The sequence below is a fragment of the Sus scrofa genome, chromosome 10 (assembly GCF_054392235.1).
Source record: "Sus scrofa isolate SSC_HxYL_T2T_F1_AM1 chromosome 10, Sscrofa_HxYL_maternal_Yorkshire_Landrace_v2.0, whole genome shotgun sequence".
NCBI lineage: Eukaryota > Metazoa > Chordata > Mammalia > Artiodactyla > Suidae > Sus > Sus scrofa.
The window spans coordinates 73,135,254-73,423,611 of record NC_139392.1 but is presented as its reverse complement, the minus strand read 5'-3'; the positions used below and the strand labels follow the sequence as shown (position 1 = coordinate 73,423,611).

Sequence of the window (288,358 nt, the reverse complement as noted above, 5' to 3'; positions counted from 1 at the left end):
CAACTTGATCTTGATGTCTTTTTTTTCCCCAAATACACTGCTGAATTGTTGGCTATATTTTGAGGTGGTTTTTGGTTTGCTTGTTTGTTTGCGGGGTTTTTTGGTTTTTGGTTTTGGCATCATGATTATGAGAGTGAGGTTCGTTTCTAACTTCCTTCTCTCAGATTGGGAAGTTTTCTTCTGATTTTTAGTATCACCATCACCCTAGCACATAAAACAAGCTGGGAAAGCATCCTCTTGTTTTTTGTATTCTGGAATAAATTACAGAGAACGGAAAATAATTACAAATGAGAGGCCACCCAGCAGTCAATGACATTTGAGCTGATTTTCTTTCTTTCTTTTTTTTTTTTTTTTCTTGCTGCCTCCCTCACTTCTAATCTCTGGGATTAAAGCCCACTTTCCAAGCTCAACAGAAATTTAGCTGTTTCTTCCATTGACTCTCCAAACTGCAGCCAGAGTGAGCTGTCCTAGGACATCCTGCACGTCCTGCTGCGGGGGGTGGGGGGTCAGTGACTTCCCAGCAGGCTTACGATCAACTGCTAGTGGGGCCCTCAGTTAAAGGCGCCTACGAGATTTTCCCTAGAACACGTTAAGGGTTCTGATACGTTACCAAACTGCCACCTAGCTGCACCGGCTCCCCTCCCCCGCGAGGAGGGACGGAGAACCGGCGCCAGGCCGAGGGCGGAGGCTCTGTCAGGCGCAAAGGGCCGGGTGGGGTGCAGCGGCCCCTCCTGTCCTCTGCCTGAGGCTCTGAGGTGCCGTGACTTTGGAGGGAGGGCTCGCCAAGCCCGCAGAGGTGCGGCTCTCCTCTGAAATGGAACTCCGTTGACAGATGGCCATGACCCTTTGGGCCCCTGCGCCAGGTCCCCTTGGCCAGGGTGTGCTACCTTCAGAGCAGCGCACGTTTCCTGTTCAGCTCACACTGGCAGCTGTCTGCTTCCAGCACCTGGTCGAGCTCTTTCCTGCACCCGTCTCCAGGGGGCTCCACGAAGTTCAGGATCTTCAAATGCCTCTCCGCGTTTTTTTTCACTGCCTCTGTTCCCACTCCAGGAGGTGTGTCTTCCATCAGCCTCTGTTTTCAGGTTCCTTCTGGCAAACTTGAAGCACAGATACCTTGTATGAACTTGAACTTGAACCTGGTGAAGTGGCTCCTGCCCCATCCTGACTTGTCAGAGGGAAAGCTGGGGTGGCTTCTCCTTCAGAAGTTGCCGAAGCGGATGGTGTTTCCTTTGGACACACCCTGGGGGAAATTGGTTCCTGCTGCGGCTCTGCCACTATTTCTGATGTGTAGGTGGAAGAAGTGGCCAAAGGGACACGACTGGGAATCTGTGCTGGGCAGGGCACAGGTGCCAGGTTTCCTCTGTGGAGCACAGCCACGAGGCCAGGTTGAGCTATACACATGGGGTGGGCAGTGCAGAAGCTGTGGAGCCCTTGGCCTTGGCACTTCAGGCTGTCTTTGCCCTTCTGCATGGAGACCTGGCTGAGGCTGGCCTGCTCCCAAAGCAGGGGATTCCTGCATTGATTTGTGCTCGTGGAAATGTCTGTTCCCGGAGGTGAGGTGGTCTCTTCCTTTCCAGGAGGTGGAGGACTGACAGGTGCTTTGGCTTTGCTGCTGCTCTTCCTCCCAGACACCTAGTCCTCCTTATATGGTTTATGTTCTGCTGTTGCTCCTCATAATGTTCTTAGAATGGGAATCAGTGGTGGGGGCAGCCAGCTGGCTGACACCCCACTTCTGTCGGCAGCAACTCCATGCAGGTCCTTGGTGGGCTGCTGTTGGTTAGATCTGCTGAAGCCTAGGGTTTCAGGGCATGATGTGGCCCTCTAGCTTGGCTCTCTTGCACCCCCGAAGCAAAGAGATGGCCCTCCCTTGGTTGTGCTTCCGGCCACCAACGAACCTTGGATCTCTTCCCTTTTGGCATACACGGACACCATCAGCTCAGTCGGCCAGGGATCCTGGTGGTCAGAGAGCGGCTCCCCTAAGGCTTTAGTTATCCTCATGACCTGTTTTCATCCATGGATCTTTCTCAATGGGCTCTAAAGTCCCTCTCCTGCTGGGATTGAGAATGAGAAATTTCTTGAGCAGTTTTTCACATTTCCTGGACATGTGAAAGGGCATAGGGTGTATTTCACTGAGTACCCACTCCCGCAGCTCCTTGAAGGCGGGGGTCTATCAAAAGGCTGGGTCTGCTGACTAGTATACATAGGATGACCTTCAGATTCCACGCATCTACGGAGGGTCCGTCTTATCTGGACCTGAGTTCCAGGGCAGAATAAAGGGGGGCTGCCAAAGGCAGTATGCAGCTTGTTGCCAAAGGTGAATTCATTGCTGAAGCCAAAGTCTTCAAACCTGATTTTCATATCAGCATCCAAAAGCAAGTGTTCTGCCTTTAACTCTGTGAACAATGCACTTCTGGTGACAGGACTCCATTGATGGAATCAGCCAGGACCTCTTTTTGTTGTGGACTTCCATGAGCCGCTAGGTACACACACACGTCCTTCCATGAGTACTTCCTGACAAAGCAGTGGAGCACTACGAATAGGTGTTTGGGGATGACTCAGGTCCTTCGTGATTCTTACTTCAAGGGACCATCTCTGGAGTTTGGAGGAGCTTCGCTAAGTCTTGTCAATGACCTTCATGGCTACCTCTTTCCCAAGGCAGGATATACTGAGCCACCTTCGGCTTGGTCAAGTTGTCCTTGATAATGGTATTGCCTACTGGCAGTTGCCCATGCGGGCGTCCACCTCAGCAGAGATGGCCGAGATGCCTACGGCGTGTTGGACTTAACTGCTGACCTGGGAGTCAAGGTGTCCCAAGGTCAACTTAAAATTGGGAAACACTGGGTCAGGAACTTGACCCAAATCAGCTCAAAAGAAAATCACTCCCAGACTCCCCCTGAAGAACTGATGTTATAATGGAATCAAAACACAATGCCAGACTTAACAGATAAACAAAAACAAAGAGTAACTAAATAAAAGGGGGGGGGGGGAATGCAAAACCCAAATCTAAAAAAAGAGAGTATGAGGGAAAAGAGTAAAGAAAAGATGAAATTGAGAAAGAAAAAGGAAGAGAAAAGGAAAATGAAGGGAAAAAGAACAAAAATGGGAAAAAGGTAAAAATTAAAGACAAAATTTTTCAGATCACTGAAAAGCAGTTTTGTGAAGTAGAAGAAAAGCTAGGGAGTTAAGCAGAGGCTTGAAGTCTTCTAACGATGGTTTCATGTGAGGCCAAACTAAGAAATGGGCCCATCCAAGCTGGGTCCCAGCCACAGGGGTTTTCTCACATTGGGGACTCTACAAGGCTTTATTCTTTTGTTTTTGCTCTTTTTAAATGGCCACACCTGCAGCATGTGGACGTTCCCAGGTCAGGGACCAAACACAAGCCGGACCTGAGATGTGTGCTGGATCCTTAACCCACTGTGCCAGAGTGGGAACTCCTAGAACACTTTATTCTTTTAAACAAAATATTGAGGATCCACCTCCCCAAGAGTTTTTGGCTTAATGGGTTATATCTATCAATATTTACCTTACTAGAAATTAAAACCTGTAGGATACTTCAGGGCTTTCTCATTTACAGTTTGAAAAGCTGTCATAATGTTTGTCTTTGAAGAGTTCATACTGGCTACACTGGAAAAAAGTTATATATGAAGCAAACTGGATTGTTATCTTTTCTTTGGTGAATTGAGCATTATTTTACTAGTCATTAATCAGAAATATTAGCCTTTCCCATAAGTCATAGTGGTTTTAAATGTCACACTATCTACTATGGTATGGTTATCCATTTCTGATATGTGATTTTGTGTAATTGTTCAACTTTGTTCATGGTCCGATTGGTCTAAACATCTGTCAGTGATGAATATTCACAAGTATGAAAGTGAAAAGACTCACATTTGCGTTGTTTATACAAAATGAGTCTCAGTGCTACCACATGCATTACAAACAGGTGTGTAGGCAGACAATCAAAACAGGATTTCTAATACCTTTGATTAAGCAATGAGGTCAAGTCACTTCTTTTTTTTTTTCTTTGTATGGCTGCACCTACAGCATGTGGAAGTTTCCAGGCTAGAGATCAAATCGGAGCTGCAGCTGCTGGCTACAGGTGCCAGCCACAGCCACAGCCATAGCAACAACAGATTATCTGCAACCTGCACTGCAGCTTGCGGCAACACTGGATCTTAACCCACTGAGGGAGGCCAGGAATGGAACCTGCATCCTCATGGACACTTTGTTGGGTTCTTAACCTGCTGAGCCACAGCAGGAACTCCTCAAGTCACTTCTAAACTGATAAAGTTATAAGGTCAGTGACATCCTAACAGTGAATCAGTGATTACGGTGCAGGGGATTATGTCACAACTTTAGAGGAATAAATAATTTTCTATAACAAACATGTTAATAAATATAATTTCCTAAAACAACAAATAACTAATACAATTTCCTAAAATGAACAACCACGTAGGATAGCCTAGACATGGAAGGTTACATTTCGTGTCATTTGAAAGTTAGGATGTTTGACCACAGAACTTGATGGAACATTGTAAATCAACTATACTTAAATAATAATTTTAAAAATGTACAAAGAAAAGTTAGGATGTTTGAAGACAAATCCATGCAAAAAAACGAAACAAAACAAAACCAGGAGAATTTCACTGAAGAAGTTTCAGAAAAAGAATGTATCTGACTGGAGGCACTTTTACTGTCATCTGGTATAATATTTATATTTTTAGAGTTTCCACAGAAACCTTTTCCATAAATATCTTCCAGCTTTTACCAAACATAACAGGACACAGTGGTGAGCTCAGGGCTTCATCTTCTCAAGGCACCATTGCCAACAACCTTCCATTTGTCTAATGTTCCTCATGAAACTTTTATCATTTCTAGCCTTGGTTTCAATGATGACACGAAGACAAGGCTGAATTAAAGTATACATGACTCATTTTGTTCCCACTCTTCTCATTTGGTTATAATATTGCATGTGTTTTACATTTTAACGTCCAATTGACATTCTACAACTGAGTTCCATTAAACAAAACGTCTCCTTAAGGGGATACCACTGGTTCTCTGCCTAGTATCCCATTTCTGCTTTCATTTTTGTCAATGATCTTACTTTTGTTTAGTTATGGAGCCATCATATGTTCAGGGTCCATCTGCAGGAGAAGGCTCATAATTGGTATAAGCCAGTCTTGTCTGACTCATTCAACTCTGCCCGTGATTCATGTAGGTGTGGGCATGTGACTGCTTCTGTCCAAGGAGTCACAAAAGGAAGTCTATTAGGGCTTCTTAGATTTTTCTTTCTGATGACAGAAATGCAGGAGGGAAACCTAACTGCCACAATGTGGTTGTAGAGGATGTGACAATCAGAGCTGTGACGTGATGGTTGGCGCTGTGACAACCACATTGCGATCTTGAGGGGATAGAAGCTTGAGGGCCAATGCCAACATTTGGAGGATGGTAAAAGGCAGCAACAGAAAGTCCTTGGGGTTTTGATGAGATCTTGTGTAGACAAATGAGCCAATTCCAGGAAAGATCAAGACTTTAAGGACAGCTAGTAATTACTGAATAAACCACTCTGCGTAAACCACTTTCAGTGGGATGCTTTGTTCCTGCAGACTGAAAATGTCATCGTCCCTAAAACTGGATGAAAATACCTCCACCTTTAGTTTTTGCTTAATGCAAATGGAAGTCTTGGTTATAAAGAAGCTTCCTCTGCCACACAGCTCCCTCCTTTCCTTTTAGGCCAGTACGGTCTTTCCTATGCTCTAGCCCAAGGCTTCTTGTCAAGTTAGAGACTGGCCAGGTATGAGACCATTTGTGTGTGTGTGTGTGGCAAAATATACACAACATAGTTACTATTTTAACTATTTTAACACATTCCAGTACCATTCGGTGGCACCAAGTACATTCATAATGCTGTGTGACCATCCCCACTTCTTATCCTAGCAAAGAGAAACTCTGTACCCATTAAACAGTGACTTCCCACCCCTTTCCCCATCAGTCTTGGCAACCTCTGTTTTACTTTCTGTCTGTAGGAATTTGCCCAGTCTAGGCACCTCGTATACGTCAAGCACCCTCCTGCCCAAGGACCACGGCCTCTTCCCTGGGTGTCCACACAGTTCAGTCCTTCTCCTCCAGGTCTTTGCTCAAATGTCGCCTCTCAGCGAAGCCTTTTATCATCCCATCCTAGCACCCCCTTCCTCCCCTGCTTATTTTTTTCATAGCACAGTAATCATCTCACACACTTTATATTTGACTTTTTTGGTTTATCGTTTGTCTCCTCCATTAGAACTTTGATTCATTGCTTTATCCCCAACACTCAGACTTCAATACATACTGCTTTCTGTTGAATAAAAGGAGGAAGGGAAGGAGAAAAGAAAGAGCAAGGGTTTCTTCAGTCTTGCATATCCTAGCACCTAGAACATTGCCGAACACGGAAGAGAAGCTTGATAAATATTGCTAAATTAACAAAATGTTATATTTTTTCACCTAATACATACACACAGACATATGTGTGCATTTATATCTTAAAAAACACTTAAAAAAATCACTTGCTTCTCGACCACTTGTTCTCGCAGTGCCTCAGAAAGAATTCTCTGACCATTTAATTCATATCAATAGCTATACTTTATAAATAATTCTAAAATTATAGGCCCTGTTTATGTGTGTCTGTAACTTATTTGGAATAGTTACTGAAGCCCACTTTATGTCATTTCGACACATTATTTCCAAAATTGGTGCTGGTTCTTTAGGACCTGTGGAAAATCTAAAACCTAACATCGCATCCCATTAGGCTCCTTCCTTTCAAAATAAAAGCTCTAAAACATGAAGTCTATTCAAAAAAAAAAAAAAAATTCCCCGACCAGCTTTGTGACCATCCGATTTAAAATCTTTCAAATTTCTCTCTTCCAACAGCTGTCTAGGTAGACAGCTCTGCCAAGGCCCCTGACAACTTCGCACGGCTATGGCCATGCAGGAAAGGCTCTGCTGCAGTCTGACCTGGGTCTTGGCCGAAGGGCCCGAGACACCTCCCGGAGCAAGGCCTCCAGATCTGGTGGGACAGTCCCCCAAAGAAGCCTTTCCTCCATCATCCTGGGTTCAGCTGAGAGTAGGGCTTTCCATTTGCCCTCCTCTCCCTCCTCCCCACTCGCTCTCCACCTTGGAGATGGGAAGCTGCAGGCTTCTGGGTAAGTCCGTGAAACTGTGGACTGAAGTTTAAAGTTGGTTCCTCAATGGCGACTGGACCTTTAGGGCTAGGGAGGTTGTCCTGTGGGCTTAGGAATGCAGGGAGCCGGCAGTATGCAGACTGTGCTTTTGCTGCCTTGTATGTATAATAAATACTCAGAGTGCTATTAGGTTGTCTTTCTCCTGACTGCCCTTATCTATGACATGCGACACCGCCAGTGTGATGCTGCTTAGGGACTGCTTGACACGCTTTGCATTCATGTCACCTCTACGGACACAGATACCCTTTGGAGTATCATACAGCCCTAGCTAGCAGAGCTTCCAGTAGTTCAGACTCAAAGGCTGCTTATTTTGCAGCTTGTCATTATTCTAGTGACTGATTTTATTAATTTATTTGTTGTCTTTTTAGGGCCACACCTGTGGCATATAGAGGTTCCCAGGCTAGTGGCTGAATCGGAGCTGTAGCCGCTGGCTTACATCACAGCCACTGCACCTGTATGTTCATAGGGGCACTATTTACAATAGCCAAGACACGGAAACAACCTATATGCCCATCAACAGATGGATGGATTAAGATGTAGTACATATACACAATGGAATACTACTCAGCCATAAAAAGAACAAAAGAATGCCATTTGCAGACACATGGATGCAACTGGAGATTCTCATACTAGGTGAAGTAAGTCAGAGAAATACAAATACCAGATCATACCACTTATGTGTGGAATCTAAAATATGGCACAAATGAAACTGTCTACAAAACAGAGACAGACAGACACATAGAACAGACTTGTGGTTGCCAAGCGGGAGGGGGTGGGAGCAGGATGGACCGGGATTTGGGGTTAGTAGATGCAAATTATTACACTTAGAATGGATAAGCAATGAGGTCCTGCTGTATAGCATCAGGAACTATACTCAATCACTTGCGATAGAACATGATGGAAGGTAATGTGAGAAAAAGAAATTGTGTGTGTGTGAGTGTGTGTGAGTGTGTGTGTGTGTGTGTGTGTGTGTGTGTGTGTGTGTATGACTGGATCACTTTGCTGTACAGCAGAATCTGACAGAACACTGTAAATCAACTATGCCTTAATTAAAAAAATTTTTTTAAATAGTAAACTGATCCCAACAAGGAGCTACTGTGTAACACAGGGAACTCTACTCAATATCATCTAATAACCTATATGGGAAAAGAATTGGAAAAAGGACAGATGTATGTATACATATAACTGAATCACTTTGCTATACACCTGAAACTAACACATTATAAAACAACTATACTCCAATAAAATTTCAAAAAACAAAAATCCTGTAATATTTCAGACAAAAAAAAGTAAACTGATCATTCAGTGTTGGACACCAAATTTGTGTGTTAAGTGATAATTTGAAGATGTTCAAGAAACATGGAAACACTATTATATGGAAAGAAAATCAAAACACAAAATTTAATCTATATTGTCATTTTAACAATGTACACAGTTCTCCTGTGATGCAGTGGATTAAGTTTCCAGTGTTTTTACTACAGCAGCTTGGGTTGCTGCTGTGGCGTGTTTTCAATCCCTGGCCCAGGAATTTCCATAGGTCACGGGTATGACCAAAAAAAAAAAAAAAAAAAGTATATATATATGTATATATATGACTCTGAAGGACATGTGTTTTGAGATAAATGGGTCATAGGAGAATTTTTTTCTTTTTACTTTTTTTGTTGCAGTGTTTGGGTGATGCAACTGGGAAAAAAATTACCTTTGCAATATTCATTTTATCAAAGTTCTTGTGGAAATCATATTGCTTAGTCTTAAAAGAGAACCAAAGTGCTAAAATTAAAAAGGTTACAGTCAATTTCTATTAACCTAATTCTTTAATTCAGGCTGTCATTGGATTCATCAATCATGTTTATCAAGCACTTTGTATGTGCCAGGCACTGGTGCTGAGCATATTAGGGAGATTATTTCTTTTAATCCTCACAAGAGGCACTATTTTTATCACTTCATAGGGTTAATTTGCTTGAGGGTCATGTGACTAGTTAGATATGAAGTTGGGATTTTAACCTTGGACAGCGTAGCTCAGAGTCATGATTACATCGGCTGCAAATCTTCCCAGAAAGATGCTGCTAAAGCTATAAATCTGAGATGTTAGGGGGACAAAACCTCATACATAATTCCTTCCCTTTAGCATTTTAATCAGACGTGCATTTCTATTTGTCTTACATCTTAAAAGCTAAATTTGACACTATTTTTAATTTTATTTTTTAGATATTAAAATATTAGATTATTTTTAAAAATGTCATGCCTATTTCATTCTTTAAAAACCTTTTTAAAAACCTTCCACTCTGATTCAATGATTTCTCATCTTTTTATCCAATTTCTGAGAGCTTTAAAAACTTGTATTTGGTGGCATCACTTAGAATGTGATTTACACTCAACATTACTTCATCTTTGAAATGATACTTTTATCATTTCTTGAATCACTGTGGCTTCATTGAAGGTTTGAGAGACACTCTGTAGGACTAAGTCATTACCCTGTAATTTGACAGTAGATGAAGTATCACCTTTTCATTACTTTGAAAAAAAAAATGACCTTGCAATTGATTCTTACATTTAACATTTAAATATCAGTTCTGCCACCATTAAATTTAACTGCATTGACCACATAAGAAGCCAGAAAAATCACTGGGTCACAGGTTAATCTAATTCAATTTAAAGCCAACAAAGGATAACTATAATTAGTAATTTACCAATTCAAGGGCCAGAGTTAGGTTACATTCAAAACTGGTTGATTTGGGAGTAATTAGCCTTAAATTTTAAAACATTATTCTGGTTGCAGAAGCTCTTTCAGGAGCTTATTAATATTTTTAACAGACTGGATGATTCATGAAGTCTAAGCTATTACCTAACACAGCCAAAACTGTTGCACTTACTGTCTGAGTCTGTAAATTGATCTTATTTTACTTGACCTGCCTTAGGGTATAGGCTCACAGCCTTTTTTTTATCAGTGGTAGTATACATGCTAGTTAGTCCCCAACAAAGATTTTGAGTATTACATTAAAAAATAAAAACAAAACAAAACAAAAAAACACAAGATACAAACTTCTTGCCTTCCAAAGCCCAACACCTCCATCTCGTTTCTGATGAATAAGGAGACTGGCAGGGTACAAACAGAGCAGAGCCGAATTAGGACAGTCAGTGACATTTCAAGAAAAGAATTCTGCTGGACCATGAGGACTTGCTGCCCCAAACTGAGACTAATTTAGAACTGCCTGTTTGCAGTGCATCAGCATTATTTGTTACTATTCATTTTATGAAACAAAAGTTGTTACAAATTCGTTGTAAATTCATTCTTTTAAATCTGATTGTAATAAAAATTTAAAAATCACAGGCGTTTCACTCCTGGCGCAGCAGTTAACTGCCGGACTTGTGACGGCACCTCCCCATCCCCTATTTATCTTGATTTCCACGTTGCTAGGGATTCGGCAGGGACTCAGTGACAGAGGCACTGCGTCAGGGTTTTGCGACCCTCAGGTAAGTTAAAAACTAAAGCGAGAAGAGCTCAGATCCCCAGGCGCAGAAAGGAGGACACTGGAAGAGTGTTGCGTTACAAAGTAGAAAACCATCCTCTCGGAGTCTAATGGCGAAGGGACTGGCGCTCACATCCAGCCGCACACCCCGCAAGCGGCCGGTTACCAGGCAACCAGAGCTCTCGCGAGACACACCCTGCACCTGCGCACTGCCTCTGGATGGCCTTTTCCGGATCCTCACCCCAGCTCAAGGCAGTTTCTAGAGATCGAACCTTTCCCTTTTTCTAGCCTTTTTGAGAAATGGCGTTTGGGACTAGCCCGGCGCAGAAGGAAGAAGAGTGAGGTCCCCCGAGTGGTTCCACATCACCCCAGCGCGTCGAAAGGCGGGGCCGGAGAAGGCGCAGGTTCTGCGCGCGCGCAGAGCGGCCCACGTGGAGCTGGCGCAGAGGCCACCGTGAGTGGGGCTCGGGCTGGGGTCTGACGTTCCGAGCGGCCGCCAGGGGAGGGATCCGTCCTGGGGCTTTGCCGGGTGCGCGCCGTCTCCCACGCTCCCCGACTCTGAGGGCGCACGCACCCGGGACCACAGTGTTTTCCGGTGTCCTGGCTTTGGCCGCTCAGTCTGCTCTCCGCCAGGAGCTGAGCAACTGTTGGGTACGAGAAATAACGCCCACCCTGCTCCCTCTGTACTACTCAGTCTGGAAGTGGAGGCGGACAAGAAAATAATTCTAGTCTCGTGTGCTAAACCGTAAAGTCGGTAGGCACTAGAGAGGCAGCAGACATTAGGGAGGGATCAACACTGGGAATTGGCCCTGTCATCCCCTCGGCTGCCGGACCCCGAAACTCGGAGACCCCTCTCTTGAGTTCTTTCTCTGTTTTACTCCCAGTTGATCGCTAAGTCGGGCGGATTGCACCCCTTCTGTTCATCCCCTCTGCGGCGTCTCTAGTGCCGCAGTCATTTCTTTACGGTTTGGTCCTTGGCAAAGGCCTCCTCCTGGTCCAAGTTCACACAGCTCTTTCCCTGAGGCCTTTCTAACTACATCGCTCATCTTGCTTTGAACGTTCCCACTGCCGCTTCCCGCTGCAAGGTTTGCAAGTCTTCCTCACCATCTCACCCGCTCTAGCATCTCTGCTCCGGCGATATTGACATTCTTTCTTTTAACGCAATTTCCTGGGATACCCTTTCTGATAGCCCTTTGGTAGGTATTCTTCAGATGCAGGTTAAAGGGACACTTCCTCCAGGAGGCCTTTCCTGACCTTCTCAACAGAGTCAGATCTCTGCTCTACATCTCGTAGTTTCCGTACCTTGATTTGCATCGCATGTTATTTTATTACTCGCTGATAAATCTTCCTCATAGGTTCTGAGCCCAGTGGATCCAGTGGCTGTTTTGCTTTCATTTGTAATCTTTCTGGCTTGCTGGCATTGTGGGAAATGCGCAGATACTTGCTCTAGTAAGAAATATGGTGTTGTTGGGGCTGAGGGTAGGAGTAGTTTTCCAGGCAGAGGGAATATGTATAAAGCCCTGGAGGGGAGGAACTGGTCATCTCTTGAAACAGTATGTGGCTGCAAGGTGGGGCATGAGGAGAAAGATGATGGGGGGATGAGACCAGAGTGTGGACTGACTTGGCTGTCACCTTAATGAGTTCACACTTGATGCTACAGGCCTGAGGCCTCCATTTTCTTTTCAAATCCTGTTACTTCTTCCACTTTAGTTTTGGATTCTGTTCCATGAGACTCATCTGAACGGAACCCCTTGGTCCTTGTCTCCCTGTCTAGATTCTGAAGCCAGGAGGAGCTGATGCACAGAGCACGTACCTGTAAGTATTTCCTCCGTGTTGTCTGGATGCTGAGGCACGTGAACTGTGGTTTGCAGTCTGGCAGGACCTCTGTCAGATCATTGTATTCGTTCCTGAGTCATTTATTTCCCTCCTTCTGACCACCTTCGGGTTGGCACTGGCCTCTGCCAATCCCGTCATGGGGCGTGACTGCACTGGAGGGGAGTGTGGGGATGATGGGTGGGGAGGGCTGCGCCCTGGGGCAGGGTGGAGGAAGCAGCTTCAGAGGCCCAAACCGCCTTTCTAGCCGTGGGCACCACTGATACCAACACCAAGGTCTGGGCTCTCTCCCCTAGGGAGCTGAATTTTGATTTTCTGTGAGAAGGTGACGTAGAAGGAACACCAAGGCCAGCAGAGGTCAGGGGACCATTTCTCAGGCTGCCCGGTGTGGAAAGGCCCCCGTCCTACACCGGCGGTTCTCAAGCCCCATTCTCTATCAGATTCCCGGGCAGCCTTTTTTCCAAGTACAGGTGCCGTGCCATGTCCTCAGGGATTCCGATTCAGTAGACCTTGAGAGGACCAGCCGTCCACATGTTTTACCAAAAAGTCACAGATTAGGGAGTTCCTGTTGTGGTTCAGCGGATTAAGAACTATGACTATTATCCATGAGGATGAGGGTTTGATCCCTGGCCTCCCTCAGTGGGTTAAGGATCCGGGGTTGCTGTGGCTGTGGCGCAGGCTGGCAGCTGCAGCTCTGATTCACCCCCTAGCCTGGGCACTTTCATATGCTGTAGGTGCGGCCCTAAAAAGACAAAGAAAAAGTCACAGATTATTTCTGAGGTGCAGCCAGGATTGAGAGAGCATTAAAATCTGGATTTGGGAAAACCAGGTGTGACTCGGGCAAGGTACTTACTTAACCTGAGCCCTTCTCCTCCTCCACACGCTAGGCAGTTAAACTGGTGCTTTGTGAGCATCTGATAATTCACAGAGAAATTGTTCACACATTCTGACTAACCCCACGGAAATACCTGCCCTTCAGCAACAGCATCAGTGACTGGGCTTCTGGGTGGAAGTTTACTTGGAGGGGACTTAACTGCTAATCCTGCAGGGGGCGCTCTGCGGAGGGCGGGTGTCCATGGGATGAAAAGATCTACAATGAGGGCGTATCTGGAATGAGAAAATCTGGTTACCTGAGAACAGGGACGAACAGGGACACCACCCAGCTCCAGACTTCTCCAGAGCTGGCTAGTTGAACTTCCTTCAGTTTTGCAACATGGGTCCCTGTGGTTCCCAGCTGAGCCCAGGAAGGAAGTGAGGAAGAAAACAAGGGAAGAGCCATATGCAGTTTCCTCTGGGCAGGATGACCAGGACATGTGCTCCAGAGCAGTGGTGGATAACATTTCACCAGTAAGGACCCCCTCTTACTGTTTTGCCTTAATGGATTAATATCTTTAACTTCCATTACAAATTTCCCTCGTTTTCATCACAGAGTCAGCCAGAGGAATGTAGGAAGGGGGCAACTGTGTACTGATGTTTTAGGAAAGATGCACAAGAAACTCAGGGTCCAGGGAGGGAGGGAGGGAGGCTTACGAAAGGGCACAGAATGAAAGCATCATTGTCACGTGCATACTCTGCTGTTCCAGTTCTTAGAAAATCACACCGGGTTACTTAGGAATGGCAGAGGCTTCCGGGGCCCTCACAGATTGTACCCGGGGCCTTGTTGAAGGCAGAACCCCAGCGCCTAATCCGACTCTGGGTGGAGATGCTCAGTGCCTACTGGCTGAATGGATGGACGGAAGCCTCCCTAGAGAGCAATTTAGAAAATGGTAACAGATCTATCAGACTAATACTACAGGCCCTTTAAGAGGATAAATAATTATGAACAAGTAGAAACATGGAACATTTTTAATAAATGAAATAAACTAAAAGAATTTCACTGTGATCACAGTACCACAGAACATTCATAAATTGCCTGTATACAAATGAGGGCCAAGTCATTGGAAAAAAGAGGGGAAAATAAATAACTTAAAAGAGAGGTTATGTGTATGGTCACACATGTCTATGGGATACATATGTCCTATATAAGTAGGCTTGCTAGAGCCGATCAGAATCAGCCTTTGAAGAATCAGAATGAGCACAACCACGACATTCTTAAGTCACGTATGTCTAGTGATCACGAATTTTCCCTTGTCGTTTTGCTTCTCTCTGAAGGATTTTCCAAATGGCCGCAGCCCCGCAAGCCCCGGGGAGGGGCTCTGTGCGGAAGACGAGACCTCCGCCTGTGAAGACCTCCTTGAACAACCCGTACGCCACCTGCTGGGGCACCCTGGGGCAAGAGGACATGCACTTCATACTGCAGACGCTGGAGGTCAGGTTTAAATCCCTCGGGCTTCGGAAGGTGGAGGACAGGAAGAGGAAGAAAAAGCAGCCCTCTTTAGGGAAAGAGAGTGGAGACACATGTGGCATGGCTGCGGACACCGGCCAGGATCTGGAGGAGAAAAGGTCAGAAGGTGATGCCCAGGCGTCAGGGTGGACCCCTGCGCACGTGCGGAAGCAGCTGGCCATCGGCGTCAACGAAGTCACCAGAGCGCTGGAGAGGAACGAGCTGCTCTTAGTGCTGGCCTGTAAGTCGGCCAAGCCTGCCATGGTCACTGCACACCTGGTGCAGCTGAGCGCCAGCAGAGGCGTCCCTGCCGGCCAGGTGCCCCGGCTCAGCGAGAGGATCGCACCTGTCGTGGGCCTAAAATGCATCTTGGCCCTGGGCTTCAGGAAAAACACCACTGCCTTTGCAGATGAAGTGAGCACCATCATCCCCAGGGTCCCCCCTCTGAATGTTCCATGGCTCGGGGACCTCCAGGACACACCTGAAGACCCCCAGGAGAACTCAGAGACCAAGTCTCTGGAGAGCCGAGACAAGGAGATTTTAGAAACTTCCTTTGAAGACCTCTCTAAACCCAAAAGGAAGCTTGCTGAAGGTCAGCAGGCTGTAGTGTTACAACCCCTGAAAATAAAGAAACTGATTCCAAACCCCAATAAGATAAGGAAACCACCCAAAAGTAAAAAAATGGCTTCAAAGTAATCTTGTATAAACCTGTCACTTCATACAGTGGTAAAACGATACCTCGTCAAGAAGCCTTGAGGAGTTCCCTGGTGGCTCAGTGGGTTAAGGACTTGGTGGTGTCACTGCGGTGGCTCTGGTCACTGCTGTCGTGTGGGTTCAATCCCTGACCCGGGATCTTCCACATGTGCTCGGTGTGGCCAAAAAAAAAAGCATTGAAATGAATAAAGTGAGTTACTTTTCCACATGTTCTTGGAGCACCACTTAGTACCATTCCTTTCAAATGTGTTTCAAATGTGTAAGATTCTCTATAACTATAGAATTTAGATATGCTAAAGCTAAAAACATTTAGAGTAGGGAACATTCAGATATATGAATATCAAAACGTTTATTGAGACTAGTGTCCATGCTTGTATAAATTCACTTTTGAAAAGGCTGGTACAATGCTTGTAGGCGAGAACATCTGTATATCCCACGGCACTTAACGTCTTTCTATCAAACTCGGGAAACGTGCCACGTCAACACGGTTCTGTTGGTGGGAAGATGAAATGGACTGCAGGTGCATCATGAGTTGTAAAGGAAAGATACGAAGTACCAAGCAATACACTCTCCAGAAACACTGCATTATCATTTACTTTCTAAATTTTGCCTTTGTCTGTAGGTAGCCTAAGCATGGGCTTGGGAGAAAGGCTTAATGTTTATAGAAAAGGCCAGATAAGGTATTTTGACTAGTTAGAAATCACCCCTTTACCTGGGTAACTTCCTAGGAACTCTTATCATGTTTAAAAAGTATCATGGTCATTCGGTGAAATAAGGCAGGAAGAGAATAAAAAAATAAACTGAGGAGCTTGGGCTCTCAGAGGTGGGTCTGTCATGACGGGTCATTTGTGTTAAGAAATGAAGCATAATCAAGGCTCTCTGTTCAAGTGTCTGCTATTTACAGCCTGTGCTTAGAAAAGGTGCTTTCTGTAATTCACAGAGAAGGTACTGGATTGCCGAAGTTTATTTTCAGCCTGAATTTTGGTTGCTCTACGGATTACGCCACCTCCGTTTAAATTTCCTGAATGCCATCTTGACCCAAAAAATGGGGTGATGGTGGAGATGGGGGAGGGCACCTCATGGACTAGAGCACGTCCATTACTGGCAAAGGGTGGAGGACGGTGTGGTTTTTTTGAATCTGTAAGACACTATATTGCATTAAAATTTAGTTTTAACGGCTACTTCATAAACAAGCAGTTTTACTGATTTTTCTATTTTAAAATGTTGAATGGTAACGTGCTTAAATTATAAAGAGGCAAATGTGCTAGTCATTTATTACTGGATTTTAAAATGACTAAAAGAGGATGAACTCCGATAACTGGAATTAGGTACGCGAATAAAGGAACAATGCCACCTCATCAGGAGGTGAGTCTGTGACAGAATTTCTGAGGGGCAAAACTGCAATTCTTTGAAAACTTACGTTGTATAAGACTGTGCCCTAAAAACTGGTACAACGTAATCCCCAACTACAGCCTTGACCTCAGATAAGGCTAAAAATCCCTTTTACTTAATTCTGGTGTCTCCGTGAATTGGTTCATTTTTGCTTCTAGAGGCTTTCTCCCTCTGTTAGGAGAAAATGGTAATGCAGCTGGATTGGAATCATCCTATGCAAGTCACCCTGAACAGCGCTGTCCTTAAACTGTGGTTGACTTGGGGGGGGCAAGCATGCCCCCTAGTGGAAGTCCGGGATGCCACGGCCATGGGTTGGCCCTAAGGACAAGGGCGAGCTGGCTTTCTGCTCCTTGGTGGACATCAGTGGCAGTTTCTTTCCCCATTAAAGGGCCAGGTTGTAAATACGCTAGACCTTCTGGCCCGTAGCCTCCGTCAGAACAACTCTACAAACAACTACAAAAGTGTCTTTCGTAGCATGAAGCAGCCACACAGGCAACACGTAAATGAATGTAGCCGTGTTCCCATGAAACCTTATGGGTGCTGAAATCTGAACTCCCTATAATTTCCATGTGTCGCAAAACATTCCTCGTTTGATCCCCCCCACCTCCCGCCACACACACACCATTCAAAAATGTAAAACCCTTCTTAGCTCGTGGGCTGTCCGAAACAGATGATGAGCTGACTCGAGTTCACAGGCCAGAGTTTGCTAGCTCCTGCCTGGTGTGAAGTATGATGGGTTCCCTGGACTCCTTAGTAAGAACACGGAGGAAGGGCATCCTGTTATCTAAGGTATTTAGATTGTTCTGGACTGAGCGGCCTAGGCACTGGTACAGTAAAGGCAGGAAGAAGGACGCACTGTGTGGTAGTTGAGGCCAGTTTATGTCGACTATGGGCGATATTTACAGTTATGTACACTGGGAAACTCCTTTTTCAAACCAGAGATAAAAACACCAGTATAAGTAACAAAATGATGATACTTATTTACAAATAAGAAGTCTTCCAAGAGCCTGACAGCTTTCATGATAAATTAGAGTCAGCATAAAGGAAGGTGTGCAATTCTGCATAAGGAATTAAAAACATTCAGACTCTCAGCGTCCTGAGAGCAGTCAAACCCCACCGCGCGCGACACGTGACTCGAGGGCTTCGACTCCCTTCGCCTCCCGCAGCCTGGCTGTTGCGGAGAAGAAAGAGTGTCTGCGGGGCAGGACAGCCTGGCTCGTCCCGGGCTGGACACGCTTCGGGGATGTCTGCCCCACACCTGACTCTGGAAAGAGTCCACCGACCCGCTGCAGATGCCAATACACACGGACTGAAGTGGCAACTTCGCCTCTCGAGACACACACAGTCCCCAGGGCGTTTTTACCTCGCTCTTCACTCCGTCATCCACGGCTCGTGACCGAGGCACAGATGTGCTGCTTCCGTGGGCGCTCCCGAGGGGACCGCGTTGGGAGACGGAAGGCAACACTTTCCAGACGGCGCGCTCCTCTCGGGACACGGCCCCGCAGACCAGAGGCCTCGTCACAGACAGAGGGGCAGCACTTTACCTCCGCACGGTGCCCAAGGTTTTCTTACATGATGCTGTGACGTCTGTCCAGTCCACAGAAAAGTGGCCCCTTTTCTAGAGAGAGGGAAAAAAAAGAACTTTTCTTCATCGAGAGCCAGCGAAAAGGTTGCAAATTCAAGGAACGTACTCTCTGTACCCTTCGTCCATCCCTCCTACCAATGGGTAAATGGTGAAAAAAAGGGTGAATGTTAACGTTCTAGCTACGGATGTGTTTTCTTGGTCACAAATGGATTTTTTTTCTCATCTTTTCTGTTACTGACTATGATGTCACTTAAGTTGTGCTTCTCATCTTCTTTGGAATGGCAGTTCCAGGCATCATTAACTAGAATATTAACGACTGATGACGAAAGAGTTCTAAGAACAGAAATATCCATCTATTGTAATACAAGTCCAACCTAAAAAGAGGGAAGAAATGGAACAGTAAGAACAAGTGATCAAGGAAAATGAAATTATACTAGAGTACAATAGATCTATATTTTTAAAAAGCCACTGGAGGAGTTGTCATTGTGGCTCAGCACTAACAAACCCCACTAGTAGCCATGAGGATGCGGGTTCGATCCATGGCCTCATTCAGGCGGTTAAGGATCAGGTGTTGCCGTGAGCTGCGGCGTAGATGGCAGACATGGCTTGGATCTGGCATTGTTGTGGTGGTGGCATAGGCTGGCAGCTGCAGCTTCTAGCCTGGGAAACTCCATATGCCGTGGGTGCAGCCCAAAAAAGAAAAATATAATTAAATTAAAAAAAAAACAAACAAACACCTCTCAATCTGAAGAGAAGAAAGTATGGGATTTTCTAGGTAATGTATCAAGTTTACCAAGATTTATCAACCTCACTTACCTTTTCGGACTCTGTTCCTGGGCACCTCCAATTGTACAAGTAATACTGTAAATTGCCGTCGCCTATGCCGAACTTGAGTTTTTCCAAGAATGTCTTATTTTCCATCAAATCTAGTGCATTGAATACATCAAATCCTTTCTGCCAGTGTGAAAAAAAAAGTTTAAAATATCCAAGGATTAGGGTGTTTCATATATGATGCATGTCTGTATAATATTTAATCCCCCTACTAGGAGCCTAAATATGCATTTATAAGGTTTAATGTCTGTAATATGTAGTGTAGGTTGGGAATTCAGTTCAAAACTGTCTTATTAAAGAAAACTAGCAAGCAGTGAATCTGATGGAGTCAGCAAGATTATACAGAAACGTTGAATAAACAGACACAGTTTGTGGGCTAACACGGTCAAAAAATTATCTATTAAGATTTCAGAAATTATTTTGTCCCTGTTTTTGAAGGAAACAGTTGCCTAGATGGCACCATCAACAGAACTGCTGGTTACTGGCCTTTCTAAATTCTGACTTACCTGAACCTACACCCAACGAGTCAAACCTGTAAAGGCTTTAAATTGTGTATTTGTCTTGGGCAGACACTGGGAAATAAATTTAGTAATATTTTAATAGCAGAAACACAATTTAAGAAAATGTTAGCTAATACAAATAAATGTATTATATATATATTCTTCATATATTATACACACACACACGAAGCACCTACATTTCTTATTTTTCAGGGTTTTTACCATAAACAACTTATTACTGGCCTTTTTGGGGAAATAGTTGAAAACAAGCTACAAGGTCAAAGAATCAAAGGAGAGGAGCTCCCACTGTGGTGCATTGGGTTAAGGGTGCCGCACTGTGGCGGTGTGCGTCCTATCCCCAACCTGGGAATGTCCGTACACTCCTGATGTGGACAAAAAACAGATATGAAAAAAAGTTTCCAATGCGGGGTTGTCACTGCTGTGGCTTGGGTCACTGCCATGATGCGGGTTCAATCCCTGGCCCAGGGACCTTTCACACACCGCAGGCCCAGACCAAAAAAAAAAAAAAAAAGTTTCCAATGATCAAATACTAGAAGAGTTCAAGGAAGGAGTTCCCGTCATGGTGCAGTGGTCAACGAATCCGACTAGGAACCATGAGGTTGCGGGTTCAATCCCTGGCCTTGCTTAGTGGGTTAAGGATCCAGTGTTGCCGTGAGCTGTGGTGTACGTCACAGATGCGGCTTGGATCCCACATTGCTGTGGCTGGGGTGTAGGCCAGCGGCTACAGCTCCGATTAGACCCCTAGCCTGGGAACCTCCATATGCCATGGGAGCGGCCCTAGAAAAGACAAAAAAAAGAGAAGAATACAAGGAAGACACTTCTGATGTGTTCTCTCAATTTCTCATGAACACTATTTTCTCTTATAGTAATCACATCAAAACGTCCCTGTCAATGGATTTCAACCTCTTTTTAAAGGAAAATGTTTATTTGTAGCAAGAATTTAATAATTACCTTTACTACTACATTGAGGAAACAGAAAAATGATGCAAATAAAGGCGCATTTTGAATTTAATTCTTTTCATTTTTAAATCCCTCTTATGATCATTGTAGTAATTAAAACTTTTTTTTTTTTTTCCTGGCTGCGGCATGCAGCTGCTTGATGTGGGATCTCGCAGTTCCAAGAACAGCGTCTGAACCTGGGCCGTAGCAGTTGACAGCTGAATCCTAACTACTAGACCACCAGGGAACTCCCTAAAATTAAACTAATTTTAACATTCAGAGACTATTTAGTGGAATCAAAAAACTTATTGTTGCCAGTTATTCACTGCAACACAAACACACATTTTTCCCCAACCAGGGAGACCTGCTTTTATGGCGCTTCACAGATACATATTTTCATCTATTGAAGGTTTGTGGCAACCCTACAATTGAGCAAGTCTATCAGCCCCATTCTCCCAACAGCATTTGCTCACTTGGTGTCTCTGTGTTCCATTGTGGTAATTCTTGTAACATTTCACACTTGTTATTGTATTTGTCATGGTGATCTGTGAGCTCTGATGTTATGATTACAACTCACTGAAGGCCCAGGTGATGATAAGCATTTTTTAGCAATCAAGTGTTTTAAATTAAGGTATATATACTGCTTAGATAGGCTATTGCACATTTAATAGATGGTACAATAGTGAAAAGATAACTTTTATATGCACCGGGAAACCAAAAAGCTCCTGTGGCTCATTGATGCTGTCCTTGCTTTATTGTGGTGGTCTGGAACCATCTGGAACCAAACCTGCAACATCTCCATGGTTTGCCTGTCTCATGGGATCATGGATTTATAGTCCTTAGATTATGAATTTTACGTATTTTTACATAAGGGCTAAAAAGTTTCTCATTTGCGCAAAATGTCTTTCTGGTTAAGTTACAATAGAATTCATGATGAAAATCGGAGTTCCTGATATGGAGCAGCAGGTTAAGGATCCGGCATTGTCTCTGCAGTGGCTGAGGTCATTGCTGAGGTGTGGGTTCAATCCCTGGCCTGGTGCAGTGGGCTAAGGATCCGGTGTTGCCATGAGCTATATAGTGTAAGATCGCAAGCTGCAGCTTGGATTCCATCCCGGGGCTGGGAGCTTCCACATGCCACAGGTGTGGCCGAGAAAGAACAAAAAAGAGAAAGAATTCATGATGAAAATAGCCACTGAAATTAAACAAAAAAAATTCTTAATCAAAATTCCTTTGGTGGAAGGTCAACAGTAAAACATCTTTCAAATGAGTCCCCCCCGAATGGAAGAAAACACAACCAAATGTTTCGTACAGGCTGACATACATATCTGGATACACACATGGGACAAGGGGCAGGTTGCGTACCAGCTTGGCTATGATGAGCGCGTCGTTCATGAGGTCCAGCAGCGGCGTCTCCGTGTGGATGTTGTAGAAGGAGTAGGCAGCCTTGAGGCTCTTGTGAGCGGGGTGGTGCATGACTGTGGAGGGGAGTGTGTAGAAGCTCAGGAAGTCAGTTAGTTTACCACTGGAGTTCTAAAGAACAAAGGTAACGTCAGGTAAACATCTCCTCCGACAAGGTTCATCCAGGCAGTTCAGCGCACGTCTTGATCTCTGACGGGCCCACAGCTTTCCCTTAGAGTGGAAAGCACCGACTCTCCCTCCTCCTTCCGAGTCTGACTTGGAGCCCCTTATGAGACACTGGGCTGAGGCCAAGGAAGAGCATGGAGCTTTGCCTCAGCCGAAGTGCTCGTCTGTGATTTGCATCAGGGTCTTAGGCGGTAGAATGTTCTAGAAGGAATGCTCCTCTCTGGGTGACTGAAAAGTCTCTCTAGACTTTCGGGACAGTGAGAGAAGTAAATTCATTGTTTTTGCAGGAATAAGAGCACTAAGGATTAGAAGGTGACCTTTTCCAACTAAAAGATACTGTATATCATCTACATCTTCTTGGCACAAGGCAGGAATTTTATCAGCCTACAGTGAAGTTGGATAAAGGTCTGGAAGCTGCTTTGTTAGAAGCCTGTAAAAGGTATTTGGTACTGCACCAAAATACATGTGAGTAACCGAGAAAGTCTGAAGCTATCAAAAGTCAAAAGGGATGCACAACATGGTGCCAAGACTTGGAAACAACCTAAATGTCCATCAATGGATGAATGGATTAAGAAGATGTACATATGCACAATGGAAGATTACTCCGCCATAAAAAGAGTGAAATAATGCCATTTGCAGCGACATGGATGGACCTAGAGATGATTGTACTAAGTGAAGTCAGAGAGCCAGAGACAAACATTATACCATATCACCTTTATATGGAATTTTTAAAAAGAATACACATGAACTTAATTGCAGAATAGAAACGAACACTCAGACTTTGAAAACAAACTTATGGTTACCAAAGAGGATGGGCTGGGGGATGAGGGGAGGGATGGACTGGGGATTTGGGACTGGCATATGCAGACTACTGTATTTGAAATGACTGGCTAGTGAGGACCTACTGTAGAGCACAGAGAACTCTACCCAGGATTCTGTGATCATCTATGTGGGAAAAGAATTTGAAAGAGAATGGATGTGTACCCATGTATAACTGAATCACTTCGCTATACAGCAGAAATGATCATAACACTGCAAATCAACTGTACTTCAATAAAACTTAAAAAATAAACAATAAAAAGCCTAATATGTTTTTTAAATTTTGTATAAAAAAATCAAAAGGGATGCACATGATAGTTTTGGTTTCATTATCACTGGTACACCTCTTTCAGTACAAGAAATCAGCCAACATTGGCTAGGTTGTTTCAATGCGCTGTGGCGACCTATGCAAGTTTGCATATAATTCAAACTACGATATATTTGAATTATACAGCTGGATCACATGTGTCACTGCGAGTATTTGTTTTGGCAGAAAATTCCAGAGGGATGGATAATCTGGTTTTTGAGTGCTGCTGATTCATTAAACCTTTTTTTTCAGTCTTTATGAAATTAAAGATATTAAGCTAAAGTGAATCTCTATTGCACTGAATTAATAGCTCAGTATTAGAGATGACTTAAGGACCTAAATTTTCAGCTTTATTAAGAATTTTCAACTTGAAAAATACCACGGCAGAAATCAGAGTGGGGAAAAAGATATCACTGGATGGGCTAAGAGTAGAGTGGACATGACAGAGGATAGAATCACTGAACTTGAAGAGTCCAGTAGAATTTACCCAATCTGAACAGAGAGAAAACACACTGGGGAAAAAAAGGAATTAAGCTTTAGGGATCTGTGGGGCAGTAAGAAAAGATCCACCATTCCTATCACCAGAGTGCCAGGGGAGAGAAGAAAATGTGGGGCTGAAGACCTTGTTCCAAATTGGGCATAACACCTGCAACAGATTCAAGAAGTCAAGTGAACTCGAATGGGATAAACCCAGAGAAAGCCATGTATCATACTAAAATTTCCAGAAATTAAAGACAGACAAATCTTGAAAGCAACCTCAGAGAAACAATGCATTACCTATAGCAGAATACCAGTTCAAATAATAGCAGACTGCTCACCTGGAACCCTGGGGGGAGAAGCAAGTGGCCCGAGAGTGGAAAGAAAAGACCATCACTTCAGGAAAGAAGGGGAAATAAGGACATTCTCAGACAAATCAATCTTAAAAGAATGTGTTGCTAGCAGACATACCTTTAGGATTGGCTGAAGGAGTTCCCACTGTGGCTCAGTGGTAATGAACCCAACTAGTATCCGAGAGAACTCAGGTTCGATTCCTGGCCTCTCTCTGTGGTTAAGGCTCTGGTGTAGGCTATAGACTTGGACCTGGCTTTGCTGTGGCTGTGGTGTAGGCCAGCAGCTGCAGCTCTGATTGAACCCCTAGACTGGGAACCTCCACATGCCACGGGTGTGGCCCTAAAAGGACAAAAAAAAAAAAAAAAAAAAAAAGATTGGCTGAAGGACATTCTTCAAATAGAAAGGAAATTAGAAAAGAAAACATCTTGGAGCATGAGAAAGGATGGAAGGAAGAGGAGAGATTTAAGTACATGGTTTTCTGGGTTTTTTTTGTTTGTCTTTTTAGGGCCACACCGGAGGCATATGGAAGTTCCCGGACTAGGGGTTGAATTGGAGCTGCAATTAAGTCCTACACCACAGCCACAGCAATGCAGGATCCAAGCCACGTCTACAACCTACACCACAGCTCACAGCAATGCCGGATCCTTAACCCACTGAGTAAGGTCAGGGATCGAACCCGCACCCTCATGGTTCCTAGTTGGATTCGTTAACCACTGTGCCATGACAGGAACTCCCTTAGGTACATCTTTTGAACGATGCTTCTTCTCATGAGTTTTATAAACATACCTGATGAATGAAACCAAAAGCATGACACCATCTGACGTTCAAGACAGTGATATTTAAAAGCTGAGAAGGTAGAGATCTACATGAAAGTAAATTCACTTGACGTGGTGAGACAGATACCAGAAGACTGTGAAAAGTCACACCTGTATATTGCAATGCCCAGAGCAACCGTCACAAAAACTAGGAGACTCGAGTCAGATGAACTATAAATAAATCAAGACAGATCCAAAAGATGTTCAAAGAACACGAAGGAAAGGAAAAAGAAACAGAGGGACAGGAACCAGAAGAAACAAACAGGAAGCAAGCTGTCATACCGAAGGCTTCAGCTCTAAGCTACCAACAATCACCAAGTATAAATGGTCAATAATAACACCAATCCTAGAAACCCTAGCACAGTGGATAAGGAAAGATGGCCCAAGAGATGCTGTCTGTAATACATTTACTTCGAATTCAATGAGTTGAGAGTAAAAAGACTGAAAAAGATACACCCTGTACACACGCATTTTCAACAGTAGGAGTGGTTATCCAGGCACACCTCAGAGACACTGCAGATTGGGTTCCAGAGCCCCTCGATAAAGAGGATAGTGCAATAAAATGAGTCACCAATTTTTTTTGTTTTCCCAGTTTATACCAAAGTTATGTTCACACTACACTGTAGTCTATTAAGTGTGTAATACCACTCTGTCTTGACAACAATGTACATAAGTACCTTAATTTAACAATACCTTGTTGCTAAATCAACTACATTTTAATTTAAAAAATTTTAATAAAAAATAAAAAAACTCTATTGATAAAAAATGCTACCGTTGTCTGAACTTTTAGCAAGTAGAAGTAGTTACATCAAAGATCACTGATCACCATAGCAAATACAATCATAACAAAAAAGCTTGAAATATCGCAAGAATTACCCAAAGGTGACACAGAGAAACAGTGAGCAAATGCTGTTGGAAACATGGCACCAATAGAGGTGCTGGAGGCATGGTTGCCACAAACTTTCTTTTTTTTGGTTTTTTGGTTTTTCAGGGCCACCCCCGTGGCATATGGAGGTTCCCAGGCTAGGGGTCTAATCAGAGCTGTAGTTGCCATTCTACACCAGAGCCACAGCAACACCAGATCTGAGCCTGGTCTGCAACCTACACCACAGCTCATGGCAACGCCAGATCCTTAACCCACTGAGCAAGGCCAGGGATCAAACCCGCCTCCTCATGGTTCCTAGTCAGATTTGTTTCTGCTGTGCCACGATGGGAACTCCACAAACTTTCAATCTGTGAAAAATGCAGTATTTGCTTAGTACAATAAGGCGAAGTACAGGAAAATAAGGACTGCTTGTATTAATAAACAATGAAGGAGTTCCCGTCGTGGCGCAGTGGTTAACAAATCCGACTAGGAACCATGAGGTTGCGGGTTCGGTCCCTGCCCTTGCTCAGTGGGTTAACGATCTGGCGTTGCCCTGAGCTGTGGTGTAGGTTGCAGACGTGGCTCGGATCCCAAGTTGCTGTGGCTCTGGCGTAGGCCGGTGGCTACAGCTCCGATTCAACCCCTAGCCTGGGAACCTCCATATGCCGCGGGAGCGGCCCAAGAAATAGCAACAACAACAACAACAAAAGACAAAAAGAGACAAAAAAAAAAAAAACACAATGAAGTAGACTTCAGAGCAAAGAGAGGTATGACATGGTAATAAAAAAATCAATCCTCTAGCAAGACTTGAAGGTCCTACATGTGTAAGTACCAAACAAGCCCCTCAAGACACGTCAAGAAAAACTGACAGAGCTGGAGATAAAACAGACAAATCCAGTTATAGCTGGGGACTTCCACACCCCTCTCATTAAGGGACAGAACTATCGGAATTAAATAAAGCCTATGACTACAGATTCTAAGCCATTAAAAGGGAAGACAGTGAACAACTTTATTCTTTCTGTTGTTGCTGGGACAAGGAATAGAGACTTTATTCCTATAAAGCCAGCAGACCGAGAAGGTGATGGACTAGTGATCCCGCCCCCGCCCCTGCCCCTGCCCCAACACTTTACCTAAGTTAGAATTCAGGCTTTTTTTTTTTTTTTAATATGAAAAGGGGTGGCGGTGGGGTTGATTGTTGCAAATTTCCTGGTGTCAGAAACCTTTGTTCTTGCAGCTGTTCAGAGATCATATTCAGACCAGGCATCTGGACTTACTGAGGTTCAGGTTCTTTGTGTCTCAGCAGAGAAGGAATTCAGTGAGAGACAAAGTAATAGGCAAGAAATAGATTTACTGGGAGTTCCCTCCATGGCTCAGTGGTTAACAAATCTGACTAGGATCCTCGAGGATGCGGGTTTGATCCCTGGCCTTGCTTAGTGGGTTAAGGATCCAGCTTTGCCGTGAACTGTGGTGTAGGTCACAGACTTGGCTCAGATCTGGCAAGGCTATGGCTGTGGCCAGCGGCTGTAGCTCCAATTTGAGCCCTAGCCTGGGAACGTCCATATACCACAGGTGCAGCCCTAAAAAGCAGACAAAAGAGAAAGAAACAGATTTATTAAGCTAGGGTGCTTGTTCAGGGTTAAAAGGTGCGAACTGTTACATTTAGAATGGAAAGACAATGAAGTCTTGCTGTACAGCACAGGGAACTATGTCTAATCACTTGTGATGGAAAATGATAAAAGATAATATGAGAAAGACAGTGTGTATGACTGGGTCACTTTGCTGTACAGCAGAAACTGAAAGAACAATGCAAATCAACTATAATAAAAAATTAAAAAAAAAGACAGGATGGCTCATGAGAGATACAAGCATGTAGGCAAAGGTCTACTAACAACTTCATTCTTATAAATTTGACAATTTAGAACAAATAGACCAATTCCTCAAAAACCACAAACTTCAGCTGACCCCTGAGAAATGTGGGGGTTAGGGGTGCTGACCTTCAGTGCAACTGAAAATCCAAGTATAGCATTACAGTTGGCCCTCCGAGTCCTTCGATTCAACCAACCTCAGATCACGTAGTTCAACAGTACGTACTGAAAATGTACCTGGACTCACGCAATTCAAACCCATGTTGTTCCAAAGTCAACCCTATTAAAACTCAATCAATAATATAGATCATCTGATCAGTCCTATAACCATTAAAGAAAGTGAATTCATTACTTCAACAAAAAAGCATTCTCTCAGGTTAGAGAAACTAGACACTTCTGGCAAACATTTAAGAAATTAAGACCAATTCTATGATTTCTTCTAGAAAAGAGAAGAGGAGGTTACACTTCCTGACTCATCTTATGAGGCCAGCAGTATCCTTACACCAAAAGCAAGCAAACAAACAAATGACAAAAAAAGAAAGTGCACACCAATATTTCTCACAAACTCAACTAATACTCAACAAAATATTAGTACTCCAAATCTAATAATGTATAAAAAGAATTATATACCATAATCAAGTGGATAATTTTTCTAGGTATGCAAGAGTGGTCCAACGTTTGAAAATCAATAAATGAATATACCATATCAACAGACTAAAGAAGAAAATCAGATGATTGTATCAATCTGTGTCCAGAGAAAGCACTAGACAAAACCCAACACTCATTTATGATAAGAACTCTCACCAAGTTGGGGATTTTCTCAAGTTGTTAGGAAGCATCTACAAAAAGCCTACAGCTAACATCAGGGCCTAGACTCATGAGGGGAGATTGAATGCTTTTCCCCTAACATCAAGAATGAGGCAAGAATTCCAACCCTCACCACTCTCATTCAACAAAAGTACTAGCCCCTGCAATAAGGCAAGAGAAAGAAATAAAAGGCCTACAAATGGGAAGGGAAGAAATAAACCTGATCCTATTTGTAGATAGCTTAAGTGTTTACGTAGAAATCCCAAGAAATCTCTAGATAAACTCCTGGAACCAAGAAGTAATTTCAGCAAGGCTGCAGGATACAAGAGCAACACAAAGGAAGCAAATACATTTCTACATATTAATAATGACTGTGGAAACTGAAATTAAAAACACAATACCATTATAATGACTTCAAGGAAATGAAGTATTTAGGTACACACTTTAAAAAAAGAAATATGCAGGAGTTCCCATTGCAGTTCGGTGGGTTATGAACCCAACTAGTATCCCCCAGGATGTGGATTCAATCCCTGGCTTTGCTCAGTGGGTTAAGGATCCGGCATGGCTACAAGCTGTGGTGTAGGTTGCAGATGTGGCTTGGACCTTCTGTTGCTGTGGTATAGGCTGAAAGGTGCAGCTAAGATTCGACCCCTAGCTTGGGAACTTCCGTATGCCTCAAGTATGCCCCTAAAAAGAAAAAAAAAAAAAAAAAAAAAAAAGGATCTCGCACAGGAGCTAGATGCTGAAAATTATAGAATGCTGATAAAATAAATTTTAAAAGACCAAAATAAATGAAGACATACCATGCTCATGGATTATAAGACTTGTTAATTCTTTCTAAATTAATCCATAGATTTAATAACCTATAGACATAGCAAAATTCCAGGAAGATATTTTGTAGATAAAAAGACAAGCTTATTCTAAAATTTATATGCAAAGGCAAAGGAACTAGATGAGCTACAACAATCTTGACAAAGAATAAAGTGGGAGGACTCAACTTTACCCGATATCAAGGCTTACGTAATAGAGAGCTACAGCAATTAAGACAGCATGGTCCTTGTTGGGGAACAGACACAGAGATCAATGGAACAGAACAGAGAGCCCACTAGAGACAACAGTATCAGTACTCAGCCTATAGAAAAAATTTTGCAAATCAAGGCGACAATGGTTGAGTTAAGTGGTTGAATTACACCATCTCAAGCAGAGGCAGTTCAGTTCCAGCCAGTTTTGCAAAAGCAAAGCAACATGAAACTTTGGGACACATCCATCTGAGATGAGGTCATCCAAACTGCCCTTTTCAAAACAGAAAAGCAACAACAGAACAGTATCCTGATGTCTCGATATTAAGTAATAAAAGTGTGCTCTCTTCCAGGATGGAAACATAAGAACATCAGGTTCTAACAAGGTGAGCAGAAATACAATCTGGGATAGAAAGAAGCAGTGAGTCACAAAGGCAGAGGAAGGAGATGGGCCCCTCTCTGATCTTTTGGAAAACAGACTCAAGTGCACAATACTCATGCACTTGTCTGTGCCATCTTATCACCTTATTTTTACCTCCACTACAAAGGTGTCAATGATGTGCTCTTGAGGGAGGAACCAGTGGGCCACTTCCTCTTCATTCATCACTGGGGCCAGATGAAACTGCTTCAGGTAACTGTTGGTTAGTTCTTGGACGGCTTTAACATCTCTTGGTTCCATTGGCCTCAAGCCTGACGTTTTTGTAACCTGTGAGCGTGAAAACAAGACAAATTGGCAAGTTTAAAGAAGAGAGGCTAACAAACTTGGCACCAAAGCAGGATCTCTAGATCAGCACTATCAGTAGCCCCATGGCAGCTTGTTAGAACTGCAGAAGCCTGGGCCCACCCCAGACCCACCAAGTCAGGGTCTGCAAGTTCACAAGATCCCCTGGTGATTCATACACACGTCAAGTCTGAGCAGCACCAGTGTAGATCTAAGTTACACAGCGTGTCTCCTCCCATCTCTGTGTACCAGGTCTTTGATCATATTGTCCATGACCCGAACAAAACCGATGAGAAAACACAACAAGCTGATCTATACACCAATGCCAAGCATGGTAACAGCCCACCAAGATAGGCGACTTGGAGTATTTCGTTTTAAGACTGCCGTACCTGCCATTTTAAAAACACAGTTGAAAATGGCTGAGAAACTTACTTTGTTCAATAGCCTGTGAAAAAGAATTAGTCATTTTGTTTTCATGAGCAACAAAAATGAAAGAAACGCCCATCATCACTATGGGAAGGCAAGAATTTTTTTTTTTCCCCTTCTTAAGGCTGCACCTGTGGCATGGGGAAGTTTCTGGGCCAGGGGTACAATCGGAGCTGCAGCTAAAGCCTGTGCCACTGCCACAGCAATGCCAGATCCGCGCGTGCGACCCATGCTGCAGTGTGCAGCATGGCCAGAGATCAAACCCACATCCTCACGGACACTCTGTCGGGTTCTTAACCAGCTGAGCCACAGTGGAATCTCCTGGGTAGGCAAGCATTTTCATAGCTAAGAAAGAACGGCTGGTTGGCAAGTACTGGCCCTGGTCTCTCATGCCGTCTTTTGATTAAAAGGTGATCCAAATAGGCACCTGAATCCATCACTCCAGAACGTCACAATTTTTATATTAGGCTAACAAATCCTCAAGGTCAGGACAAGTCCCCATTTGGATCTGGCCAAGTACTTACCCTTAAAGGAGCTCCAGATACCAACTACTGCAAGCGTCCAGACACCAGGACACTTGACATGAGAAGTGAGAAACTTCACTGCATGTGTTTCTTTATACAAACGAAAAACCTAATACAAACACATTTTTTTCAGTTAACCTGATTTTTTTCTCTTGAAGAAATACTAGATAAATTTTTTAAGTGACAACCTGTATATATACAGTCCTTTTCAATGAAAACCCCCCTCTAGGAGTTCCCACTGGATTAGGATTCTGACTGCAGTGGCTCAGGTCACTGAGGAGATGTGAGTCTGATCTCCTGACCAGTGCAGTGGGTTAAAGGATCCAGCACTGTCGTAGCTGTGGTGTAGGTCACAGCTGTGGCTTAGATTCAATCCCTGGCCCGGGAACTTCCATATGTCACTGGCGCAGCCAAAAAAAACAAAGAAACAGAAACAAAACAAACTCCCTCTAAAATTAGGTCATCATAGGGAGTTCCCATCATGGCTCAGAGGAAAATGAATCTGAGTAGCAACCATGAGTAGGCAGGTTCAATCCCTGGCCTTGCTCAGTGGGTTAAGGATCTGGCGTTGCTATGAGCTGTGGTACAGGTCGCAGATGTAGTTCTGATCTGACGTGGCTGTGGCTGTGGCTGTGGCCGTGGCCGTGGTATAGGCCAGCAGCTACAGCTCTGACTGAACCCCTAGCCTGGGAACCTCCACGTGCCTCGGGTGCAGCCCCAGAAAGTTAAATAAAATAAACGAATAAAATAAAATGAAATTAGGTCATCAGAATTCCTGCACACCCCCAGATTAGTGGTTAGGAGAGAAGCCCAAGGGGGAAACAGGTTTTCATCTTGAGGGCTGGCTCTGACAGATGTTAGCAGTCATGCTGAGGCTTCTTAAGTTCAGTGACAAAGATGCTGATTGATTACTGATTAGTGTTGCCGAGGAGACGCGAGATGTTTTCTTTGTGTTTACGGACCCAATAGTCCTTAGCTGAGTATTTACTACGTGACACTCAGTGATGATTTATAGCATCCATAAAGACAGAGCTATGCAGCTAAAATACTTTACTATATAGGAGTTCCCATCGTGGCATGGCAGTAATGAACCCATCTAGTATCCGTGAGGATACAGGTTCGATTCCTGGCCTCGCTCAGTGGCTTAAGGATCCAGCATTGCCATAGCTGTGGTGTAGGTCACAGATGCGACTTGGATCCTGAGTTGCTGTGGCTGTGGTGTAGGCCGGCAGCTGCAGCTCCAATTCCACCCCTAGCCTAGGAATTTCCAAATGCCGTGGGTGCGGCCCTAAAAAAAAAAAAAAAAAAAAAAAAAAGGCTGAATATCCTAACTTGAGAAAATTTAAGTTACTGACATTTAACAGAGAACTCATACTTGTAGTATTTCTGTGGAGCTCAAAGCCAAAAGACCCCAAGCCTCCAGGTCCGAGCTTGTATCCACGGTTTAACCTTTGGTTAAAAATGGCCTAACAGGTGTTGAATGAATGAATGAATTCCTAGGCTTTTTACCACAATCCTTTACCCACTGAGGTGAGATAAAGGCTGTAGACAAAAAAATGTCACTGTCAGCTCTGAAGACATGACATTTTTTATGGCCTGGTATTTAAGTAAAGGCCGGGCATGAAACTCTATTTTTTTTTTTTTCTGTTTTTCTAAACCAATTCTAGTTATCTGGAGCATTTCTCCCCCCGCCTTCCTTCTTTTCCTTTCATGGCTGCACCTGTGGCATATGGAATTTCCTAGGCTAGGGGTCGAATTGGAGCTCCAGCTGCTGGATTATGCCACAGCCATGGCAATTCCAGATCCAGGGTGCATCTGCCCTAAGCCGCAGCTTTCGGCCACTGCCACATCCTTAACCCAATGAGCAAAGCCAGGGATTTAAGCCGCATCCTCATGGATACTAGTTGGATTCTTAACCTGCTAAGCCACAACAGTAACTCCTAGAGTGTTTCTGTACTGCAATCCGTGGGGAAAAGGAACCTCTATGATTGCTACATAATGTTAAATGAAATAAACAGGCATTTCTAAAGGCTGGAAGACCAAAACCTTACGGAATACACACTTCAGTCATTTGAAAAGATTTATTTTCTGCTATGAGGATGACCTTGATGAATATTAAATAGGCTTTCTCAGTATTAGACTGTGTTTTCTTTTGTTAACTAGTTCAGTAACAATCAATAATATCAAGCAACGAGCTTACTAATGAAAGCAACAAGAAACATGCTGTTAATAGAGAACCTTCAGAAATGAAAAATGAAGCTTGCTGACTCCTTTCTCGAGCAAAATACACTTCTACAGCACAGTTCTTATTCACTGAATATTCATACTGTGAAAGCACTCAAATCAACATCGTTTTCCAGCAGACATCTTTAAAGCAGCAGTTCTCACATATTTAGGTCTGGGACTTCATTCTGCTCTTAAAAATTATTCAGTACCACAAAAAAATCTTTGCTTATGTGCGTTGTATTTATCCATCTTCATCACATTAGAAATTAAATTTACTTCTTTTTTTTTTTAGGGCTGCCCTCATGGCACATGGAGGTTCCCTGGCTAGGGGTCGAATTGGAGCTACAGTTGCTAGCCTGCACCACAGCCACAGCCATAGCAACGCAGGATCTGAGCTGTGTCTGTGACCTAAACCACAGCTCACGGCAACACCAGATCCTTAACCCACTGAGCGAGGCCAAGTATTGAACCCGCAACCTCATGGTTCCCAGTTGGATTCGTTTCTGCTGAGCCATGATGGGAACTCCAGAAATAAAAATTTAAAAATATAGGAGTTCTCTTATGGCACAGTGGGTTAAGGCGCTTGGTGGTGTCGCTACAGCAGCCCAGGTCACTGCTGTGGCCTGGGTTTAATCTCTGGCCTGTGAACTTCCACATGTCAAGGGTGCAGCCAAATAAATAAATAATAAATAAAACAAAAGACTATTTAAGCTCCCATCTCATAAGGCCTCTAGAAGACTGCAACAGTGCACTTGTAATTTAACCAAAGGGAAAAACTGCAAATTATGTTTTTGTGGTATTATAAAATTTTGACTTCTCAGCACCCCACCCCCCGGTGGGCCATGAGAATTTCCAGGGGTCCCTGGACCACACTTTGAGAACTGCTACCTCAAGTCTCTGAAAGTCAGAAAAATAGGTACTAGAATTTAGTTAAGGAAGACTCAGTGAAATGGTTATGTTTTGGCAAATGTACAGGGAGAAAGTATATATAAACTCGGCAATTAAAAGGCACTTCAAACAGATTTTTAGAAGACCCCTAAAGTATAAGAGAAGACTACATTCAGCTATAAAGAAAGGGAGTTCCCCTGTGGCACAGCAGGTTAAGGATCTGGCATGGTCACTGCAGCAGTTTGGGTCACTGCTGTGGCATGGGTACGATCCCTGGCCTGGGAATTTCCACATGCCATGGACATGGCCAAAAAAAAAAAAAAAAAAAAGGAGTTCTTGTTGTGACTCAGCAGTAATGAGTCCAACTAGTATCCATGAGGACTCAAGTTCAATCCCTGGCCTCAATCCAGTGGGTTAAGGATCTGGCATCGCCATGAGCTGTGGTGCAGGTTGCAGACACGGCTCGGATCCCGTGTTGCTGTGGCTGTGGTGTAGGTCGGCAGCAGCAGCTTCAATATGACCCTTGGCCTGGGAACTTCCCTATGGCACACGTGTGGCCCTTAAAAGCAAAAAATTTTTTTTTAAATTTTAAAACATGTCCCTAGAAACAGGGGAAGGATATTTACTTCTGCCGACTAACAATGGCTTATGTATCTCAGAACCTAAAGGAACTGTCAATGTTTTCTCAGATTTCAATAAAAAGCAAAAAAAAAAAAAAAAAAAAACAAAACCCAAAAATTTAAAAATTCCTTAAACTGTTATAAAATCTTAATTTTCAAAAGAAAACTCTACTTCTGATTCACAGAGACTTCCCCACAATCCAACTGACATGCATTCCTCATCGAACTCCACGTACAATGCAATCTGTGTAAAAATCTGCTTGTAAGTACAGAAGGAAATAAAGCTCTATTAAAAAACAGAAGCGGCGCTGTTCTCAAAGTATGTGGCACGAACTGTTTCGGAGCCAAGATTCCAGAGTAGAGACGTGAGCAATGATTATTTATTTGACTTCAGGAGGGGCAGGACATTGACACTAAAAAAACATCTACAGCTACTAAATCTAGAACATGTGTGTCAGCTCTTTGCAGGCGCAAACTTCCTGCAGCACAATGTAAAGACTCTGGGAGACGGACCTCACTCCCACTTTCCATCTTCTTTAGACTTTTAAAATTACAGTTGATTTAGGAGTTCCCGTCGTGGCGCAGTGGAAACGAATCTGACTAGGAGCCGTGAGGTTGCGGGTTCGCTCCCGGGCCTTGCTCAGTGGGTTAAGGATCTGGTGTTGCCATGAGCTGTGGTGTTAGGTTGAAGACGAGGCTCCGATCTGGTGTTGCTATGGCTCTGGCATAGGTTGGTGGCTTCAGTTCCAATTTGACCCCTAGCCTGGGAACTTCCATATGCTGCGGGTGGGGCTCTATAAAGACAGAAGACAAAAATAAATAAATTAATTAATTACAGTTGATTTACAACATCGTGCCAGTTTCTCTGTATGGCAAAGTGACTCAGTCACACATTCTTTTTTTTCCATCATGGTTTATCCCAGGAGACTGGAGAGAGTCCTACACAGTAGGACCTTGCTGTTTATCCTTTCTAAACGTCATAGTTTGCATCTACCTTTATTTTTAACTTATTTTTTGTCTTTTTAGGGCTGCACCCACAGCCATACGGAGGTTCCCAGGCTAGGGGTCAAATTGGAGCTGCAGCTGCCGGCCTACGCCACAGTCACAGCCAATGCAGATCCTTAACCCACTGCGCGAGGCCAGGGATCAAACCTGCGTCCTCATGGACGCTGGTCAGATTTGTTTCCACTAAACCACGACAGGAACCCTGCTTTTTTCTATTTTAAATTCCTTCACTTGGAGTTCCCATTGTAGCGCAGCGGAAACGAAACCAACTAGTATCCATGAGGATGTGGGTTCGATCCCTGGCCTTGCTCTGTGGGTCAGGGATCTGACGTTGCCGTGAGCTGCAGTGTAGGCTGCAGATGTGGCTCGGATCCCGAGTTGCTGTGGCTGTGGTGCAGGCTGCTAGCTTTAGCTCCAATTTGACCCCCTAGCTTGGAAACATATATGCCGTGGGTGTGGCCCGAAAGAGCCAAAAAAAAAAAAAAAAAAAAAAAAAAAATTTCTTCACCTGGAGTTCCCATCGTGGCTCGGTGGAAACGAATCTGATTAGTAACAATGAGGATCAAGTTTGATCCCTAGCCTCGTTCAGTGGGTTAAGGATATGGCATTGCCATGAACTATGGTGTAGGTCGCAGATGAGGCCCAGATCCTGAGTTGCTGTGGCTGTGGTGTAGGCCTGCGGCTGCAGCTCTGGTTTGATTCCTTTCCTGGGAACCTTCACATGCCGGGGGAGCAGTCCTATGTTGTTCAGAAATTCTCCATACAAAATGAAAAACAAACCAACATTTAAAAGATAGGCAGGAGTTCCTGTGGTGGTGCAGTGGATTTAGGATCTGGTGTTGCCGCAGCTATGATTCAGATTCAGTCCCTAGCCTGGAAACTTCCATCTGCTGCAGGTGCAGAGAGGGAAAAAAAATAAAAAATAAAAAGTAGGGAATTCCCGTGGTGGCTCAGTGGGTTAAGAATCCAACTAGCATTTATGAGGATGCAGGTTTGGTCCCTGGAACTCAAGCTGTGGCTATAGGTCACTGATGCGGCTTGGATCCAGCATTGCTGTGACTGTGGTGTAGGCCAGTGGCTACAGCTCTGATTCGACCCATATCCTTCCATATACTGCAGATGTGGCCCTAAAAGGACAAAAATAAAATAAAATTAAAAAAATAAACGAGATTACAGATGTTAACTGTCTGGCAGAATGCTGGCCTCAATCAATGCTTTTCTAAAGTATAGGTGATCTACAATGTTGTGCCAATTTCTGCTGTTCAGCAAAGCAACTAAGGCATACATTTGTATAGATACATTTTTTACAAAATAATATTTTCGATCATGGTCTGTCACAAGAGATTGGATATAGTTCCCTGTGCTACACAGGAGAACCTCATTACTTAGCCATTCTTTTTTTTGTTGTTGACTTTATAGGGCCACACCTGCATATGAAAGTTCCCAGGCTAGGGGTTGAATTGGAGCTGCAGCCACAGCCACAAGCCACTCAGGATCCCAGATGTGTCTGCAACCTACACCACGGCTCACATCGATGGCAGATGCTTAACCCACTGAGAGGGGCCAGGGATCAAATCTGCATCCTCATGGATCCTAGTCGGATTCCTTTCTGCTGAGCCACAACGGAAACTCCTGCTTATCCATTCTAAATGTAATAGTTTGCATCTACTAACCCCAAACTCCCAGGCCACCTCACTCCCTCCCCTCTCCCCCTTGGCCACCACAAGTCTGTTCTCCATGTCAGTGAGCCTGTTTCTGCTTTGCAGACAGGTTCATTTGTGCCATATTTCAGATTCCATATGGCTTCAATGTTAACTCATATGGTCAGAAGTTGGTGAGGAGAACGTCGAGCAGGCACGGGAAGAAGAAACAGTTGTGGCGAATCAGAAAATGAGACCAAATCATAGAGCAAAAGCTGTTCTCAGTAAGGTTCTTCTCTTTGGGCTTCATGGTACAGAAATGTTCTTGGGAGTTCCCTGGTGGCTCAGTGGGTTAAGGAGCCGATGTTGTCATTGCAGCAGCTTGGGTCACTGCTGTGGCACAGGTTCAGTCCCTGACCTGGGAACTTCTGCAAAAAAGAGAGAAATGTTCTTAAATGATGTAGCTTTGAGCAGTGGTGTCATCCATCTGGGCCCTCGGGAGAGAAGAAGGTGGTCTGGCTGCTGCTCCCTCGTCCGACTTCTGACTCAGGAGGCCCACGCCAACGTGGCAGCTGTTGGCACCTTCTCATCCTCCAGTATCTGGACCTGCATCTCTTCTTGCTTCTTTTTTTCATTAATCGACTCTTCAGTTTGCCTTCCTTCCCTATGACTAAAAAGGGGAAGGGGGGCTTTGGACCTCCCTGCCTCAACTTGGTTTCTAATGACGGCACAGAGAGACGTCTGATGGCACCGGGCCTTGGTTCCTCCCCAACACGGGTGTGTTAGAGGCGACGGCAGAGGCAAAGGGACCTCATGGGAGAAACACGAGAAACACATCCCAAGTCCTCCACTTCCTAATGATATGCTCCTGTCTAAGCATCGCCCTTCAAGCCTCAGTCTTTGCACCTGTTCAATGGGGAGAGAATGCCGACTGCAAAAGGTTGTTCAGAGAATATATGGAATAAAATCTGTGAGAACACTTTATCAACTCTGACACACTGGGGAAAAAAAAAAGGCAGTCACCGTTGTTGTTGCAACACAGCTGGAAGAGGACTGCTCTAGCAAGGAACCGAAGTTATCAAGTCTGGTTTCACCACCAATGCCCAACCAGCAATTTGTCACCAACAGGTCAAAACTTTGTTCGCTATGAGCCAATGGATGCTTGTATGAAAACATGGAGGCCAATGGACAAAGTCAAGTCAAAAATAACTTTCATGAGACACTGCTTTGGGAAAGATCCCCGGTGTTGACCTTACTTGAGGCAAATAATAATAAATCCTACTTCTCCCGAAAAAAAAAAAAAAAAGAAAAAAAAAAGAAAAAAGAAAGAAAAAAAAAGGCAAAAAAAAAAAAAACCAAAAAAGAAAAAAAAACTTTAAGCAGCTCTAATTCTAATCACCCCAGAGAAACCCATGACAGCTACTACAACTCCTTGTTCTTCATTCTACTTTAGGCAGCTCTGTGTAAAGGGGAGCTTGCCTTACAGACAAGCTGGACAAGCTGTGGTTCAAGAAACTGAAATTCGGGGAGACCAAAGCAGCATCTGCCCTGAGTGAAAAAAGAAGGCGAGCTCCGAGTCCTTATTTCACCTCTCAGAGAGCAAAGAATCTGACAGTTGGCAAGGACAGCACTGGGACTCAGTGGTACCTCGTCCCAGATGGGCACTGCACCCCTTTTTTCTGTCACTTGTGCCTCTACGTGACTCTGTTGCTCTTGGTTGCTGGGGGTCTCAGGCATTAGCAGACATTATGTCTAGCAGATCAGCAAGAACAATGGCTGTGATGATGGCGTGACCTCTCGGCGCATTTTCCTGCATTTCTGTTGCAGTGCATGCACCTCCACATGCTCACCTTTTCTGTCACCCCAGATCGAAGGGGCCTGGTGCTTCTTCCCCAGGACACATGGACCCTCCTTTGTTATGTCACCTCTGCTTTTTATTTTCCTGTTTTGATCTCTGTTCCCCCGCCATCCGCGGCCTCATAGTCAGGCAGTGAGTTCTTTAGTTTCAGCTCACCGTCTGCAACCAAAGCTCAGGATAAGGCAGTTGGTGCCTTCCAGCCCGTCTGCCAGGAGGCAGAGCCCCAGGACGATGATCCTGGCTTTCCAACCTCTGGCTGCCTTCGCCTCCACGTCTCTCCTTCTGAGATTCTGCCTAAGTCAGAAACTAGTTGACTCTGGTTTGTCACTGGGGAAAAAAAGACATCAATTCACAAAGCCACTGATCACGGGCATTTGGTAAACACACAACCAAAGATGAAAGGAGCTGGAGTTGGCTACACCTTCCGCAGGTGAAGTCCTCACCTTGTTTGGGAGGAATCTAGCCACCTTCCACACGGATCCCTCCATCAAGTTCAAATACCTACGGCCACCCCAAAGGAAGAAGAGCCTCTGAGGAAATCAAAACTCCCCAAAAAAGATCCTGCCCTGGGGTGGGCAGATTCCAAGACGGCTTCAGGGATGCCTGCCTCGGGTTCACAGCCTCACCGTCCACCTGTGCGGAGTGTGGGTGGGACCCTCACCTGCTTTAGCCAATGACACATGGCAAGAGCGATGCCACTGTGTGAACTGATACCCATCACTTTTTTTTTTGTCTTTTTTTGTTGTTGTCGTCGTTGTTGTTGTTGTTGCTATTTCTTGGGCCGCTCCCGCGGCATATGGAGGTTCCCAGGCTAGGGGTTGAATCGGAGCTGTAGCCACCGGCCTACGCCAGAGCCACAGCAACGCAGGATCCGAGCCGTGTCTGCAACCTACACCACAGCTCACGGCAATGCCGGATCGTTAACCCACTGAGCAAGGGCAGGGATCGAACCCTCAACCTCATGGTTCCTAGTCAGATTCGTTAACCACTGCGCCACGACGGGAACTCCTTGATACCCATGATTTTAACGTCCATCTTGTCAGCAGACTCTCCTGGATCTGCTCCTTGCTGGCTCTGATAAAGCAAGCTGCCATGCTGAAGAGGCCTTACTGAGAACCCCAGCCAGCAAGCACCCTAGGACCCTGGAAAAACTGCCTGAGACGAACTCCAAGCTGCCAATGGCAACATCAGCTTGGAAGTGGATCCATCCTTGGTCAATTTTTGTGTGTGTTTGTGTCTTTTTAGGGCCGCACCTGCAGCATACGGAAGTTCCCAGGCTAGAGGTCTTATTGGAGCTGCAGCTGCCGGCCTACACCACAGCCACAGCAACGCTGCATCTGAGCCGTGTCTGCAACCTACACCACAGTGCACGGCAATGCCAGATCCTTAACCCACTGAGCGAGGCCAAGGATCGAACCTGTGTCCTCATGGATGCTAGTCAGATTCGTTTCTGCAGAGCCAAGATGGGAACTCCTTGGTCAAGTTTTTAGGGGAGGTCCCCCCCTCTGGTTGACACCTTGATGACAGCTTCATGACAAAACCTCAAGCAAAGGTCTCTGCTACTCTGTGCCTTGATTCCTCACCCAGAACCCAAGAGCACGTGTGTTGTTTAGGCTTCTACATCTTGGTGGTTTGTTACGTAGCAACAGATAACTAGTCGCTGGAGCCCCAAATGAAGCCAAGACTGGGAAGCACATTTAAATTTCCCCTTACTAAGAGACAACTTTCCACATTGAGCATTTATTAGTTTCAAAAGATAACAACCTAGGAGTTCCCATTGTGGTTCAGTGGGTTAAGGACCTGATGTTGGTCTCCCTGAGAATGTGGGTTTGATTCCTGTCCTCGCTCAGTGGGTAAAGAAAGGATCCAGCGTTGCCATGAGCTATGGTGTAGGTCACAGGCACAGCTCAGATGCAGTGTTACTGTGGCTGTGGCACAGGCCTGCAGCTGCAGCTCTAATTTGACCCCTAGCCTGGGAACTTCCATATGCCACAGGTGTGGCCTTAAAAAGAAAAAAAAAAAAAAACAAACAAACAACAACCGATAATTAAATGATAGTATTTCCTCTCCCCGGTCTCTCCTTTAAATCTTATTCCTTAGTTCCATGTGTTAATGAGATATTGTCAGAAACCTGAACTTTTCTTACCTCTTACTAAAGAGAATATAAATATTCAAAATTTCACAATGTACATGTCTAGAATCCAATCCGCTCCAACCCCATACTGCAGAACTTAAAAAAAGCCTTAAAAAAAAAAAAACCCCACTTGATATTTCCAAATGAAGTCCCTAGAGTTCCACGTAGTCTTTTTAGCTACATATTCATGTCCTCAGACATGGGAGCCAGCTTTTAGCTTCCTGCAAATAGTTATTGTCTACATTAAAAGCTTGAGGTAACGGCTTCGAAAAACTGCAGATCATTCTTACTTACATCCGGAAGTCTGTACAGCTTCATTGTTCTCTGCAAAGTCATATTTCTACTCAAGTGAGAAAATTTCACTTCTACCAATTTTCTGGGGTTTAGTGATCGATGCCAGTATCTGGAATACAATAAAGGTTTTAAGATCTGATTGATCTCTAACTCTTCAAGTTTTTACGTCTCAGCTTAACTGTTACAGAAGCTCTGTATAAACACTTACGTTGGGCCCAGTGCAGTCCTGGGTGCTGGCCCTCTTCCTATGCAATTCTTTACTTTTTTGTTTTTTTTTTCCTTTTTTGGCCACCCCGAGGCATATGGAGTTCCCAGGCCAGGGATCAGATCTGAGCTACAATTTCAACCTAAGCTGCAGGTGCAGCGGCTCCGGATCCTTGGCCCACTGCCGGGCCTGGGATCGAACCTGCATCCCAGCACTCCTAAGATGCTGTCAATCCTATTGCACCACAGGAGGAACTCCCTACACAATTATTTTATCAGTCATTTTTCTACCTTTAAATTATGTTCATTTGTTGTTTGTAAACTTTCATCTTTTTCAGTAAAGTCTTAAAACTGCAAAAGAAATATTGATAATGCCCAGTTTTTAAGTATTTGACGATCAGTACAGATTCTAAGAAGGCAAACCAAAAAGTTGAAAAAATATGAAAATATTCCCCTTAAATTAGTAGTCTTCCCATGTTTATAATAAACACCGAAGAAAACTTTTTTTGAGAAACAAGCTTGAACTTCTTAAATGATTCCAGCTTAGGTACCAGGATGAATGACCGTCTTAAAAAGTCTTACTTATTCTGTTTATTTAAGAATAATTTAATAGGAGAGAGTCATTTTACAGTTTTGTCTTTTATACTGTTTTTCTGAAGTTCCTTCTTATGAGAGTCAGTAAAAAGAGTAGAGGGAGGAGTTACCACTATGGCACAAGGGGATTGGAGGCACCGCTGCAGCACTAGGATGCAGGTTTGATCCCCGGTCGGGCACAGTGGATTAAAGGATCCAGTGTTGCCGTGGTGAGATCACAAGTGCGGTTCAGATCTGATCCCTGGCCCCGGAACGCCATACGTCTTGGGGCGGCCAAAAAAGATTAAAAAAAAAATAGAGGGTGCTAAGCGCTTTCGGATGCTCTAGAAACAGATGAGTCAAAGGTCAATCTGATAAACAAATTTCTTACTGGATTAACCTTGGAAAGCTTAATAACAGCAGATGAGGTAATACAAACTGGACTTTCGCCTTCTCACTCTTAGCAAACGAATATGTCAGGGCTGTTCAGCTGCCATGTATCCAGCTTTTGGAGTAGTTAGAGCCCTGCTATAACCCTGACTGTGAGAGAAGGAAAGACGACACCACTACGCGGATGGCTCAAGATCCTGATGCCCTGGGTCTCCCAAGGCCGAAAGAGGCGAGGCTTTCAAATGGGAGACACAGAACTGGATGGAGAGCAGCGCCGTGAGCATCCGCGTGGCTGGAGGGATTACTGCACGAAGGCTGGCCAGTGGTTCTCTCTCCATCTCTGCTTCCAACCACCTACATCATCACAGGTCGGCCCCACTCCCTCTGGGTTATGTCAGTGCAGAGTAACACTTGTCCCAACAAGGCAGGGAGGCTCCCAGCGTCAGGTACCAGTGACACACAAGATAAAGATGCGGTGCTATTACCTGCACGTAGCCACTGGCTTAGGAAGAACCACTCCTGCGGTATAAACAGCCTGGAAGATCCCCTCCAGGTTCACTCTTCTGGTTATTTCTCGAATCAATACTGGGGCTACCCGTTTGGATCGCAATTTCTTATGAACACAGAGAAAGTTGATTTCGACCATCTTCTTCACGCTAAGAAATAAAGATGTTAAAAATTAGAGCCAAGGTAAGATGAAAACATTACCAACAAAAATAAGAACACCCACATCTCAAAGAGGAAGAAACGGAAAGGCCTCCTTTAACACAGTAAGAAAAATATTCCAAGTGAAGTTATAAGTCAGAAAGACAAACACCGTATGATAACACTTATATCTGGAATCCAATATACGGCACAAATGGACCTTTCCACAGAAAAGAAACTCATGGACTTGGAGAACAGACTTGTGGTTGCCAAGGGGGAGGGGGAGGGAGTGGGAGGGACTGGGAATTTGGGGGTAATAGATGCAAACTATTGCCTTTGGAGTGGATAAGCAATGAGATCCTGCTGCATAGCACTAGTCTAGTCACTTATGATGGAGCATGACAATGCGAGAAAAAAGAATGTATACATGTATGTGTGACTGGGTCACCTTGCTGTACAGCAGAAAATTGACAGAACACTGTAAACCAGCTATAATGGAGAAAAACAAAAATCATTAAAAAAAAAAAGAAAGAAAAATATCCTAGAGTTCCTGTGGTGGCTCAGCAGGTTAAGGACCTGACACTGTTCCATGAGGATGCAGGTTTGATCCCTGGCCTTGCTCAGTGCCACAAGCTGCAGTGCAGGTCACAGACGAGGCTCAGATCTGTGTCGTAGGCCTGCAGCTGTAGCTCCGATTCGACCCCTGGTCTGGGAACTTCCACGTGCTGCGGGTGTGGCCGTAAAAAGAAAAAAAAAAGAAAACTACTCTACCATTCAGATATTTCACAACTTCAGATTGACACGCTATTCCCTACCCCCACCCCCACCAAAATGATCGTAATTCTAGGCTGTAGAGAAGCAAACCCTCTTGTTCTAAATAAAGTCGAGAATTTTGGTCTTGTACAAGTTTTTGGTTTAGAAACTGGATCAGCTGTGCCTACAAGTTTCTACAGCTTTTTTTTTTTCTGGGTCACCCAGAGGCAGAATCTAGTAAGACGTTGCTCTGGAGTATAACGCATTCCTGGGATCCCAGGGAAGGCGCTTCCATCAGGTCAGAGCTGGTGCTCTTCTGAGCTACAGTCAATATTCCAGAGCTTCAAAGCCCATCTTCTGCTCTGGTTCTGGGGATGCAGACCTTTCATTTGGCACCAAATACTCCTTGAGATCAAATACTTTTTAACAGTAAATAAGCTCACCCAGTATATTAAAAGGTGACAGGATCTGTTGTGCATTAAATCTTTGAGTGTCATAGCTGTATTTTTGACTTTCTGGGCTAGAGACTCAAGCATAAAGGGAACACACAGGAATTCCCACTGTGACACATTGGGCTCAGTGGTGTCCTGGGAGGGCTGGGACATAGGTTTGATCCCTGGGTTAGGGATCCAGGGTTGCTGCAGCTGCAGTGTGGGTCGAGAGTGCGGCTCAGATCTGATCCCTGACCCGGGAGCTCCGCATGTTGCGGGGCAGCTAAAAATCCCCAAAGGAACACACATATCCTAAGAATAGTAAGATTTCTTAAAAAATCCCTCAAGCAATTTTTTTGTCCAGAAACAAATCTGAAATACCTGTTTACAGCTTTACTCACTCTTCTATGTACATATACACATATCTGTGTGCGTGCATAAATAAGATTGAGAGGCAGAGAGAGGAAGTTCCCCTGTGGCACAGCAGGTTAAGGATCCAGAGTTGCCACAGCAGCTGTGGCACAGGCTGCAAGTGTGGCATAGGTTTGATCCCTGGCCTGGGAACTTCCACACTCTGCAAGCACAACCAAAAAAAAAAAAAAAAAGAAAAGAAAAAAGAGAGAAGACAGCTGACCTTTTTTTGTTACAGTTCATAGCCCCCCAATTTTTTTTTTTTTTTTTAAAGACCGCACCTGTGGCAGATGGAAGTTCCCAGGCTAGGGGTCAAATGGGATTTACAGTGGCTGGCCTACGCCACAGCCTCAGCAATGCCAGATCCAAGCACAGTCTGCGACCTACACTGCAGCTCACAGCAACACTGGATTCTTAACCCACTAAGTGGGGCAAAGGATTGAACCCTTGTCCTGAGCCACAATGTCAACTCCTGCAGCCCCACTTTTTTTTTTTTTTTATGGATTAATAAACTTTGTTAGAGCCGTTTTAGGCTCACAGCCAAGCTGAGCAGGGTACAGAGTTCCCATCCACCTCTGCCCTCCCACCCCAAACCCCACCACAACCTCTACTGCTATCAACCGTCTGCATTCAGTCATTTAAAAGAGCTCCTCTTAACCGTGATTCTTGAAAAAGCAACCCATCAACACTGACAAGGACAAGCTTCAACACGTACCTGTCGTAGATCCGAATGTTGGCAGGGATGGCACTGATGAACCCCACTAGTTTCTTGTTTGAAGACACCCTGACCCCACAGTGCCACTGGAGGAGCCAGCCTGGGGGACGCAGGGCCCTGAAGCCAACGCAGGTGAGGAAAACAGATGCTGGTTAGCGTCCAAGAAAACAGGGACAGACAGAGACAGGCCAACCCCCGCCCCCTCCCCAAGCCCCACCAGGCACCTGCGACCGGCCAGACTCACCACAACAGGAATTCCGGCGAATAGTCAAACCGGAACATGTTGTCGTCGTCCTCCACATAATTCTCGTTCAACAGAGTGTACAACTCCCGGAGCTGCAAGACCGAACGAGCGTCCTGCCTATGGTGCCCGCGACCCGCGCGGGAGCAACCCCCGCCAATGCCAGGCGCTGGGTTCAATGCACTCACCACTTCGGCGTTGCCCAAATCTAACGTGTCCCACATGAAACCCTGTGGCAGGGAATACGGCTCCTGACGCACGTTTTCTTTATCAGCTTCAATTGCACCGTGAGACGTTATCACTTCATCTGGAGAAGAGAAAAGAGAAGGAGAAAAAGACAAAAAGAGAGACAATTCAATTACAAAGTATTCTGATGATCCCAAAAGGTCAGTTATGTGAAACAAAATGTTTTGGGCTCTTGGGCTTAATGTCATCTTGAAAAATAACGGGACTCTGAGGAGTTCCTGTTGTGGCGCAGCGGAAGTGAACCTGACTAGGAACCATGAGGTTGCAGGTTCAATCCCTGGCCTCGCTCAGTGGGTTAAGGATCCGGCGTTGCCGTGGGCTGTGGTGTAGGTTGCAAACACGGCTCAGATCCTGCGTTGCTGCACCTGTGATGTAGGCGGGCAGCTGCACCTCTGATTCGACCCCTGGGAACTTCCATATGCCTTGGGTGCAGCCCTAAGAAGCAAAAAAAAAAAAAAAAAAAAAACCAAAAAAACAAGACTATGAAACAGGGTGGTTATGTAACAGTGGACAGTAACTGCTATCTCACCAGTTAAATAAAAGAAGAAATCCTCGGTTGCCAAAAGACCAACTGGACATTACAAAACAACAGTGATTTCTCAGTTTCAAGCCCGAGACTGCAGGCGAATCACACAGTACCACTGCCGCCAATGCAAGTTTGCCAGGACAGGGCAGCCTTGCAGAGGTTTTAACTGTGCCTGTCTACAAATGGTGGCGGGGCGGGGTGGGGTGTGTGTGTGCTGCAATGACCTCTGACCCCTCCCAGCAAAATCTGAAATTAATTTCAGGACTGTTCATGTCTATCTGGGCTGCTGGCAGCATGGCTCAAGTCACTGATGTTTCTAGTGGTTTCCACAATGGTGCCTTTTTCCAGCTCCTCCTCCTCAGCTTCCCAATGTGGCTGGGATAAAACTCAGGCCCTTGACTGTGGCCGCAGGCTGCCTGGTCAGCCCCAGCACATCCACCCACCCCTGCTCCCAAGGCTTCTGCCCCACGGACCTCCCTGTGGTGGCCTCTCCGCTCAGAAGGCCCATCCCCTGTCCTTGACACGTGGCCACTGGTGGTTTTCCATAGAGACGCTTATACATGGCTTTCTCACAGCAGCCTGCCCGGACTAGAGCATCTCCCTACCCGGAGGACGGCCTTCCCACCTGACCACAGTTTACCCCACTTTCCTACTGTCGTTTCCCAGGCTGTGCCTTTAGTGACAGACACGCAACATGTATCTGTGGAATAAATGACCTTCAGGTACATGTCCCCCCATCGGCCTTTTTACAGGAGGGTGTCATGGGTTTCTACTGGCCCCCAAGGGGTTTTTCTCTTCTTACTAATTCCTTTGTAGTTTCTTTTTCACTTTTTTTTTGGGGGGGGGGCTTTTTAGGGCAACACCCACAGCATATGGGACATTCCTGGGCTAGGGGACGAATCAGAGCTGCAATGAGGCCTACACCACAGCCACAGCAATGCAGGATCCGAGCTGCATGTGCTACCTATACCAAAGCTTGTGGCAACGCTGGATCCTTAACCCACTGAATAAGGCCAGGGATTGAACCTGCATCCTTACGGATACTACCTTGGGTTCTTAACCCATTGAGCCACAGTGGGAACTCCCTGACTTGGTACTTTGATCTCCACTCTACCAGCTCCCCTCCAGGTCAGCCCTGGTGTCCAGACTCCCTTGAGGTCCGTTGGGAGTCACTTAGGGCTTAGCTAATGCATCAATAACATCAGGGGACAATTGCTCTCAAGCAGCTCCAAACAGCTGGGTGTGTCTGAACTGGGACGAAGAAGCAGTGTTCCCCCTGACTTTCAAACATTCTCCCCAACCTCAGGCTCCCTTTTCTGCCATTAACCTGGCATTGCCTTCATCGAGGTGCATAGGGAACATTCTAGGAACCCAAGAACCCTGCAAGGATTTGGGGAAGGAGCCCAAATGAGCTCAGCAGTGGGGCTGTCTTCCTGGAAAGGTGCGAGGGATTAGATGCCAGCTGAGAGCAGCCTTCTGCTCCCCTGGGCAGTGGTGCAAAAGCTACCAGCACTACTTAGCCACACCCAATACATTCACATCAAGAAATCTAGGAGTTCCCATTGTGGTGCAGCAGAAACGAATCCGACTAGTATCCACGAGGATGCAGGTTCGATCCCTGGCCTTGCTCAGCGGGTTGGGGATCCAGCGTTGCCTTGAGCTGTGGTGTAGGTCGCAGACACGGCTTGGATCCTGTGTTGCTGTGGCTGTGGTGTAGGCTGGCAACTGCAGCTCCAATTCAACCCCTAGCCTGGGAACTTTCATATGCTATGGGTGTGGCCCTAAAAAGCAAAAAGAAAAGAAAAAAGAAATCGATATCCCTGTAGCTAACGGCCCCTCAATCCAACGTCATTTAAAATCCTGTAAATTCATTCTATAGAGCCATCCTTCTCTTCTAGGTGCATCTCTAGAGCCAGAAAGGAAAACTCTAGTGAAGACAATTTTTTTCTTATTTCTTTTTTTTGTCTTTTTGCTATTTCTTGGGCTGCTCCCGTGGCATATGGAGGTTCCCAGGCTAGGGGTTGAATCTGAGCTGTAGCCACCGGCCTACACCAGAGCCACAGCAACGCGGGATCTGAGCCGAGTCTGCAACCTACACCACAGCTCATGGCAATGCCCTATCGTTAACCCACTGAGCAAGGCCAGGGATGGAACCCTCAACCTCATGGTTCCTAGTCGGATTCGTTAACCACTGCGCCACAACGGGAACTCCAATTTTTTTATTTCTTTCACATACTGAAGTGCATACTTTTGAAGCTACTTGGGGTGGGTGTGGGTGGGAAAGGAACAATCACTTTTTTTTTTTCTCAGCCGCCCCTGAGGCATGTAGAGTTCCCTGGCCACCGATCAAATCCCAGCTGGAGCTGCGACCTCCACAACAGCTGCAGCAATGCTGGATTTCTGACTCACAGTTCTGGGGCCAGGGATCGAACTCGTGTTTCCACAGAGACAAGCTGGATCATTAACCCTCTGTGCCATGGCAGGAACCCCCAGGAATGGTCACTTTAAAAAAGTGTGAGGAGTTTCCTCTTGTGGTTCAAGTGGGTTACGAGCCTGACTGGTATCTATTCGGATATGAGTTCGGTCCCTGGCCTCACTCAGTGAGTTAAGGATCCGGTGTTGCCATGAGCTGTGGTGTAAGTTGCAGATGCAGCTTGGATCTGGTGTTGCTGTGGCTGTGGTATAGGCAGGCAGCTGCGGCTCCAATTGGACCCCTAGCCTGGTAACTTCCATATGCCGAGGGTGTGGACCTAAAAAAATAAAAATAAAAAAATAATACTTAGTAATAAACCTAAGAAAATAAATGTAGAATGTATATGGGGGAGCTATAAAACATTGCTGAAAGACATTAAATACCATTACTTTAGAAATGGAAAGACGTGCCATGTTCACAGGCTGGCAGGCAGTTTTGTTAAGATGGTAAAACTGAAATGAATCTGCAGATTCCCACATAATCTCTATCAGAATTCCAGCTGTCTTTTTTTGTGGAAACTGACAGTGATTCTGAATTAAAAAAAAAAAAAAAAAAAAGGATGGGGCAGGCCAAATAGGAAAGGATGAGGCTGATTACAGAGAATTTTACATGACATAAAATTCTTACAAAGGCCTTCACAAGGGGACCCAGTGTCCTTATTATACTAGAATTTTACCACATTGGTAATAATTAACCTCATGGGCGAGGGTTCAGAATCCTATTGTTCAAAAGAGCAAAACCTTCCATCTCAGTAAGATTTAATAGGGCAAATCTTCTGTGTCTTTTGGGATAAGTGAGTTGAGAGACTGCTAAAAATCTACATAGAAAAAAAACAACTCCATGAAGATCAGAATCAAAAATCTGGAGATGGGGGAGACCTCTCTTTTATAGATATATTTAAGACACTAATGTCTGAAGTGTGAGGAAACTATAGATTTTTTATAGGGAGAGAAATTAGATAAAAATTGTTGTTGCCAAAAGCCAATGTCACCACCCAATATTTATTTTAAGAAGAGAAATACTACTTTTGCTTAAATTTCGAACCTGTGGTCTGAAACAAATGACAGAAGTGAAGTCAAGCGTCTTTTGTGTTTTTTGTCTGTTGTTAACCCAGCTTTGTTTGGGGAGAGGGAGGGGGGAGGCGAAACAGGCTTACTTAGTTTGGGTACCGGCTGTGTGTCCCAAAACTGGTATCTGTGTTTGGCAGCCTCATCAATGTTCCTGGCGGGGCCCTGGCATGCGGATAACAGCTCCATTGCCCTCTGGATATCCTGCAACTTCTGCATGGGAATGGTGGCATTCTACAACGGCAAAGACACACAGACACAAAATATGAGGAAGCTGCTCCCAAACCTGGGGCAGGTGCATGTGGCCCTGCCTCAGAGACGACAGCGTTCACTGGAAAAAGGCACAATCCTCCCCTAAGCCCGGACCTTGGGCTCAAGTACGCTAACATCTTAAAACAGAAGCAAACGTTATGACATTAAAGGCAGCAACAGTTCTATAGGTTTAACGGAGCAGTTCTACGGGCACAGGTGGAGCAGCGGAGAGGGGTGAGTGCAACACAAATGTGACTATCACAGGGCAGCCTGTTGGCCTCTAGCCCTGGTTTCACTGCTGGGGTTAAGGCTCGGCAGGAGCAACGTGTGGACAAAGGAAATAACTTCTAGAATGGAAACCAGGCAGCCAAGGGAAATTTTCAGTCATAAGGAGAAAGAGAGAAATCCGAATTTAGTGCTGAGCTGGGGAAGAAGTTCATCAAGAAAGGATGCTTTTCTCCTGGACCACTTTCTGCCCTCTCCTAATTCTGATGCTCCTCCAGAAGCAAACCTTCCAACAAGGATCTGCAGTTTCGTCTATGAATTCAGGTCCTTTTGCAACCATAGCCTGTTCTCCCCAAGCCAAGGGGTGAGAATAACCTCTCTTTTAAGTAAAACGTATTCTCTCAAGGGCCAGGCAAGTAAAATGTATAAAATTGATAATGTCTTCAAATTCTGAAGTCCCTTCTTCAAAACCAACATTCCTAACATCTCTGTAGACGTCTTAGCTCTTTTTCTTCTTTTTTTTTGGGGGGGAATCTCTTAAATAATACTTCATAAAGAAAATGAAACTATTCTTGAAATGAGGGAGTGGTAGGTAGGGCTGAATATGGAAATTGGTGAGTTTTTCCGATATGTTAAATTATTTTTTTATTTTATTTTTTTGCTTTTTAGGGCTGCACCTTTACCATATGGACGTTCCCAGGCTAGGGGTCAAATCGGAGCTACAGCTGCCAGCCTACGCCACAGCCACAGCCACTCAGAATCTGAGCCGCGTCTGCCACCTACACCACAGCTCATGGCAATGCTGGATCCTTAACCCACTGAGCGAGGTCAGGGATTGAACTCGCATCCTCATGGATATTAGCTGGGTTTATAACTCACTGAGCCAAAACAGGAACTCCCAATATGTCAATTATTGATTAGTTTCAGGATTTTAATGCCAGACAAAGGATGATCTCTTCACTGTAGCTCAGGAATGGTCAGAAGGAATCTCACAGCCCCTCGAGGCTTCTGCCTGCCAGCACCGTGGGGACCAAGGAAAGGTACTATGGACCCTCAGTGGTTTATCAACAGCAGCTCTGTTCAGTTTTGAATCTGAAGTCTGTGGTCTGAAACAAATCCTTTAATCTGGGAGGCTTACTTAGTTTGACCCAGTACAAAACAGGGTTTATTTAATACAGACCGTCCTGTGGTTGCTTTACTCCCCGGGTTCTCCGAAGATTCTTGCCACTAAAATGATTCTAAGAAACAAAGTGCTAGGGTCTAAACAGAGGCAGGTGAAAGACTTAATGTCTCCACTTAGAAGTCTAATAGCATCACCCAGAACTGCCACAAATTATGTAAACTGTTTCACTTATATTTTGATTGAAGTCTAAATCATAAGTTGTATGTCAATTACACACAGTAATTTAACAAAACAGTTTTGTTTTTCTAATTGATTATATTTTTAGATTTGATTTCTCGCTCTTTTTTTCTTTTCATTTTTGTCCACCCTGCGACATATGGAGTTCGCAGACCAGGGATCAGATCCAAGCCACAAGTCTCGACCTAAGCCACAGCTGTGGCAATGCTGGATCCTTAACCCACTGTGCCAGACGAGGGGTCAAACCTGCATCTCAGTGCTCCCAAGACGCTGGCAATCCCACTGCGTCACATCAGGAACTCCTATTTTTAGATTTCTTTTGTTTGGGTCTCTTTTGAGCCTCCCCGACAGAAGTCACTGCTAGCAAAGTGGAATTTCCATCCACTTGAACCCACAACAACACTATCGATCAGGAGACCTAAAACTTCATTAAGAAGTGAGAGCCTATTTCAACTAATAATGCTTGAACGTGCATCTATTTATCTTATGGCCAAGGAGAACCCAGGCTTACAAAAATATACCTACAGTGTCTGCACCGAATTTGCCATGGTAATTCTTTCTTCCTGCTATGAGTTAAATCCTCTAACACAAACATATCAAACTCCAACCATTTTGTGCCAAATATGCATCAACATCTTTGTTCCAAAGAAACCACTGGCAATTTCCACCTCCAACAAGAAGCCCTCAGAGTGGTTTCTGCCTCAGTAGTTTGACCAGCAGTCTGGACATGAAATTACCATTCATGAAATAGTCATAACCCTAATGTTCACTACGAAATGCTTTCTTTTTTAAAAACTGAAGGAGTTCCCGTTGTGGCTCAGTGGGTTAAGAGCCTGACTAGTACCTCTGAGGATGTGGGTTCAATCCCTGGCCTCACTCAACTGCGTTGCTGCAAGCTGTGGCGTAGGTCACAGGCGCAGCTTGGATCTGGTGTTACTGTGGCTGTGGCATAGGCTGGCAGCTGCAGCTACGATTCGACCCCTAGCCAGGGAACTTCCATATGCCACAGGTGTGGCAATAAATAGAAAAAGTAAAAATAAATAAATAAATAAATGGGAAAAAAAATTTTTTTAATTGAAGTCCACTTGATTTAGAATATATTAGCTTCAGGTGCACAACTTGGTGATTCAATATGTTTATAGGAGATACTCTTAAAGATTCAACTAAGTACAACTTACAAATCCATGGTGACAGAGCAGAAGGGAAAACTCAGCTATGATAAACTTTTAAATTTATCCATCCAGCTTCTCTGAGGCAGCACCAAACAGGGTGTTAAGAAAGGTGAAAAATGGGAGTTCCCGTCGTGGCTCAGTGGTTAACGAATCTGACTAGGAACCATGAGGTTGAGGGTTCGATCCCTGGCCTTGCTCAGTGGGCTAACGATCCGGCATTGCCATGACTTGTGGTGTAGGTTGTGGCTCTGGCATAGGCCAGTGGCTACAGCTCCGATTGAACCCATAGCCTGGGAACCTCCATATGCCATGGGAGTGGCCCAAGAAATGGCAAAAAAAGACCCCAAAAAAAAAAAAAAGCAAGGTGAAAATGTGTACTGACCCTGCATTACCTTCCCACTGTTATATCCCATGTGAGAGTCAGACCCACCTTTTTGTCCATACCTGCTTCTTGGGACATACTCAGAACCAGCTGTACTCTTGGCGCATGATTTTTCAATTTAACACCTTGGAAAAAAAGGTCCCAGTCCTTTATCACTTAAGAAGTGTAAAGAACCTAAGTGTCATGTTATCTTGGTTCTTGAACGTAGACTAGAATATACGCTAAGCACAGTTCATTGCAATGTATGGTGTTATGTCGAGCTGGCACCAGTTTAGGGAAAGGAGCCCCAGTTTTAAAAATGTAACGAAAAGCCCACATTAAAGCAATTATGGCTTATTCTTCACTAAAAAAGAGCAGAACTTTTCTACCAAAGCACGCTAGCAGTTCCTCCTGCTGCGCTTTTATAAGTGACTAGAGGGAGGGGGAAGGGCTCAACATCACCAGGGCTACGGAGATGGGTGGCAGCTGATGGTGTTGACAAAAGCGATAAGGAGACGGTCACAACCGTATTTAGTAACACCTCATTTATGTGATGAAGAATACAGTGAGAAATGGAAAAAAAAAAAAAATCTCGCAAACTTACGATGTACCTGGCAGGAGTTACCTTAGAACTGATGTCTGTGAATAGACTATTTATGACCTGAGAACCAAGCTGAAAAGCTAGTTAGGCTGATCTTCCTTGTCACCCCTCAAGGGGGGGTGGGGGTCAGGGAAAAATGGGAGCAAGGAATTTTCCTTCTCCGGGATTCCTGTTAACAGGTGGTAACAAAACAACAACAATAACGAAGTTACTTGCGAGACTCCCTCAAGGTCTTATGATGTAAACTTTGTGCAAGAAAAAAAATTTTAGACCCCACAGAACATGCACAAAGGTAACCATTGCTTTCTAATGGTTAGCGTATAAAATGCACGCAATGAAGATGGTCCAACTGCAACCCCCTTGCAAGCTGGGGAGAAGGCACTGCCTGCATTGCGCAGAGGCGGTGAGCTTAAGGAGGCACAGGGCCTGGCAAAGACACACAGCCCCAGAGCCCCGGGGGCCAGGGCTGAGTTCCTACGCTGTCCCATGTGCTACTGGACTTTCTTAGAGCTACAACAATCCGATCGTCTGTTTTGCTGTACTTCTCACTCTACCCCTTTGCGCTGTGAGGTGCTGGCATGGAGGGCTCTATGCTTCGCTGGGACCACTGCACAAGGGTGATAGGGGTGGCCCCAAGGGGAAGGGGCACCTGGCACTGGTACCTCCAGAGGCTTACAAGACACGGGACCTGGCCAGACAACGTCTGGTTTGGTCTAAAATGGATGTTTCTGTGGAGGGAATGTCAAGAGCTATTTCCCATGTGGCAGTGGGATTCAGGACAGCCACTGCAGGTGGGTCCTCTTCCAAGTCACTGTGAGACTTACTCAGGGCTGTTCCTGCTGCAATCTGTGGCCGGATGGTGCTATGCTACTCAGGTAATTAGACAGACACCCAGAAAAATGAAAGTGTGAATATCTTCTGAACAAAAAGGAATCAAATATTAAGTATAACTTTAAAAAAAAAAAACCCACAAACCTAACAAGGTCACACTAAGATCTTCTAGGACTACAACCTATGTACTGCTTTGCTGAGAAGATGGGAAAATGCAGGCCGAATCCACATCGGTGCAAAAGCCCAGCTAGGACCTCCTGGTTATCTGGGGAGGCTGTCAATTTCTGCAGGCATCAGTGCCACTCCAGACACAGTCACAGCAATGCCCTACCAACCCCTCTGACCTGGCAGGGCACTCAAGCTAAGCTGCACCGACCTGCCTGCACGTGCAAGAGATACCGCATGGAGGTTAAAACAAACTCGGTTCTCACTTTGGAAGGCTGCTGAATTTTAATCTCCTGGGAGTCAGACGCCGAGTCTGACTTGGTGCCTCCAGAATTCGGTTTCTCCTTTTTTCTCTTCTGTTTCTTCTTTTTCTTCTTGGCACCCAAATCCCCTCCGGGACTTCTGTTAGGAAAGTCACAGAGATTGTGAAAACAACAGGTTGTTATGTAATAAGTTTGAATAGCATGAAATTAACCATTTAGGAAAAACACATGTTATACACAGGAGGGAATGACTATTTTATGGTGTACAATGTTATGACTGTTAAGAAAAACAGGCGTTTCCACTGTGGTGCAGTGAGTTAAGAATCCTGCGTTTTCTCTTCAGCGGCTCGGGTTGCTTTGGAGATACAGGTTTGATCCCTGGCCCAGGAACTTCCATATGCTGTGTGTGCAGCCAAAAGGAAAAAAAAAAGAAAAAGAGGGAGTTCCCACTGTGGCTCAGCAGATTATGAACCCAACTAGTATCCATGAAGATGTGGGTTCAATCCCTGGCCTCGCTCAGTGGGTTAAAGATCCAGTGTTGCCATGGCTGAGGTGTAGATCAGCAGCTGCAGCTCCGATTCGACCCCTAGCCTAGCCTGGGAACTTCCATATGCCGCAGGTGCAACCCTAAAAAGCCAAAAAAAAAAAAAAAAAAGTAAAAAAATTCAGATAACCAAATATATTTTTCATGCATATTTGTACTTTTTGTTGTGTGGGTTTTTTTTTTCCCACATGCCCTCAGCATGTGGAAGTTCCTGGGCCAGGAACTGAACACACACCACAGCAGCAAGCAGCAACCCGAGCTCCTGCAGTGACAACTCTGGATCCTTAACCCACTGAACCCACCAGGGCTGGCTCACAGCTCCCCAAGCCCTTGGAATTTCCTAAGAGAACTTAAAGGTTTCTTTATGTCATGTTAAAGAGGTGACTTTTGGTAGCATTTAAGGATGGGGGCTGGTTGCCAGGGCAGCCAACCCTGTGAGAAAGTTGGAAATTTTGGTTCCACCCCCCTGACCTCAGGGAGGGCAGATAGCCTGGAGGTCCAATCAGACACCAATGGCCAATGATCTAATCAAGCAGCCTAAGTAAAGGAAGCCCCCATAAAAACCCAAAAGGGGGGGAGTTCAGAGGGCTTCCAGGTTAGTGAACACATGGAAGTTTGGAGAATGTGGTGCCTGGGCAAAGAGTGCAAGCTCCACGTTCCCGTCCCACACTTTGCTGTCTGCAGCGCTTCCATCTGGCTGTTCCTGAGTTATTTCCTTTTGTAGTTAACAGGTGATCTACTCAGTAAATGTTTGTCTGAATTCCACGAGCTGCTCTAACAAATTAATCGAATCTGCAATGAACATACAGGTGAGTGTATCTTTTTCAAGGGCAGTTTGGTCCAGATATATGCCCAAGAGTGGAGATTTCTGGGTCATATGGTAGTTCACACTATTTCCAATAGCCAACACGCGGAAACAACCTAAATGTCCATCGGGAGATGAATGGATTAATAAGATGTGGAATATATACACAAGGGAATACTACTCGGCCATAAAAAAGAACAAAATAATGCCATTTGCAGCAACATGGATGAAGAGCCTCTCATAGTGAGCGAAGTAAGTCAGAAAGAGAAAGACAAATACCGTATGATATCACTTATATCTGGAATCTAATATACAGCACAAACAAACTTTTCCACAGAAAAGAAACTCATGGACTTGGAGAAGAGACCTGTGGTTGCCAAGGGGGAGGGGAGGGAGTGGGATGGACAAGGAGCTTGGGGTTAGTAGATGCAAACTACTGAATCTGGAGTGGATAAGCAACGAGGTCCTGCTGTATAGCACAGGGAACTATATCTAGATGGAGGATAATGTGAGAAAAAGAATACATGTATGTATATAGGTGTATGTGTGTGTGTGACTGGGTCACTTTGCTGTATAGTAGAAAAATAACAGAACACTGTAAACCAACTATAAATCATTAAAAAATTAATTGAATCTAAGGAGAGGGGTCTTTGGAACCTTCCATCTGTAGCCTAGTCAGAAGCACACGTAACAAACTAAAATTGCAACGCAAGAGGCAATTGAGGGAGCCCTCAACCTGTGGAATCAGATGCTGTCTCTGGATAGACGGTGTCAGAACTGAGTTGAATTGTAGGACACCTGGCTGGTGTCTTGAGCATTGCTAGGTGTTATGGGGGGAGCCCCCACCCTACCCCCCAGCCCCACTGGAATTGGCTCCAGGAACCCAGAAGAAAATATGTCTACACTCAGTCACCCTGCAGGGTGCCTAGATGTCATTTAAGCAGGAAAACTGTAGCTATAAACTTTATCACAGAGATCAAACAGCTTTCATACTTATCACTGTTCCACGCATTTATTTTTTAGTCAGCCTTTTAAGGGAGGCTTACATGTTGTAAAATACATCATTATAAACATCTCTTAGGTACAACCAACCACTAATCTTGACACTACAGAACCAAAAAAAAAAGTGCTTCTCTACAGAGGAGGAAAATTTTCCTGATAAAGACTTTTATTAGTGGTATTAACAATAAAAAATTCTATGTGGAAAAAAAATGTTCACTGGTAAAACATTTCTTTTTGGAACCCCTGTCATCTCAGAGCTGTCATTTTCTGAAAAACCAGAAGACCCACAAGGAGATCTGAAGTGTCCATTTCTAGAGTTCCCTGGTGGCTGAGGGGGCTAAGGATCTGGTGTTGTCACTGCTGTGGTGCAAGTTTGATCCCTGGCCTGGGAACTTCTGCATGTTGCAGGCACAGCCCTCCAAAGTTAAAAAATAAGTAAAATTTCCATTTCTTTGGGCCTATACTACCAGAGTATTCCCAGAAGATAAATTCAACTTTAGAGTCAGAGGTTATAATTACATTATCACTTGATTCAGAAAAAAGTGATGGAAATAATCAGTTCTGTTCTACTGTTCTTACTTATTAGCTCTATCTGTTCCTACCTATTTTCTTTCTTCTTCTTCTTCTTTTTTTTTTTTTCCAGGGAGGCACCTGCGGCATATGGAAGTTCCCCGGCTAGGGGTCAAATAGGAGCCATGGCTGCCAGACTATGCCACCGCCATCCCCACTGCCACACGGGATCACAGCCACATCTGCAACCTACACCACAGCTCACGGCAACACCGGATCCTTAATCCACTGAGCAAGGCCAGGGAGCGAACCCATATCCTCATGGATCCTAGTCAGGCTCCTTATCTGCTGAGTCACAACAGGAACTCCTCTTTCTTGAACTTTTGCCTAATTATCAAGTACATACTCATTACACATGACACAAATGTCATTAATGTATTTTGGCAGAGAAAAATCCCCTCATGTTTCTGGCAGACAGAGGAGCCAGAATAACAGCCAATAGTGTTTCTGGTATGAATTCTTCTAAAATAGTCTTTCTTTATCTTCTTTTCTTTTTCTTTTTTTCAGGGCTGCACCCACGGCATATGGAGGTTCCTAGGCTAAGGGTCAGATTGGAGCTGCAGCTGCCGGCCTACGCCACAGCCAGCGCAACACCAGATCCGAGTCATGTCTGTGACTTACACCACAGTTCATGGCAACACTGGATCCTTAACCCAGTGAGCGAGGCCAGGGATGGAACCTGCGTCCTCTTGGATGCTAGTCAGATTCGTTTCCACTGAGCCACGATGGGAACTCCCGTCTTTCTTCTTTAAGCATGCTTTTGTTTTCACTACAAGTAAGTTTTAAACAAAAATTGCATCTTCAACAGACTATTTTGAAACTTGGCTTTTTTCCTCCTTCCACTCAACAATGTGCCTTGGACTTCTTTTTATGTCAGGATGTTTTGAGCTACCTCATTCCTTTTCAGCAACTAGATAGCATTTGATCGTGAAGTTCGTCATATTTTATGTAACCACTCCTACATTCAAACTGTTACTGCAGGAGTCCCCTGATGGCCTGGTGGGTTAAAGATCTGGCATTGTCACTGCTGTGGCTTGGGTCACTGCTGTGACACAAGTATGATTCCTGGCCCAGGAACTTCCGTGTGCTGTGGGTGCTGCCAAAAAAATGCTGCTGCCAAAAATATCCTGGTACTTCCATCTTTGTGCATTCACGATGCTATGTCCAAAAGTGCTAGTAGGGCCAAAATGCGACATCAGAGGGCATGCACATTTTTAGTTTTAGTTGCTAGGTAAGCCCACTTTAGGAAATACACCAATTTCCACTCCACCAACAGTAAATCAAACAGTTTCTAGTTCTGTATGTAAGAAGCTCACAAGTCACCACTCCATCCCAGCAGACTGAAAAATTCTTCTGAGATCCCTAAGAGAGGCAAGGACACAGGACAAACTGCTGCCCCCTAAGATTGGAGGGAGAGGCGAATACAGGCAGTTGCGGCTTCCGGGAGCAGAGTCTCCATGGGAACCAGGGCTCAGGCAGGCACACCTGGACTGTCATTCACGTGGTGCTAGAGGTGACAGGTGGACAAGTCTGAGAGTCACAACCTCAGCCACAGGGGTCTCTTGCACTTCCCTGAGTTTTAACACCCCCACCCCTGCCCGCGCCCCGGGAGCCCAATCAAGTTCCCACAGTAGACAGCAGAGAAAAATCCCCTGTTTCTGGCAGACAGAGGGGAAGCAGAATCATTTTTTAAAGTGACTTTCATTCCATTTTACTTTTTCTTTTTAGGGCTGCACCCAGAGCACATGTGACCAGGGGTCGAATCGGAGCTGCAGCTGCCAGCCCACACCAGAGCCACAGCAACGCCAGATCTGAGCAATATCTGTGACCTACACCACAGCTCACAGCCACGTTGGATCCTTAACCCACTGAGCAAGGCCAGGGATCAAACCCATGTCCTCATGGAGACTAGTAGGGGTCTTAACCCACAGAGCCACAAAGGGAACTCTTTTTATTTTAATTAGTTTCATTAAAGGTCTACAGTGACAGACTAGAGCTATAAAGATGAACACAGGCATTCCCGTCATGGCTCAGTGGTTAGCGAATCCGACTAGGAACCATGAGGTTGCGGGTTCAATCCCTGGCCTTGCTCACTGGGTTAAGGATCTGGCATTGCCAGTGAGCTGTGGTGTAGCTTGCAGATGCGGCTCGAATCCTGTGTTGCTCTGGCTCTGGCGTAGGCCGGCAAAACAGCTCCGATTCGACCCCTAGCCTGGGAACCTCCATATGCTGTGGGAGCAGCCCTAGAAATGGCAAAAAGCAAAAAAAAAAAAAAAAAGGAACACAGAGCTGGTCTACCCTTGAGGAGCTGACCGTCAAGTGGCGAGAGTGGACATACAGCTTAACAACTTCACAAGTGCTCTAGTACAGGTCAGAACTATATGCACATACAGGTCAGAACTATATGCACACTCCCCTCTTCCCTGCCATCTTTCTCCTGGCTTTTGGGGTGATCTGATTAATGATGCAAATGGGACCATATTAAGCCCTTGTTTGAAATCCTTTACTTGCTACTCCCCTGATTTCGGATGAAACTCCAAACAAGAGGAATCACTGTTTTTGTTTTGTCTTTTTAGGGCCGCACCCACAGCATATGGAGGTTCCCAGGCTAGGGGTCTAAGTGGAGCTACAGCTGCCAGCCTATGCTAGAGCCACAGCAATGCCAGATCCGAGCCACGTCTGCCACCTACACCACAGCACACAGCAGCAGAGGATCCTTAATCCACTGAGCGAGGGCAGGGATCAAACCTGCATCCTCATGGATGCTTGTCAGATTTGTTTCTGTAGAGCCGAGATGGGAACTCCAAGAGGAATCATTTCTGAAACAATCTAGACATCTGGTGCTTCCTAACACCCGTACCACAGCCTCACTGATCTGGGGAAGGGAAAAACTCAACTCCATCCCCTTTCAGCTGTCCTCTCCTGCATTTGCGTGGCCACCATGCAGAGGCACAGGGTCACTAAGAGACCTGATCACCAGCCCTTAAACAGCTTCCCGCCCCACCCCCCGCTCCCGCCCTCACCCCCACGTTACCAAAGCCTCTGCACAGCAGTTCCCTTGACTCAGGACATCATGTCTGGCTGCCCAGAAAAAAGACCACAAGGCACTCCAAAAGGCCAAAGATGCTGTCGGAAAGGACAGAGCATCAGAGCCCGACGTGGCACGGATGGCGGAACTGTCAGAGCGGGAATGTGAAATGTCCACGATTAACGTGCCAAAGGCCCAAGTGGATGAAGCAAGGGGCTTGAGAACGGTCAGGCAGCAGAGGGCAAAGAGACAGAAATCCTAAAAAGGAACCAAGAAGAAGCAAAAACCCTGCGACAGAAACGCAAAGCATCTCTGGGGGGCTTCCTGGTGGGCGACACGGCTGAGGATGGAATCCCTAAGCTTGAGGATGACAGCAAGGGAAACCTTATCTGGAAGCCCCCAAACCTGAGAAGCAAGGAGAACAAAGATGGACAAAACAATATCCAAGGACTGGAGGGACCACTGCGGTGGGGGGGGGGGAGCCCCGCGTGGTGGGAGTGGGGGGGGGTGCGTTGTGAAGAGAGAGAGAAACAGAAGCAAAGCGTGAAGCGATATTGGCAGGATTTCCTCAGGCCAGCATCAGGCAGTAACCCATAGATCCAAGACACTCACTGTAGATTCCACTGTCCCTTCTTTAATCAGGAGTGAGGGGCGGTGTCTTTTCATGTGTTTTTAGACCATTTACATTTCCCCATGAAGAGCTCATTCATGTATGTGTTCTATTAGCCATCTTTGAAAAAAACTGCTTTGTGGGTCCCCTTTATCAAAGCATGGACGGAACCTGTCATTTATTAAGAATTTTGGGGAGGGGGGAGGGAGGGGCTGCTAGATGTAAACTGTTAGACTCAGAATGGATAAGCAATGAGCTCCTACTGTACAGCACAGGGAACCATGCCCAATCTCTTGGGCTAGAACACGATGGAAGATAGAAAAAGCATGCATATGTATATATGACTGGGTCACTATGCTTTACAGCAGAAACTGAAGGAACACTGTAAATCAATTACACTTTAATAAAAACTATGTATATATTTTTTACTCCGGGGGAGTTCCCGCTGTGGCACAATAGGATTGGCAGTGTCTCAGCAGCGCCAGGACGCAGGTTCCATCCCCACCCCAGCACAGTGGGGTTAAGGGATCCAATGATGCCACAGGTGTGGCACAGGTCACAAGTGTGACTTGGATCTGACCCCTAGCCCAGGAATTTCCATATGCCAAGGAGTGGCCAAAAAAGGGGGGAAAAATTTATGCTGGGCACTTTAATCTCATTTAATCCTTATATTTTCATTCCACTGCTTAGTCTATTGTCTACTGTTTAGATTTGAAAATACTTTATCCAATTTTGTTTTTAGCTTTCAGCTTTATTTATGGTATTTTTTCCTTGTATATCCACTTAAAATTGCTGTGGGGTCTAATATTTAATTTTATTTTACCATGTGGCTTTTTGGCTTTTAAGCCTTGTTTACAAAGGTCTTCCCTATTCCAAAATTACATAAATATCCTTTTATAAGGTTTTCTCTTTTGGTTTTATGACATTTGGAAAAAATATTTTGCTTTCTAATTCATTTGAATAAAATGCATTCAATGCGAAGGACTGTGTTCTTACTTTTCAAAAATACATTTTAAATACAAGAAAGCCCCCTTATAACATAGTTTATTATCACAGGGGTCATGCTGTGTCACCCAAAGACTAACAAGCAGATATAACAAGAGAGGCAGGAGTTCCTATTGTAGCTCAGTGGGTTAAGAAACCAACATAGTATCTGCGAGGATACAGGTTCGATCCCTGGCCTCACTCAGTGGGTTAAGGATCTGGCGTTGCTGCAAGCTGTGGCATGGAACACATATGGAGCTCAGATCTGATGTCATGGCTGTAATGTAGGCCTCAGCTGCAGCTGCCTGGGAACTTCCATATGCTGCAGGTGCAGCCATTAAAAGAAAAAGAAAAAAACAAACAACCACAGAACGGAAAGCCAAACCTGGGATGGAGATGTAAGACCCATGGTTAGGACCTCAGAAAGATCTAGGTGGTGCCCCATGGACCATTCCAGACAAAAGGCCCTCTAAGTTTCTGAAGAATGTTCCTCTTCTTTCCTGTCTCTAAAAAGCACTGCTAGGAGTTCCCATCACGGCTCAGTGGTTAACACATCTGCCTAGGAACCATGAGGTTGCGGGTTCCATCCCTGCCCTTGCTCAGTGGGTTAACGATCCGGCGTTGCCATGAGCTATGGTGTAGGTTGCAGATGCGGCTCGGATCCAGCGTTGCTGTGGCTCTAGTGTAGGCCGGCGGCTACAGCTCCGATTGGACCCCCTAGCCTGGGAATCTCCATATGCCGCAGGAGAGGCCCAAGAAATGGCAAAAAGACAAAAAAATAAAATAAAAAATTAAAAATAAATAAATAAATAAAAAGCACTGCTTCTCAATCCTCCAGCATTCAGCCTCACAGAGAGACGAGGTAGAAAAAAAGCTTATCTTGATGAAGAGATTTGTGGGTATGGCTTTTAAGTGGATTATACATTGAAACAGGAAGCTCAGGACATTTTCTTTTTTTCTTTTTTTTGTCTTTTTAGGGCCTCACTCACTGAATATGGAGGTTCCCAGACTAGGGGTGGAATCAGAGCTGCAGCCACTGGTCTATATGCCACAGCCACAGCAATGCCAGATCCTTAACCCACTGAGCAAGGCCAGGGACTGAACCTGTGTCCTTACCAATACTGGTCAGATTTATTTCTGCTAGGCCACAACAGAACTCCCCAGGACATTTTTGAAAACAATTATATCAACTTGAAAGAGAACAGAAACAAAGTGCAAAGAGGCCTTGGAACCCTTAGTGTTTTACAGGCAGGAAGCAGATGGAGAAGATCACTTAGTCAGATGCAAGGTCAGTTTTCTTTTCAAAGGATGATTTAAAGAGCAGAACTGCGAGTTTCCATTGTGGCTCAGTGGGTTAAGAACAAGACACAGTGTCCATGACGTTGTGGGTTTGGTCCCTGGCCTGCTCAGTGGGTTAAGGATCTGGCGTTGTCACAAGCTGCGGCACAGGAGGTGCAGCTTGGATCCTGAGTTGCTGTGGCTGTGGTGTAGGCCTGCAGCTGCAGCTCCGATTCAAGCCCTAGCCTGGGAACTTCCATATGCTGCAGGTGCGGCCATAAAAAAATAAAAAATGGGCAGAACCGAACGGACAGAGGCCAGAACTACGGAGAACCCCATCTCCTAAAGATTAGGCCTGAACTCAAATCAAGGGATGGGTGCCATGTTCCTGGCTGGATTTCAGACCTGCTATGGACCACTGGCTGTGCGGGGCTGCTTCCCTCTTTGGAATGGAAACAGCCACCACAGCTCTCCTGCCTCTGTCCACCCTTCCATGATGGGCACGAGGGGAGCAGTCAACATACCTACTTGGTTCAAGGGTCCTGAGATGGACCTTCAGAGGCCTCATCCACACCTAGACTTGGTTTAGATGATGAGATCCTGGGCTTCACGCCCAAACCTCACATATAAGCCAAAACACGACAGGATGTGGAGAAGGGCCTCGGGAGGGCAAATGCATTCTACCTGGGGTAGAATGGAAATCATTTTTGGCCAGAAGATGCACCAATACGTCCTTAAAGAAAAAAAAAAAAATTATGGCTGCACCCATAGCAAAGGGAAGTTCCTGGGACAGGGATTGAATCCAAGCCTCAGAGGTGAGCTATGCTGCAGCTGTGCCAACACTGGATCCTTTAAACCACTTCGCTGGGCCGGGAAACAAACCCATGCCTCCGGAGCAACCTGCAGCTAGATTCTTAATCCACTGTGCCACACCAGGAACTCCCAATATGTCTCCAAAATTGTAAAGACTTCTCCCAAGGCAAGATGGACTCTAGGGCACCTCCCCTAGGACACAGATGGATGGGCTTGTGACTCGCTCACAACCAATCATTCACAACAAACGTGTCAGCATGTGACTTCTCAGTCTAGCTTCCACTCACTTCTCCTGGAATGTTCCCTTCATCTCCAGCCTTGAGCTCTACCTGCTAGTGAAGCCATGTCGTAGGCATGGTGGGTGAGCTCCGGGGCAAGAGCCAGCACCCCTGGCCAGCTACGTGAGCCACCATGAGCAGCCACTGCAGTGGAGCCACTGGCTGACTGCAGTCCCAGCTGAAACCTGATCATAAGCCCAAGAGACCCCCAGCCAGAATGCCCTCCAGCTGTGCCCTTTCCAAAATCCCAACCCATAGGATATGTGAGCATAATAAAAGGGCTGGCTTGTTAAACGGCAACAGTTATTGGAACATAAAAACACAGCATTAGGAGTTCCCATCGTGGCGCAGTGGTTAACGAATCCGACTAGGAGCCATGAGGTTTCGGGTTTGATCCCTGCCCTTCCTCAGTGGGTTAAGGATCTGGCGTTGCCGTGAGCCATGGTGTAGGTTGCAGATGCGGCTTGGATCCCAAGTTGCTGTGGCTGTGGTGTAGGCTGGCGGCTACAGCTCTGATTCCACCCCTAGCCTGGGAACCTCCATATGCCACGGGAAGCGGCCCTAGAAAAGGCAAAAAAAGACAAAAAAGACAAAAAAAAAATACAGCATTAAATAAAGCAATGTTCTATTCTAAGGAGCATACTTTTTTTTTTTTTTCTTTTTAGGGCTGCACCTGGAGCACATGGAAGTTCCCAGGCTAGGGGCTGAATTGGGGCTGCAGCTGCCGCCCTATGCCACAGCCAAAACCACACCACATCTGAGCTGCAGCTGCAACCTATGCCACAGCTCACAGCAGTGATGGATCCTTAACCCGCTGAGCAAGGCCAGGGATTGAACCTGTATCCTCAAGGATACTAGTCTGGTTCTTAACCTGCTAAGCCACAATGGAAGCTTTAGGAGCATGTATTCCTAAGACTACAGGTAACACAAAAATGGGAGGCCTATGGTAAATTAAATGAGACAGGGCCTGCTCAGTGGCTGGCAGGGAATAAGTCATTTAACGATAGGTACAGATACATTACACATTTAGGCGTGTTGCTTCCTCTGCCAGGACATCCTCCTCTCCTTCATTTCCTAGCAAATTGCTTGCTATTTAAGACTTAGGCCAAGAAGCATCTCTTCCAAGAAACCTTCCTGCCCCATCCTAATCTGAAACAGGTGCCCTGACTCAATGACCCTCCTGCCATCTGAGCATCCTCCCATCAGCACACTCAAAATGCAGTGTTCTTACCTGCTTTTCCCACGGGAGTGTATGCTGCCTAAGAACAGAAGGTCTCTCATTTCTCTAAACAATATGTGAAATAATAGAGAAAACACACATAGGTCTCTGATCCCAAACCCTGGCACAGAGTTCCTAGATCCTTGGAATTTCTGGCTGGTAGCAGTGTCTTTGGTTCCTACGCGGTGCCTCTGGGTGGGCTCCTGGACGGTCACCACAAAGTCCAAGCCAGGATCAGAAGCTTGAAGTTTTCAGCCCCAAACCCAATTCTCCAGAGAGGGAAGAGATGCTGGAAATGGATCCTAATTGATCCTAAGCCTTCATAAAAATCCCCGTAAGTCCAGGGTTCAGAGAGTTCCCGGTTGGGGAACAGGTGGTGCTGGGAGGGTTGCGAACAGAGAGGCATGTAGGCTCTGTGCTTTAGCCCCACAAGCCGGGCCATACACATCCCTTCCACCTGTGTGTTCATCTGTTTCCTTTATTGTATCTTTTTTTTTTTTTGTCTTTTTGTCATTTCTTGGGCCGCTCCGGCGGCATATGGAGGTTCCCAGGCTAGGGGTCGAATCGGAGCTGTAGCCCCTGGCCTACGCCAGAGGCACAGCAACGCGGGATCCGAGCCGCGTCTGCAACCTACACCACGGCTCACGGCAACGCCGGATCCTTAACCCACTAAGCAAGGGCAGGGACCAAACCCGCAACCTCATGGTTCCTAGTCGGATTCGTTAACCACTGCGCTACGATGGGAACTCCTATTGTATCTTTTTATCATCAACTGCTATAGGGTCAATCATGTTTTCCTTAGTTTTGTGAATTCAAATGAATCAAACCCGACAAGGGGGCTGCAGGACCCTCCAATGTGGAGCCCCTCAGCCAGAAACACAGGTGACAGTCTGGACTTGGGACTGGCACCTGAAGTGGCGATGCTGCAGTCTCGTGAGACTGACCCCTCAACCTATGGGACCTGACACCGTCTCCAAGGAGACAGCGTCAGAACAGAGGTGAACGCCCAGCTGGCTTTGCAGAAATACTTGACGGGAAGCCCCTCCACCCCACGTGGTGCCAGAAGTGCCATGACCCCAGAGTGAGTCAGGAGGACATAAGAAGTGCTGGGTTCTTCCTACCTGGGTGTGTGGTAGACACTCTGCATGCTCACTCGTTATTTCTGAACCCCCTCCTGCAAACAGTGAGGAGGAGGGGGCACGAGCTCCCCCAGCCGAGCTTAGAAAGTGGGGCTGAGGAGTTCTCTTTGTGGCTCAGCGGAAACGAATCTGACTCGCATCCATGAGGACACAGGTTCACTTCCTGGCCTTGCTCAGTAGGTTAAGGATCCAGCGTTGCTGTGGCTGTGGTGTAGGCCAGCAGCTGCAGCTCTGATTTGACCCCTAGCCTGGGAACCTCCATGTGCACGGGTGCGGCCCTAAAAAGACCAAAAAAAAAAAAGAAAAGAAAAAAGAAAAAGTGGGGCCTAGGAGGCTGTTGGCTGAGCCAGTGGAAGAGGAGACGGGCAGGTGCCCTACAGGTGAGAGTGCTGAGAGCTGCCACACCTCTCTTTGCTGAATTCCCCTTTCAGCTGAATTCCCTGCCAGCCTGGTCAAGAGGACACCTTGATGCATCAGGAGAGGCCCCCTGAGGAGCAGGCACCCAGTGAGTGAGGAGACAGTGTTGCTGACTCATGCACCAGAACTGTGAACACAGTAACGCCAGACCCAAGCCACATCTGTAATCTACGCCGCAGCTTGTAGCAACGCTGGATCCTTAACCCACTGAGTGAGGCCAGGGAGCAAACCTGCAGCCACACGACACTATGTTGGATTCTTAACCACTGAGGAAAACGGGGAACTCCAAAATCAAACTTTTTTTGAGTTAAACTGAATAATTCATTCTGCGGTAGATGCAAAGTAGGAAAGATATGTTCAACAGTGAGAAGAAGTGTTCATAAATACACCAAGTGTACGAGCTATAGATTCCTATTTCCCTGCTCCTAATCCTGAAGGAAAAAGCAGTGCTTGTTTTTGGAAATACACCAGGACCCCACCAAATGGCACCCTCGTGGTCTAAAAATAGTAACACGTTCCCACCCTCAAAAGAGCAGTTTGTTTTCATCCGCAGCATCAAATCTGCACTATTGTGATGTTTATGTTTAAAATCACCTAGTCGTTAAGGACTTCCATAAATATCTGACTTGCAATTGGGCTTAAACAAACGCATCACAGCCAGATACTGGAGCTAGAAATAGGCCACCGATAGGATGGGGTTTGTACACTCTCTGACTGGGGAGCCTGAACACTGCAGGCTTTCCTCCCTGTGTTCCCACGGTTGGCGCCTTGTAAAGCAGTGAGCTTGCTGTGCTGCGGTGATGTGATTTATGTACACATTCATGTTGGTGTGGAAGGTACAGAAAAAAGCTATTCCTTGTTCTATCCCTAAGATCACAGATGCTTTCATGCCCGACACTAGTTGATTTTTATACAAGTGTTTGTTGAATGAATGAGTGACTAATTCCGGCTCTTGAGGTAGCTCCAATCCCATATTATCAGGAGTCAGAATACCTCTGAAAGCTATAAGTCTTCTGACCTACGGGTCAAGTTGATTGTAGCCTAGTATCATGCGTTTGCTGAGCCATCAGCATTTGCGTTGGGTGCAGGGGAAGGTTCCAGCCTCCAGGAGACTGGAACTTGGGAATCAAAGCTTACAGGTGTAGTACCATTCAACACTCCCTAGGGCAACTGTGAACAAAAAAAGGTGCTGCTGAGGATGTGGAAAAACTGGAACCCTCCTACAGCTGCTGATGGGAATGTAAAACGGTGCAAATGTTTTGCAAAACCGTCCAGCGGCTCCTCAAAAGGCTAAACAAAGACTTACCACGTGACCCCAGCAATTCCACTCTGAGGTATGAAACCAAGAGAAACGAAAATATTAGTATGCACAAAAAACTTGTATACAAATATTCACAGCAGCATTATTCATTAAGAGCCCTGAAGTGGAAACCACCCAAATATCTAGCAACTGATGAACGAATGAAGAAAACGTGGTATACCCATGCAGTGGAATATCATTCAGTAACGAAAAAGAAAGTATTGATACAGGCTACAAACTGGATGAACCGTGAAAATATTATGCTCCATGAAAGAGGTCAGTCGCAAAGGGCCACCACGCAGTTTATGTTTCCATTTATATGAAATGTCCAAAATATAAAAAATTAGAGAGGAACTAGATCAGTAGTTGTCAGGGCCCCGGAGGATAAGAAGGGCCCCCAGGTGATGGCTAAGGGATGCAATTTTGGTTTGAGGTGACAAAAATGTTCTAAAATTGTGGTGACAGTTGTGTAACTCTGTGGGTATACTAAAAGCCCCTGGACTCATCCCCATTTAAGTGGGTGAATTGCAGGGTATGTGGATTATGTCTCAATGAAGCTACTGAAAAAGTGGCAGGTGAAATTCCTGTCCTGGCAGGTGGTAAGATGCCATGAGGGCCTCAGCATAACAGAGGAAAATCCCTGCTCGAGAAGACTCTTCTTGGAAGTCTGACGAAGAAAAGATTCGGACTCTCAGTGCCTGAGGCTAATTTACTGAATCACAGATGTTCAGCCACAGAAATCACGCGGCTCTTTTATAAAGACCTCCTGGATCTTTCAGAACAGAAGTTCCATTTTCCAGTCCCCCTAAGACTTCATAGAAAAAATCCCTAAGGAAAAGCCTCTCCATTTTTGCCGCCCCAGGAAGGACAGACACTTCTGTGTCTAGAGAGAATCTTTGACACATTCAAACCCCAAGTGTAAACCAATAAACTCCTTCTCAGCCACGGAAACATCCAACATTGAATAAGCACATCCAGCAGATCTCTGAAGAAGTATGCAAGAATTCTGCAGATCGGACTTAATGGAACGAGACAAGGAACACGTTTTATAGTCAACTGTAAACGCTTTACAGTTGCTTCAGGAGAAGCAAGGGAGAGAGGCTGCCAGCCGCCCACAAGAACCCACCCCCCTTCCTCCTCCAGCTCACGGCTGGATTGCACTTCCCTGGAGCTGGCAATCACGTGACTGGATTCTAGCTCTTGGGATGGGATGTCTGCCACTTCCTGCTGGCCCAGAGACCCTTCTGGGAGCACTCCTCCAGGCTCTCCCTTCCCTGTGCTGGCTGCATGCAGGTGCAAGTGAGGCAGGAGGAGATGGCAGAGCCATGTGACCAGAGAAAGCCCACCTCTGACTGACAGATGAAGGGAGAACACCTGCCCAGAGCTATCACATCAATAAGAAAAAGCTTCCAGAGTGTTGCACAATTACACTCGAGAGTCTACTTGTTAGAGCAGCTTAGCCTGTCATAATGAATATATTAATTTTAAGAGCTCAATTTATAGTATGTGAATCCCAAAAATAAAAAACAAATTTTTAAAATTTTTATTTATTTGTTCCTTAGGGCCACACCTGCGGCATATGGAAATTCCAGGCTAGGGGTCGAATCAGAGCTGTAGCTGCCAGCTTATACCACAGCTGCAGCAACACAGAATCCGAGGCAAGTCTGCAACCTACACCACAGCTGACACCAATGCCAGATCCTTAACCCATTGAGCAAGAGCAGGGATCAAGCCCAAGTCCTCATGGATACTAGTCGGGTTTGTTTCTGCTGAGCCATGATAGCAGCTCTCTTTTTTAAAAATTTTATGGCCACATCCACAACATATGAAAGTTCCCAAGCGAGGGACTGAATCTGAGCCACAGGTGTGTCCTATATTCACAGCTGCGGCAACAACAGATACTTAACCCCACTGTTCCGGGCCTGGTATCAAACCTGTACTCTTCGGTGGGTTAAGAGTCTGCAGTAGGACTCTTAACCCACTGCACCATGGTGGGAACTCCTATAGGTGATTTTAATCATTATTGTATTTTCATGCATGTTCTAAGATGTCTATAACAATCACAATGCCTCTGCAACTAAAACATTAAAATACAACCGAGGAGTTTCCTGGTGGCTCAGAGGGTTAAGGACCTGGTGTTGTCACTACTGTGGCTCTGGTTACTGGTGTGGCACGGGTTCAATTCCTAGCCCAGGGAACACCCACATGCTGTGGACATGGCCAAAAAATAAATATACAAATAAAATACAACTGACCTCAAGACTCAAAGAAATAGAGACCAGTAACAACCCATGATAAACAAGTATGTGATGTATGATAATGATCACATCATAAATCACTGGTGAAAATGTGAACTTTCAATAAATGTAGTATTAAGAAAAACTGGGAGTTCCCGTGGTGCCGCAGTGGTTAACGAATCCGACTAGGAACCATGAGGTTGCGGGTTCAGTCCCTGCCCTTGATCAGTGGGTTAGCGATCTGGCGTTGCCGTGAGCTGTGGTGTAGGTTGCAGACGCGGCTCGGATCCCAAGTTGCTGTGACTCTGGCGTAGGCCGGCGGCTCCAGCTCCGATTCAAGCCCTAGCCTGGGAACCTCCATATGCCATGGGAGCGGCCCAAGAAATAGCAAAAACACACACACAAAAAAAAAAAAAAAGAAAGAAAGAAAAACGGACTTCCTATACAAGGAGAAATTAGTTTGCTATTACCCAGGAATTACAAAAAAAAATTCCAAATAAATTAAAGACCCAAATGCGGAAAACCTTAAAACTGAAGGCAGTGATTTTTGACATTTCTATTAACATCTAACAGCATCTGGCATATCATAGATAATTAAGTAAATATCTGCTGGATGCAAAAGCAAAAGAATGGCAATAACTGCATAATACCAGTGAAGGAAAGAATTCCTTAAATAAGGACCAAAAAGTGCAGACCATAAGATAAAAAAGGTAACCTGACCACATCGAAGCTAAACATTTTGTGACAAAGGGATTATAAACAAAATTTTAAAAAGGAAGCAAGGTATGGATAAAACACATGATAAAATATGAATAGTCAGAACATATAAAAAGCCCTTTTCCCATTCACATTTCATCTCCAGCGTAGTACAGAGAGGCAACCTAAAAGCCTCGTCAGGACCCCAGGCATTAGATAGAGTCAGACCACCTGGGTTTGAATCCTGGCTCCACTAATCCCTAGCTGTGTGACTTGGAATATACTACTTGACCCCTCTGTGCCTCAGTTTCCATACCTGCAAAAGGTTGAAGCTTTCAACAAACAGTGTTAAAAAAAAAACCTGTGAGCATAGGAGTTCCCACTGTGGCTCAGCAGGTTAAGGACCAAACATTGTGAGGATGCGGATTTGATCCCTGGCCTTGCTCAGTGGGTTAAGGATCCCACATTGCCGCAAGCTGCAGTGCAGGTCACAGATGTGGTTTGGATCCAGCATTGCAGTGGCTATGGCATAGGTCAATAGCTGCAGCTGTGATTTGACCCCCAGCCCAGGAACTTCCATATGCTGCAGGTGCAGTTGTATTAAGAAAACGGAAAAACAAACAAACAAACAAACAACAAAAACAAAAAAAAAAACAACTGTGACGATAACATGAGTTAATACATAGGCATTAGATTACCAAAGCCCTGCTAAATGCTCAGGGCAATAACTGATAAAAATAGATAACATTTAAAAAATACATAGGCATTAGCAGCTGGTACAGAGAAATCACTCAATCAATGCTATTATGATGAATATCCTGCTTCACTTCATCTAACTTTTCGCTGACAAAAAACGTATTATTTATTTATTCGTCTTCCTCTGACTAGAACATAAGATCCATAAAACAGCCTTTTCCACTGTATTCTTAGCACCCAAAACAGTGTCTGAGGTATAAGATAAATATATGCTGGATGAATGAGAAATCAATATAAAAATCAGCAAGAAGACAAAAGACTGAGAGAAGAATGGGCTGAGGATATGTGAATAAAATTCACAAAAGACGAAGCCTATCAGCCAAAAAACTTATGAAATGATGCTCAACTTCACTGGCAGTAAGGAAACTGAAAATGAAACCACCTCAGATTCTTATTTTTTATCCATTGATGTGTCACCCCTTTTTAGGTTCAACAATATTGGAAGAATGTGAAGAAAGGGAACACGCACACAAGGCTGGTGAAACGTAAAATGACACAAGCTCTTTGGGAACAATCTGGCGTCCCCACCACCGTTACCCCTACCATCTCCGTCATTATCACCATCCTCACCCCCCTCTATCATCACTGTCCCCACCACCACCATCATGGTCACTGTCACAGCGGCTAACACTTTCATGCACTATGTCAGCACCTGACGTACATCAACTTGGAAATTGTGACGCTGTCACAACAACATGGTGAGGTGAAATCCTGCGCTTATACTGGTTCCCATTTTAGGGAAGAGGAAACTGCAATACACAGAGGTTAAGGAACTGGCTGAAAACCACAGCTCAGTAACAGCAGAGGCCAGGGCTCAAACCAGCCAGTCAGGCTCCCCGCATCCAGTGAGTCGCTACAGTACATCCTCCGTCGTTTATGCATTTCCACTGGTACGTACGGGCCACCTTGAGGTCTTCTTTTGGGAATGACCTCTTCTTTGGCGAACATTTGTTTTATTAGCCTAGTTGTCTCTTACCAAATGGAAACAGATCTTGAGGGCGGGGGGGGAGAGTGTGTGTGTGTGTGTGTTCTGTTTGGGACACCAAATCACTTTAGAGGGAAAGGCACTACATGGGAGGAAATAGAAGCCTTGGTTGGGGCACAGTTTATGAAAAACATGAAGCTAACCCAAAGGAGCGTCACGGAGCCCTGCGGAAGGAGAAGAACTCCCAGCCATAGAGGCGGGAAGTCGGCTGAGGGGGATGCAAACTCTCCAGGGTTCTGGCCCCAGGCTGCGCTCCTGTGTACAAGCTGAGCACGTGGCCGTCCAACTCAAGAACAGATTTTACCTGCTGTTCAGGTTTTTGACGGAGTTCCACTGGGATCAGCGGCTCATCTGTGTGATTCCAGTAATGACTTTGCCCCCTTCCTCCCCAAACATGGTGACGCACAGTCCAGAGCAAGGGCCCAACCTGCCCTGTCGTCATCTGGCTCCAGGCGCTGGCTGATCAGTAAGCCCCGGGCGCTCCTGGCCCAAGTGGAGGAGAGCCCGGATGATTCTCTTTGCCAGTTTCCAGTCTACAGTTTGCTAACTGGTTCCCCTTTTTATGTTAATTAAAGTACAGTTGATTTACAATGCGCCAATTTCTGCTGGACAGCACAGGGACCCAGTCACACATATACACACATTCCCTTTCTCATATTATCTTCCATCATGGTCTATCCCAAGAGACTGGATATAGTTCTCCGTGCTGTACAGCAGGACCTCATTGCTTAACCATTCTAAATGGAATAATCCCCTTTTTAAATACTGGGTTGTTTCCAAGTTTTTAGTTCTTTCCACTCTTACCATAATCTAAACGTGGGGAAACATGTTCTATGTCATTAGCCTTCTCTCTCCTCGATTATTTCGTTATTATCCAACACATCTGGTGCCTACTTCCCACAGAAACCCAATTCTAATAAGAGTTAATGTTGAGTCATCGGAAATATTAACACTCATTGGCCAGAAACTAGTCTAGCATGAAGTTTGGCTTGTGAAGTAAAAAATGTCTCTGCAGATTATCCAAGATCAGAAGAAAGGAGGAAATATTTCACATGGAGGAAAGAGGAGTTCCCACTGTGATGCAACAGGATTCAGCAGTGTCTCTGCAGTGCCAGGATGCAGGTTCGATCCTCAACTCAGCACAGTGGGTTAAGGATCTGGCATTGCCGCAGCTACGGGTGTAGGTTGCAACTGCAGCAGCTACGGGTGTAGGTTGCAACTGCAGCTCCAATCTGATCCCTGGCCAGGGAACTCCATGTGCTGTGGGGCGGCCACAAAAGAAAAAAAACAAAAGAAAAGAAAATGGAGGAAAGAATGTGCCTATGTATCTTTAAGATCATTACATATACATGAAAAACTAAACATAAATTGTTCATCTATTCCTCAGATTTCTTCAAGGATTACTTTCTTTGTATCTTAGGTAAAAATGCTTGCTAAAGATGAAACAGTGAACTAAGAAGAAAAACCAAGATTTAACAGACTTAAGGGTACTGGTAGAGTGTATCTATAGCCTTCAAGACAGTCCAGATTAGTGAAAAATTACCCTATTTTCTAGTCTTTTTATACTTAGGCTCACAAATGTTTTTCTGATAGGAGAATAAGAGCCCGTATGCATTAGCTTTCACTTCTATAACTTTTCTCATTTCTGGGCTTTTCAGAGTTTGCTAAAAGAAGATGATGAACAAGTCAAAAAAAATTTTTTTTTTCTGGCTGCAATTCATTTCAATATTGGATCAGCACCTGTTACACTTAATAAGATGAAATGTGTCGGCCAAGTTAACAATGTGATGTGCTTTTCAAATTATATTCCTACTTCCGAATTCCCTTGTTAGAGCCAATTTTCATTTTGCCATCCCTATTCTGCATATCCCAGGGCTGCTCATGGACCTACACCATTCTTTCATCTAAAGGAATGTCCTGTATATCACGGTATCCTTGTGGTTCCAGTGGGTGGCAAACTACTAGTCTTTTTGCCCTCAGGAAAAGCTTGTGAAGAAGGAAGGAGCAATGGAGCTCCCGTTGTGGCTCAGTGGTAATGAACCTGACTAGGATCCGTGAGGATGCAGGTTCAGTCCCTGGCCTCGCTCAGTGGGTTAAAGATCTACGTTGCTGTGGCTGTGGCGCAGGCTGGCAGCTGCAGCTCCGATTCAACCCCTAGCCTGGGAACCTCCATGTGCTGTGGGTGTTGCTGTTGGGAAAAAAAAAAAAAAAAAAAAAAAAGATGGGACAGGCCCGAGTTTCTCTCCTTTGCCATTGTCTACTTGGCCCCCTTATCCTTGAGCAATGAAAATAGAAACTCAATCCGAGAAGCACTGGGGGCCAGGCAGGCACCTGAGGCACAAGGTCTGTGGTCCTGATCCCTGAGGGCAGGAACTGGGCTCAGTACAAGAGGCATATTTGTTATATCCCTGTTAACTCATCAGACTTTGAGAGCCAATTTTTTAATTTTTTTTTATTTTTTAGGGCCTCACCTGTGGCCCATACCATGGCCACAGCAACGTGGGATCCGAGCTGCATATGCGACCTACACCACAGCTCACAGCAATACCGAATCCTTAACCCATTCAATGAGGCCAGAAATCAAACCCACGTCCTCATGGATACTCGTCAGGTTCTTAACTTAAAGAGCAGCAATGGGAGCTCCCGAGAACCAAATGCTCCAATTCTCTGAGGAAGAGCTCTTAACCAGAGAGGTGCACTAATCAGTATGGGGGGTGACGGACAGAAGCTTCTGGATTCCTGGTTTAACACTCATGCCAACACACCACACACTACCTCCCTAAACCTTGTTAGCTGAAAAGGCACTTTTTTTTTTTTTTTTTTTTTTTACGGTCAAATCGGAACTGCCGTTGTGACCTATGCCACAGCCACAGCAACTCAGGATACTTAACCCCCTGAGCGAGGCCAGGGATGGAACCTGCAGCCTCTTGGATACTATGTCGGGTTCTAACTCACTGAGCCACAACAGGAACTCCCTGAAAAGGCTTGGTGCAATATTCACCAAGAAACAGTCTGGAGAAGAGCTATACATCCAAGGCCGTCCCATCCAGTGCTGTGTCCTCTGGCCCAAGAGCCTGGCAACCACCTCATGAGCTGTGAACAGGGGGCAGGTTAGATGAGCAACAGGACAGCCAGTCGATGGCATGGCAAGCAGCCCCTGAAAAATGAGGCTGCTCTATGGGTTCTGAAACATAAATACATTTCTCCAAGACATGCTGTTAAGGGAAAAATCAAGGTGCAGGCCTGGAAGGGCCTGCTGCCACGTGTGCACACACCCCGCACCCCCAGTTGTGCACACAATCCCCCTGGGAGGACACGCTGAGAAGTGGCAACAGGACCCGCTCATGGGAGGGAGACTCCGGGCTGGCAGAGCAAGGACACCCCTTTTTTGGGTCTTCTGAATTTTATACCATATGCTCATGCTACCAAATCAAAAAAATAATAATTAAAAAAAATAAAGATGTTGACCAAGCCAAAGGTAATAATACAGATGTCATATCAGTTAGTCTACAGATTGAACCATGTGGGTCAAGACCCAAAATAGCAGCAGCATGGAACACAGGAGCTCACTTCCATCTCATGGGAAAGACTCTGCTTCCCTCAGTGGGAAGGATCCAGAATCCCTCCCCCTCTGCCGTCGGCCAGCCCTGGGGACCCCTAGGATGTGTGCTGGCCCACAGTGACGTCCCCTCACAAGCACAGCCCAGCATGGGAGGGAGGGGAGAAAGACGCCCATGTGCAAAGACAAAAACTTTGTTCCCCTGGAAGATGGGGCTGAGCCCTCGGTACACGGTCCAACACCAGGAGATGAAACAGATGATGAGGGTGGAGTCCTGTGACTCGGGAGCAGGCTGGGGAACGCCCTGGAAAGATGCTCCTGGCGCATCCAATGACAAACAGGCACTTCCAGGACCAGAGGAGGAATATATGTGCATTTGTGTAAATGTATAGGACTAGGAAAATGTATAAATGAACACACCAAGGCACTGTCTTCTTGTTTGGTGATACACTCTAATGTTTCATATTAGAAACGATAAGTGCCCGTGGAGGTCCTGCTGCGGAGCAATGGGATCTGGGGTGTCTCTGCAGCACCAGGTTGCAGATTCTATCCCCGGCCCAGAACAGTGGGTTAAAGGATCCAGGGTTGCTGCAGCTGCAGTGCAGGTGCACCTGAGGCTCGGGCCTCAGCAACGCGGGATCTGAGCCATGTCTGTGACCTACAGCACAGCTCAAGGCAACGCCAGACCCATAACCCACTGGGCAGGGCCAGGGATCAAACCCGTGTCCTCATGGCTACTAGCAGGGTTTGTTACCACTGGGCCTTAGCGGGAACTCCGAAAAGGGTTTTTTAAAAAAACTTGAATTGGAAAAATAAAAAAGGAAGTCTGTTTTCAAGAAGAGCTCTTTCTTTGGTTTCTTTAAAATGTTAATAGGAATTCCCATTGTGGCGCAGTGGTTAACAAATCCGACTAGGAACCATGAGGTTGCGGGTTCGGTCTCTGCCCTTGCTCAGTGGGTTGACGATCCGGTGTTGCCGTGAGCTGTGGTGCAGGTTGCAGACGCGGCTCAGATCACGCGTTGCTGTGGCTCTGGCGTAGGCTGGTGGCTATGGCTCCGATTCGACCCCTAGCCTGGGAATCTCCATATGCTGCGGGAGCGGCCCAAGAAATAGCAAAAAGACCAAAAAAAAAAAAAAAAGTTAATAAATATCCCAAGGGTAGAGAAGAACAAATGTCTCCCCTCCTCCCTCAAAAAACACGAATGAAGAAATTATGGGAAAGAATCACATTAAGAGAGTCACCATCTTTCTCTGGGAAAGCACTACATGAACTTGACCACTGAGTGAACACGGATGTGGAATTAAGGAGCCCAGGTCTCCCGGCTGGGTGTGTCTGAGCAACAGAAAAGCCACGTGCTTGCAAAACAGAAAGTGCGAAGGCAAATCCCAGCTCAGAGTGGTGCCACCACCACCAGGACGATGTGTGCTGGGTTTTCTCCTCGGATGGGTCACTAACTGAGAGGAACTCAAAGCACCCACAAAAGCCCTACCCGGCTCAAGGGCTACACACACCAAGTGGTAGAGCTGGGCTACGGGGTGGGTACTGGGGTACTGACGTGACCTCCTTAGCAGTGCCAGCACCCAGGTATGCCCAATAACCACATTCCTAAGCCCACTTTGCTTCTTCCGGGAATACTGACTCTTCAGAGGCCTGAAGGACAACTGTACTGGGGAAAGATGCTGGTGTGTGAGCCTACAGGAGGCAGCCACAGAAAGAACTGGAACCAGAAAGATGACACGGCCTGGAAAGAAGCATAAAAGAAAAAGGATTTTATTGCACTTATTGATGCTATAAATAAAAGTAGTCTTTTAAGAGACCAAAGGACAAACTCAAAAGGGTTTCTTCTTATAATAAGAACCCAACTAGTATCACATGAGGATGCCAGCCTTCGATCCCTGGCCTTGCTCAGTGGGTTAAGGATCCGGTGCTGCAGAGAGCTGTGGTGTAGGTCACAGACTCAGCTCAGATCCCACGTTGCTGTGGCTGTGGTACAGACCAGCAGCTGCAGCTCCCATGTGACCCCTATCTAGCCTGGGAACCTCCATATGCCAAAAATGCAGCCCTAAAAAGCAAAAAACAACAAACAAAATCAAGGTGCAATGTCTTTTCTTCTTTCATGTTTAAACACTTTATTGCTGACTTTCATGTTTAAACAAGTATTGCTGACTTACAATGTTGTGATAACTTCTGCTGTATGCAATTTCTTTTAAAACAAGGAAACCTACGGGGTTTTTTTTGGCCACTCCTGGTGGCATTGCAGAAATTCCCAGGTCAATGATCTAACTTGCGCCACAGCAGCGGCCCAAGCCACAGCAATGACAATACTGGATTCTTAACCCCCTGAGCCTCTGGAGAACTCTTATTTATTTTTAAATTCATTGACATTTACTATATCAATTATGCTGGTGAGTTTGGGCTCCAAAGGAGCCAAAGCTAGTAATCTACGATCTGTGGGGAGATGAGCTTGAAAATGTTACCAAACGAATTGCTCTTTATTGAGAGTCCATGAGATCATGTGGTTTGTAAAAAGGCAGCTGACAGTCAGAGGTCCAAGACCTAAATGTGAATCTGAGATGTGGGCTGGGCCAAGCTATTTAAACCTGGCTAAGGCTCAGTATCCTCATCTGTTACTGTAACAATTCAATAAGAAAAAAAGAAAAACGGGAGTTCCCGTTGTGGCTCAGTGGTTAACCAATCCGTCTAGGAACCACGAGGTTGTGGGTTCGATTCCTGGCCTTGCTCAGTGGGTTAAGGATCCAGCGTCGCCGTGAGCTGTGGTGTAGGTTGCAGATGCAGCTCGGATCCCATGTTGCTGTGGCTCAGGTATAGGCCAGTGGCAACAGCTCCGACTGGACCCCTAGCCTGGGAACCTCTGTATGCTGCAGGAGCGGCCCTAGAAAAGGCAAAAAGACAAAAAAAAGAAAAACGTGTATACAAAAAAGCAGCGCATAAGAGGAGGAGTTCAAAAGATAAGCTATCATTTTCCCATGTGGGGTCTTACACAACACAGAACTAAGAATTCCACAATCTGAATCCTTCAAAATTAGAATTAGAACAAGGACATTCTTCACATTTTTCTAATGCACACGGGGGAATCTTTTTTTTTTTTTTTCCACACCTGCAGCATGTGGAAGCTCCTGGGCCAGGGACTGAACCCATGCCACAGCAGTGACCTAAGCCACTGCAGTGACAACACCGAATCCTTAACCTGCTGTGTCACAAGAGAACTTAGGAACATTTTTCAAGTTAGAGGTTTACTTGCCAATGAAGATTAAGAACCACTGGAATGCACTCAACAACTCTTTTTCTTTTCTTTTCTTCTTTTTTTTTTTTTTTTTTTTTTTTTAAGAGCTGCACTCGAGGCATATGGCAGTTCCCAGGTTAGGGGTCCAACTAGAACTGTAGTTGCTGGTGTTCACCACAGCCACAGCAACGCCAGATCCGACCCACATCTGCGACCTACACCACAGCTCACAGCAATGCCAGATCCTTAACCCAATGAGCGAGGCCAGGGATCAAACCTGAGTCCTCATGGATACTAGTCATGTTTGTTACCACTGAGCCACAACGGGAACTCCGACGACTCTTTATGAAGCTACTAACATGTGCAATGTTCCAGAAAATACAGGGTCTGTGTGAGCAGACGGGCAGGCACGAGCTCCTGTTCTGTGGACATGTTTGGAGGTATCAGCCTAGTTTACTACCTCCTTCTCTGAAGACCACTTGGCCCACAGACGTCCCGGAAAGTATGGCCCTGTGTGTCCATGCTGTACCAGGTGACAATCCCCTCCAGCCACCTGGCCACCCCTTCCTGGACTAAACCTTCTGGCTAGAATCCAATGAGATCCTTTCTGGAGAACCAGAACGGAAAAAAGACTCAGATGATTGATGGGGGGAGAGCATGCTAGACAGACAGACCTACTGACCTGCTTTCCTGACCTTTGGGTCTTCAATTCTAATAAAGTTCAGCCATACTTTATGTTGAGATAACCTGCTGTTAACGTAACATAAAAGCTTCTTTTATGTGAGCCGGTGTGCAGATGTTACACGCACATGAAACTAGAGACACCAAGGGAGTTCCTGCTGTGGCTCAGCAGGTTATGGACCCGACATTGTCTTCCTGAGGATGCCGGTTCGATTTCTAGCATGGGAACTTTCATATGTTACAGGTGCAACCCTCTCCCTGCCAAAAAAAAGAGCGACCACTCAGAGGGACACTACAGGAAGCCATGGCCTATGGAGGGGCATGCATGCCAATAAATGCCCGTGGTGGGCAATGATGTCTGACACTGAATTTGAAGTTGTCTTCTGCTTTGGGCTATCATCAAGCCTCTGCACAAAAGCTTCAATAAATGCCAAGCACAGCAGTCCCAGATGAGTGGTTCTTGGCAGGGGAGGTGAGGGGAAAGAAAGAGATCTGTCTCCCACCCAAGGTCAAAGGTCTAAGGAGAAGCTAAAGGACCCCAAGCATTAGGAGCTACGATGGGGGTGAGGAGCTGGAGGCCACATGGCCTTGTAGGACCACAAAAACCTTGGTGCCCACGCGACCCCCACGGATGGATGAGCCTGAGCCACTGTTAGATATTTTGTGTGTGTGTGTGTGTGTTTGCCTTTTTAGGGCTGCTCCCGTGGCATATGGAGGTTCTCAGGCTAGGGACTGAATCAGAGCTGAGGCCACTGGCCTATGTCACAGCCGCAGTAACACCAGATCTGAGCCATGTCTGCGACCTACACCACAGCTCACAGCAACTTAACCCACTGAGGCCAGGATTGAACCTGTGTCCTCCCAGATGCTAGTCAGATTCATTACCACTGAGCCACAATGGGAACTCTGAAATCATATGGAATTTTAACACCATGATGCTTCTTTTAATTTTGCCTTTATATCATATTAAAGCTTTTTTCTTAACAATTACATTATACTCACATCCATAGTATCCAAAACTTTTTTTATATATATAATTTTATTTTTTAACACTATGCTTGCCTCTGTTTTTTTTTTTTTTTTTTGCTTTTTAGGGCTGCACCTGCTGGTAAGGAGGTTCCCAGGCTAGGGGTCCAATCAGAGCTACAGCCACAGGCCTATGCCACAGCCACAGCAATGCCAGATCCAAGCCTTGTCTGCGACCTACACCACAGCTCATGGCAATGCCAGATCCTTAACCCATGGAGCAAGGCCAGGGATCGAACCTGCAACTTCATGGTTCCTGGTCGGATCTGTTTCCACTGTGCCATGACGAGAACTCCAAAAACTTCTTAAACTTTCCTGACAGCTTAACTGTTTTCACTGTTTACCATTATTTCTTATAAACTACACCTTCTCTTTTTTAAAATCTTCTCTCTTTTTTTAATAGCCGCACCCGAGACATGTGGAGTTTCTCAGGTCAGGTATCGAACCCACGCCTCCACAGCAATCACAGCCCCAGCACTTGGATTCTTAACCTACTGCGCCACATCAGGAACTCCCTCTTTTCTTCCTTGAGTATTTTCTCATTGAATTTCTTTAATAGAGTGCACAAATGATACATTCTCTAACCTCTTATGGGTCTAAAGAGGCCTTTTTTTTTGCCCTCATGCACAGACTGGAGTCTGGGTGCATGTGTAACTGTGATAATCATTTTCCTTCCAACTCCATAACCATTGTTTGATTATCTTCTGGCATTTAGTGGAACAGCTGTTTCTCTGCCAGTCTGCCTCTCTTTTTCTTAATAGGTAACCTATTTTCTTTTGCTCTGTTTTGACTTTTTAGTGGATTTTTTCTCCCCCTCTTTTTAAAACCCAAGCATTGCCACATCTTTTTACCTTCTAGGATCACTCTTCTCTTTAATATCTAACAGAGCAGGAGTTGCTGTTGTGGCGCAACAGAAACACATCTGACTAGCATCCAAGAGGACGCAGGTTCAATCCCTGGCCTCGCTCAGTGAGTTAAGGATCCGGCGTTGCCGTGAGCTGTGGTGTAGGTCTCAGACATGGCTCGGATCTGGTGTTACTGTGGCTGTGACATGGGCCGGTGGCTATAGCTCTGATTCGACCCCTAGCCTGGGAAGCTCCATACGCCTTGAGTGCAACCCTAAAAAGACCAAAAAAAAAAAAAAAAAAAATCCAGATTATTTTAATGAAACCTAGGACATGAAAAGGAAGGAGAAAGCAAAACAATCTTGTTTGGTAGTAGAACATTTTGGACACTGGTTAAATTCTGACACTGATAGAGAAATAAAGATAAAAGCACGCTTGTTCAAAATGTAACAATTCCCAAAAGTAGAAAAACAGGGTATACAGCTTCAAAAGCACTAGAGGAAAGGAAAAGGAAGAATGAAAACTTGACAGATTCTGCAGAAGAAAAGAATGAGCAAACAGTCTGAGTACCAAAAAGGCTTACAAAATTGAAAGGCAGGATATGATGAGAGCTGTCCAACCCAAGAGCCACCACCCACATGGCGCTATTAAATTTAAATGAATTAAAACTGAAAGAAGTTTAAAATCCCGTCACGCTCGTCACATTTCAAGTGTTGGACCTCTCCATCATTGCAGCAATTTCTAACAGACAACACTCAGAGTCAGTGCAAAATACAAGGTAACATGAGTCTATGTAAAGTATCATCCTATTTATGTTAAATATAGATTTATATATATAAATATATAAACACTGTCAAAGGAAAATACAACATAACAAAGCATCTATACAAAGTATGACCTTATTTATATACATATGTATGTATATATGTATATAAATATAAACATAAATACAAATAAATGTGACTGATTACACTGTCAATAGTGGAATCTCTAGGAAATAAGATGACAAGGCACTTTCACTCTCCATACACTTGCTGTATCCACTTTTTTTTTTTTTTTTGGCCACGGCATGCAGAAGTTCCCAGGCCAGGGATGGAATCAGCATCAGAGCAGCAACAATGCTGGTCTTTGATCGCTGAGCTACCAGGGAACTTCTCTGTTTGCATTTTTTCCCCCTTTTTACAACCACATCTGCAGCACAAGGGAGGTTCCCAGGCTAGGGGTTGAATCAGAGCTACAGCTGCCAGCCTACACCACAGCCACAGCAAAATGGGATCCGAGCTGCATCTATGACCTACACCACAGTTCATGGCAACACTGGAACCTTAACCCCCTGAGTGAGGCCAGGGATCAAACTGTGTCCTCATGGAAACTAGCTGGGTTCATTATCACTGAGCCACACTGGGAACTCTCTCCCTTAGGTTTTCCATGACCAGAAAAATCTCCAGAGTTACAGTAATTTTTTGCGTCTGCCCACTGATTCCACAATTGACTAAGAAGTTCCCTCAGCCCATTTCAACAAAAGATAAAGGCGGAACCTAACATAACGCACAGTAAATAAGTTCCATTATTCTCACCTAAATTGGGGGTGGCAGGAGAAAGATTAAGGTCTTTGTTAAAAGAATTCTCAAGTTCTCATCTTTCCCAAATACCTGAATTATTCTAAGAGAACTAATTTATTTAAAATGTCTGGGAATAACCCTCAAATACCAAAACTACTCCAGATCTACCCTGGGGAGTAATATAGTCATTTATCTGCCAACAAAGGCATACTCATATATGCTTATTTTATTCCCTATGTAAATATTCTTGGTGGCTGCTTCCTATTTCACTACAGTGAATAATGAAGGAAAAGCTCAGAGTGAAAAGGAGATGAAACACATCAATTTATCGAGGAAATGTGCATCTTCAAAGTCAGTGTTGATAAAGCAAGGACAGAGATTTGGTTCTGTTGTCAAGTGAAATGTTAACTGTGCGGTCCCGTTTCCATCACTGAGCGATAACTATGCTCAATGCGCCGTAGATGGACTAAAAGGTGACTGACTAGGACCCAATTGATTTTACAGGTGGAGAAGCAGCATATCAATGGAGCAAGGAGGAAAAGGTAGGTGAAGTTAATTCTTATCTATGCAGAAAATCTTTACTAGGAAAATAACAAGATTACCCCAGAACTTTTAACTTGCTTGAAGGTTTTCAAGTTCTCTCAAACCCTTTACAAAGATGTATTTCCCCTAATGGTAAATCGTGTGCTCAAGTCATAGTTAAAGGATGTCTCCAGGTAATCCTGTTACTCTAGTTCTAATTGCTGCATTTTAAAAAATTTTTATTGAAGTATACTTGATGTACAATGTTGTGTTGATTTCTGCTGCAGAGCACCGTGATTCAGTAATATATATTCTTTCGCATATTCTTTTCCGTTGTGCTGTATCACAGGATAGTGAATAAGCTAGATGGTACGACCTTGTTTATCTGTTCGATACATAATAGTTTGCACCTGCTAAGCCCAAACTCTTGTTCCATTCTCCGCCTCTTGGCAACCACAAGTTTTTTCTATCTGTGAGTGTGTTTCTGTTTCACAGACACGTTCCTCCATCATACATATAGATTTCATATATATAAGTGACTGCATGTTGGTTGAAGATAATAAAACTACACATCCTGGAATATAGCTTGGCTAATTAAAATGGACAATCTCTGCCCTCCCCCATGTTTTTCAGAATTCACGAAATTTGTATAGTGGTAAGCCACTGTCATACTTGGGTGGACCAAAAAGTTAAACCAAGAGGACATTCTTCCATGAATAATTAGATATCAAGACAGGGAGATACAAGTATTTTATAATACACCAGGCACTGCTTTTAATTAAACATACATCATACTTCATTCATGGGCTTTTGGCATTATCCACAAAATGAAATGCCTGTTTAAGTTCATAAAAAAAATTCTACAAAAATAGAAGAAAAACATATATAGCAATATTTACATTGTGGGGGCAAAATAGTTTAATTTAGTGACTTCCTTTTACCTGAGGCTCTAGTTTTAATATGTCTAAAACAACTAGTAAACATGTTATATTCCACAGTGGGGATAAATTCATTCTTTCAGGCCACAAAAGTGTTATTCAGTAAAGAACTGCTTTGCACTGACCCATACCTAGAAGCTTCAAAGTGATACCTCACCTTTAAAAGGTAAAGGGTTTACATAGTCATACCTCCACAGCCTTATTATTTGCCACTTGATTTATTTATTTTTTTGACTTTTAAAAAGTCTTATTAAAGTATATGTGATTTACAATATTTCATCAAGTTCTGTTGTACAATAAAGTGACCCAATCACACACATTTCCCTGAGCTGTACGGTATGATCCCATTGCCCATTCATTCCAGATAAACAGTCTGCATGCCCCAAACCCCCAAATCCCCATCCCTCCCACACCTTCCCCTTCCCCCCCCACAAGGAACCCCAAGTCTGCTCTTTTTGGCCATGAATTTGTGGAAAATGAAGAGGCCAGGTGTAGAAAAGACAAGACTTTCGAATTTTAACATTTACCAACTTGAGCTGCTTAGGAAAAAATCTAGGTTGCTACTGAGCCCTATCATCAGCACGAGCCAAATAAAACACAATCACTCCCCCAAATTTGGCTCCCATTATCTGAATTCAAAAAGGCAGTCCAACTAGCACAGCCACTTAGATTTCTACTCTTGTCCTGACAGGTTAATAGGCCACGATCAACCCATTACGACAATTTCTTCCTCCAAGAAGCTGAAATCATGTTATCTGCTCCTGGTTAAAACAGTCAGTTCACTGGGCATCTCTGAATTGTGAGTAACTGTGCTAATATATAATTGATGTGCTGATGTACAAAACTGACTCTTTCTGAAGAGGGCATGGAGATGCTTTTGGGTGCTAATCTGGGAACTTTGCAGAGTCTCCTGCAAGGCTCCTGGGGGCAGGCCCAGATCAAGGGGTACACAGATGGGTAATTCTCTCTGTACCATGCACATTCCGGACTGTGTAAGCAAAGAAGTACATAACCAAGCCTTCAAAAGAACGAAGAACAAGAAACAGAAATTACAGTGGAAAAGTCAGGCATCCAGGGTCTTGCTAGAAAGACAAAGGACAGGTGATGAAGTTTTCTGCGTAATCCATCACATTTGCATCTGGGCTCATTTCTGGCACTGGTGTCATTGTTTCAAAAACTTATCTATATTTAGCTATCTATCATAGACAAATTTCTATCACCGCATAAACAGAACTGGGGCTCAGATGTCTGCAGAATTTCCTCTCTTCAAAAAAAAAATATTCTAGACTAGAATTACAACATTCTGTACTTGCAGCTGCCACTGAAAAAAAAATCACGCCAATGAAAGATACATTTAGTCAGCTTTTCTTTTGCTTGATCTCTCTCAATATTTCATAACACATGAAAGCTCAAAGTTCCTTTCTTAAATAAATCTTCAACCAGACGTTAAAGAGAATGCAAATACTTTACACTTTAAATCATCAATCATTTAAAAAATCCTCCCCATGAACTGAATAAATAAGCCATCTGTGACTAAGGCCTCCCTATCATGTTTTTAAGCTGACCCACTTCTTTGCCAGTCACCATGGTTTGCAAAATATCACTTCTAAGGGGTGGCACTGTACTAGCGCATAGTTCGATTCCATCAAGGTAGAAGGGCAAGGTAGCCACTAGCCTGGATTTAAAATGACCCCCCTCCCGCTGCCGCCTATAAAACAGAACTTCAATACCCTCCTTCATCAGAAGCAACCTTTTTCCCACCGGAGTGCAAATCAAGTCTGTGCGGGAGAAAAGGGAGCCAGTAAAAGGAGGAAGAAACCTGACCAGGTGTTAAAGCATGGCTCTGGAGATCAAAACACCCATCCGGATCTGACCCGGTCAGCAGGCGCTACCCCCTGAGACAGAGCTGAAATGAGGGTCGGGCCGGCTTTGGAGACGCAGACGCGCTCCGCGATGGCGAACCTGCGCGTCCCCAGCAGCCTGGCCGGGACCCCCGGCGCCCCCGTGCCCATCTCAGCGCGGGGAGGGGCGGCCGGGGCAGCACAACTTTCCGCTGCTCCTGGCCAGCAGCGCCGGAACCAGCAGGGGCAAATCTCAAACCGCTCCGCTCCACCAGCGGCTTTTTTCCCCGCGGCTGGGGGAGGGGTAACAGGGTCCAGGAGGACTTACGGAGGGATGACAAGGAGCGGAGAGAGGAGAACCACTTCCCACCAGCCGGGCCACCACAAAGGGAAGGGCGCCGCGCCCCCCTTAGCACTACTGAGTCACATGCCGGCCGGGATGGGGGCGCGCCAGGGCGGGTCGCACGGCAGGTGACAGCGGCGTGGCGGGTCCCCACGCCTCCCGGCGCACCAGGGGGCTCGCCCCCACTGCGCCTCTCCGCGCGCGAGCCGCGCCCCCCGGACCTCCCGCCGCCCTGGAGCCGCGCGAAAGCCACGCGGGGGCCGGGGAGCCGCTCAGCGCCGCTGCCGCGCCCGGGAGCCTGCGTCCGCACCGAGCCCCAGGCGCGCCTACCCTTTGGCGTGCTCCGTCTCCTCCTCATTGTCCCCGTCGATCCCACACGTGTCCTGGTCGTCCAGCTCCAGGCTCTGCTGGCTGGCCGCTGACTCGCTGTCCTCCGCCATCGCGGCGGCGCGGTCTGGGAGGCGGCGCTCCGGGCCGCGGGCGTGGGGGGCCGGTGCGGCGAAGGCGGCGGCGGCGCTAGCAGCTCCCTCTAGTGCCGCCCGCCGTCTCCTCGGAGCCAGAGCTCTGGACTCAGCGCCGGCCCCGCCCCGCCCCGCCCGGGCCCGCCCACTACGACCTGGGCCCGCCCACCAGGCCCCGGGATGGGTGGAGGTCTGTCCGCGGATGGGGGTGGGGGCGACAGTGAGGGTGGTCGCTACCTGCGCAGGGTGCAGGGGTGGCGCCCTGGAACCTGAAGCCGCGCAGCCCCTAAACCCTGGGCTCACCTCTGAACACCGCAACCCGCGGACCAAATCCTATGCCTTCTTTTTTGGAGCACAGGCAAGGCGATTTTTACAGCTCTTCATATTCAGAAGAGCTTTTAACTCTTTGGGGAATTCTTACTCGGCGGAGGCGTGCCAAAGCCATCGATGGCCAGAACCCTCCCCTCCCCCCCACCCCCAACCACGTACACTTTGCAAAAATTCCAGTTCATATGTCTCTGTCTTTCCAATGCCGCAAAATCAAAGTCAAAACAGTGCTTCCAGCCTTCCCGCCTCTCCAACCAGGCCCGCAGGTCCTAAAAGTCTTGACAAGAGAACACATGTGGAGCTGCTCCAGTTTTTGCTGCACAGCACAGAAGACTGGCTCAGCCCAGAACAACCATCTTGGGGGAAATGGGATTTGTCCGTGATGCTGAGAAATTGGACAGTGTAGGGAGGCCACTCTCTGGCTTCCTCGAGTGAAGGTTTTGGCGTAGACCTCCAAGCAGAAGAAGGTTATGGCCTTCAAGGCTGCAATGGCCCTCTGTCCTCTGAGGGCAGGAGGGAAAGGAGACGCTCATGGCTTGCCAAATAAAAGGCAGGTGGAGTTCAAACTCTTATTTGCTTTTGCAGTGTGTATATTCCAGCCCTTTTCTGTGCTTTCCCTTCCATGGGCAGAGTTCAAGGTCCCACTAGGTTATGGGAAGCCTATGTGGTTTTACAAAAGCGATGGAAAGATTGTTATCAGAGATGCTCGGTCAGGAAAAATAGGCTTAAAAAGCCACCCGAAATTTTTAGGGTGGGTCCTTTTTTTGGCGGAAGGTATTGGAAGCATGTGGGCTTTTTTTTTTTTCTCACCATGAGCAAGACCATGCTTTTCAAATACAATAAGATAGAAGGATCTAAAGACATACTTGCATGGTGATTTCAAAGTTCACCAGGCTTTTAGGACGGACTGAGGTGGAGCCAGCAAAGGTTCTGTAAGAAGGACAACACAGGGCCAAATCATGAAGGAAATACAGCGCTTCTTTCACCAGTGCAACAATTTCTGAGGCAGAAAGTCACATGCGGCCGCTGGCTTCAAACTTTAGGCAAATATAGATCAGTGAATTCCCTGTGGCTGACCCCTGTGAACATGAAGAGTTGGATAACTAACTTGGTTGGGTAACCAGCAGGATCCTGACCAGGAGCAAATCTATCAGATCAGTTGCCATAACCTATTAGAAAGGTTTTCTAAAATATTTTAAAAACATCAAGCAAAGGGAACTCAGCAGACACATATTTATTTGAATTTTCAAGAAGTTTTGACTAAACCTCTCAAAAAAAGAATGAGAAAACACATAACCCTGGAGAAATGAAATGAGGGCATCAAAAACCAGTTAAACACTAGAAAGCAATGTCAAATAGGGAACATCTGTTCTCCAGAATGCAAAGAAGCCTCTTTTTGGTACTGGATGGAGATTATATAATACAAATGTGTGTCATCATTAATCATTGGAAAGAGGACAGAGTTTGCAGACAACCCTGGAGATTCTTAAATCCTATTGTTATGATGCAAAGAGACTCACTCTGTTTCGAAAAATGTTTGCTTCGCCCCCCTGGTTTAATCCCAGAATTCGGGGGACTGAAATCAGGTGGTATCTTCTAGCATCTCAGATCCAAGATTTATTTGGGTGAAGATAGGACTGTACAGTGGTTACCAGTGTGTTAAAAGAGGCTCTTGGGAATTTCCTATTCTGCCTGACTCATCTCTTATTATAGATGTAAGATCATCGTTGTGTAATTAGTCTTGTTTTAGACTACTGTAACTTTTTGCTTTTGAAAAAAAATTGTGTTGAAATACACATAACAACGATTTCTAACTGTACAGCTCAGCAGTGTTAAGTATATTCACACTGTGGTGCAAGCCATCTCCAGAGTTTTCTCCATCTTGCAAAAATGCAACTATAACTGTTAAATAAGTCCCTATTTACCCCTCCCCGCAGCCCCTGGCAACCACCATTCTGCTTTCTATCCCTGTGAAAATGACAATTCTAGATACCTTATATAAATGGGATCATACTGTCTTTTTGCGACTGGCTTATTTCCTTTAGCAAAATGTCCTCAAGGTTCATCTATGTATCACCGCGCATCAGAATTCCCTTCCTTTCTAAGGCTGAATAACATTCTGTTGTATGCATAATACTGTGTTGTATTACTGGAAATCATAAGATCCTAAGCTTGGGGCTGGTGCCATGATTTGAGGATGAGATGTTGGGAAGTGGGGCGGGGGGAGGGGGGATGTAGCTGTAAGATGGATGTGATATAAGAAGGATGTGAACAACTGGCCAGAGGCAGATTGATAGAATTGCTAAAGAATGGCCTCAAATCTCCACCCCGTCCTTGAAGCTCCGCCCATCAAGAGGTGGAAGCAATGTCCCCACGGCTTGATTCAGGGATGACCAACACAATTTGGCAGACGAGACAGTGCAGCAGTTTTGGCACATGGAATACACCCGTTTACTTCCTCTATCCCCTTACTTCAGGCAAAAAAAAAAAAAAAAAAAAAAATCTGATGATACAAGTTGTGTTTTTTGGAGGGTTTTTTTGTTTGTTTGTTTGTGCCACAGCCACAGCAATGAGAGATCTGAGCTGCATTTTCGACCTACACTACAGCTCACGGCAATGCCAGATCCTTAACCCACTGATCAAGGTCAGGGATCAAACCTGCGTCCTCATGGATACTAGTCAGCTTTGCTAACCTCTGAGCCATGATGGGAACTCCCAGGGTGTGTATCTAGAATACATCATCTTTATTAATAAGAGAAATAATGAACTTTGGCCACACACCAAAGGGAATGTTAAAGTGATGCAGCCTTGGGAGTTCTTGTTGTGACTCAGTAGGTTAAGAACTCGACACAGTGTCTGTGAGGTTGCAGGTTCAATCCCTGGCCTTGCCCAGTGGGTTAAGGATCCTGTGTTGCTGCAAGCTGAGGCACAAGTCTCAGATGTGGCTCAGATCTGGCATTGCTATGGCTGTGATGAAGGCTGGCAGCTGCAGCTCCAATTGGATCTCTAGCCCTGGAACGTCCCTATGCCGCAGGTGTGGTCGTTAAAAAAAAAAAAAAAAAGTGACCCGGCCTTGAGAGGACCCACATGTGCTGCTCTGCCCAGTGGGACACTTCCTCACTCTGGGGCACCAGCCTGGGTCAGCCTGTGGGCTGGGTATGGAGTGAGCCCAGACCTTCTGGGCTCCAGTTCTTGGTCGATCCACCAACTGACCACAGACATGTGAGCCAGCCCCACTGAGATCAGCGTAACTGCCCAGCTGTTCCTAGATGTGTGAGAAATAATCCATGTTATTGTTTTAAGCCATTAAGTCATGGAGTGGTTTTTCAAATGCAGCAGTAAGTGATACACTGTAGAAAAACAAAGACCAAAAGAAAATCTTAAAGACTCATTCCTTCTTGTCAACTGTGATAACTAGATATCAGGGTACCTCTGAAAAAGACACCTGCCAAGTCAACAGTTTGCACTTTTCACTCTGCTCACAAGAACAATGCCCATTACTTTTGCACTGTGTAAACTCTTCCTGATAGCGGGGCTGACTTGATCTTGTGAAAAAGAAAAAAAACGACTCCTGTTTTATTTTATAAAAAAAAAAAAAAAACACACCCATTTCACTTTATTTTATTATATGTTTGGCTATTTAGTGCTACACCTGCGGCATATGGAAGTTCCCGGGCTAGGGGTCAAATCCGAGCGGCAGCTGTCAGCCTGGCAATGCCAGATCAGAGCCGCATCCTCGACCTACACCATAGCTCATGGCAATGCCAGATCCTTAACCCACTGAGCAAGGCCAGATATTGAACCCGCGTCCTTGTGGATACTAGTCAGGTTTGTTACTGCTGAGCCACAATGGGAACTCCCCACACCCATTTTATTTTATAAAAACCAAAACAAAGCCTCCCAAACCCTACCTATGTATCATTTTACTTATTTGGAAATAGCATCGCTAAGCAAATACAGTAACCATTCTTTTAAGAAGAAACTATAGTTAGAGTCAGATCCCTGCACCTTCCTACTTTTATAGCCAAGGAAGATTCAGAGTCACAAGACTGACAAAGCCTAAACCAGTGTTACCATTTGTTGAGGGTGACAGCCTGCTTGAATCTGCAAAAATCCTGAATCAGAGACTGTTTTCACCGAAATCTGTAGAAAGTGATTTAAGCCATACTTTCTCATTAGACACATCCACTGACCCAGAGAGATTTCTTAGTGTTATCCTTCTTGCCTGCTCAGGATGGGCACTTTGGTCCTTTGGTCTGTGGTGGGAAGGGAGTGGTGCCAATCCAACCACATTCTCTCATGCTCATTTGCCTCCATCTCCCCTCTTTGGTGTCACCAGAATCTTGCCTAGTGGTATAATGTGTGGCCGTCAAATTGATTTGACCCTTGAGAGAAGCCGATGCATGATTTTGGAGCAGTTTAGTCTTCATAGCTTAACTTATAGAAAGTGAATGAAACAGACTTATAGATACAGAGGACCAACTAGTGGATACCAGCAGGGGTGGGGCAGGGAGCGAGACGGAGTAGGGGATTAAGAGATACAAACCACTATGTAGGAAATAAATACGCTATAAGAATATAGTGTATGGCACAGGGAATATGGTCATTATTTTGTAATAACTTTCTTTTTTTCCCTTTTCTTTTTTTCTCTTTAGGGCCTCACCTGTGGCATATGGAAGTTTCTAGACTAGGGGTCCAATCAGAGCTGCAGCTGCAGCCTACACCACAGCCAGGACAACACTGGATCCAAGCCACATCTGTGATCTATGCTGCAGCTTGTGGCAATGCTGGATCCTTAACCCACTGAGAGAGGCCAGGGATCGAACCTGTATGCTTACAGAAACAACATCAGGTCCTTAACCCGCTGAGCCACAATGGGAACGCTGGTAATAACTTTAAATGGAGTATAATCTATAAAAATATTGGATCATTATATTGTACACCAAAACTAACATAATATTGCAAATCAACCAGACTGGAAGCAAAAGGAGAAAACACTCATTTTATTTTATTTATTTTGCTTTTTAGGTCTGCACCTGTGGCATATGGAAGTTCGTGGGCTAGGGGTCTAATCGGAGCCACAGCGAGGCAGGATCTGAGCCTCGATTGCAACCTATACCACAGCTCACAGCAATGCTGGATCCTTAACCCACTGAGCAAGGCCAGAGATTGAACCCCAAACCTCATGGTTCCTAGTCGGATTCGTCCACTGTGCCACCACAGGAACTCCCAGAAAATACTCATTTTAAAAGATACATGCACCTCAATATTCACAGCTGTATTATTTACAATAGCCAAGATATGGAAACCACCTAAGTGTCCCTCAACAGATGAATGGATCAAGAAGATGTTTCAGGGGAATTCCCGTCGTGGCTCAGCAGAAACAAATCTGACTAGTATCCAAGAGGGCACAGGTTCGATCCCTGGCCTAGCTCAGTGAATCAGGATCTGGCGTTGCTGTAAGCTGTGGTGTAGGTGGCAGACACAGGTTGGATCTGGCATTGCTGTGGCTGTGGCTGTGGTGGCTACAGCTCTGTTTTGACCCCTAGCCTGGGAACTTCCATATGCCACGGGTGCGGCCTAAAAAGCAAAATAACAACCAAAAAAAAAACCCCAGAAAATGTGTTTCATATACAATGGAAGACTACTCAGCCATAAAAATGGACTAAAATTTACCCTTCGCAGCAACACGGATGGACCTGAAGGGCATTACCCTACGTAGAACAGAAGGAAGCGGTGCTGGAGAAAGTACTTCAGAGATTTTCGAGCACTACATAGATATATAGAATCACCACGAGGCTAGGCCTCCTTCTCAGCAGGGCTGTACTTACAATTTCAGTGAAAAAAAAAGAAAAAAAAAATTAAGGATGCATCATTGTCCACTGGTTTTTCTGCCTCCGTAAAGACCAAACACTCAGCTGGCCCTGTTTAGTGAGACAGATAGGACTTTATAGCATTGCTGATGTGAATTTCCCGGAGGAGGTGCGCTCGGAGATGAATTTTGCATAAAAAGGAGAATTTTTAGAACTTGGGTAGAGAGAGCAGAGCCTGTGATGGCAAACTGGAGCAGGAAGAAGAAAACCAAATGTCTTTTGCATAATTGGCAGGGAGAGAACCCGTGAGTGGAGCTGGGAGGTGATATAATTAGAATAATTTGATAAAGAGTCTTGAAATCAAATGTGAATAAAAGGAATCCATGGCAGAAGCATCACTGATGATGTCAAAGATGCAGGTGGGAGAAGTGGATTTCGATACACTGTTTGGACCCTTTTGTAAGGAACAGAGTCTGGAGGCAAAACTGCCAGTTAGTGTGATTTCTGTCAGAAGACCCCAGACTGTCCCAGAGATCACAGCAGAGGGGAAAAAAACAAAAACAAAAACAAATACCAAACACACAAAGTAACAAAACAAAACAAAAAAAATCCCCCAACACTTTAGCAAAGGGCCAGTTGCTGGAAAGAATGGGAGATTATTCAGAGGTTCCACACAGGGGGTGGAGGGGTGTGTGTGACAGTGGATACTCAGCTGATCTAAGGGAAATAAATCTGTTAGCAGCTCAAGTGTAGTCACAGAGCTTTCTTGTAAATACAATGAAGCACAATTGCCTTTGGAATTAGCTCCTACCTGGCCAGTCTTTGACGTATTTACGTTTGCTTTGATGTGGCCGGTCAAATTGATTTTTGAAAAACAAATATCCAACAAAACTCAGGTGGATCCTGTTCCAGGTGAACACTGCTTCATTTGGTTCACAAGCATTTATTGTGTATTTTCCCTGTAAGTGATGGGGAGGATGGAACAAATGGGTATTTGTTGTGTCAGGAACTGAAGCAGAGACTTCAGAAAACATTTTTTTAATGAACATATATAGTTGATTCACAGTGTTGTGCCAATTTCTGCTGTACAGCCAAGTGACCCAGTCATCCATATACACATATTATCTGCTATCACGGTCTATCCCAGGGGATTGGATATAGTTCCCCGGGCTATAGAGTAGGACCTTGTCGAAGCAGAGACTTTTAAATGTATCATTTCATACTAAGCTCCACAGCAGTTCTGTGATGTAGGCATTATTCTCATTTTCCATTTAGGCATCTGAGCCTCAAAGAGGTTATGTAACTTATCCAAAATAGCATCTCAGCAAATCCTTATAGCACTAACAGCACTGCGGAGCAAGTGCCTGATGTCTTGTTGGGGCAGACGCCTGTCTACACAATATGCCACCCTGTTCTGTCATCAGAATCCACTTGCTCCTGTAGATGCTGCAAATGCCAGCTACTCACGTTTGCTGCCTCTCTTGCAGCTAGAGGTGGCACCATGACCCTGTTTTGTCATTGAGACATAAAGGCTCCTCCTGGGAGGTGTGAGGGGAATTTTAGGCTGGGATGCGCTCACTGGGCAGCTGCCTGATGGAGAGGAAAAGTATGAAAAGCTTGGCCCTCCATGGAATTTCGGAGCTTTTGAGCTCTAGGACTCCCACCTGCAGGCTTCTTGTTAGGGGAGAAAAACATTCTCCTGAGTATCTGGGTTCCTTGCGTTCGGAGGTATCTATAATCTGATTTTTTTTTTTCCTTTTAGGGCTGCACCCCCGGCATATGGAGGTTCCCAGGCTAGGAGTCCAAGTGGAGCTGCAGCTGCCAGCCTATACCACAGCCACAGCAACGCCAGATCTGAGCCCTGTCTGCGACCTATAGCACAGCTGATGGCAACGCTGGATCCTTAACCCACTGAGCGAGGCCAGGGATCGAACCCGAAACCTCATGGTTCCTAGTCAGATTCGTATCTGCTGTGCCACGACGGGAACTCTGGTATCTATATCTGGAGAGACAATACCAAATGGAGAATGTAAAACAACCACACCGTCAAGATCGCACCCAGGCTCAGATACGATTTCAGCTGATCAAACCAACGGGAAACAGACTCCAGCAGGAATGAAGGCCCTGGGACCAAGATAATATAAGGAGCTGTTAAACCTCAAAATAAACAGAGCCAAAAGGACTGTTAACATTCACCCCTAATGACCTAAATCCTCCTTCCCTGTTTCCCAAGCCCCCTTCCCCTTTCTCTTTGAGACGATGTGACCTATCGCACGAAATCCTCACTGTGAAAAAGCCCTTGTGCCCAGAGCAGGGAGCCTGAGTTCTTTCTGCTCAGTGCTCCCGGCCACTCTGTTGGTCGATAAACCTGCTTGAGATCTCAGAGATCCAGCCTCTGTTTCTCTCAACTCTGCTGTCCTAACACCTTGTACTCACACATTGACTTCCTTGCTGCTGAGAGCCTTCCCCCAGGCCAGGCAGGCCAGGCTCCCCTCCGTGCAACTGAATTCTTATCACCCACTTCAAGGGAGAGGGCCCTGCCCGGGCCAGCAGGACCATCAAATTACCCTGCAGGACAGCACCCCTGCCCCCCACCCCAAGAAAGGGCTCAAAGACAAAACTGGATTCTCTGTCTTGGGAATTTGAATTGGAGATGTAGGTTGTTCATTTAACAGAAGAGGGAAAAATAAAAACAAAAGAAAAAATAAAGAGACAAGTTCCGGGAGTTCCCATTGTGGCTCAGTGATAACAAACCCGACTATTATCCATGAGGACATGGGTTTGTTCCCTGGCCTCGCTCAGTGGGTTAAGGATCTGGTGTTGCTGTGAGCTGTGGTGTGGGTCACAGATGCGGCTCAGATATGGCGTTGCTGTGGCTCTGGCATAGGCTGGCAGCTGCAGCTCTGATTCAACTCTTAGTCTGGGAACTTCCATATGCAGCAGGTGTGGCCCTAAAACAAAACAAAACAAAACAGAGAGAGAGACAAAGAGTTCCCATTGTGGCTCAGCAGGTTAAGGACCCAACATAGTGTCCCTGATGGTGCGGGTTTGATCCCTGGCCTTGCTCAGTGGGTTAAGGATCCAGCATTGCTGCAAGCTGTGCATAGGTCACAGATATAGCTCAGATCTGGTGTTGCTGTGGCTCTGGTAGCAGCTGCAGCTCTGATTCGACCCCTAGCTTGGGAGCTTCCATATGCCATAGGTGCAACCCTAAGAAAATAAAAAATAAAATAAAATAAATAAATAATAAAATAAAAGACAGAACCAAAAAACAGAAGCTAAGAGAAAGGCTGAGTCATATCAAGGCAGTGCAGTGCGCCCCAGGGAATTTCATCAGAAACTCCCTCCCGATGCCAACAGGACAGACAAACCAGGGGCGGGAAATCACAGTGTGGGCCAGTTATTCTTGTCAATTCCACGTAGGCCCGAGGCCTCAGCTGAATTCTGCTGTTTAATGATCCGCTTTTCAATTTCACTCTTGGTTTCAGGGGAGGATGGGCTGAGAGGGGAGGGGGGCTAAGAGAGCCCAGACTCTGCTGTTTGCTCCTCAAGCATCGAAGAGGAGCAGCTGTGGTTTCAGGGCCTCGGGGAAAGCCTAGGAGTCTAGGAAACCCCCTGAGACCTGCTGGATGCGGAGGCCAGTGCACCCCCAGGACTGGCACCCCGGAACCCATGGCAACCAAGGCTTTCCTCTCCACCATCAGGACCAAGCTGTTTCTTTGCCAAATCCTCCAACTAGAACAGCACATTCTTTTTTTTTTTAATTTTTATTATTACTTATCTATTTATTTATCTATTTTTAGGGTCACACGTGCAGCATATGGAAGTTTCTTGGCTGGGGATCGAATCAGAGCTGTAGCTGCCAGGCTACACCACAACCATTTATTTAACCTACACCACAGCTTGTGGTAACACCAGATCCTTAACCCACCGAATGAGGCCAGGGATTGAACCTGCATCCTCACGGATACTAGTGGAATTTGTTTCCACTACACCACAAAGGGAACTCCATGGGAACCCTCTTTTTTATTTTTTAAACTGAAGTATATTTGATATACAATATTATTATTACAGGTGTACAATATAATGATTCATAATTTTAAAGGTTATACTCCATTTATAGTTATTAGAAAATATTGGCTATATTCCCTATGTTGTGTACACTTATTTTATACATAACAATTTGTACTTCTTAATACCATACCCCTCTCCCTGCTCCCTATTGGTAGCCACTAGTTTGTTCTCTATATCTGTGAGTCTGCTTTCTGCTTCTTTTGTTTGTTTGTTTTATTCACTAGTTTGTTGTAGTTTTTAGATTCCACATATATGGGATATCACATAGTATTTTTCTTTCTCTGACTTAGTTCACTTAGCACATTGCCTTCAAAGTCCATCCATGTTGCTGCAAAGGGCATTATTTCATTCTTTTTTATGGCTGAGTAATATTCCATTATATTACATACAATATCTTCTTTATCCATTCATCTGTTGATGGACATTTAGGTTGCTTCCACATTTTGACAATTGTAAATAATGCTGCAATGAACACTGGGATGCATGTATCTTTTCACATTAGTGTTTTTGTTTTTTTCTAATATATACCCAAGAGTGGAACTGCTGGTCATATGATAGTTCTATTTTTAGTTTTTTGAGACACCTCCACAGTTTTCCATAGTTAGCTACACCAATTTACATTCCCACCAACAGTGTACACGTGTGCCTTTTTCTCCACATCCTTGCCAATATTTGTTATTTGTGTTCTCTTTGATGAAAGCCATGGTGACAGGTATAAGGTGATATCTCATTGTGGTTTTGATATGCATTTCCCTGATAATTGGTGACGTTGGCCATTGGTATGTCTTCTTTGGAAAAATGTCTGTTCAGTTCTTCTGCCCATTTTTCAGTTGGCCTGTTTGGTTTTTTCAATGTTGAATTGTATGAGCTGTTTATATATGTTGGCTATTAAGTCCTTGTCGGATATGTAATTTGCAAATATTTTCTCCCATGTAGTAGGTTGTCTTTTAGTTTTATCTAAAGTTTCTTTTGCTATGCAAAAGCTTTTGAGTTTCATTAGGTCCCATTTGTTTATTTTTGCTCCCTTTGCTTTAGGAGACGGATCCAAAAAATATTGCTATGATTTATTAGACCAGCACCTTCTTAAGTAGCTTCAGACTTCCATATCATTGCCCCAGTCAGCCTGTACGTGTACATCAGCTGATGCCAGTGCCTAGGCCCAGAGCAGATGCTGGTTCCCAGCTAGTTCCACGAGGCCTGGCAGCAACGCCACTTCTGGGTTTCTTTCTCTCTCTTTCCTTCGCCTTACCCATGGCATGTGGAAGTTCCCTGGCCAGGGATCAAACCCCCGCCACAGCAGTGACCTGAGCCACAGCAGTGACAATGCCGCATCCTTAACCCACTGAGCCACGAAGGAACTCCCACCTCTGGGGTTTCTTGCTTCACTGTCATGAGCAGCTGTGGGCAACCCCCCCGGCAATCTGGTGTAAACCAATACCCATCCTACTAACAACCCAGCCTGCCTAACACAACTCGTCTGCGTCTTCTGCTAAATCCTAATTCCTTTATGTCCTAGTCTGCTTGGGGGTGGCTAAGACTAAGTGGCTTAAACAAGTTGAAATTTATCTTCTCACCATTCTGGAGGCTGCAAGTCCAAGATCGAGGTGACAGCTGTGTTGGTTTCTGATGAGGGCTCTTTTCCTGGCTTGTAGATGGTCACCTTCTTGCTATGACCTCTCATGGCCTTTCCTGGGTGGGTGTGCAGAGGGAGAGGGAACAAGGGTGAGTTCTGGGGTCTCTTCTTATAAGGACGCTATCCTCTGTGATCGGGGCTCCCCACCTAATGACCTTTAGCTTTAAGAACTTTCTTAGACCCATCCTCTCCAAATATTGCCACATTGGATGTTAGGGCTTCGGCATCTGGGTTTTGTCAGGGGACACAATCCAGGCCACCATGCCTCGAAAGTGGTAGCCATTCCTGACTCAGCTTTTTTTTCCCTGTCTTTTTAGGGCCGCACCTGCAGCATATGGAGGTTGCCAGGCTAGGGGCTGAATCAGAGGTGCAGCTGCTGGCCTGCGCCACAGCCACAGCAATGAGGGATCTGAGCTGCATCTGAGACCTACACCAAAGCTCACGGCAATGCCGGATCCTCAACCCACTGAGTGAGGCCAGGGATTGAACTCGCATCCTCATGGATGCTAGTCAGGTTTGCTACCTCTGAGCCATGATGGGAACTCCTGACTCAGCTTTTAATCCCCCTTCAGGACACAGACCTGACATACCTTGTGTCCAATAATTGCTGGTTCAGGGAAGTCCTGTATGGAATGACACAGCTTGGATTTTAACTTGGGTCTTCTAGCCACAAATCAAAAGCTGGACATATACAGGGAGTTAAAGGAAGAGTAAGGCATGGTTTTCCCTCTAAGAGCTTAATCTTGTTACAGTAGCAGGTCAAACAGTTGCCATAAATTATAGTGTGACGATTCATGCCATGGTGAAGGGGCCCATTGGGATGCACGGAAGGGGTTCTAGAAGGGCTAGGACATGAGCTGGCCCTAAGAAGCTGATCTGCTTTGGGACTTTGGAGAGTAGGTTGTAAGAGTAGGAAGTGCATCCCAACCAGGAAACCTTGGGATCTGAGATCTGAGATCGGGGTCTGAGATTCAGCATGGCAGGCCCACAACAGAAGGGTGACTTGGGGTGAGAGTTCAAGGAAAATCGGGGAGGGAAGGACCAGAAAGCAGGACAAAGATGTGGAGAGTTCTGGAGGCTTCTGGACGAGAGGATGCCATTTTAAAGTCCAAAGTATACTTCCTGCTTGGAACGATAGTGCTGATATCTTAACCAGCCCTTCACACATCACTAGAAAGTGAAATCCCTTCCTCAGTAAAAGGAATTATTTCATGGCTATGATAATTAATGGCGAATAGCTTAGGAAAGTTTTTTTGTTTTTGGTCATATGGACTACTTACGTAGCTGTTGATGGCAGAAGGTGCCATTTTAAAGTTAGAAGTGCATCCAATATTCATGATGAAATTTTGAGTGAATTCTTTATACAACTAAGTATATCTCTTCACATATTTTTTTCCAACCCATATATTGGATTGTGTAACACCTGCAGTCATGCTTGATGCTTCAACTTGCACTTCATTTTTCTAAAATTATTTGTTATTTGGGACAAGGGAATGCAGAAAAGTATCTTTCTGAGATCAAGCCCAACTTAAGAATACACACACACACACACACACACATATATATATATACATATATATATGTATATACATCTGGAGGAAATGCTAAGAATACTATGTTTTTTGAAATAGAAAAACACAAAAGTTTGCAAGTTCAGCTCCATGCAGTTCCTTAGCAAAACTATTGAAAACCACACCTAGTCTGGGAAAATATTCAGTTGGGATCAAAGTCCTGCCCTGTGCATGTTAAGAATTTCAAGCCTGGGAGTTCCCATCGTGGCGCAGTGGTTAACGAATCCGACTAGGAACCATGAGGTCACGGGTTCGATCCCTGCCCTTGCTCAGTGGGTTAACGATCCGGCGTTGCCATGAGCTGTGGTGTAGGTTGCAGACGTGGCTCGGATCACCTGTTGCTGTGGCTCTGGCGTAGGCCAGGGACTACATCTCTGATTAGACCCCTAGCCTGGGAACCTCCATATGCCGCGGGAGCGGCCCAAAGAAATAGCAAAAAGCCAAAAAAAAAAGAATTTCAAGCCTGGAAGGCACCACTCTCTCAGCCTCCACTATCTACAATGTGTCATTTCATCTCCTGCAAACCCCCGACAAGGGTCCACCCACGGAACCAATGACATTTGAAAATTATTGTGAGAACTTCTGAGTTTCTCAATATTAATGTAAGTAAGCGAGAAGCTTTTAAGAAGTGTGAGTATTTAAGAGGCCTCCTTCCTATTAAAAGAAGTCAGCTTTTTTTTGGTTGTGCTTGCGGCATGTGAAAGTTCCTGGGCCAGGGATTGAACCTGCACCACAGCAGTGACCCAAGCTGCTGCAGCGACACCACCAGATCCTATGCCGCAAGAGAACTCTGAGAAGTCAGCTTTTTAATTTTCCTACTACTTCAAGATGATCCTTGGTTTTTATTTTTTGGGTTTTTTTTTTTTGCTTTTGGTTTTTTGGCTTCGGCATGCAGTGACTTGATGTGGGATCTCAGCTCCCAGACAAGGGATGGAATCCAGGCCACAAAAGTGAAAGCACAGAGTCCTAACCACTAGACCACCAGGGAACTCCCAAGAGGATCCTTACAAATGAGGTCATACAACCCTCCATATTTAGCGGATTGGTCCATTCATTCTTCTATTTATTCTTTCAACATCTACTTGCATCCTATTGCCCCAACTCTGAGCATGGGGCGGGGGTGCATAGAAGGATAAGCTGTTGAGATTCTAAGAGTCAAGCTAAAGCCCTCCTCAGCATAAAAGTCAATTTTGGATCGAATGTTCTCTATTTCCATTATTTCGCTTGACGCCCTTTCTTTCACTCTTCTTCCCCATTCATATCAGCAGATGGCAGGAGTTCCATCCACTGGTTAAGGATCCAGTGTTGTCATAGCTGTGGTGAGGGTGCTGCTGTGGTGAGGGTTCCATCCCTGCCTGGGACTTCTGCATGCTGTGGGCACAGCCAAAAAAAAACCAAAAAAAAAAAAAAATCAGCCTATGGTTTCCCTGGCAGGCTCTGCCCTCACCCTTTGCCCTCTTTCTCTCCCTTTGGCTAACATAAAAAAGAAATGATGACAGGTGTCATTGCGGTTGTTGGAGAATTTTCAGGAACCAGACCCCCTGGCAGGCAAATACAGTACAATAGAAAGTAAGGTCAAGTTGATTGCGGTGAAGCTCAGGCTTTGGTTTGGCTGTTCTGTGGGTTCCTCCCCTGGGGCCCAGACCCTTTGACTGCTGCAGCTTTAAGCAGAGGAAGAACAGCCTGGTGCTAACAGATCCTGCAGCTGCTTTCATCACAGGCAGGGACAGGACGCACATGCTTGGGTGTCAGGGAAGCTGAATTTCTAGCTGCCTTTCAAACTTCTGGCGGGTCATTCTTCCCTCCTGGACAAGTAAGAGTAAGGCTGCTGTTAGCAGATGTGAGCAATTAGATACAGGATGGGTAAACGACAAGGTCTTACAGTGTAGCACAGGGAATGATAGTCAATATCCTCCCAGAAACCAGATTGCAAGAGAATTTTTTGGGGGGAGGGGCTTTTTAGGGCCACACCCATGGCATATGGAGGTCCCCAGGCTAGGGGTCGAATTGGAGCTGGAGCTGCCGGCCTATACCACAGCCACAGCAATGCCAGATTCCAGCTGCATCCGCAGCCTACACCCCATCCTGTGGCAATGCTGGATCCTTAACCCACTGAGCAAAGCCAGGGACCGAACCTGCATGCTCATGGATACTAGTTGAGTTCGAAACCTGCTGAGCCATAACTGGAACTCCTATATAGAATATTTCTAAGAAGAACGTATACATGTATAACCAAATCACTTTGCTATACAGCAGAAATTGACACATTGTAGATCAACTATACCTCAATTTTTTTTTTTTTAAAAGAGCATGACAACTGAGTGGCTGAGAGTCAGCAAAAATGCACCTCCTAGTTTCCTCTCACCTGAGCATCATGTTTCGCCAACAGGCCCCAGCTCTAGCTTGACACCCTGATTCTAGACAGTTAAGTCGAGTTCATTTAACTCCTGGCTCTGAACAGCCTGTGGTTTAGCTTACCCATGTCTGGCTTTGATCATGGATTTCAGAACCAGATACTGTTTCCTTCCTTCTGAGCTTCTAGCACAAATCGATTCCTCCTGTGGTCCCGGAGTCTCAACCTTGCTTTTCTGATAGCTGGGGCCAGGGAAACAGAACTGAGTCCTCGGGGAGCATCTGCATCCTCAAGCTCTCTGTGCCATCTGCTGTTGGATGTGGCCACGCAGATGCAGCTGGGGTGTCCGGCTCCAGTGGCCTCAGGTTCTGCATGCGAGTTGCCCCACAAGTGACTGTACTGAGTCACAAGCTGCATGAGGTCTCAGTCGAGTTGTTGGGATGGGACATTGTTACTGAGTTCAAGCTTGTGCTTCTCCCTGTACAACTCGACAATACATCAAGGCATCAGTTGGTGGGACAGGGACTAGCGCTTTATTCCAAAGCTGGCAAGTCAAGGAGATGGTGGACTATTGTCCCAAAGAACCGTCTTGCCAGGTTTGGATGTAATTTTGTTCTATACAACAAAGAAGGGGAGGGGAAGAGGAAATTAAAAAGGTGATAAGTGGTTACAAATGTTTCCTGCTTCCTGACCAGAATGTGTGTTACTTTCTTCTTTCTTGCAGCTGTTCACAAGTGGGCCTGATCAGGATGTTTCCTGTGAGCTGGACAAAGGGATTGTAGCTTAGAGCACAGGATTGGGAGGCAGGGTTCCCTGAGCCGGTCCATTATGTATTCTTTAAGCTATAGGCCACAGCCCTTTAGCGATTAACTTGTACCAAAAGCCAATAGATGATGAAGGTTAAAGTAAAAGAAACCGATCCAGCATGGAGCAGATGTGTTCTTCTCTATGACAACTGGAAGGCCCAGCATTATTTGGCAGAGAGAAAGTGTAAGGAGGCAGTAGCAGGCCCTGGACCTTGCCTGGTGGCATCAGCCATGAGAGCCATCCTTCTGATTCCAGACTGAGGTCAAGAGTTGCAAACAACTGCTCTTGTTGCTCTGTGGAGCCCCCTGGCCTTATTCTTAGGTGGGTTATGCAAAGAAGGCACTGCCTGAGCCTGTGCTGGCCCCTTCCCACTCCTGGCATCTTGATTTGTATCTTTGGAACCTGTCAGAGGCCGCACACCACCCACCATCAAGATCCCAGGGTCCCAGAAGGCCCATCCTTCAACTCAGCTTTACAAAAGGATGCCCTCCAGGCCCCATCTCCACTCCCACAGGCCATAATCAAGCAGGAGGTCTCTCTCTGTCTCTACGCCCTCCTGGGACCCAGGACTAGGAGTCTTAGGATGTGGACTTGCCTGTTCCCGCCCTGCGTCATGCTGAAGAGGTGTTCGGGCACAGAGCAGGAGAACATTTCAATGTCTCTCGGAAGGTGGTTCCTTCAGAATAAGCCTTCCTACTCCCACAGGTGCCTGGAGGGAATTGTGCTGCTCTCTTTTTTTCTTGGTCAGCCACACCCTTGGCCTATGGAAGTTCCCAGGCCAGGGGTCAAATCCAAGCCGCGGCTGTGAACTATGCCACAGCTGCAGCAACGCCGGATCCTTAACCCATTGCACTAGGCTGGGGATGCAACCTGATGCCACCTTGGACACAAAGCCGGATCCTTAATCCATTGCACTACAGTGGGGAATCTTCTCCATTGCTGCCATTGACTAGAAGGGTCTACACTTGGGGTTCTCCCAGACAACCCCTTCCTCCCCTGGGCTGCCAGCCTGCCCCCAGAAGAGGGTGCTTCATGGACAGAACCACTCCATCCTCAACTTCCCTTCCATTGCAGACTCCCTGGTCTCACTGCTTCCAGTTCTCACGGTCGTTTCATTTCAAGGATCTTATAGAGCTTTATTGCTATATATTGTTGTTGTTGTTTTTCATAGCTAACAGGTCCCTCCACAGCCCTCCCTAACTGTAAGCCCTGCAGGGGAGGGACTGGGATGTGTATGTCCACCCCCAAGTGTCCCTAAGAACCTGAGGTCAATGGGACTCCCCTCCACCGCCAGGAAGATGGTTTTGTCAAGCCCAAGATAAAAGGTCTGACCAGCCCTCTCTCCCAGGTCAGTGGATGCTTCTTGCCTTGCATTTATGCAACTTTAATGATTCTTCCAAGAAGTAAAAAGATCTAGCCAGGTCTCAACCTCGAGTCACTGTAATAAGTAGGAAATCTAAATAGTTTCTGCTAGTATGAAAATATCCTTCTGCTGGTCACCAGGGAAAGGACTTTGGTCTTAGTGCCAGCAACCCTCAGCTCTTACTTTCAAATCCACTCTCTTTTACAAGGTAGAGTGTTCTTCAGCCTGCCAGGGAACAGAACAGATCCTTTGGGCTGTGGGTAATTAGAGATGGGGAAAGGTTTGCTTTCATAAGAATTTTCTAAATTACTTGTTGTACCTATAGCTCCAATCACACCTGGTTTTCTTTTTAAATAACATCAGCAGTGCGAGCTGTCACAGAGCATATTCTGCATATCCCTATGGTGGCATTTCTCCGAGTGGTACTGCAGTTGGGGTGACTTTTACGGGTTCACAAGAATAATCAACAGACATTTAATTTTAGTTCTTCTTTTTTTGGCCACACCTGAAGCATGTGGAAGTTCCCAGGCCAGGGATTGAACTGGCACCACAGCAGTGACCTGAGCCACAGCAGGGACAACGCTGGACCCTTAGCCCGCTGCACCACCAGCAAACTCCTCAATTTCAGTTCTCATATACCAAGTGACTGAATCCCGTGAAGCATTCCATAACACCAAACCAAACCAAACCAAACCAAACCAAAAGCCTGTTTGCAAGGAAGTGAAGAAAAGGAAAACGATAAAAATGGCAAATGAAAGCATTGGCCCAACTTTGACTTCATGACTGTGACCTGCAGTTAGAAGATGCTTCAAGGCTGGCCATCTCAGGAAAGATGTGATGGGAGAAGGATGCGAGCATGTTGGTGGCTTTTTTCAGCCAGGACTTGTCTGCCCCTTGGTGACTTTTTTTGATCTTATGGAAAGTCGAGAAGGGCCAAGCTGGCTCTTAAGATAGCATCTGAATAAGCAAGATGTCACTCACATGGGCTCAGCCCTCTTCAGAACTCTCCTCCCAGCCTGAGTCCTTCAGATCCCACTGGTCCTCCTTCCCCAAAATCAGTACAGCAGACAGGGGTGGCCTCTCCCAGTGTCCCATTTATTCTTCCATAGAAGAGCAATATTGATCTGGACCAGACCTTCTTACATTTCTCAGCACATCTTGTGCCGAGCAGTCCAATCCATGGCATGTCTTAGAGCATTTCGGTCTGAACCCTGAACATCAGTGTGGCCATAACCATTCACAGCAGGAGAAGCTCCAACACACAGGAACCTTGTTTCGCCTTTCGTAGTCCTAACAAGGTGAGGTCATCACAAGCAGATGTTTTATTTTATCTTTATGGCTGCACCTGTGGAATATGGAAGTTCCTAGGCTAGGGGTTGAATTGGAGCTGCAGCGAAGCCTACACCATGGCCACAGCCACACTGGATCCGAGCCGCATCTTTGACCTACACCACAGGCAATGCTGGATCCTTGACCCACTGAGCGAGGCCAGGGATTGAACGTGCATCCTCACGGACACTACATGGGTTCTTGGCCCACTGAGCTGCAGCGGGAGCTCTGACAAACAGATCTTTTAAAATGATGGGTTATGCTTGATGCTCCTGGTTGCATGAATGAGCTTTGAGGGCAGAACCCTGCTGCACTTCTCTTTTTTTTTTTTTTTTTTTTTTGCTTTTTAAGGCCACACCCAAGGCATATGGGGGTTTCCAGGCTAGGGTTTGATTCAGAACTATAGCTGCCAGCCTACACCATAGCCACAGCAACACCAGATCCGAGCCATGTCTGCCACCTACACCACAGCTTACGGCAACGCCAGATCCTTAACCCACTGAGCAAGGCCAGGGATCGAACTCGTGACCTCATGGTTCCTAGTTGGATTTGTTTCCGCTGCGCCACAGCAGGAACTCCTGTCTCTACATCCCAGGCCTTGGTGCCTATTGCTTGTTACTACTTGAGAAATAACTGCTTAATCCCAAATGATATTGCATGAACTCAAACAACATACACTCTTTTAGGAAAATTTATCCTCTATTATTTCAGCCTTTAAGGATCTCGATAAGTGCAAGAGGAATCATTAGAAAAACTGGAAAGATTGAAAAAAAGGACTAAATCTGACTCTTATTCAATAGAAAACTATTGCTGAGCAGAAATCACCCACCTTCTCCAATAAGGAAGGGACCAGGGAAAAGTTCAGGCAAATTCAAGTTAAAAATAGCACCATGTAATTTATGTGTGGGTATTTTTCAGCCATCACTCCCCCAAACATCTTCAGGCTTGAATGCTCTGGATAGATTATGCCAGGGAATCCATATGTAGGACAAATAGCATGTGAAAAAATCCACCAGTTATATCAAGCTCCTGATGCACTGTCTCTGAAGTTCCTCAAATGGTTCTCTTTAGAGGAGAATATCCATTTTTATTCATTTCGTTTCTTTCTTTTTTTGGCCACTCCATGGCATATGGAGTTCCCAGGCAAGGAATCAGATCCAAGAAGCAGGTGCCCCAACACTGGATCCTTTAACCCACTGTGCATGGCTGGGGTTTGAACCTGCGTCCTGGCACTGCAGAGACTCTGCCAGTCCCGTTGTGCCACACCAGGAACTCGGACAACGTCCATTTTTAAAGGGCTTATCTTGAGCTGGGGTCAGTGAAACCAGTCTCAATCGAACCCTTCATTGAATTTGCAGATAAGGAGGTTGGGCCGGGGGGGGGGGTGTCTTTTGGATCCCATTCTGGGATGACGTCAGACCCTGAGAGTAGATCTGGAAGCAGTGAGCTTCTCTCTCTGCATGTTTTTCTCTTTATTCCTCTGAGTAACATCTGTGATGGCAGGTGTGAAGTTAATTTCTAAAACCCCTTAAATGGCTCAATTTGGGCAGCTCCTGCTCTTCCTAATCCTTCCCTTAAGAGCCAGCGTAGAGATGTGCTGCTACCCCAGAAGATGCTGTGTGGAGGCAGGCCCCCCACTTTGTTTCTTCTTCTGGATGTGAGCCCCCCACTCCCACGCTGGGAAGTACCCACCCCTGTTTCAGGGCTTCTGCTGCTGTCCCTCCATAGCCTGCTTCTACCTGCTTCTCCCCTTCTGACTTTTTTTTTCTTTTTAGGGCCACACCCATGGAATATGGACTTTCCCAGGCTAGGGGTCGAATTGGAACTGCAGCTGCTGCCCTACACCACAGCCACAGCAACACTGGATCTGAACCAAATCTGTTACCTACACTGCAGCTTGCAGCAATGCCGGATCCTTAACCCACTGAGCAAGGCCAGGGATTAAACGTGCATCCTCATGGACACACTATGTCAAGTTCTTAACCCACTGAGCCACAATGGGGACTCCTGATATATATATTGCTTTTTTAGAGCCAAACTCATGGCATATGGAGGTTCCCAGGCTAGGGGTCTAATCGGAGCTGTAGCTGCCAGCCTCCACCACAGCCACAGCAACATGGGATCTGAGCCACTTCTGTGAACTACACCACAGCTCAAGGCAATGCAGATTGTTAACCCACTAAGCGAGGCCAGGGATAGAACCCACAATTTCATGGTTCCTAGTTGGATTCGTTTCCGCTGTGCCACAACGGGAACTCCTGATTATTAACATTATTTTTTTAAAAAAGGCTAACAGGAGGACTACAAAACTAAGAACAAATCCTTACTGCCACTGCTTAGGGCAATAGTTTTCAAATGCTGTTAATATTATTATTTTTTAAAGTGAATTCATTTTAGAAAAAAGTAGTTACACGAGGCCACTAACATATAAACAGTAAAAATTGGAAGATCCTGCCCTGGCTTCTGACCGCACAGATCCCCTGTGTACTTTAGGATAACTTTATTTTTTATTTCTTATTTTTTTAGAATAACTTTTTTTTTTTTCCCACTGTACAGCAAGGGGGTCAGGTTATCCTTAGATGTATACATTGCAGTTACAGTTTTTTCCCCCACCCTTTCTTCTGTTGCGACATGAGTATCTAAACATAGTTCTCAATGCTATTCAGCAGGATCTCCTTGCAAATCTATTCTAGGTTGTGTCTGATAAGCCCAAGCTCCCGATCCCTCCCACTCCCTCCCCCTCCCATCAGGCAACCACAAGTCTCATCTCCAAGTCCATGATTTTCTCTTCTGAGGAGATGTTCATTTGTGCTGGATATTAGATTCCAGTTATAAGTGATATCATATGGTATTTGTCTTTGTCTTTCTGGCTCATTTCCCTCAGTATGAGATTCTCTAGTTCCATCCATGTTGCTGCAAATGGCATGATGTCATCCTTTTTTATGGCTGAGTAGTATTCCATTGTGTATATATACCACTTCTTCCGAATCCAATCATCTGTCGATGGACATTTGGGTTGTTTCCATGTCCTGGCTATTGTGAATAGTGCTGCAATGAACATGCGGGTGCACGTGTCTCTTTTAAGTAGAGTTTTGTCCGGATAGATGCCCAAGAGTGGGATTGCAGGGTCATATGGAAGTTCTATGTATAGATTTCTAAGGTATCTCCAAACTGTTCTCCATAGTGGCTGTACCAGTTTACATTCCCACCAGCAGTGCAGGAGGGTTCCCTTTTCTCCACAGCCCCTCCAGCACTTGAATAACTTTATTTTTTTAAAAATTATTTTTATTATTTTTTCCTGTGGCATATGGAAGTTCCCAGGCTATGGGTCGAATTGGAGCTACAGCTGCCGGCCTACATCACAGCCATGGCAACACCGGATCTGAGCCACATCTGTGACCTATCCAGCTTGTGGCAATGCTGGATCCTTAACCCAAGGAGAGAGGACAAGGACTGAACCCGCATCCTTGTGGGTACTCGTCAGGTTCTTAACCTGCTGAGCCACAACTCCTAGAATAATTTTAAAACCAGTTAGGATACTGAAGAAACAGAAGTTAAGGGAGAAAAAAAAAAAAAAGGATCAGTATACAACTGAATCACTGTTGTACAGTAGAAATTATCACAACACTGTAAATCAACTAAACTTCAATAAAACTTTAAGAAATGAAAAAAAAAAGAGGAGTTCTCATCATAGCTCAGTGGTTAACGAAACCAGCTAGTATCCCTGAGGATCTGGGTTCGATCCCTGGCCTTGCCCAGTGGATGAAGGATTCGGCATTCTGGGAGCTGTGGTGTAGGTCATAGACTCAGCTTGGATCTGGTGTTGCTGTGGCTGTGGTGTAGGCCAGCAGCTACAGCTCTGATTCAACCCCTAGCCTGGGAACTTCTATATGCCATGGGTGTGACCCTAAAAAGACAAAAGACAAAAAAAAAAAAAAAGAAATGAAAAAAAGAATATATATGTATAACTGATCACTGCTGTACAGCAGAAATTAATGCAACATTGTAAATCCCCTATACTTCCATAAAACTTAAGAAAAGAAAATAAAAAAGCATCAGTAAAAACACTCCACTTGCTCTGTTAGCTGTTAGATATGTATGATGAAAGGAAATAAGACCAACTTGGGCTACTTCTAAGAAAGCTTTCTTTGGGTTCTTTCATTTTCCTGTTCATATTTATAGAGGCATTATGACCTGGATCAACCAAATAAAGAAAAAAAAAAAAAAAACGAGTAGGAAGTCGTATTGTGAGTCATAGAGAATTATCTCTTTACCAGGACCAGATCCAATGAAAAGAATGATGAACAGGAAATGTCTAACATCACAGCATGAGGTTGGATTTAAAGAAACAAGCTCTACTCAAGTACAACAAGAATAGAGTCAGCTTCATGGGCTTGAAACCAAAGCCAGACAGCACGGCTAGCACACCCCTTCAGTCCCTTAGCTGTACTTTGTCCCTGCCCAGCCCTTAGTTTAATGGTCACACTTCTGTCTAGGTTTCTGCCCTGAGGAAATTCAAAATAATGATTTAGGATGGCGAGGCCAGTTTTCCTGCCACCTGCTTCTATGTTGCAACCGACCATCCTTGTAAACTGGGTCAGTGTCTCTGTGGTTAGCAGAGAGAAATCAGGAGCCCTGCTCCTCTCTCCTACAAGGTTTTTCTCAGTTGATCTGAAGCCAAGAGGTTGGCTGTTTGCCGGTGGGAATGTAAGCTGGTACAGCCACTATGGAAAACAGTATGGAAGTTCCTCAGAAAACTAAAAACAGAATTAACATATGATCCAGCAATCCCATTCCTGGGCATATATCTGGACAAAACAATGAACCAAAGGGATACATACACCCTTATATTCACTGCAACACTATTCGCGATAGCCAAAAGATGGAAGCAATCTAAATGTCCATCAACAGAAGAATGAATAAAGAAGACGTGGTGCATATATACAATGGAATACTACTCAGCCATGAAAATGAACGAAATAATGCCACTTGCAGCAACATGGATGCAACTAGAGGTTCTCACACTAAGTGAAGTGAGTCAGAAAGAGAAGGACAAATACATAGGGTATCACCTGTATGTGGAATCTAAAATATGACACAAATGAACTTGTTTCCAAAAAAGAAACAGACCCACAGACCCACAGACAAGGACAACATACTTGTGGTTGCCAATGGGCGGGGAAGAGGGATGAACTGGGAGTTTGAGGTTGGTAGAGGCAAACTATTACATTTAGGATGGATAGACAACAAGACCTACTGGAAGGCACAGGAAACTATAGCCAATCTGCTGGGAGAATCCATAATGGAAAGGATTATTTTAAACAAGAATGTCTATATGCGTAAACTGAGTCATTTGAGTGTACAACAGAAATTAACACAACATTGTAAATCAACTATAATTTAAAAAACAAAGAATTTGACTTTTCAACTATATGAGAAGCAAGGCCTATCTGTTAATTCTGTCGGGTTGGTGACATTCCTGGTCACTCTTAAGGCACAACAACAGTCTTTAGACCATTAGGTGGCAAAATGAGTTTTATCGATCATCAGTTTCATTCCTGTGAACTGTCGCATCTCCTGCTGGTTTTGGCACTGGACCTTTGCTCTTCTTCCCGGGGGGGCTGCGGTGATGGAGAACACCCGCTCAGAGGAGGGCCGGGGTCAGCACCCCTCTCCTGCCACTTGGACCACTTTGCTCTCAGAGGTGCCTGCCCCTCCCCAGCGTCTGGCCCTGGGCTTGGGAGCAGGTGGCTGGAGTTCACAGCACCGTTTTGGCTAAAGAAATCCTTCAAGATGCTCCCACTCCCACACGACCCTTTTGCAAGTGGGCTGAGAGGGGGGACCAGTTCCCAGACTTTTCCTTTGTAAGTTCTGCAGAGGAAGCTCTGCGACACCAGCAGCAACTTCTGGAGGAGTCCTTTCCCTTTCTGAGTCATCCAGAACATTCTTTGCAAGACTAATTCTCTCTCCTTTTTTTTAATCTTAGCAAATTTATTTTTATTTTTAAAAATTTATTTTATTGAAGTATACTCGATTTTCAATGTGTTAATTTCTTCTCTATAGCCAAATGATTCATATATAAATATACTATGTATGTATTCTTTTTCATATTTTTTATATTATGGCTTATTACAGGATATTGAATATAGTTCCTTGTGCTAATCAGTATGAACTTATCTTTTTTTTTTAAATTGAAGTATGGTTGATTTACAATATTGTGTTAGTTTCAGGTATATAGCAAGGTGATTTAGTTTATATATATATATTTTATGTATAGTTTTTATATATAAAATATATAGTTTATATATACCTATATTCAGATTATTTTCCATTGTAGGTTGTTATAAGATATTGAACATAGTTCACTGAGTTCCCTGGGTTACACAGTAAATCCTTGTTGCTTATCTATTTTATGCATATTAGGGTGTATCTGTTAATCCCATACTCCTAATTTATTTCCCCCCTCTCTCCCCTTTGGTAACCATAAACCAGTTTTCTTTTTTTTTTCTTTCCTTTCTTCTAAGGGCCACCCCCACAGCATATGGAGGTTCTCAGGCAAGTGGTCGAATCACAGCTATAGTCGCTGGCCTAAGCCACAGCCACAGCAACTCGGGATCTGAGCCGCGTCTGTGACCTGCACCACAGCTCATGGCAATGCTGGATCCTTAACCCACTGAGCAAAGCTAGGGAGTAAACCTGTGTCCTCATGGATTCTAGTCAGATTTGCTTCCTCTGAGCCATGACAGGAACTCTGTAAGCTAGTTTTCTATAAGACTAATTCATTCTTAAGAGAGCAAAGGCTGAGGTTACTGTGCACCTGCCCTGCTCCCCGTCCAGGTCTCTGAACTCTGCCATGTGCGGCTGCCACCTTCCTTAGCAAGAAGTGTCCTTCCTCTGCTTCCACAGAGAGGTGGCTCTTCATGATACCATGGCACGGTTTTCTCCAGAGATCAGAATTTGTCTTCCAAAGGGGCTTCCTCTGATCATGACTTTTAAGATCTTGGACAGGCATGTTGACTGTACCCCTTAACCCATCAACATTAAATACAAGAGCTTCTGAGGCTGTAGGGCTTCAATCCTGCATGAAACTGCTCTTTCCTTTGACTTTTTCTGTGTGCATTAACCTAAACTCAACCACCTTTCGGGATGGGAGAGTTTCATATGTAGACATCAGAGTCTTAGATCCTGTCTGCTTGCACAGTTGATCTCTGAAATACATGTATTTGTTTTCACAGCAAAACTTTAAGTTCATCAGGAGAACCAAGGCTGACGGCCTGGCCTTCCAGGGGCAGGAGCCTGCTGCTCTTGGACCACAGTAATTTTACAGGTACAGTGGTGGGAGCATCTTCCACAGAAGCCAGCGCTGTGGCTACAGGACCTGGGGCTGTGGGGACTGGTTAGGAGTTCCATAACCAGAAGCAAGAATACAAACTTTCTATTCACAACCACTGTATTCACTTTTTTCCCTTTATATGGAAGTTCCCAGGCTAGGGGTCAAATCGGAGCTGCAGCTGCAGGCTGATGCTACAGCCACACCATATCTGAGCTGCTTCTGTGACCTACACAGATCCTTAACCCACTGTGGATCCTTAACCCACTGAACAAGGCCAGGGATTGAACCCACATCCTCATGGACACTATGTTGGGTTCTTAACCCACTGAGCTACAACAGGAAATCCTATTTGCAACCATTTTATTTTATTTTATTTTATTTTATTTTATTTTATTTTATTTTATTTTATTTTATTTTATTATTTTTTGTCTTTTCTAGGCCTGCATCTGCAGCATATGGAGGTTCTCAGGCTAGGGGTCGAATCGGAGCTACGGCTGCCAGCCTACACCACAGCCACAGCAATGCCAGATCCGAGCCGTGTCTGTGACCTACACCACAGGTCACAGCAACGCCGGATCATTAACCCACTGAGCAGGGCAAGGGATTGAACCTGCAACTTCATGGTTCCTAGTCGGATTCGTTAACTACTGTGCCACGACAGGAACTCCTCACAACCATTTTAAACAACTTAAAACCTTTTAATATGGGGGCTGATGACACTTGGAAGGAAGGCATCAGAACTGCTGCCCTGTTACTATCTCAGTCATAAGCATGGGTGTGAACTGATAAATGACAGAAGTGCAATGGTACAATTTTATCAGTAGGTTCACACACATTGAAACATTGGGGAGTGACTTTATCAAAGGACAGATAGTGGGGGTCAGTAATCTCATTGAGAATGTGGTGACTTAATCCACCAAGGGTTTCTGGAATCCTGAATTCCTAGGGCAGAATCAGTATTAAGGATCTCAGAGGGAGAAAAATACGGATGCATACGAAAGCATTTTTCTAATTATTGCAAAGGTTATTCTCAAATAAAAAAAAAAATCATTGTTACTACAGTATTCCTGAAAACGGAAAGATTCTGTTTCATAAGCAATGCCATCATCTGACCCATAGCTAATGTCCCCAAGATAAAGGACACTCTTCAGGGGGCAAATCAGAGCTGCAGTTGTCGGCCTACACCACAGCCACAGCAACTTGGGATCTGAGCCACATCTGCGACCTACACCACAACTCATGGCAACGCTGGATCCTTAATCCACTGAGTGAGGCCAGGAATTCAACCCATATCCTCATGGATACTATTAGGGTTCCTTACTGCTGAGCCACAGCGGGAACTCCCAGGATTCCCACTTTTTAATTAACACATCCATCGATCGCCTCACACATTTATCTTGTGTGTGTGTGAGAAGGTTTACATTTTGCTCTCTTATCAAATTCCAATTCCTATATTATACAGTATTATCAACTATAGTCACTGGGTTTTTCATCTTACAAGGGAAAATTTGTACCCTTTTACCAAACCCTACTATTTCCCCAGCTCCCCTCCCCAACCCCCCTCCCCAACCCCCCTCCCCAGCCTTAGCAACTACTTTTCTACCTTATGCTTCTATGAGTTTGATTTTTTTTTTTTTAAGGTTCCACATATAAGTGATTTCATGAAGTATTTTTCTGTGTCTTGCACATTTCACTTAGCACAATGTCCTCCAGGCCCATCATGTCATTGCAAATGACAGGAGTAAATTTTTTTAATTAAAATCAATAAGTGAGGTACAGTTGAAAAATGCAAAATGTTAATGTGCTAGTAAGCTCAGCTTTCTATCTTCTAGGTACATCTACCGAGAATCTTAGGCACAAAGAATAAACACCCAAAGCAATGTCACATGGGAATCGCAGAACTGCGTCCTAGGAACTAAGACTATAAACTGACCACATCCTACCCTGGCTTCCTGTTGCCTCCTCTTTTCTCAAAAACTCTCTTTCTTGCCTTTTTTTTTTTTTTTTTTTTTAATGGCCGCACCTGCAGCAAATGGAAGTTCCCAGGCTAGGGGTTGAATCAGAGCTGCAGCTGACAGTCTACACCACAGCCACAGCAACATCGGATCTGAGCCACATCTGTGACCTACACCACAGCTTATAGTAATGACAGATCTTAGCCCACTGAGTGAGGCCAGAGATTGAACCCGTATCCTCAGGGACACTATGTCAGGTTCTTAAACTGCTGAGTCACAACAGGAACTTCTTCCTTGGCTTGCTTTCCTTCCTTCCTTCCTTCCTTCTTTCCTTCCTTCCTTCTGTCTTTCTGTCTTTTGTCTCGTAGGGCCATACCCGAAGCATATGGAGGTTCCCAGGCTAGGGATCAAATTGGAGCTGTAGCCGCCGGCCTACACCACAGCCACAGCAACGAAGGATCCCAGCTGCATCTGCAACCTACACCATGGCTCACAGCAACACCGGATCCTTAACCCAGTGAGTGAGGCCAGGGATTGAACCCATGTCCTCATGGATCCTAGTCGGGTTCGTTAACCACTGAGCCATGACAGGAACTGCTCCTTGACTTTCTAAACTGAGTGCAAGTCTACTTCCTTCTTGGATCTCCTTATGATCTTAGCCCTTATCTATGTTACCTGTGGATTATTTTTTTCTTTTTAGGGCTGCACCTGTGGCATATGGAAGTTCCTGGGCTGAGTTCGAATGGGAACTGCAGCTGCTGGCCTACACCACAGCCATAGCAACATGGGATCTGAGCCGCATCTGCGACCTACACCACAGCTCATGGCAATACCAGATCCTTAACCCACTGAGTAAGATCAGAGGACGAACCCTCATCCTCATGGATACTAGTCGGGTTAGTAACCTGGTGAACCATAATAGGAACTCCTCCTACCTGTGGCTTTTGGTGAAGCCATTCTGGGCTTTGTATCAGCAGCAAATGCACGTGTTCCTAAACTGATGTAATTGACAGTGACATAGAAGCCTTGATCAAGTGAGTCAGTATATGTTTATTTCCTGTGATTTGAGCTTATACTATCTATGGGTGCATGTTAAGGCAACATGTCATCATAAAGTCAGCCACAATGGATTTGTCCCTATGCAAATTCACAGGTGACCTGCCAAGGTGCATAGAAGGTTTAATGTAGAGCTGAAGAGGAACAAAGACGATTAAGAAAAAACGGGGAGTTCCCATCGTGGTGCAGAGGAAACGAATCCGACTAGGAACCATGACGTTGCAGATTTGATCCCTGGCCTCCCTCAGTGGGTTAAGGATCTGGTGTTGCCATGAGCTGTGGTGTAGATGGCAGACATGGCTCAGATCCTGCGTTGCTGTGGCTGTGGCAGAGGCCGGCAGTTGTAGCTCCAATTCGACCCCCAGCCTGGGAACCTCCATATACTGTGGGTGTGGGCCTAAAAAGACAAAAAAAAGAAAAAAAAAAAAAAGAAAGAAAGAAAAAATGGAACAAAAGAAGATTTTCTAACTTAATCAAAAACAAATCAACACAGGAGAAAAAGGAACCCTCCTAACATTGTTGGCGGCGATGCAAACTGGTGCAGCCACTACGGAGAACAGTATGGAGGCTCCTTAAAAAACTAAAGATAGGAGGAGTTCCCGTCGTGGCGCAGTGGTTAACGAATCCGACTAGGAACCATGAGGTTGCGGGTTCGGTCCCTGCCCTTGCTCAGTGGGTTAACGATCCGGCGTTGCCGTGAGCTGTGGTGTAGGTTGCAGACGCGGCTCGGATCCCGCGTTGCTGTGGCTCTGGCGTAGGCCAGTGGCTACAGCTCCGATTCAACCCCTAGCCTGGGAACCTCCATATGCCGCGGGAGCGGCCCAAGAAATAGCAACAACAACAACAACAACAAAAGACAAAAAGACAAAAAAAAAAACAAAAACAAAAAAAAAACCCACTAAAGATAGAACCATTGTATGATCCAGCAATCCCGCTCCAGGGCATCTATCCAGAGAAAACCATAATTTGAAAAGGTCCATGCACCCCAATGTTCACTGCAGCACTATTTACAATAACTCGAACATAAAAACAACCTAAATGTCCATCGAGAGAGGAACAGAGACAGAAGATGTGGTACATATATGCAACAGAATATTACTCAGCCATGACAAGAAGGAGATAATGGCATTTGCGGCAGCATGGATGGAGCTAGAGGTGATCATACTATGTGAAGTAAACCAGACAAAGACAGACATCATATGCTATTGCATACAGGTGGAACCTAAAAAATTTGACACATATGAATTTATATACAAAACATATATAGACCCATAGGTATAGAAAATAAACTTATGGTTACCAAAGGGGAAAGTGGGGGATGAGGGATAAATTAGAAGTTTGGGATGAACATGTACACACTATTATATATAAAATAAATAACCAACAAGGACCTACTGTATTGCACAGGGAAATATACTCAATATTTTGTAATAACCTGTGGGAGAAAAGAATCTGAGAAAGAATAGAGAGAGATGTATGTATAACTGAATCGCTCTGCTCAACACTTGAAAGTAACACAACATTGTAAATCAACCACAGTCCAATAAAACAAACAAAAACCCCAAATCAACCCAAACGCAGGATTTAAAAGATAAGTACGTCAATTTAAAAACTCACTCTGGGGAGTTAATATCTGCCTTGTCTCTGCAGAGGAGCAGGTTTGCCCCCTGGCCTGGAAACTTCCATAGGCTGCAGGTGTGGCCCAAAAAGAAAAAAGAGAGAACAAAAACTCACTCTGCTAATCAGACAATTTCTGCATCTCCCCCCGCCCCCTTCTTTTTGGTCTTTTTGCCTTTTCTAGGGCTGCTCCCGCGGCATATGGAGATTCTCAGGCTAGGGGTCCAATCGGAGCTGTAGCCGCTGGCCTACGCCAGAGCCACAGCAACACGGGATCCGAGCCACGTCTGCGACCTACACCACAACTCACAGCAATTCGGAATCCTTAACCCAGGAATTGAACCTGCAACCTCATGCTTCCTCGTTGGATTCGTTAACCACTGCGCCACGACAGGAACTCCAATTTCTGCATCTTAACTTGGATGAGTCTTTGTTCTCCATCCCTCCCGAATAGCCAAGGGCAGAGCCTGTGTTTTGTGAACTGAGATAGAAAATGATTTTGATTATTACTCACAAAATTCATGACTCTGGTGTGCCTTCTCTGTATATAACTGAGGAAAATACTACAAAGCAAAAGCAGGGGATGTCAGGAAGGCTCTTTTGCTCTCCCGAGTAGAATGGAGAACATCTAACATCAGCGAGATGAGGCTCTGTTGTTGCGTCATGAACTGATGGTGACTTACGGGGTGACGTGCGTGGTTGCTAACTAAGTGGAAGGAGCTACCTATGACGGCATGATGACAAGGTTCACGTCCTTCCAGAGAAGTCAGGCTCGAAACCTCTAGAAGTATGTATTCCATGTAACTTGTCCTTCCCAAGCACAAGTCTGTCTTTAAATGTCTAAGTTGTTTGTAATGTGTGTGCATAACTACTGCACATAGAAATCCCATTTTCTCTGACTGGTTTATTTTGAGAGCCGAGGTGCCAGGTGTTGGGGTGTCCAATTAAGACAGCACGCCAAAAGGAAAATAAAAGTCAAGTCTTTAATCATGGTGCTAAGATAAGCAAGAGGCTAAACGGGAAAACTGTACCAGCCTCCAGAATGCTCCATGTTTCCCCATGGGATGGGTGTGTGTGCATTGTCTGGTGTGGGCAAAAGCTTTGTAATCGCCTATGGTTGGACCTGAAAAGTCCTGGGTCGATATATATATATATTTTTTCTTTTAGGGCCGCACCTGTGGCATATGGAAGTTCCCAGGCTAGAGGTCAAATCAGAGCTGCAACTGCCAGTCTACACCACAGCCACAGCGAATATCGAATCCCAGCCACATCTGTAAGCAGCAGCTCACAGCAATGCTGGATTGTTGACTCCATGAGTGAGACCAGGGATTGAACCTGCATCCTCATGGATACTAGTCAGGTTTTTAACCTGCTGAACCACAACGGGAACTCCCCTGGTAGATTTTGAACCAGGTGCTGCATCTGGCCAGTAGGATGCTTTATTTCCGGGCTCTGTAAGCTGCTGGTGACAAACCCCATCTAGCTGACAACAAAGGGGAATTTATTAGGAAGATACTGGAACATTTTTAAATAATGAAAGGAAGGGGATGAATAATCAAATTATTGGAAGGACAATGATACAGGTGAGTTTCGGAAGCCAGGATTCTCCTCTCACTCACCTCTTCTCTGTGTGGGTCAAGTTCATTCTCTCTTATTGTGGCCTGGCTGCCTCTGGCAAAATGGGGACCTCATTGGAAAATTAGTGGGGTGGCTCAGATAATCAAAGGCATACGACTATTAAGAACTTTGTTTCTTTCTTATTTTTAATTAAAAACTTTTTTTGTTCTGTCAATTTCTGCTGTACAGCAAAGTGACCAAGTTATACATATATATACATTCCTTTTCTCATATTATCTTCCATCATGTTCCATCGCAAGTGATTGGGTATAGTCCCCATGCTATACAGCAGGACCTCAAAGTTTATTCATTCTAAATGCAATAGTTTGCATCTACCAACCCCAGACTCCCAGTCTATCCCACTCCTTCCTCCCCCTTGGCAAGCACAAGCCTGTTCTCCATGTCCATGAGTTTATTTATTTTCTATAGATAGGTTCATTTATGCCATATATTAGATTTCACATATAAGGGATATCATATGGTATTTGTCTTTCTGACTTACTTCACTTAATATAGAACTTTGAGTTTCATATATGCAGTTCCACCCCAGCTCCACCTTTCCCAGTTCTAGTTAAAAATAAATAAATAAATAAATAAATAAAAGCCAGAGAAGAACTCTGATTGGCTCCTGGATCAATCACTGCGAATGTGGACTCATCACTCTACTCTGATAATGGAGACATCGCCCTTGGGCTCCTCCCTGTCTACTGGGCATCATTTCCAGGGAAGGAATTATTAGCCAGAAAGAGGCATAGAAGATACCTCTTAAAATACAGGGAAGAAATATCATTTTGGTACTATGTCTAAGAATGGAAAGAAAAAAAAGATTATTGAGAAAACCCAACAAAGAACTTTTCATCTGCCAAATGACTTGTTTTACAAGTAGAGGAAATACCAAAAGTCTCTCCATGGTTCAGTAACTTTGTTTTTTATAATGTTTAGGTTAATTCGTTTATCAGCTCTTATATACACTGTTCCTCTTCTCCTTTGTACACACAGCCCACAGGGCAAGTCGGAGGCGACAACATGAACAGGAGATAAGGTTTTTGCTCTTAAAGAAATTACATTTTCTCTGTCCCTCTTGATTTTTCACCTTCAGCACTAAAATTCTAGTTGACTAGCTCATCTCATTCAGTCCATGTGCTTCTGGAAGGACACCAGCTTTCCAATCTGAAGATTTTCTGAAGGGCTACATTTTCTTCCATTCGCTCAGTGAAAAAGGTAAGTTTCAGCAGGGTGTGGTGTTCTTTATAGGAGGACCAACTCGAGTTCTAGTTCATATGAAATGACAGCTGAGGCTTACATAAAGTTTCACTGCAGTTCACCATGACATCTTTGGCTGTGTATTTGTTGATACTGTCTCATTCTAGTACCAGTTGGAGATGAGCTAACTTTAGTATTATAGGATAAGAACCATGTAAAAAACAACTACTTTTCATAGGAGACTCGCCAGGTCCTCTGAGGCCAAGAACCATCTCTGCTCTGCAAAGCTCCTTCTCTGAAGATGCCCCTCTCTGCAGCTTTTTTTAAACCTTTCAATCTAGAAAAAGGCACATCCCTGAGAAATGGTCTACATTCTTAAACGAAAATCTGTCTTTCTGGTCTCTTTGAAGAAAAAAATGTGATTGATTTCTAACATAATTAGAGCTAGTCTCTATTTCCAAGTAGGTTTTTTTTCCATTGTATTCTGAATTAAAGTTGATTTACAATGTTCTACAGCAAAGTGATTTACACACACACATACATTCTTTTGAATGTGAGTTACACATGTACGTACATTCTTTCCCCCCCCCCCCCCCCATTTTTGGCCTCCCTGTGGCACATGGAAGTTCCCAGGCCAGGGATCAAATTTGAGGCTGCAGCCATGACTTAGGCTACAGCTGCGGCAACACCAGATCATTAACCCACTGTGCCACAGTGGGAACTCCTATATTTTCTTTTTAAAAAATATTCTTTTCGGGAGTTCCTGTCATGGCTCAGAGGTAATGAACCCAGCTACGATCCATGAGGACACAGGTTCGATCCCTGACCTCTCAATCAGTGGGTTAAGGATCTGGTGTTGCCCTGAGCTGTGGTGTAGGTCGTAGATGTGGCTCAGATCCCGAGGTGCTGTGGCTGTGGCATAAGCTGGTGACTACAGCTCCAATTCGACCCCCAGTCTGGGAAACTCATATGCCGTGGGTGTGGCCCTAAAAAGACAAAAAAAAAAAAAAAAAAAGAAGAAGAAGAAGAAAAAAGCAGTCTGCAAACAAGCACCCCTTCATGGGGCTGTTACTGTAGACAGACAGGGTGGCAGGTCCCAGGAGAAAGGGAATTGGGCCTGGCTTTCTTGATGTGCGAGAAGCCTTTTTTTTTTTTTTTTTCTGTTTAGGGCTGTGCCTGAGGCATATAGAAGGTCCCAGGTTAGGGGCTGAATTGGAGCTGCAGCTTCAGGCCTAAGCCACAGCTGCAGCAATGCAGGATCTCAGCCGTGTCTGAGACCTACACCACAGCTTACGGCAACATCAGATTCTTAACCCACTGAGCAAGGCCAGGGATTGAACCCATATCCTCATGGATACTAGTTGGGTTTGTGACCAGCTGAGCCACAGGGGGAACTCCACAAGAAACCATTTGTAATCTAAGCCTGGCCACAATGCTTAAGAACAGGTCTCAGCAGTTAATGCTTTTAAGGGAACAAAAGAATGTACCAACAAACAGGTATTACCAGGACAAGTAAATAACCATATTGGAGACAGTATATCAGCTGTAAGGATGCCCAGTTCTGTTTCAAAGGAAAGAAACACATTCTTGAGCTCTTCTGCAGGATCCAAACCCCCTTGGGTGTTCAACCACCAGACTAACTAGAGCCTAAGGACAGATAATGCTGACCTTTGCTGACCTTCGAGACTTCAACTAGAGCCTGGACAGCGCTGTCAACCTCTGCCCCAGTTCTAGGCCAATTTCTACTTTGCCTAAGCCCCTTCATGAATATGCATGCACTGCCTAAGCTCCTTCATCAATATGCAGGTTCCCATAGCTTAAAACTTACCTAATTTTCTTTTCTTTCTTTTTTTTTTTTTTTTTGCCTTTTAGGGCCACACCCAAGGCATATGGGGGTTTCCAGGCTAGGGGTCCAACAGAGCTACGGCTGTCAGCCTACACCACAGCCACAGCAAAGTGGGATCCAAGCTGCCTCTGTGACCTACACCACAGCCCATGGCAACGCCAGATCCTTAAGCTACTGAGCAAGGGCAGGGATCGAACCCACAACCTCATGGTTCCTAGTCGCATTTGTTTCCACTGCGCCATGATGGGAACTCCAAAACTTACCTAATTTTGCTGTTCAGGGAGCCACTGCTTTAGGAAATGGCCCTGGTGTCCTCTTAATTTGTTGTGAGTAATAAAGTCCCTTCTCTTGCTCTTTGGCTTGGCTGTCTTTTGCTCTGACACCTAACAAGAGGCAAATCCAGCTCTGGGGTAACATTATTACACATGTTTTGTGACTGGGTTCCCTTGCACATTTTTTCCCCCTTTTTAGGATCATACCCTCGGGATATGGAGGTTCCCAGGCTAGGGAGCGAATCGGGGAGTTACAGTTGCTGGCCCACATTACAGCCGCAACAACACCAGATCAAGCTGTGTCTGCAACCTATGCCACAGCTCATGGCAATGCTGGATCCTTAACCCACTGAGCGAGGCCAGGGATCCACCCCGTGTCCTCACGGATACCACTGAGCCACAACGGGAACTACTCCCTTGTACAATCTGGATACACCACGTCTGATACATGGGTTGTCTAACACCACCAAGCAATGCTCCAACACCAGCTGGGTGTCCTACAGTGTAACTCAGTTCCCACACCCTCTACCTGAAAAGAGCATCACATCTCAGGGGTCAGGGCTCAGCCCCACAAGACCGCCCTCACTTCAGATGCCAATCTCAGTCCAGATTGTCACCTGTACTTCTGACCAAGTGGCTATGGACCAGAGGGTCCTACCGCCCCTTCCCTGGGACCCACTGATTTGCTAGAGTGGCTCAGGGGTATCTTTTATTTACTAGGTTACTGGCTTGTTGTAAAAGGAGATCACTCAGGGACAGCCAGATGGCAGACACATGGGGCGAGCTATGGGGAGGGGGGCAAGGAGCCTCCATGCTTTCTGAGGACACCACTCCCCCTGTATCTCCATGTGCTCATCAACCCAGAAACTCTCTGAACCCCCGCCTTTGGGGCTTTTATGGAGGCTTGATGATGTAGGCACGATTGATGAAGTCACTGGCCATCGGCCGTCAATTCAACCTCCAGCCCCATTTCCAAGGCCGGGGGTGGGGAAAGTTCCAAGCCTCTAACCACAAGGACGGCTCCCCTGGCCACCAGCCCCCCCCCCTTATCTCCTTATCTGTGGTCCCACAGTCTCTTCATTCACATCAGCTCAAGTGCGATGGAGAGGAGTTTGTTCAGAGTAACGATATCCCTTGATCACTCTCAACACTGAGGACATTCCAAGGGTTTGAGGAGCTCTGTGCCAGCAACAGGGACAATGGCCCAATATCTTTATTTTTATAAATCACAGCATCGCATCTTATCTCACCCACCTCCCAAATCGCCCTGATGATGGAGCCCCTCATTCAATGCATGTGTTTCTGAGTCAGGTTTCTGTCACTGCAGTCACAGGAACACATAGAAGGAATGGGATTGGTTTGGACATGGCACCTGTGGCAGTGTGGGCGTGGAGGGTGAGGCTGGGGTGGGAGGCAGTGAGAGGCTGGGACCGCAGTGCCCCTTAGAAATGGGGTGGCGACTGAGGGACAGATCTGGGAGATATTTAGCATATGATAGGTCTTCATTTTTTTTTAAGTTTTGGGAAAATTTATTATGTGGCAACAGATAATCCAGCATTTCAAACATGACACATGAAAAACCAAACTCCTAATCTTCAATTTGCAAACATAATCATCCCTCTGTCATCTCTATTCAGAGAACGGCAATGCCATGACTCTTGTCACTAAGGCTAGAACGTTGAAGACCTCCTTAAAATCTGGCTTCATTTCACATCCCAAAGCTGATGTAAGAACAAGGTCCACTGTTCTAACTTGAAACTCTACCCCCAGATACAATCACATCTTCTCATATCTGTTACCATCCTGGTCCACTCCCATCAAGCTCATGGTAAGTCTTTATGTATTTATTTATTTTATCCTGACAGCAAGAACAAGGTTTGTGGATCAGAGGCAGACCTATCATTTACTCAAAAAACACCCCCCCCCTTTTTGGTCTATTTAGGGCCACACTCACACCATATGGAAGTTCCCAGGCTGGGGGTTGAATCGGAGTTACAGCTGCCAGCCTATCCCACAGCCACAGGAATGCCAGTTCTGAGCCACATCTGCAACTTATATCATGGCTCACAGCAAACAGCAATGCCGGATCCTTAACCCACTGAGCGAGGCCAGGGATGGAATTTGCGTCCTCATGGATGCTAGTCAGATTCATTTTCGCTGAGCCACGACGGGAACTCCTTGAAAAATATCTTTATCTTGGGAGTTCCCGATGTGGCTCAGTGGCTTAAGAACCTGCCTAGTCTCCATGAGGATGTGGGTTCGATCCCTGGCCTCATTCAGTGGGTAAAAGCATCTGGCATTGCTGTGAACTCTGGTGTAGGTCGGAAGCTGCAGCTCCAATTCGACCCCTAGTTCCCCCAGCTCGGGAACTTCCATACGCCACAGGTGCAACCCTAAAAAGAAATAAAAATCTTTACCTTATGCTTCATTTTACCCCTTGGGGAGATGGGAGGACAGATGTCACATTGTACGTATAAAGGGGGGGTCTGTACTCTTGGAGAGAAACCCTCAAATGATGAATTTTGGAGCTTTTAAAACAATCCTCTCTGGGCAGAGAAGAAAGGGTCCCTCTCTGTTACAAGGTGAAAGCACGGCAAAGGAATAGCTCCAGGGGACAGAAGCTTGTAAATCTCTCTGGGGTAATTTACTCTGTCTTCCAAGGAATAGGTAACATTCACTTATCCCTAAACCTGGGATGCCAGTAAATTTTGCTTCAAAAGCCCTGGCCAGCCAGAAGCATGAAATGGTCACGCTCTTTCCGGAGAGCAGGTGAAACTGAGAGGATGAGGTGCCTGACCCTGGGCAGAGGTTGACAGAGGCTGAGGGGGTGACTTTGAGGTTTCTGGCTGGGGAAACTGTACGGTGAGGCTCTTCGCTGGGGTGGCAGACCTGGGAGGGAAGTAGGAGCACGGGGCTTTTTGGGGGGAGGGGGACAGGGAGGTTCTTGGGAAGATGTATGATGATTTCATCTTGGGACAAGCAGGTTTAGGTGCCTGAGGGTCATGTGGCTGGAGAGGCACAGTCAGCAGTTGGAAACCGAGTCTGAATTTCAACAGCAGATCTGGCCGCAGCTACAGCCATGGGAATCCTTTGCAGGCAGTGCTGGGAAATGGCCTGGGTTTGAGAACCAGGGACATGGGCAGCATGTGAACAGAACAGAAGACAGCGCCCGGGGGTTTTGTCAACATCCCGATTTCTGACAGGCAGGGTGACCCAAGCTGACAAAAGCCCTGGTCACGTCTCTTAGGCACGTGCCTCTCGGCTTGGCTTATTGTTATTGAACGTGGCTGCTCTTCCCATCTGCAAATCTAGGGCAGCTGACTTCCCTAGAAACAAAAGGGGAGTCCATCATTCTCTGAGATACCTGACAGAAGCCACCATCAAACTGGGAAGCAGTTTCAGATTTTTTTTTTTTTTTTTTTTTTTTTTAGGGCTGCAGCCATGGCATATGTAAGTTCCCAGACTAGGGGTTACATTGAAGCTGCAGCTGCCAGCCTAAGCCACCACCACAGCAACGTGGGAACGGAGCCAAGTCTGCCACCTATGCCACAGCTCATGGCGACGCCAAATCCTTAACCCACTGAGAGGAGCCAGCGATCGAACACGCCACCTCATGGATACCAGTCAGGTTTGTTACCATGGAGCCACAACGGGAACTCCAGCTTCAGAATTTCTAAGGCAGTGGCTTATAAGCCTGACCACACATCAGCATCAGCTGGGAGTTTGTTGTTGTTGTTTTAATATCAGTGCCTGGGCATCCTTGCAGAGATTCTGATTCTGATTGGTCTGTGATGGGGCCCAAGCACTTGTGTTTTTCCAGCTCCCAGGTGATGCTACTGGGCTTCTGGGTTTGAACAATCCCATGTTCAGGCACATGAGCAACTGCATTAAGGAATGAAGGGGCCGCTGCTGTGACTTGCTAATAAGACATTTATCTTTGCGCCCAGGAGCAAGTAAATTATCGTTATTGAGCCCCTACCCCAATGGTATTGCAACAGTAAGCATGTCCTTACCTGTGTTTTGAGAGCATGGGGTAGAAAAGGAGCAACAACGTCATTTGTACTGTACCTTACATTTTACAAGGAATTTATATTCATTGTCTTCTTGGAGCTCTACCCCCACCCCCACCCCACCCCTGCCGTGAGGTAAGCAGCACAGGCCCTGCCATCCCTTGTCTCGTTGAAATCAGTCACCTGTTTGCTTTCTGGAGCCAGGTCTGAAGCCCAGGTGCTCTGAGTCCAAATCCAGGGTTCTTCCCACAGCCCTAGAATTTTAATAATCAGTATGGCTTGCACTGCCTTATGCCCTGGTTACTGAGTATCTGTTATGCACGGAGTGTGAACAGGTGGCAGAGGGTGCAGAGCTGGCCAGAAAGAGCAAGGGATGGAGAAGCCTGGACACATGAAGGGCCAGGTGTCTTGTGCTGTGGCCAGAATGAATGTGGCCCCAAATGCATATGGTGGAAGCCCAAAGCCAAGGTGATGATGGTATTAGGAGGGGCGACCTTTGGGTTGATCAGGCCATGAGGGTGGAGACCCCATGAATGGGATTAGTGCCCTTGTAAAGGAGGCCCTCCAGAGCTCCCTACCCTCTTCCAGGCTGGGAGGACATGACAAGAAGGTGCCAGCTGTGAATCAGAGAAGGGCCCTCACCTGACCATGCTGGCGCCCTGAGCTTGGACTTCTCCAGAACTGTGAGAGAGAAATGTTTGTTGTTTATAAGCCACTCAATCTATGGGCAGACTGAGACACACCATGCGGTCACTCACTGACTGCAGGGGGAGGTCATCTCAACATTTCTGGCTCCAGCTTCCTCCCGGGTGAGATGATCAAGGCTCTTTCATGTTCCATAATCTCAGGTGCTCTAACTCCTGTCCCTCCTGCTAAGGTCAAACTGTCTACAGGAGTTATTAGCCTCCTTTCAGATACCAGGTACCAGCATTAAGCAAGTCACAGTCGCTGTAAAGGGTGATAAAAAATATTTATCAAGGGTATTGGTGCGTATTTATAGCCACACCTTCGAAAATACAGTTTGCAGAGGGAGTTCCTATCATGGCTCAGCAGGCATGAACCTGATTAGTATCCATGAGGACACAGGTTCGATCCCTGGCCTTGCTCAGGGGGTTAAGGATCTGGCGTTGCTGTGAGCTGAGGTGTAGGTTGCTGACGAGGCTGTGGCGTAGGCCAGCAGCTGCAGCTGCAGCTCTGATTTGACCCCTAGCCTGGGAACTTCTATATGCCATGGCTGTGGCCCTACACAACAACAACAAAAAGCAAAAAAAGCCTGTAAAGGCAAAAAGAAAATAAAGGAAAAAAAAAAAACAAAACTGTGGAACTCAGTTGAAAAATCACCACACATGTCTATCTGTAACTGTACTCATTTTTATCCTCTTGCCCTCCAAAGTAAAGAGGTCTGCAAAAGTAAAACTTTAGGGGATGAACAGGAGGAATCATATATAGAGTTTAGTGTACTTGCGGCTGCTTATTTTTAGGTTTTATGGTCTATTTCCTTTTTAGTTCTGGTCTTTTTCTTGGGCGCTTTGCCTCTCTGTGTTTTAGCATTTGTCTGTGCTGGTTTATGATAAATCAAGTTCCAAAAGCATGGCACCTCTGTCATTTAAATGATGTTGCATTATCCCCTGGCATGGTTTAGGGCTTTGCTTCTCCCATAAATTCCTCCCAGGTCTGCTGCTGGACCTGAACGACAAACAGCCACATGGTTCTCTTCCCAGTGAACACTGCCCATCTTGTGCCCCAAGTTCCACTAAAGCTGGGAAAGCAACGATGGCTTGCGTTTTTTGTTCTGATTCTGGGTTTCCATGTGAAGCTTCTTCCCAAAGCAAGAAACCAGGATTTGGAGCTAGGAAGACCTTCGTTCCCATGCTCCCACCTTCTGGCTGGTGGCCAGCTGGAGGGCTCTAACTCAGGCGTGAACTAAAACCCGGATTTTCACTTCGGCACTACACCAACAAAATGCACAAAAATGGAACAAATGTGGCAATAAACAGACTAAAATACAGACACTTGTGCTCACTTTAGCAGCACATATACTAAAACTGGAACGATACAGAGAAGATTAGCATGGCCCCAGCGCGAGGATGACAAGCAAATTCATGAAGAGTTCCATATTTTTAAGTAAGTCAGGAAGAGAAAGACAAATACCATATGACATCACTTATATCTGGAATCTAATATACACAAGGGCACAAATGAACCTTTCCACAGAAAAGAAAATTATGGACTTGGAGAATAGATTTGTGGTTGCCAAGGGGGAGGAGGAGGGAGCGGGATGGATTGGAAACTTGGAGTTAATAGATGCAGACTCTTGCCTTTAGAATGGATTAGCAATGAGATCCTGCTGTATAGCACTGGGAACTGTGTCTAGTCACTTATGATAGAGCAGGATAGAGTGAGAAAAAAGAATGTATACATGTATGTGTGACTGGGTCACCTTGCTGTACAGTAGAAAATTGACCGAACACTGTAAACCAGCTATAATGGAAAAGATAAAAATCATCATTTAAAAAAAAATACAGACACTTGTTTACAGTCTGAGAGCTGAAACAAGAAGGCAGAGCATTGCCTGGTTCGGTCTCGGCTGGGAATACATGTGTTGGGCAGCTCAGATTTTTCATTGCTCTGTGTCTGTCTGTGAATGATCTTGAATACATAGGGAGGGCTGATCTTGGGCAGGGTGGCGGTGGCGAGGGGGGGGACAATACAACTGGAAGATTTCTGAGGTTATTTTCCTTTGTTGTATCTTTTTGGTGGAAACATAACTGATGTTACTGAAAGCATCTCTCTTAAGTGCAGTGATGTCACTCTAGTTGCTTGAAATTGGACCCATGGGCGTATTTACACCAGGGAAATTGGCAATTGCTACAAATCAAGGCTTGATTTTTTTTGTTTGTTTGTTTTGTTTTTAGGGCCACATGCGCAGATATGGAAGTTTCTAGCCTAGGGGGCGAATCAGAGCTGTAGCTGCCAACCCATACCACAACAACACCAGATCCGAGCCCCAGTCTGTGGCCTGCGCTGCAGCTTATAGCAACACTGTATCCTTAACCTACTGAGCAAAGCCAGGGATCGAACCCGAGTCCTTATGGATACTAGTTGGGTTCATTATTGCTGAGCCACAATGGGAATGCCAAGGCTTGATTTGTTGATTGTCTAAATTTAAGAAAGCGATGGAGAAGATGTTAATAATGCAGATTAAACTCAAAACTGTATCATGTCAGGAGTCACGACATTAACAGTAGGACCAAAAAACAAAACAAACAAACAAACAAAAAAACACACAAAGAATTATTCTTCCAGGGCTCAAAAATTATTATCTGATTCAGCAAAGAAGTCACCCCACGACTGATCAATGAGTGAAGTTCTTTTTTTTTTTTTTTTGGTCTTTTTAGGGCCACACCTGTGGCATATAGAGGTTTCCAGGCTAGGGGTCCAATCGGAGCTTAGCCGCTGGCCTACACCACAGCTATAGCAATGCCAGATTCGAGCCACATCTGCGAACTACACCACAGCTCACAGCAATGCCGGATCTTTAACCTACTGAGCGAGGCCAGGGATCGAACCCTTGTCCTCATGGATGCTAGTTGGGTGCCCTAACCACTGAGCCACAGTGGGAATTCCTAGTGAGTAAAGTTCTGACATGTATCTTCATTGTTTCAGTTACAGTAATTAATCATTAATGTAGAAAAAATCAACAAATATTCATGTCACAACTACACCCTTTTGTCAACTGCAACAACAGGTTGGCTATGACTCAAATCAACGAAAACATTCTGTAGGAATCAATTATCAAACGAAAGTCACCCCTGTGCATCTTATCATGATTTGAAAATACACCCCTTAACAGGGACATTTATAACTTAAATGCATTCATTTCCCCAGAGTTTGCTGTGTAAGTGACACACCACTGATCCTAGCTGAGTGACCTCAATTACTTAACCCCTAGCCTCCACTGAGTTGCGTGTAAAACAAAGAATAATCCTCACAAGATTTTGAGAGGTGAATGCATTATTGTTTCCGACATAGCGTTTCCAGGTAGAGATGCAATAAATACCAGTCCCATCGCCTCGCTCATCTCACCTGGAGGACAGAACCAGCCTCTGAGGCATCTCTGTGCACACTCACCTGTCTTCCCAGACCTGGCTGGAGAGAACGGTCTACATTAGTCTCCTGAAGAGGCAGGTACAAACTTACCACTAGGTGGCAGAAGCAAGATGCCAGTGACAGCTTCATTCTTCACACTGTAATTGGCTTGAACACTGTGATGAGAAGATAAATACAATGTTTAAAATGTACACGATTATGGTGTTCTTTCCAGACAGTTCCAGTCTGGTGATCATGGGTGGCACCCTGAGCAAAATCATTAGCCTCTGAGCCTCTTTTTTAGATGAGTGTGGAGGAGTAAGCTTTAATTTGTGAAACAGAACCAAATTTTCCTTTGGCAAACCCACTGCCTTGTCTTTCCAGGGACCTAGGTCTTGAGACCACTCTTGGCTGCTCCACACTTCCCCAAACCCTGGCTGGCCCAGGTATGACCCACCTAATGAAGAGGGATCAGAAAAGCCCACCTCCCAACCTTTCTTCTCTATCTCCCAAATCAGGACTGAAAGGTAATGTGTCACCTATGTTCCAGGTAACATGCACTGTAAATGAGCCTCTTCTGAAAACAATGCTTTAAGGAGGTGATGGCACTGGCTGCAATGCAGGTGGGGTTGCAAAGGGATGGGGACCTGTTAGCATCTCCCCATCACCTATGTCTGGTCCTGAGTATTCCTGGAGAGGCTACTTACTTTTTCTTTCTGGTATAATTGACAAATGACCCTCACCCGAAGCCTTAGTGACATCTGCCATGGTTCACCTGCCACCTGTTGGTGAGAAGGTTCACTTCCAAACAGTCCCTCACCTGTTAAACCACAGGTTCCCAACTCCTCAGATGCTTCAACACTGTCAGGGCATCTCTCAACCATTTCAAAAGCAAAATGTGAAACATCACCCTTTGAGAATGAAAGTCATAAAAATCATTTGTTTCCTGCCAGTGTGGAAATCATGACTAAAGATTTTGTAATGAAGCTACTAACTAGCTTAATGTATTACCACCAATCTGCTATATTCTGGTGGCTCCATTAATGATTCTGATGAATAGTGTCACACATCTGGGATGGTTCTGGTCATTTTAGTGACATCTTTCTGAAGCTTTTCCAAGGTGAATCAATACCAGACATAAAAGAAAACATCGGTTTTTTGTGAAGTATAGAAACAATGCGTTACCTTGTGTTCTTGAGTGAAACTAAATAGCGAGGTGGGTTTTAGGACATAATGGTCATATAAATTCCTAAGTGTCTATGTATTGGTCTCTGAATATAATCCAACTACTGGCATTTCACTCTTCCAAGAAAGGAAAAGCAAACGTTTTTTTCTTTTTTTTTAAAGGGCTGCATCTGTGGCATATGGAAGTTCCTGGGCTAGGGATCAAATTGGAGCTGCAGCTGCAGGCCTATACCACAGCCACAGCAATGTCGGATCTGAGCTGCATCTGTGACCTACACCCCAGCTCACGGCCATGCCAGGTCCTTAACTCACGGAGCAAGGCCAGAGATTGAATGCCCATCTTCATACAGAGTTCTTAACCTGCTGAGCCACAATGGGAACTCCGGAAGCGTGACTTTTTTTTTTTTTTTTGCCTTTTTTATGGCTGCACCCTCGGCATTCCCTGGCTAGGGGGCGAACTGGAGCTGTAGGCGTTGGCCTACACCACAGTCATAGCAATGAAAGATCTGAGCCTTGTTCTCAACTTACACCAGAGTTCACACCAACACTGGATCTATAACCCACTGAGTGAGGCCAGGGATCGAACCTGCATCCTCATGGATGACAGTCAGACTCATTTCTGCTGAGCCATGATGGGAACTCCAAGAGTGACCTCTTAATAGCAACTCTGAAACCAATAATGGCTCAGAATGAATGAAAAGGACCACAAGATAGATTTTTGTTTTTTTTCCTTCAGAGTTTATTCTGAGTTTTCATTTTTGGATAACCAAGCAGCTCTTTAAGGAGAATGCACAGAAGAGTCATTCTGGCACTTTTGGATAGTACATAAGATTTGTTTAATAGTCTCATTGAGTCTACTTGCTCAGCCCATATTCCATGTTTGGTGAGCAAGATCAGCCCATAGAATTCCAGAGTTAATACACAATCATATATACAAACAGCCAATCAAACCATAATGGTGGCTAGTGGCCAAAGGGATGGAGTAGGGAAGAGACTTGCTAAAGTGTCCTCTAGTCTATCTTAGCTAAACAGAATCCACGTCACACGTAAGAACGAGAGAGTACGCTGACTTGAGATGAGAATTCTGAGCACAAATGGACACTTGGCAGCATGCAGTTTAAAGAAAAGGGGTAACGTTGAATAACTTTATAAAATCCAGGCAGTTCAAGAAGTTAAGAACTAAAAACAAACAAAACGAGCAAAGTAAGGGACTGTCTGTTGTCACTGTAAAAAAGGCACTTGGCGTTAATGGGACCAGAATCGAAGGACTGGCAGCTGATAAAAAATTCAGTACGATTTCATTAAAAGGCTTGGATGTTAAGAGATGACACTCAGGAGGTCCTGAAAGGAGATACTGAAATAAACCACTGAGAAGCAGAACAGATGAAAATGAAGGAATAAAAATCCTTGCAACCGAATGTGTGTGTGTGTGTGTGTGTGTGTGTGTTTAAAAAAGCAAACTGGAAATGAAACCTAAGCAAAGCAAAAATCTTAGCAAAGTAAGACCACAGAGCATCGATGCATAGTTTTCCTTTGAGATAATGCATACCTCCAGACACTAAGTGCCAAGCGAATTTCTCAATAATCATTTCACAGGAGCATTACTGTGATAAAATGGATTCAAGCAATGCAAAAAGGAGTTTCATCTGTTCCCAGACCCTGGCGGAGAACTGAGGTTACCCATCAGAACCTAGTGACGTCACGTGCGGTTTTGCGGTGTCCCGGGAGTGGACACATCAAGTACGAGGGAAGGACAGGGGCATTCAGACACCACGGTTCAGCCATCTCCCTGGAGGCGACGCATTCTCCAACATCATCCCTTCTTCCGAGTGAGAGCTTGACCTCCTCTCCAACCCTGACACAGCAAACGGTGATGCAGAAAAAAGTCCCCTTTCCGCGACCGACCGACGTGGTGCACCTTCCTCCACAACCAGGTACACGCTTCTACGAAAGGATTTTTGGCAACTGCATGATACTCCCTGTCGGGTGGCGCCGCGGTCGCTCATTTAATGTTGAACGCCATCAGGGGCCTCTCCTCCCGTTTCTGCCACGGGCTCTTCTTGTCTTCGCCCTGGTCGTCGTCATCATCTTCGTCTTCCTCGTCCTCCTGAGCAGACCGCTTCGGGTCGGGGCTGGCCGGGGGCTCCGGGGGGACGCCCGAGGTTCGCTTCGTCGTCTCCTCCTGCAGGCTGGGCAGCTGGCCGCCGCTTCTCCGGCTGGAGCCGTCCAGCAGGCACCGCAGGGCACTGTCCTCGGGCGTCCCAACCGCGGGGCCGCCCTCGCCGCCGCTGCTCTGGTCCAGGTCCTCCAGGTACACGAGCTGCGTGTAGGCGGCGCCGCCGTCCGCGGCCCTCGGCTCTTTCTGCGGATGCTCCTGGACCGGAGGGTGGTTCTGCGGCAGAGACAAGGGGTCTCCTCTCGCCTTCCGGGCGGATTTTGGCTCATTCATATCCACGCCAGAATCCAAACTGGCGTCGTTGCTCCCGTTCCTCCCAGCTCTTTGGAGATCAATGTAGGAATGTCTGACGTGCGCGTTGGACCTGCCGTCCAGGGAGACGAACCACGCCCGTGGGTGTGGGAGGGGCTTCCCACCCCCAAGTTCCAGCAGCGCCTTTTCGGTCAGGAGCTGGACCTCGCTGTTCATCTGCGCCAAGGCCGCATCATTCAGGGAGGCCGGGATGGAGAGGGACTCGGACATGGCCGCGCTCTGCGGGGTCCACTCCCGGGTGCCCGCATCCTGCAGGTGCTGCTGCGAGATGGCCTGGCAGGACAAGGGCTGGGCTTGGATCTGAGAGGAGGGGTGTGGGAAGATCCCTGCGTGCGGGCTGGAGAGCTCGGCCTGCAGCCTTTCTATCTCGAGCTGCTGGTCGGCGGGAACCACCAGAGGCTGGCCCACGTAGGAATGGTCCCCTGGGAGTTTCATGTAATGAGCCGGGATGACCAAGGCAGGTAATACTTTCCTATAAACGCTGTCATTGACCTGGTCCACAGAGCTGCAGCAGATCAGCTGGCCCGGCCGCGGGAAAGAGGTAGGTCTTTCCAGGTGGTCCACCGATCGCGACATCATACATTCAGTGGGTCTGCGCTCCAGCAGCTGTTCTTTCTCCGGGGATGAAGGCGTGGGGTACATGTGTTCCTGAATGGCGAGCTTACTTCCTGCGGAAATGTGGTTAATGGGGGCCTGACCGTCTCTGTCCTGCTTTTCGAACAAAGGCTGTGAGAGCATGGCATTGTAACTCCTCCTGTAGTCAGTGCTGCCGGGGGACTCGCAGCCTTCCCTTTCCAGAGATTTCCTGGACTTTAAGGGGAAAATCTCCACCGACTTATGGTAGTCTTTGCCCAGCGTTCCACTCGGGGTCAGGTTATCAAAGGAGATCTGGCTTTTATCTTCCTCCTTGTGGGACAGGAGTTCCTCCCGAGAGCTGAATTCCTGGGAGGTGCTGTAGGAGAGCTTCAGCATGGGCGTGTGCAGGTCCGCCTCCCCGTTGGAAGACACCATTTCCAAATGGACTCCGCTCATCAGCTCCTTTGAGCCCGGGGCATCCGGGGGGCGGCCCTGGCTGGTGACGGACAGCGGCCCGGGGAATTCTGACTCCCGGCGAGAAAAGAGCAGGTTGATGTGTGACATGGACGTGGACTGATCCTTCTTGGAACTCTCCAGGGTGGCAGGAAGTTGCAGTTTTCTGTGGTGCTGCCGGGGTTTCAAGCATTTCCGCCTGCGATCAAAGATACAAACCTGAAGATTAAAGATTCTCAGAAGAGTGGAGTTTTAAGTCAAAATCTAATTCTCCATTCCCACAGGAAGAAACAAGACAAAACAACTTATTGGCAGCCAGAAGTCTTCTCACTCTACACCCTCAGCCTTATTTTTTTCATTTTTTTAAAAATTGCGGTATAGTTGATTTAAGTGTTGTGTTAATTCCTCCTGTACAGCAAAGTGAATCAGTTATTTATATCAATGTGGAAAAAGAAAAACGTATTTATAAATATGTACATTCTTTTTCATATTCTTTTCCATCATGGTTCATCACAGGATACTGAATATAGTTCCCCATGCGTTACAGTAGGACCCTGTTGCTCAGCCTTATTTTGATTCTGAGGGTTGCAATCCACAGCTTTTACCCCAAGTCCATCCGAATGACTCATTTAAAAGCAGCTGCCCCAGAGTCGACAATAAACATTCTTGCAAGCCTAACAGACGAGGCATCAAAATAAGAAGAATTCTGCTTTCTCCTTGAGCATATCATCTCTTAATTACCATTTAGGAGCATTCTGAACGAATCATGACAACTGTCAAACCTTTTTCTGCAGCTCCCCTTCTACCAATCATGATGCACTGTGTGCCTCACATGTCTGTCCTTTGTTTGCAACTTAAATGACAGATGTTTAGTTCTTAGATGCTTTTTCATGAGAAAAAAAGGACCTCATCTCAGAAAAAGAACTTCGTATCAATGCTTGTGCAAGAAATTCCAAATTAAGAAAAGACAGTGCCCCAGTGGTAAAACTTTACCTGCAATAATATAAAAGGAGACACAGCAAAACCAAAAGAATGAAAGCCATTCCTCCCAAGATGGCCAAAAGGAACACCGTGTGATACGTGGTGATGTCCTGGGTGACAACTGGACCTAGGAGGTCAGAAAAGGGCATTTCATGAAAACCTTGCAATAAAAAGAGGGATAATTTACTGAGAGTGTGATGTTATTCTTATTAGTGGCGGGCCAGATGCTAATACCCTTCAGATGATGTACCTGCAGCATCACCATAACGTCCCTCAATGAAAAGGACCACCACTGAGTACTCTGAACACTCAAATTCTATGTGCAGTGTCCAGGGTCTCTCCTTAACCGAGAAGAGAGCCACAATTCAGTACCATGTCCATCCTTCTGAATATGTAAACTTTTCTTTCTTTCTTTCTTTTTTGTCTTTTTGTCTTTTTAGGGCTGCACCCGTGGCATATGGAGGTTCCCAGGCTAGGGGTCCAATAGGAGCTATAGCCGCTGGCCTCCACCACAGCCACAGCAACATGGGATCCAAGGAGCATTTGCGACCTATACCGCAACACCGGATCCTTAACCCACTGAGCCACCAGGGAATTCCTGTACATGACTTTTTTTGGGGGGCGTGCCTGAGGCGTATGGAGTTCCTGGGCCAGGGATCAGATTCAAGCCATAGTTGCCATCTTTGTCACAGCTGCAGCGGTGCCAGATCCTTTAACCCACTGTGCTGGGCTAGGGATAGAACCTGCATCTTGTCGCTGCAGAGAGGCCCCTGATCCCATTGCGCCACAGTGGGAACTCCACAATATGTGACCTTTTAATAAAAGCAAACTGGATTCAGGATCATGCAATGAGTGGGACTCATCTACTCAGAGACATGGCCTGACAACCTAGGATTTTATGATCCTGTGGGAGGAAAAAAAAAAAATCACGAGGTTTTATTCTCACTTTCCCTGGGCAATGATTACTATGTAGAGAGCCCATGGCCTAAATGAATCAATTGAATAGTTAAATAAATGTACTATGACTTAAGAAAATAATCCACAGCTTATTACAGGGGTATCCAGGGTTTCTAAACTGCCTCCCGTTTTTAAAAATAAAAGCTTCCGGAGTTCCCATCATGGCGCAGTGGTTAACGAATCTGACTAGGAACCATGAGGTTGCAGGTTCGGTCCCTGCCCTTGCTCAGTGGGTTAATGATCTGGCGTTGCCGTGAGCTGTGGTGTAGGTTGCAGACGCGGCTCAGATCCTGCGTTGCTGTGGCTCTGGTGTAGGCTGGTGGCTATGGCTCCGATTCGACCCCTAGCCTGGGAACCTCCATATGCCACGGGAGTGGCCCAAGAAATAGCAAAAAGACAAAAAATAAAAAAATTAAAAAAAAATAAATAAAAGCTTCCTTTCTAGTATGTTTTCAAATTGGCCAACCTGATGTAGTCGCAGAACTCTCCAGAACTTAGAGACAAAGGTACAGAGGTAAACATATTTTCTTTGAATTTACATTGGGAAGAATCCCAAGATCCTGGTACTTTACTCACTCCTTATGTTCAACAGTATTAAGAATCTATCTTTTTCTTTCTTTCTTTCTGGGTGGCCAAAAAAAAAAAAAAAGAAAAAAAATTAGGGTTTTCTCTTTCATTCTCTAGTTAAGAAGAAAATATGGCTGTGAATTTTATAAAGATTTCCACTGGCAGAAGTTAAAATAATAAATTTTAAGTACTTAAAAGGATGGAGCTTCAGTTATGTGGAAATGATTTTATTTGGGGAACTCCTGCCAAGGCATTACCTATGTCTGTGGGATTTTCCCTATGTTTAAAAAAAAAAAAAAAAAAAAGCCTCTCTGAACAATTAAGGCTGTATATAGTTGTCAGTAATTTTTCCAGCTTTTGCAAATATTAACTCCCACTCCATTGAAATGATTTATAATTGGGAGATAAAGTGTTATCTTCTGAACTTAAATAATGACTCTATGTTCAAAAATCAGCAAGTCTCCTTGGGTTTAGCTAGCTTTTAAGAGATTTAGCTCCTTCCGAAGATTTTTAAAAAAATCTATCTCATAGAATATCAAAAATCAACCAATAAATGGGTGTTCATGGTGTTTAGTAATCACAATAATACCACTTTGACATAACATATAACCACATTCCTTCCCATCTTTTGGTGCTCTGCCAGAACACCCGGACACCAGTAAGTGCCCAAGTGTTACAATTTGGGGAGGTTTTCACTATTGCTGTCAATCTGCCTCTACCAACATTAAGATAGATTCTTAGGGAGTTCCCACTGTGGCTTAGTGGGTTAAGAACTCGACATAGTGCCTGTGGCCTCGCTCGGTAGGTTAAGGATCTGGCAATGCCATGAGCTTCGGCAGAGTTCTCAGATGTGGCTCAGGTTTGGCATTGCTGTGGCTGTGGTGCAGGGTGGCAGCTGTAGCTCTGATTGGACCCCTAGCCCAGAAACTTCCATATGGTGCAGGTGCGGCCCTAAAAAACAAACAAATTTTAGGGAGTTTGCCTGGTGGCAAAGAGGATTAAGAATCCGGTATTGTCACTGTAGTGGCTTGGATCGCTGCTGTGGCTCAAGGTCTGATTCCCAGTCTGAGAACTTTTAAATGCCGTGGGCATGGCCAAAGCCCCTTCCTGCCGCCAACACAAAAAGATTTTAGTCATATTTTGAAAAATACAAGTTAATTCACGTATCCTAAATGGAGAGGATTTTTTTTTTTTTTTTCCCCGCCCTTCGGTATATGGAGTTCCTGGGCCAGGGATTGGATCCAAACCACAGGTGCAACTTATACCAGATCCTTTAACCCACTGTGCCGGGCTGGGGATTGAACCTGCATCCTGGTGCTGCAGAGATGCTACCAATCCTGGTGCACCACAGCAGGAACTCCTGAATCTTCTTTTAGATGCGAAACAACAGGCTTGCTGTGAAGCCTTTTACAAATGCCCAGTCAAGGTTTTGGCCCCAAGAAGCCTCCAAGGGTGAGTTCCTTTCCTCACGTGTTTTCTTACACGGGCCACAGCTGTTTCAGGAATTAGGGAGGAGATCCAGACCGCCTCTGTGGGCTTTGGATTAAGAATTCCCTACAGCAGCTGTCTGAGCAAAACAGAGATTCGAGACTATTTTCTATGCATTATTCTTATCCTCGATGGGAGACTTCCAACCAGAACTCCCCACCCCCACAAAACAGCTTCCTCTCATTGTTCGATTTTTTTCATACTTTCAACCATTTTTGAGGAAGATGTGATCTCCCTGCTGAAGACACTTTTTTTTTTTTTTTTCTTTGTGTTTTTAGGTCCCCACTCATGGCACATGGACGTTCTCAGGCTAGGGGTCAAATTGGAGCTACGGCCACCGGCCTACATCACAGCCACGGCAACTCAGGATCTGAGCCATGTCTGTGACCTATTCCGCAGCTCACAGCAACACCGGATTCTCAACCCACTGAGCGAGGCCAGGGATTGAACCCCCGTCCACATGGATACTTAGTTGGGCTTGTTACTGCTAAGCCACCTTGGGAACTTTCCAAAGTACACTTAGCCTGAACCCTCAAAGGCATCAATCCCCATCCCTGCAGGTGTTGGGGATCCTGTTACCTGGGTTGGGGGGTGACATGGCTGCCACCCAGTACCCCAACTGAGGGGCAATGTAGGTCCACGTCAGCTGGCTGCCTTCCTGGTGCACAAGGCCGAGACCACTCTTCAGCCACGTTCCTGTGAAATGCAGAAAAACACTTCAGCCGGAGGCCTGCTCAACTCCTCTTTGAGGCTTAAAAGCACAGTCCAGATCACCTTAAGTGTCATGTTTACAACCCATTCGAGAGCCCAAGGGGTCAGGCTATCAGGGAGGGACTGCATTCTGCTTTCTGCAGAAATTCTTTTTTTTTTTTTTTTTTTTTTTTTTGGTCCTTTTAGGGCCACACCTGCGGCAGAGGGAAGTTTCCAGGCTAGGGGTCCAATCAGAGCTGCAACTGCCAGCCTACACCACAGCCACAGCAATACCAGATTTAAGCCAAGTCTGTGACCTACACCACAGCTCAAGCCAATGCCGGATCCTTAACTCACTGAGCAAGGCCAGGGATCAAACCTGCACCCTCATGGATACTAGTTGGGTTCATTTCCACTGAGCCACGATGCAAACTCCTCTGCAGGAATTCTTTTCCCTACCTTTCAGGAAAGAGTCGGACTATGTTCTTGGCCTTTCTGACTCAATTACTTTCAGCTCCTTTATCGCATGCACATCCCCGCTTCCAAACACGGAAAATGTTATAGCAGAAGCCTTTCCAGTTTACGACTATGCCATCTTGGCCGAGCTCCTCCAGAAGCCTCTGGAGTTTAGAAACAGAATCAAGGTACAGCCTGGAAACGGTTAGGGGGCGGGGAAAGAAGAGGGAAAACTCTGGCACTGTGGCTATGCTTCATCCTCCAGCAAATAAACGGATTTCCTCTCCGGAATCACAGACTGGTGACATCAGAGTTGCTTGGGGAAGTTTTAAAAATGCAATATACAGATTCCTTGGTTCCCTCTTATGGGCAGATTCTAACCCGTAACCCTGGCTTAGGTGAGTATTTTAAGAAGCTTCCTGTTGGCTCTAAGGTTGGGAGACACTAAGTAAGTCCAGGCTGGTGCTGTCTTTCCGTCACTACTTTAACTAGTCTTTAACATTAACGAGTACCCACTGTGAGCTGGCTGGTTACGGCTATGTGTTTTGTGTGTACGTTATCCATAGTTGTCACAACCACCCTCCCGAGTAGGACTTATTTTCCCCGTTTGGACAAGGACGCTGGAGATGGGTGAGACACGGCACTCTTCTGAGGCCTTGGGGTAGAGAACAGAGCAGGGCAGCCTAGGTCCGTCTGTCTGTCTGTCTTCAAGCCCAGTGCTATTTCTTCCACTCAGCCCTGCTGTGTGTCCTACAAAACTTGCCAGCCTTTGATAATCTTTTCACTTTGTAAGGTTTCCAGGAGCAGGCCGCATCGCCCAAGGGCCCATGCGGCTGTCACCTGTCTCGCCCGCAGAAAACTTTGCTTTGAGGCCCAGGAGGCAAGAGTGTGCTGACCTGGCCTCCCCATGATGTGGGCGCACCCACCCGACCCACCAGCCCGGAGACACTGGGCACTCACATGGGGCTCCTCCTAGGATCACCAGCCCCCTGACAAGGCCACGTGGAATCCTGCCCACCCTGGGCCTCAATGCACCAGTTGTGCACCAAATATTCCCCCACCCCCATCTTTCCTAGGTATACACATCACCGAGGTGGCAAGAGTGGCTCACTCCCCTTGCAGGAAAGAAACAATACTTGGCACAGCTTCTAGGGCCTATGAGTTGCCATAGCAGCATTCAAATGTAGTAGGTGGCCCAGCAATGCTTCCCCAGCACATCCCCGCCCCCCCACTTCCCGGAGAGGCCAGGCGTCAGAAGGCGAGGTCTGATGCCCCCAACGCAACAGGCTGAATCATGGCTCTGGAGGATTTAGATTCAAGTTAGAGGAGACCATGACCGGGAGGGTTTCCAAAATGAGTCTAAGGACAAGGATGCTGAACGCAGGGTCATTGGCTGAGAGCATCCACCCAGAAATGGTTCAGCTGCTCGGAGCATCACTCACTCCAGGGGGCTGCTGAGGAAGGGAAGCAGAGGGCGTTTGACACATGCGGCTAAAGGGTTTCTGGGTTGGGTCAGGAAGTCTGCCTGGAGGCAGAGAACGGATTGTTTGCCACCACTTCCAGCTTCCCCTGGGGAAGCGGGGGAACCCACGCTGATTAGCTCATGACTAACACACCCCACCCCACTCCCACAGGAGCAGCCCTGCCAGGATCTCCTATCAGCCAGGAAGCGGCTTGCATTCTTTGGTTTGCAGTTTCCCCCAGATTAGATTCTTGAGTCACTGCTCTTCAAGGGGAGCGGATACCAGGATTAGGCTAAAGGACCCGGAGGAAAAGAGCTGGAGGCTCCGAGTCCTCATTTGTGCTGGTTCAAGGGCAAACCACCTACCTGGCCGACTACACTGCCTTGGCTTTTGACGCAGCCACAGTCCAAGTGGAAGTGGCCTTTTCAAACATCTCACAGTTAGCCTGTGGGCGAGCCTATTGGCTAGATAGACAGACAGACAGACAGACAGACACCCCCCCACCCACACCCACACCCAGCTAACAGGCCCCCAAGTCCAGCCTGTGATGCTGGTGGGAGCCAGAAAAGCCAGAAAAGCACCTACAAGCCGCTCTGGGAGCGCAGTGAGGGTGCCCCTGGGGTGGGCAGGGAAGGCTGGGGGTGAGCTGGGCTCTGGGGAACTGACAGGACTGTCACCTGGGGGGTGGGGCTGGGGGAGCAGAAAGGACAAGCATCCACAGAGGCACAGAAGATTCCCGGGGTGGGGGGAGGCCAGCGGGGCAGGAAGGAGGGAGCCTGGGAAGGGCTGGGCAGGGCTGGGCAGGGCTTCCAGTGCCAGGAGCAATGGGAGGCCACCGGCTTGTCCCTGGAGGCACAGAGGAGGCGAGGTCACGGCTGCTCTGACCCCCCACAGCCCGCCCCCGTTCTTCCTAGCTTGGCCCTCCCAACGCGTACCTGTCCTCACAACACATCCTCTGTGACTCTGCCCTCAACTGCTGTTCCTACCACACATGGCTTTCCTCTCTTCCAAAAATCTGCCCAACTTCACGATCAAGTCCTGCGTTTACTCCAAGTCCCTCCAGCATGCAGGGGTCTTCCACGGCTCAGGGACCCCAGGGCATGTTCCTCCATGATCCAATTTCCAGAAGCAAACCTTGCCTAAGTTGCTAACCTCCTATCTGATGCCCAACATCCTCTCTGCTGGTGTGAGCCCGAGTCCTCTGCTCCTTCTGTCTCCTCTGCACCCAGCATTATCCTTGGCATGGCAACACCATAGTATTGAGTGTGAGAGCCTGACATGCAAACCCCACCCCCCCAAATAACATCAGATGACCTTCCGTGCAAAGCTGGGTGTGTCTGGCAGGAAAGATCTCCTTCCGGAAGTGCAGCTAAGACGGGGAGCCCACTCCTTCAGACCAGAGGGAACAAGGCCAGCTTGGGAACGGGGCCTTTCTTTTGGCCTCAGTTTTCTGTAAAAATGTATTCGTATTCAGTGAAGAAAGGGTGATTTCTTTATTTGGGATTCAGCAATCATGCTGTTGTTGGCAAATGCCATTTCCAAGCTTTCTGTGTTTTGTGGGAGGAAATTAGCTGTAGGGAACGCAAGAATTAATGAATTGTGTACTGGAAACATATGCCTCTCATTACTGCAATCCCGACAGTGTGGGAGGAGGAGGCTTTCCCACCTGAGAAGCCACACACATACGAGACTCTTGTACTTGTGGCCGAGGAGCCCGTGCTGGGAATTGTCACCAGTGACTGTGGAGCAGGACAAACAGACATCTATAGAGCCTCTTTTGTTGAGGAGGCTATGTGACTGGTGCGCCTGTGGTCACGGTACAAAGAGCAGGCACGCCCCACCCCCGTGGGGCCTCAGTGCTGCTCAGACAGATGGGGAGGATCCAGGTTGCTCCTGCTTAGAAAACCCCAAGAGCATCTACAGAACACAAACAGACTCACAGACATGGAGAGCAGACGTGTGGTTGCCAAGGGGGAGGGGAGAGGGAGTGGCATAGACAGACAGGGAGACTGGGGTTAGTAGGTGCAAACTATTCCATTTAGAATAGATAAGCAGGAGTTCCCGATGTGGCTCAGTGGTTAACGAATCCGACTGGGAACCATGAGGTTTTGGGTTCGATCCCTGGCCTCGCTCAGTGGGTTAAGGATCCGGCGTTGCCATGAGCTGTGGTGTAGGTTGCAGACACGGCTCAGATCCCACGTTGCTGTGGCTCTGGTGTAGGCCGGTGGCTACAGCTCCGATTGGACCCCTAGCCTGGGAACCTTCATATGCCATGGGAGCGGCCCAAGAAATGGCAGGGAAAAAAAAAAAAAAGAGTAGATAAGCAATGAGGTCCTGCTGTACAGCACAGGGAACCCTATCCAATCACCTGTGGCAGAACTTGAAGGAAGATGATAGGAGAAAAAGAATGTATACACATGTATGGCTGGGTCACTCTGCTGTTCTGCAGAAATTGACACAACATTATCAATACACTATTCTTTATTAATTTATTTGACTTTTTAGGGTCGCTCCCACGGTATATGGAGGTTCCCAGGCCAGGGGCCAAATTGGAGCTGTAGCCACTGGCCTACACCACAGCCACAGCAACGCAGGATCTGAGCCATGTCTGCAATCCATACCGCAGCTCATGGCAATGCCGGATCCTTAACCCACTGAGTGAGACCCAATGCCAGGGATTGAACCTGCATCCTCATGGATGCTAATCAGATTCATTTCCGCTGAGCCACAACAGGAACTCCAATACACTACACCTTAATAAAAAAAATTACAGAAAAGAAACCCCCAAGTGCAAGGCCTCTTGCTTGCTCTCCAGTCCTCCCACCTGCCTCCTGGGAGGGGCCGGCCTCTGGAGCCGCCTGGGTCAGCACAACTGCCTGCAGGGTTCTCCAGGTTCAGCTCGTCTCCTCTGTGGACCAGATACTCGGGCAGCCCCTAAGGTCATAAAAGCATAGCAGGGCTTCCTGCTGACTCTCTCAGGCTCCTCTTCAGGAGCGGGCAGTCCAGGCAGTGGTGGGACATGCTGAGTCTCCAGGTGGATCACCTTGTGCAGGTGTCCAGGCAGTAGGACCCGGCTCAGCCAGGTGGCCGCCTTCAGGCATGGCTGCTGCTGCCCAGGGAGGGTGGCTGGCTGTGAAGTGGGTGTGTCAGGGGCAGGCAGGCTGGTGGCCGCATGTGTATCTGTGCCCAGTGGAGCCCTGACATGTGTCTGTGACTGGAACTGTGCGTGTATGAGGTTGGAAAGTGGTCCCTCTGGCATCTCCGGGGAAGGGAATTCCGCAGTACTGAAATTTCTAGATCGTCAGTTTTCAAATGGTTTTAAAAGCATTTGAACTCTTTTCTCTTTATTATTTTTTCTTTTTGGCTGTGCCCGCAGCATGCAGAAGCTCCCAAGGCAGGGATTGAAGCTGTGCCACAGTAGTGACAACACCAGATCCTTAACCCACTGAGCCACCAGGGAACTCCAGAACTCTTTCTCTTTAATAGAATCTTTTTTTTTTTTTCCTGACTGAAATCTTATTACATTGTTCTGTCAATTTCGCCATACAGCAAAGTAGAATCTTTATATTAAGGTGTGAAAATATAAGACAGATAAAAGAGAAGCTTCTCTGAGAACAGGTGAAGACAACCCCCCATCCCCACCCTGTATCCCCCAGGATATTTCCTGAACATGGTTTAGAAGCTTTTCTTCTATAAAACTGGGGCTGTATTTGCCAAAGTTTGAAAAGGCAGTTTCATATGATTCTACAAAGTATCATTTATTTCCTGCCTTATAAAGTCAAACATGATTTTTCATGATAATTCAGGGTCATGACTATGATCAACGGATGCTTGTCCTAAAACACTGATGCCCTTAGGTCCCCTACTGAGGAACAAAGTTGTTTGCTCTTATTATTTTTATTTTTTATTTTTTGGCTGTGCCCATGGCATGCCTAAGTTCCCCTGGCCAAGAATCAAACCCGTGCCACTATGGTGACCTGAGCCACTGCAGTGACGATGCCAGATCTCTAACCTGCTGAGGCACTAGGGGACTGCGGTTTGCTTTGGGACTAAACTCTCCCACCCACAGCCACGTTTTTGTCTCCTTTCCCCTCCTCCCTCCTATCCCTTCTCCTCCCTGCCCCCTGCCCCTCCCTTCTTGCTTATCAGTGTTTCTATGAGAGGAATTTCTGCTTCCTCACCACCACCAACAAGCCCCAATACCCCACCAGGAGCATCTACTATTGCAAACAGATAACCCACCGCGTGAAGACTACGTCTAGAAGAAAGTCCACAGGCGGCCTTGGGAGGCACAAAACCAGACATGGAACAAGAGTCTTAATGCAAGCTCAGCATTTTGTTTTCTGAACACATACCCTCAAATCAGTTGAGTTATTCTTTAGAGTGAAATCTCGCACAATGGAAAGATTCTGAGATGCTTCAAGAAGAACTACTTTGTTGAAAAACTGTCCTCATCTTTTGAGAGAGAGTTAGTTACGTATTTGGCTGGTTAGGTTCATTGTGGGGATAAAGTGCCGTGAGGGCTTAACCTGGACCTTCCGCTGAACCCCAGGGATGATGACACAAAGACTGACAGGCTGAAAAAGACACGCCTTATGCTCACCTGTAAGATCTGACAGGGTCTCTTAGAAATCACAAGGGTGCTTCTTTCTCGCTTGGAATGAAAGCAAGCAGGAACGAAGCCAGCTTTTATTTGCAAAACATAAAGAAACATGAGTTCAAAATGTAAACAAATGGCTCTTAAAAGGGAAAACCAGCGCCACTACAGTGACCTGAGCCACTGCAGTGACGATGCCAGATCTTTAACCTGCTGAGCCACTAGGGGACTGCAGTTTGCTTGGAGACTAAATACTCCCACACAACATGAAAAAGGGTTGAAACTATAATGTCTAATTTGAATATGACCTACATAAGGCTCAGGTTGACTTTGCCTTCCCTGCCTGGCCCACTCACTCTGCCCGCAAGCCCCTATTTGAGCAGCCATGCGTGCTCATCTCAGCATTTGCAGAAAAACCTGTTATGATAAGCACTACTGATTTTGAAAAGGAAATGATAAGTGAAAACCCACACTTTTAACAGATGACACATTGAAGCTGGCATCTTGCACCTTAGCCAACACACAGAGAAATAAGTCATGGCTCTTATACTGGGAACTGTGACCATGTTACACCTCAGGACACCAAGCAGGTGAAGTCCAGCATGGGAGTTCCCACTGTGGCTCAATGGGCTTGGCAGAGTCTCTGCAGTACCGGGGTGCAAGTTTGATCCCCAGCCCAGTGCAGTGGACCAGCATGATCGAGGGCCAACTGACCACATCAATGGCTTGTCTGGTTTAAGCTGACCCCACATGTGAACCCCAGCTTGCCACTTTCTAGCTGTGTGACCTGAGGACATGTGAGGATGGCCCAGCTGAGGAAGAGAAGGTCCTGGTGGTCTGCCAGCGCCACGGGTACAGTCCTGGAGCTGCTGCTTCGCACTTCCTTTGTCACAGAAACAATAAATGGCCTCATCACTTAGGCACCTGTCGCTGAGAACTGTGCAGCGTGGAACATGTTACCTCGTGCAATTAACATATCCTGATATATGTTTCCTGAAAACGGCTACACTGAGTTCTACTAGGTCCAAAATCAGAGCCTCGAAGATATTCCACAGCCACTTGGAAAGCCCATCTCAAAAAAGTTCTATTGCGTAAAAGGTGAATATTTTAAGAAAGACAAAAAAAAAAAGGTGACTATTCACCCTGTGAAACAGAGCCATGCCTTTTCCTTTTTTTGGTCTTTTTAGGAGGGCTGAACTTGTGGCATACGGAAGTTCCTGGGCTAGGGGTTGAATCGGAGCTGCTGCTGAGGCCTATGCCACAGCCACAGCTACGGCAATGTGGGATCCAAGTCGCATCTGTGACCTGTGCTGCAGCTTGTGGCAATGTGGGATCCTTAACCCACTGAGCCACAGTGGGAACTCCGAAAGAAAGCCATTTCTGTCCCGACTGTTTTATGGCTCGCTGTGAAATATTTGGGAATACTCATGGTCAGAGGTAACATACAAACAAGTTCAGGACACAGGCATGAACTTGGAAAGTAGGAATCCCTGCTGTTCTGTCCCTCAGCTGTTGGTTTTGGCCAATGACTGTCCCCTCACTTGGGCTGTGCTGACTCTTGCCGAATAATCGGGGTGGTGTGGGCATTAACTTACTGGAGGGCAGTCTTCTTAAGAGGTATGTACCTCTCAGATCCATGGCTAGTGCTTCTTATTACTATTGCTACTTATAATCATATGGCCTCCCCAGTTTCCCAAATATGCTGGAGTTCTCTAGAAATGTATTTTTCTTCCAGCTGTATAATTAGAAGTGTCAAGATCTGAGTCTATTTTATTGCATGCTTTAACAACATTTTAGTGGGACAAAGATCACTTATGAAAATCCATCAGCCCTTACGTCACTTTCACCTACTGACAGTGTCTATTTTTATGACATTGTGGAGTAGCCTTTTTTCCCCAAGTTAAAGTCTCTGCCTTTGGATAGTTATGTGCCCTTTTTTGGAATGATTTTTCCATGAAATCTGTGAGGAGGACACATTCCTTGCTAATTATATCACAGAATATTTACCTGGTGGTCAATTATCTAACCGTTCTTGTGGAAAGCAATGGAGCTGAAGAGTGAAAGTTCATGTTCAGATGGCTGGATTCCTGTAGCTTTGGGCAAGTACATTTCAGGACCAGTTTCAACAAGAATGAAATTAAGGGCAACTCACTATAACCCACGACCTTCTGGGTAAAGCATCAAATCAGAGATATATTGAATTATTAGAAATTAAAACAAGAAATCAATCTGCATTCAGCTACAACATGTTCCCTGCATATTTTTAGGGTAATTTTTGAGAAATGGATTCTTAAAAATAAATTTAATCTAAGCAACTGATTTCCGCCCATCTTTCAGCTTCAGCTGAGCTATCACAAGACTTACTGAAACAAATTTTAGGAGTGAGCAGTAATGGGAAACCATAAAGCTTCTGGCAGAGTTAGACAACGCCTATGCCTTAAATAGGTGGCCAGAAGTATTAGGATGCATAATAGCATTAATAAAATTTAACGAGACAATTCTGAATTTACAATAGGTATATATACATTTCCAGAAAAGAGTATCAGAGGGCGGGCTAATTAAGCCCACATGGAGAGAATTTTTTTTCCTTATCCACTAATCCCAACATCCATCTTGCAATTATACACCAGGAGGGGTTGGGCGGAGGACACAGACCAGGACCGTGGGAGGCACAGCCACTAATCCCCGGCATTAGAAAACTCATTCAGAATGAAGGGGGGGGGGGCGTAACAGAGAGGGCGGTAAGGTGCTCTTAACCAGCGCCTGTGAAAGAGCTCGTGACAGTGCAGATCTTGCGAAGAGGCAGATTCTGATTCGGTGGGTTGGGAGCAAAGCGTGCGACCCTGACAGTCTAACCAGCTCCCTGTCCAGGAGCACCCTCGGAGCAGCAAAGCGCCACATCACTTGTACTTTGGGGGCTGTGGTAATCTTTTCCGAAAGCCCGAATACCATTTTCCCACAAGGTGGCTGGGATGCAGCAACTGGGTGGCTGGTACTTGAAGCCACTTGGGAAATGTTTGTAGTATATTTCAGAAATAATCTAGTCACTTGGCAGTCTACTGACCGGGAGTTGACAAGCATCTGAATTTGCTCCAGATGCTGCCAGGCTTGAAGGGGCGATCACTCTCAGTTTACTGGCTGCTGGGGGTGCAGCCAAGTTGATTACAATCTTTTTTATTTTTATTTTTGTTTTTAGGGCTGCACCTGTGGCATATGGAAGTTCCTAGGCTAGAGGTGGAACTGGAGCTGCAGCCACAGCCACAGCGACTCGGGATCCCAGCTGCATCTGCAACCTACACTAAAGCTAGTGGCAACACCAGATCCTTAAGCCACAGAACACAGTCAGGGATTGAACCTGCATCCTCATGGATACTAGTTGGGTTCTTAACCCGCTGAGCCACAACAGGAACTCCTGGTTCCCATCGTAAGACCTTGGTGTAGACCATTTTTTTTTTCCACCCAGAATGTTCTGCCCCTAAGACGTTCCCAAGTTAGGCTCTAGATATCTTTGGGATCTCAGCTCAAAGATCACTCTTCCAAAGGCTCTCGGACACCCCCCTCCTCAATTATCTTACAGCCTTTACGCCAGTGAAGTTAACTAGATCTTCGCCTGTCTCCTCCATTTGGAACAAAAACCTCACAATTACAGGGACTTTCCCTGACCTTTTTTTTTTTTTTTTTTTTGGTCATTGCTTTTTCCCAAGAGCCTCGTAACGGAGTAAACTATGGCACAAAGAACATGTTCCCTATCTCTTTGCTGAAAGGAGTGAATTGTTCAGATTTTAAAAAGAGAAGCCAAGAACAGAATTCCACGGGACATCTTTCCCTTTTTAAATGTTGGCAGTAAATTAAAACACAACAAACAAACAAATGCCCCCAAATCAACTTCATGGGCCAAACAAAACACATCTGGGAGTGGGTTGTTGCTGGGCATCCCCAGATCCAGTCCATTAGCCCATTAAGCCACATTAAGTCTTGGCAGAGACGAAGGAATGCACACAAATCTGAATATTCTAGAACAGGGAGGCGACTGGAAGCCTGGAGGAACTCGTGTTTTGCACCTCCTCGTCTCCATTCCCAGGACACTGTGCGTGGGCGCCAGGCATTTACTTTCCTGGGCTACACCTCACCTTCTTTCTGATTAACCTACCCCACCCCGTCACCTCCAGGGTTGCTTTGAGAAGAGGGGTGAAAAATGTTGGTCTATGGTCATTACCTGTTTTGCTAATGGATAAGCTCAGCAGAGAATGAACAGATTTTTAAAAAAGTGCTTTCCCCAAACAATTCTATTTTTCGTCCCTTTCCACGCAGGTGTACTTCACACTGCACATGTGAAATGGCCCGAGTGCCACGTTCGCCACGGGCCGGAATACAGTGGTGGCAAGCCTACTTTTGCAGAAACCGCTACCAAAAGCACAGCCTGTGTTGTGTGGGCTGGCTTTGTTTGATGTGTGTGTTCTGTGTACGCCTGTGCATGTGTGTGTGCATGCAACTAATCTTAAAAGGAGTGGTTCAAGAGAAGGGTTGCAAAAGGAACCAAGATATTAAGTACTCAATCCATGCCTGGCCATGTGCTAGGCATCCATGACCTCTCAAGTCAAGTTATAAAGCAACACCCATTCTGAAGTTGAAGAGTCATTGGGAAATAGGGAGATGACAATGACATTCAAAATATGGGACAACTGCTAGAGGCTCAGACTGGATGTCCAGGTACACCAGCAACGAGGCTGGGTATTCAATTTAAAGTCCTTGAGGTTTCATTGTACCTGCTCTTTCCCCTTATGTCATGCTTGGCTCAAAATGTACAATGCTTGGCTCAAAATTTGGGCTGAATAAGAGCAATGATGGTTATAATCACGGCTCAGGCAGAGCACGATACCCAGTACCAGGCCCTGTTGTAAGGGCTCCCCATTCATAGCAATTCCACGAGCAGGGATGCAAGCTGTTATTCCTGTTTTATAGATGAGAAAACGGAGGCCCTGAGAAGTTAAAGGACTTGCTCAAGATCAAGACAGGCCAGGGCTTCCCATGTTGCTGTGGCTCTGGCGTAGGCCGGTGGCCAAGGCTCCAATTAGATCCCTAGCCTGCGAATCTCCATATGCCATGGAAGTGGCCCTAGAAAAGACAAAAAGACCAAAAAAAAAAAGGGGGGGGCTTATGTCCAGGCTATCTCAACTGCTGGCCTACAGGCTGCCTGTATTCCATACACTCCTGCCAATGCTGTATAACCAGGGCAACACTCAAACTGATCAAAAATAACCTTACTTGTGCTGTACAGTAGGACGTCATTGTTCAACCATTCAAAATGTAAGAGTTTGCATCTATTAAGCCCAAATTCCCCATCCATCCCTCTCCCTCCCCCTCCCCCTTGGCCACCACAAGTCTGTTCTCTACGTCTGTGATTCTGCACAGGGAACTACATCCAGTCTCTTGGGAGAGAACATGATGGAAGATAATATGAGAAAAAGTATATACATAAAATTGGATATATATATATATATTTATATCTGGATCACTGTGCTGTACAGCAGAAGTTGGCACCACATTGTAAATCAACTATATTTAATAAATAAATAATTTTACCTTTTAGTTACTTGATGACAATGGAAGTCATGGAAAACAGAAGACATTTTAACAATGCTTGGTTTCAAAATAAATTATGGCAGTTTTGCCTTTCTAATTGTTTTTCACCCAGGCTGATATTCGAATGAGCATGTTCGATGCAGTACTGCACATCCAGGCCAAGCAGCAGCACACCCAGAAGGCTCGGAGGCTTCCAGGTGACGGGGAAGCCAGCAGGAGGTTACACACTCGCCACAGATAATCCACAAAGTGAACGTTCCGTAAGTGGTAATTAAGGGCTGACCATAACATAAGACATTTTCTTTCAGGAGAAACATATTGATCTATACTCTTCAAGGCCACAAAGCGGGCAGCCGTCATTGGTAAGGTCTGCCCCAAATTGTTTCCGTTCAACTCAAGCATGGGAAGTTCTCATTCTCTATCAAATGACCCTTTAGCAAAATTAAGTCTTTAAGAATAGGGTTTTCAGGAGTTCCCGCTATGGTGCAACAAGATCAGGAGCGTCTCTGCAGCGCCAGGTTGCAGGTTCAATCCCTGGCCTTGGCACAGTGGATTAAGGATCCAGTGTTGTTGCAGCTGCAGTTTAGGTCACAACTGTAGCTCGGATCTGATCCCTGGCCGGGTAACTCCACATGCCCTGGGGTGGCCCCAAAAGAAAGAGAATAGAGTTTCAAAAGAGAAGTGGCCCTGAACCACAACTGCAATATAGCTGGTAGTGGTATTCTTTTCTGAGAATTCTCATTTTGTTTATTTTCGTGTGGGGGAGTGGCTAGGAACACAAAAGCCTTAACAATTTTTAGGAATGGACTGACATTATAAGAGTGTTTTTTGAGTTGCTAGGCAACATCTGCAAACAAATGTCCCTGTTCTGAGATCACTCTGCCTTCGGTCTCCCCACGGGCAGTGCACGTGTCCTGTGGCCTGACTCTGTTCTGTTCAGTCAACGGGAGAACACCCCAACTGCGATGCCAACGGTCTGTAGTAGTCAGATGATACCAATATGTGCTTCCAAAACAGATCATAGTTTGTTGGCCACCTGGAGCTAAGATCTGTGGCCAAAATTTTCGCTAGACTGGAATCATTTATCCAAATTAAGTCCTACCCCTTCCGGGTTCTTTTCTATCTGTTACATCACTTCATTCAGCTTTCTTTGCAGGTAAATTACTTCCCTCCCCATATATCAAAGAGAAGCCTGATTCACTTTTATGGGCATTTTTTTTTTTTTTTTTGGTCTTTTTAGGGTTGCACCACCCACAACATATGGAAGTTCCCAGGCTAGGAGTCGAATCGGAGCTGCGTAGGATCTGAGCCGTGTCTGCAACTTACACCACAGCTCACAGCAATGCTGGATCCTTAACCCACTGAGCGAGGCCAGGGATAGAAACTGGGTCCTCATGAATACTAGTCAGATTTGTTTCTGCTGAGCCAAGACAGAACTCCTTATGGGCAATTTTAACATCTGGGAACATAGAGACTCTTTTCCTAAGAATTATTTCTTTGTTTCTAAGAAATCGTCTTCATCCTGAGAAGACCGATTTCAGATCATCTTTCTTAAAGATATATTGACATTACACTTTGACAGGTAAGTCTGCTTCCTTGTTTGATTCCCTTAACTATTGAGTCTATTCTTTCTTTTCTTTTTACGGCAGCACCTGCAGCATATGGAAGTTCCTGGGCTAGGGGTTGGATTGGAGCTGCAGCTGCCACCTACATCACAGCCAGAGCAACGCCAGAATCAAGCTGAATCTGCAATCTACACCACAGCTTGCGGCAACTCTGGATCCTTAACCCATTGAGCGAGCCCAGGGATCAAACCTGAATCCTCATGGATACTAGCCAGTTCATAACCCGATGAGCCACAAAGGGAACTCCAAGTCTGATCTTTTGGAAAAAATAAATAAATTAAAGATGGTTCTAAAATTAATACCACACATGTAAACATACACGTAATGGTTAGAAACACGAACTCCCTTCTCTTGCTCTAACTTTTGCCCAGCCGATGCAATATAGTTCATTCTTGTAATTCAATCACTACACTTCCATATGCAATATGTCACCTCCTACTTAGACACCTGGCTCATGGCATATAGAGAAAAGGACACCCCAGGGATTCTATGTTCATTTTCTTAAAGTTAGAAATAGAATTTAGTGCTTTCAATACTCCCATCCCTTTCTCTCCTTGAAAAACATTGAAATGGAACAAAAATTTTAGAACTATATTTGAAATCATGCTCCACCATCAAGGGCAGGCTGGCCATGACTTATCTAAAAGGACTAGTTCAATGAGCATCGGCGTGAGGCTCATCATCTATGCGGAGACAAACTCACTAGAGGCCAGTTGTGAGCAGGTATGCCTGAGTGTCTGATGCGAATGCACCATACACGATAAGAAGCTGGTTCAGTAACCACCATTTCTATAGCAACGCACACCGCTCTGCAGGCTGTGATTTAGGAAGGCAGTTAAAACTGGATTCTATCACATAGCTTCCCTTGGAATCTGCTTTTGTTTCAGTCATCTCAGTAGAATGAGAGTGTTCAAACCAAGTCACAGCAGAAACTTACCACACAGAGCAACTTGAATCGTCATTTCTCTGCCACTCAAGGTCAGTTGGTCACTTTCAATTCAAACCACTGACCTGGTTTGTTTATTCATAAGTGACGCATCCCCAGGGCACCAAGTCAGATTGTAGTCTGATCACTCGGAACATGGGACAGCCATCTGCTGTCCCAGTTACAGGCTACAGAGGGTAAATGCCTGTATAGAAGTGAGCCGATATCTCATCTCTTATTGTCCAGAAAGCCTCAGCTAAGATGCTGTTACCATGACCCACAAAACTGCATTTGCCAGACTGGGGAAGGAAAGCTGCTTCTTTCAAAGGTCAAGGTCAAACTGGTCCTTGAACATGACCAGTAAAATCACTTTATCCCATCCCCTTAGACAGACCTGGACATCCAGAACACAGGCTTCAGCATTGTATTACTTTTCAAAAGACAGAGTACCATTAGAAGATTTTTTTTTTTTTTTTTTTTGCTTTTTAGGGCTGCATGTGCAGCAAATGGAGGTTCCCAGGCTAGGGGTCGAATCGGAGCTGCAGCTGCCAGCCTACACCACAGCCACAGCAACGCAGGATCCGAGCTGAGTCTGCAACCTATACCACAGCTAACGGCAGCACTGGATCCTCAACCCACTGAGTGAGGCCAGGGATCGAACCTGCATCTTCCTGGATACTAGTCCGGTTCATTACCACTGAACCATAACAGGAACTCTCTAGAAGATCTTAAATTAAAGAAATCTGCTAATTCCTCAAAAGAAAATACTTAAAGTCACTAACTAGAGTCCTCCTTCGCCCCACAAATGAAGTGGCATTTTAACATGGTAGCTTCAGCGCTGCCCATAAATGCAGCACAAATTTTGATTCTAATATGTGCAAATCAGGCTTCTTAAAAATACCATTTTTCTGAGAGCACACACCATAATCAGCCAATTCCTACTGTTGACAAAACCAACTTTACTTATGTTCTAGAAGAGTGTTACTCTATTAGGTCACCCTCAGATGAATACTTGGGTTAAAATATGGAGATGTTAACTTTTCTAATGAGAAATTCTTTGTCTGTTTAAAAAAAAGATAACTGTGGCCATTAAAAAAAAAAAGAAAAAAAACCTGTGATAAATGGTAGCATCAAATGCTGACCACAGTCAGTCTATAGCACCCAATAAAAATGTATTTAGGGATGTTTATATTTCATAAACTTTTTTTCTTTTTTGGCCACCCCATGGCATATGAAATTCCTGGGACAGGGATCAGATCTGAGCCACAGCTGCAACCTATGCAGTGGATCCTGCAGCGCTGGATCCACTGTACTGGCTGGGGATCGACCTGCTTCCTGGCGCTGTAGAGATGCTGTAATCCCACTGTGTCACACTGGAAACTGCTATTTCATATAATTTTCACATGTCATAAGCGATATTTTGATTTTTCTTCAAACATCGAAAAATGTAAAAACCATTCTTAGCTTTCTGGCCACAGTTTGCCTACTCTTAATTAGATAAAAAATTCTTAATGGATTCACAAATTGTTATTCCTGGCTGTTAAAAACTTTGAAATTGAAATTACTTTGACTTACCTCAAAAACAGAACATTTAAAGTGTTCAACTGGTTTGAAGTGATTATTATATTTGAATTAATCATAAATAGCAGATAGTAAGTAGTGCTACACGCTTATGATGTGTTCCTATATTTTCCTGATTCTATAATATACTCTTGGAACTTTTCATTTAACTGCAATAATTTTTTTGGTCATGCCCACAGTATGAAGAAGTTCCCAGGCCAGGGATCGAATCCACGCTATGGCACTGATCTGAGCCACAGCAGTGACAACACCAGATCCTTAACCTGCTGTGCAACCAGGGAACTCTTAATTGCAATCATTTAATTTCTACTTAAATAATGATATTATTGATTATAGTAAAAACAAACCCTTATGAAATATGAAGACATCTATTGAGTTTAGTAAGTTAAAGAACATATGCTTCCTCTGAAATGTCCATCCAATCTGAAAGTTTTCAGAAAACATATTTTAATTCATTGGACCATTTTTGAATGACTAGCCAAACGTTGGCTTTTCTCTGCACGCATCCAATCTGTTAGAGCTAGAAATTTGGCAGTTACATGTTTCACTGTAGATACTAAGTTAAAAAGACCATTTAAACGGAAACACATTAACTACACAATGAAGATTCTCAATGATAAAAGGCTTAAGGCCATGTGGATTCTTTCCAGAGAGGAAGTAGAAAATTAGATAACTTACATTTTGGAGGTTTCACAACAAGGCACATTTCTTTGTTTTCACTGATGTCTATTAGTGTATGAATTTCTTTTTGCTCTTGTAATAAATTACCATAACTGTGGCATAAAACCACACATATTTATTCTCTTATTGCTCTAGAGGTCACAGGCCAAAATCAGTATCAGATGGGCTGCTTCCTTCTGGAGGGAGAACCCATTTCCATGCCTTTTCCAGCTCCTCCTGCTGCCGTCTTTCCTTGGCTTGTGGTCCCTTCCCCCATTTTCAAACTCCCATTTCTGCCTCTGTCACTGCGTTGCCACCTCCTCCGACTCTGATTCCAGCTGCCTTCTCCCCATAAGGACCACTGTGATTCCAGTGGGCCCCCGAGGATAATCCAGGGGAAGTTACCCACTTCAAGATTCTTAACTGAGTCACATTTGCAAAGTCCCTTCATCAGATAAGGTCAGAGTCACAGGGTCCAGGGATTAGGATGTGGAGATATGCAGGGTGGGGGGAGCATTATTCAGCCTGCCAGAGACAGCAGAATTTTGTAAAAATAAACTTCTGTTGTTTGAGGGCTGTAGACAAAATAAACTAAGGTGATCAGGGATGCTGCTGCTACAGACCTGTGCCATTTCATTAGGACAATGCTGGGTATGACTCCCTATTGAAAGCATCCTTCTATTAGGAATACGAGCTTTCCTACCCCAGCCCTATTCAGCTGTGGTCAAATATATTCATTTAAAAATGAGGTGGCAGGAAGGAGGAGAAGAATCATAGCAGCAAGGATGGAAGCTCTAGGACAAAGAAAATCCATACCTGTTCTCTCTCCAGACAAGTGCTCAAAGCATCATTTTTTTTTGTTTTTGGCCGCAGTGTGCAGCATCTTGATGTGGGATCTCAGTTCCCAGACCAAGAACTGAACTTGGGCTGAAGTCATAAAAGTGCTGAATCCTAACCACTAGACCACCAGGGAACTCCTGCAAAGCACTATTTTTAAATACAATGTCTATCTGGAATTCCTGTTGTGGCAAAGTGGGTTAAGAACCCCACATGGTGTCTGTGAGGATGTGGGTTTAATCCTGGTCTCACTCAGTGGGTTAAGGATCTGGTGTTGCCACAAACTGTGACGTAGGCTGAAGATGTGGCTGGGATCTGGGATTGTGGTGGTTGTGGTGAAGGCTGACAGCTGCAGCTGTGATTTCACCCCTAACCCAGGAACTTACATGTGCCGAAGCCATAGCTCTAAAAAGAAAAAGAAATCAGTGTATATCTATGTAGATATGTAAAGGTTAATTCTATGTATAAAGTCATCTTAAGCATCAATGGTATACTGTAATACCTTTTTTTTTTGTCTTTTTAGGGCCACACCCATGGCATATGGAGATTCCTAGGCTAGGGGTCTAATTGGAGCTCTTGCTGCTGGCCTCCGCCACAGCCATAGCAACGTGGGATCAGAGCGGCGTCTGCGACCTACATCACAGCTCACGGCAATGCTGGATCCTTAACCCACTGATCAAGGCCAGGGATCGAACCCGAAACCTCATGGTTCCTAGTTGGATTTATTTCCACTGCACCATGGTGGGAACTCCAAGTAATATCTTTCTTTTTTCTTTTTCAGCCGAACATGTGGCATATGCAAGTTCCTGGGCCAGGGACTGAATCCAAGTAGCAGTTGTGACCTATGTCACAGCCGTAGCAACGCTGTATCTTTAACCCACCGTGCTGGGCTGGGGATCAAACCTGTGCCGCCGCAGAGACAACACTGTGTCTGTAACCTGCTGCTCCACAGCAGGAACACTTATACTGTAATATCTTTTTTTTTTTTTTTTTTTTTTGGTCTTTTTGTCTTTTTAGGGCTACACTTGCGGCATATGGAGGTTTCCAGGCTAGGGGTCCAATCGGAGCTGTAGCCACCTGCCACAGCCACAGCCACAGCAATGCAGGATCTGACCCGCAACTGCGACCTACACCACAGCTCACAGCAATGCCAGATCCTTTACCCACTGAGAGAGGCCAGGGATTGAACCCACATCCTCATGGATGCTAGTTGGGTTTGTTAACCGCTGAGCCACGACGGAAACTCCTGTACTGTAATATCTTAAACCCATCTTGAATCTTAAAACATCTGAACGCTCTTCATCTGATTCAATCATGCAGCAAACATTTTAGGTGGGTACCTAGCAACTGCCAGGAACTGTTCTTGATCATGAGGATTCAAAGATAAGGCAGAGGTGATAGGACACAGAAAATAACTGAGATGCTGCCAGGCCATGGCGTCATACACGTCTAGCGTCTCATACACATCTGCTGAATGGACAGTGCTCAGGAGGGACCAAATGACCGGTCAGGGGATGGAGAAAGGGACTTGAAAGGTGAGATCATGCTCACGCAATGTGACAATCAACGAGGTGTGTGCAAGGGACAGCGGCTGGAAGTGAGCTGGAGAGCCAGGCAGGGGCCTGCTCTGAAGAGAGCCGTGCGCCGTGCGCAGGAGGGTGCACCGCCTCGCTGTGGGTAGCTCTGAGATGTTCTCACGTGGGAAAGGGGTACGTGGTTTTCAAAGACAGCCCAAGTGGCAGCACAGATCTGGTGGGGGGAAGGAGGGGCTGAAGACAGACAGCTGCAGAGACTGGCCAGAAAAGCGCAAAGAGTCTGAACCCAGACAGAAGGAGAGGAGACGGGAGGCTGGAGAAACACTGATGTGACATCCACACAACCTTGCAGGGGACCAGATGTGGCCTCAGGTGGGGCAGGGTGGTGAAGCAAAAGCATAGGTGGGGCTTGCCTCTGGGGTCTCTACTTGGAGGGCCTGGCAGATGGTACCCTGCACAGAAATGAGCAGGAGTAGGGGCTGAGGTGAGAGGAGTCAATGGGTCTGTTTCAGGCATGCAAGTCTGAGTTTCCCGGAGGACATCCAGAGACAGATGTGCAACAGACAGTCAGAAACACAGATCAGAGGTCAGCCTTGGGTACACAGGTGGCTGTGAGAAGCAGTCAGATGCTCCAGCGATGGCTTGGCAAGTAAGTTAAGAGCTGGGCGTGGGGCAGAGCCCAGGGTGTGACAGGAGAGGACTCAGGGGGACACTGAGTCAGAGCACTAAGGGAGGGTGGCCTTCCTTTCTAAAGAGAGGAGAGGGACACAGATGCTGCAGGGATATCCAAGAGGATGAGGCGGTCCCCTGATTTCACAAGCACACAGCTGCTACTGAACTCAGAGACTGTGGTTTCTGAAGCGTGGGCGGCAGAAGCGGGACTGCAGTGGGTCAGGAAATGGAAGCATCATGTGGAGAACAATCCTTCGGGAAATCTGGGCTACAGGGAATCTGGGAAAGTGAGTTTGATGTCACAGTTCGAGAAGCCCTTCTGTAGAATGGGGGAGACCTTTGCTCATGGAGTAAGCTCTCAGGGTGGTGCACTAGGTACCAGGCCCTGAATGAAGCTTCTTACAAATACTAACTGATTTATTCCTTCGGGTGGTTAATTTGATGTGTCAGCCTGGCTAGATCATGGCACCCAGATGTTTGACCAAACACACCTGGATGTTGCCAAGAACATATATTTTTCTTCCCTTCTTTTTACAGCCTCACCTGCAGCATATGCAAGTTCACAGGCTAAGGGTCAAATCAGAGCTGCAGGTGCTGATCTATGCTGTAACTTGTGGCAATGCCAGATCTTTTACCCACTGAGTCAGGCCAGGGATCAAACCCACATCCTCATGGAGAATATGCTGGGTTCTTAACCTGCTGAGCCACAATGGAAGCTCCGTCAGGAAGCATTTTCAAGATGATATTAATGTTTAAATCAGTAGATTGAGTAGAGCAGATTATGCGTCATAACATGGGTGGGCCTCATCTCATCAGCTGAAGATTTTAAGAAAAAGACTGACCTTTCCTGAGAAAGAGGGAATTCTGCCAGCAGAGGGTCCTTTGGACTCGTGCTGCAACATCACCTCTTCTCTGGGTTTCCAGTCTTCTGGCCAACCCTGCAGATTTTATTTAATTTATATATTTTTTTAGGGCTACACCCATGGCATATGGAAGTTTCCAGGCTAGGGGTCGAATCAGAGCTACAGCTGCCGGCCTGCACCACACCCACAGCAACACCAGATCTGAGCCTCATCTGTGAGCTACACCACAGCTCACGGCAACACCAGATCCTTAAGCCACTGAGCGAGGCCAGGGATTGAACCTGTGTCCTCATGGATACTAATCGGGTTCGTTAGCTGCTGAGCCACGACGGGAACTCCCCACTCTGCAGATTTTGGACTTGCCAGTCTCTGCAAGTACATAAGCCATTTCCGTAAAATAAATCAAGCACCCACATCCTACTGGTTCTGCTTCTCTGGAGAACTCTGACCAATAAATACACGGCACAACAACATTAGGTACTATTATCATTCCCATTTCACAGTTGAGAAAACCATGGCAGAGAGAGGTTAAATAACCTGGCCAGGGCCACACAGCTGGTGGCCAGCAGAGCTGGAATTTCAATCCAGTATGTCCCCCAAGCTCCTGCTCTTAGCCACACACTCTGCTTCGGACCACTGGCCCAGCGTGTTGGGGGCCAACCTGGGCGGAGAGGGAGACCACTCAGTGGGGTGAGGGCCTCAACAAATGTGTGCCTCGTACAGGTGAGGAAACTGGCACAGGTGATCCCCCTCGGTGGGACTGAGAGTTTTCCAAGTGGCAGATCCAGGGCTTCAGGAGGCAAAACACAAGCTTTTCCGTATCCTTCCTATTCTCTGGCATTGCTTTGTTTTCCACATCCTTCTCTCCCTGCACAATTCCCATCTTCCTTGGGGCTTCCTCCTAGCTGCTCTCTCCTGGGAGCCCAGGGCTCCTATGTCCTGCCCAGGACCACGTGCCTCAAAAAGTCATCAAGTTGGGAAGGACGCAGGCCAGTGGACAAAGGGGCCATGTGACTCAGCGCAGCACACGCCAGGCGGCAGCTCCGTCCTTTATACAACAGCAGGTTGCTACGTCCAGGGAAGGCCCTGCATGCCTCACGGATAATTATGCAGTCTGTTAGCAACTGGAAAGTTCAACCAAATCAACACAAAACAAAACCAACCCCAGTCCCCCCAAACCCCAGAAAGCCCAGCAAACATTTATTTTTAAATATTAATTCCTAAAACTAGAATCTCACTACTCAAGGAACAAGACGTCTTTGAAAATACATGTGATACCAAAATCTCCCAACAATTTTTATGCATGGACTAACAGTTTTAAAATTCTGAAGTTCCCGGGCCAGGGAGTGAACCCAGGCCACAGCAGTAACTGAAGCCATAGCTGTGACAACTGATGCTGGATCCTTAACCTGCTGAACTACCTGGGCACTCCTCAAGTTTGCCTTTCATGGGATTGAGAACCATTAGGGTATAAGAACCAACATGCTGTCAAAATCCTAAGCTCAAGCATGTCCTCCTGCATTCTTATCACAAACATCAACTGTAAAACTTCCTAGAGAGACATTTGGAAATATATATTAAAAGCTTTAGAATTGTGTACATTTTAAAGTCAGCAATTCCACTTCTAAAATGTTTTCCTAATGAAATACTCATGGCTATGTGTGAAATTTTGCTACCTACAAAGATATTCATCATAGCACTGGTAAGAATAGAAATGCTTTTTCTAGTTGTTGAGGATTGAGCAATTGAATTATGACATGCACACATAAGAGAATACTATGCAATCATTAACACTGACATTGCAGAAGAATAGCTGCTGTGGAATAATAATGCTATGGAAAGATGTTCATGATATACAAATTGGGGTTTTTTTTGTTTGTGTTTGCTACACTCACAGCATATGGAAGTACCCAGGGCAGGGATTGAACTTGTGCTAGAGCAGTGACCAGAGCCACAGCAGTGATAGTGCCAGATCCTTAACCTGCTGAGCCACCAAGGAACTCCTACAAATGGGTTTTAAGGGCCTGTTATAGAACAGTATAGACACATAATCCCCTTTCTGTTAAACTTGTATTTTTTGGAAGGCAGCCCATAAGAGGGTCCCAGGACTTCCACTCCTGGTGTTTATACACCTGTACCACCGCCACTGCCCCCAGGCCACTGTACTGTATCAGCATTAAGCTCTGTCCCTACCAGCACATGCAAAGAAGTGAGGGGAGGCTGCTTTGGCATCAGGTTATAGAAGACTGTGACTTCTACTTTGGCCACCTGTGCTTCTGTATTTTTAGTTATTTAAACATTTCTCTTGGGTCACCTGTTCCAGTGGGAGCAAGCTGTCATACTGTGAGTGGCCCTATGGGGATGACCACGTGGCCAGGAATTGAAGTCTCTGGCCAACAGCCAGAGAGAAGCTGAGGGCTGAAAGCCACTTGCCAGCCCCTGCTGGATCCTGGGAGGAGCCGGCTGACAGCCTGACTGCAACCTCGTCAGAGACCCTGGTCCCAAACCACCTAGGGTGTGCCTGGGTTCCTGACATTCCCAACCTGTGAGATAACAGATGTTCACTGCTGTTTTAAAGTTAGTGAGTTTGAGGGCCACCTGTTGCGCAGCAAAAGGTAACTAATACATACATATACATGCCCAGTGAAGTGGCTGGAAAGAAAGACTGGCTCACCTCGGAGATACTGTGGGTTCTGCTCCAGACCTACTGTAATATATTGCCAACATCGCAATAAAGTGGGTCACATGAATTTTTGGTTTCCCAGTGCATATAAAAGTTATGTTTATCCTATGCTGTAGTCCATTAACTATGTAATAACACTATGCCTAAAAAAGCAAGACACATATTCTAATTAAAAAATACCTTATTGCTAAAAAAATGCTCACCATCATCTGACAACAGAGGGTTACAGCACACGTTCAATATGTAAAACATGCAGTGTCGGCAAAGTGCAATAAGATGAACTGCCACAGGACAAGGGCTGTCTGTAATCCCAAGTACTACTGGGGGTTTTTCTAGGTGGCGGGATCATGAGTAAGTTTTTATATTTATTTTTTGTATAGCATTTGCTATGTTTTTTTCATTTTTCAAGGAACAGAAAAAAAAAAAACCACATAACCAAGAGAGAGCATGTGACTTTCTAAAGAATAAAAGGATAAAGCTTAGGTGAGCCCATTTAGCTCTAATAACCTTTAAAGATTCTCTTCAAGTAAATTAGCTTAAATATGCACAAAAAAATAAAATAAAATAAAATAAAGAACTCCAAAGGGCATTTCAAGCTTACGCAGCACAAACTGTGCCATGCACTCCCAGTAACAGTATTCACTAACTTCAAGGAAAAGAAACTTTCACAGGCTTCTTTTCTTTTTGGGCTTTTTAAGGCCACACCCTCGGCACATGGAGGTTACCAGGCTAAGGGTGGAATTGGAGCTACGGCCTCTGGCCTACGCCACGGCCCCAGCAACTCGGGATCTGAGCTGGGATCCTTTACCACCATGTGAGGCCAGGGATCAAACCTGCATCCTCATGGATACTAGTTGGGTTCGTTAACCACTGAGCCACGATGGGAACTCCCTCACAGGCTCCTTAAAAGGGGAATCAAACAGTTAATGAAGTCATCTGTTAGCCGACCGCTGGCACGGAGGTCTTGCTTACCCAGCTTCTGGTCAAACCGCCACGCTGTGACATAGGCATTGTGTCTCAGACTGCTCTGTGTGGCCAGGGGCACGGTGACATAAATGGGACCATCCACCAACACGGGCGTTCCATCGCTGCTGAGCAAGTGGACACTGACGGCCGTGACCGGGGTCAGGTCATACCTGGTGCCGTTTCCTGGAAGCAAGAGGCATTGTCCATCACATCACACGAAGGACCTCCCTGTGCCTGCAGAAACTGTTTACAGAAACACATAAGAGCTCCCATCTACTGACGATCAGATTTCTTAAAAGCGAAGGACTGTATTTTTTTTCCTCTCTCTCTTTTTTTGCTGCCCTGCCGCATATGGAGTTCCCAGGCCAGGGATCAGATCCGAGCCACAGTTGTGACCCCCACGCTGCAGCTGCAACAAGGCGGGATCTTTTAACCCACTGTGCTGGGCTGGGGACTGAACCTGTGTCCTGGTGCTGCAGAGATGCTGCCGATCCTGTGGGAACTCCAAAGACTGTGTTAAGTACCTTACACACACAATCCTCACCGAGACATTCTAAGGTAGGTATAACCCCATTTTGCATGTACACAAAGAGGCTCAGAGTGGGGAGTTGGGGGGGGGGCTGGTCCACAAACACACACTAGTTTGGGGTAGGGCTGAGAGCAAGCTCGTGTGTGCCTATTCTAACTGCTGTGCAAGAAAAGGCTTCAAAAGGGAAAGGACTGCCTATGGTGGGAGAGCAGGTGGGTGTGGACATCCCGAAATCAACTCCGATATAAAGTGAGCCCCGCGGACACGCTGATGACTTGGACGATTGCCATAAGGAAACCAAATGTTTTATTTTTATTTTCATTTACTTTTATTTTATTTATTTTTTTCCTTTTCTGGGGCCACTTCTGCAGCATGTGGAGGTTCCCAGGCTAGGGGTCGAATCGGAGCTGTGGCTGCCGGCCTACGCCGGAGCCACAGCAACTTGGGATCTCAGCCGCGTCTGCGACCTACACCACAGCTCACGGCAACACCAAATCCTTAACCCACTGAGCAAGGGCAGGGATCGAACCCTCAGCCTCATGGTTCCTAGTCGGATTCGTTAATCACTGCGCCACGGCGGGAATTCCAAAACCAAATGTTTTAAATCAGAGACCGCTTAAAAAAAAAAGAAGAGTGTATTTTCTTCAAGGAGTACTTCAAAAACATTAACTGCCTTCCACTCAAAGTACACTATGGAAAACTTGGACTGGAAACATTTATGAATTCTTTGGGCTGCCACTGTTATTTTGATCTGTTTAAAAGGAATTTAATATACCAATTATTCTACATTAGAGGCCTTTTATCTGCGCCAATGCTTTAAGGACTGTCTACTTTACAGCTAAATTGGGGAATGCTTATGAGAGCGATATTATATTTGTACACTTAAGTGATCCATTTGAGAAAAAAATTTTCTCCAGTGAAATATAATATATCATATAACATGTATTCGCTCATAATTTAAAATCTTCCCTTGAACACAATGATGAAAACACTGTGATGGAAAAATTTAAGCTGTATTAAAATGCAACTTATGGCATTTTTTTTTTTTATTAAGCTACTTTATGTGCTTACCTATTAACTTCCTGAGCTAATGCAAACCTTTAATTAGACTACATTTATTTCTTTTTATATTTATTTTTTGGCTGGGCCTGCAGCATGTGGAAGTTCCCGGGCCAGAGATCCACCCTGTGGCATAGGAGCAACCTGAGTGGGTGCAGTGACAATGCCAGATCCTTAACCCTCTGTGCCACAGCAGGATCTCCCCGATGAGACTAAATTTAAACATTTTAGGCAAATAGAGTGAATTTTCGAGTTTCAACAACAAGTGATAGTTAAACTCTTTGCAGAGAAATGTCTACACAGCTACTAATAGTACCATCTCTTACGATTTACACTCATCTCTGTTTTCCAAAGAAGGAAAAGGCATGGAAATGAGGACCTCATCACAAGGTCCATGTTGGCATCAGAGATTCAAGATCTGAAATCTTTTATTGTGGCCATTTCATTTTAGGGTGAAGAAGAAGAAATCCCAGAATTTACTATATTTCTAGTCAAAATGTTTCGTGGATGGTGGACCTAAATGTGCCAAATGCCCAGAGGCGACAGAGGAGCAAAAGCCAGGTCTCCAGGGTCCCTCTCTAGGCTCTGTTAGATTCTCTGGATGAGAAAGAACTTAGAAATTAAGGAACTTACTAGCTTTTGTAGAAACAATGTAGAGGTAATGTTTTCAATTAGGTAGTGGCTGCTTCTTTCATCCAACTGGAGGCAGGAAGTCAGCCAGGGAAGCAGCGGGCAGAGCAGAAAGCCCCCCGAATCCTCCCCCATCCTTTCCTTCCACTTAACGTCTCTTGATTCCTAGAGATGGTATCCCCATTGTCCCCACTCATTCTCCTTCAAGGTTTCCTTCCTATTATCTTGCACATCCCTGGTCCAGAAAGCCACGGTCCCAGGACCAGATCTGTCACCTGCTGCTCATGCGACTTTGGGCAGGTTACGTCCCTCCTCTGTGGTCTGTATTTCTTGTCTGCACAACTAAGGAGGTTGGACTAGATGCTTTTCTATAAGTCTACAGAAAGAAACAAATGCTGCTGTAGATACTCGGAAGTAAGAACAGCACTGGAAAGGGGCATGATCCTTAAAGCAACACGCACGAGGTTCGCGTGATTTAATGTTCTTCAAAATGTCCTCTGTTGGAAGACATTGCAAGCACTTAAATCTGCTTCCTTGAGGTCTCTTTCCTCTCTCAAGGCTTCTACCCCCTGCCTCTTTATTCTGCCCTCCCACTTTATTCTGGAAGGGCTCCTACTTTGAAGGGCTACATTGTTTCCCTTCCAGCCCTTGTTATGAGTGAGGCTGTAACTCTTGACAAGAAGGGTGAGTTCTCTATATAATGAGTTTCTCCATCCTGTTCCAACTTGAGGTTACCTGACTTCTACTGAATAAAGACAGGTGTCTGTCAGCAAAAGCAGCACGGCTGGACCAGCTGTGTTAGGAGGGCACCAATCCATCACTTAGAACAAGAGCAGTTTTGCTCCAAGAGCATTTAAAGTTCTGTTTGACTTTCCACATTAATCCTATTACTGATTCCTTCTCTGTCTTCCCGGAGTTACTAGCAGAAGGAATTACTTGAGAACCCCTTGGGAACATCACAGGACAGCTCCGTGTTTCCTTAGCAACCACAGTGGAGAGTGCGATGCTGTGGGGATGCAGGGGAATGCGCAAATGAGCAACTGGCTGAAATCTCACGTGGCTGCATTTCCCTGTTTCCAACTCTGGAAACTCCCTCAAAGGGGGCGGGGGGACAACCACCCCCAGGACACACCAGGGAAGCAGTCACTTTCTAATCGCATCTCTGGCCTCTGTTTACTTTGCTGAATTCTGTCATTCAGCGCCTTGTCATCTCACATAGGTTTGTGGGGTCCAGGCTCTCATTCTCAGCTGAAACCTCTTAGATGCATTTCATCAAACAGGAGGCAGGAGTTCCCTTCATGGCACAGTGGTTAACGAATCCGACTAAGAACCATGAGGTTGTGGGTTCGGTCCCTGGCCTTGCTCAGTGGTTAAAGGATGTGGCGTTGCCATGTGTAGGTTGCAGACACGGCTCGGATCCCACATTGCTGTGGCTCTGGCGTAGACTGGTGGCTACAGCTCTGATTAGACCCCTAGCCTGGGAACCTCCATATGACGCAGGAGCAGCCCAAGAAATGGCAAAAAGACAAAAACAAAACAAAACAAAAAAAAACCCCAAACCAGGAGGCAACCGTGGGGCAGAAGAGAAGCCCTAGTTGATGGGCTGATTCTTCCTTGGTCACCTAACCAGTCATTTCAGCAGAAAAACAGGGGTATACAACCTTCCAAAGACCTTCTCTTCTCCCTTGGAAATGACAGAGCGATTTTAAAATAAACTCCTCTAAATCAATAGTCCCGAGCTGTGTTATTCTCCCTCATTATCATCATCTGGGGTTTCATCATTCATTCAAGAGCTCTTGGATTGGGGCACAGAAGAATGAATGAGCTCCAAGGAATGAGGTCATCCCTCTGACTCAGGGCTTTATGACGGAGGCTGGATGGAAGTTCCACGATGGCCGCAGGTGAGCATCTTCCCCGAAACACTGCTCTTTGCCCAGCGCTGCCCCTTTAAATTAAAAGTCAACCTTTTCCCCCCATTATATTCACTTAAGATGACCACCATGCATTTGTCCTGTAGTTGGTGATGGACATACTCATGGCATCTTCATCAGGCCAAACTTAGAAGGAAAAAAAATATTTCTCAAAAGTAGTACTGGCAGAGGGAGGAAAAGCAAGCAACCAATCACCAGGTCACCCTGATCCATAACCAGACATTTATTAACATTCTACAAAGCGGATCAGCTGTTGCAGGTGTAAAAGCTTTTGCAGGACGATCAGTTTCTTTTCAGCACCGGACAATTAGGTGAAATTCAATCAAAGCGTCCCTGGGAAATGCAATTATGTACTTGCCTAGTGGGAGCTAACCCAGAACAGCCTCTGGTTTTCAAGTTTATGTGATGACTCGTGGAAAATGTTGGGGAAAAGAAGAGGAGGAGACAAGAAAATGATTCGAGACTCAGTCCCTGCCAAACTCTGTTCAGCAGGAGGAGGACCAGGGATCACACATTAGTACCAAGTTCTGTTGGCTGTGAATGGAGGTAGAAGGAGGTCTCCCCCCCCCCCACCCCTTTTATGGCCAAACTTGCAGCATATGGAAGTTCCCGGGCTAAGGGTCAAATCAGAGCTGCAGCTGCCGGCCTACACAACAGCCACAGCAACGCTGATCCAAGGTGCATCTCCGAACTACACTGTAGCTTGTGGCAACACTGGATCCTTAAGCCACTGAGCGAGGCCAGGAATCAAACCTGCATTGTCAGGGAGAATATGTCGGGCTCTTAACCTGCTGAGCCACAACAGGAACTCCAGAAGGCGGTCTCTTACTGATGAGCAGTTATTACCTGTTTTCTGGCTGGTGGCTTTTGGTGTCTCTGATCTTTGAGCAATGTGTGTCCTGCCAGTAGAGCATGAGAATGACTGAGCGGACTTAGAGGTCTGCCAGGAGACAATTCAAAATCAACTATAAACCTGACTGCTCTTTGCTGAGTGCCAGGCAAAGAGAGAAGCAAACTCAAGGCAGAGAGAGAAATGGGAGGCCATGGGAAAAGGCCGGATGGACTCTTCCGGTGGAGCCCAGAGGCTCCCTGATCCCAAGAGCTCCCCTCGTTGGTGGGCGGAGGCACTGCTGTGAACTTCTCAGACCCAGTGCCACCCTGTCCCCTCCCTTTCCAGCTGTGACACGTGGCGGCGGGGTGGGGCTGTGCTTCTCTGCACTGCTGGGCAGGCTGCTCCTCCAAACACAAGTGGGCAGAGGCCAAGGACAGGGGACAGAAAACTTCTCACTCGGATCCGACACTTAAAATTTTCTTTTCAGTCAAAAGAACTGCTGGGAATTAAATATACTTCATCAGGGCAAAAAGAACTCAGAGAAGATGCTCAAGGCAACTGGTACCAGGAGAAAGGCTCAGGGAGACAAATGCACTAAAGTCCAGCCCTGCACTGGTGCAGACTGAACTCCTTAAATGAGTTTCAACGCACTTGAACTTGTAGGCAAAACTGCCCTTCTGCACAGGGGTCTCGCCCACTTAAAAGGTACAAACACATATGAAGATGCAAACGAAGATCCCTCGAGGGCAAAAAGAGATGAGAATCACATTACCTGTTCCGTTTCCATCTAATCCTCGCAAATAAGGAAATCCGTCCACCTCCGAGGGGGAGCTGGCGGCCGTGAGAAAGGCGGTCAGGTCACTGTAGCTGGTGTTCTCTGGCAGGCGCAGGGCTCGTCTCTGGAAATGCACTCGAGGCTGAGGCCGGGCACCTGCAGAGATGAACCTCTGAGTTACCGCCGCCGGGAGGAGCAGTCTCTTTTTTTAGAAAATGCAAACCCCGGAAAGGGCTGCTCTAAGGTTTCAGCGTGCCCCGCCCCGCCCCCACCCCTCCCTACATCTCCTCTCATCCCTCCCATTCACGCAGGACACAGAGATGTGACAACATGCTATTATGGGGAGGGAAATAATAGCCCATTGTCACATTTGCTGTGACACAGGATGTTATTTAGGTTTTTCACAAAAAGCTCTATTTGTGAACGGGTCTTTTCACTGCCCAGGCTTCGCCTGTGGGTAGGGGTAGCGCTTTGGGAAAGTCCATGTAAGTGAAATGAGTAGATGACAATTAATTTCTTGATACAAACAAGGCAAGAGAGACCCTTTAGTGCCATTACAAACACATATCCTTAGTCTTCCTGGTAAAATCTGCTCTAAGTGCACAGACCAGACTGAAGCAGCGCAAGGCAACAGATGTACGGCAGGACAAGAGATGCAAACAAAGAGCCCACGGTAATGAACCTTGCCCTTGGGTGGAAGCTGCCTTTCGGCATCCTGTCCACTCTGGGGGGGGGGGGGGTTGCATCTTACTCGCAATAGGCTATGTTATAGATTTAATGACGAGACTCTTCAAAGGATGTAAGAATTGCTCCTTTCACCGAACTCAACTCTGTGCAGAAGGATGGGTTGAGCCAACAGTCCCTTTAGACTGTCACCTTGTGACACCCTCTACAGTTCGACTTTGCTCCAGATGTTGTTTTGATTGCAAAACCTGAACCCACTTTTCCCTAACAGTACAGTGACAGTCACAAGGCGTAAATGTGCTAAATCACTGCACAAACCCTGTAAAAACATCATTATGACAAAAATTAAGAGAGATGGGAGTTTAGCCGTTACTTACAGAAGTACACATTTCTCTGGGTTAAATGAATGTGGTTCCTTGAAAGCAGTGGCCTGCCCTGATGTTTTCTTTTTTCTTTTCAGGGCCGTAGGTGTGGCATGTGGAAGTTGCCAGGCTAGGGGTGGAATCGGAGCTGTGGCCACCGGCCTACACCACAGCCACAGTAACTCGGAATCCAAGCCTTGTCTGCGACCTATACCACACTCATGGTAATGACGGATCCTTAACCCACTGAGAGAGACCAGGGATTGAACCTGCATCCTCATGGATACTAGTTGGATTCGTTTCTGCTGAGACATGATGGGAACTCCCGTGACAACATACTTTGCTCCTTTTATTATTTTTTCTTTCATGTCTGCACCCAGGGCCTATGGAAGTTCCCGGGCCAGGGATTGAACCTGCGCCATGGCAGTGACAACATGGGATCCTTAACCCATTGAGCCACTGGGGAACTCCTCTCTGCTCCTATTATTATTCTCTTTCCATGACAGTGAACTTCCTGCAATTTATTTTCCTTTCTCCACTGTTCTCCAGTCTAAGTCATGCTGCAGATGCCTGGGTTTCACACACAGAGAACTCGTCACAATGGAGAAAAGAATGGTGTGTCTTCACAGAGGGGCTTATCCTCATGAGGATCAAGGCAGAAAGCAGAGGCCAGGCCGGTGACCCCAGAACATGCTGGGTCACGTGTGCCCTTCCAGGCGCTGTGAGATGGGCAGGCTGGGGTCACTGGGAAGGCTTCTTTGGCTGAAAGGAACAGAAACCCGCTGCAGCTGGACCAAGGACAAGGCGAGGCTGGTGAAAGACGACGGGGGATTTTGCTGAACCCTGCAGGACCGGTGCAGCCAGGCCTTACAAGGACCCAGAGACGACATCCAAGTCTGCCCCCAGCTCCCAGGCCACAGAGCGTCTTGTCCCCATGCTGTGTCTGCTTGTGCGTGTCCGTTTCTCTCTGCCTTTCTGCCTCTGTGCATACGTATCTGTCTCTGTCTCTCGCACACATGCCTTCTCTTACTCTCTGACACATCACGCGTGTCCGTGGGAAACCCTCTCCACTGGCAGCCTCCCCTCCCTTCTCTGTGTAGAAGAATTGCTCCCTGGCTGGACATCTGTGGCTGTCTTCTGCGGCTGGCGGGGTAGGGGGCACAGGGGCGATGCTGGGGCAGGTTGACTAGAAGGGGGTGTGGCCGGTCTGGTGGATTTGACACATGCTGTGACCAGCACGCCCTGGTATCTGCGGGGGAACGACACCCGCCCCCCACTGCACAGGCAGGACCTCTACCTGGTGCACTGACGCATGAACCGTCTCAGAAGCGTAAGGGTGGAAGTGTTCTAAGTCACCGTGTGAAGACGATTTGAAGCATATGAGGCTGGGGCGGGGAGGGGTTGTGTTCGTAAGCCTAAATTTATGGATTAAAGCTGCTAAATGCCCACACATTTCAGGAGGGACCTGACTGGGTGGGGATGGGAGAAGGGGAGGGGACAGTCTGTCTCCCTTCTGTGAATGCCTCTTCCCTACCCTCCTCAGGGCAGCTATTTCCAGCGTCCTCTGTTCTTCTCAACTTTGGGGCTGCACTGCCATCCCCCAAATGCTCAGATCCAATTCTACTGGAAACATTGGGGCCACCACTTCCTCTGTCAGCCCTTAAAGATCTTTCTTCTCTCTTCTCTTCTGCCCCTTCTGTCCCTGCCGCCCCCCAAGATCAACCCGAGCCTCCTGACTTTTGCTTGTTTTAACGCAAGACGTTCTTGCCTTCCTCAAAAATCTCCCTCCAGGGACTTCTCCTCCCCAATGAACACATGTACCCCTTTCTTTGGCATCTAGAAAAATAGCAATAAGACACAACTTGCACTCTGCTAATCCCCATAAGCCTCTTCTTCTGCCCACCATCCAGTGATGTGGCTTTTACCCCCAACACATGCCGCCCTCGGAAATGTCAAGTGACGACTATATAATCTGCAATCCCTGTGACCCCTGCTCGCCTTCCTTCGCTCAGCTGCTCACAATGGTGCGCCCTGTTCCTGCCCCTGCCCGGAGCCGTCCTGCACTCTGCTCTCCCCAGAGTCACCAGCTCTTTCCTCTGTGCGTGCTTTTTTCTCTTCCTACATTTGATGAGACAGGTCTTCAAGGTTCACCCCGGCCCCCTCTGCTGTTTCTGACTCTCTCCTGCTCGCCTCCTCTGCCAGGGACTCTGCCCAGCCCCACACCTGCATTCCCTCCACTTCTAGACACCACAACCCGGACGCCTGTCAGAGGCTCTAAAACCACCTTCACCTTCTCTCCCACTTAACAAAATCCCACTCTGCACCCGGGTTTGATTCCAGGTCGTCACCACCACTTTCCCCGAATATTGCTGTGCAATCTGTCACAGGCCAGGGCTGCCCAGGCTCCCCTTCCCCATGTTTCTAGCCTCATCCTTTCCTTCCCTTCTGCCTCTGGCCTACACTACCCTACATTACCTCTTGCCTTGACTATCGCAAAAGTGTCCCCTTAACCCTTTCTCGCATCATCTCATCGTGGGTCTCCAATTCCACTTTCGCGTCCTTTCTTTGTCCAGAAACCTTCACCGGATCAATTTACCAACCTGACAATGGCGGCTACCATCATAGACAAATGTAGACTTAAACTACTATTCCACCTGTCTCGGGGAGAGGTATAGCTCTGTGCTTCGGAACTTAACAAAGTTCTTTTTTTTTACATTAAAAGAAAATTTAAACACAGTTGATTTACAGTGTTGTGCCAATTTCTGCTGTACAGCAAAGTGACCCAGACATACATATATATATATATATTCTTTTTCTCATATGATCTTCCATCACTTTCTATCACTAGAGATTGGAGAGAGTTCCCTATGCTGTACAGCAGGACCTCACTGTTTATCTCTTCTAAATGGAATAGTTTGCATCTACTAACCCCAAACTCCCCATCTACTCCTTGCTCCCCCTCCCCCTTGGCAACCACAAGTCTGTTCTCCATGTCTGGGAGTCTGTCTCTGTTCTGTATACAGGTTCATTTGTGCCATAGTTTTGATTCCACATATAAGTGATGATATCATATGGTATTTGTCCCTCTCTTTCTTTCTTTTCTTTTTTTTTTTGTCTGTCTTTTTACCATTTCTTTGGGCCGCTCCTGCGGCATATGGAGGTTCCCAGTCTAGGGGTCCAATCGGAGCTGTAGCCACTGGCCTACGCCAGAGCCACAGCAACGTGGGATCCGAGCTGTGTCTGCGACCTACACCACAGCTCATGGCAACGCCGGATCGTCAACCCTCTGAGCAAGGGAAGGGATCGAACCCGCAACCTCATGGTTCCTAGTTGGATTCGTTAACCACTGTGCCACGATGGGAACTCTCTGTCCTTCTCTTTCTGACTTACTTCACTTAGTATGAGAATCTCTAGTTGCATCCATGTTGCTGCAGACTGCAGTATTTCGTTCTTTTTTATGGCTGAGGAGTATTCCACTGTATATATGTACCACATTCTTAATCCATTCATCTGTTGCTGGACACTTGGGTTGTTTCCATGTCTTGGCTATTGTGAATAGTGCCGCTAGGAACACAGGGGCGCATGTATCTCACTCTCTCTCTCTCTTTTTTTTTTTGTCATTTTAGGGCCTCACCAGTGGCATATGGAGGTTCCCAGGCTAAGGGTCAAATTGGAGCTGTAGCCACTGGCCTACACCACAGAAATGCCAGATCCTTAACCCACTGAGCGCGGCCAGGGATCAAACCTGCGTCCTCATAGATACTAGTCAGATTTGTTTTTGCTGAGCCACGAGAGGAACTCTGCATGTATCTTTTTGAATTGTAGTTTTGTCTGGATATATGCCCAGGAGTGGGATTGCTGGATCATATGGTGGTTCTATATTTAGTTTTCTGAGGAACCATCATACTGTTTTCCATGGTGGTTGCACGCAAATTCTTTATATACACATTATTTTACTTAATAACCTACAACAATCCTGTGAAGAGGGAACTCCCTCCTCTCTTTATGGGGGAAGAAACTGAGGCCCAGAAAGGCTGAAGGTCACTCTGTTCGCAAGAGGTAGAAATGAATTCTTCTTCTTCTTCTTTTTTTTTTTTTTTTTTTTTTTTGGCTGCACCTGCAGCACTATGAAGTTCCCGGGCCAGGGACTGAATCAGTTCCACAGCAATGACAACACTGGATCCTTAACCTGCTGCACCACAAGAGAAGTCCAGAAATGAATTCTGTTAATTCCCACCTCTGTGCCCCATCCTAGTGCACCTGCCCACATCAGAACAGATGCTCTGCTATGGCCAACTGGCCCTTGTCCTTCGGCCTGCACAGCTTGCGGCTTCTAGTCACTTGCTCATGCTCTTTTCCAAGTCTGATGCTTCTCCCCACTGTCTCTATTTGTAGAACCTACGCATCATTCAAGATGCACCTCAAGGGCCACTTTTCCTAGGTGTCCCTTCTGGACTTGATATCTCTCTGACAGCACGGATCTTCCTGCACTTTGTATTAGGTTTCCCAGTACATTTGCCATGAGAAGAGAACTCAGGCACCACACTGTTTCAATCTTTCCTCTACCACCTTCCATTTGAGTGACTTCAGGGTTTGGCTTCTTTATCTTTTGTTTTTTCTTTTTAGGAATGCACCTGCAGCATGTGGAAGTTCCCAGGCTAGGGGTCGAACTGGAGCAGCAACTGCTGGCCTACACCACAGCCACAGCAACACCAGATCCGAGCTCAGGGCATCCTCATGGTACCCTTTTATTCACTGGCACCACATTCTGAGTTGACAAGATGCTGGTTCTCCTGAGACAGCGTGAAGGTCTGTGAGACAGTTTTGGGAGGCAGAGAGGTGCAGGTGGTGGCCAACAGTCCGGTCCCCAACATGCCAACAACCAAGTCTTATGATTCAAAATCTAGAGATTTAAATCTTGGAATCAGCACCAAAGCCTTGATAGGTTTCGGTGTGGGTGCATCGCTCAGCAAAGCACAAGACATGCACAAAGAAAATAATTTTTATAAAGCCGCCGACAAGTGTTCTCTCTTTCCACTGTCCTATGATCTCACTGCAGAGTTTAAAAGCCACCGTATGATGCCGAACTCCACTGCTGAGCACATATCCAAAGAAAATGGAAACACGAACTCAAAAAGACACCTGCACTGCAATGTTCACAGCAGCACTATTTCCAACAGCCAAGACATGGAAGCAACCCAAGGGCCCACTGACAGATGAATGGATAAAGAAGATGTGGTGTATACACACACGCGCACACACACACACACACACACACACACACACACACGCACACGCACACACACACACACACACACACACGCACACACTGAAATGCTACTCAACCACAAAAAAGAATGAAATTTTGCCAAGTGTCACAAAATGGATGGACTTGGAAAGTATTATGCTGAGTGAAGTGAGAGAGAAAGACAAATACAGTGACTTTTCACTTACATGCGGCATCTCAAAAAATAAAATAAATGAATATAACCAAACAGAAACATAGACACAGAACAAACTAGCAGCTTCCAATGGGGGAGGGGAAAGATGGGGGAGGAGATTAAGAGGTGCACACTCTTAGGTATAAAACAAATAAGCTCCATGGATATAATATACAGCAGAGGGACTAGAACCAATATTTTATAATCACGATGTTGTACATATGAAACGAACATAATCTTGTAAGTCAATTACACTTCAATAAAAAAAAGGAAAGGAAAGGCCATTTATGACATTGAGTGACAATGAGGGCATTTTGAGACCCAGCCTCTGTTGGGAACGATTCCTATAGTTAATCAATACTATGTTGGCTCACATAAAACAATGTCAACAGAGAAAACAATCAATTTCCTCACTTTTAAAATGAAATCAACTGCCAAGGTCAGTTCCATTGGAAACATGAGTTCACTGTGCACTGTGTGTGTGCGTGTGAGAGAGAGACAGACAGACAGACAGAGACAGAGAGAGAGAGAGAGAAAGAGAAGGCATTGCACGTAATCCCACCTCGTCTGATGAGAACAGTTCTAGGGTGTGTATGTTCAGAAGTTAAATAGATCCCACGCTTACAGAGAGAGAAGACAAGCGAGCAGTCTTTTTGATTTTCAAAAACAAAACAAGACAAAACAAAACAAACAACCCTCTCATTAACCATGAATTTACTCCATTTCACTTGGTTGTAAACATTTCAAAACAAAAACTTCACCTGAAGCGTTAAGCATCTTCCCAAAGAGAACAAGCCCACCTCTCTCACTCCATCTCCTACACAGTGGCCTTTGTTTTTCCCAATCTTTGGCTCTAGCGTCCCATAAAACCAAACAATGGAACATTACCCCAAATTATGCACATAACACGGGCAGCTTCATCACCAAACTGACGTCATGCTACATCCCTTACCTTTGACACACAACCACATCCAAGCAACACACAAAAATTCAAATGGCTGAAAGTACCTATTTTCCCTTTTTTTTTTTTTTTTTTGCCTTTTTAGGGCTGCACCTGCAGCATATGGAGGTTCGCAGGCTAGGAGTCAAATTGGAGCTACAGCTGCTGGCCTGCTCCACAGCCACAGCAAGGTGGGATCTACATACGGTTTTTCCTTCTAACCGGAGAGAAAACGTGAAATGAAACCACCTAGTGTTATTCCTGCCACACCTTGACTCCACGGTGACAAGGAAAAGTGTAACCGGCAGTAATTAACCCCATGAAGTAGGGTAAGTTAAAAAACTCACAAAATGTTGATAATTTTTAAAAGCCAGAATGCAAGTGAGATTTTGAAAAGATAGATGTAAGTGGTTCTAAGAGGGAAGGGATACCCTAGACTGAATAAATTAACCATAACAAAAACTACCCGAATGTGCTACATCCTTGGGCTTATAATCCGACCATACCCCTTGCTCCTTAGAGAGAAAGTTGTTCAAATACTCTGATGGTGTGTTTGTGTGTTGTGTGTGCGTGTCTGTGTGACCTATCCTTCTCTTAGCAGCCACAACAACAGTGTAAGTGATCTGTACAGGAAGGGCAAAAAGCAGCGGGACTTGCGGAGTTCCCCTTGTGGTTCAGCAATCATGAACTGGACTAGTATCCGTGAGGATGCGGGTTTGATCCCTGGCCTCCCTTAGTGCGTTAAGGAGCCAGCATTGCCATGAGCTGTGGTGTAGGTCGCAGATGCAGCTCAGATCCCACGTGGCTGGAGCGCAGGCCAGCCCCTGTAGCTCTGATTTGACCCCTGGCCTGGGAACTTCATATGCCGCACATGTGGCCCTAACAAGCAAAAAAACAAAAACAAAAACAAAAAGCAGTGGGACTTGGATGGTTTTGAAAATATTTAGTAACTCAATCCTTCAATGAATTGTTCACTGTGTGCGAATCACAAGGCGGGCGTGGGGCCAGGCCCTGGGGGTGCTAGGATGAACATGACCTGCTCTGTGCTCTCTGGGTTTTAGGGTTCATCGGGGAGGTACGGTATCTACCAAATACGGCAGAAAGGGCGCTACGAGGATAAGACACAGAAGCCTCCCACCCCCACCCCAGCTGGAGGGTGGTTTTCTCCCACCCTTCTGGTTACTGATGAGACTGGGAGAGGCAAACAGAAGACAGGGACGTGTGGAATAAAGGGCAGGAGCCAGAGGGCATGGACGATGCAGGGCCTCTGGCTCTGCACTCAGGACAGCTCTGGGGCCACATGGCAGAGTCGTGGCAGATTTCACTTGAACGCGGTGCCATTAACACGACTCCAGAAATCCCCAGCCTGCCTCTCCCTGACTCAGGCTTTCTGTCCCCTTCTAACTTGGGCTGGCTGGTGGCCCACCGTGATCTCAGACCCTGCATTCCGGGATCCTCGTCTCTTCTGGGTTCTCAGTTCCATCTTGGTAGAGTGGACGGTTCTGGCCACTCTCCTCCCGCTGGGCCCCAGCCCTGGCCACACCGTGTGAAACACAGCAGGTCCCTATGATCCTTCCCCACCATGTCCTCTGCCTGCCTTAATCAGAGAAAATAAGAAAATGCCAAAGCACAGAAAACCAAACAAGACCATATAATAATAGTTAAGTCATTAAGCAAAGTCAAGGCAAGGACCTTCAGTTCCTCCTCATGGGCTAGAGATAATATCCCGAGTCATGTCCTGGAAGGATCTTTAGACACTAAAACCCCCACCAGGAGGAAGACGTTAACTATGTGATAACCAGACTGCAGCCAGGACAGAAGCTGCCGCAGTTCTGAGAACTGGCCTCAGTGAAATGGGAACAAACCAAATCGACCACGGAAGTGAAGACAAACTGTACTTAACACAGTCAAGACGACGCTGGTCAGACCATCTCACGACCAATTTCAAGGTGAATGTCAGCATGGACTGTGCTGTTCCTGCATGTAGCCCCCTCCCTCCACCTACAAAAGCTCTGCCCTCTGGTTATCAGCGGGGGCAGTTGGCCTTTGGACAGGGGTCCACCCTCCACCCCCAGTTGCTGGCATCTGATATAGAGTAAACTTTCCTTTCCACCAACCTTGCTTCTTTATTGGCTTTAGAGCAGCAAACAGCCAGACCCCACTTTTGGTAACATGAGGATGGTTACCCCTGAATCAGGGGTCTGCTGTGAGCCCCTTGGCAGCTGAGGGTAAAGGGCAAGGCATGACTCATGTCTCCAGGGAAGACACAGAAAAGACCTCCTGGGGTGGGGGGGGGAATGGGACCTTGAAACTGGTCTTGATGTCCAAGGAGAGTTTGAAGACGGATGGGAAGAAGGGGCGGGACAGCCCGGATGGAAAAGAGAACAAGGAATTCAGTTAGAACACAAGACACAAAGGAGAGGAACCCCCAGGAGGGAGGCTGGGCCAGGCCACGAGGCGGGTGCCGCTGGGTGGGGGGAGAGGGTGTCCCTCTGGGAGCCTTGAGGGGAGTCGAGGAGATGAGATTCTGCTGCAGGAAGACCGCTCTGGCAGTGGGGTGCAAGGTTAGTCTCCGCCACTCCTAACTCAGAGAGAGGGTGGACACACACATGCTGGCTGGAGGCCACGGCAGTGGTTCGGGTGGAGACCAGCCAGGCCCTCGTAAGGGCACGGCCCGTGCAATGCAGATATGCAGCATGTGGGCAGCAGGAAGAACAAAAGCATGGCAGCCCCACGGACAGTCCCTGGGAAAGCACTCGGGTCATGAGGCTCAGGCTTCCTGTGACTCACGGAGGAGAAGAATGGGAGACGAAGGGCATCACGGCACACAGAGGGCTCATGACACAGACTCCAAGGCTCCTCACGACCCCCTCGGAGCCACCAGGGGAGACAATCTAGCACCGGGGCTGGGGGGTGACAGCGAGGAGCAGAGCAGGTGGTGACAAGGAGGTCTGGCAGCCACAATGGGGTAAAGGGGGCCTTAACAATGGACCCTGTGGAGCCCTGATTCCCAACACCTTGGTAGGGTTGGCACGACACCCAGGAAGGGGACTGGGAAGGGACGACCCACTCGGGTGCTTTGCACATCAAAAGTGGCTGTGAAGGAGAAAAGGTTGGCGATGGGAACTGTGGGCGGAGTGGTAAGGATGCCGGGGCCGGGGGCGGGGAAGCTGCTGGGGGGAAACTGTGTAGAGATACAGCCGCTGCCCCTCCTCATCAGTGGGGACCTTCCAGATAACCACGGCAGCCACCTGGGCTCAGGGCCAGGGGCTGTGCAGCCGCGAGGGCAAGGAGCTGGGATTTTATCCAAGTACAACGGGAAGGCCACTGAAGAATAGAAGCGAGGCTCCTTAATGGCTGTAACTGTGAAGACTAGATTACGGGTTGGCAAGAGCGGGTGCTCCCCCTGCAGTGCTCCAGGGGCGGGGGCGGGGTCTTGATTCATGAGATGGCAACACCCATGGGGAGAAGAGGTCCTGAGAGAGAAGCAGACATGAGCAGAAGAGCCATGGATAAATCCTAATCTTGCCTTGGCACTTCGGTGTATGTTTATACCATTCATTGAGATGGAAGGTAAAAAACCTCCAGAGTTCTGTGTGTCTCTGCTGAGTGTGAGGCACCAACCAGATGTCCACGACAAGACATCCAATAAGGGTCTCGTCTCGGGGGATATCGGGAGGAATCAGAGTCTAGGGAGCATGGAAGCCAAGGGTCTGTGAGATCTTCTAGGGAGAGCACTGGGAAGAAGAAATACAGAGTTCCCGCTGTGGCGTAACAGGATCGGGGGTATCTTGGGAGCACTGAGCAGCAGGTTCAATCCCTGCTCATCATAGTGGGTTAAGGATCCGGCGATGATGCAGCTGCGGTATAGGTCACAACTATGGCTGGGATCTGATCCCTGGCCTCCTGGGAACTCCATATGCTGACGGGTGGCAAGAAAGAAAGAAAGAAACAGGAGTTCCCATCATGGCGCAGTGGCTAATGAATCCGACTAGGAACCATGAGGTTGCGGGTTCGATCCCTGGCTTTGGTCAGTGGGTTAATGATCCGGTGTTGCCATGAGCTGCGGTGTAGGTCACAGACAAGGCTCGGATCCCACGTTGCTGTGGCTCTGGCGTAGGCCGGTGGCTACAGCTTCGATTAGACCCCTAGCCTGGGAACCTCCATATGCCACCGGTGAGGCCCTAGAAAAGGCAAAAAGACAACAAACGCACAAACAAACAAACAAACACAGGCTCAGGACAGTAGTGTCCAAAGAAGAGGCTGACAGCTGGAAAGAAACGCAAGGTGGGATGTCATGCAAGAAGGTCTCAGGACAGAGGGACCAGTGTCTGGGTTGAATGCTGTGCAGATGTCCAGGGAGAGGAAGAGAGCAGTGTCCTCAGGTTTGGCTGTCAAGGGGCTGGAAGAGACTCTGACAAAGTGATGAGGAAGGAAACTAGACCAGAGTGTGTTGAAGGGGCAACGACAGGGGAGAAAGCAGAGGTGGAGGGAGCAAAATCCTTCCAAAAGGACAGCAGAGAAACAGGGGGTCTAGAGTGGAGGATGGTCATGGAAGCAGTTTTTGGAGATGCCCGAGCTTGAACACTTGCCCACGACAGAGTGGGAGAAAAGAGCGATGCAGGAGTGAGGGGAGAATGCAATAGGCATCTTGGAGAATCAGAAAGCAAGGAACTGGGAAGTGGCCTCAGTGCTGCAGGGCTGATGCCCACCCTGAGATCTGTGGTCATGGACTAGATATGCAGCCATCTGTGAGGCTTCCGCTAGCCACATGTTCCAGCGTGGCTGTGAGCGGCTGAGGTCAGCCAGGGTCAGAGGTTAATTATTCCAGCAAAGATGGCAGCATTATACAAAAGCCAAGACATGGGAAGAACCTAAAGGTCTGCTGATGGATGAATGGCTACCGGAAATGGGTGTGTGCATATGTGTGTATATACGCATATATGCATGCAATGGAATATTATTCAGCCACAAAAAGGAAGTCCTTCCACTTGCGATGACATGGATAGATCTGGAAGGCATTATGACAAGTGAAATAAATCAGACAGAGAAAGATAGAAACTGTATGACCCTACCTATAAATGGAACCTAAACAGTAACAACAACAACAACTCATAGAAACAACTCACAGAAATAGGACAGACTGGTGGTTGTCAGAGGCGGGTGGGTGGGGAATAGGTAAAAGCAAGTGGTCAAAGGCACAGACTTGCAGGTATAAGACGACTAAGTTCTGGGGATGTAACCTCCAGCAGCATGATGACTAGAGTTAGTAAAACTCTATTGTATACTTGACAGTTGCTAAGAGAGTAGATTTTTCTTTCTTTTTTTTTTTTTGGCAGTGCCTGTGGCCTGTAGAAGTTTGGGCCAGGGTTCAAACCTGCACCACAGCAGTGACCCAGGCCTTGGCAGTGACAATACTGGATCCTTAACCCACTGCATCAAAAAGGAACGTCAAGAGAGTAGAGAGTAGAGTAGCGGTTTCACAAGAAACCGCTGTGAGGTGATGGATGTTAATTAGACTTGGAGGGAAGGTTGACATAACCATTAAAGATAAATGTCAGTTATATATCAATAAGATGGGGGGTACTATCACCTTTTATTTGAGACACATCCATAGCAAAGCTAATTCGAGAGAACTCGAATTGTACTCGGATGTACCCAGGCCAGCGGGCTTAGGCCTCGGTGTGGTTTTAATCTAAAAGGACGATGAGGGCTCGGGACCAGCTCTGCTCTCTCTTAGGGGAAAAAAAAGGTAGTAACTTAGTGCTTTCACTGTGCAGATGACATAAAAATCCGTCTCTGTTCCTGCTTTCGCTCCCAAACTCGAGTCACACATGCTCCCAGACATTTCTATCTGTTTTCTTTTAAGGCTGCAAGCTGCTCCCACAGAGACTCGATTAAAAAAAAAAAGGGAATAAATGAGAGCACCTCATTTGCAAATGGCACATGGATGTAGTTGGGAGAGAATGATTAATGTAAAGGGGTATTAAGATAAAGGAATAGGAGTTCCCACTGTGGCAATGGGATTGGTGGTGTCTCTGCAGTGCCAGGACGCAGGTTTGATCCCCAGCCCGGCACAGTGGATTAAAGGACCTGGTGTTGCCACAACAGTGGCGCAGATCGCAAATGGGCTCGATTCTGATCCCTGGCCCCGGGAACTCCACATGCCACAGGGAGGGGGAAAAAAAAAGGAATGAAATAAACAGAAAAACTAATCTGATGAAACCTGAAAAGCCAGGATATGTCATTCTCAGGCCCATGATTTAGATGGAAGAAAGTGGGCATCTCAGTACAAAACCAGGTTTGACACAAGCCTTATTCCCAATTCCAACCCCAACCCCAACCAAAGGGTGAGTTCCACAAACCCCGTGTACCAGCTTCCCTGTAAGACAAGGCAGAGGAGGGGGGTCACATTTATACCCTCCACTGCAGGCGAGATGGGCTAAAAACAAAGGGATGAGAGACAGGAAAAGGCCCCACTCGAACGCCTAGGAACCTTTTTATTCTGTTTTTTTTTTTTTTTTTTTTTTTTTTTTTTTGGTCAGGGAAGAATTTCTCTTTTTTTCTTTTTATGGCCACACCTGCAGCATATGGAGGTTCCTGGGCTAGGGGTCAAATCAGAGCTGCAGCTGCAGGCCAACACCACGGCCACAGCAACACCGGACGAGAGCTGCACCCATGACCTACACTGCAGCTTGTGGCAACACTGGATCCTTAACCCACTCACTGAGCAAGGCCAGGGATCGAACCTGCATCCTCACAGACACTGTTGAGTTCCTACCTTGCTAAGCCACAACAGGAACTCCTAGATTCTTTTTTTAGTAAAAAACACTTAACACTAAATTGACCATCTTAAGCAGTTTTAAGTGCACAGTGCGCTAGCATGACATATATTTACACTGCTGTGCAACGGGGCTCCAGGACCAGTTTGTCTTGCAAAATGCAAAGTCTATACTGTCAAATGCTTATGAACCATTGAAGAATGACCCCTGGTCAGTGAGGCCCAGGTGGGGCTGGACTCTGACCCCACAATAAACAGTCTCGCCTTCGGAGAAGAGAGAGATGTGGTCTGAACAGAGCGGGGAGTCTCTTCTTTCCTTTCACACACTTAAAGGCTGGGCCAATAAACAAGGCCACAGCCAACAGACAGTTGCACCAAAATGCCAAAGTGTGGTACACTTGTAGGGGCAACAGACATTATTATGTCCAGCTGTGGACACAAACATTCACGGTCACCACTACTGGACAGCAGTCATCCCTCAAAAGGTAATTTTCTTTTTAGGGCCACGCTTTCGGCACATGGAGGTTCCCAGACTAGGGACTGAATCAGAGCTGCAGCTGCCGGCCTGCGCCACAGCTACCGCAATGAGGGATCCGAGCCGTGTCTGTAACTTACACCATAGCTCACGGCAACGCCGGATCCTTAACCCACTGAGCAAGGCCAGGGATCCAACCCGTATTCTCGTGGATACTATGTTGGGTTCTTAACCCACGGAGCCACCAGGGGAACTCCCTTTGTTAAGACTCGCATACGTGGCCCCAAAGATACCTTTGCTTCTCTTTTTAAATAGCAAACATACCTTGGAATCCTGAGACAATTTGCACAACATCTTCATACACCATCAGAGTAGCAGAGCGTTCTGGAAGCAGGCCGAGGCTCAGCGAAGAAAATACTGCAGAAAACAAAGACGGCTCTGAGGGAAGGCTGACATTTACATCAAAATGCCCACTCCAACTCTCCAAGTGCTCTGCAGTCCTGGGCTTCTCTGATTTCTCATCAATCCACCACACTGATTTTGAGCAGTGTGACATAATACTAAATACATATTTGGTCTCTGCCCCTGGCTCTTGGGATAGAGCTTCTAGGTCCCTTGCAGTTTCCTGAGTGAGCAGAGGGTCTTCCGCTCTGATGAGGAGACCCTGGGTGGGCTCCTGGATCGGGGCTGGTCACGCAAAAGATCCTGTCGTGATGAGGCTCGTGGAACTTCCAGCCCCACCTCCCATCCTCTGCGGAGGGCAGTGGGGTGGAGAGTTAGGCTAATCCTGGCTCACGCCCACTGTGACTGACGAAGCGGCCGTGGACGTCCCAAAGGCTCTGGGGAACTTGAAGCTGGTGACCACTGATGTGCTGGCAGCGTGGTTCACCCCAACTCCATGGAGACAGAAGCTCCCACGCTCAGGACCCTCTGGACCCCACCCTGTCGTACCTCTTTACACGGCTGTTCATCTGCATCCTTTATAAACCAGAGGACGTAAGGAATTGTCTTCCTGAGTTCTGTGAGCCATTGTGAAGCCAGGGAGGTGATGGTGGGAACCCCTGATTTAGAGCGGGTGGGTCAGAAGGACGGGGGGCAACCTGGCACCTGTGTCTTAAGGTGGGGAGTGCTCTTGTGGGACAGAGCCCTTCACCTGTGGCTTTGACCTAACTCTGCATAGTTAATGTCTGAACTGAGCTGAACTGTAGGATACCCAGTTGGTGTCCAGAGAGTCAGAGAACTCGCTGGTTTGAGAAAAACCAGGGCTCATTAGATGTCAGAGCGCTGTGAGTAGAGAGAAAGAAAACGACTTTTCCTTTGGGTATGATTTAGCAAAAGGCTTTCAAAATGCCAGCAGGGTCCTGCAGCCTCTCAGAACAACTGCTCATCCTATGACTCTCAACTATGTATGTTGTAGAAGTTTTCGGCAAAGCGTTGAATCTCTTCCCATTAGGAACTTATTAAAAGTCCCTATGTGTATGTAAAACATTGGATTTTTTTTTCCATATTTTCTGCCCTTGTACAATTTTTTTTTTCCTTTTTAGGGCCACACTCATGGCATATGGAAGTTCCTAGGCCAGGGGTCGAATCAGAGCTGCAGCTGCTGGCCCACGCCACAGCCATGGCAACACGGGATCCAAGCTACATCCTCCACCCAAGCCGCAGCTTGCGGCAATGCCAGATCTTTAACCCAGTGAGCGAGGCCAGGGATCAAACCCGCATCCCCATGGACACTATATTGGGTTCTTAACCTGCTGAGCCACAGCGGAAACTCCAAAACATTGGATATTAACATTAACAAAGACTTAAAAGAATTTCCATTGTGGCTTGGTGGTAACGAACCTGAAGATGCAGGTTTGATCCCTGGCCTCGCTCAGTGGGTTAAGGATCTGGTGTTGCCGAGAGCTGTGGTGTAGGTCAAAGACAAGGCTCGGATCTAGCATTTCTGTGGCTGTAGTGTAGCCTGGCAGATGCAGCTCCAATTCCACCCCTAGCCTGGGAACTTCCAAATCCCACAGATGAAACCATAAAAAGAAGAAAAAAAAAAAAAAACTTAAAAATTTCCTCCCTGTTCTGGGAACTAATAAGCTGAAAGAACTTGTGCTATATTAAAATTCTTGCGCAAGTTCCCTTGTGGGTTAAGGATCTGGCACTGTCACTACAGTGGCTCGGGTTGCTGCTGTGGCGAGGGTTCAACCCCTGACCAGGAAACTTCCTCATGCTTAGGAGATGGTCAATAAAATAAAATAAAATTTTTGTTTAAATACCTGGACTTCCAATTAAACAATTTGCAAAGGCTATATGTTTGTGAGTACAACATGAATTTAAGAAAAACACCAAATCAATGTATTATAGTGTATTATACACGTATTATAATATAATACAGTGTTAATAATCACTGACATTACTGAACCATCACAGACACGTCAGACGGTATTCTAGGGGCTCTAATTTGGGTAATTTATTTAATTCTCCAAACAGCTCAATGAAAGAGGTATGATTACCATGCCCACCTGATGGGTAAGAAACAGGTTTACAGATAAGGGATTAATTTGCCTAAGATTGGGCAGCTGGTATACTGGAGCCAGGATTTGAACTCTGGCGTCTGACCTCAACTGCTATGCGCATGGACTCAAATTCAAAGGCCTCTTGGACTCCATCCAGTCTAAGTCTCTGAGCTCAAAGAGGAGGCAAGTGAGGCCTCAAGAGGTGCAGTGACTTGCTGGGAAAATACTAGAACCAGAAATATCAAGGGCTACGAGCATCAATTACATGTACAGTTGGCTCTGAAAAGAGCCAGAGGGGACAAGTGAGGGGCTGGCCTTGGACATGATCCCTCTCTCTACACAATCCATTTACTACCTGCCACTATACACAAGGCCCAGAGCTAGATGTGCGGAAGAGACTGATATTGGGGGCAGTCGGTGCCCTCAAGGGCTCCACATTGGAAGGAGACCAGGACACACGACCGATAGTTGTATGACAAACAGAACATGGCAAGTACCACCACGCAGAGAGGGAGGCACCTCGGTGCCGGGAAAAGATCTGGCAGTTCCCCCAAATATTAAACACAGAGCTACCCCCGCAGCTCAGCAGTTCCACTCCCAGGTATATACCCAAGAGAACTGAGAATGTGTGTTCCTGCCAAAACCTGTCCATGAATATTCAAAGAAGCATCAGTCATCAGAGAAAGTGGAACCAGCTCAATATTCATCAGCTGATGGACAGATCAACCAAGTGTGGTCTATCCACGCAATGGAATGTTGTTTATCCATAAAAAAGAACAAAGGACTGATCCATGGTACCACATGGATGGACCTTGAAAACATGTTGAGTCAAAGATGCTGGACACAAAAGGCCAACATACTGGAGGAGTCCCTTATGTGCAAAGTCTGGAAGAGGCAAATCCATCGAGACGGAAAGATGAGTGGTTGCCAGGGGCTGGGGGAGTGGGAAATAGCAAGTCAATCCCAATGGGTGTGAGTTGGTTTTTTTTTTTGGAGGTGAAAAAAAATATTCTGGAAGTAGAGAGTTGTGCTGGTTGTATGATCTTGTGAATTATACTTGAAAAGGGTGGAATCTATTTTTATTTTTTTATTTTTTCTTTTTAGGGATGCGGCAATGCTGGATCCTTAACCCACTGAGCCAGGCCAGGGATGGAACCTGCATCTTTACAGACACTATCTTGGGTTCTTAAGCTGCTGAGCCACAACGGGAACTCCGCAATTTATGATACATATGAATTATATCTCAAATACAAAAAAGAAAGAGAGAAACAAGAAAGAAAAAAGGAATTCATTTGGGGGACTTAGAGTTGGAAGAGAAACTCTACACCAAGTTGGAGGAGGGAGGATCAGATCATGTGCAGAAAGGACCCCTAACCTGGGGAAATCCTGCATAACATTTCACAGGGAAATACAACCCTCCTGGGAGTTCCGGTTGTGGCTCAGCAGCAACAAACTCGACTAGCATCCATGAGGATGCGGGTCCCATCCCTGGACTCGCTCCGTTGGTTAAGGATCTGGTGTTGCCGTGAGCTGTGGTGTAGGTCGTAGACATGGCTGGGATCCCACGTTGCTGTGGCCGTGGTGTAGGGTGGAAGCTGCAGCTCTGATTTGACCACTAGCCTGGGAACTTCCATATGCTGCAGGTGCAGCCTTAAAAAAACCCCAGAACTCACCTCTGGTTTGTGCTCCCTGCCTCTCCAAGCACAGGTGTCTGGACGGCCTATTCCCTCCAAGAGGTCACACAGACCCTGCAGGCATTTGCTGAGTCCTGAAAACCTCTGTGCTGATTGACTGGGGGACTCTAAGCTGGAATCACCTGTGATTGGTCTCCTGAGATGAGTGTGATCGTTGGAGAAAGGTTTCTAACCTACCTTTGGTAGGTACACACAGGCATAAGGCTCTGTTCTAGCAGACCGTCGCTCAAACGCTGCTTCGTAAGGGAGAGAAAACGACTTCTTCTTTTTTTTTTTTTTTCTTTCCCTTTTCTAGGGCTGCTCCCACGGCATATGGAGGTTCCCAGGCTAGAGGTCTAATCAGAGCTGTAGCCACCAGCCTACGCCACAGCCACAGCAACGCGGGATCCGAGCCGCGTCTGCGACGTATATACCACAGCTCACGGCAACGCTGGATCCTTAACCTATTGAGCAAGGCCAGGGATCGAACCCGTAACCTCATGGTTCCTAGTCGGATTCGTTAACCACTGAGCCACAACAGGAACTCCGAAAATGGCTTCTTTTACTGGCTGCAATGGGAGGTGTCAGAGGCACCTGCACAGACCTGGGTGGGAGGGAAAGGACTGCAGAACTCAAAGGGACCAAGCACCCTGGTTGGCGGGGGGCGGGGGGGGGGTGGCAGAGAGGCCCTGAGACCGGTGGGCAGGTGGCACTGACCCTTCAGCGTGAAGATGCTGAGGTCTTGAGCTTTGAAAAGGAAAGAGAAAGCTCTAACTCTGCCTGGGAGAAGCACGAGGACTTCTTAGAGCAGAATAGAGCCAGGCTGGGCATTACAGGACAGAAGACAAGCTCGCAGAGAGAACAGCAAAGGAATGATAGAGTAGGCCAGCACAGAGCAGGTAAAGCGTCACATTAACTCAGAGAATAACCAGCTGCCCAGGGTGACCAGACCATGAGATACGTGAGGGAGAGGCGGCTGGGGAGGAGGGCCAGGCGTTCTGTTCAGTCTAAACTTTATCCTGAGAACGTCAAAGGCCCCTATGCCGATGTATAATGTAATTGACAAATATATACACAGACAGACTAGATGTTGTGGGTTTGGTTCCAGACCACCTGAATGGACCGAATACAGCGATAACGCATTACATCAACATTCTGGTTGGGGAGTTCCCGTCGTGGCGTAGTGGAAACGAAAATGACTAGGAACCATGAGGTTGTGGGTTTGATCCCTGGCCTCGCTCAGTGGGTTAAGGATCCGGGTTGCTGTGAACTGTGGTGGGGGTTGCAGACATGGCTCAGATCCCATGTTACTGTGGCTCTGGTGTAGGTCGGCAGAACAGCTCTGATTAGACCTCTAGCCTGGGAACCTCCATATGCCATGGGAGCAGCCCTGTAAAGACAAAAGACAAAAGACAAAAAAAAAAAAAAAAATTCTGGTTGTCCAGTGCACATAAAAGTTAAGATTATATTATGCCATAGTCTATTATATGTGTGATAATATTATGTCTTAAAAAAACAAGGTATGGGGGTTCCTGTTGTGGTGCAGTGGGTTAAGGATCAGGCATTGCCACAGCTACAGCCTGGATTCAATCCCTGGCTTGGGAACTTATATATGCTGCGGGTGTGGCTATAAAAAGAAAAAAAAAAAAAAAAAAAAAAAAAAAAAAAAAAAAAAAAGGATACATAAAAATGGCTGCTTCTTTACAAATGATCATATTAACAAAGTCAAAACCAATGTAGAGGCCATCTCCATTTGCATCTAGTATTTGCAAGTGTGCCTACCTGCTAAAGTTTATTTGTCACCTGGTGATGACAGATACTGGTGATGCTCTCTGTGCAGATGAACAGGGGGGCCAAAAATCGGAGTCTCAGATTGATGATACCTTTCCAGCTGAGGTTCTTGTTTCAACGCTCAGACTGTACGTGATGTGCTTAGTGCCAAAGTCTGTGCATCCTTGTGCTTTTTGGCGGTGAATTTTGCTGTTTCAAACACCCCTGGAGTGCTGAGCTTTAGGGCCTCCTTAAGTGCACAGGAGGCTGGGTCGAGCCTTTTGAAGGAAACCCATGTTAGACGAGCTTCGTTCAGGCATGAGTTACAGTGCTATTGGCTGTGAGGTCTATGTTAATTAATCAGCAGTATATACTGAGTTGGGTATTTCGACGCAGAAACACACATAAATCAAAGAAGTGTGCAGATCGGTTGATGAAAATGTGATCAGAGGCTCTTGGGAACCAGCTCTGCATTTCCCCTGGGAGCAGTGCCTCAGGATTCACGAATTCAGTGTTTGTGGTGGTTTTGTAGGGCATCACTCCTGTGATGGTGAAGATCAAAGCTGTATTGTGCTGCTACCTCCCCAGCAAAGGTAGGGTTTGGTGTCCAGGTACCCTTTCAACTTGCCCTGGGTTGTTTCCAGTGATTGCTCAGCGTGAACAATGGTGGAGGTCAAACATTTTCTTGAGCTATAACCTAACAAGGATCACTGTTCCCAACCTGTCAGCTGTCTTGGGGTTCTGTTCCAGCCTCTCTCACCTCCCCCCTCTGGGTGAGATCACAGCTTTGAGTCTCCCCTCAATGCTGCGGATGACCACAGACTGCACCCCTATACCTCCAAACCTCTTAAGTCCCCAACTCTTTTCAAACTAAAAGCTGAACACACTTGGTGTTGCAGAAACATCTCAAATCCAGCCTTATGCTAAATCTGTCACCAACCCCAGCACTCATTCCCTCCCCTCTGCCTGAGCACCAAGCCTGAGGAGTGGGGTGCACTCAGGAGGGAGGGAGGGGGCTTTTTTTCAGCCCAGGGCATGAGTCCACTCAACTTTAGGGAACCAAAGGGTGGCAGGTCTCCCAAGCCCATCGCCCATCTATTATCTTATCAGGAGCCAGAAACCCCAGATTCAACTTATATTCTAACTGTCCTTTCCCTTACATCTCTTCCTCTCTTTCTCCAAGGCTTTCTGGATTTTGCCTGCTAAATATTTCTTAGATTTATCTCCTTTCCTCTAAAAATTTCCTCAAGGATTTCCTCAGTTGTAACTATTTAAATCCACTGCTCTCAAAGTAGTGGTTGTCATACAACCACTATGGAGAAGAGCATGGAGGTTCCTCAGAAACCTGAATACAGAACTACCATAGGATCCAGCAATCCCACTCCTGGGCATCTATCTGGGCAAAACTACAATTCAAAAAGATACATGTACCCCGAAGAGCACTATTCACAATAGCCAAGACATGGAAGCAACCTAAATGTCCATCAACAGATGAATGGATAAAGAAGATGTGGTACATATACACAATGGAATAGTACTCAGCCATAAAAAAGAATGAAATAGTACCATTTGCAGCAACATAGATGCAACTAGAAATTCTCTACTAAGTGAAGTCAGAAAGAGAAAGACAAATAAATACCATATGATGTCACTTCTATGTGAAATCTAATATATGGCACAAATGAACCTGTCTACAGAACACAGACTCACAGACATGGAGAACAGACTTGTGGTTGCCAAGGGGGAGGGGGAAGGGAGTGGGGTGGACTGGGAGTTTGGGATTGGTAGATGCAAACTACTGCATTTAGAATGGATAAGCAATGAGGTTCTATTGTACAGCACAGGTAACTATATCCAATCTCTTGGGATGGAACATGATGGAAGATGACATGAGGAAGGGAATGTGTATATATGTATGACTGGATCACTGTGCTGTTGAGCGGAAATGGGTACTACACTGTAAATCGACTATAATTAAGAAAATAAGTAGTGGTCTCAAACATTAATGAACACTTTTATCCATAAATATTTGGGGGTGGGTGGAGGGGGTAGGAGCGGCTTGTTAAAAAGCAGCTTCCTGGGTCAATGTGCTCAGTAGAATGGATGGGTCCTGGAATCTGTATGTTTTTATAAGCACCTTTGGATGCCAGCATCTATTATCTGTGAGACTCTGCTCCCCTCTCAGCTTCTCCAGGAAGCTTTCCTTCATTTGCTCACCAAGGCTGGTTAACTGTCCCTCCCCAGCACCCGCTACGTATGTAGGCACAGAAATCTAGCAGAGCTAAATCGGGAGCGATGGGATTTTGTGGCTGACTTCATAACTAAACGGTAAACTCCTGAGGGGCAAGTTCTGAGTCTGCAGACCTGTATTCTCAGTGGCCAGGGCAGTGCCTGGTATAGAGCAGCTACTTACTAAGTATAAATGGAACTAAAGAGAATTTTGTGGATGAGGTAGATGTTGGGGCTGGATAAGATGGGTACAGCCACATTCAGCTTCCACCTGTTCCCAGAAGCAGCGGGAAGCCTGATGGCATGTCCAGTGGCACTGAGATGAGCACTGATGCTGGTATTCCAGGCACTGTGCTCAGGGCCATATGTGTGCCAAGCACCTACTTGCTATAGGCACTGCATGCGGGTGCACCTCCACCAGCTGCTTTTACTCAGAACCGCTTTACAAGGTGGCTTCTGCTCGATTTTGTAGAGACTGGCATCAAAACTACAGGGGCTGGAGCAGAGACTGGGAGGCAGAACCCAGGTCTTTTGGTTTCCAAAGCCCACACCCACTACCATGACAGCAATGGTGGTGGCAGATAACTGGTCCAGGTACCAGATGGAGCCTAGAGTGAGGAGACGGGAGGGGCACCGGCTGCTGCTCCCACCTACCCCATCCCCCGCTGAACCCCTGTCTGGCACCATCCTTGTGGCAGATGGAGTATTCTGCAGTAGTGAATGGGACGGTGAGACTGTGATTTAGAATAAGAAACATTTATTTGGTCTTGGTCTCATTCCTGGCTCAGAGTTTCTAGAACTCTTTCCTAAGTGATAAGGGCATTTAAAGGTCTCTTTTGTTATTCATAACAAGCCTCTTTCAATGGGAGTTTAAGGTGATAAAGAGATTTTTAGAAAGCCCTAGATAATCTAAGGATGTGGGCTTGTTACCAGGGGAACCAACTGAGTGATTAGTGGGTTAGAATTTTCAGTCTCACCCCCTGACCAGCGAGGAGAACGGGGCTGGAAGATGAATCTGTCACTAATGGATAGTGATTTAACCCAAAAGGGTGGGGTTCGGTGAACCTCTTAGTTGGGGAACACCAGAGTTGCTGGGCGGGGGTGGGGGGAAGGGGGTGGCGCACCTGGAGAGCATGGAATCGCCACGCCCCTTCCCACATACCTTGCACCACGCATCTCTTCCTTGTGGCTGGTCCTTTAATAGCCTTAGCGATAAATTGGTGCTCTCCTAAGTACCCAGCTGGTGTCACAGAATCGACACCTTGCTGGATCTGTGGATGAAGTCCCAAATGTTTGGAGACCAGAGGTGCCAGAAGTGACGCAGTGTTGAGAGTGGAGGGAACACACGAGAGTGTTGGAGTTTAGCGGGTAAGAAGGTGGGGACTGATAGTGAAACTGTCTTTCTCTTTCCCACCTTCTTACCCGCTAGATGGTCTTGCCATCACTCCCCACCTTTTGGCCAGACTGCTTTCGGGCTCCTCAAGCCAGTCAAGGAACCCCACTCCAGACTCCTGCCCTAGTCCCATCAGCTAGTACAGAATGGGGAGTTCCCACTGGGGTTCAGTGGGTTAAAAACCCGACATAGTGTCTATGATGATTCGGGTTCGATACCTGGCCTCGTGCAGTGGGTTAAGGATCTGGTGATGCCAAAAGCTGTGGCACAGGTCAAGATGTGGCTAGCATCCAGTGTTGCTGTAGCTGTGGTGTCAGCTGGCAGCTGCAGCTCCAATTCAACCCCTAGCCTGCGCACTTCCGAATGCCGCAGGCATGGCCCTAAAAAGAAAAAAAGAAGTACAGAACCAGAAGGCTGGGGAAATGAACAGAAAAGGCTTTGGTTCCATTGTGTGTCTAGCAACGTAGTGTCCCCAGCCAGCTTCATACTGGGATCCCATCTTTCCTGCACATAAGGGTCCCCAGAAAGTAATGTGGAGAATGAACCAGCATTTTCTTGACTGTCTGACTTGTATGTAACACTTACAAAATCATTGCTGGGTCTGACTCCATCCCTTGCCTGACTGTGAGCCCCATTTTAGAGAAAGGTTAAGACCACCTTACCAGGTAACCGGATGGGCTTCCATGGGGCAGAGTTTGGCACGTAGGCGTGCTTCGTGGCGGTGACCATCAGCTGACTGCCCAGCTTATACTGGAATTTGATGAAGGCGACGCCATCCGTCCCCGAGGTACCAGTGGCGATGGAGACCTGGTTGGTGAAAATCTCAATGAGGGCTTCCGGGATGGGCTGATGGGTGCTGGCGTCACTGATGTGGACCTTCAAGGTGACCTCTGGAAGAAGGACAAAGCAACAAAGGACAGTGGCTATTAACTGGGCAACTTAAACCTCGATTCTTCTCTACCTGCGATGGGAAGTCGAAAGTGGGATAGGCTAAGGAAATCTAGATCTACATCCGAAATATAATGCATTTTAACCAGGAATGTCTTAGGGGTCCTTCTTTACACAGCATCCTTCAAACCCCTGCTCATAACAAACTGCTTTCCTGCCGGCTCCTCCCAGTTCACACCAACAAATAACTCACCGAAAATTCCACCCCTTTAAGACACTGTGCAATCAACACAGTACTCTTTTATCCTTCCCAGCATTGCTGGCAAACCCAGCCCAAGCAAGATTCAGGCTGCTAACAGAAGAACCCTGCAGGCGCTACGATTTGCAGAAAACTCCTCAACAGTCTGGGTGAACACGGATGTGTTGGGGTCGGTGTGCCGGTAATCGTGAAGACGTGACTGAAAAGTAGCCAGAAATATCTTTAAGGAGTTCCCTCGTGGCTCAGCCCCTTAAGGATCCAGCATTGTCACTGCCATGACATGGGTTCAATCCCTGCCCCGGGAACTTCTGCATGGTGTAGGTGCAATCAAAAAAAAAAAAAAATCTTTAAAAGAGAGAATCCCGGAGTTCCCGTCGTGCCGCAGTGGTTAACGAATCCGACTAGGAACCATGAGGTTGCGGGTTCGGTCCCTGCCCTTGCTCAGTGGGTTAAACGATCCGGCGTTGCCGAGAGCTGTGGTGTAGGTTGCAGACGTGGCTCAGATCCCGTGTTGCTGTGGCTCTGGCATAGGCCAGTGGCTACAGCACCGATTTGATCCCTAGCCTGGGAACCTCCATATGCCGCGGGAGCGGCCCAAGAAATAGCAACAACAACAACAACAAAAAGACAAAAGACAAAAAGACAAAAAAAAAAAAAAAAAAAAGAGAGGATCCGAAGAGTGAGAGGAGGGAAGGTTGGAAGGAAAAAAAATAAAAAGTAAACATTTGAAAAGATGACTGAAGTGGAATTACTAACATCTGCAAGTCCAGATAACAAATATGGGAAATGGACAGCTCCAAACTAATATTAAAAATTAAAAACAGAAGGGATAATTCTCATTTACTCATGCAAGAGCTGTTTATTGAGCAGTTACTCTGCACCTAGAATCATGAGCAACTGTGCACAGCTACAGTGGTGAAGGAAAGTGAGTGGGAGGTACTTGGGGAACAGCATGTGCAAAGGCTCAGAGGCAAGAGAAAGCCATGCTTTCTGAAGAAATGGAAATAGGCTCTGAAGGCTGGGTGAGAAGTGAGGGGTATGAAGTCCAGGGAAAGACAAAGCTTGAGGGGCCGGCAGGGGCCACATCAGTTGTGGTTTTATAAACGACCTAAAAGGACGGTTCTTTTTTTTTTAGGGCCACACCCAAGGCATATGGAATTTCCCAGGCTAAGGGTTGAATTGGAGCTACAGCAGCAGGCCTATACCACAGCCACAGCAATGTGGGATCTGAGCTGCATCTGTGACCTACGCGGCCACTTAAAGCAACATTGGATCCTTAACCCACTGATCAAGACCAGGGATTGGATACCACTCAGGTCCTTAACTCGGTGAGCCACAATGGGAACTCCAAGGATGGTTCTTTATCCTAAAGGCAGTGGGAAGTCACAAAGATCTTACGCAGAGGAGCGGAAATCAAATTTATGAATAGAAACACATGGCTGTGGGTAAAGGACTCCAAGACTGGCAAGATTGGAGACTGAGCATTTAGTTACAAGACTTCTGTAATAACCTGGCAAGAGATGGTGATGGACCATGGTGGACATCAATTAAAGGATGCTGATTCCATATATATTCCAGAATGATCAGTGCCTACGGCCCAATAAACCCCTTTTGCTTAGGTATGAAGGGAGTAAACAATGCCAGTGACCTAAGTCCACTTGCCACTTATAGGAACTACTTGCCACACGCTGTGAGCTGCCTCTGATCTGAAAGCCCTACTTGGGAGATGGAGGTGGAACGAAGAACAGCAAACAATTACCAGGTGAGCAGAGAGGCTCATGTTTACAGAACCACTGGAGTCTGGCTCCATCAGGCCAGCATGGAGAACCATCAAGGAGGCTGGGTCCAGGCTGGCTGGGAGGCAGCCCCAGAGTGAGGGGAAGAGGTTGGCCCATGGGAACGGCCAAGCATGCAACTCTAGGGTTCTATGCAATTCACACTCTGGGTTTGACCCTCAGCTCCACCAAGTTCTAGCCATGTGGCCGTAGACATGACTTATGCTCTCCAGGTCCTGGTCTCCTCATCCATAAACTGAGGATGGTACCGACATACATCTCAGAATAAGTACAAACACATGCCAGTGCCATTACATTAGTCCAACCACTATGCTTGCAAGCATTTGCCCACAGTGTCCATCACAGGGCACAGGGGAGAGTCGGAGGGGAGAAAGGCAAGACACACAGTAGAGCTTGATACCCCAAGCTCTTCCTCAACTGGAGCAACCACACTGAGAAGCATTTCTTTTGGTTCAAGAACTTCCACCTGGTGACGTGCTAGTGATCTTATGATGCTAAAGCAACCTTCTTAATGCTGCAAATTTCAGTCAGTCCATCATTTTCTCACCCATTCTTTTCACATGCTGATGAGAAAGGCTGGGACCTGGGACCTTTGACCAGAGTGCCTGCACCTTGAGCAAAAGAGTGCAAAGAAACTATAAGGGACTAAAAATAATTGCACTCACTGGCAGCTGGGGGAAGTTATGAACAATTAGATACAAAATGGCTACAAACCAAGGGACACTTCTGAAATGGGGGAGCAAAAGCAGCAGGCTGCTCATGATCCCTGCAAGCAGCACCCCCAAGGGGGTGGACGGACCCCCCCCCATGCCACCCCTCTGGCCCAACCTCCATACCTGCCACCTGCTATTACCTCATTTAAGGAACCAGCCTGCCCTCCTCGGGGAGCAAGCTCAGGCACCTGTTACTTGTTCTTGCTCTCTCCTACTGCAGCCTCCCCAATAAAGCCTTGCCAGAATCCCTCATCTCAATTTCTATAGATTAAAGGGTCCAAGGGCTCGGGTCCATATCACTGACTTAAAACACTGACCAGATGACCATAAAGAACAGCTAGAGAATCCTAGACCCAGGTACTCTGTAAGGTCTGCACCAAATAAATCTCTCAAAACCTTGTAGGAAAAAAAAAAAGTGCTATAGAAACTGAGTCTGGCTACTTCACACTACGGGAGGAGAAAACTACTGCTACAAGAGGGATAAAATCCACATCAAGAAAATCAAGGATATGACATTACGAAACATACTTGCCCTCCAATCTTATCAGTGTTATCCTTTTTTAAAATTAATATATCTTTAAAAAATTTTTTTAACTTTTTTTTCTTTTATGACCACATATGGAAGTTCTTGGGCCAGGGATTGAATCCAAGCCCAGCTGCACAGCAACAACGTCAGACCCTTTAACTCACTGCACAGGGCTGGGGATGGAACCTGCACCTCTGCAGCAACCTGAGCTGCTGCAGTCACATTCTTAACCTACTGTGTGACTATGGGAACTCCTAATTAGTATTATCTTCATGCTATTTGCTGTATGTATAAACACACATGTGTTATCTTTTTTCTTTCTTTTTCTTTTCACAGCTGCACTTGAAGCAAATGGACATTCCCAGGCTAGGGGTCAAATTGGAGCTGCAGCTGCCAGCCTACACCACAGCCACAGCAACATGGAACCTGAGCTGCAGCTTCGACCTATGCCACAGCTTGTGGCAATGCTGGTGGCTCCTTAACCCACTGAGCAGGGGTAGGGATCAAACCCATATCGTCATGGATACTACTTGGGTTCTTAACCTGCTGAACCACAACGGGAACTCCCTATACACATGTTTTCTTTTTTGCACTGGGTCTTTCTTGTACCCAGGTGGTATGGGAAGTTAGAACATAAAGGAACTCAGCTTTCATTAATTCTCATAGAGCAGAAATCCTGTGGAACAGGGCAGGTGGGAAGGTGGCTCCTGTAGTGTTGTGTTGATGATTCATGGCCTCTTACAGGAATGGCCTCTTACATTTCATAACAACCAGGATTACAAGGTTCCTGCTTTTTTCACTTCACTGTTTGCTGAGAAGGTGAAAGCAGCTGTGATCTGGAAAAAGCTAAAGGGTTTGTGAATAAACAAGAGATAGAAGGCGTTCTTCTGGAGTCAATATCCTAGATCCTCCCACCTGAATTTCTTCTATTACAGGAAGCCTAGTTCAAGCTCTGTGATTGAATACCTTGAAAGAGATTACTCAGGGCGACTTCTTTTGGTATGATAGGATGTCAAAAAAATATCACTATGGTTAAGTAATTATCACAGACCAGGGGGGTATCACCCTTTAAAAACATTTGCCTTTTGCTTTATTCATATGACACCACAGCATGGACTCTTGCTCAGTAGTTCTAGATCTAGAACTACTAGATCTAGTCCATTTTTTAAAAAACAGACTTTGTTTTTTAGAGCAGTTTTAGGTTCATAGCAAAACTGAGTAGAAGTTATAGAAATGCCCCATTGGGGTAGTTTTATAGAGTAACACTTAGAATTAGATTATCCATTCAATAGCAAACAAAATCATTCCCACTAAATGACAACCAAGGGAGTGATTATACGACGAGGTGGGGGCACTATTTACTATTTATCTCATCTTGCAGATAAAAGGAATACCCTATAGGCGTTCCCACTGTAGTACGTGGGTTAAGGATCCAGCATTGCTGGAGCTATAGCATAAGTCAAGGCTGTGGCTTGAATCTGATCCTTGGCCCAGGAACTTCCACATGCCGAGGGTGTGGCCAAAATGGAAAAAAATAAAAGAAGATCCTTTAAGTGGCCTCACAGCTGAATTTGGATTAAGATGCACTCCTGGGCATCTATCCAGACAAAACTCCGATTCAAAAAGATACGTGCACCCCTATGTTCATAGCAGCACTATTGACAATAGCCAAGACATGGAAACAACCTTAGTGTCCATCAACAGAAGAATTGATAAAGAAGATGTACATATGCAATGGAATACTACTCAGCCATAAAAAAGAATGAAATAATGCCATCCGTGGCAATGTGGATACAACTAGAGATTCTCATACTAAGTGAAGTCAGAAAGAGAAAGACAAATACCACATTATATTAAGTACATGCAAAATCTAATATATGATACAAATGAACTTATTTACAAAACAGGAACAGACTCACAGACTGAAAAACAAACTTACAGTTACCAAAAGGGAAGGTTGGGGAGAGGAGTAAGTTAGGAATTCGGGATTAGCAGATACAAACTACTCTGCATAAAAGAGATAAACAACAAGGCCCTCTGTATAGCACAGGAAACCATATTCAATATCCAGTAATATACCATAATGGAAAAAAACATGAAAAATTATATATATATACCATAATGGAAAAGAATGGGAATCACTTTGTTATACCCGGAAACACCACACTATAAATCAACCATACTTCAATTAAAAAAAAAAAAAAGATGCACTATGTGTCTGTTGGTCAGTGAGAGTTTACAGACCTGATGAGCTGAGGCAACTGATTTCTATACTGAGGCTGGGATATTATTCTTTTACTCTTTACCCCGAACATCCATCAAAGTTCTGCTGATTCTGATTCTAGACCATAGGTCTTAAACGGACCTTTCTTTTCCATCCTTGTTAACACTGCCTATTTCAGACCCTGGACATCTATCACCCAGACTGCTGTTTGGCCCCTTCACAGAACTGCCACGGTCTTCAGGTCCTGACCCCTGAAATCTCACTGAAGCTAGAGGGAGCCACCTGAAATACTGATCCGACTCCTTCCTGTCCCCCTTCAAACCCGTCAGCGCACCCACCAATTGGGGTCCAGGGCCAGATGTGGCCAGCTGCCTGCTTCGCGTGGTCTAAGAGCTAAGAATGGTTTTTATACTTTTAAATGATCAGGGAAAAACAGTCAAAAGATTAATAGTTCAGGTCACATGAAAATGACCTGGAATTCAAATGTGTGTGTGTAAATAAAGTTGTACTGGAACACAACCCTGTCCAGGCATTTACATATTGTCTGAGGCTCTTTCTGCATTTCAGTGATGGAGTTTAGATGTTTTGGCAGAGACCAAAGGCCTGCAAAGTTTTTAGGGCCCTTGAAAGAAAAATCTGCCCACTCCAGACCTGCAGAATCCACCTCAAGGCTTCCAAGGGCCTCCACAACCTGGCCCCTCCTGCTCCCCACAGACCTGGGGCCCCAGACACGGTTCCTACTTCTCCTGTTTTCCTTTGCTGCTACCTCTCATCCTTGCAGGAAATGCCTTTCTCCAACTTTGCTTTCATGTTGTTAATTTGTGTCCATGATTTAAAAGTCCTAATTAAGGTTTATTTAAAAATCCTGGTTTGGAATCTAATATACGGCACAAATGAACCTTTCCACAGAAAAGAAACTCATAGACTTGGAGAACAGACTTGTGGTTGCCAAGGGGGAGGGGGAGGGAGTGGGCTGGACTGGGAATGTGGGGTTAATAGATGCAAACTATTGCCTTTGGAATGGGTAAGCAATGAGACCCTGCTGTATAGCACTGGGAACTACGTCTAGTCACTTATGATGGAGCATGACAATGTGAGGAAAAGGAATGTATCCATGTGTGTGTGACTGGGTCACCTTGCTGTGCAGTAGAAAATTGACAGAACACTGTAAACCAGCTATAATGGGAAAAAATAGAAATCATTATTAAAAAAATCCTGGTTAGTTTATTTATTTATTTATTTATTTATTTATTTTTGGCCACCCTGCAGCATAAGGGGTTCCTGGGCTATGGATAAGATATGAGCCACAGTTGTGACCTACACTGCAGCTGCGGTAACCCACTGTGCTGGGTCTGGGATTGAACCTGTCTGTGTCCTGGGGCTGCAGAGACTCTGCTGAGTCTGCTGCACCACAGCGGGAACTCCCTAGTTAGTTTATTTGACTCACCATCTCCTTCCCAAACTGGGTTGGAGGCCCCTCATCTGGGTCCCCAAAACTGCACAGGCTGACACTGCTCTCTCTCTAGCTCAGTTGGCTTCTACTGCACACTGATGATGGGGCAGTCAGTGGTGATGGTGCTCAGACCCCGGACTCTGACCAGCTCGAGGGCTCAGACCTTAAATAAACTACCAAGCATAGTTACAAACTGGGAATAACAAACTGGGTACCGCAGGACAGCAGGATGGCAGGGAGCTGATTTTCAACTGTGAAGGCCTTTGGAGAAGCCATCATTGAAGCTCAGGTCCCAAGGAAGCACAGGAGGAGTTTCCTTGTGGTGCAGTAGATGAAGGATCTAGAGATGTCACTGCAGCAGCTCTGGTCACTGCTATGGTGCAGGTTTGATCCCCAGCCCAGTAACTTTCACATGCTGCTGGTGCAGCCAAAAAAAAAAAAATGATGCCCAGGAAACAACCAGGCCAAGGGCTGTGGGCGAAGCTACAAACACCTTGAGGTGAGAGTGACCTGGTTGCTATAAAGGAGTAAGAAGCAAGTGGAGGGAAATTCTGAACAGCTAACCACCTCCTAAGACTGCAGTGGGAGAGCCACCAGCCACAGGTGGGCATGCGAATTTAAATTCATTAAAATAAAACTGAATTCGAAATTGAGTTCCTCAGATATACCAGGCACATTTTAAGTCCTCAACAGACACACGTGACTAGTGGCTGCCACACCGGACAGCACAGAGAGAACATTTCCACCGTCACTGAAACCTCTATGAGCCGGCGGTGATAATGTGCTCCAGACGCTCGTCTCAGCATCTGAGTAAGAAAATCCAGGGTATCCAGGTGGTTCACCAAACTCCCAAGGGAAACACACCAAGCCTGATGCTGCAGCCCTCCTGGATCTGGCTGTCACTCAAAGTCCCTACAGTGACTTACAGGCGCCACCCCACAACCAAATTACCTACCAGCCCTCATCTCCCCCACATACCCCACCCCTCTGTCTCCAATCCAGGGAGCTGCAAGGAGGCTCCTTGCGCTGTCTTTGCATCCTCTTCCCCCTCCCCTCCCTGCCCAACACTCATCCCCGAGGCTCCCTCCCTCACTTCTCAGCCTCTACTCAGATGTCACCTCCCAAATGAGGCCCTGATGGATGCTAGTTATTCCTTTTTAACTTTTATTACGGAAATGTTAGAACATATAGAAAAATAAAAGAACAGTACGAGTTTCACCCCACCAGCACTAAAAAGTTTCCTTTTTTTTAAAGCTGTATTGAATGTTTATTATTTACAAGGTCTTTCCTCTTTTTTTTTAATGATTTAAATTTTTTCCATCACAGCTGGTTTACAGTGTTCTGTCAATTTTCTGCCTACAGCAAGGTGACTCAGTCACACACACACACACATACATATACATTCCTTTTTTTTTTTCTTTTTTCTTTTTATAGCCTCACCCAAAGCATATAGAAGCTCCCAGGCTAGCAGCTGAATCGGTCGAATTGGAGCTGCAGCTGCCGGCCTACGCCACAGCCACAGCAACGTAGGATCCAAGCTGTGTCTGCGATCTACGCCACAGCTCATGGCCATGCTGGATCCCTAGCCCACAGAGCGAAGCCGGGGATCTAACCCACATTCTCATGGATACTAGTTGGGTTTGTAACCCACTGAGTGGCAACGGGAACTCCCTTGCTGGAATATTTTGAAGCAAATCCCAGACATCATATTAGGTCCCCTTATTTTCCCATTAATATTTCAGTTTACAACAGATACAGATTTTTACCTTTTATTTTTATTTTTTGCTTTATAGGGCTACACTCGAGGCATATGGAGGTTCTCAGGCTAGGGGTCGAATCAGAGCTGTAGCTGCCGGCCTAAGCCAGAGCCATAGCAATGCAATATCCGAGCCGAGTCTTCGACCTACACCACAGCTCATGGCAACGCCAGATCCTTAACCCACTGAGCAAGGCCAGGGATCGAACCGAAACCCCATGGTTCCTAGTCGGATTCGTTAACCGCTGCGCCATGATGGGAACTCCCAGGTACAGATTTTTAAAAAAATACCCTAAATGCCATTATCAGTCCCAATTTTTAGAACCACCTCTTTATATCATCTCATACCCAGCAAGTATTCAATTCTCTCTGATTGTTTAAAAATATTTTTTTAAACAATTCTGACCCTCCTATCTAAAGTGTAAATACCAACCTCATCCTGAGCGCCTGACATTATCATGCTCTGCTTTTTCTTTTGTGCACGTAACTTTCTTTACAATTCTCAGTTTTAACATGTTTATAATTTATATGTGTTTTAACTGTCTGACTCTTCCAGGGACATAAGCTTTGAGAGAGCTATTTTCTCTGTTTCTCTTTTCTCCTCTATTTATGAATCCCAAGCACACAGAAAAGTCTCTGGCACACAGGCTCTCAAAATATCTGTTAAATGAATTATGAAAACTAACAAGTATTTCTGGGTATCCTCTGGTACACAACCTAAATATCTCTGCTTTTTGTTGTTCCATTTCTTTTCTTCTCTCTTTTTTTTTCTTCTTCTTCTTCTTTTTTTTTTTTGGCTTTTTAGGGATGAACCCATGGCATATGGAAGTTCCCAGGCTAGGGGTCGAATCAGAGCTGCAGCTGCTGGCCTACACCACAGCCACAGCAATGCTCTGAGCTCCATCTGTGACCTACACTGCAGATTGTGGCAATGCCAGATCATTAACCCACTGATCGAGACCAGGGGTCAATGAACCCATATGCTCATGGACACTGTGTCAGGTTCTTAACCTGCTGCTCTACATGCTCTACAATGGGAACTTTTTTTTTTTTTTTTTAAAACGGCCGCACCCAAGGCTTATAAAAGTTCCCAGGCCAGGGACTGAACCTGAGCCATTGTTGTGACCTACGCCATAGCTCTGGCAACGCAGGATCCTCTAACCCACTGCACTGGGCTGGGGATTGAACCTGTGCCTCTGCAGTGACCCAAGCCACTGCAGTGGATTCTTAACCCACTGTGCCACAGCAGAAACTCCTACCTGCCAGTCTCTGAACTGGAACATCAATCAGCCTTTTCCTACTTTCAGACATGAGCTGAAATATTGGCTCTTCCTGGATCTCAAGCCTCCCAGCCTTTGAAGTGGAACTACCCATCTCTGCTCCAGCTCTCCTGGGTCTGCAGCTTGCTGACTCACCATATAGAGATCTTAGGACTTGCCAGCCTCCATAATCATAGGAGCCAATTCCTTACACTTAACATCTTCCTATATGTCCACACATCCTACTGGCTCTGTTTCTCTGGAGAACCCTGACTGCCCAGTACTCATCACGGGGTCGGATTCTGCATGCATGGTGGGTGGACCCCTGGGAGTGTGTGCTCAGACCTCTTCTTGCTTCATACTCCTACTCAGCACATTATTTCACCATCAGGAATTCAGCCACCACCTCTAGAGCGTGGGTCTCAAATTTTTATCAGCCGGTGGTAGAAACAAGAAGGAAAAAACAAGCCCTTGGGAAGCCTTCCTCCACTGTAATTCAGAACTCCTCTGGCTCTCGGCAGATTTGAAGAGTCTGACTCGGCGGGCACAAAGCAGTCTGTTCCCAGTAGTGCAAAGGGCATCTGCTTTGTGGGTAGAACACTAAACATTATCTTTTCGTCCAGCATTATCTTTTCATCATCTCCTTTCTGTCTGCCACAGACCTAGAAAGTGTGACAAGTCTGTTTCAAATTGCTGGTTGAAGAGGAAGCACCTACGCAGCAAATTGAGAGCAAACATAATGATAAGGACAAGAGGGAAGAATCACAGGGCACTGTTCACAGGTGCATGGTATTTACCAGAACTGCCTGCAGACACGGCGATGGGAGGGGCGGTGAGGGTGGGGGGGGCAGTGTGCGGAAAGCGTGTCTTGTCGTTTCTTCTCCCCCTTCCTCTTCAAATAATCATTTATGGCTTTCGTTATTTTTCCACGAATGACAGAAAGCATTCATTTCATAATCTCTCGGGCAAATTCCAAAAAGCAACACGGTCCATCTCTATTAGAGGCACGTGCTCACAGGTACTATTCCAGATCACAGCGCCCTCTGTGGTTCTCACTGGGAACACAGTTGAGAGGTCCACTGTCAGCAGCAGTCTGAACAGAACAGCCTGCACGTCGTCTGGGTTTCACATCTCTTTGAACAAACTCTGGCGCTCATCACAGAAGGGAAAGCGAAGTCTGCGGGCTCCATCTTTTTTTTTTTTTTTTTTTTTCTTTTTTGGTTCCTGTCTGTGAAGTTCTTGGCTCCCTCTTACCATTTTCCATGCCTTTTAGTACTCCCTCAAATTGGCTTTTATTCTGGGATTTTAATTTTTTTCCTTTCCTCAGTGGTGTTTAGAGCTGCTGGTTTCCACAGCAACCCACCTTATTGGAACCAGTGTTTGCCATCGGGTTCTGCAGAAAGAAAGTCCACTTCCACCAGCAGATCAAGCAAAGCTTTTATCACAAGCTGCCTGGAAGCCCTGTGGCTGCTGACCACCAGCAAAAGCAGCAGAAGAGCAAGTCACTGGACTCAGCCTCTAGCCGTTTGATGAGTTATATTTAACCTAAATTCAGGGGCGTCACAATGGCTTTCCATTTTGTAAGTCAAACAATAAAAAATCACTTACTTAAAAACATTTTCTAAATGGGAGGTTATTTTATTTTATTTTTTGCTTTTCAGGGCTGCACCCACGGCATATGGAAGTTGCCAGGCTAGGGGTTGAATCAGAGCTGCAGCTTCAGTCTTATGCCACAGCCACAGCAATGCGAGATCCGAGCCGCAACTGTGAACTACACTGCAGCTCCTAGCAACACTGGGAGCCAGGGATCAAACCCGTGTTCTCATGGATACTAGATTTGTAATCTGCTGGGCCACAATGGGAATTCCCAGGAGGTTATTTTTTAAATGTTACCAGATCTTTGATCTTAAGAGATCCTGCCCTATATTACTTGGTGCTAACATTTAACAATATCCGTATATTCACGGAATTGCCATGTCTTATACAGCAATTACAAACACATTTGAATTTGCTCAACATGTTAAGGGGCAGTTTTCTATCCACTTATTTTATTCCTTTTAGAAACATGAAAGGTTTATCTTACTTTGTAATCTAATGAAATTAGAATGCGCTTTGTTGCACTAAAGCAATTTATTTTCTCTGGTCTCCAGAGTGCATATGCATCTTATTTACTGTTCAATTTCATTTTCTTCTTAATTTTTTTTTTCTTTTCTGGCTGTACCTGCAGCACGCAGAAAGTTCCTGGGCTGGGGATCAAACCCATGCAAGAGCAGCAACCCAAGCCACTGCAGTGACAATGCCTGACCCTTAACCCACTGAGCCACAAGGGGACTCCTCTTCTCAAAATTTAGTGGATCATATCCTTCAAACAAATTATATATTTTCTAGGGGTACCCACTGTGGTGCAGTGGGTTAATAATCTGACTGTAGTGTCTCGAGTTGCTGCAGAGGCATGGTTTTCATTGCTGGCCCAGTAAAGTAGGTTAAAGGATCCAGCATTATCACAGCTGTGGCTCGGATTCAGTCCCTGGCCCAGGAACTGCCATATGCTGAGGGTGCAGCGTTAAAAAAAAAATCATGTATTTTCTAAAAAAAAACCTATATATAATATTACAGATTGTAAAATATTAGATATCATATAGAAAGAATATTATGTATTATAAGTCTACATGATATATCAATATATTAATTACTAATAAATTATATTACTTTAGTATACAAATATATTAACAATGCCAATACAGCAATATTAATATGTTCATAGTTAATACATTATATTAATATATAATTATGTATATTTCATTATGTAACATGTTATGTTATATAAAATGATACGTTACAGACTGTTAAATATTACATAAAATATTCTTATATATTATCTATTACATAAAATATAATATACAATATAGCTCAATAAAAACTTGCTACAACTTGGAGTTCCCACTGTGGTGCAGGGGGTTAAGGATCCAGCATTGCCATGGCTATGGCATTGGCTGCAGCTATGGCTCAGATTTGATCTCTGGCCCAGGAATTTCCTATGCTGGGGGTACAGCAGACAAAAAATCTGCTACAATTTATACAATCTGGGATTCCCTTATAGCCAGTTTCAGCCCCACTAAAACGTTTGGTAATTTCTGTGTGAGTTTCATTCTAAAAATAACATTCAGTTTGGTGTTCTGCAAAGAAGGGGCCACTCAGGCGCACCCCGGAGGAACCCATGTGCTGGCACTGGTCCTCCCCAGCTCCATCCATGGTGCCCTCAGCACTCGTGCTCTGCTGAATCGCCTTTGCTCTTGATGGTGCCAAGGGCCGTCCCAAATCCTCTCTACTCATTAGCAGCCATAATATCTGACACATAATTCCTACCCTGGAAATGTGTCCCCTAATTTTCAGGGGAGGATTATGATCGCTGTACTCTGAAAAGGCAACTAAGAGATAGGTTTGTTGCTGCAGTCCTGGGAACTCAGGATCCCACTTTGCGCCTTTCTGTGTCCTTCAGTCTTCTGGCAACTGACTCACACTGAAGCTTGGGAGAGACAACGCCAAGGTGGACTCAGCCACAGCCTCGGTCTGGAACACGGGGGTGGGGGTGGGGGTGGGGTCTCAGGCCAGTCCTGGAGCCACCCTGCTGGCCGCCTGCCCTCTGCAGGGCACGTGCTCTGAGCTTATTCCTTGTCATTGTCTTGTCTCCACCGGCTCTGAGCACAAAACCCTCAACCCCTCGTGTTTGTCCCGCTTGTACATGAACTTCTGTCTCTGCAGGGCTGCCAGGATCTCCGGGGCCATAAATCAGTGGATTCCTCCCCCTTTCCAGAAGAAAAATATACAAGAATCAAATGGATGATCGGCTCACGTATGATGCTTTCTAACCAACATCACCAAGTTGCCAAAAATGTGGAAATACACAAGAAACATTCACAGACGTCCAGCAGGGAAAGGAGCGATGATAAATGCATACGGAATACGTGATTTATACACGATGTATGACATTGACTTCCTGGTTTTTCCAAGTGACAGGATGCCCTCTTCCCCCCACTTAAAACACTCTATAATGGAAATAGAACAGGCAATACTCAAACACCAACAACCTCCAACGACTTTGTGGAAAAGGCCCTATCTATCCCACCCAGGAGTTAAATGGCAGAAGTCATTCTCTGTCTGATACTGTACCTGGTGCAAAATGAGGCCTTCTTCTGGAGCTTCCATTGTGGTTCAGTGGGTTAAGAACCTGACACGGTGTCCATGAGGACACGGGTTTAATTCCTGACCTTGCTCACTGGGTTAAGGATCCAGTGTTGCTGCAAGCTGCAGTGTAGGTCGCAGATGCTGTTCCGATCCAGTGTTGCTGTGGCTGTGGCGTAGGCCGGCAGCTGAAACTCTGATTCGACCCCTAGTCCGGGAACGTCCACATGCTGCAGGGGCAGCCCTAAAAAGAAAAAAAGTGAGGCTTTCTGGGGCTGGTTCCACATCCAAGTTATGCTATTAAAGAAACTATAAAATGAAGACACTCTAGCAGCTAATTTAGGTCAAACATCTTAGAATAATCTGAAAACTATAGCTAGATTTACCTGATTCAACTGTATAACTTATATACATAACCAAGTGCTCTCAAGCAAAATAATTTCAGAATGTTCCTGTGATCTCACCTAAAAATCTGACAGCAAATGAAACGGACACAATCCCCCTCTTTTTAAGTGGCAGCAGGCTTTAAAGTACTACATGAAAATATGATTACTCATCTTGGGGAAAACTTTTCCAAAAAAATTCAAACAAATTTAAAATAACAGAATGCTTTGGAGTTCCCACTGTGGCACAGTGGGTTAAGAACCCAACTGCATTGACTCAGGTTGCTGCAGAGGTACAAGTTCAATCCTCATCCTGGCACTATGGGTTAAAGGATCCAGCGTTTCCACAACTGTGGCGTAGGTTGCAGCTGGTCCAGGAACTTCCACATGCTGCAGGTGAGGGCTTTAAAAAAAAAAAAAGAATGCTTTAACTCTTTGAAATAAATCAGAACTGAAGCAGTTACTGAACACCAAAACAATGCTAAATATAGCTAAAAAGTTGCAGTTCCAACTTTTAAAAAATTTTCCATAAAAATCCATGTGTGTATATACATATATTTATATATATATATATATATATATATATACACCTAACAATATTCTTTTTTTTTGGCCATGCTTTTTTTTTTTTTTTTTTTTTTTTTGGCAGCATGAGGAAGTTCCTGGCCAGGGATTGAACCCATGACACAGCAGCGGCCTAAGCCACAGCAGTGACAAGAACCCACTGAACCACAGGGAACTCCACAATATTCTCATTTTTGTCAGATATGGGGAAGTATGCGACAACTGTAACACAGAAATGGAAATACGGTAAATGTTTCTCTAAGTGTCACACAATATCCTTCACAACTAACCAAGAGAATAATGGTGATGTAACACTATGGGGACAATAGGATCCACAGGTATGTATGATCAAACCACTGTAGGAGACGACTTTAAGACTGGTTTTGTTGGTGTTCTAAACTATTCACGAAGGCACCAAGTCCCCTTAAGAGAACTTGGAAGAATCTGGAAACTGTGAAGTTAATGAGCAATATTAAGCATGTCTATAAAATTAACATACACACCTCAGCCAAGCTTTAAAGATGTGCTGGAAGAAGCATGTGGAATGGTTGCCAAGGGAACCTGGTAGAGGAAAAATTCTATGTCTTTCCGGATCCTTTATCTACAGATATGCATTTTTAATAGTTTGTCCAGGTGGGGTCAAAAGCAAAATTACATGACATATATTTTGAATAAAGAAGCCTTCAGATGTTTACTATTAAAAGCTTTTTCTTTTTTTTTTTTTTTTTTAATAGCAAGTCATTTCTCTCTCTAGGAAGAGACCTGTTAGAAAGTGCTAAATGGAGCTAGCTGTGAGGAAGCTGACATTGATTACTTCCAGAATTTTAAAAAGGGGCAAAAAAGGCAAGCAGAAGAGGCTGGCTGGAAGGCTGTGAATGGCCCGAGTGTGTGAGGCTCTCTGGCACTTGGAGTATTACTATTATGAAAGATAAAGGTCCTTGAAGCAGCTATAGTCAGAGCAGTAATTAAATTATATACTCACACACATGCTTCTCTTTCCAAAGAAATAGAGATCTTTAACAAGCTACAGTGATTAAAAGTTTCATTTCTTTTTTTTTTCTAGAAATCTTTCTCTTTTTTAATTCAATGTACAACCATCATCACAACCTAATTTTAGAACATTTCAATCCCAAACCCCCAGTCCACCCCTCCCTCCCCCCACCTGTCCCCTTTGGTAACCATGTTTTTCAAAGTATGTCGAGTCTCTTTCTGCGCTGCAAATAAGTTTATTAGCCACTATGGAAAACCGTGTGGAGGTTCCTCAAAAAACTAAAAATAAAATTACTGTATGATCCAGCAATCCCACTCCTGGGCTTCTACCTAGAGAAAACCATGCCTCGAAAAGATACATGCACCCCAATGTTCATTGCAGCATTATATACAATATCCATGGCATGGAAGCAACCTCAATGGCCATCGACAGAGGAGTGGATAAAGAAGATGTGGTACATATACACAATGGAATATTACTCAGCCATAAAAAAGAATGAAATCATGGCATTTGCAGCAGCCTGGATGGACCTAGAAATTATCATACTAAGTGAAGTTGGACAGTGAGAGACAATCATCATAGGCTTTCACTTATATGTGGACTCTAAAATTTTCTTTTCTGAACTGTAAATGTAAAGCAGCCTTTAACAACTGTATAAACAATTAAATAAATGAATAAATAAATAAAATATTTTAAAAAAATTCTATATATCCATGAAAAAGTTTATTTTTCTGTTTCAGAAGAAACTTAATTATCTAGGATGCTTTAGGGTTTTTGATACGAGCATCCATGACTACTGGGGAGTGTGTACAGAACATATGTTTCACAGCCAGTCTGAGGCTGGCTTCCAGGCTCCTCACGCAGGAGCTGTGTGGTCTCAGTCAAGTCTATCAGCCTCCATGAGCCTCCATGTCTTCCTCCTGAAAACACTGTAGGGTTTGTCGAAGGAGGTGGGGGTATTTGTAAGGCATCTGTGAACACATGGTCATCCCTGAGTTTGCCTCCTTGCCAGCATTCCTCTAAGTTTTCCTGGCAAGACACAATCTCAGAACCACCCCGAACACCTCTGGCTCCTCCAAAAGGCATTCAGTGAAAGAAAAATAAAGAGAAAGAGTGTGTTTTTCAGAGCATGGGGCTTGAGGCTCTGACTGACTGTATGTGAGTCTCATCTCTCCACTTCTTCGTGATTTTAACTAGAATTTTCCCATGTGTGAAAAACAGGGGTGAAGCCCCCCTTAACTGTCACAGGGAGCAATGCTGAGACAGCAAGTGTTCAGTGCTCAGCATACGGCATTGCACACAGTGAGGGGGTGAGAGCCGTGAGCCGTGTTTCCAGTGCACTTACTCTTAGATCCCAACATTTGACTCTGAAACAAGGGTCCTCAGAGGTCGTTAAGAGGTTTACAAAAGCCCTCCTGAAGAGGTTCTTGGGGGGAGCTGAGCTACCTAAGGTTCCTGGAAGATTCTGTTCCATGCCTACCGAAGGTTGCCAGAAGATTCTCCTTCCCTTTCACATGCACCCCTGACAATTCCCAAGGACACAGGGGCTGGAGGGATGCACAAGCCATTGCTAGGCTCTGCTGAACACAAACTCTCTGTGGGTTCTCGTGTTTCTGCACGCGTTGTGAATGGGCACTGACCACCCTTTGCTGTAGGTGCTCTCTTTAAGGATGTTTGTTTACTGAATATTTGTGCAAGACAGAGTGTTCCCCTCTGAAGCAAAGAGTACAGGTCTAAGCACAATTCCAGTATGTATGTGCTGTGGGGGGTGGGTTCCATACCACCAAGAAACTCTTGGACACAAGCCAGGTGACTTTCAACTCAGTTCTGACACTCCCTACCTGGAGGGAGCATCAAATTCCCCAGGTGAAGGGTTCAGTTCTATAAGACTGCCCCCGACTCAGACGCCAAGCACAAGTCCAAGGTTGTCACCTGTGCTTCTGACCAAGCCGTGCTAGAGTGGAGGATCTCAAGACCCTCCTCATTGCGTTTGATTAATTTGCTAGAGCATCTCTCAGAACTCAGAGAAACACTTATTAGATTTATTATGAAAAAATTTAGGAATAGCAGGATAGAAGCCAGCAGGAAGCACCCTCCCCAGACCTTCATGTGTTCTCTGACCCAGAAGCTCTTCAAACTCCCTCCATTTTGAGTTTTTATGGTGGCTTCATCACACAGGAGCGATGGATGAAATCAATGCATCTTCATCTTGTCCTCCCCTCCCTGGAGGTCAGGGGGATGGGACTGAAAATTCCAACCCTCTCACCACACGATCAGTCCCTATCTTGACCTGCGTTCCACAAGTCACATCGTGACCATATAACAGGAGGCACCTTTATCATGCTATCACTTGGGACATTCCAAAGGTTTTAGGAGCTCTGGGCCAAAAACTGGGACAAAGACCAAATGTCTATGTGCTCTTAGAAATCACAGTATCATAGGCAGGCATGCATACTGCCTGTTATAAAAGGTTTGGGTTCCCTAAGCTCAGGGAACCCACTGCATGTAGAGATAACAAGCAGCCCTCTTTGAAGCCTCCTCTAGGAAAGGCACAAGGGACAAGACGGCTGATACTCTGGGTACTGCCACTGCTGTGAGTAATAAACATTCCTTCATCTCTGATCCCAAAGTGCTGTGTCTTCCATCAGCATCTATAAAACCATGGTAGGTTGGCTTACGAGCTGCCAAGGAGAATAGAACCTCAGATTCTTTTACAGTTCTCAACAGCCACTCAGGAGCCCAAGGAAGTTCCAGAATTTTCTTTCTGCACTCGGGCAGAAAGGAGTGGGCTGGGGTCCCATGAGAAAGGCCAGGAGAGTCAGAGAGAAAACGAGAGAGACAAGACAGTCCCAAGTTTTGGGTAAGGCCTTTTGGCTTATGGATGTTCTTTTTTTTTTTTTGGCTGCCCCATGGTGCACGGACTTCCTGGGCCAGGGATCAGATCCAAGCTGCAGCTGTGACCTACAGTGGAGCTACGGCAACACTGGATCCTTTAACCCACTGCACTGGGGCAGTGATTGAACCTGCATCCTGGCGCTACAGAGACACCACTGAGCTTGTTGCACCACAGCCGGATCTCCTGGAGGTGCTTTTTAACTATCCCGTCTTCAAATTCTGAAATAACTACCAATCAGGAATGAACAAGATTTCTCTTTTCTCTCGGCAAATCCTAAACACTCCCACAACTCCCAGGACACCTACTCCTGCCCACTGGCCACCCTGCTCCACTCATTTCCTGTGGTCATTTCAGTATGTTCCACAGGACCCAGCTCTCCCCACAGGACAAGAGGAAGAAGCAGAATTTGAGGGTGTTCCCCTCCAAGTATTAGGGGACATTGTTTTCAAAGAATGGATCATTTTAGCATCCTAGTTCCCTTTGAAACTTTTAAGAGTTGAAAAGTCATTTTATGTCATCACAAGCAACAACTGAGAAGTGGAATGAAAATTTTCTGCTCATTAGTTGCTAGCTGCTGTTCATTTAACATTTGAAAATGTATATATGTTTAGTGAAATACCATGTCTGCTTTTTTTTTTTTGGATTTCAGGACTGCACTTGTGGCACATGGACGTTCTCAGGCCAGGGGTCGAATTGGAGCTGTATGCTGCTGGCCTACACCACAGTCACAGCAATGCCAGATCTGAGTTGCATCTGCGACCTACAGCACAGCTCACAGCAACGCTGGGTCCATAACCCACTGAGTGAGGCCAGGCATCGAACCCACACCCTCACGGACACTATGTCAGGTTCTCAACCCCTGAGCCACAACAAAAACTCCCAGTTTTGCTTTTACATCTGTTTGAATAAGTGCTCTTTAAATGAGAGAGCACTGTAAACGATGCTCCTGCCTACATATTCTAAAAACTTATGATGCTCGGAAAACACCAGCATTTACGAAAACCAATTTATAGGGGTTTTCTAAGAAATTTAAGAGTTTTCATAACACAATTTAAATCTCCAACTTCTTCTGCAGGGAAAAAAAATCTGACTATTCTAAACAAGAGAGATTCGGTCCCTGAGATTTTTTTTCCACAGTGAAGACCAACCTATAAGACTTTCCACGCCATTTACTTTTATAGATCGGTTCTTCACTTATGCCAAATGGATTAACATCTCGCCTTCTAACTTTTATGGCTCCGGTACCAGCATCAGTGTCAAGAAAGGGATTTAATTTTCCACTGTTACCTTAAAAAATAAGAGTTCCATACTCCTCTTCAGTGCCAACTCGACTAATAATTCTGCAGCATAAAATGTAGATTTTTCCAAGTCGTAGTGCAGAAGGTCTGCCAGCGTCTGTCTTATACTTGCACGCGGATGCTATTTTTTTAGCTCTCCCTTCACAAAGGGATTCTTAAATGTCACCTGACAAGTGGGTCACAGATGAACAGTGTACAGGGAACAATCACTCGGTTCATGCCAAGAACTTGAAAGTTATAGGAATGGCTGGGCCAATGCGAGAGCCCCCTGGCCAAAGACGTGAGGGACACAAATGCAGGAGGAAAATCTCCGTAAGAAAGAGATTAAAGTGAAGCTCTAGGGCTGCCTGTGGCTGATGGCCTTCATCAGGGAGGGAGAGAGTTCGGGAGAGTGAAACTTCCCATGGGGAACCTGGGGACAGGAGTTGGGGGGGGCAGGTAGTGGTGGGAAATGTCAGAGGCTTCATCTTCACGAAGAAGAAGCCAGCTCTCGGCTGTCCTACACCCTTTGTCCTTCGCTGTAAAGATGACGAACTTGAGGTTCTCATTCAAGGTCACTCACGCATAGCTGGTTCGTAACCAAGGTGGGACTGTGAGGGGTGGACCGATGTATTTATTCATCATGTCTTTTTATTCTACATTTTTTTTTTTTTTTTTTTTTTTTTTGCCTTTTCCAGGGCCGCTTCCGCGGCATATGGAGGTTCCCAGGCCAGGGGTCGAATCGGAGCTGTAGCTGCCGGCCTACACCACAGCCACAGCCCCAGGAACACCAGATCCAAGCTATGTCTGCAACCTATACCACAGCTCATGGCAACGCCGGATCCTTAACCCACTGAGCAAGGCCAGGGATAGAACCCAAATCTTTATGGATACTAGTCAGGTTTGTTACCACTGAGCCACAACAGGAACTCCCAAGATATATTTTAAAAGTGGATGACTCACGGTGTTCCTGGCTGAGGATAAGCCACAAATATAGAATTGGTGCAGAATTAGTTAGAATTACACTTGCGAGGAAGAAGAACTTTCTGAGCGTCTCGGCTGTGACAAATCAACAGTGTGTTCCATGTCACAGAAAAATACTTAAGCAGTGTGTGTGGGGGGGAAACCGATTTCAAGGAGGCACAATAGAGGACTCAGATCAGAGCTGGGGAACCTCTACGTTACCCTCCAGACGCTGCAAAAGCCATAGAAGGATCTCATGTATTGGGGCAGTGAATGAGAAAACTGCAGACTTTCCACAGCAGAGGGTCCCTGAAGATTTCTGAGCAGGGGAGAGAAGCAGTTTATTTCTCGATAATATGCAGGATGGACAGCAACAGAGGGAGACTGTAGGTGGAAGAAATAATGGGGAGATTCCTGTTGAAGTCTCGTCTCAGGACCACAGAAAGAGGGTTGCTGGTGCATATGTGCGGCGCATAACAGTGGGGTCAGAAATAGGAGGAAGGGTGGGGAGTTCCTGTCATGGCGCGGTGGTTAACGAATCCGACTAGGAACCATGAGGTTGCGGGTTTGATCCCTGCCCTTGCTCAGTGGGTTAACGATCCGGCGTTGCCGTGTAGGTTGCAGACGCGGCTCGGATCCTGCGTTGCTGTGGCTCTGGCGTAGGCCGGTGACTACAGCTCTGATTGGACCCCTAGCCTGGGAACCTCCATATGCCGCGGGAAGCGGCCCTAGAAAAGGCAAAAAGACAAAAAAAAAATAGGAGGAAGGGTAAATTTGAACTTGACCCTTTCCCCCAGCACAGGTAAGGAGAGAGACCTGGGCAGAGGCTTTTAATGGAAGAGGTATGAAAAAATCAGGAAAGCAGGGTCTTATAGCTTTGGGCCCTGACCTGCAAAGGACTCACCCAAACAGTCCACATAGTATCATGACCATGTGTTTTACATTTGTGCGTAACTTTTTTTTTTCACACACCTGCCGCATGCAGAAGTTCCAGGGCCAGGCGTTGAACCTGTGCCACAGCAGAGCAGTGACCTGAGCCATAACAGCAACGATGCCAGATCCTTAACCCGCTGAGCCACCAGCGAACTCCCATTCACATGCAACTTGACTATGCATTTCTTGCCGGGGCTGGCCCTTATCTTCACACGCAGAAGCACATTTATCCAAATCAGTTGATGCAAAAAGATTTTTAAAGTTATGGATTTAGCTTCAGGTCTTTCACTGAGGCTATGACAGGTAACATATTTTTAGTTCTCCTTTGAAAAAGTCACCTTTGAGTATTAAAACGGTGCAAAGGAGAAATGTTTAAATCTTCCTGCTGTCAGCATCAGTAAGTCTGGAGTCATTTTCCTGACTTTTTTAGGATGAGTTGTTCTTTTGAAATGGGTGGTCATGATTGTCTGCTTTGGGGTGAAGGCTCTTCAGGACGACCCAAATAACAGAAAGGAGGCCACTGGCAGAAAACTGCATCCTAAACACTTCCACCTGCACAGAGACAGCCAGCAATTACTCCCGGGGTTCTGTTCTCTGCTCAAGGAGTTCATCCCTACCTTCTCATCAGAACTAAATTCAGCAAACATCCACACTTCTGCCAGCACAAACTTCCTAGAGCAAGGCTTTCCATCATTCCACAGCAACTCTGGGGTGACCTGGTGATCCTTTCCAGGGCTTTGGGTTGTGACATTTTGTGGCTGCAGACACACACTGAGATCCAGTGTGCTGTTGAGGTGGTCTCCTGTTTTGCTTTGTTATCTATCGACTTATTTATTTATTTATTTGCTTTTTGGGGGCCGCACCCACAGCATTAGGGAGGTTCCCAGGCTAGGGGTTGAATCAGAGCAGTAGCTGAGGGCCTACACCACAGCCACAACAACCCCAGATCTGAGCCGAGTCTGCGACCTACACCACAGCTCACGGCAATGCTGGATCCTTAACCCACTGAGCAAGGCCAGGGATCAAACCTGCATCCTCATGGATGCTAGTTGGGTTCGTTAATCACTGAGTCATGAAGGGAACTCCTGTTTTGTTTTTTTAAAAGCTTATTTAATTAAAAAAAGTTTTTTGGCTGTGTCCACAACATGTGGAAATTCTCAGACCAGGGATCGAACCTGCACACAGCAGGGACCCAAGCCACAGCAATGACAATCTGCTAGGCCATCACCCAACTCTGAGATGGTCTCTGTTGAGTAATTTTATTTCCTGCTCCCCTGTGCTGACCCAGGAGTCTGACGATGATGTCACCCACACATTCTCAGTGGGGCAAATACCTTAACTTGTGTTTTCAGGAAGCTGTAAAGTAGCACAATTCCTATACCTTTCCACTCGCATGCCAGGTGTGGCTGGATGCCATGTACCCGGGTCATGTGCGACTGAACCCATGGAATACTTGTGGGGTTCTAACAAGCTTGAACTCATGGGCCACAGAGAGGATTAAATAGTTAAGATTTCATCCTAGCAGTTCCCATTGGGCTCAGCAGGTTAAGAATCCAACTAGCATCCATGAGGATGTGGGTTCAATCCCTGGCATCGCTCAGTCAGTTAAGAATCCAGTGTGGCCGCAAGCCATGGTGTAGGTCACAGATGCAGCTTGGATCCGGCGTTGCTGTGGCTGTGGTGAAGGCTTCAGCTGCAGCTCTGATTCAAACCCTAGCACAGAAATTTCCATGTGCCACAGGTGTGGCACTATCTCTCTCTCTATATATATATATTCATCCTAAAATAGGAAGGAAATTGAGGAAGACACCCCAAAAATAACATTGACCACCACAAAAAGGTAAATACTTTTTCCAATATTATGTTTCCTTTCCAATCAGGCAACTTGTTGAATATTTAGTGTTTATTTAGGAAAAGGGAGGCAGTGGGAGGAAAACTTTTAATCAGGACAAAGGATTAGACTTTTTTATCATTCTCATACTGTCCATATACACACCTTAATCTTTCCAAAGCAGTGGTTGCTAGGCACACAATCCAAATGCAATACATTACACTCCAAGTCCAAGTACAGGCGCAGAGGACTTTCTTAGGAAGGGTGGGTACCGTAATTAGCCAGAAGGCAAAATTGTTACCTCATTGTGAAAGTTAATAAATGCCAGGGGGATAAGAGAGAGTCCTGGAAATAGACAAACATCTGCTAACAGCTAGTTTTGAAAATCAGAAAGTTAGTTTTTAAAGATACGGAACAGCTCAGATATATTATCTCGACAGAGCCCATTTGGATCAATATTGCCATAAATAGCTGCCCTAGTTTTTCAACTTCAAAAAAGCAAACACAATCTTAACACAAAAAGCTATTTCTTGTTGCAAATCTGGTCCTACTTTAAACTTTGAATGTTCTGTTTCCTTGCTCATTCTTTATTATTGTGTAATTTGTGAGCAATAAATTAATGGCTGTAGATAACTTAAATAGGAATATAATACATGTCAGTGGTAAAGAGAAGTCGAGTGTGCGTTATTTTTCAAAGCACATATTTACTGAAATAACTGCTGTGTTCAGTAAACTGAATGTGTGCTCACAACTCACACTTCAAAAGCTACATACCAACAAACCGCAGTATTGCCCATGTTTAACATGAGTTATTCAGTAGCATGTGAATTTAAATGCACAAAGAAGGAGTTCCCATCATGGCACAGTGGAAACGAATCCAACTAGTATCCATGAGGATGCTGGCTTGATCCCTGGCCTTGCTCAGTGGGTCAGGGATCTGGTGTTGCATGAGCTGTGGTGTAGGTCACAGATGAGGCTCGGATCCTGTGTTGCTGTGGCTGTGGCATAGGCTGGCGGCTACAGCTCTGATTAGACCCCTAGCCTGGGAACCTCTCTGTGCCGAAAGTGTGGCCCTAAAAAGAAAAGAAAAAAAAAAAAAAAAACTCCACAAAGAAAATTAAACTTTTAGAAGTGAAGAATCTACCTTTTTTTTTTTTTTCTTTTTACAGCTGCACCTGCAGCATATGGAAGTTCCCGGGTTGGGGTCGAGTTGGAGCAGGAGCTGCAGGCCTACGCCACAGCTGCAGCAACACCAGATCTGAACCACATTTGTGACCTAGGCCACAGCTCACAGCAACACTGGATCCTTAGCGCACAAGTGAGGCCAGGGATGGCAACTGCATTCTCATACAACACTGGGTCCTTATAACCCACTGAGCCACAACGGGAACTCCGCATCTAACTTCTAAATGCTTGCTTTAGGACATGAAGGAAATCTGCATTTTTAATGCTTTAATGAAAAACACAGGAAAATGCTACTATGTTAATGAAGAGAGCTTTCCGTGATCATTATATTTTTGCTTAGTGATAGGGTACATCTTCAGTTTGGAGGAAAGAAGATAAAAGGTATGTTTCATTTCTAAACTCTGAACTCTAACTTGGGTAGGTCTCTGGGGTCTGTTCTTCAAGCACCAGAAATAAAGTTGTCGTCTAGGTCTGGGGCCAGTCATGCTGACTGTTAAAGAGACGGTCTCCACCAGCCAATCATAGTTGATATTTAAATTTTCTTTCTGGCCTTGAGAGATCAAATATGTAAAAGAATGACCTGGGGAGTTCCCGTCGTGGCGCAGCAGAAATGAATCCGACTAGGAACCATGAGGTTGTGGGTTTGATTCCTGGCCTCGCTCAGTGGGTTAAGGATCCGGTGTTGCCATGAGCTGTGGTGTAGGCCACAGATGCGGCTCAGATCCTGCTTGCTATGGCTCTGGCGTAGGCCGGTGGCTACAGCTCCAATTAGACCCCTGGCCTGGGAACCTCCATATGCCACGGGTGTGGCCCTAAAAAGTCAAAAAAAAAGAATGACCTGTTTCCAATTTCTATTGTCATGACTGTGTGGAGCAGGTATAGATCAAGGGAATGAGTTTGGCCAGGGAGAAATCTGGTGGGAAATTGTACTACAAAATCATTTTTATAATATGTATATATATCATTTATATATAATACATATTTTATATATGTCATTTTTATAACATATATATTTATATACACGCATGTGTGTGTATATATATATATAGAGAGAGAGAGAGAGAGGATGTTACAGTTTCGAAAGAACATAGGTCCTATTATTTGATATTGGTAAGAATCTCATGACACAGAGCAGGTGATGTCCCCTGCCTACAGTAAAGGTAAGTGTGACCTAAAAAGCTTAAAAATACCCTAAAAACAGCAGAGTTAAGAGGCAAGCTGGACTGGTTTTGTGGCCCGGCAGGGTGGTACCCTGTGACGGGCCTGGGCCAGGTCTGCAGAGAAGCAGCAGCCTGCTCCCTCTTGGCTGCGCCTCTACCCTAAAAGCCCTCTAGAAGCTCTCCTCAGCTGGCCTGACTTTAAAACAAACCTTTCTTCTTAAAGACCTGGTGGGTCTTTAAGCATCAATCCTCCAGAAATCCTCTCTCTCCCTCTCTACCTCCGAGGGTCTGGGAAGCAGCTCCCAATGGTTTCCAGCAGGATGGACCTTAACCGCAGGAGGAACAGAGTCCAGGTAGCACTGGGCTCAGGGAACCTGAGGGATCCAGGATGGAGGATGCCCTGATGCACTTTTGTTCTGAGCGTCATCTTTTCACGCACTTACAGTTCATCGGGTCTTTCCTGTTCCCTAAAACAATACACATTTACAACTAGTGACTTCCCTTTCAAGAACAGGCCACCTATTTTCAAACTGCAAGTCTAAGCATTCCTGTTTGACGACTGAGCAGGCGTTTGTGCTTTTATGAGCACAATATGCGACAAGCCTTCTGCCAGCACAGATATAATCTCGATGCAGCATTTCAAAGCTTTTTTTTTTTTTTTTTTGGCCACATCCACTGGCTTGTACAAGTTCCTGGGCCAGGGATCAAACCCGCTGCCCCAGTGGCTTGGGTTGCTGCAATGACAATGCTGGATCCTTACTCTGCTGCGCCACAGGAGAACTCCAGCATTTCAAAAATTTCCATTTGTATTTAACATTTCAGTAAGTTGGAATGGAGGGAGAAGATAGAAAAAAAATTAAACCTGTATTCTCTTTTAATTATTTTGGGACCTTTGGCTTCAGCAGTAGGTAATGGCATATAAAGGCTCCAGTCTGTGTGATGCAACCTCTGTGCAAATGCTTTTGTTTCCTCCTTTAAAAACAGATGTGATCTTCCTCTTGTCATTAAAAAGGAACAGTAGGAATTCTCTGGTGGTACAGTGGGTTAAGGATCCAGTGTTGTCACTGCAGCTGCTTGGGTCGCTCCCATGCCTCGGGTTCCATCCCTGGCCCAGGAACTTCTGCATGCCGCATATGTGGCCACAAAGGGAGGGGGGGCCAATAGTAAATAAAGCATAATTGCCATTCACCCTGGGACCCCACCACCTCAAATAAGCTCTAAAATGCTGCTCTGGGGGCTTAGACAGAAACCTTGGCTCACATCTGCTAGGTCTGGTGCACGTTCTAGGCCCCCAAAGCTGCCTGTTATTCAAGCACTGCCTTTCGAGTCTGAGCAGATCAGAAGGCCAGCAAAGAGGGAGACGAAGAGCCCCCTGCTTATAAAAGCACTCAAGGAAGATCAACAGGAGGAAAGCACATTCAAGGTCAAAAGAGGCGAGGTTAGACCCGAGGCGCTATTTCTCCTGACATGTCAGCCTCACCCCACCCCCAATGTGCACTGCTGAGCTGGGAAATGAGTCCACTGTTTCCAAGACTGTTTGGCCTTAGAGTCCCCTCCGCAAAACACTACAGCAAGGAGGCGAATGTGGTGACTGCTCTGGCTGGAGCCTGGTACAGAGAGGCTGGAGAGGGCAGGGGGCCTAGAGCACCGCCTTCTCTGAGACCTTCCCCTGTCTGTCTGTGCCTCCAGGCTGAGGTTCAAACTGAAGTTGCACTAACCGTGCAAAGTGAACTTCCGACTTTTAAAAAAAATCTGGCACCGGCATGCAAATCAGCTACTCTTCTCAGTTCAGCACGTTTTTGCTTTTGGAGCAAGATGTTCTTGATGAAGCAAGCAGAGGGGTGACTTCATTCTGGCGTGAGCTCTGTGCCTCCCTGGATGCCGGGAACAGAGCACGGGTCTGGGGGACCAGCTCCAGGGTTCTGGAGTCTTATAGCCCTTGAGAAGAATGTGCTTCTTCCACCTTGGAATTTCTACTCTGATCAGCAGGCGCTGCTTTGCGATGCTAGAACCTCCTCTCTGTGCCAGGAATCATCAGCTGGAAAAAGGGAATCTGGGAGACCTCAGTGTCCTTGGAAGGGAGAATCTCTGCTCTGGGGCGGAAATGCCCTCGAATTCCCTGACCCGGGTGGCAGCCTATTCCAGGATGAGAGCTGTGGATGTTAGAAAATCCTTCCTTTTCCTGACCTAAAATGTTCCCTTCTGTAACTTCTCTCTCCTCATTACCCTAACAAGTGCATAGGGTGTCAAAGAGGAAGACTCAGCTTTCCTCCTAAGGATCCAGCAAGAATTGGGAGAAGATAATATCTAAACCACAGAGGGCTTCAACATCAATTAGATACACTGTAGACATCAATTAGATACACTGTAACAAGTTAACTTTACTGGAAAAGAGAAACTGACCATTTTTAAGCATAGGAGATCTAGGTACTTGTAGATTTTCAACTTCTGTGCTTTTGCCTATTTCCAAGTTTTTTATTTATTATTTTTTTGGCTGTGCCCAAGCATGCAGAAGTTCCCAGGTCAGGGATTGAAACCAAGCAACTGCTATCACCAGAGCCACAGCAGTGACAAGGCTGGATCCTTAACCCACTGCACCACGAGGGAACTCCAAGTCTTTTATTTATTTATTTGTTTGTTTGTTTTGCTTTTGGGGGTCACACCTGCAGCATATGGAGGTTGCCAGGTTAGGCGTCCAATTGGAGCTACAGCTGCTGGCCTACACCACAGCCACAGCAATGCAGGATCTGAGCCATATCTGTGACCTATACCGCAGCTCATGGCAACACCAAATCCTTACCCAGCTGAGCAAGGCCAGTGATCGAACCTGCATCCTCAGGGATACTAGTCGAGTCTGTAACCCACTGAGCCACAACAGGAACTCCTCCAAGTCTTTCATAATAAAGCACATCCCCACTAAAAGGAAAATTAAGGTGCATAAATAAACATTCCCAGGGTAAAGAAAAGGACAGCCTTCCTGAGCCAGTAATTCCATTCAGTCTTCACACTGTCATTCTTAACTTGGAAAAAATGAAAAAGAATCATTTATGGGTTTGTAGGAGTGTATGATCTCAGGAAAGTTAGCCTCCACTGTTCTGAAAAGAGGGCACTTCGGTTCTTGCCAGAAGAGAGCAGAACCGCACTGCGTCCACACTCTGAGCCAACAGGAGTGGCTCCTTCCCTATGTCCTTGATCCCCAGAGCTGAACGCCAGGACACGCAGGAATCTGGCCTCTCCTCCCACTATCTGGTCTGAAGTCCTCTCTGTCTCGCTGACAGATATTTCCTGTTGACAATATGCTTCCCTGATCGGAACCAGAGAAGCCAACTCCCGCTGCCAAAACCCGATGACGCGGAGGGGGAGGGGTGAGGTTCCAGGCGTCCGATCACAGGGTAGGACAGACCACCACCCTGTCACTGGAAGGGGCTCCCGCACCGGAGGCCACATACAACGGGATAAAAGCACGGGCCTGAATTCACGCCATCATCGTCGCTGAGATCGTGATGTCATTGGCACCGAAACAAAAGAGAAGGCCATTGGGCATGTTTTAGAATTCTTTCATTTAGCTGATTAACCAAACACTCATGGTGAAAACCCCGCAGACGGCGACCCTTGCAGATGGGAACTGGTGCAGCCTGGCCTATGTGCAAGCCTTTTTTTGAGGCCAGCAATGTGGGGAAAACCATCATCTGGAGCGTGAACCATGTTTACTATAGAAGGGAGAGGTTTCCTGGGTCTGGCCAGAGACCCAACACCACAGGCGGAACGTGGCAGGCTGCGCTGTGCGAGAAGCAGCGATTCCCGGGGAAAGCATTCCAGGGACTCCGGCCCGACCTCATTCATTCCTGGAGCAGAGGAAGGCATTCCATCCCAGCCCCCAAAGCCCACCTCCCCTTCCCGGGTACCTGGGGGAAAGGTCAGGACCCTGCCTCCTCCCACTCCCTGGACGCTCCCCCCACCCCCGACCCCGGCCCCCAAGCCTGGGAGGCTACAGCAGCAGGAAAGGAGCTGCGCCAGCGCCCCCAGGGCTACGTCTCTCTCCTCTCCCCCTGGAGTCCGGGCTGTGCTGTGTGCTGTGCCCTGTGTGCCCTGTGCCTTGTCTGTCCTCACCATCACAGCAGTAAATTCTCAGACTCTGCTGTGGGATTAGGGAAAGAGGGTACCTCCAGGCCTTTTTCTTTTTAGGGCCACATCTGCGGCATATGGAAGTTTCTGGGCTAGGGGTCAAGTCAAATCAGAGCTGCAGGTGCCGGTCTACACCACAGCCACAACGACACCAGATCTGAGCTGCATCTGTGACCTACACCACAGCTGACGGTAACGCCGGATCCTTAACCCCCTGAGCGAGACCAGGGTTTGAACCCACATCTGCACGGACACTGTGTCCGGTTCTTAACCCCTGAGCTATGACAGGAACTCCCCTCCGGGCCTTTTTAAACCAACTTGATGGAGGTACAATTTGGATGCAATAAAGTCCACCTATCTTAAGGGTACAGCTGGATGAACTGTGACAGATGTACACACCCATACAAGCACCACCACAATGCATGGGAATACAGAAGTTCCTTCCTTCCTTCCCCCTTTCTTCCCTCCCTCCCTTCCCTCTTTTTCTTTTTCTTTCTTTCTTTCTTTCTCTCTCTCTCTCTCTCTCTCTTTCTTTCTTTCTTTCTTTCTTTCTTTCTTTCCCTTCCTTCCTTCCTTCCTTCCTTCCTTCCTTCCTTCCTCTCTCCCTCTCTCTCTCTCTCTCTCTCCCCCTCCCTCCCTCCCTCCCTCTCTCTTTCTTCTTTTTAGGGCCACATCTGCAGCATCTGGAGGTTCCTAGGCCAGGGGTCCAACTGGAGCTACAGCTGTAAGTCTACGCCACAGCCACGGCCACACCCGATCTGAGTCGGATCTACAACCTACACTGCAGCTTGCAGGAATGCCAGACCCTTAACTCACATCCTCATGGATACTAGTCAGGGTCTTAACCCACTGAGCCCCAACGGGAACTCAGAGAGGTTTCCATCATGTCCCACTTTTCTCATCCCCTGGCCTGTGTAGACGTACTCTATCCATCTGATAAAGACAGGCAGGATGGTTCTAGTTTGGAGCCCTACAGCTCTATCACTTATGAGCCATGTGGCCAGGTTGACTTATCTAATCTCTCAGTTGGTTCTTCCATCTGCAAAATGGGAACAGTAAGAATATTGAACACCTTGTGCACTTTCATGAATATATGGTGTGACAAGAGCAGAATATTCAGCGTTGTGCCTGGCACGTGGCTAGCCTTCTGTAGGTGTCAGCCACTGCTTTGTCATCCGCATTCTCATCATTACAGGAAACGGCTGGGCTTCCTTCTCTGTGGCTGAATTTCTCTACTGAGAAGGGTGCTCATGACAGTGTGCTGGAGAAATCACCTTTTAATATCACATTATCTGATTCTTCTTTTTTTTTTTTCTTTTTAGCCCTGTACCCATGGCACATGGACGTTCCCAGGCTATGGGTCAAACGGAGCTGCAGCTGCCGGCCTACACCACAGCCACAGAAACGCCAGATCCGATCCACATCTGCAACCTATACCACAGCTCATGGCAACGCCAGATCCTTAACTCACTGAGGGAGCCCAGGGATCAAACCTGCGTCCTCATGGAGACTAGTTAGGTTCTTAACTTGCTGAGCCACAACAGGAAGTCCCCATTATTCTAACAGACTTAGTACTTCTGCAAATACAGAGTGATTCAGAAAGGGCTCAGTAACATTCTTTTCAACTAAGAGAGCTTACTCTAACATACCAGGCTCACTGAGACCTAGATCGCAGGGGCCACCCACCCCTATTCTCCAGAGACCAACCTGGTGTCCCCCGTAGTGCCAAGCTCAGGCCTTAAGACATCTGAACTCCTTTTCATTGCGGCCAAGGAGGGGCTGGAGGGAGCTGAGATTTTCACCCGTTTTCCCTCCTGACCACCAATGGAAGGGAGGAAATTAATGAAGAAAAAAAATACATAGAGACGGAAAGAAAAAAAAAAGCTCCCCCCACTCCCCAGATAACCCCATCCCTCAGAGGCAACTAAATTTATACTCTGGCATAGTTCCTTCCAGAGTTGGTTTTTTGGTTTTGGGTTTTTTTTTTTTTTTTTTTTTTTTTTTTTTTTTTTTTTTTTTTTTTTTGCTTTTATTACCATTTTTCATAACATAGCAAGAAGGTTATATTTTGCATGTATTCTTTTAACTTAGATTTAGCATATAGATATTTTCCCCTGTCACTAAAAAAGTATGCTAAAGATTATAAGACACTCTATCTTGTGGATATGGTATATAATGAGCCCCTATTCTGGGCCTGAAGGTTGTTTCCAGCTCTGTGTTACTATAAATAACACTAGGAGGACCCTTGTGTATAATTTGCCTGTTTGGAATGATGGGCATTCCTTGGTTTATTGAGAAGCTGTATTTTCCGTGCAGACTGTCTGGGCTGCCTCTGGGAACTCACAGACACCACCCCAGAGGTGGCCTTCCTTACCAAACCATTCACTCTCCTCCATGTGCTGGAAGGATGTGCTTTGGTGTCTGTCCAAACTGCAACATGAATATTTGCTAAGTGAAGGAATTCCTTCTTTTTTTTTTTTTAGGGCAGCACCTGCAGCATATGGAAGTTCCCAGGCTAGGGGTTGCATCTGAGCTGTAGCTGCCAGCCTACACCACAGCCATGGCAACACCAGATCCAAGGCACATCTGTGACCTACACCACAGCTTGCAGCAACACTGGATCCTTAGCCCACTAAGTGGGGCCAGGGATCAAAGCCGCATCCTCATGGATACTAGTTGGGTTCTTAACACACCGAGCCACCAGGGGAACTCCTTGGTTCTGCTCTTAGGACAAGAAGAGCCTTCTAAAGCAACCAGTGTTCGTAGCTCTTTAATTCTCAGGAGCCATTCCAGCTTTCAGGGCCAGTCTGCTAGATGCTGATGTAGTGACTATGGCAGGATGGACACCTCTATCCAAAGGGGGCCGTTTTACCTCTTAAGACACCATCACTTTCTTTTCCAATCCTAAACCAGAACAAAGGTTTAAGCATAATCACAGAAAAAGCCAAATCTGTGAGATACCATTTTTTTACCCATCAGACTAGCAAAAATTGAAAAGTTTGATGATACACTGTGCTGGCATAACTGTGTCAAAACGGGCACTCAACATTCACCTCTGGTGGGAACACAAGTCAGCATAACTCCTCCGGAGGGCAACTTGGCCACATGCATCAAAGTCACAAATGCACACATGCTCTGACATGCGAGTCTCTTTTCATCAATTTCTTCCACAGGCAGACTCACACATTCTCTGACCCAATGTAAAAAAAAGTGTTCTGTGCATCAGGGTTCCCGAGGTAGGCCTGGGCGACACAAGGGGGAAATAGTCAATCAGTGTTTGAGATTCTTAGCATCTAATGGGGAGGTGTCTAATCAGATAGCTTCTGGGGGAAACTGATAAGAAATTACAAAATCTCAACAGTCATTCAGGGGAGAAAAAGAGACCTTTACGATTCAAAGCAGTGAGTTCCTGCTTATTAACGCTGTGCAGTAACAAATCCGACTAGGAGCCACGAGGATGAGGGTTCGATCCCTGGCCTCAACCAATAGGTTAAGGATCCCATGTTGCCATGAGCTGTGGTGTAGGTTGCAGACATGGCTCGGATCCTGTGTTGCTGTGGCTGTGATGTAGGCTGGCAGCTGCAGCTCCGATTCGACCCAAAGCCTGGGAACGTCCATAGGGCATGTGCAGCCCTAAAAAGCAAAAAATAAAATAAAATAAAGATTTAAAGAAGCGGGGGGGGGGGGGGCTGCAGTCAGCAGCAGAGGAGGCTAGTGCCAAAATGAGGTCTGGATTGTACCCTGTAAGCCCTTGGTCACTAAACCAAAGTGTGGAACTCACTTATACACATTTCTACTTAAAAAAGAAATCTAGTTATACTAACATTTTAAACAGATACATACGACCCAACAGTGTATAAATAATATATACCCAAACCCACTGGGGCATGTGTATGTTTGTTTTATTGCTGGGTATATGCATACAAAAGTGCAGAGAGAAATGATCTCAGAAATGGGGAACCCTGGAACTTCCTGAGCAGGAAAGTGATATGACGAAATTTTTTTTTTTTTTTTTTTTTTTTTGGCTGCACCCATGGCTTGTGGACATTCCTGGGCCAGGAAATGAACCCATACCACAGCACTGACCCAAGTCATAGCAGTGACAATGCTAGATCCTTAACCCACTGAGTCACCAGGGAACTCCAATGTGACCAAATCTGTGGTTAGGTAGGATCCCAGGAGCTTGAGACTCCTCCACTTTAATTCCCAGGGCAAATGAATCCGGAAGAGGAAAGGGATCAGGGATGCTTTCCAGGGAGAGCTGAGGTCCAGGTGAGTTGTTCCAAGATGGGAAGAGCTACTCAGATCAGAGACCAAGTCCCACGGCCATACAGAGAAGGGTCATGAGTGTGGTTGCCTGTCTATGGGCAGCACACATCAAAACAGAAAGACGGCACTTAACTCCAGCCTCCTGCAGAGAAAGCCATTCATCTTCTTCTGAGCAGCCAGTGTCACCAGTGTCACCCAAGATGCTTCCCTTTGGACCTCAGAGGCATCTTGGGCAAAATCCCCTACCATGTGCTAAAACTGGTTTTCTCAGGGGGTTCAGAAAATGTCAAGGTGGTTGGTCATTTTTCAGGATCTATGGGGTGTTTCACAGTCATTTTTCCTCTGTTAGAGTGTGCTAATTAATTCTACTGCCTTCATATCCTTCTTAGTGTACTTAATATATTTTTTTTAATTTTGCTTTTTTTATATAATGATTTTTTTTTCATTATAGCTAGTTTACAGTGTTCTGTCAATTTTCTACTGTACAGCATGGTGACCCAGTTACACATGTATAGATTCTTTTTTCTCACATTATCCATCGTAATGACTCCACTGTAAGTGACTAGATATAGTTCCCAGTGCCACAGAGAAGGGTCTCACTGCTTATCCATTCCAAAGGCAATAGTCTGCATCTATTAACTCCAAGTTTCCAATCCATCCCGCTCCCCTCCTCTCCCCCTTGGAAACCACATGTCTATTCTCCAAGTTCACGATTTTCCTTTCTGTGGAAAGGTTAATTTTGTGTTGTGTATTAGATTCCAGATATAAATGATACCATATGGTATTTGTCTTAATATTTTAATTCTCTTCCCGTCTCTATGAGGGGATCTCTAGGGGGTCTGTGTGTGGCTACACAGCTCCCTGGCCCAAACGCTGGGGGTGTAGAGACCCTTACTGTTTGGGGACCACGTTTGCACCATCTATTTTGTTCTTAACAAAAGATGAAGCCGTCCCAAACTGTTCCTGGGAAAGCGGTGACATTTAACAGTCACAATGGGGAAATTCAGAGGCCTCCTGATGGTTTACGAGGGATGAGAGGCTTCATGGGGAACTGAACGGGGAAAAGATGAACCATACAGTTGCCAGTGGGATGCCCATCCCCCCACCACTTCAGTGCAAAGACCAACAAGATGCTCAGGAAGCGACAAAGAAGGCTGCAGTGTAGGTAGCGTATCTGGAGGGAGACAGCCGGACTCAAAAGGATGGTGCAGAGACCTCTGGAAGCATAGGACACATGCCTATTTCCATACTCAAACCTCTGGATGGGATGTATATTTAACACCGAGCAGGACCCTCTGGGCTCTTCCTGGGACAGACTCCCCCAGGTCCTCCACCTGCCTCTGGTTGGTAGAAAGCCTTCAGTCAAAGAATACATTCAGTCAGAGAAGCAAGGAAGTGCAGAAGCAAAGAAAAGGAGTCCATCAGTGCCAAATAGTAATAGTTTAGTCATTAAATAAAGTCCAGAGTTCCTGCCATGGCACAACGGGATCAGCAGTGTTTCTGCAGCGCCAGGATACAGGTTCAATCCCTGGCCTGGCACAGTGGATTAAAGGATCTGGCATTGCTATAGCTGCAGTGTATAGGTCGCAACTGTGGCTCAGATCCGACCCCTGGCCCAGGAACTCCATACACTGTGGAGCAGCCAAAAAAAGAAAAAAAAAAAAAAAAAAAGTCCAGGAATTTTAGTTCCTCCTCAAGGGCTATAGATAATGTTCTGAGCCATGTCCTGTGAGCTGTCTCATAGATACTGGAACCCGACCAGCTGGAAGATGTTAACTACATGGTGACCAGACTGTAGCCATGACATAAGCTGCCACAATTCTGAGAACTGGCCTCAAGGACACAGGAACGAATTGACCCTGAACCTGTACTTAACTGTACTTAAGATGATCAAGATGATGCTGATCAGACCACTGCACGATCAGTTTCAAGAAGATGGTGGTCAGACCTGACGGTGCTGTTCTGCATGTAGCCCCCTCCCTCTGCACCCCTGAAACTCTCCTTTTTTAAAAACCCTTGCCCCTGATCGACAAGGGGGCATCGGCCCTTGGACACAAGTGTGCCTTCTCCCCAAGTCACCAGCCTCCTGAATAACGTAACCTTTCCTTTCTACCCACACTTGTATCTCGAATATTGGCCTTTGAGCGGTGAGCAGCCAGACCCGAGTCTGGTTACAGAAGGTCTGAGCCACAGACACTGAGCCTCTCTTTTCTGTCACTTGTTCGTCCCAAATAGAAAGCCCATGATTGCCCCCAGAGAAAGGATACAGCTCCCCTCAATTAAAAAAGAAGACATGGGAGTTCCCGTCGTGGTGCAGTGGTTAACGAATCCGACTAGGAACCATGTGGTTGCGGGTTCAGTCCCTACCCTTGCTCAGTGGGTTGATGATCTGGCGTTGCCATGAGCTGTGGTGTAGGTTGCAGACGCGGCTCGGATCCTGCGTTGCTGTGGCTTTGGCGTAGGCCAGTGGCTACAGCTCCAATTCGACCCCTAGCCTGGGAACCTCCATATGCCACGGGAGCGGCCCAAAGAAATAGCAAAAAAAAAACAAAAAAAAAACCAACAAAAAAAAGAAGACATGGCCAGAGTCTGAACGCACATGGGGAAGGAAGTTCCCAGGCTAGGGATCAAACCCTATGGGGCCTTCCTGGGACAGACTCCCCCAAGTCCTCTGCCTGCCTCTGGTTGGTAGAAAACCTTTCATCAAAGAATAAAGTGAATCAGAGAAGTAAGAAAAGTGCAGAAGCAAAAAAAAAAAAAAAAAAAAAAAAAGGCAGTCGCTCAGTATAAAATAATAATAGCAGTGACCCCAGCCACTGTAGTGACAATGCCAGATCCTTTACTCTCACTGTGCCACAAGAGAATTTCATGCAGAAGATTTATAAAAAGGGAGCGAGAGGTGTTTCCATGGTGGCTCAGCACTAACTGACCTGACTGGTGTTCATGGGGACTCGGGTTCGATCCCTGGTCCCAGTTAGTGCGTTAAGGATCTGGCACTGCTGTGAGCTGCAGTGTAGGTCGCAAATGTGGCTTGGAATCCTGAGTTGCTATGGCTGTGGCTGTGGCTGTGGCTGCAGCTGGCTTCTGCAGCTCTGGTTCGACCCCTAGCCTGGTAACCTCCATATGCCTCAGGCAAGGCCCCCCCTCCCCCCAAAGAAAGGAGTGAGGGGGGAAACCAACAAAAGCAAAAAACAATCCCTCAATCTAAGAACTCAAGGAAGGCACAGAATATACATAAAACATTTTTCTAACCTTCTTCACCACCTGGAGCCCTTATAATTAAAGACATAAAAACAGCGGGCAAAACTACTTAAGATTTTATATTAAATAGGTCATTTCATACCACACAGCAATGATGCCCTTAAGAAACCATCTTCTCCCAGCTCTACCTACGTAATTATAGTAATATTTATGCAGTGGATGTACTGAAAAATGTCAGTGTAAGGTATGGAAGAGTTTAGGTAAATTCAGCCAAATTTTAATTTGTCTCAATTCAATGTTTTCTAGATAATGTGCTTGATGAGAGTCTAATGGTTATGGAACATGGGCAGATTTTTGTGTTGATCTTAGCATTTAAAGTCATGTCATTGTCACAAGCACGCTGGTTTATCTCACATTTGATCATTTTATGGCCTGACCCAAAAAGGCCACCATATAAAAGAAATTCCTTCTACATTCAAGTTTGCTACCGGGGAAAGGTAATCCTGATAATATATTATTCTTTCAAATCTTCAAAATACAATATTAAGTGTTTTAAGTAAGAGAGAAGATTTCTCTGTAGGGAGTCAGCTTTGAACCTTAGAAGCCACCGAGAGGTTTATTCTACATTTTTCCCCCACTAAAACTATGACCGAGTTTCACAATCAAATCACCAATTTACAATTTCATACAACTTTCAGTAAAATAACAGCATTTTTGGCAAACGTTCAACCCCAAAGAAAAACCAAAACACAAAACATTTTCAATTTTTTCTAAGTCTCGCATTTTAATATACCCAGATGCTGGCCTTCCCAGTCAGAAACTTCAATAAAAACAGAGAAAAAAACCAGTTGCTTCAAAATCAGAAAGATTTGTGACTCAAGTAGAAAAGAAGAGCCATGTCCACTGCATTATAAGCTCATGAAACGACACAGACTCAGCCTCTCTATAAGATGAGAAGTTTATTTTTTTTTTTTATTTTTTTTTTTTTTTGTTGTTGTTGTTGTTGTTGCTATTTCTTGGGCCGCTCCCGCGGCATATGGAGGTTCCCAGGCTAGGGGTTGAATCGGAGCTGTAGCCACCGGCCTACGCCAGAGCCACAGCAACGCGGGATCCGAGCCGCGTCTGCAACCTACACCACAGCTCACGGCAACGCCGGATCGTTAACCCACTGAGCAAGGGCAGGGACCGAACCCGCAACCTCATGGTTCCTAGTCGGATTCGTTAACCACTGCGCCACGATGGGAACTCCCCTATAAGATGAGAAGTTTAGAAGAGAAATTGACCTGAGAGTTGTTTCCACCTCTGCAGTTCTGCAAAGATTTTGATCTTAGACTATTTATCAGGGAGTGGAGAAACAAATAGTGGATACTGTTGCTGACTGTGAGCCAAGAGAGCATAGATGCCAATGAGCCACAGTGAAAATTTCTGCAGGATGTAAAACTCTAATGGTTATAATTCCTTTCACACGAACACTTATTGGGCATCTCTTTATGCTGAAGTGGTAACTTCAGGCCTGAGACAAGCGTGGGTGATTAGATCTTTTAAAACCTTTATAGAGACTAGAGGGCTGCAGAAAAAAATGCTATGGTGGGGGGGTTAAAAACAGCTTTCTGAAATTGTTCGGAATGGACAAATAACGCTTTGCTTTCTTTGACAGCTGTTCAATAACTGAATACAGCTGGGGAGGGAGTCAGCTGCCAGGAGATTTCTATTTGGTTTGCTAGCAGGTTTTCTTTTCCAGAACACTTTCCAACACTCCAATGAGTCTTACTTGAATGCATTAAAAAAAAACCTGAGTCTCACTTTAATTTTTTTTCCATCACGCTTTAACCTTGGTAGACAATGTAAACTCTGGATGGAAAGAAGCCAGCCTTAAGGTGGAGGCGATTCCACTCACCCACACGTTAGCTGGACACGGGTGGGAGATGAGGACTGACTGCCTCTAAGTGACTTCCAGCAGGATACTGTAACTCATTCAAATGCACTGATCCCTAGCTGACACTCTTAGTCACTGTTACCAAAACATTTAATAGTTAACTATTCACATCCAAGTGAAAAGCCTGAGGATGGTGGAGCACTTCCAGAAGGAGCAAATAAGCCAGCCAACAAGTCATCTCCCAGAGTGGGGATATTCTGGAAAATTCATCTGGTATCCAGCTCAGGTCTTCAGCCGTGATGGAGATTTTGCCCTTAGCTGGACTCATCTTTATCAGATTGACAGAGACTGATGTACGCAAATAAACTACCCTCATTTGCAATGAAAATAAGCGATGTCTTAATTTGCAATGAAAAATACACCTCTCCTTAAGGTAGCAATACCTTCCTCAGATAACTGGCATGTACTCTCCCTTGAAAGCCAACCAACCCAAGCAGCCAACTTAAGACCAGAAATTCAGTTGGTGGATCATACAGAATTAGAAAGAGGAGAGCTAACTATAAGATTCGAATGGATAAAAACAGCTCCAGGCTAAAATAAACCAATGCATACATCTCCACCATCAGAAAAGTCCCGTGAAAGAGACTGTGCCATTTTCTGCCCTATGTGTTCTGGTTTTACTTAAAGTAAGTGGTAGGTAACAGAGTTGGGAGAAAAGAATACGGTATTAGGACTCCAGTGTAATATAGCAGTTAATTTAATTTCAACAATTAAAAAAAAATCCTTAAACAGTCAAACACTTCCAAAGGAACAGCCATCTACTTGCCAGGAAAAGCTTCCACTTTCCACACTACTAAAAATGTCATGGTAGAAAAGTCCGCAGAGAGCATCAACTATTTCAAAACAGAACATCACAATTGGGAAAGCTGGTGGGTAATCAATTACGCCGTGTCGTGTAAATTTTAGCTAGAATTCTTGAAAGGCGTACATAGATGGCAAGTGAAGTGAATGACAGCCAGACCAACATGAGTCTGAAACTCCACCCCCATAGGTGTAAGATTTAAAAAGGAAGCTGACGTGCGTAATGTGTGATACCGAGTAACAGGGAATTTAACACCTAGGCATCTATTCGTCACATCTATTTGTCATGTGGGAATGGAGATTCAACTTTCTCTTCTTCCATCTTTTCCTCAGAGACAATAGCTATTGAAGCAGAAATGAAGTCCACTCCACACTGGGCGGGAATGGCTGACCAGCCCAGTGCAACACAGATCACTCTCCAGTCCTCAAATGACACATTCTTTAAGAGGTCCATCCTGGAGTTCTCTCTGTGGCACAGTGGGTTCATGATGCAGCTTGTCTCTGTGGAGGCACAGGTTCGATCCCTGGCCCAGTGCAATGGCTTAAGGTCTTGCCACAGCTATGTCATAAGTTGCAGCTGCAGCTTGGATTTGATCCCTGGCCGGGGAACTTCCATATGCTGTGGATGTGGCCAAAAAGAAGGAAAGGAAGGAAGGAAGAAAGAAAGAAAGAAACAAGGAAAGAGAGTTCCTGTTGTGGCTCAGTGGGTTAAGAACCTGACATAGTGTCTGTGAAGATGTGGGTTCGATCCCTAGCCTTGAAGAGTAGGTTATGGATCCAGCATTGCCACAAGTTGTGGCATTGGTCATAAATGCAGCTTGGATCTAGTGTGGGCCTCAGCTGCAGCTCCAATTCAATCCCTAGCCTGAGAACTTCCATATGCTACAGGTGCAGCCCTAAAAGGAAAAAAGAAAAGAAAAAGAAGTCCATCCTCTTTTTCTTTGGAGGAAACATTCTTTATACATTGTAACCTAATATATTTTATTCCCATAGCATAGTGTACTGCTAATGCTCCAAATTTTAATCACCATCTCCTGGCCATCAGCCATCTCTGCGTTGCCCCGAAGCCTTTCAGGTGGCATTAACCCCAGTCAAGCTCCAGCCTCCTGCACTACCCACCTCTCACACCTCCTCAGCTGAGGTTTACTGTTTGTGTTCAGTGGCTCTTTGACTCATACTACACACAGCTACCCAAGGAACAGTTAAGAGGTTTCCTATCAGCAACCTTAAAATCTACTTAACCACCAACGTCTAGTAAAGCCTTAGATGGGAGGGTGAAGGGAAAAAAAATCCCCCACACACAAAAAAATCAGCCCATTAATATCCTCGCTGTCAGGGCAGGAACCACAATTTAGTCATGGATCTAATAACAAATCACAGGCAGACCAACCTGGCCTAAATCAAGGGCTTTAACACTTGTAATCACTGAGTGAAAACATCTGCCCTGACACCGCCATCCAGCCCTCATTCGCCCACAGCCCAGGACTCAGAACACAAGGAAAAAGCGGTGGACGTGACAAGACTTGAGAAAAGCTGCAGGAACATCATAGAGCACATCTGTCTAATGATCCACAACTCAAGAGAACAAACCAGTCGGAAATAAATAGCGAGAGCTCTACTCCTGCCCTCTTTCCCCCAGAGCTGGAGGAGACCCAGGTCACCTTTCTCGCAAAATCTACACACATTAAGGCACCACCTTCAAGTTCCAGTTTCTCTTTCAGCGGAGAGAGAACTTTTAAAGACCCCTGAGAGGACGTTCCCTTGTAGCACAGTGGGCTAACGATCTGGTGCTGTCACTGAAGTGGCTTGGGTCGCTGCTATGGCGTGGGTTCAATCCCTCGCTGGAGGAACATCCACGTGCCATGGTTGTGGCCCCCCCAAAAAAAACCCCAAAATGAACAAACGAAGGCCCTTGAGAAGCAACCTGTTACAGAATCCTTCTAGCTTTTTTTTTTTTTTTTTTTTTTTCCAGCTAAGACAGCAGATAATCTATTGTACACGTGTTACATTCAGCCACAGTGAGGACAGAACTAGGAATGTCACAGGTCCAGGGCAAAGAACCAAAAGGGACCATTGTGATAAGACTAAGGTGGATCTCAAAGTGGTCAAGATGATCGGATTGTCAAAAGACGTTCTGGATCCATGGAGACAAGTTCTGGACAGAAGGCACGCAGTCCAAGAAATGCTAAGAGCGTTCCTGCCTCGGGCTTTCCTGGTTTCTGCTCCTGTGGCGTCCACGGGTGCAGGCGTTCACTGGGACCTCTGCCTCATCTTCTTTCCTGCCTCCAGCTTCTTCCTCCTCTTTGCCCTCCTGCTGCAGAGGTTTCTCAGAAGATGGCACAAAGGCCGAGCCCTTCTAGTTTTTTTTTTTTTTTTTTTTTTGCTTTTTAGGGCCATACCCTCGGCATATGGAGGTTCCCAGGCTAGGGGTTGAATCGGAGCTTCAGCTGCCGGCCTACACCACAGCCACAGCAACACCAGATCCAATCCACATCTGCGACCTACACCAGCTCATGGCAACGCTAGATCCTTAACCCACTGAGCGAGCCCAGGGATGGAATCTTCGTCCTCATGGATGCTAGTCGGATTCATTTCTGCTGAGCCACAACAGGAACTCCCCTTCTAGTTTTTATTTATCTATTTATTTATTTTGTCTTTTTTTGCTATTTCTTGGGCCGCTCCCGCGGCATATGGAGGTTCCCAGGCTAGGGGCTGAATCGGAGCTGCAGCCGCCGGTCTACGCCAGAGCCACAGCAACGCAGGATCCGAGCCGCATCTGCAACCTACACCACAGCTCACGGCAACGCCGGATCGTCAACCCACTGAGCAAGGGCAGGGACCGAACCCGCAACCTCATGGTTCCTAGTCGGATTCGTTGACCACTGCGCCACGACGGGAACTCCCCCTTCTAGTTTTTAAATATGGCTCCCCTTCTGATCTTGTTTATGGTTATTGTACCCAAAACTTTTTTTTTTTCAATGGCTGGCCTTTATTGGATCTTTCTCAAACTTCAATTGAGTTTCATGAGAAGTTAACTCTCTGTCTGTGTACATGGTTTATGTAATGGTTCATTAAAACCAGCTTTTTTTTTTTTAGGGCCACACTCACGGGGTCCAATCAGAGCTGTAGTTGCCAGCCTACACCACAGCCACAGCCACAGCCACAGCCACAGCCACGCGGGACTCAAGACACGTCTGCGACCTACACCACAGCTCACAGCAACACTGGATCCTTCATCCACTGAGCAAGGCCAGGGATCGAACCTGAATCCTCATGGATACTAGTCGGGTTCATTAACCACTGAGCCATGACAGGAACTCCAAAACCAGCTGATTCAACTGGCGTAAACAGTTCAAGAGTGGAATTCTGTGAGCAAGCCCCCTGGGAAGCAGACCAGGGGGCCGGCTGACCCTGCATCAGCCAGACACAGGCGCCAATTCTGTGTTCTGCATGGGATGGGGGTGACTGGTGAGCTCAGAGTGCTTATGCCACCCCAACTGCCACCAGGTACAAGGAGGATAACTGCTTTGTAAGGTGAAATGCTTCTTTAGGTCAAGGCTCTCACTAGATCACCTTTCTGCTTAAGACCCCTCAGCAGTTAACTGGTCTTCAGCACCGGGTCTGAACTGATTTCCCTGGGCCCGGGGACCCTACAGACTCTGGCCCCACCAGCCCAGTATCCTCTCTCCAGCCCCCCCACCCCAATCTCCCAGGCTCCCCGATGGTCCTTGGTACATCGGGCCTTGGCTCCAGTGCTCCTCCTGGCCTTTCCTCTCCGCTCTGCCAAATTCCATGGCCCTTCCAGGCCTGGCTCAGTTCCATCCTGTCTTGCCCCCGTTTCCAGGCCTTTCTGCTCCCAACACTCTACCCCAAACACACACTTCCAGCCTGTGTCAGAGGTTTCTTTTTTTCTTTTTTTTTTCTTTTTTTTTTCTTTTTAATGGTCTGCTGGAACTCAGGATTTCCAAAAGCTTACTGTGTTGTGTGGGAGCCACTGAGTAGAAGGAAGCCCTAAGGTTGGCTAACTCCCAGAATGTGCACCCACTGCTTCCTCTTTTGTCCAAATTACACGGGCTTCTTCCCTCCTGGCAGGGCTTGGCCTCAGGTCGATCAGGCCAGGAAGTGAGTTTCGGAGGCAGACTGGGAAGGTAAATGAGGTGTGACTCTGACCTGGGAGCGGACCAGTCACAAGTAGTCAAGAGGATTGTGTGGCCCAATCCCATCATCCTGTCTTCCAACAAACGTCAGACTCCCACTCCTCAGCTACGTTCCTGACTTCAACCTCATACAGATGAAACACGTCCCCGAGCAAAGCCCGTTCTAAATACCACACACGATTAGGAAAGTTATGATGAACTGTGCAGTAAAAGAATCATTTTTCCACTGCAGCTCATTCCCTTCTCATGTATCTGTGGGCAAGTCTAGATTCTTCTCTTGTTATGTTCTATTAATAGCTCACGCAAGAGTCAACTAGACTCGTGTATCTCCTCCCCGCTGCACCCCCACTCCCAGGAACCCACAGTTTCATTCAGCCTGGGTTTGGTGATACAGGCTCAGTAAGTGAGTAATGACAACTCTCAACTGACTGCTTCAGGTGGGAGTCGGAGCTTCCTACCAACCTTGTTTTTTGTTGTTGTTGTTGTTCAGGAGGACACAGCCATACAGGGGAGGTTTTTTTGCCACTAAAATGTAGCAATGAGGTACATGAAGTGATTAACTAACTCTTTTCCCTCCAGTACCGATCATAATATATACTCTAGGCTTTCCCTTAAAAAATTAAATGAGATCATAGAAACATCATGTGACCCAGTAATCCCACCCCTGGGCATATATCCGGAAAAATTGTAATTCAAAAAGACACGTGCATCCCAATGTTTACAGCAGCACTATTTACAATAGCCAAAACATGGAAACAACCTAAATGTCCATCGACAGATGAATGGATAAAGAAAATGTGGTGTATATATACACAATGGAATACTATTCAGCCATAAAAAAGAATGAAAGTATGCCATTTGCAGCAACATGAATGCAATTAGAGATGCTCATACTAAATGAAGTCAGAAAGAGACAGGCACCATATGATATCACTTCTATTGGAATCTAAAATATGGCACAATGAACCTATACAAAAGAGAAACAGACTCAGAGATACAGAGAATATACGTGTGGTTACCAGGGGGCTGGAGGAGGAATGGACTGGGAGTTGGCAAATGCAAACTATTACATATGGAAGGGATAAATAACAAAGTCCTACGGTGTAGCACAGGAGGCTATATTTAATATCCAGAGATGAACCGTAATGGAAAAAAGGACATGTAAAACTGAATCACTTTGCTGTACAGAAGTAATTAACACTGTAAATCAACTATACTTCAATTAAAATCACATCACTAAGAGACAGTATAGTCTGTGGGTCAAAAGCTCTGGAACCAGAAGAGCTGGGATCAACCCCAGCTTTTCCTCTTGCCCACTGAGTAATCTGGAGCAAGGTACTTGTCCTTCCCAGGCACTGCCCTCCCGAGGTGTTAGGGAGGGAACAGGCCAGTGCACCCACAGTGCTCAGAACAGCCCCCAGCATGCACGCTAAGGTCCTAGCTATTACTGTTATCACTAGGAGGACAGCAAAGATGACCCAGCTGGCTAGCCTCTCCATCTTGTCACCTGCCTCAGAACAGCCTACGTAGGGATAACTACACAGACATTGGGTAAATCTACCAGTGCTTTTGCACCTTTTAAGAAAAATCCATCTTCGTTCCTCCCTCCATCCCTTTCTGTCATTCTCTCTCCCCCTCTCCCTCCCTCCCTTCTTCTCTCTTTCTTTCTTTCTATGGCTGCTCCTGTGGCACATGGAGGGTTTCTGGGCCAGGGATTTAATTCAAGCTGCAGCTGCAACCTATGTCACAACTGTGGCAACATCAGATCCTTAACTCAGTGCACTGGGCCAGGGGTCAAACCTGCACCTCGGCGTTGACCTGAGCCATTACAGTCAGATGCTTAACCCACTGCACCTTAGCAGGAATTCATAAGAAAGACCGTTTTAAAAGCAAATGTTAAATTAATGTTTTCCATCAGAACCTGGGCTGTTCTGAACAAGAGTAGGCAGGTACCTTGGGGTCTAACACTCTGATCATAGGAACACGGGTGTCCCTAAGAACTGCTGGAGCTTGCTCTTTCTGTCCCCTACCCTCCACGGGACAGAAAGAGGCCCAGGTGGGGTCTTCTTTCCTGCAGTAATATAGGAGTCTGGCTGCTTTCACTTGGTTGAGATCATGACTCTTTCTTCATCACATTCTGTGATTTCTTCACGGAGTTTTGTCTCCAATCCCTGTCTAGCCCCGGGGATTTGGCAACCCAGTTTCCCACAGCTCAGGCCTTGACAAGTATCTCCACCCCAAGTCCTAATACCTAGCGACTGCAAGGAACCCTAGGGCACTGGCAGACTTGGCCTCTGGCCATCAGGGTCGAGACTGGAAACCACACGTTCATTGCTGAGCTGCTCCTTGGGGGTGGATACACCGCCCTGGATAATATTCCAGACAACTCTGTAATTCCAGAGGATCAGTTACACAAAGAACCCATGGCTCAGAGGCGAACTAACTCTTCATTGTGTAACACATAAGGAGCAATGGCAAAACTGCCACTGTGGTGTCACCATGACCAAGGTTCTACTCTGGTCACTGGGGGAAGGAAGGCCCTGGGTGTAGTGATTCAGGAATAAAAAGAGTCTCTCAATGTCAGGGTGCAGAGCAATGCGAAAAGACCAGGATGATGTATTTTTGGACAGATCTTGAGGTATGAGTTTAAAATATGTACACTAACTCGAACTTATGCCTAAGAGTTTATCGACAGGAGTCCTGACCAACAACGGACAGATAGGGAGTGAGAGTTCCCAATTTCCACCAGGGGTTCCGTTTGGGTCCAGAGGTGACACCTGTGATCTGGATGGAGCCACTCAGCACAGCCCGTTCCCCTCTGCCACCATGACTTCCATCCTGGCCGCATGACCAGAGCAGATCCAGTAAGACAGAACAGCCGAGTTCTCTCTGGAGCTGCTGGGAACAGGGGTGCAGATGGCCTCATGACCCACTGGGAGCCATCTGAGGACCTCAAGAGGAGATCCTCAGAATAAAGTCAACACCAGGGAAAGCAAAGCAGATGGAGAAAAGAAATCAGGATGCTTAGTGAATGTGCTGAGCCATATGGAGATGTGCCTGATTCCAGGACTGTGCCTTCTGGCTTTTTAGTTTCATAAACCAATATGCCCTTTACTGCTTAAGCCAGCCTTGAGTTATGTTTCTTGTACTTGCGATCTAAAGAGTCCTGGGCAAAGCAATAAAACTAATTTTTTTTCTCCTTCAACGCCCCCACCCCCCACCCCCAAAAGAGTCCTATTGCAGGAGGCATTTAAGATAACCACTTTATTGCAAAGTATGGCGCTGTGACTCACTGAACAGTGTAAGTTTAATTTACTGAGTACACATTTTTCCCCTTCAGAGATGGTTGGTATCAACAATAAGCTTCAGTCTATCCCAGAAGGAATTATTTCACTCTACTGTTAAAATCATGATTCCCTAGTATTTTTAAAGGTACACAAAGCCATTTCTTTGAGAGCCATGGAGGAGGCAAACGGCAGTGAAAGAGGAAGAGCAGAAAAGCTTCTACGTAATGGTCCAGGGGAGAGGCCTGACAGCTGGATGCCACACAGATTTGCACAAAAACTTCTTCCACTCATCATTAATAAGATCACCCTAATAATAAAACAAGAGCAGTGCACCCATCAGAAGCTTTTCAGTTAATTCTTTCTGGCACCGATGTAAATGCCACCCACAGGTGGTCTTTTGGCAACCTTTTCCACGGTTGCCTTAGCAACGCTCCCAGGAGCTGTTTCCACCCCCAGACCTCCCTGCAACATTCCCGCAGACTGGGACGCATTATCAGGCCTGCAAGGCAAACTGAGAAACTGAGGTCAGCAATCTGTGTACTTTCCCCCAATTCACAGGACCACAAAGGGGGAGGAGCCAGATGTTGGAAGACCCCAGTCTTTTTAAAACTAAAAAAAAAAAAATTTTATGGCCACACCCAGGGCACATGGAATTTCTCAGGCCAGGGATTGACTCTGAGCTACAGCTGCAACCCAGGCCGCACCTGGGGCAACACGGGATCCTTTAACCCCCTGCACAGGGCTGGGGATCAAACCTGAGTCTCTGCAGTGACCCGAGCTGAGTGCAGTTGGCTTCTTAACCCACTGGGCCACAGCAACTCCGTGACACCAAAGAAGTCTTCTTCAGGTGTCCTGTTAAGAGCAAAAGATTAAGAAACAGGCACACTGGACAAACTAAAAAGGGAACAACCAACATCTGGATTTAAAAAATTAGCCCTAGAAACACATCCCTTGATCATACTCCCGGTTCTAGCGGCCATGCCTGATTCCCATACTCAGAAGTCACATGGGTGAAGATTTAAAGCGCTCAAGCATTATTATTTACAATACCTAAAAATGTGTACTAGCAATTTCGGAGGCATCTGCTGCATCTCAAGCTCCGTTGCTCAGAGGCATCACCAAGCACTGACCTCGTGTTTTCCTTTCTAGGAGGTGAGAGACAGTTTTTGGTTTACTTGGAATGTCCTTGGTTTCAGGGATGCCCAACCCTTGTCTTCTTTCTAAACCAGAGAATTTTTACATTTCTCAAGGCTGCTTCGGCTCCAGAAAGGATGGGGCCACATTCTTCCATGGGACACAGTCTGATGTGGGGGCTGCTGGCACAAAGCTCTCTTTGGTACCATAGAGAAAAGGTCTTCCAACCTTATCTCATGGGAGTCATGGTACAAATGCGAAGTCTTCCTATCCTGGACAGAGCTTACCACCTTTGAAATAACTCATGTCATTAGCCAACTCATAAATGTAGCCTTTCTAGTACAAATCAAGGTATGGGGATTGGTTGAAACCCAACTGCTCTGTTCAGAATCCTCTATGATCTGGCTCCATTTACCCTCTCTCAATGCTCTTCACAAGTTTCTTCAGGAGTTTCTGCTCTAGTGCAGTGGATTAAGAACCTAACTGCAGTGTCTGGGGTGGCTGTGGAGGTACTGGTTTGGGGTAGGTCACAGTAGCAGCTCAGATTCTATCCCCGGCCCCGGAACCTCCATATGCTCTGGGTGCAGCCATTTAAAAAAAAAATCTTCAAAATTTATCTGGGGAATGAGTAGGCTGGAAGCAATGAATTTCAGAAAATGTGTCTAAGTGTGGGCAGGGAGAAAGAGTTTGGAATCACTTTGCAATCTTAGGGTGTTGAGAGGAAGGAAAAATGCATGGACTCTATTATGGGATGTTACAAGCAAACAGATCAACTCCCACCCCCATCCTCAACACAGAGCTGACCACACCAAACAGCACTTAGCATTTTATCTTCACAACCACCCTTGGAACAAACAGTGCAAGTCACCACTGAAATCTCCCCCTGCCAGTTCCCAGCTTATAGCCTGAAACCCTGCCCTTGACTCCCAGGAGAACTCTGCTGGCTGCAGGCATCACCTTCCTTATGGGGTTCCTGGGATCTGGAACCAGGGGTTGCTTATGCTTTTATCACTCTCTCCCTCTGAGACTGGCTGGGACTTGGGACCCAAGACCCTTTGCTGCAGTGGCTGCAGTGCTTGCACCTGGACAAATATCTCCCTGAGCAACAAAATGCAAAGAAACCAGAAAGGACTAAAAAATAACTGTGTGCATGCAGCAGTTGGGGCAAATTATGGGCAACAAGATATAAAAAGACTAAAAAAAAAAAAAAAACTGTAACTTTTTTTTTTCTCTTTTTGTCTTTTTAGGGCTGGACCCATGGCATATGGAGGTTCCCAGCCTAAGGGTCTAATCAGAACTACAGCTGCAGGCCTACACCACAGCCACAGCAACATGGGATCCAAGCAGCATCTGCGACCTACACCATAGCTCATGGCAACACCGGATCCTTTAACCCACTGAGCGAGACCAGGGATCGAACCTGCAACCTCATGGTTCCTAGTCAGATTCATTTCCGCCGCGCCACGACAGGAATTCCCCAACTGTCACTTTTAAAGAGCTTAAAGCAAAGCAGGGTGTCAGGAGCAAAAGCAGTGTACTATGCATGCCCCCTGCACACACCACCACCAAAGGGGTGGGCAGACCAACTAAGCCACCCCTCCGGCCCAATTCCTGGACCCACCCCTACTCTCACCCCATATAAAGAACCAGCTCATCTGCCCGCCCCCCTTAGGAAACAAGCAGGAAAGGCAAAATGGCCTATTTTTGCCTCTCCCTGCTGCAGCAGGGGCTCCGAATAAAGCCTAGCCTGCATTTCTGGTCTAGCCTCTTAGCAATTTCCACTGATTAAGGAGGCCGAGAACCCAGGTGGGTAGCACCAGCTTCTCAAGCTGTCCTGGCCACTGCACCCCCGCCCTCTGAGGCATCCATTTCAAAGCTCCAGGTTTCATCACCAGCCTTGCTACCTGAACCACTGGCCCAGGTTTTCAAATCTGCCTCCTGAACATCCAAAGCCCCTTTGCTCAGGGATTCTCTCCTCCCAAATCCACAGCTCGCCCCACTCCCCAATCCTTCACTCAGGCTTTCAGATTAACTCACCCAGACATTTCACTGTTCTGGCCCCAGCAAGACTCAGCTTTCTCTCTACAGGAGCTTTTGAGGAATGGTTTAACAGCAACAGATTTTTTTACAGTCCAACCCCTTTAATGAGAAATACAGCTCGAGAAAAATGGCAAATATCCTCTAACTTTGGATTTTAGAACTTGGCTCTGTAATCAGAGAGGAGACGTGATCACACCTCTTTGCATGCCCCTTTAGTGGCTGGTAAATACTCCTGGCACCAATGCTGATGTGAAAATCAGAAGATCTGGGGCCAGCATCTCTTAAATCATAAATAACGGATTGATAAAAACTTCAGGGAATGAAACCTTTGGTGGTTAACTACTGAAGGTAGTAACCTTCCTGGTGTTTATGATCTGCTGGAATAGTTAACGAAAGTGAATTAAATGCAACTGTGCAATTACAGAATATTCTACATAGATCTAAAGGGGCCAAACAAAAGTAAAATTTCATATCCTATGATAACACATGTGGAATCTAAAAAAGGATACAAATGAACGTATTAACAAAAGAGAAACAGACTCATGGGCATAGAAAATGCACGGTTACCAAAGAGGAAGTGGGGGGAGAGGGGTGGCCTGGGGTGTGGGATGGGCAGATGCACAACACCATATTTGGAATAGATGGTCAACAGGGATCTGCTGTATAGAAGGGGGAAATCTCAATAATCGGTGATAACCTATCTGGGAATGGAAATGGATATACGTATAACTGAATCACTTTGCTGTACACCCGAAACTAACCCAACCTTGTAAATCAACCATACGTCAACAAAATTTTTAAAAATAAAAAATCCTTAAAAATCCTTAAAATGATGTGTCCCAAACTGCGTTGAGAGGACTTCAGTACCTCTTGGGGGGAAAAGGGCGCATAAATCCATCGCAGGAACGTGAGTCAGACAAAATCATATTCTTGACAGTGCACCTCACTTGAGCTGTTCTAATGCAGGTCCAAAACTGTTCCCGCCAGATCATGTTGTGTTGCCAAAACTCTTTTGAATGTGCTGCCTGCCTTCTGAAAATGGCTGAATAAGATCCTGCTGTATAGCACAGGGCACTTTTGTCTAGCCAGGTGTGATGGAACATGATGGAGGATAATGTGAGAAAAAGAATGCATATGTGTGTATGTATGTGTATGTGTGTCACTGGGTCACTTTGCTGTACAGTAGAAAACGGACAGAACACTGTAAACCAACTGTAATGGAAAAAATAAAAATCATTAAACCAAGAAAAAAGAAAAAACCCAAAAGCCAAAAATAGCTGAATACACTTTTCGCCACAGAACTGTTCCTGTAGGATTCAGGATCTACTGCCCAGGAATGGAGCTGAGGTGTGTCAGAGATTCTGCAAAAGCTTGATTCAGGATACGCACAAAAGTGCACCTAAGAAATCGAAAGCCAACAAACTGTGAGAAGAAACAAACATGGTACCTCATTTTAACAATATTCTTATGTATTTTACAAGGAGAAAAATAAGATACATGTGAACTAATAGTAAACCGGATTGGTGGTTGCCAGGGCAAAGTGATGAGGGGGAAGGGAGTCAAAAGGTACAAACTTCCGGCTCTAAGATGCGTAAGTCATGAGGATGTAACGTGGAGTCCGGTGGCCTGAGTTAACAATGCTGTACTGCACAAGTGAAGGTGGGTAAGACACTAAACCTTAAGAGCACTCATCACAGGAGTCCCTGTCATGGCTCAGTGGTTAACGAATCCAACTAGGAAGCATGAGGTTGCGGGTTTGATCCCTGGCCTTGCTCAGTGGGTTAAGGATCCGGCATTACTGTGAGCAGTGGTGTAGGTCGCAGACATGGCACGGATCCCACGTTGCTGTGGCTGTGGTATAGGCCGGTGGCTACAGCTCCGATTCGACCCCTAGCCTGGGAACCTCCATATGCCACGGGTCCAGCCCTAAAAAGACAAAAAGATAAAAAAAAAAAAAGAAAAAAAAAAAAGCTCATCACAAGAAAAAAAACTGTAACTACATGTGGTGATGGACAATTTATTGTGACACTCACAGTGCAACATAAATGTGTATCAATGTTATGCTGTACACCTAAAATGAATATTGTATATTATTTATACATCAATTGAAAAAATGAATTAAGAAATAAGTGATACAACCTAAGTGTCCACTGATGGATGAATGGATACTGCAGAATGTGTGTGTGTGTATTATTGAATATTATTCAATCACAAAAAAAAGGAACTCTCGCCATGTCCTATAACATGGATGGACTTTGAGGGTTATTATACTAAGTGAAATAAGACAAAGAAAGAAAAAATACCATATGATCGGTCTTCTATGTGGAATCTAAAACAAGAAACAAAAACAAAACCTACCAAGCTCATAGGCACAGAGAAGAGACTGATGGTTGCCTGAGGTGGGAGGTGGGAAAAAACGGGCGAAGGGGGTCAAGAGGTAAAAAGGAAAAAAAGGACAAAAAACCCTGACATTTAAAAATGCTGCTTTAGACTTGTGGTTGCCAAGGGGGAGAGGGAGTTTGGGGTTAGTAGATGCAAACTATTCCATTTAGAATGGATAAGCAATGAGGTCCTGCTGTATATCCCAAGGAACTATGTCCAGTTTCTTGGGAGAGACTATGATGGAAGATAATATAAGAAAGAAAATGTATCTCTATGTACGACGGAGTCACTTTGCTGTACAGCAGAAACTGGCACAACTCTGTAAATCTTTCATAAAAAATAAAAAAAATTTAAAAAGTAAAAATGCTGCTTTATACCAAATCTATTTGCTTAATGGGAAGATTCTGTTGTTAGAAAGTAAATAAATTTTAAAAACCATTCCCCCCAAAATCACAATCCTAAAGGAAGCACCTCATCAGAACAAACAGATGGAAAACAAAGCGCTGTCCAAAGGAGATGATTCACTTTTAAACAGCAATTAAACATTTATAAGATGTGTGCTTCTATGTAAGCAATAATGTTGAGATTTCAAAAATGAAATCCTAATAGGCTGGTTTGATTCAGAGCCTGACAATGACAAGGGATTTCCAGTCTTTTGTCATCTGTGTTGGAGACTCCAGAACACATCTCTGTGTGTTAACTTTTCAACAAAAGGAAAGAGTGTGTTCAGCTGTGCTTTATCTTTGCTTCCATCAAGGTGGGGTGAAAGTGTGTATATACAGACATACCATTTTTTTCCTTTAATGTAGATTAAAAAATGAGGAAGACTCTCATACCAAGTGAAGTAAGTCAGAAAGAGAAAGACAAATACCATATGATATCACTTATATCTGGAATCTAATATATGGCACAAATGAATCTATCTACAGAAAAGAAATAAATTCATGGACATGGAGAACAGACTTGTGGTTGTCAAGGGAGAAGGGGAGGGAGTGGGATGGACTGGGAGTTTGGAGTTAGTAGATGCAAATGATAGCCTTTGGAGTTCCCTGCTGTCTAGCACAGGGAACTATATCCAATCACTTGTGATGGAACATGATGGAAGATAATATGAAAAAAGACCATGTATATATATATGACTGGATCACTTTACTGTACAGCAGAAACTGACAGAACATTGTACATCAACTGTAATAATTTTTTTAAAGTGAAGGAGGAAGCAGAAATAAATTCCTAAGGTGGATAATAAAGGTTACGTTCATTTTTATCTTCTAGACTCACGTTTCCAACTGGAGCTTTTGTAAGCAACCTTGTCTGGGAATAAGGAGAAATGTGCTTCATCTCTTTAACTGTCCTCCGACTCTTATTCAACAACTGGGAACATCTCTACAATGCCTGGTGGCAGAGGTCCTACAGAGTGACCACTGGGAAATCTGATTTATACATGAACTCACAATGCAGGCTTCCGAGGAAGATGAGAATAATAATGAAGAGGATATTCTTCAGAGTGTGGGACCCTCAAAAACAGAGGTGAGAGATATGGGAACCTACGGAAATAAACCAGGATGGGAGCTTCCTGGTGGCACAGTGGGTTAAGGATCTGGTGTTGTCACCACAGTGGCTCAGGTTGCTACAGTGGCAAAAGTTCGATCCCTAGCTTCAGAACATTCATAAGCAACAGGCATGGCCAAAAAAAAAAAAAAAAAAAAAAAAAACAAAAGAAGGAAGACCAAACAGGGCAGTTTTATCAGGAACATCCATGTGCCCTCCACATGCAGGAGGGGAAGCCTTTGACCTGATACCCTGGTCTCTAACGTGGGGACCATGCAGTTTGCAAGAGTGCAAAGCCATTACGCAGACACATTTTCTGTGGACTGAAAAATGAAACCCAAAACTGTGCACACGTGTTTCTTTGATGTCTAGGTGTGGCTTTTCTACTCCGCTCTAAAATTTGTGAAACAAGGGTGTGTTTCAGAATCAGCATGGGTCAACAACGTGGCAGTGTCTGACCAGCACTTGAGGAAATACTGCCCGTGCCCTCCCATTATTTTCAGTTCTCTGAAACGTGGTTTCAGTTAATGAAATGCCAATTAAAGGTTAAGTGTTAGTGCACTCAAAGGGCCAACATATTTTTCTCGACTCAACAATGCAAGTCATTTTGATGAGAAACAGGCTTTCAAATTCAAGGATCTGGGCATCACCATGCAGGGCTGAATTTTTTAAACTAGGTGGAGCCCGGGAACCACATTTACTTGCTCAGCCCTGTAATTGATGCTTTTGGGCTATGATTGGGGTCCTCTCTGAAAAGACCATGCCATTTCCTCCAGGGACACGTTCCTACTGGCTGCTCTCAAGGTCTATGCCTGATGCCATGGGCAAGAAGGGACATTACTGCTGCAAAGAAAGCCTCCCCTTGGTTCTCCTTTAAGAAGATACAGTTTTTTACTCCCTCGGCAGGTTACCAGGAGAGATGAAATTCTGGGGTTCCCAAGTCTGTGTGGAGCAATGTCGGGGGGGAGCTCCAGATGGGTGGCCAATGCCCTCCGAATAGAGCTGAGTGTGAGTGCGAGGTCCACAGCCGGGTTTCAAAGCATTAAGCTTGGAGACCAGCTGCCATTGCTGGGCTTGACGAGAATTCTTACAGCTTTTGTTCTTCTGGAGTCACATATCAGTGGTGGGCTATGGACTGAATGGTGTTTTCCCCATCTCATATTCCCATGTGGAAGCCTTAACCCTCAGTGTAATTTTATTTGGAGACAGAGCTTTTAAGAGGTGATTAAATGCGCTCTTAAGGGTGGGGTTCTAATCCAACAGCATTGGTGGCTTTAGGAAAAGGAAGAGACACAGACCTCTCTCTGTAGGCCCACCCTCTCTCTGGTGTCCACCACACGAGGACACAGTGAGAAGACGGCTGTCTACCAGCCCCTTGATCTTGGAGGTTCAGCCTCTAGAAACAGGAGAAATAAATTTCTGTGGTTTAAGCCACTCAGTACATGGCATTTGGTTATGGCCACCCAAGCAGGCTAGTTCAGTGTATTGGCGGAATATCAATTATCTGGATGAGCTGAAGCCACATCCAGAGAGTAGAGCCTTCAGGGTCCAGAAGACCCTCCCAGAGGCTACCCCATGCACATGGAAACAGCTACATTTCTGATCAGGTTTGCTCCAGGTAAACCTAACCTCTGGGAAAGGTTAAAAGCCCTACCTTGGAGGAAAGGTACTCATTGGCGGCCAAGTACAAAGAGTGTTGGGGGCTGGAGCGGTGCTCAAGTCCCAGCTCTGTCCCGGTGAGTCACGGGAGCCTCAGTAAGTGACTTCACCTCTGCAAGTCCCCCTTTCCTCACGTGTAAAACTGGGACAACACAATAGCTCCAGGTAAGGATGCTTTTGGCTACAAATAACAGAAACTCTGGCTGGCAGAGCTTAAAGGAAGATGGGTGTCTATTTCTCAAAGAAGCAGAATTCTGGAGACAGTGCTTGCTGAACAGGCTCAGCAGCATCATCAGGAACTCGTTTTTCCCCCCCCCAGGAGTTCGTTTAACCATCCTCAGCAGGCTGGCTTTTCATTGCTTCTGAGTCAAAAGTCTCAGAGCTCGACCAAGGTCATCACAACGGTGTCCAAACAGGATGGGAGGGAAGAGTGGGCATGGCTCCCTCTCCTCATGTGCCAGGAAGCCCCCAGAGACTGGGATGGGCTGTAACACCCCAGAACTGGGTCCTGGGCCAGGGTGACCCAAACTGACCTGACCCGGGACGAAATCAGCTGTGCCAGCAAAGAAAAGGGACAGGGCAGACTTTTATTGGTGTTTCAAGTGAAAGTTATATGTAATATACTTAACATAATAAATATGGGCTATTAACTCAATTTTCATCTTTTACTAAAATCCAAAGTTATCTGATAAACCCCATCTCCTTCAGAGAGACGACAATGCAGTCTTGTTTCAAATTGAAGTATAGTTGATGACAATATGATAGTTTCTGGTGTACAGCGAAGTGACTCAGTTATACATTCTTTTCCATTATAGGTTATTACAAGATGCCGAATATAGTTCCCTGCACCATACTGGAGTTTTTGTTGGTCATCTATTTTATACATAGTAGCGTGTGTCTGTTAATCCCAAACTCCTAATTTATCCCTCCTACCTGCCCCCACACCATGATTTCCCTTTGGTGATGATAAGTTTGTTTTACATGTCTGTGCGTCTGTTTTGGTTTATAAATAAGTCCATTTGTGCCATATTTTTTAGAATCCACATAGAAGTGAAATCGTATGATATCTGTCTTTCTCAATTTTACTTACTTCACTTAGTATGATAATCTCTAGGTTCATCCATGTTGCTGCAAATGGCTTTTTTCATTCTTTTTAATGGCTGAGTAATATTCCATATACTTTATTGATGTATAAATAAAGTCTTCTTTATTGATGTAATCTTTATACAAAAAAATAATTCAGGCCTGTGCTGTAAGAAGTCATAGTAAGAATAACTAGAGGATGAACTTCTAAGGAAGAAATGAAAACAGATGATATTTTATCTATAGCTTCACCCCAGAACCTTAAGCTTTTCTGGCTTTCCTGAACTATAGTTCACAGTAGCTTTGAACATTTTTTTGGTGGCTTCAACTGAACAGAGTATCCAAAGAGTCCCTTTAGTTTAAATATACCAAAGGCCTTTGGAAATCAGGGGAAAAAAACCCACAGCACTTTAATTAGCAGTAGGGGAAAAAACCCTCTTTCAAGATGGTTATGGCTCACTTGTCATGGTTTTAAATAAATTTCTACTTAAAAAACAAAACACTCTTCTTAGCGAGCATACCACATCAACAGTCCAATTAAACATCTTCACTGAAATACCAACTTTGGAATTCATCCTGGGGTCCGATTCAGATGTGCATGATCCAATCACCACAGTATCAGAGCCACAAAAACTAAGTGCTCACCTGGAGCTCACATCGTCAAAGAATAAACTGAGTACAAGAGAACTCATAATAGCTCTCTATTTAAAGCTGGTACATCTCCAAACACAAGCAGAATCTCATCTTGTTCTAATTCAGACCTGGAACAGTGGAGGGAAAAAGTCATTATTTTGTATGCTCTTTCACAATAGGTATAAAAAAACACAATACTTATGATGTGCCTGTCAGACTAAACCCAATGCCAATTAATAAAAGAAAGTACAGTTAACACGGTCATTAAGTATGGTACTGTTTTTGCTTCTGTTGTCATAACTAATGATCTGTTCTGACAGTTTTTGCCTTCATGATCCTTGTTGATGCCCATAAATAAAAAAATCCACAGTAGAGACCTAATATTTGGTATGCTTTCTACCTGGAATCAAAATAAAGGAGACCAATGATATTTATGAAAAATACACTGACAGTATTAAGAAACTCAAATTTGAATATGGCCTCTATTTTCCCCCCATAAAACTTGTGTTTTTAGTATCATCTTCTAAAACCTCCTCACTTTCACCTCCAGCACCAAGAGTTACCTTCCTCCCTGGAATTATTTTATTTCTGTCTTTTTAGGGCCGCACCCGCAACAAATGGAGGTTCCCAGGCTAGGAGTCCAATCGGACTATAGCTGCTGGCCTACACCACAGCCACAGCAATGTGGGATCTGAGCCGCATCTGCGGCCTACACCACAGCTCATGGCAATGCGGGATCCTCCACCCACTGAGCAAGGCCAGGGATCGAACCCGCATCCTCATGGATGTCAGTCAGGTTCATCAACTGCTGAGCCACGATGGGAAACCTGGATTATTTTATTTTTTAATAAACTTTTAATTGGAGAACAGTTTTAGACATACAGAAAAAATGGCAAAGATAGTTCAGAGAGTTTCCATACACCTCTGGCCCAGTTCTTCCTATTACTAATATCTTATACTAAGATGGCATATTAGTTACAATTAATGAACTAATATTGATACTTTTTGGGGGGGGGGGGTGCAACCTCAGCATATAGAGTTTCTAGACCAGGGATTGAATCTGAGCTGCAGCTAGGACCTACACCACAGCTGTGGCAATGCAGGATCCTTAACCCACTGCATGGGGCCAGGGATCAAACCTACATCCGCAGCAGCAACCAGAGCCACCACAGAGACAATGCTGGATCCTTAATCCACTGCACCACAGTGGGAACTCCAATACCTTATTTATAAGGAAAGCCTATAGTTTATTTAGCTTTCTTTCTTTTTCTTTTTTTTTTTTTTTTTTTTGTCTTTTTGCCATTTCTTGGGCCGCTCCCGCAGCATATGGAGGTTCCCAGACTAGGGGTCGAATCGGAGCTGTAGCCACCGGCCTATGCCAGAGCCACAGCAACGTGGGATCCGAGCCGCGTCTGGGACCTACACCACAGCTCACGGCAAAGCCGGATTGTTAACCCACTGAGCAAGGGCAGGGATTGAACCCAAAACCTCATGGTTCCTAGTCGGATTCGTTAACCACTGCGCCACGATGGGAACTCCTATCTAGCTTTCTTTAGTTTTTTCCTGAGGTCCTTTTCCTGCCCCAGGATCCTATGTCACATTTAGTCATCATGCCTCCTTAAGCTCCTCTTGCTGTGATGTTTCTCAGACTTTCCTTGTTTTTAAAGACCTTGATATTTTTGAGGCGTATGAGTCAGGTATTTTGTAAAATGTCCATCAGTTTGGGTGTTTCTGGTCTTTTTCTCACGATTAGACTGAGATTATGGGTTTGGTGGGCAAGTGCCCTCTGGTCCCCTCATATCAAAGGTGTCCACTACCAGCGTGGCTGATTACTGTGCATGTTGGCCTTGATCACACCTGCCCGTCTGTCAAGTTTCTCCACCACGAAGTTAACAACCCCCCCAACCCCAACCCCCACCCCCTACACTGTCCTCTTTGAAAGGAAGGTCACTAAGCATAGCTCACACTTAAGAGCCTGAGAGTAATGTTCCTCCTCCTTCTTCTTCTTCTTCTTTCTTTTTTTTTTTTTTTTTTTTGGTCTTTTTGCCTTTTCTAGGGCTGCGCCTGTGGCATGTGGAGGTTCCCAGGCTACGGGTCTAATCACAGCTGCAGCTGCCAGCCTACACCAGAGCCACAGCAACGCGGGATCTGAGCCGCGTCTGCAACCTACGCCACAGCTCACAGCAACGTCGGATCCTTAACCCACTGAGCAAGGCCAGAGTTCGAACCTGCAACCTCATGGTTCCTAATCGGATTCGTTAACCCCTGAGCCACGACGGGAACTCCCAGTGTTCCTCCTTCTTGAGGGCAGCGTATGGACATCGGTTATTTGGAATTCTTCTGTAGAGGAGACTTGTCTCTCCTCCGTTCACTCACTCATTCATTCACTCACTCATTCATTCATATCAGTATGGCCTCCTGGCTCCTCAGACTTAATTTGCAGGAAGAAGCAGAAAGGGGTTTTGCTGTTGCTTGTGCATGTGCAAAGGCCAGGGAAGACAGAGGCTGCTGATGTAGACATAGGACCCTCCTCAGCCTCCTCACAGCCCCGAGGCTTCCCTCACACGCCAGGCTCACCGCCCACAACTGAACGTTCTGTTGTGATAATATCAGAGAGTCCTATGTGTTGCAGACCTCTGGGCTCAGTCTGAGCACCAAACTGCAAATGCTGAACCTACGAGGCTGCCCACACTAGGGCCTATCCCTGCCTTTGTCCTCAGCCCCATTATGAAAGCGACCAGGAAGTCACACACATGACACATAAACACTCTCGAGTCTGGATCCTGTCCGAGAGCAGCGAAGACCTGCAACCCATCCGACAGCCTCTTGCACAGACCTGTGCACACAGTGCTGTGTGCAACAATGAGTTTTCAGGCTGGCCAGGGACTTGAGAATGAACACTTCTGTAAGTCTCAATAGGGGGTGTATTTGGAGAGAGAGAACTGGCCTGAGGGGCCGGGGGCTGCCTGTAAAACATGGCAGGTGACATAATGCAGGCAGTACCTAGGTGAGCTCACAAAGTCACTCAGAGGAGATGACAGCTGAGATGGAGCCAACAAGAGGGAGCGATGCAGAAAGGGGGTGAAGGTTTACTCTATCAACATTTTCAATGTAAATAAAGACCCTCTAAAACAAAGTCTAAGTAAATGCTTTTAAATTTGCCATCTTACTTCTGCCAGTAGATCTCAAAACTTTCTGATGGCAGAGCACCTAGCAGTGAAGAGGAAATCTGATTTGATATCTAGGTTGATCAGACTTAATATAAGTTTCCAGTCTGGGGTAGGATAGAATTCACCTTATAAAAGATTCTAAAAGAGACAAGCAGGGTGGATAAGAAAGATTTACTGCAGGAGAAATCTGTTTAAAATTTTGTCTAATTTATGTAAGGGTTTATTTAATATTTTCCAGGACAAACTGGGGAAAGTCTCCAAATATTCCATTTTTGGTATCAAGACACCTCTGCTTAGCTCACAAAAAGCCCTATTTTAAAATTCTGGTTTATATTACCAACTCATGTAACAAATCCTATTTTCAGTTGACTGAAGGTTATACTTTAGAGGTCATTCCCTAAATCACTACAAAATCCAAACTAGCGAAAAATAAGGAGGTAAAATTTAAAAATGTTCTCAAGAGTGTCCTTTTTGTTTTCAATTGCTGGCAAGAGTCACTGTTCTATTTTTGACTGTTCTATTAATGAAGATTCATGATACGGGAGTTCCTGGTTGTGGTGCAGCAGAAACAAATCTACTAGTATCCATGAGGATGTGGGTTCGATACCTGGCCTCACTCAGGATCCGGTGTTGTTGCAAGCTGTGGCATAGGTCACAGATGCAGCTCAGATCTAGCGTTGCTGTGGCTGTGGTGTAGGCTGGTAGCTGTAGTTCCAATTCAACACCCAGCCTGGGAACCTCCATATGTCACAAGTGCAGCCCTAAAAAGAAAAAAAAAAAAAAAGATTCATAAGCTACATGATGTTACTTAAGAGTGAAATGTGAAATATTCTGCTCAGAGTTTAATAAAATATCTGCATTCAAAACAAGAGGAAGAAAGTTTAAAGGAAGGAAAAGTGAGAACAGTTCAGCACAGCAGAAAGACAGGCTGTTCTCAAGTTATGAGCAACTACGCAGTGCTGCAGATGACACCAGGGAGCACCTGGAACTTCTGAGGATGCCCACAAGCTCCTGTGCACATCACAGGGCTGCAGAGACTCTTCTATGAAGACGGAGATCAGGTACCACTGTCCCAAGGAGGGAGGGCCGCAGAAACGGCAATAATTACAACAATAATCAAACTGCCCCCAAAAAAGGGAGGTTCACAGAAGTAACAAAAATAACAACAAAAACAATAAAGAAGAAGAAGGAAGAGAAGGAGAAGGTCAGATTTTATCCCCATCTGACTTCAGAGTCTGCTACCATCAAAGTGCACTTCAGGAGTTCCCACTGTGGCTCAGTGGGTTAATGATCTGGCTTGTCTCTGTGTGTTGCCAGTTCGATCCCTGGCCCTGAGCAGTGGGTTAAGGATCTGGTGTTGCTTCAGCTATAACAGGGGTCTTGCAGCTTGGATTCCATCGGATTCATAGCCTGGGAATTTCCATATGCCTAGGGGGTGGACCAAAAAGAAAAAAAGAAAAAAAAAAAAGCTTTTCAGACTATTGACTCCAGCACCAGAACCATAGGGGTTCTTTACTGGATTGCAGGCCCACCCCTGAGAGATCCTGGTCCCCCAGCTCTGCGGCAGGGCCCAGGAATCTGCCTATTTCCCTAGCATCCCTAGGATTCAGAGGCAGGAGGTCCCCAGTGACACCTGGAGACACGCTGACTTGAGGCTCCACCCAGGGAGTCACCCCTCTGGGCTTTTAGCAAGAGGACAGATTGGTCAACCTGATTATGTGGCACCACGTTAGCAAGTGCCACTGTGACAGGCTTCTCTCTGGCAGCACTTAGATTTAATTACATTCACCTCCACATCCAGGTTTTAACTCTCCCAGGTTCACTCGACTCGGATCACAGGAACCAGCCACACAGCACGAAGGACTAAAGACAAATGGGAAACAAGCATGAATTCAGCTCCCATAATATTTTAGCTCCAACCCGAGGCCCTCCATCATGCTAATTCTGACCCTCTCCAGCCCCGTGATTTTGGAAATGCAGCTCTGAGTCAGTTTCTGATCACTGGGCCACTCACTACTGAAGGAGCTTGGAAGCAGCGCCTGTGAATCTTGGCTCAGAGTGAAACCTGCCCTGAGCTCCCTCCACAAGCAAAGGTCCTGCCACAGGAACATAAAGAATCCTCCACAACAAGCATGATGCCGAAACTCAGCAGGTCTCAACACTGGCTGAATCAGAGGGAGCGAGTTGGAAAGCAACCTCGCCAGGCCTCTGACTCTGAATCTCCAGCTGTACCCTGAGCATCGGGCCCGTTGCTTTAAAAATGGGAGTTGCTGTTGTGGCTCAGCAGGTTAAGAAGCCGACACAGTATCTGTGAGTATCTTGACATAGTATCAATCCCTGTCCCCCCTCAGTGGGTTAAGGATCTGGCGTTGCTGCAAGCTGTGGTGTAGGTGGCAGAAGAAGCCTGGATCTGGCATTGCTGTGGCTGTGGCACAGGCTGGCTGCTTCTACCCCTAGCCCGGAAACTTGCATATGCCGCAGGTGCAGCCATAAAAAAATTTTAAATTCAATAAATAAATTAAAATAAAAATAAAAAGCTCCCAGGTAATTACACTGTCCACCCAGGGGCAACACCCACTGAAAATGCTTTTTTGCTCCTTTCAAAGGCCACGAGCGCCCTGCAGGTGGCCAGGGTGTTCCGCACTCTGCCGTACACTTGGAATCGTAAATGCATCACTGCTGAACAAACTGAATGTACTTACACCCCGGACGACGTCTACTGCTGGGACAGCTAAGCAACCACAGGGCTGGAAAGACTGGGTTGCCATCTGCCATGTCATCTTTCCAACTGACCATCCAACATTGTAAACAGCTCCTTTCACCCTCCCCCTCCCACCCCCCGGGCTGAAGGAGGGCCAAGGAAAGAGTGGCACCTTCTCCCTCTTCCTCCAGCTTCGGGCTGACATGTGTTCTAAAGCTTCTTAAAGTTGGCAAAGGCAACTTTCGCCGAATCCTGGGACGTCCCTCTGAAATGTCACCGTGACTGAAAATAAGAGCCCAAAACAGCTAATCGCAGACACTAGCTGCCTTCTGCCAGTAGTAAATGTGGCCAGATTTAGAAAAAAAAAAAAAAAAAAAAAAGCATAAAAGCATAATGCCTGGTTAGTTATGAATTTCAGAGGAATGACAATTTTTCAGTGTAATGATATCCTGTGCAGTATTTGGGCAGACTGATACTAAAAATGTATTCATTTGCTAAAAAGCCACTTAATTGATGAGTGTCCTGTATTTTATCTGGCAACGCTACCACTAAGTCTATTTGTTGCCTTGTGTTGCTTTGTTTCAGGGGAGATGGTGGTATTATTACAAGATAAAAACATCTGAAAACCTTCTGTTTGCCTCCTCCAGCAAAATACTTTGGTATTCATGGCAGAGCAACTACCTAGAATGGGATATAAGCAGAATATCCCTCTTTCCTTTTCAAAGAATTGAGTTCTTCATCTCTGAACAAAGGACACAGCAGAAGGGAAACTTTTGTTGCTAGCCGCAGCTGAGCAAATGCATCAAACAAAGGAAGCATTCAGCTCACACTCTGTGTTACACACACACACACAAACTCCAACAATCTATATGTAGAGAGCAGACCCGCGATGCACTTTTATCTGGCTAATCTTATAATTTTGAAGTTCTGTTTCCTGTTTTTGCTTCTACGGGAGGTGGAGGAAAGACACCCAGCGGAAAAGGGAAAGAGGAGAAGGTGGGAAATCGGCATAATGGGATTTGCTCTCTTGACAAACACTGAGGACCAGATGTGCGAGAGGCAGCCGTGGCCCCCAGAAGTGACAGATGGATGGCGGATGCGCACACACGACCCTTACTACGGGGTGGTAGGTGTTAGGACAGAGTTTTCTGCTGAACCCTCGGTACCTGGAATGGTGCCTTGGAACACGGAAGCAGCATCAACCACTCATATTCACACTCAGTACGTGTTGAATAAATAGCAAAGGTATATGCAGAGACCTGGAAGGGGAAAGGATGGACCAGAGATGGCTGCCCAATGGGATGATGCCTGATGCTCTAGGAAGAGTGAAAATGAGTTCGTGGGGCAAGAACATTCTGGACAGGACAAGTGGCTGGTACAATGGCTCAGCAAAGCCAGGGACCTGGGCTCCTGTGAGTGAAGATGACCCTGCCACCAACCAGCTCAAGGGCACGTGGGTGATCATGAGAGAGGCTTGCAGCGGATGGAGGTGGGGGGGGTCCATGCAGTCCAGCAAGGCTGGAGGTGGAAGCCTCAGTGGAGAGAGGATGCTCTGGGGGTCCACAGAGGGAGCCGCGGTCACATCTTCCTCTCAAGGAGAAGCGAGGGAAGGAGGGAACAGAGGAGACTAAGAGAGGGCAGCCCCAGCCTGAGCGGAGCCAGGAGAGGCAACCGCCACGGGAGCCTGGCCAGCATGTCACCAAGATAGAGGAGCCGGTGTCAAGACAGAGAGAAAGCGGGATTAAGGGGTGACTCGGGTGTGACCAGTGGAGAGACTGAGGGCAGACAGAGCACCTGTGGCATCGGAACAAGAGAAATGCACTTTGAGGGGGCAAAGGGGCCCATGGTCCATTTCCCAGATGCATCTTCAGGGTGAGGGAGGCCTCAATGTGTTGAGATGCAGACACGGAGCCTCAGGCGGGATGACACCAATCACACAGCACACAGTGCAAAGTGGGGATGCTGTACATTGGAACCTGGGGTGGGGGTAAGGGAGCTTTTCTTAAATCCCCAACCCTCGTGTCCCCCCTACACACATCATGAGCCCCAAACACCCTACAGTTCGAACCAGCCGTGGCCCAGCTGGTCTAAAGCCCATTCCTGAGTGTCCTGGCTCTAATCCAGGCAAGTGGCACCTCTTTCCACGGTGAGGAGATGCACATTTCATGATATATAGGATTAAAGGGACGCACTTGGTCTCAGTCATTTAAAAACACAAAGCAGGAGGTCCCGTCATGGCACAGCAGAAATGAATCTGACTAGGGACAATGAGGTTGCGGGTTCGACCCCTGGCCTCGCACAGTGGGTTAAGGATCTGGCTTGCTGTGAGCTGTAGTGTAGGTTGCAGATGTAGCTCAGATCCTGTGTTGCTGTGGCTGTGGTGTAGGGCAGCAGCTGTATCTCTGATTCATCTCCTATCCTGGGAGCCTCCATATGCTGCGGGTACAGCCCTAAAAAACAATATAATAATAATAATAATAATAATAATAAACACAGCAACAATTAAAACCCCATGAGTCGCAAAGACAATGGCTCATGTAACCAAGCAGGACCCTGGGAAGCCGTCTATGACTGGACCCACATCACGTCCTCCACTTGCCTTTTATCTACAGAAAAACTTCAGTCAAATAGTCAATTTAATCAGAGAAGGGAGAAAATACAGAGAAAAAGGAAAACACGGTCAACAAGACATAATGATGGTAGTTGAGCCATTCGACAAAGTCAACGACCCTCAGTTAGTTTTTCAAAGACTATAGATAAGATTCTGAGCCACATCCTTGGACCTGCTTTGCAGGTGCTGAGGCCCTCACCACATGGAAGAAATCAACTGTATGCTGCCCACTAGCACATAGAGCCCAGACAGGTTGGAACCAGAAGGTTGATGATGCTGACTCCCAACAACCTCACCACCCACCCACCTGGAAAATCTCTGCAAGCCGCCCATGCCCTGCTCCTTGACACTGTAAGACCCATCACGACTCCTTACAAGGGGGCACAGTCCTTGAGGCACTAGCCTGTTGGTCCCCTCTTTGCCTGGCAATGAAAGCTACTTGTTCTGATTCCTCCAGCTCTGTTTCCATGTTTCTATTTGGCATCAGAATAGAGAGGCAGGCGATATTTCAACAACACTGACACAGACCATCGTCCTGCTGGCTCCTCTAAGGTCTCTGGGACTCTTCAGGCAGCCAAGAATCTCCATGGAGATAAAAGGTCACCCAGGAATTCAGCTGCCTCAGCAGTGCCTGAACCAACTTCCAGGCAGGGACAACCAAGCTGGGGCAGCTGGCAGGGTCTGCGGCTGTGTTATCTGGGTGTGGTGCAAAACCCAAGCCTTTCGGATAAAGCAACTCAAAGATCTAGTCATTGGTTACTCCTTTTTAAAAAATTACAAAAAAGAAAGAGATTCTATATCTCTGAGTAACAACAGCCAAGTGCTATTTTTTTTAATGAACCCCCAAAGAGCCAGCAATAAGTGGTTTATTCAAGACGCCACTTGCACAGTCCTGAAAACCACACTAACATAAAACCCGATAAACATGCAAGCTTCACAGTTTCAAGAGTCACACTCCAATGAAAAAGAAACAGGATAAAAAGGCAGTTCGAGATCAAGTGCAAACGGGAACCACGCCAATATTGGTCCTTCCGTTGCCCCCTGAAATTGTTCTCATCAGGTGGGAAACATACAGGGTCTGACTAGGGATGGTCTAAAGGCAGATTAAAAGTGACTGAACACAAAGTCCCCCATCAGGATCACCAGGAGCTATGGAGAGTTTTCATTATGCATATAAAAAGTACATAATACATATTCTAATTGTATGGGTGTGTAAGTGAGCGAATATGTAAAATAGAAAAAGACACACGGTCCCTGCCAAGACATTTGTGTCCGTGCCAACACCTGACTGTGCTGCATCGACCTACCCTGAAGCTGGGCTCGGGACAGGTGAGAATGAAGCCTTCTTAAACCGAGATGTTAAAAATCTAAGGAAAAACTCTTAGCTTGTCTTCCTGCTGGCAGGTGCGGTGGCCACATAACAGGACATATGGACTGCTTCCTGGCTCTGTCTCCATCTGTCTCTCAACATTAGGGTCCAACGTGCAGAAGACAGCCTCATTATTTCCAGTGGGGTCCCCGATCAGCCACGGGGTACAAGCAGCATCTTGGGAGCCACAGCAGACCCATCAAACCAGAATCTGCCTTTACCTAGACTCATCAGGGATGCACACCCTTGCTGAAGTTTGGGGAGCAGTAGGAAGCAGAGCAAAAGTAGGCTGGCTTTCCCTCTAGTCACCCCGCTCCCAAAGGGAGGATGGAGACCAGGCATGTTGCCTCAGGAAGTTATCAAGTGCTACTCTTCATTTTATAACATTTTTTCAGTTTTATTTACCTTCTCTCTAAAGTAACAAGAGTTTCCTGTTTCTTTATACATGGTCTTAATTTTCAAAGTATTTGGCTTTATGCTACCATCTAAGGGGACGTCTGCTTCACATCATGTACATCAACAGGGTGGGGCAAAGTGGAAAATGTTCTTCAAGTTCAATTTTAGATAAGCTTATATGATTTTGTTTCCTTTTTCTTTTTTTGGTGACAATGGTTAATTGACTCAGAAACAAACTGGTGTTTTCACAGCAAGGCTGTTAGTCACTGAGAGCATTCCCTAGAGAAATGACATGTAATTAGACTACACAGACGAGGCCAGGGCTGGTGTCATCCAAAGCATGCAACAAGGAGTTCCCATTGTGGCTCAGTGGTAACAAACTCGACTAGGATCCATGAGGATCCGGGTTCAATCCGTGGCCCTGCTCAGCGGGTTAAGGATCTGGCGTTGCTGTGAGCTGTGGTGTAGGTCAAAGAGGCGGCTTGGATCCTTCGTTGGTATGGCTGCAACTCTGATTTGACACCCGGACTGGGAACTTCCACATGCCGCAGATGTGGCTCTAAAAAAGCAAAAAAAAAAAAAAAAAAAAAAAAAAAAAAAGGCACAGAACAAGGTGAGGTGCAGGTCCACGCTGTGGCCGGCTATTCCACAAGGACCTGAGTGTGTGTGTGTGTCTCCATCTGGATCAACAGTCTGCAAAACTGAAGAGCTCAGTGCAGCTGCTATACTGTAAACTCTGGCAGAATTCAGGTCAGCAGTCTATTTTATACTGCCTGATGAAGAGTAGGAGGGGATTAACAAACACCCATGAACGAGTGAACAAACAGCACTTAAATCTAAATTTTCCCTACGACAGAATTTTCCCTTCTGCCCCAATCCTTTCAATTCTTCCGAGGTGAGAGAATAAAAGGGACCTCCATGGAGTTCCCACTGTGGCTCAGCAGGTTATGAACCTGACTAGTATCCATGAGGATGTGGGTTTGATTCCTGGCCTCACTCAGTAGGTTGCAGATCTGGCATTGCTGTAGGTCACAGACTCGGCTCAGATCCTGCATTGCTGTGGTGTAGGCTGGCAGCTACAGCTCCAATTCGACCCCTAGCCTGGGAACGTCCATATGCCATAGGTGTGGCCCTAAAATGCCAAGAAGCCCAAAAAAAGAAGAAGAAGGGACCTCCAGTTTCTTCCTCATTGCCAAGCAGCTGCTCCCCACACTGAGATGCCTGGGGGCGGGGGTGGGGTGGGGGTTTCCCTCTGGGAACTAAATTGCTCCCACCCCATCACTGTAATAGTTGCATCACTCACCTCGAACACTTCAGGATTTGGAAGGATAAAAACAGCACATTCAATAACCCTTATATAAGTTAAGTCTGGGCATAAGTGGTTATGAAGAGTTTTCGAAGTCTTGTTCTTCTGCCACTGAAACTGACTTTAAGGAGGCTGAACTTTCTGTACCCTTCCAGTTGCAGTGATGTGGACACGTTCTCTCTCTCTCTCTCTTTTTTTTTTCCTGAGCTCTTTTTAAAAAAGCTTTATTGAAGTACAACTGCTTTACAAGGTTGTGACCATTTCTGCTGTACAACAAAAGGACTGAGTCATACATATACACATATCTGTTCTTTTTCAGATTCTTTTCCCACATAGCTTAACACAGAATACTGGGTAGAGTTCTCTGTGGACACTTTCTCTTAACTCCACTGAAAAAACACGCACAAGAGTGGGGAAAGAAAGGAGGGGAGCTCAGGAACAAAGATGAAAACTGTATTCTACGTACATTCCGAGAGGTTAGCAAGAGGAGGCTCGGGTTATGGCACGTTGTGCTGGAAAAGCCAGAGCCTTTGATGTTGGACTATCTGGCTGAAGATAAACCAACCAAGCGGAGTAAATGGGAAAAGAGGATTTATAATAACTTGGAAGAGGAAGATAGATCAGACACGGCAACGGGTTTACCACTTGGAATAACACCACTATTCATTATGTCCCCGTGACGCAAGACATGAGTTTATCAGCAATCTCAGCAACACCACTGATAACTTTTTCAAAAAGGAAAAAACAAAAAAACAAAAAACCCAACCCAGCTCTTTTTCAAATGCTTTACAAATGAACTCAGAAGGCGCGGCAGTGGGTGATGTCATTATTCTCATGTTCGCCCCAAAGCTCCAATTCATAGCTGTGGGGGGTGGTCCAGGGAGTGCCTGTCCCCCTCCTGCACATGGGTATTTCTTATGCTTCAAACCCCAGCTCCAAAGCTACTTCCCTGCCCAGTCCGTCATTCCCTCCTCGGCACCCCTACATGCTTTGCTTTTTGTTTCCCTCCACAGGAGCTCAAGTTCCTGAAAAGGGGGGGGGCTGAGTCTTAGTTATCTCTGAAAATCATCTCTGCAACAGTGAGTGTGACTCCCTAGAGCAACTGAGAGACATGCTAAGAGGAGAGCAGAGGGGGGAAGCGTGGGACGACCACCTCCACGATGTACCAGCACTGATGGCAAGCCATGCTTTTTGCATGCATAAAAAGGAATAATCTCTTTCCCAAATACCTCTCAGGATTATGGGGAACAAAAAAGATATCTGATCTGAAAGCACTTGAAAATCTAATGGATCCTAGAAATTTCAGATAATAACATCAATGTTTTGGTGGCAAAAGGTAAAGAAAAGCAGACTCTGGATCGATGAATGAATGAACAGATGGGTGGGTATAAAGATAGGTAGGTAGATGGATGGATGGATAGGTACATGAATGGGTGGATGGTGGATGGATGGATGAATGGATGGATGGATGGACGGATGATTGACGGATGGATGGATAGATGGATGAATAGGTGCATGAGTGGATGGATGGGTGGATGGATGGATAGATAAAAGAGTGGACGGATGGACAGATGCATGGACAGATGCATGGATAGATGAATGGATAGATGTGTGGGCAGATAGGGGGTGAGGGGTGGATAAAGAGTAGCTAATCAGCCATGAAGCAGCTAAGAGGAAGATAAGGTTAGGAAGCATCTAATTTCAAGTCTTTCTAGACCATTCTCTCAGGTATACCTCTCCCTAAGGATTCTGAATTTAGAAATGAGGAGTTCCCATCGTGGCTCAGTGGTTAACGAATCCAACTAGGAACCACGAGGTTGCGGGTTCAATCCCTGGCCTTGCTCAGTGGGTTAAGGATCTAGTGTTGCTGTGAGCTGTGGTGTAGGTCGCAGACTCAGCTTGGATCCTGCGTTGCTGTGGCTGTGGTGTAGGCCGGCGGCTACAGCTCCGATTACACCCCTAACCTGGGAACCTCCGTATGTCCCGGGAGCAGCCCTAGGAAAGGCAAAAAGACAAAAAAAAAAAAAGAGAGAGAGAGAGAAGATAGGAGCAGGGACTAGCCCCACTAGTTAACAAAATGTTATCTAACGAGTACACATAAACAGCAGCCCTGGTCTGAAAACTGGTAACTCCTTTCTTGCCTTGGCATTTCTGTAGTATTTTAATACGTATTGCTTTAGAATGCATGTTTCCTATTTAATGTGACATTTAACAGATTTCCATCTAGACACCCAAAGAATCATCATTACAGGCAATGATTTTATTTTTAAATTTAAAAAGGCAAATAAGGTTCAAGACAGTTTTAAAAAAAAAAAAAAACTATTCCAAATAGGAAGGGAGTAAGTTCATCCTAGGAGGCTTTTTTATGATGCATTTTTTTAACTGCAACTAAAAACCTAAGCTGCAGCAAAAGAATCAGTTCTAAAGAAAACACAAAATGTGCATTAAAAGCCACTTGAGGAGTTCTTCTGTGGCGCAGCAGGTTAAGGATCTGGCATTGCCATTGCAGCAGCTTGGACCACTGTTGTGGCTCATGTTTGAACCCTGGCCTGGGAACTTCTGCATGCCTCAGGTGCAGCCATAAAAAAAGGCATTTTAACAGTTTGTCTTTCAAGAGGAGAGAGAGATAAAGGGGTCATTTTCTGAGTTTAATTTCACCAGACAGCCTTGAAGTTTACAGGAATGGAAAAAAAATGTATCCATAAACTGTGCAGGCAGGTATCTGGTGAGGGAGGTGGGGTAGGAAGAGAGACCTGGTTTTGCTGCTGCCTCGGTCCAGGAGCACTGCAGGGGCTCTGTGAGCAAAGCCATGTTTTATTTTTTATTTTTATTTGTTGTCTTTTAGGGCTGCACCTGCGGCATATGGAGGTTCCCAGGCTCCAGGTCCAACTGGAACTTTGGCCGGTAGCCTGTGCCACAGCCACAGAAACTTGGGATCCGAGCCGCATCTGCGACCTCCACCTCAGCTCATGGCAACGCCGGATCCTTAACCCACTGAGTGAGGCCAGGGATCGAACCCTCATCCTCATGGATCTTAGTCGGGTTCGCTAACTGCTGAGCCACGACGGGAACTCCCTATTTTTTATTTTTTATATTTTTTGTCTTCTGAGGCCCACACCCGCAGCATATGGAGGTTCCCAGGCTAGGAGTCAAACAAGTGAAAAACCTTGTTCTAAAGGAGGCATCTGAAAACCAACCACCTCCTGTTGCTGCTTTGATGGGAATATTTTAAATAATCAAAGGACATGAAGCACAAGTAACTTCTTTCATGCCCTTCTCAAGAAGCACTGCCCTTTATATTACAGTATTTGGAATCATAAACTTACATGCATCTAATGCTATTCTGTTTTCCTAACTTGGAATAACCACAGGTTTTCTTTTTTATTATTATTATAGTTGATTTACAATGTTCTATCAATTTATGCTGTACAGCAGGGTGACCCAGTCATACATAGCTATACATTCCTTTTCTCATACTATCTTCCATTTCATTTCTTTCTTTTTGTTTGTTTGTTTTGTCTTTTTAGGGCTGCATCCAAGGCATACGGAGGTTCCCAGGCTAGGGGTCGAATTGGAGCTACTGCTGCCGGCCTACGCCACAGCCACAGCAATGTGGGATCTGAGCTGCATCTTCTACCTACACCACAGCTCACGGCAACACCAGATCCTTAACCCACTGAGCGAGGCCAGGGATCGAACCCATAACCTCATGGTTAATAGTTGGATTCATTTCTGCTGCACCACAATGGGAATTCCCCGGATTTTCTTAATAGTAAAAAATACTGACACAGGAGTTCGATCCCTGGCCTGGAAACTTCCATGTGCCACAGGTATGGCCAAAGGAAAAAAAAATCAACGTAATAATAGGGGGACCAACAGTTCCTAGAGGATACTTTTCTACCACATTAAACAGCAAACAACTGCAGGGCTCTGAGGGTCCACATTCAGGAGTCAGGCTGACCGATCCTATCTCATGCACACCAGAGCAAGAAAATGTTCTAAGTTCGGAATATATCCTCTCCTTTGATAAAAATCTCTATTTTCATATAAACAACAGCAAGGCTCTTCATGCCACTAAAGCTGCTTGTCTGGGTAAAAGTCCAAATAAGCCAGACAGTGGACTTGGGGAAAGGATGTCCACTAAGAGGTCAACCGTACATGCAGCAGGGAAACTGCACCCAGGTGTCACTGTTCTTTGCATGCACACAGCTTCTAAAAAAACAGGCAGGAGGTCCCTACCCTCTCCCGCCTGTGGGTCAATGATCTGGCTTGTCTCTGAGGAGGTGCCAATTCAACTCCCAGCCCAGCACAGGGGTTAAGGATCCTGCATTGCCAGAGCTGTGGTACAGGTCACAGCTCCGGCTCAAATGGGATCCCTGGCCCTGGGAACATCCACATGCTGTGGGGGTGGTTGAAAAAGAAAAAAAAAAAAATTAGGAGGCAGCTCAGAAATAGAATAAAAGTTAGGAAAAGGCCGCATAATGGAAGAAATAGGACTGTGAAAAGAGATTGACTCAAACACCCGCTTCGTCCCCATCCCTGACCTGGATCTCTGGAACAGCTTGGTTCGTGAAATATGCATGTGGACCTACTCATGCGTCTGAAATGCCAAATGTCTGTTTCTATAGCTTAATGGCACAAGCAGAGGAGATAAGGGAACAGTTCTATCCAGTCTCAATTTCCAAATGATAGACCAGCCTTCAGGGGAGTGTTTTAAACCTCAAGGAATTTCACTTTTTATCCTAATTCATCTCTTGGGATGCTCAGCTCTGAGTCAAAATGTCCGACTTTGGTGAATAGACATGTTTAACATTTTATTATTATCTCAACTTTTAAAAAGACGATTCGAATACTTGGAGGAAGTGAATCAATACACTCGTGACTCAAAAGGGTTAATGAACTCTCCCCGGTAACTTCTAGAAGCTGCTCCGTCATTAAGAGGTCCTGCACTTGCTGGCCTGCATCGACCCTTGCACCTTCCAACTGACATACCTGTTTAGATTTCTCTTCAAGAGGAGAGCAGGCATTGAAACAGCCCTAGGTCGCCTCTGACTCTGCACTGGCAGGATGCAAATAGTCAACTATGGAAGTTGTTTTCCTTTGCTCTCCTATTCCTTCTCCACCCTGACACACACACACACACACATACCCATGGCCTATATGGTTCATATGTGATAAAGTGTTTCTATACAATCAGATGAGGAGGTAATCTGGTCATGTGATAGACTTCACTAAAACGTCAAGAAAAATAAAAGTATGCATTAAAATACTGTTGTGGAATGGGATGGAGTGGGAGTTTGGGGTTAGCAGATGCAAACTATTACAATTAGAATAATTGTAATGAGGTCCTGCTGCATAGCAGTGAGGTCCTGCTGCAGAGCACAGGGAACTATACCCAACCTCTTGGCATAGACCATAAGGGAAGATAATATGAGGCAAAGAACGTACCTATGTGTGTGATTGGGTCCCTTAGCTGTACAGAAGAAACTGACACAACACTGTAAATCAACTATACTGTAATAAAAATTTTAAAAATACTGTTGGGAAGCCTTACTTTTGATTTCTAAAAGTACTCCAACACTCTTTAAAAACTAAAGCCATTTCAGCTGGAAAATGAAATGTATGTACCATACTGTCTCTCTGTTTAACATATATAAATCTGCTCACCAAAATGGCTAAAGTTAAAAACTACCAGTACCAAATGTGGGTGACAATGTGGAGCAACAGACATTCTCACTCTTTTTTTTTTTTTTTTTTTTGGTGGGAGTACAGAAAGAGACAACCAATTTGGAAAAAGGCCTAGCAGTTCCTCATGAGAGGAAACACTCACCTGCCCTATAACCCAGCTACTCTGCTATGAGGTATTTTCTCAAGAGCAAGAGAAACACAACTGGATTAAAATGTTCACAGCAAGTCTATTTACAACAGCAAACCAGAAACAAAGTGTATTGTTTATCAAAAGGAGAACAGATAGATACACTGTAGACTCTTCCCTGGAATACTATTCAGCCACACACCTAAGTAATTCAGCATACAATCAACAAGTGGGTGGATCTCACAGAATCTTAGGGTGAACAAAAGAAGCCAGGCAGGGTACCTGCTGTATGATTCCATTTAAGGGAAGTTCTAGAACAGTCAAGAAAGTAATCTATGGTGGAAAAAAATCAGAATAGTGGTTTTCCCAAAGGGGTAGGGGTAGGGATTTACTGAGAGAGGCACAAGGAAACTTTCTAGAAAGATATTCCAACTCATAATAGGATTTGAGGTTGCACAGGTAGATGCATATGTCAACACTTCAGATTTGGGTATTTCCTCATACCTACATTTTCCTATGAGAAAGAAATCAAACAAATTTTGAACACAAATTAATGATATGATGCTGCAGTATTTAGAAGAGAGGGCATTCATATCTGACACCTTAAAATTCATTGAAAAATAAGATGGATTAGTGGATGGATGAGAAGGATGAATGAATTGATGGATAAGTTATACAGCAAGTGTAGAAAATGTTACTTATAAAAGCTAAGTGGTGAGCTTGGGGAATTCACTGTAAAATTCATTTTTTTGTGTGTTTCTGTTTTCTTTTTAGGGCCACACATGTGGCATATGGAAGTTTCCAGGCCAGGGGCTGAACTGGAGCTGCAGCCACAGGCCTGCACCAGAGCCACAGCAACGCCAAATCCAAGCCATATCTGCAACCTATGCCACAGTTTGTAGCAATGCCAGATCCTTAACCCAATGAGCAAGGCCAGGGATTGAATCCACATTCTCAGGGACACCATGTAGTGTTCTTAACCTGCTGAGCCACAACGGGTACTCCGATTTTAAAAAAAATTTTTTTTCTTTTTATTATTTATTTAGTTAGGCCTTTCCGGCAGCATGCAAAAGTTCCCAGGAAAGGCATCGAACCTGCATCACAGCAGTGACCTGAGCCACAGCACCAACAAGGTTGGATCGTTAATTGCTAGGCAACTCCCTCTTTCAATTTTATAATGGCCATTTTCATAAAGTAAGTTGGAAAAATATATTACAGTCAATGGCATCACTGAATTTATTTTCAGGATCACTGTATAAGCCAAGAGGAACAAAGAAGCTTTTTTTTTTTTTTTTTTTTTTTTAAAGAGTGAACAAGATTAAACTTTTGCAGGTAAGTTCATATACTAAATAAATACTGCATTTCACACCTACTGTGGCATGAATAAAGGCCCCACCTGATACTTACATCTTTACCATCCAAACACACCTGCAGGGCTATTTTGCAGACAATCACATCTTTCTCCACCCCTACTCTCCAACTGCTGAGTTCTAACAAGTTTCTCTTGTTATGTAAACAGTTGGCCAAATACTAATGGGCTCTGAACACAAGCCAGAAGATTCCCCCAAGCCCAGTAGAGTGGAACCCCAAATCCCACCCTGCTGGATTGGACCTCCCTCAGCAGCGCGGGAGAGTTACTGCTGAGGGCCTCTACACATCTGCATGCCACACACCACCAAGCTAGGAGACGCGCTTAGGAGATGCTTGGAAGTAACTGCTCAGGGTGTGTTTCCAGGGCTCAGAGGCCAACAGGGACCATATAGCAGATATTTTTTGTCTTTCTTCATAAAAACAAACAGGCCCATTCAGAACCCCCCCCCCCTCTTGTTTTTGGTCACACCTGAGGCATATGGAAGCTCCTGGGCCAGGGATTCCAATCTGAGCCACAGCTGGGACTTGCGATGGCAACACTGTATCCTTGACCCAGTGCCTCACAGCAGGAATTCCAGAGCCCCCTTATTTATACTGGCAAAATGCCATGAGGATCAAAACTGTGCGAAATTCTAATTTAAACCTCCAAGTCATAAAGCAGCCCAGCGTGAGTGTGAAGGCCAGGCTGTCACATGGTGGACTCTGTCACTTACTGTGCGACTCTGGGCAAACGGTTTAACTTCTTTGTGCCTCGCATTCCTCTTCTATAAAATGAGACTGATATTTACAGCTTGCGGGCGGATGTGCAGATTAAATTAAGATCATCCATCAAGGTGCTCAGCATCACGCCCGGCAGGTAATCAGCATCCAGTACCTGTTAGCTAATCACCCTGATTACCTTTTCATGTCTGAGTGAGGCTGACAGTGCCTGTCACTATTACACTGAAGGAACAAGATATATAAGAGAGAAATGGCAAATATTTACAAGAATTCAGTAAACCACAGTTATCGAAAGAAACTTCTGGAGCTTTCACTGTGGCTCAACAGATTAAGAACTGATCTAGCATCCGTGAGGATGTGGCCCTATGGCCTTTGATCTCTGGCCTCACTCAGTGGGTTAAGGATCCAGCATCATGGTGAGCTGTGGTGTAGGTCGCAGGTGTGGCTCAGATCCTGCGCTGCTGTGGCTGTGGCTGTGGTGTAGGCTGGCAGCTGCAGCTCTGATTCGACCCCTAGCCTGGGAACTTCCATATGCCGTGGGTAGGAAGGAGGGAAGGGAGGGAGGGAGGAAAAAACTTCACTTCTAGGTTCTCAGGGTTAAAAGACCAAAACTCAGGACTGCTTTAAATACAGAATCTGAATCACTTATATCTGGAATCTAATACATAGCGAAACTTTCCACAGAAAAGAAACTCATGGACTTGGAGAACAGACTTGTGGTTGCCAAGGGGGAATGGGAGGGAGTAGGATGGACTGGGAGTCTGGGGTTAATAGATGCAAGCTATTGCGATTGGAATGGATAAGCAATGAGGGTCCTGCTATAGCACAGGGAACTATACCTGGTCACTTATGATGGAGCATGATGAAGAATAATGTGAGAAAAAAATGCATGGATATGTATGCGTGTGACTGGGTCACTTTGCTATACAGCAGAAACTGACAGAACACTGTAAACCAACTAAATGGAAAAAATTAAAATAATTTAAGAAATAATAAATAACATGGGGGGGGTGTTTCAGAATGGGGGCATTCTGAAAATAAATAAATACAGAATCCGATATTGCATAAGTTGCTTTAGGTTTTCCTTGAATGTGCCTCCAGGTTTGAGAGTTTTGTCCACAGGGATTAGAGCTGTAAAGTCTCAGGGCAGGAAGGGACAGAGAAGTCCAAGAACCCCCGGGAGACTCTCGGAGAGAAGGCCCGCAGGCACTTCTCCCCCACTCTCTCGACATCACCAAAGGCAGGGAAATCTGCCGTCCCCCCCACAGATAGAGGGACCCAACTGCACACCAGGGCTGCAGCAGGCAGGGTGACACCCCCAAGACGTCCCCGCCCTCCCCCTGGAATCTGCAAATACATCGCAGGGAATGGCAAACAGGAACCGCAGAGGTAATAAAAGCTACGGGCAGGTGGACTGTGCTGGGGCATCTGCTCCACTCACATGAGCCCTTAGAGGCTGAGAACTTTCAGGTTGTGCTCAGAGAGACTCGGCAGAAAGAGAAATCAGAGAGACGTGACGTGGGAGGGCATGTAGAGGACTTCGTGTGCTACTGCTGGTTTGGCCGTGGCAGGGGCAAGGTGACAAAAAACACAGGCGGCCCTAAAAAGTGGAGAGAGCCTCACAGGTGACAACCAGCAAAGTTACAGGGACCTCAGGTTTTGATCTGCAAGGAATTGCATTCTGAAGACAACCTGAAAGAGTCTGGAAGTGAATGAGACCTCCTCACGCAGTGGGATAAGGACCCAGCGTGAACTGTGGTGTACGTTGCAGATGTGGCTCGGATCTGGCGTGGCTGTAGCTGGCAGCTGTGGCTCCAGTTCAGCCCCTAGCCAGGGAACTTCCATATGTCACAGGTGCGGCCCAAAAAGGAAAAAAAAGAAAGACTGTTACTGATCTGTCTCACTTTATGGATTGAGGACAGCTTTCATCACAGCATTTACGTCTTCAGTTCAGCTCTGTCAAAATTACATGAAAAATCTTCCCTTCAATATGAATTCGATAACTTCATTCAGATTCTGAGCTCAAAACAGTAAGTCTGAGCAAATGAAATGGCCCCTGGACTTGGACATGGCTATCTCTTTTCATGAAACTCATGCTTCTCTATCCCTGGGGGGTACAGCTTAAAACAGAACAGACAACAAACTAATCCTTTATACACTCAGTACTCACTTCCGAGTTAACCTCTCCCCAGCCAGCTTTTCTGACACATCTGCAACTTTCCACAATCCCCAAAGATCTTGCCAGTTCTCCTATCTGAGTGTGTTTATTTACTTTATATAAAATTCAGGGTTCAAACTCATTGAACATACTGAATCTATATTTGATCATCTTCTCTCCCCATCCAATTTAAGGACTATGCATTCTACCTCATTTTTTTCTGCAAGTCTTCAGAGCTACAGCTGATACAGCACCGATGTCGTCCAGTCGGCGCTGTTCCTGCTTAAATATTTCATCGGCAAGAGGATGTCTCTCACCCAGTGATTTAGGAGGACTAAGCAATGTTCTGGGTGCTTATGCTCTCTGAAATACAGCTTCCTGCAGCCTACTTTGGACCGATCTTTGAAATATCTAGAAATAAACATCAGAGATGATTTAAAGCTGGATTTTAGTCATGCAAGTGCTTCGTTTGTTTCTTTTTGTCTTTTTAAGGCCGCAGGCTAGGGGTCTAATCAGAGCTATGGCTGCCGGCCTACACCAGAGCTATAAGCAATGATCCGAGTCATGTCTGCAACCTACACCACACCTCACGGTAATGTCGGATCCTTAACCCACTAAGCGAGGCCAGGGATCGAACCTGCAACCTCATGGATCCCAGTCAGATTTGTTTCCATTGCACCACAACGGGAACTCCCGTGCAAGTGTTAATGGATTTCATCTTACTCAAGAGACGCCTGCCTAATTACATTCAAGTACCACGGTGATGCTCTTCTTCATTTATATTTCCACTTCTTCTCCAAGCGGAAGATTATTTAGGAGAAGGTAAGCCCCCCCTAAATAATCGAGCTTACCCCAAAGTATACTGTCCCCGCCACATCCCTTTTTTGGTCTCGGTGTTTAGCACAGTGTCTTCAAACGGCAGATGCTCGACATTTCGGATTTTAAGAACCAAAAAGAGGAGCACTGCTGTGGGTGAAGGGAAGGGAGGATGTACAGCCAGCATCCTCGGTGCATGGAATGTTCCAGCGGGAGGAGATGATGGAACCCGGTAAAGAGCAGGAGACACGGTGGGACAGGCAAGGGAGGGAAGGCTGGACGTCGTAATTTAGACGCCAAACTTCGGACAATGGGAAAAAGGTAAACGTTTTTCTGCAGGAGAGAGACATGAACAAAATAGTGTTTGAAGAGAGAAAACACCACATGGAGAGAGTCTGGGTTGAAAGAACAGATCTAAACAGAGAGAGAAAAAGAGCCTGCTTTCCACAAGTAACTGTGAGAGCAGAGGGAGGTGGGGGAGGGAAAATGAAGAGAGACGAATGAATGATTGTTGTTGGTGGTTGATTTTCTTTTCTTTTTTCTTTTTCTTTTTCTTTTTTTTTTTTTTTTTGACTTTTGGCCACCTGGAAGCACATGGAGCTCCCGGGCCAGGGAGCAGATCCGAGCCAAGGTTGTGACCTACGCCGCAGCTGCAGGTGCCAGCTAGGGATCAAACCTGCATCCCAGCGATACAGAGATACCACCAATCCCCATGCATCACAAAAGGAAGTCCACTGAATGTTTATGAGACAGCAGGGAAAGGCAAGAATGACACCTTAACACAAGGCAAGGTCTTTGGCTTTCAAACACCGAGTTATTCTCTCCCTTTCTCCAATGTTTATTGTCCTTTAGGCCAAAGCCCTGACATTGAGAAGGTTCCAGCCTCTGTCCATTATGGAGTCAGTTCCTAGGAGGAGATGCTTCATTCTCCTCCCAGCCCGTGTGGTCTGAACCCCACCTGGCTCTCCCTGACAGCCAGTGACCCCTGCAGCGGCTGCTCTGGGTCAACCCCAAGGCCACATGGCTCTCCTCTCTGGGCTACACTGAACTTGAGTCTTTTGCTCCCAGTGAGATAGGAATAGCAGGAGACCAAGTGCTCTCCGTCCTCCTGTATTCTGCAATCAGGGCAGTGTCAAGAACTAGCAATGTGTTTCCACGCTGCTCTGTCCTCCACCTGCATGGGGGGCATCTTTAACTGTTCCTAGGGTGGGGGCCACAGAGCTAATGGGGCTCACCTGCCTGGGAGAGGCAGAAAAATATCACTGGAATATGCTTAGCCAACAACTGGGAGGTCATTTCAAGTTGGGGGGGTCCCCTACAGTTCTAATATATGAAGGCATGGATAGGCGGCTTCAGGGAGCTTCAAATATTAACTTTTTTTTTTTTAACCTCATTTAGTTACTAATAGGTATGTGTCAACAAAGATGAGAGCCTAGTTGAAAAGGAAGCCAGATTATACAGGAGGCTGGTTGTCTCCCCGCAGGTATGAATGATCGCAACTCTAGAAGGAACACAGCTAATGAGATGCACCTTGCTTACAAATAAAAGGTCACAGCCCACAGGGCTCCTCTGGGGGAAAAAATAAGTTATTTTGGTGGTGGCAGGGGGAGGTCCTTAAGGCTTTCCCCAAGGATCCCCAACCTAGCTCTAATTTGGCAGAATTTTGTTAAACAGATGCAAAAACGTCCATGCACCTCTGCACATGTTATCTTCAGCAGCTTGGTCCCCAGAAGTGGTCCACGCAGTCCCATGACCCTGGCTGTATGGGTGATGTCCTGTCTCATTCCTGGGTATTAAGTGTCTATAAAAGTTTCCTACTGCAACCAGAGCAAAACTCCACATCTCAGGGGCTTAAAACAACAGGAATTTACTATCTCATAGTTCTGGAGGGTCAGAAGCCTGAAATCAGCATCACTGAGCTAAAGGGAAGATGTCAGCAAGGTAGCATTCCTTCTGGAAGCCCTAGGGGAGAATTCATGTTTTCCAGCTTCTGGGGGCCTCCCGCAGTCCTTGGCACGTGGCCCTTCCTTCATCTTCCCAGCTGTCAGCCAAGCATCTTCATCATCTGACTCTGACTTTCTGCTTCCACTGTCACATCTCCTTCTCCGACTCTGATCTTTCTCCCTCCCTCGTATGGGGATAATCCGGCATCATCTTCCCATCTGAAGATCCTCAACTTAATTAGCTCTGCAAAGTCCCTCTCGCCACGGAAAGTCCTATCGTATTCACGGGCTCCAGGGATCAGGACCGGGACATCTTTGGGGACCCTGACTACCTTCCACAGGGACTGTGTGGCTAGAGAACCACATTCCCTGAGGTCCCCTCACTTCTTTCAGCCTGAGTTTCCTCATCTCTAGAACAGGAAGTATAAACTTGACCTCAAAGAGCCTTCTGACACTATATATAAACACATCTACCTGGATCTAAAGCAATCTATAGAAAGATGCTCTCTGTATGCACCCCTCCGATGGCCACCTGTACGGGTGATCACATACAGAAAGGACCCAGATTTGGAGTCCAGTTAATAGAGAGCTTGAGGTAAGCAGGACTGGAGGGGGAGGCTGCAAGTCAAGGAGTCTGAGGTAAACTCCACGCCCTGGACGGAGACGTCCAGAAGTTTGTTGGACAGAAAGAAGTAAAGGTAAGACACCAGGTCAAGGCAAGGGAGAAAAAGGTTGCAGTCGTCCATGCACCAGAGCTTAACTACTGGAGTCTCTAGGATTTAATAGATTCTGCGAGGAGCAAATGAAAGAAAAAAACCCAGCAAATGTTTGTGGACTCACTCTCATCCAAGGAAGAGGGGCTGGCACATCATTTCAAACAGAGGCTTGGTCAGAGGAAGGTGGACTATGCGGACTGAACTGTTAAAGGGAACTTGTAACTGTTGAAGAGAACCCTTTTGAAAGCGGCCAATAGCTTCAAACGTTGCCTGTTGACAGGTTTGACTTTACAAATGTAGTGGTTCACACTGCAGAATTTCTTGAACAACAATACTTCCTGTAATTAATTGGTCTGTTAAGGGTGCTGAAGCCTAATTTTAAAAAGGCGTTTAAAACACATCACTTGTTTGTTTGCTGGAAATGAATCAGTGAGCCAGGACTGTGTTCTTTAAAGGTCCTGAAGTGAAATTGAATCAAGATGTGGGGTGAAATCGAGTGAAGATGGCTTGTTTACAAGATTTCTCTATAACTTGATCAAACTATAAAAGCATTATTGATTGACGTATATGTGTCATCACAGGACAAATTCTTCCAACCAGATTTTCAAAATATTTTATATCCGATTACTCCTTCAGTATACAGTATTGTACATGTCTGTTATCTGCCTGGCTTAGTTCCATGCATTTTTGTAAGTAGCATTTACTATAATTACCAAATCAATATGTATCAACAATAATAAAGATGAACAATGAGATTTACAGAGATACCATTAATTTGTTCAAAATGAAGCCTTGATTAAAACTTAGCACTTTCATCTGCAAGCTATTAGACCTTAAATCCATGCAATGTTTTCTTTCTTCTGGTTAGATTTTTAAGCTAATAATAAGCTACAAGTTATAAAGTATTCTAGGACAGGTACAAAGAGGATACAAAAAGTAATTCATAAGGTTGCGGCTTTGATCCCTGGCCTCACTCAGTAATTTAAGGATCTGATGTTGCCATGAGCTGTGGTGTAGGTCACAGACGTGTCTCGGATCTGATGTGGCTGTGGCTGTGGTGTAGGCTGGCAGCTGTAACTCCGATTCAACCCCTAGCCTGGAAATTCCATGTGCCATGAGTACAGCCCTGAAAAGCCAAAAAAAAAAAAAAAAAAAAAAAAAAAAATTCATGAAGTCATTTCAAAGACTTGGCCAGAAATTCCCTAGCTATTGCTGCTGCTTCTACACAGAGCTCCCACACCTGGCCTGCAAGGAAGGCCAGAGGTCTTAGCAAGTTCAAGTCCTGTAGTTTCCCAAGATGTGAGCCCATGAGTTTTATTGAGATGTTATGCTCTAAATATGCTGTCAGCATAAGTCATGCTTGTTGGATGACCCTCCTGATAGCTTACATCCCTTCATGATCTTTCAATTGACCAGGATGTTCTAATAACTGAAATGTGAACTGGCCAAGAAAAGACCTCTCTGAGAGAGAGAAGAGAGGCCGCCAACCATTCATTAAGTTAAGACAGATTGTAACTCTTCTGAGATGAACAAAAAGTTAGCACATCATTGCAAAATACCTTCCTCTCAGACAATGCTACAATAGCAATCTGAGGGAGAAACCCTTAACCTAGCCTTGACCTTTTTTTTGGCACATAAAGAGGGCTGGGGTTCAAAAATACATCTCTGTAGAGCACATCTGCACAGCTTACTGTTCTGTAAGTAGCCCCCCTCGTCCCCATCCAGCCGGCCTCTGTGCACAGTTGTGTAAGAGGTGGAGGAAGTCAGAATTAACGGATACTTCTTAGTAACCATCTCTATAAAATCCCCAGGAAAAAAATGAGATACGATAAAAACACTTTAGGGCAACTCAGATGAAAACAATAAAAACACACAATCCTGGGCTACAGCTAGTTCAAATTCATGATCAGCAAAGCCAAGTGTCTGTGACAGCTAACTGTTGTCTCTAAAATCCCTTTGCTGATTCAAAGCAGCTACAGTACAAAGAGCCAAACTTTACATTGTATCTTGAATATATAAAGAGCAGAGTGATGCCAAGAAATTGTGCAGATGTTCATTTCCTCAGATGACATCACAAAGATTCATTTAATAAAGAAGGTGTCATTCAGCCCCAGGAATCTGGTTGCAATGGTCTAGTCTATGATTTGCGTGCCCAGGGTCTCTAGTTTTTCCTAAACTCCGCTGGTACATAACATCTACTTGAGCACAATGCATGGTCAAAGTATGGTTCAAGTAACAGTTTCACCAATAGGAAGAAGGTGCTGTTACAAATTAGTTTTCAGGGAAGGTAAACATTGAAGTTTTCTTCTTAAAACGTGTGCAAGGTGCACCACAGTATATGTATTAGCTTTCTTCAACCCTTCACCTGAGCACCAAACTCTGTGCAAAACCTTCTACTACCTACTATGGAAAATGCAAAGTGAAATCAGAGGCAGCATTTGTTTTCCTTGTGTATGTGATCTAGGAAAGCAGAGAAGATGTGAATTTTAAAACTATGTTACAAGTATCAAGACATTTGAAGTACCTGCAGTGGGGTGAAGGCAACCTTCTAATGTGAGAAGAGCAACTGTCCTGTCCCTTAAAAATGGGACTGGTTCAAAATCCAGATGCCAAGTAGTGAGATCCTGAGTCTGGTACAGCTCCTGGCCTCGACTCTTTAATGTTATCCTATGCCATCAAGGAGGTAATCCTGGGGAAAAATATTCCAAGATACAAGACCTCATGCTCCAATCATACTACACAGTAAGGTACTCCTAGCCGTGGCGTAAAGATCTCACAGGTTGACCATTTCTCACCCACTGCATAGAATATTCCATTTTTGAGACTTCAGTTACCAAATACAATTTTTAGCAGCAAGATCTCTGCCAAATGTGGTCTTCAACCCTAAATCTAGTAGGATTTTTTTCATGACTTTTTTCAGTTGAGTTCGTGCCTTCCTGTATTTTATAAGTGTGTGAACTTAATGTTTCTGTAGTCCTATTTCAAGTGCAAAACAAAAAATTCAACTTGATCTTTGGAATTAATGGCCTTGTTGAAACACAAATACCATATTCATTAAAATAGCTGATTCGAAGTGCAGTAGGGTATTAATGAAAGCGGCTACAATGCAACACTGATGATCTAATGTCCTAAACATTTATTTCCTACATGAAGAAACACAGGACTCTTTTTTGTACCTTTTTAAGCTCACCCTTTTGGAGCATACATGACTAAATTGATATCCATTTCAGAATGGTCCTAGTTCCACCACAGCTATAGAAAAAGCAATGCAGGAAAGAGACGCCAGCAAATGATAAGGCAAGAGATGAAGATAACCTTTCATTCAACCTGTAGATAACGAACTAAACTCAGCCGACTGTGGGGAGCCCCAACATCAGATGTGGAAATCCATCCAGGGTTCTCTGCTCCCTGGCACTCCTGGGCTCTGAATATTTGTCTTCAGGGAAAAGTGTGAGCAGGAAGAAAACAGAAAACGGGGTAAGGCAGGGTCCTAGCAAGAGGACGAAGCGTTCTCTCGAGCACCGAGCATCGTGTCTGCAGGGCAGACCTCACAGAACAGACGCCTTTCCTGGAGGAAAGGACACCCGCAAGGAGTCGGGGTGGGGGTCTCCAGGGCTGCAGGGAAACCCTCCCGGGAGAGCAGAGAGGCCCAGCGAGTCCGGGCACTGGTGTCCTGGGTGGATGCCAAATGTTAATCTGCGGGGGCCTCCCTCACTCACCCTTTTGAAAAGCCAGGCAACAGAGCAGCCTCCATCTAGAGCCCACAAATGCGTGCAAAGGAAGCTTTGGGGCTTCCCCCGCAATAAATTCTCATTTTAAAAACAAAAGACAGGCTCGTGGCCATTCTCAGAGGCGACCACATTCCTCCCTGGGCTGGAAAGCAGATTTGAAGAGGCCAAAGATTAGACAAAAGGCACGAGCTGGCGACATACAGCCCAGGAAATTATTTTCGTGTGTTTTAAATTGATTAGGGCCTCCCACTTCCAATTCTTTCTCCTCTTTCGGGGATGACTCCTGGGCCGCCAAGCAAATCCCTTAAGGCCTGGAAAAGACTCCGGATAAGGAGGAGGAGGAGACCCCGAAACTTTCCCAAACTGCGGCCGGCTGGAGGCGGGCAGCGGCCGCAGACCTGGGGTCCCGGGGCGCAGGGGGCACCCCAGGGGCGGCGGCCACCTTCTCGGCCGCCGCAACAAAAGGGCCGAGCGCAGCCTCTGCAATCTGGCTTCGACGATCCGAGTCCTGGGAGGTGGCGGCGGGGGGAAGCGGGCGACAGCAACCCGGGGGGCAGCCGCTCTCGCCCGGGCAAAGGAGATGGAGCCGCGTGTCTGCGTCGCGCATAAAGGACCTTCGGCTGCATCCAAACCAGCTACCCGAGGCGGCAACAGCTGATGCCACCTACACCACCAGCGGCCCACGGCCCCCCGGGAACATCCGCCCGGGGAATCTCGGCGTCCCCAGGCGGCGCCGCCCCCTCGGGAGCGCGGCGCTGGGGCCGCAGGCCCCGCGGCGGCGACTCGGGCTCGGGCTCCGGCCACCACCGCAGCGACACAATGCCGCCCGGCAGCCTCGCCGCCTCCGCCGCAGGCCCGCGGCCGACACAAAGCCTGCCGCCGCCGGCCCTCGCGCCTCCCGGGCCCGCCGCCGTCGCGCACCGACCTTGGGCTCCGGCGCCAGGCTCCCGCAGCGTCTTGGTCACCGCCTTCCACACGTTGCAGCCCAGCAGGCAGAGCAGGAGCGCCGTCGACCTGCTCATCTCCGCACCGCAGGGCCCCGGGCGGCGCGGGCTGGCCGACCACCGGCTCGGAGCGGCGCGTCAGGGGCGGCCGACCGCCGCGCCTCCCTCCATGTCGCCTGGCTCCGCGCGCGCCGGGCCCGCCGCCCGATTGGCCGCGCCCCCGCCCGGCGCGGCGCCGGGCCCCGCAGCCCACGGCCGCTCCCGCCTCCGCGCGCCCCGGTGGGTTTCCCCGAAGAGCCGCCGCCGCCGCCGCCGCCGCCGCCTCCTTAACCCCTTCGTGCCCCCACCCCGCACCCCGCCCCGCCCGCCGCGACGCCCAGGCCCCGGGCCGTGGTGCCACCTGGCGGCCGCGCGCCCCGCCTGCCAGCGCAGCCACCCCCTCGGGGTCGCCCCGCGCGCCCGCCGGCCACCCACTAGCAGTGACTGCCACGTTGGCTACCAGACAGCTCTGCAGCCCCCAGCCCCGACCGCTGTGGAGTGACAACACTAGTCTTTAGCCCGATACACTCGCACCTAGTTAACTCATGGTCCTCAGGTGGCACCGAGGTTACATATGACCTTGCTCGGTTTTTTGCGGGAGAAGCCCATCCTGCCGCTCTTCCCGGCCCAATCCACCCATGACCCCTGGGAGGACTTGGCACCCAGGAGCAGTCCCCCAGTTCATGTAAACTGTAGGCGACCCTTGGTGCTTGAGTGTAGACAGGTGAACTTCTCTGTGTTGAGCTGTCCTTGGATATTTGTCCTTGGATCTAGAAGGTTGGGAAGGAGGAAAGGGAGGAAATTTACGTTTACTGAGGCCCTAAATACTTTTTCTCTTTCATTTTGTCTTCATAATATATGATCTCAGAGATGGGTGTTGCTCTCCCCACTAAGAGGTGAGAAAATCATAGGAAAATTTGTCCTTAGCTCATAACTGGTGGGTGACAGAGGAATAAAACAATCATTCTGGTCCCGGGGGTTGAAGCTCTTCACCCAAACCTCAGGCTTCCTTTGAGCCAAGTACCTCACACCCTCAAACTTCCCTTCCTTAACCCGATCTTGTTTGTGCCTTTCTGGTACCACCCTCAGTCCCATGTTTCTTGCCACCTTCTCGACCAATCAGCACTGCAGGGACCTTGCGACCTCTGCGACAGACTCCAGGCCAGGGGATTTCTGGGGGAATCCAGATATTTCCAGCAGCAGAGGCCGGGTGCTGCCTCCAGAACGCTAGGCCAGAGGAGGGTTATTACTGTAATTTTATTAATTGGACATTAAGTCATGGCAGG

At 45.9% G+C, this 288,358-nt stretch overlaps 3 protein-coding genes and 1 non-coding gene across 14 annotated transcripts; 2 read left to right on the top strand and 2 right to left on the bottom strand.

Annotated features, from left to right (window-relative positions):
* The first annotated feature begins 10,893 nt into the window (after positions 1-10,893).
* On the top strand, positions 10,894-15,762 carry RPP38 (ribonuclease P/MRP subunit p38). 4 transcript variants are annotated; one of them, NM_001243673.1, is given in 3 exon segments: positions 10,894-11,138; positions 12,459-12,499; positions 14,669-15,762. In NM_001243673.1, a coding segment is annotated over 1 exon segment (858 nt). In that variant the 5' UTR covers positions 10,894-11,138; positions 12,459-12,499; positions 14,669-14,678; the 3' UTR covers positions 15,537-15,762.
* On the bottom strand, positions 14,349-89,654 carry NMT2 (N-myristoyltransferase 2). Of its 4 annotated transcripts, none has more exons than XR_002336350.2 (12): positions 89,529-89,654; positions 55,979-56,114; positions 50,835-50,979; positions 46,622-46,740; positions 46,437-46,528; positions 46,193-46,309; positions 43,723-43,893; positions 42,071-42,179; positions 30,270-30,440; positions 22,185-22,297; positions 19,348-19,485; positions 14,349-18,905 (listed from the first exon to the last, which is right to left on the bottom strand). XR_002336350.2 is itself a non-coding variant. In XM_021064837.2 (12 exons), the coding sequence occupies exons 1-12, from the start codon at positions 89,636-89,638 to the stop codon at positions 18,885-18,887; spliced, it is 1,497 nt and encodes a 498-aa protein (XP_020920496.1). In that variant the 5' UTR covers positions 89,639-89,654; the 3' UTR covers positions 14,349-18,884. The 4 variants fall into 4 exon arrangements, 2 of the variants coding, with proteins under 2 accessions (XP_020920496.1, XP_084836370.1); XM_021064837.2 differs by having other exon boundaries at positions 22,185-22,352; XM_084980244.1 differs by lacking the exon at positions 89,529-89,654 and adding an exon at positions 89,184-89,406 and having other exon boundaries at positions 22,185-22,352.
* A 42,199-nt stretch (positions 89,655-131,853) lies between these two features.
* Positions 131,854-131,960, top strand: LOC146399515 (U6 spliceosomal RNA). Its single transcript, XR_014818466.1, has one exon. It is a non-coding gene; the product is annotated as a U6 spliceosomal RNA (small nuclear RNA).
* Positions 131,961-135,827: 3,867 nt separating this feature from the next.
* FAM171A1 (family with sequence similarity 171 member A1) lies at positions 135,828-287,217 on the bottom strand. Of its 5 annotated transcripts, XM_021064835.2 has the most exons (10): positions 287,015-287,217; positions 262,226-262,299; positions 257,279-257,394; positions 198,432-198,659; positions 188,522-188,614; positions 173,512-173,670; positions 167,765-167,941; positions 143,202-143,318; positions 139,623-139,737; positions 135,828-138,828 (listed from the first exon to the last, which is right to left on the bottom strand). In XM_021064835.2, exons 4-10 carry the CDS (start codon positions 198,496-198,498, stop codon positions 137,115-137,117), a joined length of 2,442 nt encoding a protein of 813 aa, XP_020920494.1. In that variant the 5' UTR covers positions 198,499-198,659; positions 257,279-257,394; positions 262,226-262,299; positions 287,015-287,217; the 3' UTR covers positions 135,828-137,114. The 5 variants fall into 5 exon arrangements, with proteins under 5 accessions (XP_020920494.1, XP_084836367.1, XP_003130784.4 ...); XM_084980241.1 differs by lacking the exon at positions 262,226-262,299; XM_003130736.7 differs by lacking the exons at positions 257,279-257,394; positions 262,226-262,299.
* Positions 287,218-288,358: the final 1,141 nt, after the last annotated feature.

Excerpts from the sequence above, each read along its gene's own strand:
- RPP38 (XM_005668110.4), top strand. The coding sequence starts at position 14,679 with ATGGCCGCAGCCCCGCAAGCCCCGGGGAGGGGCTCTGTGCGGAAGACG.
- NMT2 (XM_021064837.2), bottom strand. The coding sequence starts at position 89,638 with ATGGCGGAGGACAGCGAGTCAGCGGCCAGCCAGCAGAGCCTGGAGCTG. Across the intron at positions 46,741-50,834 it reads ACAGCCGGTACCCAAACTAA|ATGAAGTGATAACGTCTCAC; the intron begins GTAAGCCTGTTT and ends TCTCTTCTCCAG. Across the intron at positions 22,353-30,269 it reads TTGACACCTTTGTAGTGGAG|AACTCCAGTGGTAAACTAAC; the intron begins GTAAAAATAAGG and ends TTTGTTCTTTAG.
- FAM171A1 (XM_003130736.7), bottom strand. The coding sequence starts at position 287,111 with ATGAGCAGGTCGACGGCGCTCCTGCTCTGCCTGCTGGGCTGCAACGTG. Across the intron at positions 167,942-173,511 it reads ATTAGATGGAAACGGAACAG|GAAACGGCACCAGGTATGAC; the intron begins GTAATGTGATTC and ends TCTTGCTTCCAG. Across the intron at positions 143,319-167,764 it reads GCGGTTTGACCAGAAGCTGG|GAACGTGGCTGAAGAGTGGT; the intron begins GTAAGCAAGACC and ends TGCATTTCACAG.